The 288,358-nt window shown below is 38.4% G+C and overlaps 1 non-coding gene across 1 annotated transcript; it reads left to right on the forward strand.

Moving 5' to 3' along the window:
- The first annotated feature begins 95,673 nt into the window (after positions 1 to 95,673).
- On the forward strand, positions 95,674 to 95,745 carry Trnaa-agc. The gene has a single exon. It is a non-coding gene; the product is annotated as a tRNA-Ala (tRNA).
- The last annotated feature ends 192,613 nt before the right edge of the window (positions 95,746 to 288,358 follow it).

Raw genomic sequence — 288,358 nt, forward strand, 5'->3', positions numbered from 1 at the left:
ATTGCAATTGACTGCCATTTCCTTGCTATTTGGCGATATATTTCAGCGAAACATTTCAACCAAATCTCCATACAAAAACAGAGTGTTCGGAATATGAGTCTGTTCGGAATTTGAGACAAAACGGTATCATTTTTACGTAAAAGTGTGGAACAACATTTTGTCTCATATTCCGAACACCTTGATTCAAATTCCGAACAGCACGATAAAATCAAATTCAAATAATGAATTTCGCGAATAAATTAATCTGAGCTAGTTAAACTGCATTCAAACTGGAGAATCATTTTTACTCTTGAGGTATAAAACAGATTTGGAGACGTTAAAATTTAATTTCAATTGACTGCCATTTCCTTGCAATTTGATGATATATTTCAGCAAAACATTTCAACCAAATCGCCATACAAAAACCGAGTGTTCGAGTCTGTTCGGAATTTGAGACAAAACAGTACACTCACTTGAAGTGAGCAGCGATACTAGTAGAATTATAGCTAAGGATAACAAAGTTAGTCGAAAAAAAATCAAAACGCTCATAAGCAGAGCAGAGATATGAGAAACTCAAATTCTGTGCTATGAGATTTGAAATTTTCCATTCGTGAGTTGTCAATCACGCAACTCTGTCGTCAAATAACCATGGATGAGTTGGCTAATCTGTTTGATTCATTTTCTCATATTTCCACAAATTACTCAAACAAAGCAGTAATTTATTGTTGGTCAGTTAGAGTTATAGTAATGCTTTCTAAAGCAAACAACAGCAATAGTGCTTCATGACCGACCATGATACCTTCAGGCAGACTTGATGGACCTCCAACCCAAACGATTCTTCCCGAGCTTCTGGGTGACTTTCGTCGTCGAATGTTTGCGACTGATTTGGATTGGATTCGGATTGGATTTGGATTGGATTTGGATTGGATTTGGATTGGATTTGGATTGGATTTGGATTGGATTTGGATTGGATTTGGATTGGATTTGGATTGGATTTGGATTGGATTTGGATTGGATTTGGATTGGATTTGATTGGATTTGGATTGGATTTGGATTGGATTTGGATTGGATTTGGATTGGATTTGGATTGGATTTGGATTGGATTTGGATTGGATTTGGATTGGATTTGGATTGGATTTGGATTGGATTTGGATTGGATTTGGATTGGATTGGATTGGATTTGGATTGGATTTGGATTGGATTTGGGATTGGATTTGGATTGGATTTGGATTGGATTTGGATTGGATTTGGATTGGATTTGATTGGATTTGGATTGGATTTGGATTGGATTGGATTGGATTTGGATTGGATTTGGATTGGATTTGGATTGGATTTGGATTGGATTTGGATTGGATTTGGATTGGATTTGATTGGATTTGGATTGGATTTGGATTGGATTTGGATTGGATTTGGATTGGATTTGGATTGGATTTGGATTGGATTTGGATTGGATTTGGATTGGATTTGGATTGGATTTGGATTGGATTGGATTGGATTTGGATTGGATTTGGATTGGATTTGGATTGGATTTGGATTGGATTTGGATTGGATTTGGATTGGATTTGGATTGGATTTGGATTGGATTTGGATTGGATTTGGATTGGATTTGGATTGGATTTGGATTGGATTTGGATTGGATTTGGATTGGATTTGGATTGGATTTGGATTGGATTTGGATTGGATTTGGATTGGATTTGGATTGGATTTGGATTGGATTTGGATTGGATTTGGATTGGATTTGGATTGGATTTGGATTGGTGATTGGATTGGATTTGGATTGGATTATTGGATTATTGGATTGGATTGGATTGATTGGATTGATTGGATTTGGATTGGATTTGGATTGGATTTGGATTGGATTTGGGATTGGATTTTGGATTGGATTTGGATTGGATTTGGATTGGATTGGATTGGATTTGGATTGGATTTGGATTGGATTTGGATTGGATTTGGATTGGATTTGGATTGGATTTGGATTGGATTTGGATTGGATTTGGATTGGATTTGGATTGGATTTGGATTGGATTTGGATTGGATTTGGATTGGATTGGATATATCTCTTCTGCTTCCATCAGATTGAATTTCTCTCTTCAGCAAATTTCTTTATTATGCTTTGAAGAATGAGTTTTTACTTTGGTATGCTAGGTTTGTATTAACATTCCAGTACTAGTAAACATATATCTTTTCGGTACATGTTTGTGTTCAAGAAAGGCAAAATGAAATGCATTTTGTTGGAAAACATTCTTTTAATCAGATGAGAAGATGAGACATGTTTCCACTTTTTAACCCCATCTACTAAATGATCTATAGCTCTCATGCCCCTCATTGGAGCCGCTTTTGTAAGACGAATTTCCATCAACGTTTATCAACTTTATGGAAGGTCACTCATCAAAATTGGAGTGGCTTTCCGTTCGCTGTTTTTCCTAATCCATAGAACCGTCCGGCATATGATGCCTTCACCAAAGACGACGACGAGACGACGATGGAAAGATGTCTTAAAATTCCGAAACGCTTTCACGCTTTCAATCAGTTGTAAAATCAGAGTGAGAGCTGTTCGGGAAATTCAAGCAGCAAACGGGCAGCGACCAGCTTTGGCGAAATTTTGCAGCTACTTTTTTGTCCCTAAGTTAAAATCAATACTCCAGCTGAATGCCAAAAAGGGTCTCCGAGACGCTCAACATGCCATATCATCGTTCATAGAAAAGAAAGCACTTTTGCTCTGATTGTACAGATTCGTCCATCGACCCCCCCTCCTTCCGATTCACCCACCCGGTTTTTCCACCACCCCACCAATTATTTTGTCCGTCGCGCGCTGCAGTAAATAGTGGAGAAGCAAAGCAGCAGCAGCAGAACAGCACAACAACCAGTCGTCTTCAGTGCCATTGGCGTACACAGAGGTCTGTCCGAGTAGCCATCCTTAGATTTGGTCCTTTCAGAAAATCATAATAGTGGCAGATTATTATAACTAATTCTCCATATGGATACAGCATGGAACATGGCTGGCCTGAAAATTTGTTTGAAGATCAAAAGCTTATTCTTAAGGCAAAGTTTAGATTTTCTGTTAATTAGTGGATAAAGTATTTTAATATATTTGTTACATTTGGCTTGAATGGCTTCTTAGTGGTTTTTGAAAGTAAATTTGTATCTAGCATGATCCCTAGGTGCTTAACTTCATCTGACCAATTTATTGAAAACCCTCTAATCGTAACAACATGCCTAATTGAAGGTTTCAAATAAATAGCTTTTGGTTTATGTGGGAATATTATTATTAAATTTTTGAAGCTTTACGAGAAATCTTTCATTTTTGCAAGTATGAAGAAAAAATAATCAATTTTTTTTGCAATCGACTACAGATGACACGCAGACTTCGTCCTTTGGCGAAGAGGCCTGTGTCATCCACAAACAAAAATTTTTGACATCCCGGAGGTAACTCAGATAAGACAGATGTGAAAATATTGTATAATATTGGTCCCAAAATGCTGCCTTGAGGAACACAAGCTCTTACAGGAAGTCTTTCAGATTTGGAGTTCTGATAATTAACCTGAAGTGTAGGATTTGACAGATAACTTTGAATTATTCTAACAATATATGTTGGAAAATTAAAGTTTTTTAATTTTACAATCAAACCTTCATGCCAAACACTGTCGAATACTTTTTCTATATCCAGACGAGCTAGACCAGTAGAATAGCCTTCAGATTTGTTGGGACGAATCGAATTTGTTACACGTAAAAGTTGATGAGTGGTCGAATGTGCATGTCAGAATCCGAACTGTCTCCTTGCAAAACTATAATTTTTGTTGATGTGAACCTAAAACTGCATAGCAAGTTTGTGAGCATTTTACACAATTAGTGAGCAGAATTTTGGTTTGCTCTTTCAATAACGGAATTGAATTTGAGTTTTTTTATTTTTTGATAATTTCCAAAAGGATTTAAATCAAAATTTAAAATTTTTTTGTTCCGATTTTTTTTTGTTTCAAAATTTTTTTGATCCTCAATTGTGATAAACATTTTTATTACATAAAACAAATTCTTCCGTATAATTTTAAAGACATAATTACGAGTACGTTGAAAGTTGAAATTGTCTTCTCATCACATTGTGAAGACAGATAAAGGGCTTACTCCCCCTTAGATTAGCTTTCTACTCACGCCTCTGGCCAGTGCGCCAGCAAAAGGCGACCATATGAGCCAGTGCCATGCAAAGCTGTCGTAAAAATGTCATTCCGTGTATGAGACTCGCTCCGCTCGGTATCATGAAAAATAACGAAATTTATATTTATACACACACACTCACATTCCTTTCCCTTTCCTGCGAGGGATGACGGAGGCTTGGCTTCTCGAGAGCTGCCTTCAATTTCTCACTCTTTGCATATGATCGCCTCGAAAACTACACATGGCTCACAGAGGTTCAGTTTTCTAAGAAACTGGTTCGAATCAAATCTCCAAACAATGTACGTAACTTTTTTTCAATGAAGTTCGTAAAATGAGTTAATACGAATAAAATTTGAAATTTTGTGTTGGAATGATGAGTTTCACGACAATAATGAGATTTGATTAGACTTTTGCATTGCAGATTATTTAAGGCGTGTTATTTCTATAAAAAACACATTTCTTCAAGACCCCTCCAGAAGCGTCTGCAAAAGCATCCCATAAACTTCTGAAAGAAATTGTCAAAAGCTTATGAAAGAAATTCCCACAAAATTCAGAAAGTTTCCCTGAAGCTTCTTAGAGGCTTCTGCAAGAGATTTCCAGAAGATTATGAAAGAACTTTCCAGAACCTTCTGCAAGAGCTTCCCAGGAGCTTCTGAAAAAGCATCTAAGAAGCTTCTAAAAGACCTTCTGAGAAGCTTCTGCAAGAGCTTCTCAGAAGCTTCTGAAAAAGCTTCTCATAAGCTTCTGATGAAGCGTCCCAGAAGCTTCTAAAAGAGCTCCTCAGAAGCTTTTAAAAAAGCTTCTTAAAAGCTTCTGTAGGAGCTCCTCACAAGCTTCTGACAGAACTTCCCAGAGGCTTCTGAAACAGCTTCTCAGAAAGTTCTGCAAGAGCTTCATAGAAGCATCTGCAAGAGCTTTCCAGAAGCTTATGAAAGAACTTCCATGAATCTTCTGAGTGAGCTTCTCAGAAGCTCCTGAAAAACCTTCTAAGAAGCTTTTAAAAAGTTTCTCAGAAGTTGCTGAAGGAGCTTCTTAGAAGCTTCAGATAAAGCATCCTAGAATCTTCTGAAAGAGAAGCTTCTGGAAGAGCTTCTTATAAGTTTCTGCAAGAGCTTCCCAGGGGTTTTTGAAAGAGCTTCCCAGGAGCTTCTGCAAAAGCTTATCAGAAGCTTCTGGAAGAGCTTCTCAGAAGCTTTTGAAAAAGTTTCTGAGAAGCTTCTCATACTTCCCAGAAGATTCTAAAAGAACTTCCAGAAGCTTCTGAGGAATCTTCACAGAACCTTCTGAAAGACCTTCTAAGCAGCTTTTGAAAGAGCTTCTCAGAAGCTTCTGGAAGAATTTATCAGAAGCTTCTGAAAGAGCTTCCTTGAAGCTTGTGCAAGAGCTTCCCAGAAGCTATTGAAAGAACTTCTGCGAAGTTTTTTCAGAAGCGTCTGGGAAGTTTCTCAGAATCTTCTGAAAGAGTTTTTCAGAAGCTTCTGAAAGAGCTTCCCAGAAACTTCTGAGATAGCTTTCGGAGAGCTTCTGAAAGAGCTTCTCAGAAGCGTCTGAAAAACCTTTTCAGAAGCTTCTGGAAGTGTTTCTCAGAAGTTTCTGAAAAAGTGTCTAAGAAGCTTCTGAAAGAGCTTCTCAGAAGCTCCTTAAAAAGCTTCTCAGAAGCTTCTGAAAGAGTTTCTCAGAAGCTTGTAAAAGAGCTTTTCAGAAGCTTCTGAAAAAGTTTCTGGAAGAGCTTCTCAGAAACTTCTGGAAGAGCTTCTCAGAAGCTTCTTGAAGAGCTTCTCAGAACTTCTTGTAGGCTCTTTCAGAAAATTCTGCAAGAGCTTTTGAGAAGCTCCTGAAAGAGCTTCTCAAAAGCTTATTAAAAAATTTCACAGAAGCTTCTGAAAGAGCTTCCCTGAAGTTTCTGAAATAGCCTCCCAGAAGCTTCTGAAAAAGTTTCTAGGTAGCTTCTGAGAGAGTTTTCGGAAAGCTTCTGGAAAAGCTTCTCAGAAGCTTCTGGAAGAGCTTCTCAGAAGCATCGGAAAGTATTTCTCAGAAGTTTCTGAAAAAGTTTTATAGAAGTTTCTGAAAGTGCTTCTCAGGAGCTTTTGATAGAACTTCTAAGAAGCTTCTGAAAGATTATCTTAAAAGCTTCACAAAAATGTTGAGGGAGCTTTCGGGAAGCATATGAAAGAGTTTCTCTGAAGCGTCTGAAAGAACTCCTCAGAAGCTTCTGGAAGTGTTTCTCAGAAGTTTCTGAAAAATATTCTAAGAAGCTTCTGAAAAAGCTTCTTAGAAGCTTTTGATATAACTTCTCAGAAGCTTCTCAGAAGCTCCTGAAAGAGCTTTCCTGAAGTTTTTGCAAGAGCTTTTCAGATGCTTATGAAAGAGCTTCCCAGAAACTTCTAAGAGAGCTTTCGGGAAGCTTCTGAAAAAGCTTCTCAGAAGCGTCTGAAAGACCTTCTCAGAAGCTTCTGGAAGTGTTTCTCAGAAGTATCTGAAAAAGTTTCTAAGAAGCTTCTGAAAAAGCTTCTTAGAAGATTTTGATAGTACTTCTCAAAAGCTTCTGATAGAGCTTCTCAGAAGCTTCTGAAAGAGCTTCTCTGAAGTTTTTGCAAGAGCTTTTCAGATGCTTATGAAAGAGCTCCCCAGAAGCTTCTGAAAGAGCTTCTCAGAAGCTTCTGAAAGAGTTTCTCAGAAGCTTCTGGAAGTGCTTCTCAGAAGCTTCTGGAAGAGCTTCTCAGAAGCTTCTGGAGGAGCTTCTCAGAAGCTTCTGGAAGAACTTCTCAGAGCTTCTAGAAGAGCTTCTCAGAAGCTTCTGGGAAGCTATTTCAGAAGCTTCTGGAAGAGCTTTTGAGAAGCTCCTAAAAAAACTTCTCAGAAGCTTATGAAAGAATTTCTCAGGAGCTTCTGAATGAGCATCTTCAAAGCTTCTGAAGGAGCTTCTCAGAAGCTTCTAGAAGAGCTTCTCAGAAGCTTCTGAGAAACTTTTTCTCTTTGTGGGCTTCGTGGCCGTGCGGTTAGCGGCGTCAGTCGTTTAGGCGTATTGTGTCACGGGGTGTGGGTTCGATTCCCACTCCGGTCGGTGGAAACTTTTCGTCAAACGAAAAATTCATCGCTGGACTACTGAGTGTTATGTGTTGTCCGTTGCCTAATGTTAGTGATCGTTCAGTCTGTGCAGCCTTTGGCTGAAGACGATGTAAATTGTCTTTTTTTTTAAAAAAAAGAAGCTCTTTCAGAAGCTTCTGGGGAGCTCTTTCATAAGCATCTGTAAAGCTCTTCCATAAGCATCTAAAAAGCTCTTGCAAAAACTTCAGAGAAGCTCTTTCAGAAGCTTCTGAGAAGCTCAATCAGAAGCTTTTGAGAAGTACTATCAAAAGCTTCTAAGAAGCTTTTTCAGAAACTTTTAGAAACTTTTTCAGATACTTCTGAGAAACACTTCCAGAAGCTTCTGAGACGGTCTTTCAGACGCTTTGAGAAGCTCTTTTAGAAGCTTCTCGAAAGCTCTCTTAGAAGTTTCTGGGAAGCTCTTTCATAAGCATCTGGAAAGCTCTTGCAAAAGCTTCAGGGAAGCTCTTTCAGAAGCCTCTTGGAAGTTCTTTCAGAAGCTTCTTAGAAACTTTTTCAGAAGCTTCTGAGAAACACTTCCAGAAGCTTCTGAGAAAGTCTTACAGACGCTTCTGAGAAGCTCTTTCAGAAGCTTCCCGAAAGCTCTCTTAGAAGCATCTGGGAAGCTCTCTCATAAGCATCTGGAAAGCTCTTTCAAAAGCTTCAGTGAAGCTCTTTCAAAAACCTCCGAGAAACTCTTCAGAAGCTTCTAAGAAGCTCTTTCAGAAGCTTCTAAAAAGCTCCTTCAGAGGCTTCCTAGAAACTTTTTCAGAAATTTCTAAGAAGCTCATCCCGAAGGTTCTAAGAAACTTCTGAGAAGCTTTTCCAGAACTTTCCGAAAGCTCTCTCAGAAGTTTCTGGGAAGCTCTTTCAGAAGTTTCTGGAAAGACCTTTCAGAAGCTTCTGACAAGCTCCTTCAGAAGCTTTGAAGATGCTCATTCAGAAGCTCCTGAGAAATTCTTTCATAAGCTTCTGAGAAGTTTTTTTAGGAGCTTCTCAAAAGCTCTTCCAGAAGCTTCTGAAATAGCTTCCCAGAAGCTTCTGAGAAGCTCTTCTAGAAGCTCTGAGAAGTTCTTCCAGAAGCTTCTGAGAAGCTCCTCCAGAAGCTTCTGAGAAGCTCCTCCAGAAGCTTCTGAGAAGCTCTTCCAGAAGCTTCTGAGAAGCACTTCCAGAAGCTTCTGAGAAACTCTTTCAGAAGCTTCTGAGAAGCTCTTTCAGAAGCTTCTGGGGAGCTCTTTCATAAGCATCTGAAAAGCTCTTGCAAAAACTTCAGAGAAGCTCTTTCAGAAGCTTCTGAGAAGCTCTATCAGAAGCTTTTGAGAAGTACTATCAAAAGCTTCTAAGAAGCTTTTTCAGAAACTTTTAGAAACTTTTTCAGATACTTCTGAGAAACACTTCCAGAAGCTTCTGAGACGGTCTTTCAGACGCTTTGAGAAGCTCTTTTAGAAGCTTCTCGAAAGCTCTCTTAGAAGTTTCTGGGAAGCTCTTTCATAAGCATCTGGAAAGCTCTTGCAAAAGCTTCAGGGAAGCTCTTTCAGAAGCCTCTTGGAAGTTCTTTCAGAAGCTTCTTAGAGACTTTTTCAGAAACTTCTGAGAAACACTTCCAGAAGCTTCTGAGAAAGTCTTACAGACGCTTCTGAGAAGCTCTTTCAGAAGCATCCCGAAAGCTCTCTTAGAAGCATCTGGGATGCTCTCTCATAAGCATCTGGAAAGCTCTTTCAAAAGCTTCAGTGAAGCTCTTTCAAAAACCTCCGAGAAACTCTTCAGAAGCTTCTAAGAAGCTCTTTCAGAAGCTTCTAAAAAGCTCCTTCAGAGGCTTCCTAGAAACTTTTTCAGAAATTTCTAAGAAGCTCATCCCGAAGGTTCTGAGAAACTTCTGAGAAGCTTTTCCAGAACTTTCCGAAAGCTCTCTCGGAAGTTTCTGGGAAGCTCTTTCAGAAGTTTCTGGAAAGACCTTTCAGAAGCTTCTGACAAGCTCCTTCAGCTGGGAAGCTATTTCAGAAGCTTCTGGAAGAGCTTTTGAGAAGCTCCTAAAAAAACTTCTCAGAAGCTTATGAAAGAATTTCTCAGGAGCTTCTGAATGAGCATCTTCAAAGCTTCTGAAGGAGCTTGTCAGAAGCTTCTGAAAGGTCTTTCCAGAAACTTCTGAAAGAGCTTCCCAGAAACTTCTGAGAGAGCTTTCGGAAAGTTCTGGAAAAGCTTCTCAGAAGCTTTTCAGAACCTTCGGGAAGAGCTTCTCAGAAATTTCTGAAAAAGTTTCTAGGAAGCCTCTGAAGGAGCTTTTTAGAAGCTTCTGAAAGAGCTTCTTAGAAGCTTCTGAAGAGTTTTTCAGAGGCTTTTGAAAGAGCTTCACTGAAGCTTTTGAAAGAGCTTTCCAGATGCTTATGAAAGAGCTTCCCAGAAGCTTCTGAGAGAGCTTTCGGGAAGCTTCTGAAAGAGCTTCTCAGAAGCATCTGTAAGACTTTCTCAGAAGCTTCTGGAAGTGTTTCTCAAAAGTTTCTGAAAAATCTTTGTAGACGCTTCTGATAGAGCTTCTGATAGAAACTTCTTCCCAAGCAGCACAGTTTGTTGCAACTCAAGAATAAAACTATCTCTTGAAACTCATCAGAGTTGTCAATTGTTGCAAATATGACTTACAATTACACTGAATAGCAATGCAAAAAGCGCAAGAGGCGGATCTATTTGCAACATATTTAAGTGATATCGAAATTCCTTATTTGTTGCAAAATACTTAACAGAGGAAAAAAATGAAAACAAAAATATGAACGAGAATCGAACTTCCGAGCTCAAGATCACCAATCTTCTCCTCTACTCACTACTCCACCAGCTCTTCGAACAATTGCTTCGCCAATGCACTATAAAAGCGACCACATGGCTCATTAATCAAAGCTTGTTGGTTATAACTTGACTGCACCTTTCGGAATACAAGTTCATTACTGGCGAAATTAGGCCACGTCTGAAATAATCTAAACTTTTCGCAAAAACATCCGCGCAACTCATGAGAAACACTTTTTAAACAAACAAACTGTTGCTAGACCATGTTTCCATTGTTAGATGATACGTAAAGTGCAACTCAACCATATTACAACTGGATTGAAACAAACAAACTTCTAGCTGTCATACACGAAGTTTATTGCAACTTTCTCGCAACTGGGATGAATCTTCTTGAGTTGTGTATTGGAACGAAAATTGAATGCAAGTTGCGGATGCTTTAAATGAAAGTAATTTGAAACATAACATTAAAACCGGCATTTTGGGAGAAGTTTCAAGAGTTTGTTTGAAAAGTTGCTGAAAATATCTTGATAAATTTGACTTTATTGCTATTTGCAAGGGACATTTGCAGCAAATCTTGTCGCTTCAAAAGTGTTGAACGTCAAACGAGGAGTGGAATGCATGTTCATTGGAACGGCAATTAAACTTTATGAGCCTTAATATTGATATACAACCTAACTAGAACCAGGTAAGTTACAGATGCTTTTATTGATACGCGATTGAAACCATTTTTGAAAAGCGTTTCTTTGGAAGATGTTTCGCGTGCTACTTGGGTTGTTTCTGAAAAAGCTTCATAAAAGCATCTGAAAGAGCTTTCCAGAAGCTTCTGAAAGAGCTTCTCACAAGCTTCTAAGAAGAACTTCCAAGAAGTTTCTGAAAAATCTTCGTAGAAGCTTCTAGAAGAGCTTCCCACAAGCTTCTGAGCGAGCTTTTTAGAAGCTTCTGAAAGAGCTTCTCAGAAGCTTCTGGAAGTGTTTCTCAGAAGTTTCTGAAAATGTTTCTTTGAAGCTTCTTCCTTGAAGCTTTTGCAAGAGCTTTCCAGATGCTTAGAAAGAGCTTCCCAGAAACATCTAAGAGAGCTTTCGGGAAGCTTCTATGTCACACTAAAAATGTTGAAAATATTATGAATGCGTAATTTATGACATAATTTATTGAATTTAGACCACTGCGCTTTCTCGAACTCAACCACCAGGGTTTCTGTAAGAAGCTGCTCTCTGACTTTTGGCGCTGGATCCTGTTGTCGTTGTTGTTAGTGCTCAAAAGGGGGGAGTTTGGACCTGGAGGAGCGAACGGACCATGGGATATTAGAGGCTGAATAATTCATGAGAACCGGCGTTATTAGATATGTTTAAACAAGACATGCCACTCGTCACAGAAAGGGGGTTGGACAAAGAGAGGGTTGGTGGGTATGTCGCTATTCACAATATGCCCGATATATATGTGAAGGGATAATAAGCGTATTTTTATTGTTTCTCTTTTTCATGTCTCAATCAGTCGGTCGTTTGGTTTTGTTTTCTAGGATAATATAAGCATTTATGCACCAGCGGACATTTCACTCACGCTTGATGGCTCCATTCGGAATGATTTCCTTTTTTTGTTTCTTTCTCGCTTCAGTAGCTGGCTGTGTCGATTGCTATTGCGATGATGATGGATGGGTGTTTTTACGATCGGAAAGTAAACAGCTTTTTGGGGTAGGTCACTTGCATGCAAGAAGCCGAAGAAAAAGGGTCCCCGAATGAAGGCCGGAAAGGAGGGTTTTTGTTTTACTGCCTACCGTGTTGGGTTTTCGGATCGGAATGCTAGATTTCATGGTTTCGGTAGTTTCGATAGGTTATTGCGTGAGAAATGATACGATAATCTAATTTGTTTTCATGCTGAGTTATGCGAAAGTAAATGTTAGATGGTGGGGAGTTAGAGCTCATGAATTTTGTCGGCGAAAATAATGGTCAGGTTGAACATGATGGGAAAACTGATAACTTGCCAGAAAATTAGAAAGCTATTTCTTGCTGCTAAATGCGAAAATGTTTTATTCACTGATTTAAGAAGAGGAAAATATGTACACTGTAAACCTTTAATGGAAAACCAGCATCAGTCACCTTGTTTTGGAATACCTACGTCAATAAGACTTTGCAATGAATTGTCGATTTACGTGCAGCTGGGCAAACTAAACCAGGGCGGTGATCAATGGTGACACAGCCAGGCATTATGTGAGCCATTATCACCAACATGGTGAGCTCGTTTTATGTGATTTTTAAATTATATGTTATTTCCAGCAATGAACGATCATTTTATATACAAGCTACCAACAAGAAGTTTCAAACAAGTATATTCTCTAGACGACTAGACACATTACAGTTGGTCCCGGATATCTGGATTGCCAAGAAACGAGTCGGAAATCTAGATGGCGACGTATCAAACGTCAAACCTGAAGAAAGACTGTTCGGGAAATTTAAGATAATTTGGTCACCTTTTGGTTTCCGTGCTGTGCGTACACAAATTATTTCTGCTGACAGAAGTTTTGATACAACGTAGCAACTTAAACATCACTACTCAGTGCTTAAAATAGTCAAATCAGTAACCTTGGTCCACTTTTTCTTTAGATTACTGCCTTCGAAAATGTAGATAGATGAAAAAGACCTTAACACTCTGAACATTCCCACTCCGTCAATACTATTTAAAAATGGGAATTGTGATAAAGTTTCTTTGTTCTTAAAATTAGTGGTACAAGTTTTCGTGCTTTGGCACACTAAATACCATTTCAGGTCGTTTTTGAGACATTCAAACAGATTCCGTCAACAAATTACCCATCAACTATTCGCATAAAAAGCATATTTTTACTACCACCACAATTCCGAACCGCTTTCTCCAATTAGTTGAACATTAGAGCTCAACCCCCGGTTTCCGTCCACCAATCGCTTCCTCGCACTGGTAGAAATTTATTTGCTTACGAGCAGCAAATTTGACTCCACTAAGAAGCAGAACGACTGAAAAATGACGGAAACCGAATAGTAGAAATTAGTGCGCAGATGGACTCCTAACTCGTAGCAGAGTCGTGTCGCTCCGATTGTGTGTGTGGAAGGTTCGTAGTGTTTGACCATGCCAAGGCAGGAAACTATCTCTGCAGCACTCCGCAGTGTAGGCACGGATGTGAAAACGAGTGGAAATGAGTGAAACAAAAAAAAATTAACGACCTCGAAGTTTGGCAATTTGAGAATCGTTTAATTTCGATTTGGGTTATTTTTTATTCGGGGAAAACGTGCGTTCTAAGTTTTGAAGGTTTCCAAACGATAAGTCTCGTTCCTCAGTAAACCGCTCATGAAGAGGGAATCTTATGATGTTAAACACGAGTAGTCCTGATATAGTATTGTCAGCGAATAGTTTTATTTTCTTCTATCATTATTATGAGATTTTTAGTCCTCGGCTAGTTTATCTCGGACCTACGGCTTTACTTCCCTTCTGAAGGAACCAGTCCCTATAACCATTACGTAATTAGTGACTGTTGTTTGTTGCATATTTCCATTTTAAAAACACTGTTTTTGCCGTATGCATAGAATTTCTTCTCAGTATTTTCGAAGTGCTCAAGAAACAATTTTACGAGATAATAGGTTGGTTGTAAATTACAACTCATAAAGTTCTATATTATAGGAACTCCTCTGCGATGCATTTGGACGAAGGAAAAAAAAAATCTCTCTCTCTCTCTCTGTTTTGGTGCGAACCTTGGGAGTGGACTGTTAAAAGGGTCCGCCCAAACACGGGTGTTGCCGAGGTCCTTGACCCCGACCTCCGATCACTGACCTTTCTCACAAAGTAATCACAACGCGGCGTACTGGGTTGAGTCCCAACTTTATTTCGCGGACCGACAGGGAGACACGACTTGTCTGTATGAAAATTGGTGCAAACTGATTTTATTAGTAAGAATACACAAACATTAGACCCGTTTTCGGGTGGATCTCGGGAAGCGAGACCCGATAGCTCTTATCGCTAGCGGGAGCTAGATCGAAAGTGATCTAAAGAGATCAACAGTGGTTCTTAATTTAGTTATTGAACCGAACATGCCGGCCGCCTTGAAACCAGACGAGTTTCAAACAAGACTAACATACATTGCTACACATACTATTTCACAACTACCCCTTAAAAATACAAATTGGAATCAAGGTTCCCTTCTTAATACTAGAACAAAACTGCGCCGACCCATGTCGACTAGGACCTCGCCTGAGTTGCTGCGGCTGCTTCGAGGCGCCTTCAGCGCCGACACACGTCGAGCTACGGCTCACGTGCGCTGCCTTGGGGTTAGGGATGACTTTTTTCGGGATTGCCGTGCCGGACGCACGGCAGCTTCTTCTTCGGGTGGCTTCATCGGTAAAGTCTCGTCGGGTCTCGACCGTGTACACCAGCGCATCGGCTGATGCCTGGCTTCCTTCGTCTTTCGTGGTGCGTGGAGTGGTTCGTGTGGTGATGGATTCCTCGGGAAAGATATGATGTAGTGGGCTGACATAGATTTCTGTAAAACCGGAACAACTTACCGACCCAGGCAAGAACGGTGCCTGACGATTCTCCGTGGAGTGTGCGCCTGGGTGGTAGTGTCCGGATAGGGCGGAAGGCTTCTGTGGTCGGGTGACCATCACTTCGTCGCTTCGAGCCATCGGGATGCTGGCCGACAGGATGAGCTGGCCAAGCCCAGAGCCAACCAGTTGACGACGGCGGGGTGGAGGGGTTACCATGGCTTCCTCCGGGAAAAGTTGGTAGCGGTGGTGCTACCGGCGATAGACGAAGTGATTAGAGTGTTTTCCGATTCTCGCGATGACCCTTCGGTCAACGCCGACGCCGTGGGCGCCGGACCCTTCACCACATTGACGACGGACTGACGACATATACAACATGCATGGACGATACAACTTGACCTTTACGACGATTGCCCTTGGGGTGACTTGACGACTTCGAGAAATGGATGGTGCCGAAGCACCGGAGCGGCAATCGGCGTAAGCCTCATGCGCTAAAGAGTTGTTGGGTATCTTCGTTGTCGCGGATGGGAAGAGGACAGACCTTCGAGATTCCGCGATCGAAGCATCCGTCTTTGGTGCGGACCGTGACGACGCGGATGTTGCCGTCCGACCCTTTGAAGATCTTTGTGACCCTATCCAAATGCCACTTCAGTGGGGGAGCGTTTTCGTCCGTCGTTTCGGACCATCATGCCGACGCGAATGTTGTCGCGTTGCTTGGTCCACTTAGTGCGGTTGTGCAGATCCGAGAGGTACTGCGTGGACCACCGGTTCCAGACTTGCTGCGCCACTTGTTGGGCGTCTTCCCACTTGTCCAACCGGTTGGTGGAAACATCTTGGAGATCTGGATCCGGGATGGCGGTCAGGGGCCGCTGGACCAGAAAGTGCCCTGGAGTGAGGGCTTCGTAGTCGTTGGGGTCGCTGCTTATCGGAGTCAGTGGACGCGAGTTGAGAACTGCCTCGATCTGGGCCAGGGCAGTCAGCATCTCGTCCACCTTCAGCACCTTGGTGCCAATTGCCTTCTTGAAGTGTCCCTTGAAGGACTTCACCTGCGCCTCCCAAAGGCCGCCGAAGTTGGGCGTCCGGGGAGGGATGAAACGGAACTCGATGCCGTCGGAACTAGTGTCCTTGATCAGCCGGTCCTGTAACTTCTGGGCGTGGAAGAGGCGGTGGAGCTCGGTCAGCTCGCGTTTCGCACCGACGAACGTAGTTGCGTTGTCGCACATTATCAGCTTTGGCCTGCCGCGGCGGGCAGTGAAGCGTTTCAACGCCGCTAGGAAGGCTTGCGACGTTAGGTCCATTACCAGCTCCAGATGGACGGCTTTGACGACCAGGCAGACGAAGATTGCCACGTAGCACTTTACAGGACTTGCTCGCCGGTTGGGGTAGTTCACGAAGAATGGACCGCAGTAGTCCACGCCGACGTTCATGAATGGTGGCGCGGGGTTGACTCTTACCGACGGCAGGTCGGCCATTATCTGCTCCAGAACCTTCGGCTTGTTCCGAAAGCACGGGATGCAGTCGTGGACAGTGCTGTAAAACGGTGAACAGAGTCTGTTCATGCACACCAGAAAAATGCTACCGCATCGGTGGTTCATTTTGTGCGATTGCGTTCTTGCTTTCTTTGCTCACGATCGCCCGAACACATATACTGTAAAGGGCATCGCATCATTTTATTTTGACATGCAATCACGCGTCCGATTCCCTGTGATATTTCTACAATAACACCACATATCGGTCAATTTTCTCAATACTGTCGTACATTAGTTTGTAATCTATCTATTACAATCATAATCCATCCAATTATTAACATAAATAGCTAGGAACGGAAAAAAGAACGGCTGTGAGCAGACTCTGCTCATCCAGCAATCACGCTCTTTTTACATTTGTTTTGTTCTGGTTCTCCGATGCAAGAATCTGTGACCAAATCGGTCGCTGTTGGTTCGTGAGCGTGTGAGCGTGGATCCTGCGTAATATTGGTTCATTTTGCGTAAACGGCATGATTCTTTCCACCACTGGTCGTGGATCACCTTTCTCACCAGGCTGTGGATATGAACTGGCCAGAATTTTCCACGGACCGCCGAGGTCAGCAGTTGCTGACCGGCGTGGAAAAGCTTGTGGTGGTAGTGCCACACAATCATCATTGCGAGGGGATGGCGGTGGTGGAGAATGTACGGGTGCTTGCTATCGGACGATATCGATGCCTTAGAGAGCCGGCCGCCGACGCGCATCACGCCGTCAGATAACCGTGGATACAGCGCAGCGATATTGGACGAATCGTGGACACTACCTTTCTTGGCGAGATCATGCAGTTCTTGCGGATAGCATTCCTGCTGGGACAAGCGAACCAAGGCAACGATTGCGTGTTCCTGTTCCTCGAGCGACAGGCATCCAGTTTTCCTGGACTGCTGATTGCACCTCTGTGCGTTGTGTCTGAATCGCAGTAGCAGCGCTACGATCCGGACCAGCTCCATGAACGAAAAACGTTCGCTGAAGATTTCGCTTGGCGGTATGCCTTGAGCCGGAAAGGCCGGCGTTGGTCGCTCCTCCAGCAGTGCGGGATCGAATTCGACGACGGGCATATCGTCGGCGTGCGGCCAGAACTGTTGGTCCTGGGATAGCCATCGGGGACCCTCGAACCACATGGTTTGGTACTGAAGGTGCGCTGGAGAAATTCCGCGGGAGATGAGGTCTGCAGGGTTTTCGGTGCCCGGAACGTGACTCCAGCCTCGGTCCTTGGTAATGTGCTGAATTTCAGACACGCGATTCGCTACGAACATCTGCCAGCGAGACGGTACCGACGCCAACCACCACTTGACGATCATCGAGTCCGTCCAAAAGAACGCCGCGAGGTTGGGGCGAACTTGATTGTACTTCTCGTACAGGTGACTGAGCAGGAGGGCTGAGGACAGCTCGAGACGTGGGATGGTTATCTTCTTCTTCTTCCGCTGGAGGTTTTCCAGAGGCGCCACTCGATACTTGGAGGTGATCAGGCGGTCGGTGACGGTGCCATCCGACGCGGTACAACGGAGGTAAAGGCACGCTCCGTATGCAGCTTCCGACGCATCGCAGAAGCCATGCAGCTGCACATCAGCACAGTCGTTGCTGACGCCGAGTCAGCGGGGAATTGAGAGCGACTCCAGAGCGATCATGTTCTGTTTGTACTCCTTCCATAGATCCTGAAGTGACTCGTCCAGAGGGTCGTCCCAACCACACTTCAGCAGCCAGAGCCGCTGGATGAATATCTTCGCCTGGACAACTACTGGGCCCACCAGGCCGAGCGGATCGAAGAAGCACGCTGCGTCGGAATGAACGCTGCGCTTTGTGATGGTGGAAGAGTTCGATCTCCACTCGGGGAACGAGAAGCAGAAGTGATCCGCCTGCGTGTCCCATCGTAGACCCAGGGTATTCACCGTCGCGTTCGAAAAATCCAGGTCGAGTACCGTTCGTTCATCCCGCAGATGCTTGGGCAGCTTGGAAAGCAGCCCTGCCGAGTTCGAGTTCCACTTTCTCAGAGTGAAACCTACCGTGTTAGTCAGCTCAATAACCTCGTTCATCAGCTTCCGTGTTTGGTTGACCGTGTCCGCGCCTGACAACATGTCGTCGACGTAGAAGTCCTCTTGGACCACCCGACTAGCGATCGGATGCGTCGAGACACTATCTTCTCCCAACTTCTTCAGGCATCTTGTGGCCAGGTACGGTGCACTCGCAGTGCCGTACGTGACCGTGAGCAGCTCGAACGTCTTCACAGATTCCTCCGGTGTGTCTCTCCAAAGGATTCGCTGCAGATGTTGATCTTGCTCGGGAACACGGACCATCCGGTACATTTTGGCGACGTCGGCAGTGACGGCGATACGGTGATGACGGAAACGGAGAATGGTGGAGATCAGGTCGTTCTGGACGACCGGTCCCACCATCAGAGCGTCGTTGAGGGAAATCCCTGTAGAGGTTTTGCACGACGCGTCGAACACGACCCTCAGCTTGGTTGTCGTGCTATCGGGCCGCAACACGGCGTGATGCGGCAGGTAACACTGGATCGGCAGTGGGTTGCTCTCCGTCGACTTCCTTCATGTGGCCCATCAGCAGATATTCATGGATGAACTCCTTGTAGGCCTCCTTCAACTCGGCGTTCTTGGTGAACCTTCTCTCCAAGCCGATGAACCGCTTCATGGCTATGTTTCTGGACTCTCCCAGGCGTTCCAGCATGTGACTTGTTGAACATCTCCTCGCAGGCCGTTTCTTCCACCGAGTGCGTTCGGTTCACGTGGCACGTCTCCAGCTCCCAGAATCTGGCGATCAGGTCTTGCAGATCGACGGTTGTGCTGACGTAGCTCGCTGTCGTGGGCATGACGCTTGTGGTCTCCGGAACTCTGCCGGACACGACCCAGCCGAAGACGGTCTCCTGCAGCGTGGGACCGCTCTCCGACAACTTTCTTCTTCCGGCCCGCAGCACGTCGAAATAGAACTCCGCACCAATGATCATATCTACGGGACCGGGCTCGCCAAAGGTGGGATCCGCTAGCAGCACTTCGGTGGGAATCTCGCACAGCTCCACGCGTACCGGTTTGAGAGGAAGAGTTTGAGTAATTTTCGGCAACACGTGGAACTGCATACGCTCCCCGAACGAGGAAATCGATGGGCTTCGCGCTTCGATGATGGCTTCGACCGCTTTCGTCGACGTCACGCTGCTTTTGCCGATGCCCTGCACCTGCAGGAAATTCCGCTATTCGTGGAACTTCAACTTTCTGGAGAAGCTACAGGTCATGTAGCAGAACTCCGAGCACGAGTCAAGGAGGGTTCTGGCCAACGCAGTGTTGCCAAAACGGTCCACCACCTTCACGATCGCGGTTGACATCAACACTTGTCGCGTTGTGCCTCTGCTGTGGGACGATCCGGTGGATTTAAGGGAAATTGCAGGTTGGGAGTTGATGGTGGGCTGTGGGTGAGTGTCTTGTGAGCGAATCACGGGGTATGCTTGTGTGGGTTGTGTTTGTGTGGCTGGTTGAGTGGATGTCTGTGTCTGACCCTGAGGTTTCGAACGGTTTTGCTGTTGTGACTGTTGCTGGCTTGCCGCTGGAGCTGGGTTCGATCGGTTCGGCGCTTGCGTACCGGAGGGGGGAGAATTGGCAGAACCAGACTGCTTCGGTTGACGACCGCCGCTTGAAGAACCTTCGAAATGGAGGAGGGTGTGGTGTTTTCGTCCACAGCGGGTACACGAACCTCTGGAGCATCCTTCAGCGAAGTGACCAGCGGTCAGGCAGTTCCGGCAGAGGCGCTTCTTGTTGATTTCTACCGCTCACTGGGCCACCGTCATGTTCGACAGTCTGCCGCATTTGAACGGGATATGGTAGGAATCCCCGCAGAACTCACACCGCCGCTGCGACTGGGATGACGTGTGCGTCGTAGACACTCGATGTCGGCTGTTGTCGCCAGCGGGGGCCTTCGCAGGGGCGATCGACTGCAGCACTTCGCACTGATCCCTCAGGAACTTCATCAGATCTTCGAACTTGGGGACGTCTTTGCTATTGTGGTGCGTCTCCCAGTGACGGAGAGTGGTCGAGTCGAGGCAAGAGCACACCATGTAGGCGAGAATCGTCGACCAGCCCTTCGTCTGCTCGCCGATCTTGTTCAACATGAGAAGGCTCTTGTCGAACTCGCTAATGACGTGATTCAGCGCCTCGCAGCTTTCTTTCCGCATCGGCTCAACGGCGAACAGTGCGTCCAGGAGGGCCGACATCTGCGAGTTGCTGGTTGTTGTGAATCAGACTACGGAATGTGTCTCGGAAGCTGGTCCAATCCTGGATCCTTCCGCTAAAACTCGGCAGCTTGATTTCCGGAAGCTTTACGCGGGACGCTGGTTGCGTTACGGCTGCATTGTTACCTCCGGCTGGCCGTGGGTTCTCCGCCTTGGGACGCAGCTGGATGAGGGCAGTTTTCACTTCAAAATACTGCTCCTGCACGGCTTCGAAGGTCTCCTCGAACTGCCGTTCCCGCTTCTCTCGCTCTGCCCGGGTATTCTCGGCGATCTTCTCCCCAGCGCCGTCCTCGTCCTCGTACGCCAGCTCGATCTTCCGCCGAACGCTGTAGAACCGCTTGATGGCCTCCTCTAGGGTCTCCAAGCGAACGTCGATGTGGGGTTCGTGACTTCCCTTCTGGAATTTTTCGACGAACCGGGCGATCCCAGCGATGATCCCCATCAGCTGCTTCTCTTGCTTCTTCAGCTCCTTGAACTCTTCAGGCTTCACCATCTTCACAGAATTCTTCTGTCACCCGCAACTTCACAATAGTGCTGGGAAATAGTCACTTTTGCCGGTTGGCAATTCACAGTTCACAGCACAAGTCCAGGTGCAATTTCGCACACCGAGAGTGTCACTTATCACTGGCCAGCAGTACTGTGAAAAGAGTTTTTGATCACAGCACTTCACTATTCTTCACTGTATTCGACATGCGCCGCACAAACGCAGAGACTGCTACTGGGATTGATCACTCAACGGAGACGCGCGACCGATCGAAAGCCAGCGAATGGACAAGCGACAGAAGAAATCGATGACAAAGACAGCAATTTTGAAAGCAGAGAAAGGGCCAAGCACTAGTTCCAAGGGCAATCCAACACAACCAAGCCACAAACCCAGAAATGAAAACGCTCAAGCGAATTCACTTTCTCTCTCTCTCTCTCTCTCTCTCTCTCTCTCTCTCTCTCTCTCTCTCTCTCTCTCTCTCTCTCTCTTCTCCAGGTATCTGATGTCCATATCCTCAAGTTCTAAACGGGTTGAAACTGTTCCAAATGGTGCTCAAATTTCCCTTAGAGCAATTAAATCAAGACATGTGAATCATGTCAAATCTTACCGAAAAAAGTCACTGTTTTAAGTTTCTCAGATTCCATTAATATGTGCACTCGACAAGGGATGCGACGTGATCGTACGACAAAAAAGTTTGGGAAAGTCTTCGGAATAATCAGGATAACGGGAGACTAATGTGTAATTTTGTATGCGGGATCACATAACGTGTCATAACAGCCTACTTGATGGCAACACAAAGTTTACCGGGGCCACTAATCGTTAATAATAAGAAAAATAACATATGTATTACAAAAAAACGGGCATCCCTGACAAGGTAAATAAGCGAACTACCTGATTCTTCTTGAGTTTCGGTATCTTCGACAAAATATTTTGCAATAAGTTGCACTACACTGTATTCTCTTTGGTTTTGATCTAGATAACTTGTAACTGATCTTAATCTTGAACATCTTGATTAAAACTTCCTTATGCAGTGCTACTCGATTAGACATTTCTTAGATGTAAATTTGCCTGTATAAGTGCTCTGAACTTGCTTACATAAATTGTGGATTACACTTCAAATTTATGTTACTGTAAAACATTTGTAATTTTTTGATATAATGTATAATTTTATTTTGTCTTTTGAACGCCGTCAAAAGATATTTTTTATATTTGCCCCAATCAGAGATATTCATAATCAAAGTAGGCATGTTTTTGAGAGAAAAACAACAATAACTCCTAAACGGAAGGAGATAGCAAGTTTCTTCACTCACCAAATTACGCATTTTTCAAAGTTCTAAAAGTGTTTCATAGACTAGTTTGATGAGAAATTTGAATTGAAAACTCTAGAGCCAGAAAATCAGTTTTTTTCGGACCACCCTATGTCACCGTAGGAAAAAAGCTCTAAATCGGTCAATTTAAGAGACACAAAAAAAACTTTTTTCGGCAAAGTTGCTTGAAATTGAATGGTCTACAACTTTGCTGAAGCATGTATAATATAATTTCTACAAATAAGAAAGTAAGTTACACAATTTCCATGAAAATGTGGTCCACCCTAATTTTCAATAACACCAAACAAAGGGCTCAACTAATACAAACAATTTTGTAGAAGACCGTTTTTGTCTAATGTTCCATTCTAAAGCTCAAAATGCATCTTTCCGCGTAAAACTGATTCCTGGACCATAGTGCAATGTAAGAATCCTGCTGTGATCCTTGGGAGGAGTCCACTAAGAATTGAGACAGAAATCTACCTAGTATTTTTACAATAAGTAGAATAAACCACTTGGAGTTTTTCGCCTTTCAATTTAAACACAACAGTATGCCGTATTTATGTGCGGTTCAGAGTAAAAACTTTGATACCGTAGAACGGGATAACTTTGATAATGCGGTTAACTACAAATACATACAAAATACACATACAAAACGAAATAAGAGAATATCTGTCAATCAATTAAGCGAAACGATTGCAAAAGTATTAGAATTAGCAAGAATATTAGTATGACACTTCATGTCAGAGCTATTTTCATTTGAATCGCTAGCATTTGAGACTTATTATACGAATATTGAAAAATGATGCAACTCTAGCAATTTCGGAACGATTACGAACAACCCGTTCTGCATTCACTATTTGATGTAGTTCGTCAGGGTGCTTTAGCGGGTGGCTCGAGTGGGTGGCAACATTATGTTTACCCGCTCAATGAACTTTCATCTTAAATGATCCTTGGTGATTGGGTATCTTCGTGCAAAAGCGCTCGTACAAATTTTATTCGTCGCTTGTTAGGTGCCATTAATGTTCGTTTTATTTTAAACAAGCTAAACAGTTTTTTTGCTCTATTTAACTATCCAACATCTCAACGCCCACGATCGGAACAACGTATGGAACAGACCAAAAGCCAAGCGCCAAGCTAGAAGAAACTTTTCTCTTCCGTGCTCCTCTCGATAGAGACAAATATGGGTTTCTTCTGTGGAGTTTCTCCGGCTTTTGGACAGGTTTCCCCGATGAAGAGGTGGATTCTTGTTTTTTTTTTGTTACCAAGGCCAGCCAGGGGCGCTCTAGGAAAACCCATTAAAAGTAAATGAGCAAATAGCGAAGCACTCCTCCGGTAGTAGTTGAAAGAAAAACAATTCCGCACATCCAAGTGAAAAGTTATTTCACTTTGCCTTCTGGGGGGCCGTTCTGATGCTGCTGCAGCCTGTTCACTGTTCTCCTCTCGGTAATCAAATATCGCAAATTAAATTGTAATTAATAAATGAAATCGCATTTAGGGCAGATAAAAGCTTCTGCGAAGTTGGTCTTCCGTTCGTTGCATCCAACAAACCTCACATCAAAGGAGGCCAATTTCACCAAATTCGGTAACAAAAGTCATGGCTTACTTTGTTCCCGGGACAATAAGCTGTCATCCTCTCGAGGACTTGGATGAGCAACAGTGAGCACTACCTCCCAGCAGCAGCAGCAAAGGATCATTGAATCTGTTGAATTATTTAACTAGTTTTTTTTTCTTTTGCATCCACCAGTTTTTTGTTTTGCTCCACCCCTTGGATGCTGTTTGAAATTAAAATGAGACGCGCAGTCAGGGTCTTTTTTCCCGCATGCCCTATCAGTGATCAATGCTCGTCGCAATACAAAAAAAAAGTTGCAGAGCACTTGAAATTTTTAACAGCCGTCATTTAGCATGCAAATTTGGCAGTTAGAGAAAAGAGAACTCGGAAACGAGCGCAACAACAGCTCACCATCAGTTTGGCAAAAAGACGGGAGGCTGGCCGCGTGGCCTTCTCTAGCTCATTTGAATTTTTATTTCGATGTCCTTTTTCCCGAAAAAAATGGAAATTTTTATTGACCCCCTTCCGAGGGTTGCGCTGGACAGTGGGTCGAACTCATCATTGCTGAGTTTTGTGAATTTATAGAAGGAATGTTGTAGATGTACATGAGATTTAACATATTTACGTTGTCAAGAGAATTGAGAAATACTAGATATTTCAATGATTTTTACGAGATCCAGTCAATTTGTTTGCTTCGCGGATGATATGGACATTGTCGGCCAAACATTAGAAAAAGGTGGCAGACCAGTTTGGCGGGCGTGGGGCAGAACCGAGGATGGAGAGATGCGGCCACGAACCGAGTATTGTGGCATAAAATTGTTGATTCAGTGTTATCTGTTTAGATGTTAACTAAATAAATGATTGAGAAATTTATTATTTCATATTTATTATGGTGGATTCTCATCCTTGACTAGGTCGCGAACAGTAATTGTCACATTTTTTTTTTTATTTAAAGGTATCTGTCTAAAAATACAAAGAGTAAAAATTTTAATATACCGTCGTGCGGGGTGACATTAGTCCATAAGGGTGACTTTGGGCCAATATTTTTACAGCAAACTAATGCCAGAATAATGGGAACAATGTGTCAAACTTCAAGAATACGTTACAAATAGCCAATAGATTGTCATAGATTAGTTTTTTGGCGTTCGTACCAGCCAGGAGATTCATGGAAAGAGGCGGTCAAAGTCACCCCCTAGGCCCAATGTCACCCCGCACTGTGGTACGTCAATTTAATATACGTCAATAAATTCTAACCAAAACCAGCAGGACCTTCCCACTGTGCGCTGCGTCTCTTTGTTGACTGCAGGAACTACGCTGTTGCTCCTAGAGGTCGATCAAACAACAGGCAAATAGATACACACTGCCATCCAGAACTTCATCCGCTCGATCCTCCGTCATCGCCATCGCAAAGGAAAAACATCAACACATTCCACCCACTTCGGCTTTGCACCCAACGTTTCTAGCCCCAGCTGATTTACATTTTTTCGCAATTAGTTACTGGTGGCAGGGCTGCCATACCGGGGCCTCTCTCTTTTACGTTCAGTAACGTTAGGAGTCGGATTTTATGCAACTGTAATTATACTTCACAATAAGAAAGAAAAAAGCGCTCGAGAAGGCTCGTGAGGCTCCTCTTTTGTGTCCGTTGGATCTTCCCCTATTGTCCTGAGCAGGGGAGAGAGTGGGGCAAAACGCCCCGTCCAATCAAATGGTTGAAGTTATCGTATTTTTGATGTGTATCTCACAATCAAAGAAGTTCAATTTTTTAACCAACTTTTAAACCGATCTATAGATTGATGTTCAACAAAAATTTTCACTATGTATGACTCAATCAGACGGAAGAACCTGGATTATGACATAATCTGTTTTTCTGATATGAGTTTTTTTTATATCATCAGTTGTTATAAAATACGTACCAATTAAGAGTAACAAAAATGCACATATAACAAATACTATAACAATTATTTCAAAATTATAAGGAAAACGTTAAAGGATGTTCTTACATAACATTTTTAAAAACTATTGTTTAAACTGGTAGGACTGTTTATAATTGTGGCAGTTATTTACGCCGTACTTCTTCGTTTTCTTCCGCGAAGGAACGAAGGAGACATATGATACTTAACCCCTCTACCGTCAGCTTCATTTTTTATTGCTAAAAAAAATATTTAAATCGCGATGACTTTTTTTGTTTCTCGATATTTTTGCACCATTTTTTTCACAAGATCTCAACAAACTCTTCTAGTTTAAGAATCCGTGTCGATAAAAATCATTGGTGATCTAGTTTTGAGGATATTCCGATGTTCCTTGGGGGACCAACATTCTCCATGTAAAATGTCTTTGGCGGCCATTTTGTTTTTGGTCAATTTATCTAAAATATAAAATGTGTACTACACAATGACAGGTTATAAGGAGCTACATAGAAAAATCATACAAATCAGTTTAGTATTCTTGGAAAAATCCAAAAATTACGATTTGAGTTTTTTTTAACTTTTCAAGATCTTCATTTGTCCAGTGTGGTGCTAGAAACATAAATTCTTATTACTCAAAGACGGCTGCATAAAATTGCTACATTTTTTCACAACATACTCGCATTAACAGGGGAACTTACGTATTGTCGGCAGCCTAAGCAGCTGAACTTTTAAGAAGGCAATTATACACAACAACAAAGCACAACAATTAGCAGTAGATACCTGAACTACACTTGAGCACACTTCATTTATTAATTATTATGCACAAAATACTACTTTGTTCTCCAAATCATCTATTTTTCCTCACCAAAGCCACGAGGCACTTGTTCTTTTATCGGCAATGCAATTACTATTGTCGGCATCAAAATTGTTCTTTTCGGCAATCCAAAATTGCACAAAAACTAGGTTATGTATTGGTTACTTTTCATATTTGTTGACAATGCCTGGAATAGAACGTCACTCAAGGGCCAATGCAGAAAATACAGACTACACTGAGAACAGCATTGCAGTTATAAATAGAATAGCTGAGAGTCATATTGAATACACAACGCCTCTAAATGTGTGCAGACTAAGGCGCCGTCCACAAATTACGTAACGCTCTAGCGGGAGGGGGAGTAGGCTCAAACGTTGCGGCTCAAACACAAAATTTATTTTTTTCATACGAAGACCATTGCGGAGGGAGCAATGGTCGAACACGATTCTCTTGATTTGTTCTTATTGCGTATCAATTCTACACGCGGCGATCTGGACTATAGAAATACATACATTTTGCCTTAAGAAAGATGGAACGATTATTGCAATACGAAAGCTTTATGTATCGTTTTAGCACCACCCCACATCAAGGCGTCCATAGACGAGGGGAGTGCGCACGAGCCTATCGATCGCAAGGTTCTTGGTTCGATTCCAAGTAACAGGCTTTACTGGGCTGCATCGGCTTGTACTGGGTTCCAGGACACTGTGGCATTGAAGGGAATGAAAAGGCAGATGATCTTGCAAAACGGGGCTCAAATTCACAGTTTGTTGGCCCGGAACCATTCTGTGGTATACCAAACTGTGCAGTAAAAATGGAACTTAAGTGCTGGGAAGAACAAATGGTGATGACCAACTGGATGGATGTCAAAAAGTGTACCCAGTCTAAAAGATTTATAACTCCAAACGCAAATAAAACTAAAAAGATTTTAGAGCTCAACAAGAGGGCTCTTTGTACATACACTGGCCTAGTAACTGGGCACTGTCCGAGCAAATATCATTTGAAGAACATTGGCCAGGTTCAGAATGATATTTGTCGCTTTTGTAATACTGAAAGTGAAACCTCGGAACATCTGCTTTGCAGTTGTGGTGCATTATACAGGCGCAGATCAAAGTTTCTCGATAGCGGCTGTTTACAGCCCAGTGAGATCTGGTCTGCTGATCCGAGAAAGGTGATTAGTTTCATAAACCATATCATACCTGATTGGGAACGTGTCATGGTAAGCAGCTGATCGTCTAATCAATGGTGTTCGGCTAGCGTGACATGTACAGTAAACTGGGACATACTACAATAGTTCTAAATATTGGACGCAGTAGTTTCAACCCCCAACAAAAAAAATCGAAACAGGCTTCAAATTTATCCCTCTCATTTACCATTATCACGTCTATCTGATGATGATACTCAAATGATCAAATGATACTATCACTATGAGTAGTGATAGGGACACCATCACTTCTTGAAAAATGATGGATAGAAGATAGACTATATAATCTCTATCAATTGATAGACAGATGGAGAAACTATCAGCATTTTTTCATCACTGATGGATCAAGCATATCTTTATCATCGCTCTTGAACGAGTGAAGAACGAGCCATAATGTTAAAATTCACGATAATGAAGGAAAAAAATGTATATCATCTATCTTTGGAGAAAAATATACTCTGCAAAATTCTATTGCTATCCCTATCTATCCTATCATTGATACAAATACTGAAACCAAAATCTTACGCATAATGGGAAAAACCAACAAAAATAACTCAAGGTATGGTGTCATGAATATTTTCGAAACGGGCACAACGAGGGAATGACGGCAATCGATGTTTGAAATTCAAGATGGCGGCCTCCGGTTTGGTAAAATCATTGAAACCCCATGCAATATGGGTACTTTCGAAACGGGCACGACGAGGCGATGCCGGAAATCGATGTGCGACGCCATTTTGAAATCTAAGATGGCGGGCTCCGGTTTGGTAAAATCATTGAAAACCCATGCAATATGGGTATTTTTGAAACGGATGCGACGAGAGGATGACAGAAATCGATGACCGACGCCATTTTGAAATCCAATATGGCGGCCTCCGGTTTGGTAAAACATTGAAATCCATGCCATATGGGTATTTCCGGAACGGGAACAATGAGGGGATGACGGAAATCATAAATCATTCATAAATCATGTTTTTGGTCATGTTATATTGAGTTACGTTATAAAGAGGTTACGTTATATCGAAGTGTGACTGTAATTACAATCCCTAGCTGGTGCTAGGACATGGCCAGAACAAGCCTCGACTGTAGAAAGATCTTGTCTAGCAGCCCTTGGCAAGCTTGAACATTCTGGGACTGTTTGGATAGCAGACGAGAAGAAGGCACCCCCTATTGAATGGTACAGGTCGGACTCGATTATCCGGAATTTTAAACTCGTCTGGAATTAGTTTTTTAATATTCTTATTTTTAAATTTTTATGCATAAATTTGAGATAATTTATTATCGCAATATACAATATGAATGGTTTGACAGTTTTGGACGTAGGTAGGAATAGGAGGTTTAAAAAAAGGTTTTTTTTTTGTGTATGCTGGTCAAAAAAAAATATTTCCATATCAGGAGTTCTAATGTTCCTTCAAAATAATTTCTGGATACGCCACTGCATCATATAAATATAATAACGAAAAAAGAAAATATGTAAGTTCTTTTATCGCGAGCTTTTATTTTTCTTTTAAGGATTCGATTATCGGGAGGATTCTATTATCCGGAATGAAAAAAAAAATCGATACTCCGGATAATCGAGTCCGACCTATAGGAATTAATACCTGCGTTACAAGTGATAAATACTACCATATTGTCCAAAATTCAACCCTGATGCATTTAAAAAATCATATGGTTTGCTTCAAAATAAGTCTTTAGTTTACTTTCTAAACATTTCAAATAATAAAAAATTTCAATATATTTGTGTTGATAAAAACGGAATAAATTGTGAAAGAAATCGGAACGTGACAAAAACGGAACAAACCTGTATTGCATGAGTTTTAAACGATTTTACCAAACCAGAGGCCGCCATCTTGGATTTCAAAATGGCGTCGGACATCGATTTCCGTCTTCTCCTTGTCGCGCCCGTGCCGAAAATGCCCATATTGCATGGGATTTCAATGATTTTACCAATCCAGAGGCCGTCATCTTGGATTTCAGAATGGCGTCGAATATCGATTTTCGTCATCCCCTCATCACGCCCGTTCCGAAAATATCCATATTGCATTGGTTTTCAATGAATCTACCAAACCGGAGACCGCCATCTTAGATTTCAAAATGGCGTCGGATATCGATGTTCATCATTCCCTTCTCGTGCTCGTTCCGAAAATACCCATATTGCATAGGTTTCCAACAATTCTTACACTCCTGAAGCCGCCACCTTGGATTGCTATAACCATCGTCCAACAATTTTAATTCTATAATATTATCAATTGATAAAGATCGAACATCTATCATTGTTATTTGAGAGATGTTGTACTGATAGTATCATCATGACAATTTTTTGGGATAGGGATACTATCACTCCATCCTCTATCTTTGATAGAAATCATTCTCTCAGTGATACTATCAGGATAGACAAGAAGTGATAGTATCATCTTGCTGAACTGGTAGTATCAGTTGTCTATCAGATAGATGATAGTATCATCGTCTATCTGATAATTTTGATGCCTGCCTGAGGTTGCCGTGAAATATATTTTTATTTTAAATTTTGTTTTATAACGTAAATTTATTAATTTCAATCCTTTTTCTTGTGGCGAATTTTCATAAGGGTTTCCTATGTTTAATTTGGGCAAATTTTACGTCTCCAATTTAAAGGAAAATAATCAAATTTCAATTATTTGTTCAGAGTTTGCAATGAGAATACATATTATTTTTTTGATTTAGCCGAACACATCAAGTCAAATTTCGAAATTTGTTCAAAAATAAGTGAGGACTTACGTATTTTTAGCCAAATCTCACCCCCAACGACGGTATTTGCACATTTGTTTTCAAATTTCTTTGAATTCGAAAGGTAAATAATTTCATTGTGAATTGAACTTTTCGCTGACACGCTGGTAAAGGTTGCTGCTTTTGAACGCTCTATCATCAAGCTATTACCGAGAGAATAAATGGTTACATTAAAAAAAAATTCCGATTGCGATTTTTTTTTGTTTATGAATATTGTTAGATCGGCTCATTCGGATCAAAATCCAAACTTTGCCAGTAAAATTGGTTTGCGTTCCTATTATTATCAGTGTATGAGAAAATCAGAATAGGCCCTATGCAAATCCATTCACTTATGACTTGACACAAAAACATCATCCTCTGATTGCTTGTTGAACAACAGGAGTGTTGCCAAAATAGTTCAACTATTAAAAGACGTATATGTTATATGTTTATCAGTATATTGAAGATTATGCACTACAATCTTCTAATAAGAAAGTATTAAAAGGCTCAATTGTTACCAATGCATGCTTTGTTGTCTGATTCCAATAAATTAATTAGTTGTGTTCGATTTTTTCGGTTAATTTAAATCGTGAATAATAAATACAGTATGGCCCATAAAAAAATGCGAAAATTGTTTGAACGTGAATTTAGCATCCACAAGCATTATTTTCATTGTTTTTGCTAGTGAATGTAATTTCTGATTATTGTAGTAAATTCTGACATTACTTCGCTATCCAGGACAATTGTTGTCATATTTTTCATACTGTCCTAAATAATGTAATAAAGCAAAGAAGTTCAAAGGTTTTGTCCGCCCAAAGCTAGAAACAGCATCTGATTGTCGTATACTCTGGTGACAAACTTTGCATCTTCAAAAATCACATTTTACTATTTAAAATTTTAGTGTGTTTGATATCAGAGGATAGAGGAGTTCTAAGAGAACGTGTTTTTCATGATCACAATAAAATATTTTGCTAGGGTCATGGTTTTGAGGGCATTTGCGTGTTATAGGTTTGATATGCTTTTATTTTTTGTTAAATTTGAATAAAAAATAAATACGGAGGCTTTTAACAGATTTTTGAGGATGAAATTTGTTCCTTCGGTTAGAGACAACTTATAACAATACTAGCTCATAGGTTTAGAGCAAAACGGAGCCGCTTATCACACTTATATGAAGGTTCAATCAAAGCTCTCCAAAATTAGCCGTTTTTTCGAAAATATGTTTAAGTATTCAATAACCCAAGTATGAACCGGTTCTATCATTTGATATGGGCGTATGCTAGAGACAAGGCCTATGAAGAATATCACGCGTTGATGTTTTAGAAGCTTTCATGATACAGATATTGAGCTCGACGTTCGCATGATAAAATTTAAAGGGATGTTTCCAAATCCTCTCTGGTAAGATGAGAGTAACAGATAAAAATCATGTCCAAAGCGAAAAACTGAGTCTTAATAGATTAAACAATACAAGTAATGAATAATATTTATGTTTCATTCACATTTTCCATGTAAAAACTACCATAAAACATGATATGATCATTTTCGCATTTTTTTATGGGCCATACTGTACACCGCAATTGAATATGGATTTCTGGCAACCTAGTCTAGTGATAAAAAGTGACTGCCGAGGAAATCAAAGTGCATTTATTTCAATTTGTGATTTAAAGCATAAAAATTAAGTATTTTCGAGTGCTTTATATACAAATCAAAAGTTCAATAGTGCATAGGTGATCGGTGCGTAGCTTTTGTGAAAAAAATGGCATTGGAGCGGAGAATTGCCTCCTTTAAAGTGGTGAGTTTTTGTAAGCTGTTCTTGTGTTGTTTTATTCGGCAGCTCACGAATGACGATAATTTCGTAAGCATTTATTTCATTTAATGATAAAACCCATGTTATATAATATTTTTGTGAAAGATGTGATTTACATGAAAGATTAAAGTTCAAGGAATATGTTGAGTACATTGAAGTTAACTCTTGTTCCGTAGATAAATTTAAACAAGGACGATAAGTTAGTGCTGCCGAAAATACCCTCAGGGTGCCGAAGCCATCATTTACCCTATATCATTCCGAGGACTGAATATCCGAAAACGATAAAAAAAATCTGTGGCCTGAGATATTAGCGTGGGTTATGGCTACGCGTCGGTCCCCAAAGAAATTTTGGAATATCTCGGGATCCAGATGATCAATCATCAACATCGACACATATTCTGAACCTAGATGAGTTTTTTGTGAGCTTATGAAAAAATGATACAAATATATCGAAAAACGGAAAATTTACAGCGGTTTGAATACATGTTTAGAGGTAAAAATGAAGCTGCCGGTAGAGGGGTTAGTATCAGAAGGCCGGCTCCAAAGGCACGTTCCCCACCAGTTGGGATGATAACTTTAAAACTGATTTTTTAACTTTTTATATCTGTTTATCTACGATAAAAGATCAAAAAGAGCGTTAAATAACCGCTTTAACTCCAATTATTTAAATTTGTTTTCACCTGAAATTTGAAGTATTAGATCTTAAAATGCGTCTAACTACAGAGAACAACTGAAAAATATATATAAAAAAAAAACGCGAGGATGTTTTGCCTCGTGGAGCGTTTTGGGCCACGTTCCCCAACGAAATTGCATCCACTGTGTTTGATGAGTTTAGGAAGTGTTTTCTCCCTTTGATAAGAGGGCTTCTCTGGAACTGACAGGCGAGATCCGTGTTGTTCTTGCTGATGACGTGTATCCTTGGTTCGCATCATTCTGAAGAACGCTCTGCCTTAGTGATAAATAATTAATAATACATGCATGGGAAATATTTATTTCCCCTTCAATTTCCGACACGGTGGCTCTCAATGTGTGCAGGGCACGTATGTAAATAGGTAATTACAGTTTTAATTGCCCTGGTGTACTCCCTGTGCCGGTATTCTTCGGTACCACTATTCACGAGTACTCTTCTTGATGGCGCTAAATTAGCCTAGGAGGGAGCTGGAAAAATCGAAATAAAGAAAAATCTACATTGTGGAATGAAAACGACGTATTTCTCTATACCAGAGCAGGTGTAATTTATTGGCCTTCGGTGGCAAGTTTACCAATCCTTTCATCACTGCCACCGGAAAAGGTTATCTTTTCTGCTGAGGTAATTAAGTATGAAATATTATCTCATTTGGCATAATAAGTTTGCGGAGGTTGGAACGCCATTTCGTGATAAAATAGGAACACTGTCTTTCATTCAGTTAATGTTAATTTGACTCATTCCTAATCATCACCCAGGTATAGTTCCAAGATACATTCAAAGAATTTATTGCTCTATATATTCAGTAAAATTCCAGTTCTTCCACAAATGTTTACAAATGCTTCTATTGGTTTTAAAACTGTCGTTCTATTTGGCTCCTGGAATGTCAGTATGGGTGTTGGCATTTCAGTTTGGAATCCTTGATTCAACTGTGGATCCTTGGATTGTAGTATTTCAGTTCGGACCCTGGGACTGTAGTGAGAATCGCAGAGTTTTAGGATCAATCCTGAGATTCCAGTACGGATGGAAGGATTCTGGGACTCTTATGTGGATACTGGTATTTCAGTGTGGATGTTTTGATTCCAGTATGAATCTTAGGATTGCAGTGTCGATCGTAGCATTTTAGTGTGGATCCTTTGCATCCAGTGTGGATCTAGGAATCGTAAGATTTCAGTGTGGATTCTGGGATTGTGATGTGGATCGCCGAATTTCAGTGTGGAACTTGGGATTCAAATGTGTACTCTAGGATTCTGGCGTGGATCCTTGAACTCCAGTTTGAATCCAGGTATTTCATTGTGGATTCTTTGATTACAATTTTCAGCCTGTGATTGTAGTATGGATCATAGACTTTCAGAATCGTGGGATACCAGTGTGGATCCAAGAACTACAGTATGGATTCTGGTATTTCAGTGTCCCTTTATTCTAGTGTGAACCCTGCAGGATTGCAGAGTTGATCATGGGGGCTGTGATGTACGATCGTAAGGAGACGGTGTGGATCTTGGTATTCCAGTGTGGACCCTTGGATTCCAGTGTGAATCTTGCAATCCCCGTGTAGACCTTGGAATTGCGTATCCATAACCAGTGTGGATTTTGAGATTTTTGCCTGGATTTTGATATTTTGGAGTCATTTTATAACAGTGTAAATCATGGGTTTTATGTGTTATTCTAAGAACATAAGGGTGGATCTTGGAATAACATTGTAAATTCTAAGATGCCAGCCTGAATTCTGGCATTCCAGTGTGAATCGTTTGATAATTGGTACATTGGATTTCAATGTGGATCCTAGGATTGTAATGTGACATTTAAAAATTAATGGATTATGGCAGGGATCCTAGGTTTTCAGTGTAGATCCTTAGATTCCCGTGTAGCTCCTGGGATTCCAGTGTGGATTATGGAATTCCAGTGTAAATCCTCGTTTACAGGGTATGCCAGTGTCCTAGAATTGCAATATGAATTCTAGAACTCCGATATAAATAATTGGATTCCAGTATGCATTCTGATATTCGAGTGTGGACCCTAGAATTACAGTATGAATCCTGGGAATCCAGTGTGGTCGTTAGAATTTCAGTGCGAATGCTGGGTTTCTAGTGTGCATCTTGGGATTTTAGCATTAATCCTAGGATTCCAGTATGGATGCTTGGAGTCTGAGATTCCATTGTGGATTGCGATATGCTTTTCGATTAGTTTTTCTCTAAGCAATACGTCAGAAATTTAAATAAAAAATATGTCTCGGGATTCCAGAAGAGATTTCTGCATGATTTGATTTCAGTTTTTCCTTTGGTTATGTTGTATATTTAATGTAGAACTTGAAGAGCGTGATTAATTTTATTATAAAATTCATTGCAAAGATCCCCCGCAAACTAATTCAAAGCAATCTCGAGTGTTTTCCCTGGATTCCTTAGTGAGTTTTTCTAAGACTTGTACAAATTATACATTCAGTTTCTCAACATATTTCGTCGTATATTTCCTTTTGAATTCCTTCAGGAAAACACTCCGAATATAACTAGGGTTTCTGTCAGGGATATTGTCAATGTTTCTTTCAGGAATTAATTTAACATTGTTTCAATTTTTTTCTTATTTTTTTATTCGAATATCGTCAAATATTTTTTTCGATAGTATTTTTATTGGGACTCTGTCGTGTGTGTTACAAAACACTATCAAGAATTCTTTTAGCGAAGTCTTTGGAGATTTTTGATGAAAAACCTTAAAGGTTGGAGTTTGGAGAAATGATTATTTCATATATTATAACAATTATTTTAAATCTTTCAGAAAAAAATAACAATTAAAACAAAATTTTGATGAATTTTTAAGAAATTTTTCTAAGATTAGCACCAACAACAATCAAAATAGCAATAACTTCTCCTAGATCATTGAAACTTCTGCAGATAACAGCTACTCTGTGATTTTCTTAAAAAAAAAACAGTTATTTCCTCATGACCTCTTCTAAATGTTTTTTGAGCAAAAATTTAAAGATTTCTGCATTGATTCATTGATATTTTCCCAAGAATTCCTGAAGAATCCATTCTTAAGTTTCTCCAAGAAATTCTTCTAAAATACTTCAGAAATTCTACGAATCACTGGGATTTTTTTTTAGTATATGTCTTGCCAAAATTTATTGAACCAAAGAAGTTTAATTTTTTTTTTTGTATTCTGCAGAATAATTTTCGGTAGAGATCTTATAGATGTGCATAGATAAATTTTAGTCATGAATATTAAACCTGCAAGAAGTATTGAAAAAAATATTTTCCTATGAATATGCGGAATATACAGCCAGATATTTCTTCAAGAATTTCATCACAGAACATTTCAGAGATTATTTCAGGATGACCATGAAGGATTTTCCAGAGTTTTTCCCAAGAAAACTTATGGAATCCCGACTAGAAGCTTGTAACAAAAATATAATAAAATTTTATTAGAATATGATATGCATATCATATTATGATATAATTTTGTTAGGCTCCGTTATCCATTGAACATAATAAAACAGAAATATAACATAATGTGTTTTATTTCCCTTTGAGATATTTTTTTGTTCATTTTTAACAACTTTATAACAAAATAAATAGATAGTTATACATTTCAATAATATACAATATCATCGTATATCGAACAGTATTATAATTTTGGTACTTTGTATCAAACATTATAACTTGGTTTGATATGTTTTTGATAGAATTAAAACACATTTTATTATGTTTATGTTACTATTCATACACTTTTTGTTATAATTTTAGTTATTTTAACAACATCCTACATCAAGTTTGTAACAACCTATGTTCGAAAAAAATTTATAACATAATAACATATGCTGATATAATTTTATAATGTACCCTTAGTCGGGATCCATGTTAAGAAATTTCCTTCTGCTGATTATTATTTACAGTGAAAGATTCATATATGGATTATTATTACAAAAAAAAACCCGAAGGAAGCATTGACTGAAGTTTCAACACATCTTTTCTATGTGATCTATTTCAAAATATTTTATTGGAATTATTTCAGTGACAATATTTGGAGGAATTCTGAGAAAAAAATATTCTATGGAAAGAACAGGAGTCATTGCTGAAGAAATCAATGCACATTGGTCCCAAAGCCATATCTAGGAAGACAAAAATGATTGCGCCTAAACCGTCAATTTTAGATATATGGTGTCTTCGGCAAAGTTTCTCCATATTTTTCAGAAATTTTTTTCAGAGATGTGAAATTAGGATGACCCACATGGTTTACGAGATCAGCACTTAAACTTTTTTGCTGACGCATTTAGGACTACACAATGTTCTACACTATTTTAGAACAACCGATTTGGAGCAACTTTGCCGAAGAACCCAAATTTCTATCTCTTATGGTTCGCGAGTTATGATTTTTTTTAACAAAAAAGTTAGGGTGGTACTGAAAAATCAGTTTTTTCTTGATAACTTTTTATACGATAATTTCTCGCAAAAACTTTGTTCCAAGCACTTTTGAAACTTTTGATTGCGCAACTTTTTGCCGAAGAAACTACTGTTCTATCTCCTATGGTTACAGAGTTATCAGAAATTTTCTTCGAAAAAAATGGTTGTTTTCAAATGCCGGTATCTCCAAAAGGCGCAAACGGATTTTCAATCTTTTGTCGGCATTAGAAAGATTATTTCTTTCTCTGTTTATGGTGAAAAAACTGTGAGGACGTTTTTTGTTTGAAAAGATTGATCGAATTTTGAAAATGATATGTTTTCAACCGAAAATTGTTGATAACTTGAAAAATATTCGAGATAGCTCTTTGGTGCCTTCAGCAAAAGTGTGCAAAATTGAAAGTTCTGAAAGTGCTTCATACAAAGTATTCATAAAAAATATCATTGTTTTATGATATATTCACCATAAACCGAATTTTGTATAATAAAAAAGAGCGAAAAAAGAGATATTTGCTGGAACAACCGGAATAACTGTATGTAAAGTCATTTTAAATTGAAAATATATGTAATGAAATAAGATCGATCACAGTAAGGGAAATGCTTGGAGTTAGGGAAAGTTAGTTGCTGAAGCAGTTTTAAAAGTGATCCATGGAACATTAATCCATAAACGGTGTCTTGTTATTTCACGCGACATAATGTTTGTCCAGCTAACCTATGCCGTGGTTGGTTATAAATTGCTACCGCTTTGGCTTACTAAACAGAAGGTCATGCGTTCAATACCAGTTCCGTTCATTATATTATCAACCCCAAACGATAACAAAACGTATACTTTGAAGAATTCCTTCAAATTACCAAAACCTTACTTCCCGTGATACCCTCCCATAGAAATATAGAAGTATCTGCAATTATTCTATCTGGGCATCCAACTTATCCCATTCAATTCAATCAAATCCAATAAATCTGCCACAACGAAGTAGTCAGGGCAGCATTCGCCTGTTGAAGAATGCATGAATCTTGAACATGAGCCAGATATAAATTCCAAATATCTGTCTAAGGTAACGAACCAGAAGGTGGGCCTTGATCACTTGAAAACTGCTTCAGCAAATAATTTTACTTTTTTCAACTCCTTAGATTCCGCTTACTATGATCGATATCAATACATGTGTATTCAATTTTAAATGACATACATACAGTTATTTCGATTGTTCTAGCAAATATCTCTTTTTTCGCTTTCTTTACCATATAAAATTCGGTTTATGGTGAATATATGTGTAAGCGTTGATTTTTCATGAATACCTTGTATGAAGCACAATCAGAACTTTCAATTTTGCACATTTTTGCTGAAGGCACCAAAGAGCTATCTCGAATATATTTCAAGTTATAGACAATTTTCGGTTAAAAACATATCATTTTCAAAATTTTGTCAATCTTTTCAAACAAAAAAACGTCCTCACAGTTTTTTCACCATAAACAGAGAATGAAATAATCTTTCTAATGCCGACAAAAGATTGAAAATCCGTTTGCGCCTTTTGGAGATACCGGCATTTGAAAACAACCATTTTTTCGAAGAAAATTTCTGATAACTCTGTTACCATAAGAGATAGAACAGTAGTTTCTTCTGCAAAAATTTGCGCAATCAAAAGTTTTAAAAGTGCTCGGAACAAAGTTTTTGCGAGAAATCATCGTATAAAAAGTTATCAAGAAAAAACTGATTTTTCAATACCACCCTAACTTTTTTGTTAAAAAAAATCATAACTCGCGAACCATAAGAGATAGAAATTTGGGTTCTTCGGCAAAGTTGCTCCAAATCGGTTGTTCCTAAACATTGTAGAACATTGTGTAGTCCTAAATGCGTCAGCAAAAAAGTTTAAGTGCTGATCTCGTAAACCATGTGGGCCACCCTAATTTCACATCTCTGAAAAAAATGTCTGAAAAATATGGAGAAACTTTGCCGAAGACACCATATATCTAAAATTGACGGATTAGGCGCAATCATTTTTGTCTTCCTAGATATGGCTCTGGGACCAATGTGCAATGTCAGATGTATAAGATTAATTTCGTTTATTCACCTGAAGGAAATCAAAACATAATAGATCAGGAAAATTTTTTGGAACTCTAGGAAATTTTTCAAGCATCAAAAATCTCTAGGTAAATTTTTTATGAACTGTTCAAATTTGTTTTAGAATAAATCCAAGGAAAACTTCTTTATTAAATTCCTGGAGAAATCCCTGAAGGGGAAGGAAAGCCTGGAGAAATTCTTACAGGAATCGTTATAAGTTATATTTTGTGATACTTGAAGTAATTCCTAGAATAACCAAAGAGAAATGCTTGGTAAAATATGTAAAAAATTTCGAATAACCTGAAGAATTCTGCAAACTTCGATGAAGAAGTCCAATCATTATTCGGGTAGAAATTTCTAGGACACGCTGCTCCTCTGACCATTACGATCAGAAAAAAATCTCCATAAAATTTGTGCTTGTCGTTTCTATAGCTAAGCTGCATGTCTAGGCAAAATTTTAGAAAAATCGTTGTGCCCGTTCTTAGAGAGAAGCATTGAAACATTCAAACGAATGATTTTTATCCAAAAAAAATCAATCTTATATTATGTAATTGCTAAAAACGGAGAAAAAATCCAAATTTACTGAATATTTTTTTTTTTTAATTTTCATTTTAGAAATACGAATTTAACATTGAGAAAAGATAGAAGTAAAATTTAAAATACATCATGAGAACGATTATTTTTCTATTTGTTGAACTTTATTTGCTATTTCTACCAAAATTAATAGTTGCGGAAAACAATTCCATCCCATTAAGTGGTTTCGCCATGCATAACAATTATAACAGTACATATTCAAAAAATCGTCAATTATTGAAAGTTTACTTGCTGCATTTCAATTGATAAATTAAAAATAATATATTTTGAACATGGCTACTGCGTCTAATGGCACATTGTACATCTTTCTTCCATAGTTTTCACAATTTCGAAATTATTTGATCGAACTCATGCACACTCCAGCAAATATGTTGCCAAAATGTGACCCTGTTGTTGTATTTTCAAAATATTGGCATTTGAAAATTATTCTGAACAATTTGTTTGGCCTATCGATTTTTTATGTCCCATTTACCCCGGGGTACCTTAATAATAATACGAAATCGGCTTGGGCCTTGTTAAAAACAGTTAATGTCGAAAAAAGAAACATTTGAACATGCTTAACCTTATTCCATTACCAAATTCCAAATGCCTCGTGGACGTGCGGTTAGTGTCGTCAGGCATTTAAGCGCATCGTGTCATGGGGTGTGGATTCGATTCCCACTTCAGCCATTAAAACTTTTCGTCAGGAATGTTTCTCGGCTGTGCTACTGGAGCATGCTTGTTCGTTGTCTAGTGTTAAGTTACAGCCTGTGCAGTTGAGTTGCCGAAGTCAGTGTCTTTTTGTTTAATAAAAAGGGCGTAACATATAATGTTGAAGATCTTCACATTCAAAACTTCGCCCAGATGTAACAAATAACTAAAAAATCATCTTTGAACCATGTTTTGATTGCATACTTCTTCTGATAATCACGGCTAATAAAAACCCGTTTAAATATTTCAGATTTCATTTGAATTCGTGAAATTATAGAATCAAACGGGCGTTACTTCAAAATGGGCCCTACGATTTTTTTTACATTTTGCTCATAAATGCACCTTAGCTATAGAAAACGACTGGTGAGCACAGATTTGATGGTGATTTTTTCTGATTGCCGTGTTGAATTAACGGAAGGAACTGCTTCTGGCTGAATTACCACAGATAGAGCGTGAAATTACTGAACGAGTCCAAGATGTAAAGCCTTGTATTTCGAAGATTTGTCAGGATTCTATAGTTCAGTTCGAGAAAGTGTATTGAAAGAAATTTATTGTTAAATACTTTAAGAAATTTAATACAAATTCTCAGATGAAATCAAAAAAACTTCTGACAAAAAATTGAGAGGCAGACAGATATCTTGAGGAATCGATTGAAAAATATGAGTTACTCCTAAGAACGATTTTTAACGAATTCCATGTCCAATCGGTCAGTCACAGAACTCGACCAACTTCGATTTGCAGTACATTTTGCACATGTTCTTGGTATGGTAGAATAAGTGTTTTTCATAGAAAAATCGATCATTTTGACTCAATAAAAACTTTGGAAAATGGCCTATACATCATTGCATGCAATTTATTTGAAAAACTCTAACTCCGAAACTGTTGATTTTAGAGATAAACTATGAAGAAGTTGTAGTGAACCGTTAAAATAACTTAACAAATATTTTATTATTTTTTCATGAGAGGTTCAAAAATGAAACTTAAATTTCAAATTACACAAAAACCCCATTTTTAATACATTTTTTTTTATTTTCACCATAGATTCTTCATAGTAAACAGATGTTTGAATGAATTTGAGATGATGATGAAATTTTTAATAAACAAGTTTTTCTAAAAACAACTTTTGGTCTATTTTCAAAATTTTGGTTTTATGTCAAAATTAATACGTTCTGATGATTTAAGAAGAATCTCTGATTCTGAATTATTGTATTATTTATTCAATAATTATTCTGAACCTGATTATCTTGATCACTTCTCTAAAGCTATCCATTTTCGGATTATATCAATTTCAATGCAAGAAGAATATTATTTTTATAATAAAATACGCCGTTTTCATTAGTTATGAGCGATTTTCCGTGAAGAACAATACGTTATCAAGAGCTTAGGCCCTCCACTAACTTATATTTCTTGATGGATAATAGCGGATAACTAATGAAAATGGCCTATTTTATTATTTAACTAGTGGTCCCGGCCAAATTTGTCTTGCCATCAAGTAGGCTGTTATAAAAGACCATGAAACCTCCCTTACAAAATGACATATTAGTTTTTACTCGTTTAACCTAATTTTTCGAAAACCTTTCTCAACTTCACCTTCATACGAACCTCCACAGAAGACAACTGTAAAAGAATGGTGTAAATAGGTTGTCCCGTTCACAAGCCATTTCTTGACATACAAACACCATTCCATTCTTCTTCTCTTTGGCATTAACGTCCCCACTGGGACAGAGCCTGCTTCTCAGCTTAGTGTTCTTATGAGCACTTCCACAGTTATTAACTGAGAGCTTTCTATGCCAATGTTACCATTTTCGCATTCGTATATCGTGTGGCAGGTTCGATTATACTCTATGCCCTGGGAAGTCAAGGAAATTTCCATTGCGAAAAGATCCTGGACCGACCGGGAATCGAACACTGACACCTTCAGCATGGCTTTGCTTTGTAGCCGCGGACTCTAACCACTCGGCTAAGGAAGGCCCAAATTTACACCATTCCATTAGACTTGTTATAATTAGAAAATGGCTATTTCTAGAGAAGTTTTTTATAATTATTGTGGTTTTTAAAATTTTTTAAAACAAGTTAGAATTTTTTAAACTTACTGCATACAAAAGTTTATAGGCCATTTTCGAAATGAATCAATATGATCGATTTTTCTATAGAAAACACTTATTCTACCATACCAAAAATATATATAAAATTTGATCCAAATCGAAGATTATCGAGAATGCTTTTTATTTTTCTTTCATTCTGGATAGAATTCCTCTTTTTTGAATAAATTATTGCAATAGTTATTGAAGAAATTTCGAGTAGTGTGGGGTGCTTTGACCGCGGCGCTTGCAGGGGCGGGTGAAGCGGTCAGGATTAATCGTGTCAGTAGTGTCGTTCGCGTAGTGCTGCGGAATAGTGATAAAGCATTGTTTGCGTATGGCAGTGAAATTTTATGTTATTTTATATCTAACTAATCAAAACTTTTGTTTCAGTAATGGTTCGGATATATCAGGTAAATTCAAAATTGATATTTATATACTTATAACCATATGTTGTTTATAATGCTCTAAATTGTCGAATTGAGCTACCCTACTAACACAATCTTCCTATCCCGTGACGTCTATGAAGATAGTTTAGGTTCCCTGTATCTTCTTTGGCAATGTTGCTCAGTATCACAAGGGCTAACATTATTTGAGCCGAATATTTCGAAATTTTGCCACTAGACGGCGCTAGTGAGCAAAGAATTTTTGTTTTGCGCATAGCTCAGTAGCATGACCACTAAGAAAGATGGCGTCTTCTGCAAAGTTGTTCAGTATCACAAGGGCCAACATTATTTGAGCCGAGAGTTTCGAGATTTTATATATACGTAGAAATCTGGAGAAAAAGTTTTTTTTATAGGATTGAATTATCGCTATGAAAAAGAAGGTTTATATTTTAAAAATATTCAAAGAAGAGTATCGTGTATTTAAAGAGATAAGGCCAGTCGTAGTTATCTCATTAAGATTGCTAGCGAATGGATTTCCCAATTCATTAGTAATGACTGACATTCCAACCTAACTTCATTTCTATCCAAACCATACTTTGGAAAATGTTCAATAAATGAAATTCATGCAATGACGAAATAGAAATAAACATACAGTACAGTAATTTCTCGATTATATCACGGACCCAAAAAAAATTGGCGTGATATACCGAAGCGTGATATAATGAAAATTGACTTTTCTGCCATATAATTTTCATCAAAGTTTGAGCTTTGTAATGCAGAAATAAAACTAATGAAATGAAAAGCACGTAAGACATGGGCCAAATGAATAGATGTTGCTTGTTTGGGGTTGTTTTTCAATGTAAATGTATGAATTTCATATAATTATTGAGGCGTGATAAAATCGAACAGAAAACCGTGCTTAAATTGAGAGTGAAATAATGAAGCGTTATTAAAACGAGCAGTGATAAAATCGAGAAACTACTGTATTGGACAAAAGTTGCAAATCTTTTTCGATTTTCCATAGAAAATGACCAACTTTGGTAAGCTAGATCTCAGTCATTTATAGACCGATTTGAATGAAATTTTCACAGAACATCAGATATAACTTAAATTTTAACATATATTTTCAAATAACTTTTCCAATCACGAGTTTATAAATTTTAATGGTTTATTTAAAGTGTAATTTTAAATGAAAAATACAAAACTATTTATCTCAAAATCGGATAGTCCTACACAAAAACTGTCTTCAGCAAATTTGTTCATCTCGTTAAAATCTACAATTTTGCGGAAGATACCATTATTCCTTCAATATGTTCAGTTATGTCAATTATAAAAAATCGTCAAAAAATCACTTTAGTCAAACCATTACTGCTTTTGAACTTGTGACTGAAAAAATCACCCAAAACATATGTTAAAATTCAAGTTATGTCTGATGTTCTGCCAAAATTTCATTGAAATCGGTCCATAAATAACCGAGATATAGCTTACCAAAGTTGGACATTTTGTATGGAAAATCGAAAAAGTTGCAAATGTTTTGTCCAATACTGTACATATTTTTGTCTTTGGTTCATATAAAAAGCTAACGATCACTTATTTGAGTAGTACACGGATCTCCACTCATTCTCATATCAAATAATTGATCAAAAATTCTCCCAATCTGTCCAAAATACTAGGATACTAGCCACAATTTTATCCGATTGTAAAAAATAATGTATATATTTTTCTCCAGGCACTTTTACTTAAACGTGACAATGCGAGGAAAATCGATAGCCTAGTGTCATACTGAACAACTTTGGTCAGGCTACTGAGCTATCCGCGAAACAAAAATTCTTTGCTCACTAGCGCCGCCTAGTGGCAAAATTTCGAAATTTTCGGCTCAAATAATGTTAGCCCTTGTGATATTGAGCAACTTTGCCGAAGACGCCATCTTTCTAAGTGGTCAGGCAACTGAGCTTTGCGCAAAACAAAAATTCCATGCCCACTAGCGCCGCCTGGTGGCGTAATTCCGTATCAGAATGACCACCACATGTCAGCCCTTGAGGTACTGAACAACTCTTCCGAAGACACCAACCTTCCGAAACATCAGGATTCAGAGATATCATATGTTACAAAATTTTGCATTCTTATCCCTCTTGGTTCATATTGTGCAAATCAGAAAAAGCGCCCCTACCTGCCAAGTTCTCAACTAAAAGGATGATCCTCAACTCCTAAAGGTAGATCGTACTTAGCACTGAAACTTCTCTTTTGGCATACGAGATATTCAACGACACCCCCAAAGTGATGAAATCCTATAAGCCCTGGGTCTCCTATAACGCAGATTCCTATTACGCCCCCCACCCATGTGCCTAATAGGAGACCTGACTGTATATTTAGCACGCTGTCTAATGGCGTTTGCGTATATCGCTTGTACTTTTACGTCCTATCATAAACGATCTTGTGTCTACTGAGTTAAAACTAGAAAATATAGTTTAGAACGAGCTCACCAGGATCATATGTTGCAGAGATTATTACCTCATTAGACAATCATTTGATAAATTTACAAACGAGTTGCAATATAAATCAACAATTTGGTGATTGTTCTGAGTGATGTATTTCTTTTAAGCTATCAGTACACTCTATCAGAATTTCTTTAGTATCAAACATATGTTTCGACTGCTATCAGATCTCAGCCACATATTTGACAGCTTGTAGAAAAAAATCACCAATATTCGATCAGCACTAATTTTTGACCCATTCATATGATTTTGGCATAATTCATATAAAATATGAAAATTGGCATTGTGGGTTAAAAATGCGTGCTTTTTTTCTACTACATGTTTAAGATTCTGATTTGTATGATTTAGATGTTATTTCCTGTGTTCTCTGCACCCCCGAAGCTAGTCTGAACCTGAGACGAGACTCGCGGAGACGGCCTTCTTTTTCTGCGATTGCTGAGTTTTTTCTTCTTCCACTCAGTGTTTACAGCAATCTTGTTCAACAAACCGTTCAAGCTCTCACATGACCATCTCACCAAAAATCTATTGGGTTTGCTTAACACCGAAGCATAAACGGCATTTTGAATGAAATTTTATGCCAGCAAACGTACCAGGTATTATAAATAACTTGTCTTGTGTTTAGATTTATCAGCATCTTTTGAAAAACTACTCCGCTGACTGAGGTTTTCAATAATAGTTTATTTTGAATGCAATACTTTTCACTTTTTCAGCCATCAAAACGACGGGCTGCATTTGACGTTTCATGACAGCGGTATCTGGGCTGCATATGACATTGATATTTTTCGTCTTCGCGAGTCTCTCTCAGGTCTGAACCAATAGCAATCACTTCGTTCGTCACAAAGGTTAAACAATATCACCTTTTTAAGTACAACAAAGCGAAAGGGTCAATTCATTCCTCCCTCGTGATGCACCCAACGTCCAACAAATTGAACTCACCCTCATCCCACCCACGCGATCCGATGATAAAACATGCATAACCCGGTCCTCTGCGCTTGATCGTTTGTGAGAATGCGTCGTCCCTAAAATGCGCAGGGATGAGGGCGTCGAGCACAAAAAAGCATAAATTAATGCTTAATACTGCTCGCATCGCACCGGGAGGAGGAAAAAAAATCCAAAATATCAACAGAACTTAAAAGTCCCGTTCCGAACCCCCCATTTGACGGAGTGAATAATTGTTTGGGGGGAGGGGGGTTGGGAAAAATCTGAAAACGGTACCCGGCGCAAAAATCTGCATACAAATAACATGTACACACAGTTGACTTTTATTTATTCCACATGTGCTCGAGCTGTTTTCATTTTTTCCTGCTCTCTCGCGGTGAAAGCGCGCTTTTTTGCGTTGTTTTCTGATTCTCCCCGGAGGGAGAAGGAGGCGTCCATGGGGGGGAGGAGTGCTCAGTTGTATGGCATTTGGGTGAGTTGTTCATGTAAACAAAATTTTTAACAGTTTGATTTATTATGGGAATTTGCTTGCGCTCCGATGTCGGGCTTAAATCTCCCTTTGCTATCGCTTTGCGCCCCGCGTTTTTATCATTCATCGGAAAAGGGGGGGGGGGTTTGAGGGGTGATGTTGATGTGGCTGTGATTTTGTACCATCAGCAGCAGTAGGGACAACAGCTCACACAGAGGCTTACAACACAGCTGCGAACACAGTGGGCGAGAAGATAATTGTGAACTGTCGCACTGGAGGAGCTGTCATGAAGATAATTTGATAATAGAATCCCAGCCCGGGGCGGGCAAAACGTGAGAAACTTACTTCGGCCAAGAGCAATAATTGAGTAGCAGACACACTGGGCGAGTGTAGTTTTGCGATACTTTCTGTCAGATAATCAACCGAACGGGCGCTTTGGAGTATAATTACATTATTAGTGGACGTGGCCTACCGCGGAGGAAAAAAAATAATTACCTGGAGGATTTTCAAAAATTCACAAGAATTGCATCTATCAGATTTCTTCTAAAGATATTCTACAGACATCTACTAAGAATATTCTGGAGATAAAGTGAGTCACAGAGTGAAAGTGAATTGTCATTTTTTCAGGTGTCAACCCATAAACTAGTATCGAGTAGGTAAGCCTTTGCTCTTTAAAACTTTCCTGATACGATTTGGCATAGATCGCACAAGTTTCTCAGTTTAAGTTTTAGCGATCTCAATCCACTTAATTATAAGCGCACTTTTCAAATTATATCTGCTCGTTATTTGATGTTTCCTGATTTAAACATCCAACAGATGCCACAAGTTCTCGATAATGTCGAGATTTGTAGATTGTCTCGGCAGATTGATGATTGATGGGCATTTTTTAACCAAGCTTTTGGTTTTGCCGCTGTATGTTGCAGATGTTTATCCTGGTAGATGTAATGCCCATCTTTTTGAGATAAGGTAGATAGGTAAATTAAAAGCCATTTTTACGCTAGGCTTTCGATCCTTCTTAAATGAATCAAGATAGACGTATTGAGCCATGATCCCGTCGATAAAGTACCAGTTACTAACATCAGATGCTGGCATGAAGCCTCAAACTATCACGGAACTACTAATATGCTTAGTAGTTTCACAAAGATTTTTCATTTTCAGGTCTTCATTTGGTTCCCGGCAAACTATAACTCTGCCGTCAGATCCGAAAATATTAAACATGCTCTCATCTGTGAATAGTAAGTGCTTCCAGAAGTTTAAATCCTTTCCAAAGTGTGTTTCTGTAAACTTCATACGACATTTCACGTACAGTCACCCCACAGTTATGGATCAGCTAAGCGTCATTTTTTAGAATAAAATATGATTGCAAATCATGGCGACCTTATACAAAACAAATTTACCTGGCTGGCAATGCCGAATATAATTGTTTTCGAGAATACACATAAAAAATCTCGGTTATTTACGAAATAGAGTCGATTTCGAAAGAAATTTCAAGCGTCGTCCATCCCACAGATGTGGATCAGTGGAACAGGAGGGTCCTTATTGTGGATCAAATCGACTCATATTATGGATCAGAATACTATAAAAGCAATGTATCTGTGAAGCAAACGATTGGTGTGCTAATGAAAGTATACGTTTCGGCGTTTCTTTCGGAATCGTCTTATCGTTGATTCATAACTGTGGTACGAGTTTCAATGCCCCACAATTATGAATCAACGATTCTATAAATACGAATAATATTTTATTTTATATGGACGAATAAAATATGCTAGAAGAAGATATAATTGATTGCAATGCTGTACAGATTTATAGTTCACGTACATAAAATGTGTTTTGCGTAATTGCAACTCTATTTGATGAGATGGTCGGCGTTAAGTCAGAGGGGACCAAGTACAAAACATGGGAAAATTGGATTATTCTCTCTTTAGATGCAAAATTACCTTGCCTTCGTTTCACTTTGACCAGATTTGATGAATGCTGTAAACTACGATGATATGTAACAAATTTACTTTGGAAGATCAATAAAATCGATAAAAGTGTGCAGTCAGAGTGAACCAAGTGCTTATTACCATAATAGCGAAAATGATCAGCGCGCAGAGGAATGCGAGAAAATGAAAAACATTTCAAGAGATTTGTCAGATTTTTTGACATCGAATGATTCTTCTACTTATCCATCAATAGAATTTTATAAATATTACTTAATTCGCTGCATTTGGTTTTGATTTTTGACCATTTATCATATTTGAATGGGTGGTCAGAAATTGTAACAATTATGTGCAGACAGAGCGGACCAAGTGTTGAAAAGCAATAAACTGATTGATTATTGCATTTTTTGAGTCAATTTCAGAGCCCGATAGAAGTTTATGATAGTTCTATGGTGAATGTATGAAATGTGCTGGAACCCGCTTAGTGGACCAGTAGATTTTGGTCGGTACTCAAAATTTTCACTTGGTCCACTCTGACTGAACACATATTTGAATTTTTCTGGTCTTCAATGCCCTGACCCTGCAAAACCTGTATTTCCAAGCTATCGTAATGCCACTGATTTCGGTATTGAAGAATTTACGATACTGGTGTCTAAGGGTTTTGATAATTTGATAAATCTTTAAGATTTGCACCCAGTTTGACCATGCAAGTATTAAATGATTATTATTTTCCTAGAAATTGTTCAGTCAGAGTGAACCAACTCACTGAAAAGTGATCTTTAGTGCAGTCAGAGTGGACCAAGTACACATAGTCCATCGAAAAATCGTTCTATTAGAGGTTTGGATTATGATTTTTCATGATTATCACTTCACATAATATTGTTTGAAAGCAACACAATGATGTGTAGAAATTGTCATGTCTACCTATTTCAAGTGATAATAATTATTCTACCTTTTGACTTGGTACCTTTTATCTGTTCGTACCTATGGTATTTCTGAACTATAAGTACTGGCTGCAGTTGGTGCAGAGAAGGAGACTTCCCGGACTGTGTACTGATTAATATATTATTTTATTATTAATTTGCAGATCATGGAAACGTGTGTTGAAGATAATCGACTTTCTTTGGGGTGGCGAATTGCCAATCTAAGGTGGGGCAAAAGTTCAAAGTTTCCAGGAAAACAATAGCAGTCAAAACAAAACCAATACCATACAGTGAACCTTCAACATATTGGCTATAATTTTGCTGAATAAACTTGTGTCAAAATATTTACCCATTTTTAGTTATAACAGTTTCAAAATCGATTGTCTTATTCGAACTTTTGCCCCACCAGTGTAAAATATCGATCCATTTATGACAGGCATACTTTACACCAGCCGTAAACTTAAGTTTGACGAAAAATACACACTAAATTTTCATCGAAAAATTGCGCAAAACCGGGTTAATCGTAATACACTCAAAAAAAGCAGTTTTTCGCAAAACTAAGTGGAAATGTAAAATTTTGGTGACAATTTTCACACGATCAGACAAATGTAACTAAATTTGAAGATAATGTGTGGATTTTAGGCAATTTGCAAATTTTTCCGTGAGTTTATACATGGGTCGAACTTTTGCCCAACTATGGGCCAAAAATTGTTTTCAAGCATTTATGCAAAAACTAATACACCTCAAAGCAACCTTATGATAGGCCTAGAAACGCCCTTACATAAAATATTGAAAAAGATTTTATCTTCAATTGGTTCAATGCAACGAAAGTTTGACCAAAAATAACAATATTCACGTCGAAAAACAACAAATAGCCATAACTTTTCCAAATCTCAATCGATTTTTACGATATTTGGATTGAAAGTCTCTTACTTGAATAGCATTCGAACCACCATGACATTTATAAGATTTGTTTTAAATTGAGCTAGAAATCTTAAAAAGAAACTCATACCCCCCTCGAAATTTTGCCCCACTTTACTCTATATCTGGTTTTGAAAGTGTGGTGAAATTGCCTATTTGAGTTGAACCAAATTGTTCTTCAGAGCTGACGAAATTGTCGTTTATTGTGAACAAAGTTGTTCTTTTGTGAAGCAATTGCTGTATTGAGATGAACGAAATTGTTCTTTAGTGTTGGCGAATTTGTCAAATGCAATGTTGAGCAGTAAAATCCAATGATTTGAATGTTTTGTTGTAGTCATGAAATTAGCAAATTTGCACATTTAAGATAAGATCGTGGAATTCTTTGAATTAAGAGTTATTAAAGAGTTATTAGAAAGTTTCTAAAGGGAAAAGGACTGTCATGTCTACCTATTTCAAGTGATAATAATTATTCTACCTTTTGACTTGGTACCTTTTATATGTTCGTACCTATGGTATTTCTGAACAATAAGTACTGGCTGCAGTTGGTGCAGAAAAGAGACTTCCCGGACTGTGGACTGATTAACATATTTTTTATTCTTTATTTACAGGATATAAAAGAAATATTGAACCAAAATTTAGACGAGTTCAAAAATTACAGAGCGTTAGAGTTTAAATCCATTTTTCTCAAAATATGAAAAATGTGACTGTCCACTCTGACTTAAGGCGAAGTAGGCCGTCATTGAAATTTGTACGCGTCGTTGATGATTGTTGCTAATTCATCTCACGATTTCGAATCAAAGAAAATCAGTTGGTTTTGCACTGACACAGCTGAAAAAGTATCAGCATACTTTATGCATGTTAGCACGTACAGTGATACTTTTTCAAGTTAATATAAACTAACAAGACTGAGTATTATCACTTTGAAATGCAAGCTGAAAAGTCATCATTGTTGCCAAAACGAATGACGGGCTACTTAGCCTTAATGCCGACCAGATATTCTCCGTTTAAGCCAACTTTGATCCATATCTGTGTGCTATCCATAACTGTGGGGTGGCTGTACTTCGGTGATACGAACGTCTTTCGACTTGCAACTCGGCCATGAAACGTTATGTTTTCGAAGCACTCTACGCATATTTTCTGGCTTTAAGGTGAAAGTTCATTGCGCACGTAAACATAATGTTGCCACCCGCTACAGCACCCTCTCGAGCCACCCAACAAGGCGGAGCACAATGTTACGTGCGTCGGCCAAAAACAAATCATCATGTTCCATGTATACCTTAACCCACAGAATTATGTAGGCATTATTATTTGCACACGTTCCATACAAAGGTATTATTGTCGATATGAGTTCATCAAAAACTTCATAAAAGCTCAAAATCACAATTTATTTGAACATGTGAACAGTGAAAACATGTTTTTTGACCAATATTATAAGCATTTTTCACACCATGCGTGTGTTGTTTACTTTTTTTGGCAGTTTTCTCCTCTCTTCTCTCGCTTCTCACGGACGGAAAAAGTTGCCATCAGTATGTAGGGGAACATGGTCCAAAACGCACTGAGGGGGTGAAATGGCCCACCTCATTAAATCATTCCTAGAACGTTTCATTTTGTATTCTTTGCCAAACGATGTTAAAATATGTTTACTCAAGAGTTGCCGCCACAAGCCTTGGACATAAACTCATAGATTTTTCCTTAATTGTTCGGTGAAATTCAACATTTTTCTCTTTTTTGCCTAAACATTAAGGTTTTCCGATGATTTCATTAAGGAATAAGCGTTTCCATGCCACAGAGCAAACTCATGGAGAAACATGGTTGCTAACTACAAGTTCTCCATACTAAGTGGCATTCTACCACATCCATTTGGTCATTTGAATCACCCCCATTTTTCAGCCAACTTTTCTACACGTTTTAAGCCCTCTAAAAACTCAAATTTGGAAATGTTTTTATGATGGTAGCTAGCAAATATTGTAAAGTTACTGTTAGGAATTCGAATGGCATTAAAATGTGGATCCCATTAGGAGAAAACGACACAAATCCTTAAAGTGGCATTTTGGACCATTTGACCCTATTTGAATTTTACAGTCAATTGTACTGTATATTATCTAATATTAATTTTTGCTGTCAAATTGCATCGTACATTGTTGCTCTCACGCATACAAATGTTTTGCAACACTTGTGATATTGTACACCTTTTTAGTGTTATGAAATTGTAGAATACGTGGTTGCAGCAAGTGTATGAAAATCCAAACAATTTTAATTCGAAACATAAAAACTGGTATCACTTCCAATCAGTGAGAGCTGCGCATCCGATTCATAAACAATGTTGCCTCAGTGAATTCGCGTTCCGATATTGTTTTTCGAGCACAAATCGATTAATTTAAGTGATTTATTGCTCCCAGGAGCACGGCGCGCGACAAATTAAAGTGTTTTACGTATCGCATTAGATTTTTGAATTGCTACGGTGAGTAGAAATACCATTAAAAGTGAGTTTAAGATCGGGCACCGAAAAGCCTGTTAATAATACCTCGGTGCGTGAAGAAGAATTGATTCGGTAGTGCGTGGTATTTTACAACACAAATCACAGCAATAACTACGTGTTTGCATTCAAAAACTGGTAATTTGTGAAAAACAAATTATGGAATGCTTTGAGTTAAGAAACCACCCCTCTACAATAAGGTTAGTAACTTCAAATAATCATTTTTTTGTGATCGCTCTCGAAAACACTGTAAGAAGTGTGGGAGAAGAGAGCGAAAAGTGAAGGGGGAAGTAAGGTACCATATTAGAATCCATTTTGGTACTCAAGGGGATATGTCCTTAAGAGATACTTTTTTCTGAGATACCTGCTTCCTGAGATACTTTTTCGCTTCAATTGCGAGTTTCGGTGCACTTATCTTGGGGTCAGCATCAACCTGACGAAGAAGCTAACGCTCAACCGCTCCATTGATAATTTCGTTCAACGATGTTTTGGGTTTGGTTTTACTTCAATGGTTAATTTTGTAGCGATTTATTATACTCTGTACGGTAGTACACCCTTTTCCAACAAATTTGGTGATTTTCAGTTGATTTTTGCCATTTTTGTATAGTTTTATCACAAGTTTTGTTATATTTACGATGTCTGTTTATTTCGTCCCATTTTAATGGAAAAACTCTAAAAAATTAAACCTTTTTTATTCTTGCATAGCAGATCGTGCTTGAATGAATGTGTGTGCGCGAGTTAAAGAAATGATATGAATGAAAACTTTATAATATTATCCCAAAAATCATGCATATTGGCAAGGTGGACGATTTTCACTGTGACCTTATTATTGATTATTTTTACAAATTTGAAGCTTAATTTATTATTTTTATATTCAATAACTTGAATTGCGTACTAACGTAACGAGCCATTTAATTTGAATTCTTGTTCTATACAGGAATAGTACGAATTACTTTTCTGGTAATGTTCAAGGTGGACGATTTTCACTGTGACTCACTGTATTATTTAAAATATTATTCTTTTTCTTCTTGGCATTAACGATCCCACTGGGACAGAGCCAGTTTCTCAGCTTAGTGTTCAATGAGCACATTCACAGTTATCAAGTAAGAGCTTTCTTTGCCAAAATTGACATTTTCGCATTCGTATGTAGTGTGTCAGATACGATGATACTCTTTGCCCACGAAAGTCAAGGAAGTTTCAATTACGAAAAGATCCTGGACCTACCGGGAATCGAATCCAGACACGTTCTGCAAGGCTTTGCTTTGTAGCCGCGGGCTCTTACCACTCGGCTAAGGAAGGCCCTTATTAGAAATGAGTGCAATGCAATGTTTTAAATAATATTAATGAAGGAAATAAAAAAACGGATCAAAACGCTTCTTTGTCTCGAAAAATCTCACTCTGACTCACTGTTTGAACATTGCACCACCCGAGGCGAAATTAGCTCTCCAAAGCCGATTTGCCGCGATGAGATTTCCAGCGTGGCAGAATGGCAGCGCGCCAACAGCCCCCCATAGCCTACGCTCCTCGTAAAGCTCATACACCGCATCGCGCGCTGGAACGTTTGTGCGAAATTTATAGTTACAGATTATATTTATTTATAATAATCCACCATCCACCATGACGGAGGGGTTGAGCTTCCATTTTTGTCGTTTTACCCCCGTAGCAAAAGAGGCGCAGTTATGGACGCAAGGTTTGCTTGGATCGGGCGAAAGGCTTGGGGCACATTATCTGCGCCACTGCATCAGACAGCAAACGGCCTCTGGCAGTAGTCAAGGCCTACTATCCATCTATCCATCGCGCGTCATCCAGCAGTTTGCTCACAGCCGCTTCCGAATAAATCGTATACGAGTTAGAGCCGGCGAAAGTGAGCACATTTTGTACGCGCTGTTTACCGTTGATCGATGGGTTCGAGGGGTCCCAAAAAAGCGCTGTAAGCAGGCGAAATGTAGCGATGATACGATGATTGCTGAGACGCCCATCGAAATTGGTTTTCGGGAGGCGCACGTCATTTTTGGAAGAGCGCCAGCCAGATTAAGCGCTTTCGGGCAGAAGCGTGTTTGGTGACTTCTGTAAAGGCGGTAGTCAATGATTTGTGGTGGTTGATTCTGCTGTGCCGTGATGAAATAGGTTGTATGCTATTGTAAATAAGATCCTGAAGTCATATGTAAAATGAAATGCTTTTGCTGCAGTAACATCAGCTTCTATCAGAATCATGATTACTATTAGGATTATAACGAGCTTACAATGCTTCTAAAAGAGATACGTTTCAAGCTTCTGAAAAAAAAGATAAATTAGATTTTCAACCTTCTGAAGCGAAGCATTATTTCTGCAAAAAAACCTTTTAAATTTTGGAAAAAACCTTTCGACCTACTCAAGCTTCTCATGATAACATAACATAATCTTTCCAAGCTGCTGAGAGATAAACTTTCTATGTTTCTGAAAAAGTATCTTTGCAAGCTTTACATAAAGAGAATTTTAAAACTTTTTCAAAAGAAGCTTGCCTAGCTTCTGAATATGGAGCTTTTTATGATTATAACTAAAAGCGTTTCCATGATTCTAAAAAAGAACCTCTCCAAGCTTAAAAAATAGATTTTTGATCTTCTGAGAAAAAAGGTTCACAAGCATCTGCTACAGAAGCTTTCAAGCAACTGTATACAAATCTGTCCGAGCTTCTGAAAAAAAGCTCTCAAAGCTTTGAAATGGAAGTATTCCAACATACCTGAGCTAGAGCTTTCCATACTTCTGAGAGAGAATCTTTCCTCTAGTGTCTAAGAGAGAATAAAAACACTCTCATCCTTTAAGAGAAACTGTCAAACTTCTGAAAGAGAAGCAGCCAACTTTTCCAGGCTTTCTAAGCTTTAAGCAAGCTTACAAAGCTTCAGTTAAAGGAGCTTCTCTAATTTCTTACAGAAAAATTCGCCATACTTAAATTTGTCTAAAAAAGAAACTTTCAAGTTCACGAGAAACGGCTGTTCAATAGGGTGCGGTTTATTTTTCAAAAGTTCTCAAAGCCAAAAATTCGTGTGCTCTACTGAATTTAAATCACATTAAAAGAGAGGATTGTACCCCGTTTGGCATAAAGTCGTTTGGCATAAGGTCGTTTGGCATAACGCCGTTTGGCATAAAGTCGTTTGCCATAATGGTCGTTTGGCATAATGATCATTTGGCATAATGGCCGTTTGGCATAATGATTGACTTGAAATAAATATCGGCATTTTTTAAGCTTTTACTGAGATCAACACCACCGAGCCCACAGCAAAAAAATTTGGTAGGTTCTAAACAAGCGTGGTGTTCGTTCAGAGATTATCCGAGCTAAGAATTTCAAAAATTATTGTGACATTATAGAGCATTACTAAAAAAACTCGTGACGGGTCTCTACATCTCAGAACATAGAGTACCCTTGAGCTTGTTGCGATATACATATTTGAAAATAGTAAATTGGCAAGGAAAGTTCGCAGTTATTCATCAAGGGAACGCTCATAGAATATTTCTGTACCAGTTTGGACGTAACACTCGCTGAAAATTACTTGATAAAAGAATGATCTTTTTTTTTTGCAAAATATCAAAAGCTCTATTAATGCGACTTAATGCAAAAATAGCCTTTATACGAGAGCAGATTATTTTTCGTTTAAAATGTTTCAGAATCTAACGCAAAAAAAAAAATTTTCACAGCACAGCTCAAATGAACAACACATCTTTAAAAGAAAATATTTGTGGCAAAACTTTTTAACGGTTCAATATAAATTCTAATTTCGGAAGTGTACATCAAAAACACCGTCTATTATCGAGAAAAGGGAAAATTTGTGATTGAAACAATATATTTTCCAGCATATCTCGGAGATCACGCGTTTGCCCCAAAAAAAGTATATATTGAATATTGGCAGGTTCTGAAATAATTATAATTCTAACAACACATCTGGCAAGAATTGCTAATAAAAATGGTTCACAATTAGCTTTACTAAATAACACAATTTATAACAGTATAAACATAAAGAACAGCCTATTTTTAAAAGAAAGCAAAATTTACAATTAAACCAATACAAGAATTGACGCCAAAAATTATTGCGGCAATGACTGGTTCCCCCGAAAAGTGGTGACGAGAAAGAACGATAAACAGTCAAAAAAAAGGAAGTATTCTGTCACTCTCGGCTATACACATGTTGGCAAAAATGCTGAAGACGGTAAAACTCGAAAGAACCACCAATTAAATAAAGAAGGGTGCATATTAGATGGTCAGTTCGTTCACCCCCCTGAAATGTATATAGTGACGACAATTATGGGTGCTAAAAATTTTCCGGAGGAGTGGGCTAGTCGAGGAAACGGGATATTCGGGAAATGGCATTCGGGGAAACGACATTCGGGGAAAAGTAGCACAACCCATCAAAGTAACTGCAGTAATCGATTTCTCTTTTCGCTGATAAATTGAGCAGATCAATGTTATCGATTTCCGTCCTTTTGTCAGTTGTATACAAAACTACTTAAAAAATATAGCTCCAAAGAACAGCCTATGCATAAAAGAAGGAGAAATTTATTGAAATTTAAAATCAACAGTTTTCATACCTATAATAATGGTTACATCATATTCAGGAAAAAAATAGAACGATTAATAGAAGGGTAAATTTGTGCTAAATATATAAAAATCTTCAGCGCAAAAATTTGTTCCAATAGCGAAACTCAAAAGAAGAACTAATATATGAAAGAAGGGTAATTTCTGGATAAATAATAAAATACTATTGGCAATAACTTTCCTTATATGCTTAAATTTATTTAAGAGCGAATGATTGTTGAACAGAGTGTCATTTTGTATCAATTGACTCCAAAACAAGCCTTGTGTCATCAGATATATTCAATAGAAACGTAAAAACGAAAATTGAGAAATTCTTGGTTTCAAACAACCATTATGCCAAACGACTTTATGCCAAATGACCTACCACCAAAAGAGAGACCTCAAAATCTGAGCCAAAAATATTAACATTTAGAGGTGGCGCAAGCGTCTTGAAGGTTAATTTTCAGGTTATAAAAAATGATCTTCAGTAAAGGAAACATAACTTTGTTATTTTTCAACCGATTTCAAAAATTTTAGCAGAAATACCTTCTAAATTAAATTTATGAAAACTTTGTAGAACTACATATTTGTCTAAAATCAAAACAAGTTTTATGTAAAAGTGATTAATTCCATTTTTTTTTTCTCATTTTACTACAAATATAAACTTTGTTTGACCAAAACTTCATGATTATTCAACCGATTGCAAGTCTTTTTCATGCTTTTGAAGCTATTTCAATTGTTTTCAAATCTTTCATACATCATATTTCACTGAAAAATGCCTTGAACAAGTTATTTAGCAAAAACTACATAAAACCATGATTTTTTAACGAAAATGCCAGTTTTTTTTTTATATTTTTGCCAGTTTAATATTATCCTTAAGCTGAAACTTGTTTTGCTCATTTGTTAAACCTTTGAGAAGGACTTTGCAACAATTTTTAAATAATTTAGAAACAAAAATTTTTTGGCATATGTTAAAAAATATATGCACTATTTAACTTGTAATTGGGACAAAATGCTTCAGTGAATCAAAATTGTCATCAAAGCAGATGAAAAACAAACAACAAAGCAAGCTCGCTTACAACCGCTTGTCCCAACTGTTGCGGATTGTGACACAATCAAAAGCAAAATTGTCTTGACAATCACAGGGCGCAACATTGTTGCAACCTTTTCAACTCGCGATTAGTCAGTTATTTTAAACACAAAACCAAATTAGTTTTTATGAATGCTGTTCGATAATGTGCCAATGTTTACCAACACGAACAAAGTTCTCGAAAATTTCCATGCGAAGCTCAGAAAATCGCTGCGCACGAGGTGATTGATCATTGTCATATTCTGTGCAAGTGGTGATAAACTGATGTTGTGGAATAACATTGTTGCAACAAGAAAAGGAGATGACAATGTCTTTGTTGTTGAGGGTTGGGTGACAATTGATTCACTGAAATGCTTTGTAAATTAAAGTTTTCTATGTAAAAATCCGGCAATAAAACCTAAATAATCCAAAGAAATTCGATTTTTTCATTAAATTATCATGTTTTTGGGTAGTTTTTGTTAAATAAATAAGACAAAAACATTTTTAAGAAAAAAGTGTCATTTGAACAGTTTGAAAACGACTGAATTTGCTTCAAAAACATGTAAAAAGATTTGGAATCGGTCGTGTATTTATGAAGTTAAAGTCAAACAAAAGTGATTTTTTTAGTAAAATGAGGAATAAAATTGAATAAAAGTATTTTTAACTAAGACAAGTTTTGATTTAAGACAAATTTGAAGTTCTACAAAGTTTTTCTAAATTTAATTTGAAAGATAATGGTGCTAAACTTTTCAAAATTGGTTGAAAAATAACAAAGTTATGTTTACTTTACTGAAGGTAATTTTTTATAACTTGAAAATTCACCTTCGAGACGCTTGCACCAGGTCCGTCCCACTCAGGCTCAGATTGGGTACCACTTCTAGTACTGCATTTGGTCCCTCGGTAGTGTAAAAGGTACCCAAGTTTGACAAATCGCAAAACACTTTGAACGGCATTCTAGATTACCTTATGAGCCATAAAATTTTGGGCAACTTCAAGGGACATGGGGGTCTTTAATTTGTCTTTGCTTGCGCTACCTCTAAATGTTTATTTTTTGGCTCAGATTTTGAGGTTTCTCTTTTAATATGATTTGAATTCAGTAGAGCACTCGAATTTTTGGTTATGAGAACGTTTGAAAAATAAGCCGCACCCTACTATTCAAGCTTCTGCAAAAGGAAAATTTCAAGATTTGTAAAGATAAATTTTCTAAGTTTCTGACAGCAAAGCTTTCAAGCTTTTGAAAACTGTAATAAATCATTATACCACATTTCAACACAGTGCAATCCATACCAGCGAGAGAACTTTCTCAGCTCCCAAGAGAAACTTTTTCATATCTTCTCAAAGAGAAGTTTTCACTCTTCTGAAAAAGTAGTTCTCCAAGCTTCTGAAAGCGATGCTTTTCTATCTTTCAAGAAGTTTCTCACGTTTCTGAAAGAAAGAAGTTTCTGTAAGGGTTCTGTGGTTTCCAAAAGCGATTTTTTCCAAACATTTAAGAGAGAGCTTTTCTTAGTTATCAAAACAAAGCTAACCAATTTGAGCATAGACAGTATTCAGAGCTCTGAGACAGAAGCTCTACTACTACTCTTTCAAAGGGCAGGTAATCCAACCTTCTGATAAAGAAGCTTCGTAAACTTAAGACAGAGCAGCTTTTCAAGCTTCCAAACAAAAAAAATCACAAAGCATTGAAAGGAAACCAAAGATTATGAGAGTAAAGATTTCTAAAATTCTGAGCGAAAATCAGATACTGAGATACAAGTTTTCCTAGTTTAGCTTGAATGAAACATTCCCAAGCTTCTGAAAGTGCAGCTTTTCATGATTATGCAATTGACGCATCCCTAGCTTCCTAAAAATAAGCTTCTGGAAAATATAGGGTAAATGACCCAATAGTGGAGGTATTAACTAAGTGCCATTCACATTTTATAATTTCTGAGATTAATTAAATTAATATTGCTAATAAATTTTACTTGTATCATGTTTAACCCGTATAGGCCTGAGTGGAAGCAAAAATACTGAAACCCTCACCGCTCAGCGAATTCTTAACGGATGCAAATGATTTTTTTCCAGTTCAGTGGCCCACATATCTAGTTTCTAGAAGTGGCCAGAGAAACTCGGAAAAATGTCTGTGGCCGGAGTTATTCCGGTGGGTTACTGGGTCAAGTCGGGTAAAAAAAAGTATTTTTTTGGGACATGCAAAGATACCTTTAATTATTTGCAATGACAATCATTTTTATTTGCATAAATCATTAGGATCTGATATTCAACATTATAAATGAAGAGTTTTGCGCCGTTTAAAATATACCAGATGTGGCCATTTGGACGTTATGCCCGGAAGAACCGGCTGTAGATTTGTTGGATACTAAACCGTTTCAATTCTCGAAAAGTAGAAATCAAACATAATTTTGCACTAAAATGCGTTCCCATGATCTTGGCACAGATGTTCAGATACAAATTGGCCACTTTATCATAAGTTTGAGGCGTCCCGGGACTCGAAAATGATCATTTATAGGATTAATCAAATGCAAAACTCATAGTTATCCAATTTAATCGTTTCTCAAAAAGTTTACACTGATGCAATTTTCTTAAAATTCCGTCATGTAGTGGCCATATTATAGCCGATTCCGGAAATTATCTGTGACTTGAAATTTGCCTACCTTGAGGGGCACAAACATACAGTACCCTTCTCCTCCGACCTGACCCAGTGATCATCCGGAATAACTCCAGCTACAAGAATATTTCCGCGTTCCTCTGTCCACTTCTAGAAACTAGATATGTGTGCCAGTATACTGACAAAAAATCATTTGAATCCGTTAAGAATTCGCTGAGTGGTGAGGGTTTTAGAATTTTTGCTTTCACTCAGGCCTATACGGGTTAATGATGTCTTGCGCATCTCTTCTAACAATCGAACATTAAAAAAATTCACCATATGTACTTGTAATTTGCAAAATATTGAACGATTTTATTGCTCCTATAGTTGCGTATGAGTGTTCCTATAGTTGCGGTATAGTTCGGTTTTGAAAACAATGAGTTCTAAAATATGATTTCAATCGATTTATTAGCGTTTTTGAAAATAGTTGATAAACATTGCTTTTTTAATGACAACTGATGAAAAATATATTTGTTATATATTTTATTTAGTAGGTATTTGTAATACACTACAAACTGCAAAATGAGTCTTGATTTCGGCAGCACGAAATCTGCAAACATTCTTGCCCATCATTCCAACAGTCCAAAAATTAGTTGAGTAATATCAATTACAGTTATAAATTTTTATCATAGGCAAACATACGTAAGCTCTAGATCAAATCGCGAGAACATGTCAATCCAGGCACTATGTAATAATAGTGTGTTAATGCCTTCCGTTATTCAAATCGATAGTTAAAAAATATAGTCTATGAACAACAGTGACGAAAGTGTGAAGTGTTTATCTGTGATTTTATGATGAAACAAATAAATGGATCAAGATTGAATCTCATTACGTTAGTCGCAATAATTGCATGCCGAAGCAATCAGAACATTAAGCGATCAAAATAATTGTAAAGAACAAATGAAGAAGTTTTTGGTAAAATGAAGGAATATAAATGCGAATGCAATCCAATTTTAAATGTCATTTATTTAAATATTGGAATTCGAATAAAACGAGATGTTAACCTTAGTAAGATAAATTCAAAACTTTTAACCAATAAATGCTTAACGTTTTGAGTCAGCTATTTTTCAGGCAATTTTCCTGTCAGAGGTTTCAACGTTCCTGCTTCCTAATGGCCGATTCCTCTCGGCTCTCGTCGACGTGCTCGCAATGCTGCTTTGAGCTGCTCAGCTTCTATTTATCTTTGAGCTCGCTTTTCCAACTTGTGTTTCCTCTGTTGAGCAGTAATTTCTTTTTGCTTTTCCGCTTCCACTTTATGAGCAGCTCGCTTTACAGAATTTTCCTTACGTTGTTTTATGGTATCTTGCTAATCCTCCTCTACTCAACAAATCTCTGCCAAACGTTCGCCAGCCGTAAAATCAAGGTTAATTTTCTTCTGTAGTTGCGATGTTGGCTGCTTCGCTTAGAAGCTTCTGGGTAGTCCAGGAAGTCAGAAATGTTACAATTTCTTTTGAGATCCACTCTATCATTTACGGTACATTTTTCCGAAAAGGATTGGGTCTGAAGGTGGTTTTGGAGTTTAAGGTTTCCTTTACAACTGAGATGCCTCTCTGTTGTTGTTCCTCCAACCACACAATGTGTGTATCCTCCTCATCTTTAGATGGCACTGTTGCAGGGCCTTTCCGAGTTTTCTTGCTCCATATACTACTTGACCTGAATCGTATTGTAGACACCGGGATACCAAATTGACTTAGAAGATTATTTTGTCATTATTAGCTATGTTTCAGTTTTTAAACGATAAACAGACATACAACTTAGGATATTGAAACATTTTCATTGAATATTTGGGCCAGAAAATTGTGATTTTCATTGTTTCGTGCAAGCTTGCCACTATGAAAATGTTAGTGAGAGGCGCGTGTTTGAACTGGCGCATGGAAAATTATAGTTTTTGAAAGATACGCTCACATTTTATACAAAAACTAGTGTTCTAAACTACTTTAATTTAGAATATGTATGAAATCCATAATGTCCCAGAAGAAAGTTCAGTTACAAATGAGTTAATTATTCCATTATAAGGCCCATACCGCAACTATTGGTGCTACCTCAACTAATGGATCATTTACCCTATCTTTAAAGCTTCTCAACGAGAAGCTTCTGAGAAATAAGCTGCCAGAAGCCATGAAAAAAACCTTACCAAGCTTAGGAAGGGAAGCATTCGAAGATTCTGAAAGAGTAGTTATCCAAGCTTCTGGGTGACAATGTTTCCTTACTTCTGAGAGAGAAGTTTTCCGAGCTTTCTAAAAAGAAGTTTCTAAGCTTCTGAGAGAGACACTTTTAAACTTCTCAATGTGGCGCTTTCCTAGCTTTTTCATTGTCAGTTTATTCAGCATCTAAAAGAGAAACATCTGCAGCCTCTGTGAGAGGCATTTAAAGATTCCTAAAAAGCAGATTTCCATGTTTCTGAAACATTTACAAAGTAGAAGTAGAATTCCTTTAGTAACCATTCTTTCTTAGTTTTAGAAGTGTGTTTAAGCTAAATGGAAGCAAAGTCATGTAGGTGTCTAGATGGTCTACATGATACGGTCGAAGACGCGCGATCGGGAAGTTACAATTTCGATTCTCGTTTTAAAATTTTGTCTTCACATTAATTATTGTGCTGGGTTTTAAACAACGCATGTGACGGAGCGCATGAAACGCATTGATGAATTACCTTAAAAAAAGCAAAGAACATCAACATAGGTCTCAAAATGTACAGTGCACGGGTGAGCCTGAAAGGAATGTGGCTCTTGCACATAAGGCTACAGCACGTACGCAGTAACTCTGGATGCACTACGACCTGAAAAGATTTCGCCCCGAAAAGATCGTTGACCAGCTGAAATTGAACGTCCCTCAGCACGGTCTATCTAAAACTATGAGCGTTTCGTCACGTCTATTTTAACTGTAGCGCTTGTGCTTGGTTTAGTGATAACTTTCTCTTTATCTTAAGAGCCTTTTGTTCTTTCTAAATTTTTAACCATTCGATCTTGTTTGTCATTTGACCTTTTGTCCTTCGATCTTTTGTCATAGATTCGCACAGGTCTATTGTGTTACTTCAGGAATGGTAACAGCTAGTAATCCTTTATAAGAGAGATTCGCGGAAGCTGACATTTCTGTCAAAGTGTGAGCCAATCGAGCAGCGAGAGTTGTCAAAGTATGAGCCAAACAAACATGCGTTATGTTTGTTTTGAACTTTTCTTGAAGAGTAATGTAATCCGCTTGAAATTATGTTGGTAAAAGTAATTTAGCATGAAGCAAAAGAATTATATATTTTTCTTTTTTAAATTTTTGTCAATGCGATTTTTAGTTGTTGATTTTTTCGGCTGTTTATTAGTTTGGATATGTAGCTCAAAGATCTATAGCGAAACAAAATAATCTTTTAAGCAATGAGGAAGTCATATCCGTGTTACGATATTATTCTCGATGCCGAGCAAAATCAGCACTGCTGGTCTGTTGCCAAATCATTCAATTTTACTTCCGCTTATCTCTCTATAAAGGATCACTAGTAACAGCCGCTCTTCGAGGCACTCCTAGACGCGGATCTCTTGATTGATGGTTCCCATAGTGATGAAAATGTCACTTTTTGGACCACACGTGCCTATGGCATGTTGGACGTGGTATTGTTCGGGAATTTTGGTAGTTTTGAAAGTTTCGGCCGCCTTTCCTTTTCCTGATGCGGTATAAAATTCTGTCCCGGAAGCTGTTTAAAAACCACCACCACATAAGCTTCATACGAAAACGTCGTCATTTTGAATACTGGAGCACTAAAGGTGAATTATAGAAATAGAAATTTTCGGCTTGTCTCACTTTTGTTCTTCACTTTTCTTTGGTTTGTTTGTAAAAATGAAGTCATACAAAGTGAAATACACTGTCATACACGTTGATTATAGTAAACGCCAAATCAGCTTATCTGGAGTTGTATAGATTATGATGAACTGTCTATAATGTATGCATTTGGTAGGTATTTATTTTCATCGAATAAGCTATCTCTCTATTGAGTTGTAGTCTCAGTAATGTTAACAAAAGTTTTGGCTGGGTAGTAATTGTTTGCAAATGCATCATTATCAAATAAGAAACAAATAAATTACCTCAAAACCAGTCAAACATGTATGAAGTATTGGCTAAAATATTAACGATATACGTCGTATAAAGATATACGACCCACCTTGCAATTAGGCATATTCCTTGCGACAAACCATGAAAAAAATTGAAGTAATCCGTTCTTACTGTTTTTTTTTTTTTTGTGGCAATTCGTTACTTTTCGGAAATATACGATATGTATCAACATGCACCAAAACACACCACCACAAAATTCGCGATATTTCTAACTGTGAAAGTCGTATTTTTTATTTCCATACAATTTTATAAACGTCAAAATATCATCGTTCACCATCAGAGTGACCAATTTTTGCATTAAGGGTGGATGAACTTTAAAAAAAAATCGTCATTATAAAAACATGAAGCAAATGCTTTTTACTCCGGAAAAAAAGAAAAAAAAAATAACTGAAAAACAAAGAATTATAAACGGCAGACAATTAATCGTTCCATAAAAAAATATAAAATTTCCATAAAAAATGCAAAATTTGCCAGTAAAGAAACAAGGGTAAAATCAACAGAAAAGTTAAAAATTTCCATAAAAAAAATAAAGAAGTGCATAGAAAAAACAAAATTTTCCATAAATAAAAAAAAATTGAGCAATAAATAGATTCAAAAGTGCAGTAGAATCGACAATAATCTCAATAAAAAATATCAAATTTTCCATTTAAAAACCTCAAAATGTCCCTATTTTCTTCACAAAAAGCAATAAATAATTATAAATTATCCACAAAAAAAGCCAAAATTTGCAATAAATAAATAATAATTCGCCCACAATAAATCAAAAATTTCCATTCAAAAAATCAAAAAGAGCAATAACAGTAAATGCAAAGTTGCAATAAACAAACCCAACTAAGCAATTCAAGATGACAATCAATACACGAAAATGTTGTAGAAAATTCCAATATTTGAGTAAAACTTTCCATAAAAATAACGTAATTTTCCAATAATGAGTAATAATGTGTGTAATGGATTTCATAAATTTTCAGTCAAACTGAAGCATTGTTTTCACAATTGGAGCTAATTAGTCGTCGTATGTAGATGTAGTAATTGCATTTAAGAGTTCGATAATTAATTACGTAAGAATTTAGGGGAGGGGAGAGCGGGGAGATTGGCCGGGTTTGAAAAAATATTTCTTGCCATAAAGGAAAAAATAATGTTTCATACAAAAAATCATACATGGAGGGGAGGCGAGGTTTCGAAAAATCACAAAAAAATGTTTTTTAATACACCCCATCGTTAGGCGCTACAATTTTAATTATTTCGGCAAATCTAATCTTCCAATATTAGGAACACTTATGTCACTGCTTGGGTTATGTCCAACTACATAGATGGTAGAAGCTTATGCTCTCATGCCCCACCAGCCAGGGAACTGGCTGGTGGGGCACAAACTAAGCATCATTTGTGGCAACACTTTATGCGGCATGATGGATCTTTGCCGAGCGCGCTAAGTGTTGTTAGACCACTGACGATATTAGATATCCTTAGATTAGATATCCCATGTCAATGTTTCATTTCAACTTTGCCGAAATAGTTAAAATTGTAGCGCCTAACGATGGGGTGTATTAAAAAACATTTTTTTGTGATTTTTCGAAACCTCGCCTCCCCTCCATGTATGATTTTTTTTTTCAAACCCGGCCAACATCTCCACTCTCCCCTCCCCTAAATTCTTACGTAATTAATTATCGAACTCTAAAATGCAATTACTACATCTACATACGACGACTAATTAGCTCCAATTGTGAAAACAATGCTTCAGTTTGACTGAAAATTTATGAAATCCATTACACACTTTATTACTCATCATTGGAAAATTACGTTATTTTTATGGAAAGTTTTACTCAAATATTGGAATTTTCTACAACATTTTCATGTATTGATTGTCATTTTGAATTGCTCAGTTAGGTTTGTTCATTGCAACTTTGCATTTACTGCTATTGCTATCTTTGATTTTTTGAATGGAAATTTTCTGATTTATTGTGGGCGAATTATTATTTATTTATTGCAAATTTTTGCTTTTTTGTGGAAAATTTATAATTATTTATTGCTTTTTGTGAAGAAAATAGGGACATTTTGAGGTTTTTAAATGAAAAAATTCGATATTTTTTAGTGAGATTATTGTCGATTCTACATTTTATGCATTCTATGCATTTCTTTATTTTTTTATGGAAATGTTTAACTTTTCTGTTGATTTTACCCTTGTTTCTTTACTGGTAAATTTTGCATTTTTTATGGAAATTTTATATTTTTTTATGGGACGTTGATATTTTAGCCTATAAACGTTATCCCCAATTTTTGTAAGAATTTTTTTTGTTAAAATATTTAAATTATGCTGAGTTTAAAATGAAAAAAAGTAGTGATAGCCAACTAAAAAATCCACTGAACTCAAATCGTCCAATTCCTTGAAATAATGTCCAAAATTTCAGCAAAAATCAGCAGTGTCTGCAGAAATTCAGCACAGGAATTCATTGCGCTTTTATATATATTCAATAAAATTTAATAAAAAGCAGCGTTGACGTGATTTTTTTATCACCTGGTCACAATTCATTTTACATATGATATGTGCACTGCCCATAACTGAATATTTGTAACATTCGACAAAAGTAGGCATTGAGTAAATGGAACATTAAGTGTGCATTTTACGGCAGTATGGGAGGAAACTAAAGTTTCTAAAAATTACCAGGAACTCAAAAGTGCTTATTTGAGGTTGATATTTTGTACAACTGATATCGCATACTAGGTGAATAGCCAGAAAATAATTCTGATAGAAATTTTATTGCTATTACATTACGAGGCTCATTTATAATCTCAGTGTGACTGTTATGCGGTTATAATTACCAATGTGACAAAACAACTTGGAATTTTTCTCGAATTTTCTAGAACATTCTCACAGATTTCAGTAAGTTGATCGAAAGTATTTATCATTTGATGACTCTCCATGGTCTTAACTCCAATTTGTCAAAAATGTCGAATGTGACTGTTTTGCAGTTATGGGCAGTGCAGTTTGTTTCGAAAAAAATAGTTTGCCAGATGTTAGTTCTATTGTTAACCATTTTTCAACGTCATATTTTCTGAAAATTATCATTCCGATATTTCAGATTTAGATATTCCCAAGTAAATTGAGAATTACCAATTCAAGATTATCAATCATTGAAGCCAAAACTGATACAATTCTCGATCTCTAGAAGATATGCTTCAAATTAATAAATGAGAACAGTTAAATATTTGTAGAATTTCGAAAATATCGATAATAAATGCAAACTAATTTTTTTTTTCGCGGCTCACCAGACACCCGCTCGCGACCCACAGTTTGGGAAACTATGTACTAATGTATTTCCTCTTGAAAATGGGTGACAGTTTGGATGGCTTAAAGTACGGGCAGATGAGCTATAATGTTGGATTTATATTTACCAAATTCTCGTGTCATTGAAGAGTCACTGAACGCCACTGTGGTAGCCTATATGGTTAGTGATCTGAAGATCATTGTATGGAGGCTTATCCCTACTTGTTTTACCCTATTTTTGTTTGTTTGTTTGTAAGAACCAAATCACATAAAATGCAAAAAAATATTATACACGAAATTATAGAAAGCACCAAACGAACTCGTCTAAAGTTGTGATAACTACACTAATTTTCTTTGGAACATACATATACTGCCCATAACTGCATATTTGTAACATTCGACAAAAGTTGGCATTTAGTAAATGGAATATCTAGTTTGCATTTTACTGCAGTATGGGAGGAAGCTGAAATTTCAAAAAATCATTAAGAATTCAAAAGAGCTTATTTGAGGATGAAGTTTTGTACAACTCATATCGCATATTGGGGGAATAGTCAGAAAATAATTCTGATAGACATTTTGTTGCTACTACATTATGAGGCTCATTTATAATCTCATTGTGACTGTTATGCGGTTACAATTACATTGGCAATTGGACAAAACATCTTGGTATTTTTTTCGAATTTTCTAGAACAATCTCACAGATTTTAGTAAATTGATTGAAAGTATTTATCATTTGATGACTCTCCATGGTATTAAGTCCAATTCGTCAAAAATGTCGAATAATTAAGACGAGTGCTGTGAAAATCGAGTTCTGCAACGAGTTCCTCACAACATTTTTTGTGCACTTTCGTAGAAGACCACTTTAGGGTATCAGCAATTATATTGGAATGCATTCACCATTATTTTTCAATTTCTAAAAAAATGTGTGTAATGATTCATTACGCTACTCAAACAGTTACGTAATGAGAAAGCATTGCGTAATGAATCATTAGAGCATTGGTTTCAATTGCGTAATGACTATTCAGAGCAGAAAAGTAGGCCGTTTCATAATAGATTGGCGTGATGAAAAACATCCTATTACGATGTGAAATTTACCTTATCCCACTAACCCAATGTCCTTTCCATGACAACTGTGGAGATGCAGAAAATTCTTTGGTTTAAAATAACAATGGTTGTCTAACTAACATTCTTTCCCTTCCCCGATGACCGTAAGGACGTGGCTTTCGATTTGTGCACACTGAGAAATGGTAACTAATCCCAAGCCCTATTCAATAAGTCTCTGTACAACTTTGAATGCTCTGGTCAAACAGGGAGTAGCAACTACGAATTGAGCGGTCATCTATGCTCATGCTCTCAAATTCTTCATATTTATTTACATTTTTATTGCATGACTGCTGACAAAATTCTGCCTGTTACACTTCGAGCAAGGTTGGTTGGTTTGATTTTATTAACGAGATTTTTAGCAAGGGCATTTAATACATGTTTTCCAAATTAACGTGCACTCAATTATCTCTCAATTTATACGTTTACCTTCCGTAACATTATGGTTCAGGTGATGCGTTTTCACTTTAAGCTGTTATGGTTGTATTTACATTACAGAATTAACATGTTTTTGAACATTTCCGTAGTACTTTCCGGGGCCTTTCCTAAGCCTAGTGGTAACGTCTGCGACTATAAATCAAAGTCATGTTGAAGGTGCCTGGGTTCGTCTTCCAGTCGATCCTGGATTTTTTCGTAATGAAATTTTTTCTTGACTTCTCTGGAGGAAATATTCCTACGGGATGATTAATGTTGAAACTGAACGAAGTTATTTCATGTCCAAAGGTGCAGTAATTGAGTTGGGGAAATGGAATTAATATATGTGAATACAATTTTTATGTGAACTCTAACCAATTTCATCTATAACCTATACGTATGTTTATTTTTAACACTTCAGTTGTCGCGCTGTTGTATTTTGTACATCACTGGTGGAAAAACCTCACTTGTCGTTCACAGCAACAGCGTAGTGCTTCTGGCGACAGCAAACCACGCGACGACTGAAAGGTTAATAGGCCTAGAAAAACGGTAATGCTCCTTATGGACTTTTGTCTTTTGAAGAACTAGCTTGCAATTCTAGCAATGCCAGTACAGTTTGGTACAGTCGGAAAATGTTCATGATAAATATTATCTGCCTTGATGCGAGATTTTAATTCTCTTTCCTTGAAAAGTCAAATAAAGTCAGTAACCACACTACGAGCTCACAAATCTATTGTTTAATTTTGATGTTATCTCCTGAAGATACGTTTATTCTTAAAATGAATAACGACAGCAACACCTTTTTACAGAAATAGAACACTTTTTTAACGACCTGCTTCTTCCGAAAATCTGAAACTCGATAACACACAGCCCCATCGCATAAGTATCCATGGGTCCTATAACACTTTCCCGAATATCATTACCCCGAAAACCATCTCTCCGAAAACCAGTACCCCGCCGAAAACCATTACCCCAAATGACACATAACCCTGAAAACCATTTCCCCGAATGCGACACTTCCCCGAAAGTCAGTGATGCACTTCAAGAAATTCTTCATGGACGCTCACGAATTTGAGCCTAAGAATCCATCTTCCTCCCACTGTGTACGACAGGCGAGGTTTTCCTGGTAGTGTTTAAATAGTTGTCGGCGTAAAAACTACTAATATTCCTATCAGTGATTTTTTATTCTTGCAATAATCGGCTGTTCTTTCGAGGTTGTATAAAACTAGTCTAAAAATTTTAATCAGAGTTTTTTTTTATTTGTAGGCTGTTCTTCCGAGTTGCACTATCTGAGTTTGAGTTTGAGCGGAAATTTTAAAATAAAATCGACTGGAACAATTGTCTTGAGCCAAATTCAAAGTTGGCGGTGATTTCAGACGAGCAACCTTGAAAAGAAGCCTTACTTGTTTGGACTACATCTTATCGGTATTACAATTTCAAACAAGAAATTTGTCCTTCATATAATTATCGGATATTCATTCAAAACTTGCATTTGCAAAGAAATTATCGGCATCATAATTATAACCGTTTTCATCAGTAATATACTATAGTTTCTTTAGTGATATACTTTTTAAATAGTTGACATTTTCTTTAAATATTTGTCGATCCGTAGCCTAGGGCCATTCCAGAATATGTTGAACACACATTGCTTCCAGCAATATAAGAATAAAATTAAGCATCACTAACAAATAATATAACGCTTTTGAATGAGTACGGGAGAGGTCGCTAACATTAACATGTGAAAACGAAATCAATTTTGTCTGAATAGTTGAAATTTTTAGTTTTCATTCCATACAAAAAGATTGGAAATCGGTTAAGCTGTTCGAAAGTTATAATTTTTTTTAAACGTTACAAATCTAATGCGCTGAGACCTACAGTGTGTGCCGATAAAAAATGACTGATTTTTTATTTTCAAAAAAATATATCTCAAAAACTAAAAAACATTCATCGTTGAAAATTTGACAGTATACGTAAAATTTTCTGAACTTTCAAGAAAGAATGAGAACAACGATAGCCCCTTTGGTCCCGAGGCCTTCAAAACACGAAAAAAACGGAAACTATTGAGTTTTTTCATGTAAAAAACACAATTTTTGTGAAATTTTATATTTTTCCTGAAAGGTCAAAATCTTTAGCCTGCATTTCGTCTAAAAACATTGAAAATCGGTCGAACAGTTCAAAAATTATAATTTTTTTATAAATAAAAATTTTGCAAAATCGCGATTTTTCTGGTCACCCTACTTCGGAAATGGTCACCCTAATCAAAAAATCCAAAAATACGTGTATCCTTATTTCGGATAAGGAACAAAATAGCAAATTTTCACGGAATTCGGAGACCCACTAGATCGTTTTTTCATGGAATGGCTGAATATCAGCATTATCATCAGTTCGAAAAATTATTTATTGTTGTGAACACAGCCATCCTCGCTAAATCAAATGCACGCCTGTGAGTGAGTTTGGTTGATTATGTGTGAGTTATGATTGATATCAAGCAACTCTGATTTTGACATGCAATCACGCGTCCGATTGCCTGTGATATTTCTACAATATCAACGGTCAATTTTCTCTATACTGTCGTACATTAGTTTGAAATCGATCTATTATAATCATTATCCACCCTATTATTTACAAAATAGATATGAACGGAAAAAAGAGCGGCTGTGAGCAGACTCTGCTCATCCAGCAATCACACCCTTTTTACATTTGTTTTGTTCTGGTTCTTCAATGCAAGAATCTGTGAGCAAATCGGTCGCTGTTGGTTCGTGAGCGTGTGAGCGTTGATCCTGCTTAATATTGATTCATTTTGTGTAAACGGCATGATGCTTTCCACCACTGTTGACACCACAGTTTTCAACACAGTAATAGATTCCTATATGGGTTACTATGCGCACTTGAAATCAAGCAACGAGAGTTACTCAGAGTTGCTCGCTATCTTACTCAAGAGTTAGCTCAAAAGCAAAAGCTGTCCAACCCCTTGGGTTCAAGAGATGTCAGTTGCTTTCGCAGAGATATCCACAGGCGTCTTCACAGACTTTACAAAAGTATTGATAAAAGTTCACAGAGATCTTCTCAGAAAGCGGCGGAAAACGAAGCGTTAAAGTGTGAATTGTCCTTCAAATCCTTACCCCTTACAGGAAAATTAGTTGTCGTCCTTTGTTTACTATTTGTTTCCAAGCGAAAGTGACATTTCATGTTTGATCAGTCTTAGTGTTTTTTTTTTCCAGAAAATGAATAAAGAATAAACAAAAAATACTTTACTTCCGACGCCTCTGGCAAGAATGCGTGTGTGCTCTATGGATCGGCATTCGTCGAACGTTAAAAACACCTCATAAATATATCACGGCAGGCGTAAACCAACATAAATTCATTATATTGCGAACGGATTAGCATTGAATTATGTGTAGATTAGCTGGGCTGTGTGTTTATTTTGCCCCCCATTCCAGCGGCACAAACATACACATCATCCTCAGCCCGGGAAGCAGCCACAAATTGGAACGATGATTCCCGGGTCTTCCGGTTAGTTTGCGGTCCTTGAGAGGATGCCTGACGGTGTAGTTTCCCTTCCTTCGGATGCTACATTAGACAAGACACGTTCAAACATAATTGTTTTCTAATTCGAAATCGATGCGATAGACGATAGAATGGGGGGTTTTGGGGCTTCGAGGATGTAAACTCTATTATACATCTATTAGAGACCGTTGCTGGCAGAATGACAACGGCTTAAGCTTTCTCCATGCAACAGGATGGATTGTTACAAAACCGGGCGAGTGTTGTTGGAAGGATTATGCTTGCTGTGAAAAAAAAAACTCTGTATCGGCTTACATTGGAATCACTTCCCCGAACAAATGCCTTCCGGCTTACCCACAGGAATATGATCTCTCCAGTGCCATGGACGACCCAAACGAGGCGCCTCTGGCTCACTAATAATGAATGGGCTGAGAACAGATGGTTGAACAACAACTGTTAAGCTGTAAATCCTCTGAGCAAAACATTTAATACCGAGTCTACAAAACCGACCGATGATCGCAGTAGGCAATGTATATCAATGAGCTTACACTTCTCTTGGCTTACTTCGTTTCATCCAGAGCGAATAACTTCACGCCCTCAGTATATTATTCACTTCCAAGTTCTTTTTTCCTCCAATTGTTCTTCGCCAAAGCAAACTGTTAATGTTCGGAAAGTGTGAGAAAATTTCTGCCAAACTTTCCCATCCACAGTCCAAGTTTTGCCCGAACCGGATCCAAACAAGCTCGATGATTTATTAAAGTCATTAAAGCGTTTAATTATTTTCCACTTCTCGCCGCGTTCAACTTAACCAGCTTCTTACTCGCTTACAGAGCAAAACGGTCCAAGAAAAAACTGACTTTTTCTCAAATACCCTTGTGTGGCTGGCTCGCTGGCTAGCGCTTGACCAGAAGAAATCACTCTTCCCCCTTCTAGTCGGCGTCTTTCGCACTTCTTGCGCAAAACTACTTCTCTACATATTTAACGGGACTTTTAATTTTGACTACCAAAGTCGGTTCGGAAGGACGTCCTCCCTCTGCCCCTTCCGGAGGAAATGCTTTCCTGGCTGGAACGTGGAAAAACTTGAGTTTTTCTTTCACCAATTGGTCTGTTTTTGTACAAGTGCAGTTAGCACGTTTTCCAAAAATAAAGTTTGCTCCGTTTAAACTGATTTAACGATCTTTTCTTTGTTTTTCGATTCTTTTCGTATGGATTGATAGGATGAGCCCAAGGACATTTAATCTAAACGTATGATAAGTGATACTCATGAACTGATTATTCTCATGAAGAAATAATCCATTCAATATGTATTTGGGAACAACAGAATGGCGTCACGAAATCCTTGAACATTCTTAAAAGAGTTGCTTTGGGATGGTACATGAATTTTGTCACGCTAAATTCAACTTTTTTGCCCCCTCCCTTTGTTACGTTTTATGTAAGGTACCGCGGGGCAAGTGGAAACGAAAAAAACGATAGTTCAAACAAATTGTTCAATAAAATTTTCGAATGTCAATATTTTTCAAATCCAACAACACTATCACGTTTTGGCAACATATTTGCTGGTGTGTGCATGAAACTAATCGAATAATTTGAAAATTGTTTAAATCTTGGAAGAAAGTTTTAGAATGAGCCAATGGACGCAGTTGCCTCGTTAAGCGGGGCAAGTTGGACACATCCAGTTTCATGCGTCAATCTACATCAGTAAGTCAACCATTACAATAATAGGATTGATAAGTCAAAGATTTTTAATTTTAAGTATATATTTGATGTACATAAGGTATCAACCATAAAATACGTTACGTTTTAGGAAGAAACCCTTTATTTAATAGTATGTCACCTCACATTTAATATTAACTGAAAATTCCTCAATAAAAGCGTAAAGAAGAATTAAACATGTTCAAGATATATAATTTATTAGTTGTTAATTAAAATGTAGCACATAAACAATCAATAATTAACGAAATTATAAATATGTTTTGTTATTATTTATATGCATGACAGAAAACCACCTTATGGGATGGAATTGTTTTCCATCACTACTTAATGTGGTAGAAGTAACAAATAAAGTTTAAATAAAATAGAAAAAAAATCGTTCTCATGATGCATTTCAAATTTCAGCTGTGTGTTTGTTCAATTTTGAAGTCGTATTTCAAAAATAAAAAATAAATAAAAAAATAAAAAATAATAACACTTTTCATCTCCCTCTTATGCAATTACGTAATTTAAGGTTGATCTTTTTTGATAAAAATCACTTGTTTGAATGTTTTAGTGCTACTCTGTAGCAAAGTGTATGAAACGTGTACGAAATGTTTCGATTCTGGTTTTTGTTTTGATAGGTCCCACTTACCCCAAGTACAAATATATTTTGGGGTAAGATAGACCATCGAAAATTTCATATGAAATGAAAACAAAACACTGGTTTATCGATAGCAGCTTGTAATAATACTTAAAATTATAGCTTACTGATGGAAATTCGATTTAGAACACATTTATTTTTTGCGAGTCAATGCAAGACGTGAAACGTGTCACAATTTGTCATGCAAGTTGAAAATGGCGCTGAACTGACAACTGTTACATGAACGAAAAAATGGCTTTCCAGCTTCTGGAGAGAAGTTTGCCAGCTATTCCTGGATTTTGTGAATCTTTTTCAAGCTCCTGTGAGCTCTTCTAAAATTAGGTGGGAAGCTTTGATAAGCTTCAGCACGGATTTTTTTCTTCAAGTTTCTTGAGGAATGATTCGAAAATTCTATGAGAAGCTTTTCAAGCTTTTGTAGAAGCTTCCAAGTGCGCCAATGAATCCGCTTCTGCGGATATTTTTTTCTAGCTGCTGTAAACTTCTCCAAGTCACTATGAGAAGCTTTTTCAAGTTTCAGTGAGAAGTGTTCACAAACTTTTGTAAGAAAATTTTCTAAGCTTCTGTGAAAAGCTTTTTCAAGCTTCTGTGATCTCTTCGAAGTTTCTGTGGAATGCTTTGCCGAGTTTCTGTAAGAAGTTTTTCCAAGCTTATGAGAGAAACTTTTCAAAGCTTCTTTGGAAAGCTTTTCTGAGCTTATGTGAGAAATTGTTTCTAACTTCTGTGACCTCTCCTAAGTTTCTGTGAGAAATTTTGCTAAGCTTCTGAAATGGTTTGTTTCCAAACTTTTGAAAGTATTGTTTTAAAATTTCTGTGGGAAGCTTTTTCAAGCTTCTGTTGGTGCTCCTAAGTGCCTCCTTGAAAAGCTGTTCCAAGCTTTTGTGAGCAAGCTTCTGCGGTTCACAGAAGCTTGGACTAGCTTCGCACAAAAGCTTGGGAAAGCTTCTAACTGAAACTTATAAAAGCTTCTAATAGGTTTTTCTTCAATTTCGTGAGGAATGTTTCTGTGGGAAGCTTTTTCAAGCTTCTAGGAGAAGCTTCTAAGTGCCTCTATGAAAAGCTTTTTCAAACTTCTTGGAGCAAGATACTGCGAATATTTTCCATCTTCTCTGAGCTTCTTCAGGTGACTATGAGAAGCTTCAATGAAAAGCTTTTTCAAACTTATGTCAGATTCTCTAAGTTTGTGTGGGAAGCGTTGATAAGCTTCTCTAAGGGTTTTTTTTTAAATTTCTTGTTCAAAACTTCGGTGTGAAGCTTTCCCAGCCTTTTGCTTTTAAAACCCTCTGGGAAAAGCTTATCGTAGCTTCCGTGAGTAAGCTTCTGCAAGTATTTTTATTAACTATTCTGAGCTCCTCCAAGTCTCTATTAGAAGCTTTTAGAAATTTCTGTAGGAAGCTTTTCCAAGCTTTCGTGCGAAAATTTTGCAAGCTGCTGTGAAAAGCTTTTCCAAGCTTCTGTGAGAAAATGTTCTGAGTTTTATTAGCTCTTGTAATTTTTTGTAGTAAGCTTTGATGTTTTAAAAGCTTTTATAGTAATCTTCTTTGCATGCTTCTGTAGGAATCTTCTAAGTGTCTCTATGAAAAGTTTTTCAAGCTTATGTGTGCATCTGGTTCAAGCTATCCAAGCTTTTGCATGAAGCTTTTCTGAGCTCATTTTAGTTGCTTCACCATAGAGCTATAGGTAGCTTCGTTAAAAACTTTTCCATGTTTCTCTGAATAATTCTAAGATTCAGTCAGTGACTTTTCCAAGTGCCTAAGGAAAGCTTTTCTAAGACTATTTGATAAAACTTTCCAAGTTTATATGAATTTTTAATCGTTTCTGTGAGTAGCATGATCAAATTTTCGTAAGAAGCTTTTCCAAACACTTATAGCAAGATTCAGCGAAAAGCTTTTTCAAGTATTTGAGGGTAGCTTGTGCAAGCTTTTATGAAGTCCTTCAAGCATCTAAGGGAATATATTCAAATCTTCTTAAGCTGCTTTTCCAATCTTCTGTGCGAATCACAACTAAGCTGTGTGAGAAGTTTTTCCTAGCATCTATGAGATATAACTACTAATAGTTTCTACACTCTTCTGTAATAAGCTCGTCCGTACTTCTGTGAGAAGCTCATAGGAAGCTTATTCAACTTTCTGTGAGATCTATCTGTTCTTTGATTTTTCTTCCAGTTGCCTCTTGTCTAGCTCTGTGGGAAGTTTTTTAATATAAGTTTCCTGAACTTTTTTGTACTTCTATAAGAAACTTTTTCAGGCTTCTGTCAAATCATTTCAAAGCATCGATGAGAAGTTTTTTTTTCGAGAGACTGAATTAAACTCTCTCAAGCATGTGTAAGAAGGTTTATGAGCTCAGTAAGAAGCTTTTCCATGATCATGTGAGAACTTTTTCCAAGTTTATGTGAGAAGCTTATTTATGCTCATGTGAGAGGTTCATACTAGCTTATGTGATAAACTTTCCCAAGCTTCTGTTTGAAGCTTTTCCAAGCTTTTGTGAGCAGCTTTTGCTTCTACAAAAAGCTTTCCAAAGCGGAAAGACCAGAAACTATTTTAAGCTTCTGTGCTGTTCCTATCTTCTGTGGAAAGCAATTCGACGTTTCCGTGAAAGGCTGTTCCAAGATTATGTAAGTATTTTGCTCACGTTTGAAGCTTCTTCTTGCTTTTGTAAGAAATTTATCAAAGCCTCTGTAAGCATATGTTCCTGACTTCTGTGAGAAAGTACAAGCTTTTGTGAGTAGCTTTCTCTTGCATCTTTGAGAAATATTCCCAAGCTTTTGTAAGAAGCTTTTCCGAAATTTTCGAAGTAACTTTTTCAGTTTATCAAGAAAATCTTGCTGAAAAGCTTTTCTAAGATTAGCCTTGCTTTTGTAACAAACTATGCCTCTAGGCTTCTCTCCAGAAGCTGGAGAGCTTCTCTCCAGAAGCTGGAGAGCTTCCAAGCTGGAGAGCTTCTCTCCAGAAGCTGGAGAGCTTCTCTCCAGAAGCTGGAGAGCTTCTCTCCAGAAGCTGGAGAGCTTCTCTCCAGAAGCTGGAGAGCTTCTCTCCAGAAGCTGGAGAGCTTCTCTCCAGAAGCTGGAGAGCTTCTCTCCAGAAGCTGGAGAGCTTCTCTCCAGAAGCTGGAGAGCTTCTCTCCAGAAGCTGGAGAGCTTCTCTCCAGAAGCTGGAGAGCTTCTCTCCAGAAGCTGGAGAGCTTCTCTCCAGAAGCTGGAAAGCTTCTCTCCAGAAGCTGGAAAGCTTCTCTCCAGAAGCTGGAAAGCTTCTCTCCAGAAGCTGGAAAGCTTCTCTCCAGAAGCTGGAAAGCTTCTCTCCAGAAGCTGGAAAGCTTCTCTCCAGAAGCTGGAAAGCTTCTCTCCAGAAGCTGGAAAGCTTCTCTCCAGAAGCTGGAGAGCTTCTCTCCAGAAGCTGGAGAGCTTCTCTCCAGAAGCTGGAGAGCTTCTCTCCAGAAGCTGGAGAGCTTCTCTCCAGAAGCTGGAGAGCTTCTCTCCAGAAGCTGGAGAGCTTCTCTCCAGAAGCTGGAGAGCTTCTCTCCAGAAGCTGGAGAGCTTCTCTCCAGAAGCTGGAGAGTTTCTCTCCAGAAGCTGGAGAGCTTCTCTCCAGAAGCTGGAGAGCTTCTCTCCAGAAGCTGGAAAGCTTCTCTCCAGAAGCTGGAAAGCTTCTCTCCAGAAGCTGGAAAGCTTCTCTCCAGAAGCTGGAAAGCTTCTCTCCAGAAGCTGGAAAGCTTCTCTCCAGAAGCTGGAAATCTTCTCTCCAGAAGCTGGAAAGCTTCTCTCCAGAAGCTGGAAAGCTTCTCTCCAGAAGCTGGAAAGCTTCTCTCCAGAAGCTGGAAAGCTTCTCTCCAGAAGCTGGAAAGCTTCTCTCCAGAAGCTGGAAAGCTTCTCTCCAGAAGCTGGAAAGCTTCTCTCCAGAAGCTGGAAAGCTTCTCTCCAGAAGCTGGAAAGCTTCTCTCCAGAAGCTGGAAAGCTTCTCTCCAGAAGCTGGAAAGCTTCTCTCCAGAAGCTGGAAAGCTTCTCTCCAGAAGCTGGAAAGCTTCTCTCCAGAAGCTGGAAAGCTTCTCTCCAGAAGCTGGAAAGCTTCTCTCCAGAAGCTGGAAAGCTTCTCTCCAGAAGCTGGAAAGCTTCTCTCCAGAAGCTGGAAAGCTTCTCTCCAGAAGCTGGAAAGCTTCTCTCCAGAAGCTGGAAAGCTTCTCTCCAGAAGCTGGAAAGCTTCTCTCCAGAAGCTGGAAAGCTTCTCTCCAGAAGCTGGAAAGCTTCTCTCCAGAAGCTGGAGAGCTTCTCTCCAGAAGCTGGAGAGCTTCTCTCCAGAAGCTGGAGAGCTTCTCTCCAGAAGCTGGAGAGCTTCTCTCCAGAAGCTGGAGAGCTTCTCTCCAGAAGCTGGAGAGCTTCTCTCCAGAAGCTGGAGAGTTTCTCTCCAGAAGCTGGAGAGTTTCTCTCCAGAAGCTGGAGAGCTTCTCTCCAGAAGCTGGAAAGCTTCTCTCCAGAAGCTGGAAAGCTTCTCTCCAGAAGCTGGAAAGCTTCTCTCCAGAAGCTGGAAATCTTCTCTCCAGAAGCTGGAAAGCTTCTCTCCAGAGTGGAAAGCTTCCTCAGAAGCTGGAAAGCTTCTCTCCAGAAGCTGGAAAGCTTCTCTCCAGAAGCTGGAAAGCTTCTCTCCAGAAGCTGGAAAGCTTCTCTCCAGAAGCTGGAAAGCTTCTCGGTTCTCCAGAAGCTGGAAAGCTTCTCTCCAGAAGCTGGAAAGCTTCTCTCCAGAAGCTGGAAAGCTTCTCTCCAGAAGCTGGAAAGCTTCTCTCCAGAAGCTGGAAAGCTTCTCTCCAGAAGCTGGAAAGCTTCTCTCCAGAAGCTGGAAAGCTTCTCTCCAGAAGCTGGAAAGCTTCTCTCCAGAAGCTGGAAAGCTTCTCTCCAGAAGCTGGAAAGCTTCTCTCCAGAAGCTGGAAAGCTTCTCTCCAGAAGCTGGAAAGCTTCTCTCCAGAAGCTGGAAAGCTTCTCTCCAGAAGCTGGAAAGCTTCTCTCCAGAAGCTGGAAAGCTTCTCTCCAGAAGCTGGAAAGCTTCTCTCCAGAAGCTGGAAAGCTTCTCTCCAGAAGCTGGAAAGCTTCTCTCCAGAAGCTGGAAAGCTTCTCTCCAGAAGCTGGAAAGCTTCTCTCCAGAAGCTGGAAAGCTTCTCTCCAGAAGCTGGAAAGCTTCTCTCCAGAAGCTGGAAAGCTTCTCTCCAGAAGCTGGAAAGCTTCTCTCCAGAAGCTGGAAAGCTTCTCTCCAGAAGCTGGAAAGCTTCTCTCCAGAAGCTGGAAAGCTTCTCTCCAGAAGCTGGAAAGCTTCTTCTCAGAAGCTGGAAAGCTTCTCTCCAGAAGCTGGAAAGCTTCTCTCCAGAAGCTGGAAAGCTTCTCTCCAGAAGCTGGAAAAGCTTCTCCCAGAAGCTGGAAAGCTTCTCAGAAGCTGGAAAGCTTCTCTCCAGAAGTGGAAAGCTTCCCAGAAGTGGAAAGCTTCTCTCCAGAAGCTGGAAAGCTTCTCTCCAGAAGCTGGAAAGCTTCTCTCCAGAAGCTGGAAAGCTTCTCTCCAGAAGCTGGAAAGCTTCTCTCCAGAAGCTGGAAAGCTTCTCTCCAGAAGCTGGAAAGCTTCTCTCCAGAAGCTGGAAAGCTTCTCTCCAGAAGCTGGAAAAGCTTCTCTCCAGAAGCTGGAAAGCTTCTCTCCAGAAGCTGGAAAGCTTCTCTCCAGAAGCTGGAAAGCTTCTCTCCAGAAGCTGGAAAGCTTCTCTCCAGAAGCTGGAAAGCTTCTCTCCAGAAGCTGGAAAGCTTCTCTCCAGAAGCTGGAAAGCTTCTCTCCAGAAGCTGGAAAGCTTCTCTCCAGAAGCTGGAAAGCTTCTCTCCAGAAGCTGGAAAGCTTCTCTCCAGAAGCTGGAAAGCTTCTCTCCAGAAGCTGGAAAGCTTCTCTCCAGAAGCTGGAAAGCTTCTCTCCAGAAGCTGGAAAGCTTCTCTCCAGAAGCTGGAAAGCTTCTCTCCAGAAGCTGGAAAGCTTCTCTCCAGAAGCTGGAAAGCTTCTCTCCAGAAGCTGGAAAGCTTCTCTCCAGAAGCTGGAAAGCTTCTCTCCAGAAGCTGGAAAGCTTCTCTCCAGAAGCTGGAAAGCTTCTCTCCAGAAGCTGGAAAGCTTCTCTCCAGAAGCTGGAAAGCTTCTCTCCAGAAGCTGGAAAGCTTCTCTCCAGAAGCTGGAAAGCTTCTCTCCAGAAGCTGGAAAGCTTCTCTCCAGAAGCTGGAAAGCTTCTCTCCAGAAGCTGGAAAGCTTCTCTCCAGAAGCTGGAAAGCTTCTCTCCAGAAGCTGGAAAGCTTCTCTCCAGAAGCTGGAAAGCTTCTCTCCAGAAGCTGGAAAGCTTCTCTCCAGAAGCTGGAAAGCTTCTCTCCAGAAGCTGGAAAGCTTCTCTCCAGAAGCTGGAAAGCTTCTCTCCAGAAGCTGGAAAGCTTCTCTCCAGAAGCTGGAAAGCTTCTCTCCAGAAGCTGGGAAAGCTTCTCTCCAGAAGCTGGAAAGCTTCTCTCCAGAAGCTGGAAAGCTTCTCTCCAGAAGCTGGAAAGCTTCTCTCCAGAAGCTGGAAAGCTTCTCTCCAGAAGCTGGAAAGCTTCTCTCCAGAAGCTGGAAAGCTCTCTCCAGAAGCTGGAAAGCTTCTCTCCAGAAGCTGGAAAGCTTCTCTCCAGAAGCTGGAAAGCTTCTATCCAGAAGCAGGAAAGCTTCACTCTAGAAGCTGGAAAGCTTCTCTCCTGAAACTGGAAAGCATCTCTCCAGAAGTTGGAGTGTTTCTCTCCAGAGCTGGAAAGCTTCTCTCCAAAAGCTGGAAAGCTTCTCTCTAGAAACTGGAAAGCTTCTTCTCCAGAAGCTGGAAAGCTTCTCTCTTAAAAGCTGGAAAAGCTTCTCTCCAGAAGCTGGAAAGCTTCTCTCCAGAAACTGGAAAGCTTCTCTCCAGAAGCTGGAAAGCTTCTCTCCAGAAGCTGGAAAGCTTCTCTCCAGAAGCTGGAAAGCTTCTCTCCAGAAGCTGGAAAGCTTCTCTCCAGAAGCTGGAAGCTTCTCTCCAGAAGCTGGAAAGCTTCTATCCAGAAGCTGGAAAGCTTCACTCTAGAAGCTGGAAAAGCTTTCTCTCCTGAAACTGGAAAGCATCTCTCAGAAGTTGGAGTGTTTCTCTCCAGAAGCTGGAAAGCTTCTCTCCAAAAGCTGGAAAGCTTCTCTCTAGAAACTGGAAAGCTTCTCTCCAGAAGCTGGAAAGCTTCTCTCCAGAAGCTGGAAAGCTTCGCTCTAGATGCTGGAAAACTTCTCTCCTGAAACTGGAAAGCTAATCTCCAGAAACTGGAAAGCTTCTCTCCAGAAGTTGGAGTGCTCTTCTCCAGAAGTTGGAGTGCTTCTCTAAAGAAGCTGGAAAGCTTCTCTCCAGAAGCTGGAAAGCTTCTCTCCAGAAGCTGGAAAGCTTCTCTCCAGAAGCTGGAAAGCTTCTCTCCAGAAGCTGGAAAGCTTCTCTCCAGAAGCTGGAAAGCTTCTCTCCAGAAGCTGGAAAGCTTCACTCTAGAAGCTGGAAAGCTTCTCTCCTGAAACTGGAAAGCTTCTCTCCAGAAGTTGGAGTGCTTCTCTCCAGAAGCTGGAAAGCTTCTCTCCAAAAGCTGGAAAGCTTCTCTCTAAAAGCTGGAAAGCTTCTCTCCAGAAGCTGGAAAGCTTCTCTCCAGAAACTGGAAAGCTTCTCTCCAGAAGCTGGAAAGCTTCTCTCCAGAAGCTGGAAAGCTTCTCTCCAGAAGCTGGAAAGCTTCTCTCCAGAAGCTGGAAAGCTTCTCTCCAGAAGCTGGAAAGCTTCTCTCCAGAAGCTGGAAAGCTTCTCTCCAGAAGCTGGAAAGCTTCTCTCCAGAAGCTGGAAAGCTTCTCTCCAGAAGCTGGAAAGCTTCTCTCCAGAAGCTGGAAAGCTTCTCTCCAGAAGCTGGAAAGCTTCTCTCCAGAAGCTGGAAAGCTTCTCTCCAGAAGCTGGAGATTTTCTCTCCAGAAGCTGGAGATTTTCTTTCCAGAAACTGGAAAGCTTTTCTCCAGAAACTGGAAAGCTTCTCTCCAGAAACTGGAAAGCTTCTCTCTAGAAACTGGAAAGCTTCTCTCCTGAAACTGGAAAGCTTCTCTCCTGAAACTGGAAAGCTTCTCTCCAGAAGCTGGAAAGCTTCTCTCCAGAAGCTGGAGGTTTTCTCTCCAGAAGCTGGAAAGCTTCTCTCCAGAAGCTGGAAAGCTTCTCTCCAGAAGCTGGAAAGCTTCTCTCCAGAAGCTGGAAAGCTTCTCTCCAGAAGCTGGAAAGCTTCTCTCCAGAAGCTGGAAAGCTTCTCTCCAGAAGCTGGAAAGCTTCTCTCCAGAAGCTGGAAAGCTTCTCTCCAGAAGCTGGAAAGCTTCTCTCCAGAAGCTGGAAAGCTTCTCTCCAGAAGCTGGAAAGCTTCTCTCCAGAAGCTGGAAAGCTTCACTCTAGAAGCTGGAAAGCTTCTCTCCTGAAACTGGAAAGCTTCTCTCCAGAAGTTGAAGTGCTTCTCTCCAGAAGCTGGAAAGCTTCTCTCCAAAAGCTGGAAAGCTTCTCTCTTAAAGCTGGAAAGCTTCTCTCCAGAAACTGGAACTCGGGAAAGCTTCTCTCCAGAAGCTGGAAAGCTTCTCTCCAGAAGCTGGAAAGCTTCTCTCCAGAAGCTGGAAAGCTTCTCTCCAGAAGCTGGAAAGCTTCTCTCCAGAAGCTGGAAAGCTTCTCTCCAGAAGCTGGAAAGCTTCTCTCCAGAAGCTGGAAAGCTTCTCTCCAGAAGCTGGAAAGCTTCTCTCCAGAAGCTGGAAAGCTTCTCTCCAGAAGCTGGAAAGCTTCTCTCCTGAAACTGGAAAGCTTCTCTCCTGAAACTGGAAAGCTTCTCTCCAAGGAAGCTCCAAGCTGGAAAGCTTCTCTCCAGAAGCTGGAAAGCTTCTCTCCCAGAAGCTGGAAAGCTTCTCTCCAGAAGCTGGAAAGCTTCTCTCCAGAAGCTGGAAAGCTTCTCTCCAGAAGCTGGAAAGCTTCTCTCCAGAAGCTGGAAAGCTTCTCTCCAGAAGCTGGAAAGCTTCTCTCCAGAAGCTGGAAAGCTTCTCTCCAGAAGCTGGAAAGCTTCTCTCCAGAAGCTGGAAAGCTTCTCTCCAGAAGCTGGAAAGCTTCTCTCCAGAAGCTGGAAAGCTTCTCTCCAGAAGCTGGAAAGCTTCTCTCCAGAAGCTGGAAAGCTTCTCTCCAGAAGCTGGAAAGCTTCTCTCCAGAAGCTGGAAAGCTTCTCTCCAGAAGCTGGAAAGCTTCTCTCCAGAAGCTGGAAAGCTTCTCTCCAGAAGCTGGAAAGCTTCTCTCCAGAAGCTGGAAAGCTTCTCTCCAGAAGCTGGAAAGCTTCTCTCCAGAAGCTGGAAAGCTTCTCTCCAGAAGCTGGAAAGCTTCTCTCCAGAAGCTGGAAAGCTTCTCTCCAGAAGCTGGAAAGCTTCTCTCCAGAAGCTGGAAAGCTTCTCTCCAGAAGCTGGAAAGCTTCTCTCCAGAAGCTGGAAAGCTTCTCTCCAGAAGCTGGAAAGCTTCTCTCCAGAAGCTGGAAAGCTTCTCTCCAGAAGCTGGAAAGCTTCTCTCCAGAAGCTGGAAAGCTTCTCTCCAGAAGCTGGAAAGCTTCTCTCCAGAAGCTGGAAAGCTTCTCTCCAGAAGCTGGAAAGCTTCTCTCCAGAAGCTGGAAAGCTTCTCTCCAGAAGCTGGAAAGCTTCTCTCCAGAAGCTGGAAAGCTTCTCTCCAGAAGCTGGAAAGCTTCTCTCCAGAAGCTGGAAAGCTTCTCTCCAGAAGCTGGAAAGCTTCTCTCCAGAAGCTGGAAAGCTTCACTCTAGAAGCTGGAAAGCTTCTCTCCTGAAACTGGAAAGCTTCTCTCCAGAAGTTGAAGTGCTTCTCTCCAGAAGCTGGAAAGCTTCTCTCCAAAAGCTGGAAAGCTTCTCTCTAGAAGCTGGAAAGCTTCTCTCCAGAAAGCTGGAAAGCTTCTCTCCAGAAGCTGGAAAGCTTCTCTCCAGAAGCTGGAAAGCTTCTCTCCAGAAGCTGGAAAGCTTCTCTCAGAAGCTGGAAAGCTTCACTCTAGAAGCTGGAAAGCTTCACTCTAGAAGCTGGAAAGCTTCTCTCCTGAAACTGGAAAGCTTCTCTCCAGAAGTTGAAGTGCTTCTCTCCAGAAGCTGGAAAGCTTCTATCCAAAGCTGGAAAGCTTCTCTCCTAAAGCTGGAAAGCTTCTCTCCAGAAACTGGAAAGCTTCTCTCCAGAAGCTGGAAAGCTTCTCTCCAGAAGCTGGAAAGCTTCTTCCCAGAAGCTGGAAAGCTTCTCTCCAGAAGCTGGAAAGCTTCTCTCCAGAAGCTGGAAAGCTTCTCTCCAGAAGCTGGAAAGCTTCTCTCCAGAAGCTGGAAAGCTTCTCTCCAGAAGCTGGAAAGCTTCTCTCCAGAAGCTGGAAAGCTTCTCTCCAGAAGCTGGAAAGCTTCTCTCCAGAAGCTGGAAAGCTTCTCTCCAGAAGCTGGAAAGCTTCTCTCCAGAAGCTGGAAAGCTTCTCTCCAGAAACTGGAAAGCTTCTCTCTAGAAACTGGAAAGCTTCTCTCCAGAAACTGGAAAGCTTCTCTCTAGAAACTGGAAAGCTTCTCTCCTGAAACTGGAAAGCTTCTCTCCTGAAACTGGAAAGCTTCTCTCCAGAAGCTGGAAAGCTTCTCTCCAGAAGCTGGAAAGCTTCTCTCCAGAAGCTGGAAAGCTTCTCTCCAGAAGCTGGAAAGCTTCTCTCCAGAAGCTGGAAAGCTTCTCTCCAGAAGCTGGAAAGCTTCTCTCCAGAAGCTGGAAAGCTTCTCTCCAGAAGCTGGAAAGCTTCTCTCCAGAAGCTGGAAAGCTTCTCTCCAGAAGCTGGAAAGCTTCTCTCCAGAAGCTGGAAAGCTTCTCTCCAGAAGCTGGAAAGCTTCTCTCCAGAAGCTGGAAAGCTTCTCTCCAGAAGCTGGAAAGCTTCTCTCCAGAAGCTGGAAAGCTTCTCTCCAGAAGCTGGAAAGCTTCTCTCCAGAAGCTGGAAAGCTTTTCTCCAGAAGCTGGAAAGCTTCTCTCCAGAAGCTGGAAAGCTTCTCTCCAGAAGCTGGAAAGCTTCTCTCCAGAAGCTGGAAAGCTTCTCTCCAGAAGCTGGAAAGCTTCTCTCCAGAAGCTGGAAAGCTTCTCTCCAGAAGCTGGAAAGCTTCTCTCCAGAAGCTGAAAAACCTCCATGAGTCGATATTGAAGGGACCATCGACTCATGGAAATATCGAGTCATGGAACAGCAATGCTATGGAAAGCTGTTTGAGGGGACCATCATAGTAACCATGAAATTTGATTTTTAGTATGGTTTCATGAGCCGATATCGAGTATTAGAACATCGACTCATGGAGGATTAACTGCAGGAGCCTTTAGAAGCTCCTACAGAAGTTTTGAAAAGCTTCTCATAGAATTTTAAAACATTCCTCATGAAGTTTGAAAAAAAAAAATACAGAAGCTTATCAAAGTTTCCACAAAAACTAGGCAATGCTTCTCATAGAAACTAATAAGATCTCACATAAGCTTGGAAAAGCTTTTAAAAGAAGCTTGGAAAAAGTTTTCACAAGAATTTGGAAAAGCTTCTCACTGAAACATGGAAAGCTTCTCATAGGAACATGGAGAAGCTAAGGAAAATATCCGCAGAAATGAAAAAGCATCAAACATGAACCAAATTCTCTCTAAATTTGCAAATAGCCCTTCACAGAAGCTTGGTATAGCTTCCTACGATTCTACCCCATTACCCCGAATCCCATTACCCCGAATGATATTAACCCGAACGCCATCACCCCGAATTCCAAAACCCCGAACGATCCATCACCCCGAATGACATTACCCCGAATTCCAATATCATGGGGAATTGTCATCAATATCATTATGTCACGATAATTGTACATTCGGGGAAATAGCATTCGGGGTGATGGAGTTCGGGGTAATGGTACATTCGGGGTATTGGAATTCGGGGTGATGGCATTCGGAGAAATGGCATTCGGGGTAATGGGGTAGAATCCTTCCTACACTAGCTAGGAATAGTACAGAAGCATGAAAGAGTTTCTTGAAGAAACTTGGGAAAGCTTTTCGAAAAAGCATTGAATATCTTGTCACAAAAGCTTGGGAAGTTTGGAACAGCTTCTTACAAAAGCTTGGGAATGTTTATCAAAGAATCAAGAATAATCTACTCACAAAAGCTTGAAATAGCTACTTACATAAGCCTGGAACTGGACTTAGGGACAAAATGTCGAAAGACAAAACGTTGAAAGACAGAACATCCAATGCCGCTGAAGAATTCCTATTAGACTTAATGGTGTAATTCCTGAAAGAATTTATGGAGCGATTCCTAGGATAATCTATGAGCTTATATTTGAAGGATTGGTTCTAAAAATACTGAAGGCAGTACTAAAAAAACCATGAGAGCTTTTTGAGGAATTCTTGAATTAATTTTCGAAAAATGTCTACACTAATTTCTCCAACCCTTGAATAAAGCTTTGTTGGTTTTACAGAAGAAAGGAAAACCTTCAAACCAAAGCTTCAACAATCTTACAGAGAAGCATGGAGTAGTTTACAAAAGCTTACGAGAATTACTCGAAAAAGCTTGGAGAAAATTTTCAAAAAAGCATGAAAAGTATATCAAAGATGGTTGGAAAAGCTTCTCACGGAAGTTTGATAAAGCATTTGCCAGATTTTTGAAAAGCTTCGCAAATAAACTTCCCCTAGAAGCTAAAAACAGTTTCCCACAGAGACTTGTAGTGGTTTCTTATAGAAGCTTGCAGAATCTAACAGAAACATGGAAAAACTACTCATGGATGGTTTGAAGAGCTTCTCTAGATGTTTGGAAAAGCTTCTTACTGAGACATGGAACAGCTACTTACTGGAGCTAAGAATAGCTTTTCACAGAAGCCTAACAGTTTTAACAGAAGCTTGAGGGAGCTCTCCGTAAAAGCTTGGATAAGGTCATGATAGCTTGTAGAAGTTGCTTACAGTACTGGAAAAACTTCTCGCAAAAGCTTGGGAAAGTTCACAGTAGCTGTGAAAAGTTTCTCATACAAGCTTGGAAGCTTATAACAGATATATGGAAAAGATTATCATAGCAGCTTGTTAAACATTAAAACGAAGCTTGAAAAAGCTATCCTCAGTAACTGGAGAAACTTGAAAAAAGCATGAAAAAGATTGTTTGGCAAAGATTTGAATAGAAACTTGGAAACGCTTCCCATTTAAGCTTGGAAAGGCAGAAGTTTGGAAAAATTAAAACATTTTTGAAAGACGGAAAACTTCTTACAGAATCTTGGAGAACTTTTTTTTAGGATACCTAGAAGAGCTTCTAGAATTATCTCGGAAAAACTTTTCACAGAAGCTTGGAAGGACTTGCAGAAGAAGATTCTCACAGAATTCTAACTGACTTCGTTCATAGCTTAACGCAGGAGATTATTTCAGCTTTATAAGACTTCACCAGGTGAAGTCTAATCAACCTCCCGCTTTCAATCGACCCCGGTCGATGATGCTGTCATCATCTCACGGAAAAAGCCCTCAACTCACGACCGAAAGCCTTTGATCTATCAATACTCGCGCACCTCATAATCATCCCTTTCCATCGGCGCTAATTCTTATCGGAAGATTCTCTGCTCTTCCCTTTCCATGATGCTGTTATGTCACCCTTCAGCTTCCGACTCAGAATCTCGCCAATAATGACCTCACGAAGACTATCCTCACACAGAACCTTTTTCATATGCAAATTTCCGCCTCCTGAAGAGGGGAAGAAACAGAAGCACACGGTAATCCTGTGCTGTTGGATTCCGTGAATAGAGGGAAGGGATGCTCGAAGCTCACGCATAACACGCTGTGCGTTGAAGATGATGATGAGGACAACGATCCGTTAAAAGGGTTTCCCCATCAGAAAATTTTATGACGGGTCATGCTGATGTCGTGTATTACTAGCTCACTAATTCCCCCGGAAAGCCGAAACTAACACCTTCATTATGCCAATAAGTTTGGATTTCCGGTGTTCGGAGTTCAGAGTTGGCAGTCGCGTCGCACGCTGTGTCCAAAGGGGATTATTAAGCAATTTTCATATGCCTCAAGAAGAATCGTATTTTATCCCTTATCTATGGATCGCATCACCGACCAAAGGTGACTCCCAGATATATTTCCTCCCTCTCTAATCAACACCCTTCCCGTGGTAATTGTGGAGATGCACAGGTATTCTCGGTCTCTAGAAGCAACCATCATTGTACCCTAATATTCCTTCCCCTTCGCAACTTATTGTTAGGACTTGGCCGGCGCCGTTATTGGTCAATAATATGAGAGCTTGTAAAAAGTACACTTCGAGAGTAAGCAGGGTAGTAACCATTGACATGTACAGTAGAGTGCCAATGGAATGTATGGGAAAAATTTTGTCCTCGAATTTCAAAAAATGGTAGTGCTCAAAAGTTTTGTCTCCTCGAAAAAAGTCCCCATGCAAAATTTGAGCTCAATCGGACTTCATAAGTGGACCCCCAAGGCGGTCAAAGTTTGGCTTTTTTGACCCATGAAAAATCTCCATGAAATTTCCGAAATCGAAATTTTTTTTTTGATGCCAGATGTCTTAGAAATGCATGAAACGTCGAGATCTGGTGTTATTTGGAATTTTTTTTTTTGAAAAAATCGACCTTTTGGGACTTAGTAAATTTTTGAGTTGGGGGAGTGAATTGAATTTGAAATGAACGATTTGAATTCAATTGCTGAGAAATTCAAGGCAATAGTATTGAAACATATCCTATATCATTGTTGGCCACTGAAAGCATATTATATGTGATATTTTAGGGTTTTAGGGTTTAGGGTGGTTCGTTTACTTTCCATTAAGGTGGTCCTTTTTGTTAAAAAAATTAAAAAAAATTAAAAATAGAATTTTAATTGAATATTGAAGACAATAGTATTGGAACATCTCTCACATTTTCGTAAGCCATTTTCTACATTTAATATGTGGTATTTTACTAGGGTGGTTCACTTATTTTCCATTAGGGTGGCCCTTTCTGTCGAAAAATCATAATTTGAATGGGATATTAAAAACAATAGTATTTAAACACCTTTTTTATAATCGTAGGCCATTGTCTTCAATTTTGTTTAGAGAGGCTTTAAATTCCTCTGAATTCATGCACCTCTAGTTCCATTTGATATGCGACATCATCGTAGGACACTGTTTACATATTTCATTAGGGATTTCTTTTGGACCTTTGAAATTTAATTAGGAATTTTCCTAGAAATTTCATTTACAATTTTCTTTGGAATTCCTACAGAGTTTTTTTTTTAGGAATTTCCTTACAAATTTGCTTTGGATATTCCATAGAAAATTCCTTAGAAATTTTCTACGAAATTTCCTTCTAACTTCCTTTTTTCATTGGAATTTGCTTCGAGATTTGCTTTGGAATTTTCTTAGAACTTCGCTTTTGAATATGCTTTGGATATTTTTCAGAATTGTCGTGGGAATGTTCTTTGGAATGTGCTTCAGAATTTCTTTTAGAATTTTATTCAGTTTTTTTTTCGGGATTTCCCTTATATTTTGAAAGTTTCCATCGAAGTTTCCTTTGGAATTTATTTTGGAGCTGTGATTTTTTCTTCGAAATTTCCTTAGAAATTCTTTTTTGGATTTCATTCGGAATTTGCTTTGAATTTTTTTATGGAATTTCCTAAGGGTTTTTTTGGATTTTTCTTTGGAATTTTCATTGGAATTTTCCACGAAATTTTCTTCGGAATTTCCTTTGGATTTTTTTCGGAATTTCCTTTGGAATTTTCTACGCAATTCTCGTCAGAATTTCCTCTGAAATTTGCTTCGGAAATTCCGTTGGATTTTTTTAGTTTCCTTCGGAATTAACTTTGGAGTGTCCGTCGAAATTTCCTTAAAAGTATCCTTTAAAATTCCTTTGCAGTTTTCTTTGAGGCTTCTTATCAATTTTTTTTTTCAGAATTTCCTTTGGAATTTATTTATTACTTCCTTCAAAATTCTCTTTGAAATTTCTTTCGGAATTTCGTTTGAAGTTTACTTCCAAATTTGATATAGAGTTTCCTCAGATTTCGGAATTTTATTTAGAAGTTTTGATTGGAATTTTCACGGAATTTTCCTTTGGACTGTTTTACGTAATTTTCATTGGAATTTCCGTTGAATTTTCTCGGAATTTACTTTGGAATTTCCTTCGAATTGTTTTTTCGGAATTTTCTTAGGAGTATCCTTTAAAATTCCTTTTATTCTTCGAAACTTCATATCTCATTTACTTCAGAATTTCCTTTGGAATTTCTTTCAGTAAGTTGCTTCAGGAAGTTATTTTGTATTTCTTTGGAATTACTTTTGGAATTTCCTTCTTCAGTTCTTCAAACTTTTCTTCGGCCTTTCCTATGGAATATCCTTCGGAATTTCCTTTGGAATTCGCTTCGGAAGTTCCTTTGAAATTTCTCATGGAATTTCCTTTGCAATTTCTTTTAGAGCTGGCTTCGGAATTTCATATGGAAATTTCTGCGCAATTTTTGTCCGAGTTTTCTTTGGAATTTGCTTCGGAATATCCTTCAAAAATCCATTCGGATTTATTTTTATGGAATTTCCTTTTGAATTTGCTTTGGAATTTCTTTCGGGATTTGCTTTGGAATTTATTTTGGAGCTACCTTCAAGATTTGATTTGGAATTTTCTACGTTATTTTCGTCGAAATTTACTTTGCAATTTGCTTCGGAATTTCTTCTGGAGTTTCCTTTGGAATTCCTTTTGGAGCTTCATGCTAAATTTGATTCGGTATTTCATTTGGAATTTCTTTTGAAGCTTTGAAATTATTTCGGAATTTTCTTTGGAATTTTCTTCGGCATATCTACAGCATTATCTTGAAATGTTTTTTTAATCCCTCTTGGACTTTCCTTCGGAGTTTCCTTTGGAATTGACTTTGGAATTTCATTCGGAAATTTCTATGGAATTTCTTTAGGAACTTCCTTCGGAATTTCTTTTGAAATTTTCATAGGAATTAATTTTGGAATTTCTTCCAAAATGTCCTTCCAAGTTTCCTTCGGATTATCCTTTGGAATTACTTTGGAGTTTGCTTTGGAATATCTTTTGCAGCCCCCTCGGAATTTCCCTAAGGGTTAAATTCGGAATTTAATTTGGAATTTTCTTTGAAATTTTCTGAGGAATTTCCTTCTGAATTTCCTGTGGAATTTCCTTCCAATTTTATATGGAATTTCCTTCTGAATTTTGTGCAAAGTTTCTAATATAATTTATAATTGCAGTTTTCTACGGATTTTTTTCAGCGTTTCCTTTGGATTTTTTTCGGAAGTTCCTCTATAATTTTCGTTACCTCTGGAATTTCCTTCCGAATTTCCTCTGGAATTTACTTCGGAATTTCCTCTGGAATTTCCTGCGGAATTTCCTCTGGAATCGAAAATTCCTCTGGATTTGAAAATTATTTCGGAATTTCCTTTGAAATTTGGTTCGGAATACCTACAGAATTATTTTGAAAAATTTCCTTCGAAATTTGTCTTGGATTTTCCTTCGGAATTTCTTTGGAATTCCTTACGGAATTTTTTTAATCCCACTTGAACTTTCCTTCCTTCGGAAATGCCTTTGAAATTTCATTCGGAATTTTCTATGGAATTTTTTTTGCAGCTCTCTTCGGAATTTCTCTTAGGATTAAATTCGGAATTTCATATGGAATTTCCTTTGGAAAAAATTCCAGGAATTTCCTTCTGAGTTTCCTATGGAATTTCCTTCTAAATTTCATATGGAATTTTCTTCGGAATTTTGAGCAGAGTTTCTATTATAATTTATCAATTTTCTTCGGCGTTTCCTTTGGAATTTTCTTCGGATGTTCCTCTATAATTTTAGTTTCCTATGGAATTTCCTTCGGAATTTTCTCTGGTATTTCCTTCGGAATATCCTCTGGAATTTCCTTCGGAATTTCCTCTGGAATTTCCTTCGGAATTTCCTTTGGAATTTCCTTCGGAATTTCCTTTGGAATTTCCTTCCGTATTATCCCTAAAATTTTCTTCGAAATAAAAGCGGTGTTCGATTATAAAAGAGGTGTTAAAATACTATTGTGCTAAAAAAAAGGATCGAATTTAAAATTTCTTGATTTTTTTTTAATTTTCGGCAAACACCAATGGAAAATAAGTGAGCCACCCATATAAAATATCACGAATCTAATGAAGGAAATGCCCTGCGATGCACATTGGGGAATTCCGAACCCAAAGGTGGAAAAAATTGATAAATTTCACAATAGAAAGATAAACAATAAGCTTTATAGCTCATTCGAAAGGAAATTTTCTCAGGAATTGATTGATGATGGTTTCATGAATGTAGGGCCACTCTGGGATATGCTATGGTGCCCGTTTTGCCCCAATTCCTTGAAAATTTTAGATTTTCGTGTTGTTTTGAGTAAAACTATTTTATTGTGTAGATTATTTCCCATGAAATCCATCATTTCTAGTCCATTCAACAATGTTTCACAGAGAACGTTATAAAAAGATGGAAATTTAGGGGATTATGGGGCCAAATGTACAATGAAATATTTTTGAAGAGGAATTTTTGTTTTAAATTTTTCAAAGTGTTTTTATATTAAAATTAATAGTCTAATTTGACTAAAATAGTCAAATAATCATGAATATAGCTTGCAGAAATAAGTTGTAGTTAAATTTGTAGAATATGTATGATAATTATGTATGCTCTATGCAACATATTGTGAATAATTTACCTTCTTATATCACAAATTCCAAACATTTCCAAACGATGTGCGATAGTTTGGGTAAATGATATTGATCTAAATGATCGTCTGCCGTTAGCCTCATTAATAGGAGATAGTGGGAGCATATAGTTTTTTGGCTATGTTTGCCTCAATTCCCCTAAACACGATTTTTTTCGTTATTAATTCAACTTTTTCTCCCAAATCAAATTAAGTGTGTACTGAATTGTTTATTCTGTATCTGATACAATATTTAAATCATTAAACATTGGAGATTTTGGGGTTCTTTTACGCATAAACAAAAACCAAATAAAAAAATCAAAAATGAATCTATCAAGAAATCATCAGCCGTTTTTTCTGATTGCAACAAATTACTCAGGTTCAGGTTAGTTACTCAATCATTACTGTAGCAATTTCGTGAGAGTCAAATCCCATTTTACAAGAAATTATTCGGGAAATAATTTTGTCTTTTTGTGGATATTTGGTATTCAATATTCCAATTGCCATCATACACTACAGAAAAAGTTATCATAAAAGTGATAATGCAGTTGTTAATAATGCTCAATTCTAGATTTTTCCAAAATCGATCATTCATTTCATTAGTATAATTTATAGTTACTATGTTTGTTATGTTGCCCCTACATTTGCTGTTAACAGATTGATTGCTTGTTGGTTGACATCAATGTTCCTCATGGTGAGCCATACGTTGTTAATATTGTAAACAGTAATTATGGTTACATCTGTTTGACTGAATTTCAAGCATGTTCAAGAGCCTTCTAAAATGCATAACATGAAGAATTTTAAATTAATTAACTCATTACTCGTGGTAAAGATGGACAAACTATGAGTGAAAATATGAAAAAAAAATCCACGAGCTCGGCTGGGATTTGAACCCTGGACTCTTGTATGCTAGACGAGCACTTTACGGGCTCGGTAGCTTAGTTGGTAAAGCGCTTGTCTAGCATACAAGAGTCCTGGGTTCAAATCCCAGCCGAGCTCGTGGATTTTTTTCATAATTTCACCTATGATTTGTCCATCTTTACCACGCGTGATGAGTTAATTAATTTAATAACCATGCGGATTGGATTACCGAACAGCTCAATATAAGCGTCACTTTATTTTGAATTAAGCATTATTAACTACTACATCTTCAATCAAAATATGCTATATTGAAATATATGGAAGACTTTGTTTGTTTATGATCACTTTTTAAGTAGCAGTGTGCAGGCAGAGCTATTTGGGCACTTCCACGCAATTTTATTCTCATGAATTTTCTTCAAAATGCAATTTTATTCTCATGAAATTTCTTCAGGTATGATTGTGTAACTAATTAAATTCTGAGTGATTTGTTTCAATCAGAAAAAAACTGCAGATGGTTACTTAAAGGATCCATTTTTGAGTGTTTTTATTTTTTTTTTTGTGTGTAAAAATCCCCAAAATCTCCTATGTTTTAGGATTTAAATACTGTATAAACTACTGAATAAACAATTTAGTACATAATAAATTTGATTCGGAGATATCTGTTCAATTAATTATGAAAGAAATCGTTTTTAGGGGAATTGGGGCAAACATAGCCAAAAAACTATACGCTCCCACCATCTCCTATCAATGAGGCTAACGGCAATCGATCATTTAGATCAATATAGTTTACCCCAACTATCGCACATCGTTTGGAAATGTTTGGAATTTGTGATATAAGAAGGTAAATTATTAATAATATTTTGCATAGAGCATAAATAATGATCAAACATATTCTAAAAATTTTAATACAACTTATTTCTGCAAGCTATATTCATGATTATTAGACTATTTTAAAATTTATTTCAATATAAAAACACGTTGAAAAAATTTAAAACAAAAATTCCTCTTCAAAAATATGTCATATGTGATAAAATACTATTGTTTTTAATATCCCATTCAAATTATGATTTTTCGACAGAAAGGCCCACCCTAATGGAAAATAAGTGAACCACCCTAGTAAAATACCACATGCTTCTACATTTAACAGAGAGATGTTCCAATACTATTGCTTCAATATTCAATTAAAATTCTATTTTTTATATTTTTTTATTTTTTAACAAAAAGGACCACCCTAATGGAAAGTAAATGAACCACCCTAATGAAATATCACATATAATATGCTTTCAGTAGCCAACAATGATATAGGATATGTTTCAATACTATCGCCTTGAATTTCTCAGCAATTGAATTCAAATCGTTCATTTCAAATTCAATTCACTCCCCCAACTCAAAAATTTACTAAGTCCCAAAAGGTCGATTTTTTCAAAATTTTTTTTTTTTCAAATAACACTAGATCTCGACGTTTCATGCATTTCTAAGACATCTGGCATCAAAAAAAAAAAATCGATTTCGGAAATTTCATGTGGGGGGTACCTTTGGAGATTTTTCATGGGTCAAAAAAGCCAAACTTTGACCGCTTTGGGGGTCCACTTTATGAAGTCCGATTGAGCTCAAATTTTGCATGGGGACTTTTTTCGAGGAGACAAAACTTTTGAGCACTACCATTTTTTGAAATTCGAAAAATCGATTTTCATTGGCACCCTAATGTACAGCCAGTCAATGCTATGCTATATTGTAAGTTATCGCGTTTGACGGTACATGAAAGTTGCATAATAACCCCCTCTGTACAAAGCGTGGCTTCGGTCGTCGTATTTGATGAAGTTTTGACAATTATTCGCTAGCTGGTCTCTCGAGGGTTCAGATACTTGAACCGGAAGAGGGAATTGTGTTAATCATTTCGATTGGAAGCAAAGCTCGGCAACATCCGGATTCCAAACGGAATCCGGAGGATGGATTATCAGTTTCCAAACATGTTTGTCATTGCTCTCCATAGAAGTTGTCCTGTGACTGCTCTCACCTGGAAGCTTCTTCAATCTCTTCGAACCCGACTAGCATATGGCTGGCACTCGTTTGCAACGCCCCCTTCCACAGTTGTGCCCAGTGGCCATCTTATTTAATTTTCCAACGTTATTGAAACGACGATAAACGATCTTGGAGAATGCAAATGGTTGGTTGGTTAGTATGCAAGCAAGTTGTTCCACTTGCAAGGTAGCTTCATTGAGCTGCACTACTGCTTCCGAAGGTAGGCACAGAGCATCGTCAGCATGCGGCGCGGTTTTGTGACACAATCGAGAAAATTATGTTTATGCATTTTCTCCGGGCTTCGGTTGGGCTGACTGGGAGATGAGGAAACAGTTTTTGCTTTTTCTCCGGAAGTGCACAGAGTTGGGGAGGAGAGGGAGATGCAAACCATGCCAAGAATGGGGGTCGTTTGCTCGTTTTATGGCCACCCGGATCGTTGTCGTTGTTGTGGAAGGACTTTCCGATCCTCGGACACGACTCCTTGCTGTGGGTAGCTGCAGCCCTGCTAGCATACTGCCAGAGTGAATCTACAAGAGCAGTAGGTCCACTTGCTCATCCCAGTAGGTGTATGGATATGCGATAGGGCGGGCATTTTCTTTGAGAAAGTCTTTACCTTAATATAAATGATTGTGAAAATTTAATATATTCAACCAGCAGTTATTACTTTATTCTGCCTCGAACGGAAGTTTTCAAACTTATTTATCAGAATAAATTACTTTGAAAACTTTTTCTTAGTAGCTACCATATTTTTTTGTAGAAGTTTGCAAAAACTTTATCCGCGAATTGGAAGGAGTTTGGAAAATTTATCCGCGGCAGAAAATTGGAAACCTTGTCATAAAACAACTCGTAAAACTCCTTGAGGAAATTCAACATAAATTCTCTGAGAAAATTTTCAAATCATCTTCAAAAAACATAAAAGCTTCTCCAAGAAGCTAAAATAGATTCTTTAAAAAGCTTAAAAGCTTCTCCAAGAAACTTTAAAAGTTTCTCCAAGAAGCTTTAAAAGCTTCTCTAAGAAGCTTTCAAAGCTTCTCCAAGAAGCTTGAAGAGCTTCTCCAAGAAGCTTGAAGAGCTTCTCCAAGAAGCTTGAAGAGCTTCTCCAAGAAGCTTGAAGAGCTTCTCCAAGAAGCTTGAAGAGCTTCTCCAAGAAGCTTTAAGGGCTTCTCCAAGAAGTTTTAAGAGCTTCTCCAAGAAGCTTTAAGAGCTTCTCCAAGAAGCTTGAAGAGCTTCTCCAAGAAGCTTTAAGGGCTTCTCCAAGAAGTTTTAAGAGTTTCTCCAAGAAGCTTTAAGAGCTTCTCCAAGAAGCTTTAAGAGCTTCTCCAAGAAGCTTTAAGAGCTTCTCCAAGAAGCTTTAAGAGCTTCTCCAAGAAGCTTTAAGAGCTTCCCCAAGAAGCTTTAAGAGCTTCTCCAAGAAGCTTAAAGAGCTTCTCCAAGAAGCTTTAAGAGCTTCTCCAAGAAGCTTTAAGAGCTTCTCCAAGAAGCTTTAAGAGCTTCTCCAAGAAGCTTTAAGAGCTTCTCCAAGAAGCTTTAAGAGCTTCTCCAAGAAGCTTTAGGAGCTTCTCCAAGAAGCTTTAAGAGCTTCTCCAAGAAGCTTTAAGAGCTTCTCCAAGAAGCTTTAAGAGCTTCTCCAAGAAGCTTTAAGAGCTTCTCCAAGAAGCTTTAAGAGCTTCTCCAAGAAGCTTTAAGAGCTTCTCCAAGAAGCTTTAAGAGCTTCTCCAAGAAGCTTTAAGAGCTTCTCCAAGAAGCTTTAAGAGCTTCTTCAATAAGCTTTAAGAGCTTCTCCAAGAAGCTTTAAGAGCTTCTCCAAGAAGCTTTAAGAGCTTCTCCAAGAAGCTTTAAGAGCTTCTCCAAGAAGCTTTAAGAGCTTCTCCAAGAAGCTTTAAGAGCTTCTCCAAGAAGCTTTAAGAGCTTCTCCAAGAAGCTTTAAGAGCTTCTCCAAGAAGCTTTAAGAGCTTCTCCAAGAAGCTTAACAAGCTTCTCCAAGAAGCTTTAAGAGCTTCTTCAAGAAGTTTTAAGAGCTTCTCCAAGAAGCTTTAGAGCTTCTCCAAGAAGCTTTAGAGCTTCTTCAAGAAGCTTTAGAGCTTCTCCATGAAGCTTTAGAGCTTCTCCATGAAGCTTTAGAGCTTCTCCATGAAGCTTTAGAGCTTCTCCAAGAAGCTTTAGAGCTTCTCCAAGAAGCCTTAAAAGCTTCTCCAAGAAGCTTCAAAAGCTTCTCCAAACAGCTTCAAAAGCCTCTCCAAGAAACTTCACAAGCTTCTTCAAGTAGCTTCACAAGCTTCTCCAAGAAGCTTCACAAGCTTCTCCAAGAAACTTCAAAAGCTTCTTCAAAAAGCTTCAAAAGCTTCTCCAAGAAGCTTCAAAAGCTTCTCCAAGAAGCTTCAAAAGCTTCTCCAAGAAGCTTCAAAAGCTTCTTGGGGAAGCTATTCTTCAAGCATTGCAATCCAAACAGGTGATAAAAGCTTAGTTTGGCATATTTTTATATGGATAGCGTTGAATGATATTGTCTTGTGGGATATTAAATTTTTGGAAATAATGTGTAAAGCTTACAATTGTTGTTGGATCTTACCAATAGTAGTGAGCTGCATCTTACCATCCTCAAACATCAAATTTTGCTCTGTTTAAAAGTTCTTAGAATTGAATTTTGGTGTTCTCATGATAAATTCAATCTATTAAGCGAATCCAATCAACATTAAGTTTTAATTTTCAATACTTTGCTTCTACTCGAGAAAGCTTTTCCGAAATCTTCTCAGAGATTCAGTAGCTTCTCCAGAAGCTTTGAAAATTTGCTTAAGAAGCTTCTCTTGAAGCTTTCAGAAGCTGCTCTAGAAGCAGTCTGAAGCTTCACTAGAAGCTTTCAGAAGCTTCTCTAGAAGCTTGCATGAGCTTCTCTAGAAGCTTTCAAGAGCTTCTCGAGAAGCTTTCAGAAGCTTCTCTAGAAGATTCCAAAACTTATCTAGAAGCTTCTCAAAGCTTCTCTACAAGCTTCCAAAAGCTTCTATTAAAGCTTTCCAAAGCTTCTTCAGAAGCTTTCCAAAGCGTCCCCAGAAGCTTCCCAAAGCCCCCCGGAAGCTTCCCAAAAGTCTTCCGGAAGCTTCCCAAATCTTCTATGAAGCTTCCCAAAGCTTCTCTGGAAGCTTTTCAAAGCTTCTCTGGAAGCTTCCCAAAGCTTCTCCAGAATAAGCTTCCCAAACCTTCTCCGGGAGCTTCCCATTGCTGAGTCAGAACATCGTCAGAACATCGTCAAACATCGTTCCTATACGATTCTATTTTTTCCATATTTCTTCCCAATGCTCTTCCAGAAGCTTTCTTCTCTAGAAGCTTCTCTAGAAGCTTTCAGAAGCTTCTCTAGAAGCTTTCAGAAGCTTCACTAGAAGCTTCCAGAAGCTTCTCTAGAAGCTTCCAGAAGCTTCTCTAGAAGCTTCCAGAAGCTTCTCTAGAAGCTTCCAGAAGCTTCTCTAGAAGCTTCCAGAAGCTTCTCTAGAAGCTTTCAGAAGCTTTCAGAGGCTTCTCCAGAAGCTTTCAGAAGCTTCTACAGAAGCTTTCAGAAGCTTCTCCAGAAGCTTTCAGAAGCTTCTCCAGAAGCTTTCAGAAGCTTCTCCAGAAGCTTTCAGAAGCTTTCAGAAGCTTCTCCAGAAGCTTTCAGAAGCTTCTCCAGAAGCTTTCAGAAGCTTATGGAGAAGCTTTCAGAAGCTCCTCCTGAAGCTTTCAGAAGCTTCTCCAGAAGCTTTCAAAAGCTTCTCCAGAAGCTTTCAGAAGCTTCTCTAGAAGCTTTCAGAAGCTTCTCTAGAAGCTTTCAGGAGCTTTCAGAAGCTTCTCTAGAAGCTTTCAGAAGCTTCTCTAGAAGCTTTCAGAAGCTTTCAGAAGCTTTCAGAAGCTTTCAGAAGCTTCTCTAGAAGCTTTCAGAAGCTTCTCTAGAAGCTTTCAGAAGCTTCTCTAGAAGCTTTCAGAAGCTTCTCTAGAAGCTTTCAGAAGCTTCTCTAGAAGCTTTCAGAAGCTTCTCTAGAAGCTTTCAGAAGGATTCTATGACATTTCCCGGAAAACCATTTCCCGGAATGCCGTTTCCCGGAATCCATTTCTCGGAATGACCCATTTCCCGGAAACCCATTTCCCGGAAACCCATTTCCCGGAATGCCACTTCTCGGAATGCACCAATAATAAACTTTCGCGGATTTTGTTTTGCAATAGAACAGAACGGCTTACAAGAACCCTACACGAAGCGAACTGGACTATCAAAATCAAACCTATTTTTCTTATGAAAGATGAAAGAGCGCAAGGTCTTTGACTCGATTTTTTGTTCTCAAATCTTGTTTGACAAGGCAAATGTGTGAATTTCAATCCAATTTCTCATGGCGACTTTTCATAAAGGGTTTGTATGTATTTCAATTCCATTTGCCAAAGGTGGAGAAGGAGTTGTGGGAAGCATCACAAGCCTTACTAAATTGACAAAGGGGGGTTTGATCAAATATGTCTAGTTTAAGAGTGAAATAATTTGTGTATAAATCAATGACTCAACAGAATAACCTTAGTTTGAAAGAAGGGAAAATTTATGATGTTCAATATTAGCAGCCTTCTCGCCAAACATTTTTCTGTCGGTATATTTCGGAAGAACGACAATTGTTCAAAAGAAGGGTGATTATTAGGGACGATGGAAATTCGCGATTTCGCGGAAGCCGCGAATTCCGCAAAATTTGGCATTTGACGCGAAGTTTAGAAAATCCCAGGAAATGCCGCGAAATTAGTTGAAATTTGAGAATTTATATGACAATCGCAGTAAACTTCAATGTTTTGCTTATGAAATTGGTTTATTCCTTTTTAAGTCGAGGTTTCATAAATAATGTTCTAATCGTTGGACGTCTGCTTGTTTTATACTGAATTTTATGTTGACAATATGATATTAAACATATCATCTAAATTTGTAAAATAAAAAAATATGTTAATAAATATCCTTGAAATTAACACATATAACGGATATGTTTACTGTAAACATGCATTTTTACGTGAAATATGGTCAAAAATATGGGGCCGCGACAAAGCCGCGAAATTTTAGTTTTATTGCCTTGGACTTCCGCGAAAATGCAAGAATTTTGCCGCGAAATTCCATTGTCCCTAGTGATTATCTATGCTAATGGCAGTAGCTATAATTGGAATTCATGTTGATGTATTTGTTTATCAGTCTGAACATTGCCATTTCTTTTCATGACACAACTTAAAAGAACAGCCTATGTATGAAAGAAGGGTTCCGGGTCATTTGGCCGAATGCCGTTTGGCCGAACGCCATTTGGACGAAAGGGTCATTTGGCCGAATGCCGTTTGGCCGAAATTGAAAACAATAATGAACTACAGTTAGCATACATTTGTAATGAATTTCAAGGAACAGTTTATTCCGAAAGAAGCATAAATCATCATTGATATACAGCTCTTTAGTGTTAGTTCAAGGAATACTCAATGCAAGCAATTTTTCTCTTCTCTGCTAGCACTAGTAGCTGCCAGCATAGGTTTTCGCATTGCGTTTGTAGTCAGCTTTTGACTGTTACTAAAACGGTTTACGACTTATTCGTCTCTCTGTAGCATCGATTTGCTTCAATCCTTCTGATAGTACTTAGTAAACTAAATAATTTCTAGCAACCACAAGTTTAGCTTTTTCTTTTTACAACGGAGAAACAGTTAGCCTCTTTAACGTAAGTGTTCAGCGAGTCGTTCGGTATAATTTTTATTAGGACTATAAACTTATCATAAGACTATGAAAATTATTAAAATATGAAAGAACAGCCTATGATCAAAAGAAGGAAAAATCTCTTATGAAAATTTAAGCTAGTGTAATGTAAACAATTATTATTTCAGTATAACTATAAATGATTTAAAGAAGGGAAAATTCCCATTTAAAATATAGGCTAAATCATCGCCAATAGTAATGAAACCAGTACAAGTTGAAAGAATAGCCTATGTTTAAAAGAAGGGAAAAATTCTTATGAAACTATCAAAAACTATGCAAACCCGAGCACACCGTTGGTAGCCCAGAGACGAACCAACCATAAACTTAGAGTCTTGACGCGAGTTCACAACTTCGTCCTGAATGAACGGATAGTTTTATGCATTCTCTTGGAGCTCATATATAGCGATCCACCATATCATATAAATTGATAAGTTAGCTGGTAGATCAGGGCAACACTTATAAATCCTACACATAAGCGTTGAAAATATTAAATGTTTTTTTTTGTTCTTTATTCGGCCAAACGGCATTCGACCAAACGACCCATTCGACCAAATGGCCAGACAGCGAAAGAAGGACAATTGTCCAATGAAAATATAAGTAGTATGGACAATAATAACTCTACCAGAACAACACGAAAATAGATCGACCGAAAAGTTCTTCGCAGACTGTACATAGTACCATAGTAGAGGTTTAAAATGACATGAGATTATTCAGTCTTATAGTAAGTCTACAGTTGTAAGGGATTTGAGATCTAGAAAATTTTTTCTATATGATATATACATAGACTAAACAAAGATTGCACCGGAATGTTTGAAAAAAAAAAAATCCTACCCATAAAAATGCTCGATCTAATAAAACATCTAACCCAAACCTTAAGCTCCCGTAGTACTAACTGATAAAAAAAGTTGAATAGATTTCATTGACGGTCATTATTTTAGTGATACTTGAATATCTCTCCGGGAAATGGGGTATTCCGGGAAATGGGTCATTCCGGGAAATGTCTTTCTGGGAAATGGGGTATCCGGGAAATGATTTCCGGGAAATGTCTTTCTGGGAAATGGGGTATCCGGGAAATGATTTCCGGGAAATGTCTTTCCGGGAAATGGTATAGAACCTTCAGAAGCTTTCAGAAGCTTCTCTAGAAGCTTTCAGAAGCTTCTCTAGAAGCTTTCAGAAGCTTCTCTAGAAGCTTTCAGAAGCTTCTCTAGAAGCTTTCAGAAGCTTCTCTAGAAGCTTTCAGAAGCTTCTCTAGAAGCATTCAGAAGCTTCTCTAGAAGCTTTCAGAAGCTTCTCTAGAAGCTTTCAGAAGCTTCTCTAGAAGCTTTCAGAAGCTTCTCTAGAAGCTTTCAGAAGCTTCTCTAGAAGCTTTCAGAAGCTTCTCTAGAAGCTTTCAGAAGCTTCTCTAGAAGCTTTCAGAAGCTTCTCTAGAAGCTTTCAGAAGCTTCTCTAGAAGCTTTCAGAAGCTTCTCTAGAAGCTTTCAGAAGCTTCTCTAGAAGCTTTCAGAAGCTTCTCTAGAAGCTTTCAGCAGCTTCTCTAGAAGCTTTCAGAAGCTTCTCTAGAAGCTTTCAGAAGCTTCTCTAGAAGCTTTCAGAAGCTTCTCTAGAAGCTTTCAGAAGCTTCTCTAGAAGCTTTCAGAAGCTTCTCTAGAAGCTTTCAGAAGCTTCTCTAGAAGCTTTCAGAAGCTTCTCTAGAAGCTTTCAGAAGCTTCTCTAGAAGCTTTCAGAAGCTTCTCTAGAAGCTTTCAGAAGCTTCTCTAGAAGCTTTCAGAAGCTTTCAGAGGCTTCTCCAGAAGCTTTCAGAAGCTTCTCCAGAAGCTTTCAGAAGCTTCCCAGAAGCTGTCAGAAGCTTCTCCAGAAGCTTTCAGAAGCTTCTCCAGAAGCTGTCAGAAGCTTCTCCAGAAGCTTTCAGAAGCTTCTCCAGAAGCTTTCAGAAGCTTCGTCAGAAGCTTTCATGAGCCTCTCTAGAAGCTTACAGAAGCCTCTCTATAAGCTTTCAGAAGCTTCTCTAGAACCTATCATATGCTTCTCTAGAAGCTATCATAAGCTTCTCTAGAAGCTTTCAGCAGCTTCTCCAGAAGCTTTCAGAAGCTTTGAGAAGCTTCTCCAGAAGCTTCTCCAGAAGCTTCTCCAGAAGCTTTCAGAAGCTTTCAGAAGCTTCCCGAGAAGCTTTCAGAAGCTTCTCCAGAAGCTTTCAGATTCTTCTCCAGAAGCTTTCAGAAGCTTCTCCAGAAGCTTTCAGAAGCTTTCAGAAGCTTCTCCATAAGCTTTCAGAAGCTTCTCCAGAAGCTTTGCAGGAGACTTTTAGTCTATAGCTTCTTTAGAAGCTTTCAGATGCTCTCCGAAGAATCTGTTAAAGCTTCTTAAAGCTTCAGTAGAAGCTTCCCAAAGCTTCAGTAGAACCCAGGTTTCCCTTAGCTTCTGGAGAAGCTTTCCTAAGCTTCTCTAGAAACTTTTCGAAGCTTCTATAGAAGCTATCCAAAGCTTCACAAGAAGCTTCTCGCAGCTTATCCAGAAGCTTTCCAAAGCTTCACTAAAAGTATCCCATAGCTACTCTAGAAGCTTCTAATAACCTCTCTAGAAGCTTCCCTAAGCTTTAACAGAAGCTTCCCCTGAAGCTTTCCTAAGCTTCTCTAGAAGCGTCCCTAATATTCTCTGGAAGCTAACCTCAGCTTCTTTGGAAGCTTCCCTCTTCAGAAAGCTCCCTATAGCTGTTCCAGAAGTTTCTCAAAAATTCTCCAGAAGCTTCCCAAAGCTGATCCAGAAGCTTTTCTAAGCTCCTTCAGAAGTTTCTCAAAAGCTTCTCTTCAATCCTCCCCGGCATCTTCCCAGAACTACTGGAGAAACTTTGGGAAGCATCCAGAGAAGCTTTGTGAAGCTTCAAGATAAGCTTTGGGAAGCTTCTAGAGCAGCTTTGGGAAGCTTCTAGAGATGCTTTCGGAAACATCTAGAGAAGCCTTGGGAAGCTCCTAGAGAAGCTTTGGGATTATTCTAGAGAAACTTTGGAAAGCTTCTGGAGAATCTTTATGAAGCTTCGGGAAGATGCTTCTGAAAGCTTCTAGAGATACTTTGAGAAACTTACGGAGAAGCTTCGGAATGCCTTTGGAACAGAACATCTATGCGAAGCAATCGGGGGTGCTACGAGAAGCTTGTGAACAAATATACAGAAGCTACTGGAAATAATTTTGCTAACTTTCACTGAAGAACCAGACTTCTTCACAAGCCTCCCGAAGCTTCTCAAAGCTTTTGTGGAAGCTTCTCAAAACTTTTCAGGAAGCTTTCCAAAGCATTTCCTAAAGTTTTCCAAAGCTCTTCTGAACCGTTTCCGAACTTTCTTAGTTTTTCTGGAAGCTCATCATAGCTTTTCGTGTACTTTATCAAAGCTGAAGAAGCTTCCCAAGGCTGCTTTACAAGATTTCAAAAACTTCTTCAGAAGCTTCTCAAACCATTTTTCAAAGTTTCCCAAAGCTTCCTTAAGTGTTCATGAATCTCTGCACACCATTTCCATGAAGTTTTCGAAGCTTCTTCGTAAAATTTCATTATTGGAAGCTTCGAGCTTTTTTTTTAAAAAAAAAGCTTTAAGGATAGCTTCCAAAACTCATTTAAGAGACCACATAAAAATTTCTCGAAAAATTTTGCATGATGCCTTGGAAGCTTATTCAAATGTGCAGAAACTATTCAATGCTTTGTCGCACCCTAAGGGGCAGTATGGTAGTGTAGTGCCGGCTTTGTGCCTTTTCCTTTTTATCTCCGAACATGCGAAAAGAAGCCATTCGGGAGGAAGTGGTCAGACCAAACCATAGCCTTGTTGCTGCCTCGCTTCGCCGTTCCCTCACTGACTTTATCCGTGTCCTGGACTATAGGCCACGTTCTTCTGCAAAGGCTACGAGTCTACAAGCATTTGAGCGCTTCGGCCAGCACACTCCAAATGTACAGCAGATATTTAAATGACTATCTTATATCAGAGTCAAAAACTTGATGTCTTAAAGTGGTTAACCACCATAATATATTGGATTACGAACTACGGAAGAAGTTGGCCAGTCGGCCGACAGCGGCACAAAGCCACATCCGAAGCCTCCGGAGCTCATTTTGGATGTGTGAACTTTAATTTGCTTTGGCGCTCGACCCCGAAAACCCGACCGCCCACGGAGGTCCAGTTTTCTGGAAAGGTGACAAAAGCTCAATTTGCGAACATGTTTTAGGCGAAAAACACAGTCAAATCATTGTCTACCATATCAGATAGTTAAGATAACAAACGAAAATCTCAACAGAATAATGTTCTTCGTGTTTGGGCGTTGGGCTCATAGTATTCGGTGTAATGGCATTCAGGGTGATGGGCTTCGAGGTAATGGGGGAGGAATTATTGAACCAACAACTATTATTGTACATATGTATTTAAAAAAAGCATCTCCATAGGTTCTATATTGTTTGGCATAATGGCCATTTGACATAATTGCCATTTGGCACATTGTGGTTTGGCATAATCGTGGAAAAATCAAAGAATAATATCATTAGTGATCGACATGGATAGGTACCGTAAAACGGGGTAACCTTGATAATGCGGGTAACTGTGATAGTGCGAGACCCACAACATATTAAACGAAATAACGAAGTTTCTGTCAATCAGTTAAGAAAAAGTCATTATAAGTTCGTCACTTATCCATGACAGCCAAGTTATAGTAGAACATGAATTCTTAAATCTCTTAGCGAAAACCATTTTAACAAACTGGGACCATTTTTTGTAATCTAAGTCAGAGATTTCCATATAGCGCTAAACGCCTAGAGGTATGCAACGCCCTATAAATGTTCCGTGATTCATTCAATTTTGTTCGACTATCAAAGTTACCCCAAAACAGAAAACCGACTTTCGATTATATGAAAAATTATATATCCATTCAGAATAATTCTTTTGGCAATCTATCAAATGCAATCGAAAGCTAGGATGTCAGTACTTGTTTTAAAAATATAAATTGTAATTCTTTGAAACAGCACGCATAAATATTGAAGTTTTTTTCGAAAAAACTATCAAAGTTATCCCGTTTTACGGTACTAATGATCGCAAAATCGCCTAAATTTATGCTCCAAGCATACTTCATCAAACATGTTGCCTTAAAGCTGTTGTAAGGTTCTACTCTCAAGTTATTGCAGCATTTAATGCCGTTGTAGCATTTCTTCTGCTGTGAAACATCTCAAAAGTTCCAGACGACCTACGAATTAGTTACCGAAATTTCTCGAATATCCTACTGAACACCTGTTGTAGTGTTCTATAATTTGAATAATCTGTTGTAGTGCCTAAAAATCCACTTCAATGAGCACTGCCAATGACACATTTTGATGAAAAATTGTAAAGCGCGACTGACAACAGACAGACAACTCTGGGATTTTATAAATAAGATGATGCTTAATTTTTGCCACATTTTTTAAAATCCGAACCACTGGGCGCCTGCCGTCACTGAAGCGAATTCTCGTTGTTGAAAGCAACTGCAATATTATTGTTTGTTCCAGTTCCTGGATCTCCGGCACGAGGAACTGCTTGGCCCTGGAATAGCTCCTGGGCTTTCGATTCAAAACAATTCCAGTTTATGGCAATCGTTGTTTGCTTTGTAACGGGAAATATTGTTCTGTGCTGCAGAAGTTTGGCTTGGTTGGTTTGGTGGTTCGGAAATTCGGTGGCGAAAGGAGGCAGGCAGTCAATACAGCGCCCTCTTTGAGCTCGGCATACATCTACAACACATCATAAAGCAAATATTCATTCCATTCGAGTGATTGTTTGGATAGGTTCGGATAGCAGCAGCAGCAACAGAACCAGTTTTGAGGTGAAACCGAACACGTGCCAGAAGGTACACATTTGCAGGTTGCTTTTGCTTCTGGTAATGGCGGTGGGACCTTCTGCCAGATGTAATCAATTAAATTTGGATGGAGCTACGGGGAAATCAATTTCTCTGGAATTGGTATTGCATGATGGACCGGAAAACATTCCAGTGGAAGAATTGAGGCTATTGGTTTATAAACATTTTTGAACATTTGGATTAATTAATACTGTTTTCGATTTGTTGTGCGATTCAAATAAGTATTACGACTTTTATAGTTGTATGAAACGTTACTCATCATAGGGAATTCTTACTTAATATGTATAACCAGATAAAATATTTGCAAACTCGAAAACAATGGAATATGTAATTGTAAAAGTAATTGAGTTACGGTTGGGCTTTATGGACCCAAAACGGATAATTTTCAACAATTCGATTTGCATCATTTCATCCGATACGAGCAACTGGTAAATGAAACCTGGAAGCAGCAGCAGCACCAGTGGCCATACTCGGATCAAAAGCATAATGGACTTCGATAAGAAGTACGCTCCATTGTTACGGTTCCTAGGTATAACTAACGACAAATTCGGAAGAGAGCGACCCCGAAGAGTTTTCAACAATTTATTTTAAACAATGAAATTTATGTAACACGTTCCTCTCGCCAGCCCAGGGCAGCATCCAAACGAATATCCACAGCTACTCGAAGTTAGTTTTGCTGCTGCGTAGATTATCTCTGGTAAGTGGGCGAGTGCTCCCAGGTACAGTCATGTCTTCATTTTGAGGTACCTAACATCAAATTATACATACTTCGGTAAGAATTGAAGAATGTAGGCTTTCATAAGCTTCTAAAAATTTCCTCGGAAGCTTGGAAAACTTCCTTCCAGAAGCATGGGAAGTTTCCCTCTAAAGTCGAATCGAAATCGAATCGAAATCAAATCGAAATCGAATCGAAATCGAATCGAAATCGAATCGAAATCGAAATCGAATCGAAATCGAATCGAAATCGAATCGAAATCGAATCGAAATCGAATCGAAATCGAATCGAAATCGAATCGAAATCGAATCGAAATCGAAATCGAATCGAAATCGAAATCGAAATCGAATCGAAATCGAATCGAAATCGAATCGAAATCGAATCGAAATCGAATCGAAATCGAATCGAAATCGAATCGAAATCGAATCGAAATCGAATCGAAATCGAATCGAAATCGAATCGAATCGAATCGAAATCGAATCGAAATCGAATCGAAATCGAATCGAAATCGAATCGAAATCGAATCGAAATCGAATCGAAATCGAATCGAAATCGAATCGAAATCGAATCGAAATCGAATCGAAATCGAATCGAATCGAAATCGAATCGAAATCGAATCGAAATCGAATCGAAATCGAATCGAAATCGAATCGAAATCGAATCGAAATCGAATCGAAATCGAATCGAAATCGAATCGAATCGAATCGAATCGAATCGAAATCGAATCGAAATCGAATCGAAATCGAATCGAAATCGAATCGAAATCGAATCGAAATCGAATCGAAATCGAATCGAAATCGAATCGAAATCGAATCGAAATCGAATCGAAATCGAATCGAAATCGAATCGAAATCGAATCGAAATCGAATCGAAATCGAATCGAAATCGAATCGAAATCGAATCGAAATCGAATCGAAATCGAATCGAAATCGAATCGAAATCGAATCGAAATCGAATCGAAATCGAATCGAAATCGAATCGAAATCGAATCGAAATCGAATCGAAATCGAATCGAAATCGAATCGAAATCGAATCGAAATCGAATCGAAATCGAATCGAAATCGAATCGAAATCGAATCGAAATCGAATCGAAATCGAATCGAAATCGAATCGAAATCGAATCGAAATCGAATCGAAATCGAATCGAAATCGAATCGAAATCGAATCGAAATCGAATCGAAATCGAATCGAAATCGAATCGAAATCGAATCGAAATCGAAATCGAATCGAAATCGAATCGAAATCGAATCGAAATCGAATCGAAATCGAATCGAAAATCGGAATCGAAAATCGAATCGAAATCGAATCGAAATCGAATCGAATCGAAATCGAATCGAAATCGAATCGAAATCGAATCGAAATCGAATCGAAATCGAATCGAAATCGAATCGAAATCGAATCGAAATCGAATCGAAATCGAATCGAAATCGAATCGAAATCGAATCGAAATCGAATCGAAATCGAATCGAAATCGAATCGAAATCGAATCGAAATCGAATCGAAATCGAATCGAAATCGAATCGAAATCGAATCGAATCGAATCGAAATCGAATCGAATCGAATCGAAATCGAATCGAAATCGAATCGAAATCGAATCGAAATCGAATCGAAATCGAATCGAAATCGAATCGAAATCGAATCGAAATCGAATCGAAATCGAATCGAAATCGAATCGAAATCGAATCGAAATCGAATCGAAATCGAATCGAAATCGAATCGAAATCGAATCGAAATCGAATCGAAATCGAATCGAAATCGAATCGAAATCGAATCGAAATCGAATCGAAATCGAATCGAAATCGAATCGAAATCGAATCGAAATCGAATCGAAATCGAATCGAAATCGAATCGAAATCGAATCGAAATCGAATCGAAATCGAATCGAAATCGAATCGAAATCGAATCGAAATCGAATCGAAATCGAATCGAAATCGAATCGAAATCGAATCGAAATCGAATCGAAATCGAATCGAAATCGAATCGAAATCGAATCGAAATCGAATCGAAATCGAATCGAAATCGAATCGAAATCGAATCGAAATCGAATCGAAATCGAATCGAAATCGAATCGAAATCGAATCGAAATCGAATCGAAATCGAATCGAAATCGAATCGAAATCGAATCGAAATCGAATCGAAATCGAATCGAATCGAATCGAATCGAATCGAAATCGAATCGAAATCGAATCGAAATCGAATCGAAATCGAATCGAAATCGAATCGAAATCGAATCGAAATCGAATCGAAATCGAATCGAAATCGAATCGAAATCGAATCGAAATCGAATCGAAATCGAATCGAAATCGAATCGAATCGAAATCGAATCGAAATCGAATCGAAATCGAATCGAAATCGAATCGAAATCGAATCGAAATCGAATCGAAATCGAATCGAAATCGAATCGAAATCGAATCGAAATCGAATCGAAATCGAATCGAAATCGAATCGAAATCGAATCGAAATCGAATCGAAATCGAATCGAAATCGAATCGAAATCGAATCGAAATCGAATCGAAATCGAATCGAAATCGAATCGAAATCGAATCGAAATCGAATCGAAATCGAATCGAAATCGAATCGAAATCGAATCGAAATCGAATCGAAATCGAATCGAAATCGAATCGAAATCGAATCGAAATCGAATCGAAATCGAATCGAAATCGAATCGAAATCGAATCGAAATCGAATCGAAATCGAATCGAAATCGAATCGAAATCGAATCGAAATCGAATCGAAATCGAATCGAAATCGAATCGAAATCGAATCGAAATCGAATCGAAATCGAATCGAAATCGAATCGAAATCGAATCGAAATCGAATCGAAATCGAATCGAAATCGAATCGAAATCGAATCGAAATCGAATCGAAATCGAATCGAAATCGAATCGAAATCGAATCGAAATCGAATCGAAATCGAATCGAAATCGAATCGAAATCGAATCGAAATCGAATCGAAATCGAATCGAAATCGAATCGAAATCGAATCGAAATCGAATCGAATCGAATCGAAATCGAATCGAAATCGAATCGAAATCGAATCGAAATCGAATCGAAATCGAATCGAAATCGAATCGAATCGAATCGAATCGAAATCGAATCGAAATCGAATCGAAATCGAATCGAAATCGAATCGAAATCGAATCGAAATCGAATCGAAATCGAATCGAAATCGAATCGAAATCGAATCGAAATCGAATCGAAATCGAATCGAAATCGAATCGAAATCGAATCGATCGAAATCGAATCGAAATCGAATCGAAATCGAATCGAAATCGAATCGAAATCGAATCGAAATCGAATCGAAATCGAATCGAAATCGAATCGAAATCGAATCGAAATCGAATCGAAATCGAATCGAAATCGAATCGAAATCGAATCGAAATCGAATCGAAATCGAATCGAAATCGAATCGAAATCGAATCGAAATCGAATCGAAATCGAATCGAAATCGAATCGAAATCGAATCGAAATCGAATCGAAATCGAATCGAAATCGAATCGAAATCGAATCGAAATCGAATCGAAATCGAATCGAAATCGAATCGAAATCGAATCGAAATCGAATCGAAATCGAATCGAAATCGAATCGAAATCGAATCGAAATCGAATCGAAATCGAATCGAAATCGAATCGAAATCGAATCGAAATCGAATCGAAATCGAATCGAAATCGAATCGAAATCGAATCGAAATCGAATCGAAATCGAAATCGAATCGAAATCGAATCGAAATCGAATCGAAATCGAATCGAAATCGAATCGAAATCGAATCGAAATCGAATCGAAATCGAATCGAAATCGAATCGAAATCGAATCGAAATCGAATCGAAATCGAATCGAAATCGAATCGAAATCGAATCGAAATCGAATCGAAATCGAATCGAAATCGAATCGAAATCGAATCGAAATCGAATCGAAATCGAATCGAAATCGAATCGAAATCGAATCGAAATCGAATCGAAATCGAATCGAAATCGAATCGAAATCGAATCGAAATCGAATCGAAATCGAATCGAAATCGAATCGAAATCGAATCGAAATCGAATCGAAATCGAATCGAAATCGAATCGAAATCGAATCGAAATCGAATCGAAATCGAATCGAAATCGAATCGAAATCGAATCGAAATCGAATCGAAATCGAATCGAAATCGAATCGAAATCGAATCGAAATCGAATCGAAATCGAATCGAAATCGAATCGAAATCGAATCGAAATCGAATCGAAATCGAATCGAAATCGAATCGAAATCGAATCGAAATCGAATCGAATCGAAATCGAATCGAAATCGAATCGTCTTCTGTCTTCTTGTCTTCTTGTCTTCTTGTCTTCTTGTCTTCTTGTCTTCTTGTCTTCTTGTCTTCTTGTCTTCTTGTCTTCTTGTCTTCTTGTCTTCTTGTCTTCTTGTCTTCTTGTCTTCTTGTCTTCTTGTCTTCTTGTCTTCTTGTCTTCTTGTCTTCTTGTCTTCTTGTCTTCTTGTCTTCTTGTCTTCTTGTCTTCTTGTCTTCTTGTCTTCTTGTCTTCTTGTCTTCTTGTCTTCTTGTCTTCTTGTCTTCTTGTCTTCTTGTCTTCTTGTCTTCTTGTCTTCTTGTCTTCTTGTCTTCTTGTCTTCTTGTCTTCTTGTCTTCTTGTCTTCTTGTCTTCTTGTCTTCTTGTCTTCTTGTCTTCTTGTCTTCTTGTCTTCTTGTCTTCTTGTCTTCTTGTCTTCTTGTCTTCTTGTCTTCTTGTCTTCTTGTCTTCTTGTCTATTCAAGATTATCTGAGAAGCTATTTTAAGCTTCCGTGAGAAGAGAACAAGCATCAGTTAAAATTCATGAAGTTATGAAATCGGTTTTCACCTGTACACAAGTTTTCGGAGTTAGTCCTTTATCCAGTTACTTCCTCCAGTTCCAAAGTATTAGACATCGTCTTCATCGTTGTTTTACATCGTTAGCATCTATAACCCGCTAATAAAAAGAGTCAAGTGCATGAAGAGGAGTAGGTAAATGAACCGACCTGGGTCTTCCGTTCCCATTCGGCTGGTCTTTCACGTGGTTTCCGCTATCTCCAGCTGAATGAATGAATGAATGTGACTCACACCTCTCACGAAGGCTACCGCCAACCAATCTACAACAACTTGCCGAGAATGAGTGTCTATTATAAGGCAAACCAAGGCAGAAGTTCCTCGTTTGCTTAGCCAGAAACCAGTTCTCCCATTTTCCCGGTCACCGTTTTCCGTGTCGGACCACTTGTAGTGGAAAATTTGCATTGTTTGGTTAAATTGAGTTATAAATCTTTGGATCTAACACGTTTAATAAATTAAATTCTTATATTGCACCGCACATTCACATGCATGCTGCTCGGAAAAAGCCAACCGTGGTTTTCTTTTGCTTTTGCTCGACGACGACGACGACGGACTAAGCCAAGTGAAAGTTTCAGCAGCAAAACTCTTGTCTTTTGCTCGGGCAGACTGACTTCTCCGGTTAGTTCTATCTGTTATCGTGTCGTTATAAAATTCTTCCTTTGGCAGGAGTTTACCCTCGAACCCGATCATAATATTATATTTAAATTATAACAACTTGAATTATCAATTCAAAAGGATTTTATTCAAGTATGCGATATAAATAATGTTAAAATAACAAAAAATCAAACACAAAAAATGACAAACGTATTATGCTATACCTTTCTGATCGGGAAGCCAGTTGAAAGGATAAATCGCTCTCGGTAATTGACTTGGCGTGCATGTTTAGGATTCTTGAGAAAAAAAAATCAATTTCGGGTCAAACGATTTAAATCCATTGTTACTGAGTTCGATCAATCCTCCGGCAGGAAGAATTCAGCGATAGAACGAAAAAAAAACAATTCCGGAAGTGGACCTACTGAGCACACCGGAAGATTCCCATTCGACTCAAACAGGTGGGATCATATTCCCGAGTTGATTTATGCGCTACCCATTACCTTCCGGACCGGGAAATGGAATCGCCAATATTTCCCCAGTTTCGCTTTTCCATCACACGAACATCGAAGAGAGCTGCATGCATCCATGTTTCCTACTGAGGTTCGCTGGGAAGGCATGCATCTTCTTCTGGCAGTTTATTTGCTTCTTCTCCATTTCCATTGCTCTAACGAGGGTTATAATATGGCTTGTAGGGAGAGAGGGGAAGATGGTTCAAAATGGCAACCCAGTATGTACATTCAATAGGACCATATTACCCTATGAGTGCATTTTGAACCATTTTCCAGAAGCGATCGACCGGACGAGAAAAAGAGGCACCAAGTTAAGCGCATTTTGACAGAGCAGATTTCCTCAAACGATATCGCTTTGCACGTGGTGGAAATAGATTTACTGAAATCGTAGCCTGCTCTGACTGTGTGCACACAAAAGCGAACGAACGAACGGAAACCCGAAGGAAGCTCGAAGGCAAGCATTGAAGCACAGAACAGATAGCCATCCTAGAACAATAAGCAATTTTCGGCTAGAGTACGGGAAAATGTGTAGAAGAGTAGGCGAATAAAACATTGTTTGCCCAATTTGAATTTACAGTCCAGGATATTGACGTTAGTCTCGTCTAAAAAGATCTACTCCGCTCGTATAAGTTATTTGACGTTTTGTAAACGTCGTTGATTTGCCAGCACAGTAAGCCTTGCATCAAGAAGGTAGGGTAGGTGTACCAGTATTCACCACCATAAGGTAAAATATGTTTTATAAATAAATCAAAAGACCTTTGATTACCGTTAATACGTTGAACGAAAGCTTCCAGTCCATGTTTAGCAGAAAAAATATAAGCACTGGTCAGAAAATATGTTTTTGTTTTGAGAATTGGGGTGACGAGTTGACGACGGTACGAGGGTGACGAGTTGACCACTTGCACCAGTATTATGCCGTTTTTTTTTTATTTCAGTATCTGAATTCGTCATTTACGTTTATTCTTTTATTTATGGTGGTGAATTCAGGAACACCATGGTGCAAAGGGGCAAATGTTCTGAGGATTTTTTTTCTATTATTTTCTGAGAAAAAAATTGAAATTTCTAAGAATGTTTCCGTACGATTTCAAAACGATTTGACTAACACTCAACGATTTTTGCTTATGTGTTTCGTAAAACGGTATTTAATTCGGGAGGTGAATACCGGTTCATCTTCCCTACATAAATAAAAATATATGCCAACAAAAGCTCGATAGGCTCCGAAAGGCAAACAAGAACGATTCCCCGCTGTTGGGTTTAAATTTTCTTTGGAAATGTGTAGGTATAAAATGGTGTGGTAACTGCTATGTGTGACCGAAGATTTCGACCTGTACCAACCACTATCAAGCTCGACCCGACCCCTTGCTTCACAGTCAATGAATTTGTTTTTTAACTTACGATAAATGAAAGAAGTGTGCCGCAAACACTGTTTTTGCTTAACGTGCCTCCAAACCTCTTCCGATCGTGTTGCTTTTACATTCTCGGGAAGGATGTCATTGAAATTTTCCAATTTTCAATTCCACTGTTTTGTTTTGTGTATAATTTTCCGCCAATGGTTTGCTATGATGAAAGTGCAGCAGGAAAAACAGCTGTCAGTCAGATGTGGAAATTTTTAGACGAGTGCAAGGTTGGTTAATTTGTCGTGGTGTTATGTTCTTCCTTTTCGTTGAAAAAAAATTAATACAAATCTTCTTTATTACGGCACCACTAGTTTGGAATGCATGAAATAGATTTTTCTTAAAACCCTTTGCGCCCGGTATGGCGCATCAGATCCGCTTCCCTGAGTAAATGGCTGACGTCTGGTTCATAGCCAGAGTAGAGAAACGATTGTCGAATTCCAATCAATCAGAGTTTTCAATCAGAGTCACGTTTTACAAGGCCTAAGTGGGTGTTAAGAAATCGGACAAGTCGCCCGTCATTCGTTTTGGCAGCCATGTTGACATTGCAGATCGCAATTTCAAATTGAACAAACTCAGTCCTCATAGCTCATATTCATCCGGAAAAGTATCACTATATGCGCTGAATTGCAGAGATCATGCTGATACTTTTTCAGATGCGTCAGTGCAATACCAACTGTTTTTTTTCAATTCGAAATTGTAACGGCCTACTTCGCCTTAACCGCACATGTTAAACGTTCTAAAATTATTATGTTTAAAAAATCCTTGACTTCATAAGTGCGCACTATAAGAAATGCAATTTTTTGTAAACAAAATTTAAATTGCTTCATGACTTAAAAAATACCAACGATTATTACGATGTTTTTACTGTACAAAAATGTTTTGTGTTACATTGTACAATTCTAACATATATCAGTATAAAAAATTTCCTTCATTTTGGATGAAAATCCTTACTGACATATTATTCTGGAGATGGGTCAAAATTTAAGCCAATCCAGTACAAACTATTACGTAAATTCTTAGGCGATTTTTGGTTGTTTGCGCAATTCGGAATTTTCGGTTTTGAAGATGGCATAAATCGCATATATCAAGATTTTTTACTGTAATATGATCTGTGATTGTATCATAATGGTCGCAAACTCTAAAAACGACTTTTTTTTAATTATTTATAGAATTGTTTGTATGTTACCTAATGGTAATTTTAAACCTAATACCATAATTTTTCACTTATAGAGAGTGCAGACAGCTCAACTGTCTACATGCTTCTTGCCTTCTTTGTTTTCAATATTTAATTCTTGGCATGTGCATAACACACAGATGGACTATGAAAAAGGATATGAATATAAAAAAAAAAGCAGTTTGCCAACACACAACTATTTTTAGGTATTCAACTTTTTCAAATGTAAAATCATCTAAAAACACCTAGAAATTTTAAATACGTTGACTTGAATTTTGACGGTATTTCACGCTCTTCCCTTCAAATGTACCGTTTTCCAGTGACAGTTGGTGGCAGGTTCCGTTGACTTTTGGGGGCTCGCAATTCAAGCCTGCTAAATTTTGGGACATTTTTCTTCACTCTGCTTTACCCTCTTTTTCTTCTGATAATCACAAAAAAAGAGAGATTCTTAATAGTTGAGGTAATGTTATCTAAAATTGTGTTTAAATGCCGAACAAACAACAATACGTACTTTACTCCGCCCACTCATATAAATAAAATTTCCGGTCGTAAGTTACCACTAGTTATATGCCGGTCATTAAAGTCATTAGAAATGAAGAATAATTAATATTGAAATTCTTACTTTTTCTCTAAGAGCATATCCTCTTGTAATATTCTTAAAAAAAAACAACTTAACACTACTTGTGTTTAATTATGAATCGTGGTTTACGGCTAACCAGCCGAGTGGAAGTTTAACAACTACCGAAATGCTAAATATTACATATACTCTGCAATTGGATTAAATGGACAAATTGATGTGAAGTTTTGCGAAAAAGTTACACGTCTTCTCAGTGAGAATCGAACTTACGACTCTCTGATCTCTAGTTAGGGCGCGTTACCCCTACGCCTACGCTCTAATGCCCACACAAGAGAAACCTCAGCCAGCGCAGTTGCTGGCAAGTGTTGTGTGCTATTTCATTACCTAAAAAATAATGCGCTCTCAGGATAGACATTGGATATGCGAAAAAGGACCACGTGATTATTGAGCTGAAATCGAATTCAGGTTAACTTCTGCGTTCATGAGTCCTCTCATGGCGTAGGGGTAACGTGCCCTAACTAGAGATCAGGAGTCGTGAGTTCGATTCTCACTGAGAAGACGTGTAACTTTTTCGCAAAATTTCACATCAATTTGTCCATCTAATCCAATTGCAGAGTATATGTAATGTTTAGCTTTTCGGAATTTAACACTATTTTTAACGGACTTTTATCATTCATATTTGAATTCAATTAATTAAACTATTGTAGAATCTGATGGCTAAAACAGGAAGAAAATGCAAAACCACTTTTTTACCCTCAAATCAAACGAAAATATTCCGCTCCCTCTGAAGATTACCCTTGTTTTGCAACAACCTTGGAGTGAAAATCTTAAAAAAGATTTAGACGAGTTTTCTTGTCTAATTATGTACATTTTTCGAAAAATTTACAGTGTAAAAAGCTTGCCCGCCGCCACCAGGTGCGCTAGTGTTCGCGTTAATTTTGGCATCTGTTTTTGCTGTAATCTTTCCTATCTGTTCTGTGATTGAAGTCAGAGTCTCCATCGCATGGCTTCCTGCATAGTCGAGGTGCAACGAGAGACGAGCAAACAGCCCTCCGTGCAAAGAGACCCCCAACATCGCCGCATCGAAGCAGGCGAGCAAAGAAAGAAAGAGTGTTTATCAATCAAAGTGGCGGAGAGTCACGAAAACTATACACAGCAACAACAATTTGAGCGATTGGCGACGATAACGTCAAGCGATTCCTTCCCCCGAGCCGGTTTGGAGGCCGATTTCCCACCACCTTGGCAGTAGGTAAGGAAGTCGACGACAGTGGACTCCCGGAGGCGGAAAATGGAAACCTCTTTGATTGCTGTTTAACAAGACGGGCGCGGCGGCGGAAAAAGAAGTGGAAGATAGATTAGTCGATTAGCGCGATTAGGCAAATGTCCCTGGCTATTGCGGAGGAAGTAAGAAAACGGTCTCGTACGTTACCGATGTCGTTATTTGGATGGTTTCGTTTTGTCGGAAGCTATCGCTTTTGATGGCCGAGATGATTGTTCTTTTGAGGGCGATAATGAGCGAGTGTGGAAGAACTGTTGCATGCAATCGCTGTTGTGGGTGCAAGTCATCAGGTTCCATAGGCGGAAGTTAAAGAGTTGAAGAAGTTTGAACCTACAGCTTGGGAACCATTGGGAAAAAGAATTTCCAATTTCAAATCTTCGACAATCTTTGAAAAGCTGTTTCCAGAAATTTGGAAAACAATGTATGGAAGCTTCCTAGCATAAAATTGGGAAGGTTTATCCTAAAAAATTGAAATCCTTCCTTACCAAAGCCACAAAAGCTTCCTTTTAAATGCGTGAAGAGCTTCCTTTCAAAAGCTTGAAGAGCTTTTTTAAGTTGCTTGAAGAGCTTCCTTTCAAAAGCTTAAGAATGTCCTTCCAGAAGCTTGAAAAGCTTTCTTCCAGAAGCTTGGAAAGATATATTCCATTAGCTTGAAAAACTCCCTTACATAAGTTTGAGAAGCTTCCTTTCCGGAGCTTGAAAAGCTTTCTTTCAAAAGCTTGAAAAGTTTACTCTCAGCAGCTTGAAAACTTTCTTTCAGAAATTAAAACAGCATCCTTCCAGAAGCTTGAAATGCTTTCTTCCAAATACTTTAGAAGCTGCCTTCCAGAAGCTGGAAAAGCTACCTTCCAGAAGCTTGATAAGCTTTATTCCATAAGCTTGGAAAACTCGCCTAAATGAGCTTGAAAAGTTTTCTTCCAGGATCTTGAAAAGCTTTCGTTCTGAAGCTTGTTAAACTTTATCCAGAAGCATAAAACTCCTTTCTATAAGCTTGAAAAGCTTGCTTTCAGAAGCTTGAAGAGCTTCCTTACAGAAGCTTGAAGAGCTTCCTTTCAGAAGAGCTAACTTTTAGAAGCTTTAAGAATTTCCTTTCAGAAGCTTGAAAAAAATCCTTTCATAAGCTTGAGAAGCTTCTTTAAAGGAGCTTAAAAAGTTTCCTTTCAAAAACTAGAAAGCGTCATTTCAAAAGCTTGAAAAGCTTTCGTTCAAAAGCTTGATTTTTTTTCTGTCAGCAGCTTGAAAAGCTTTCTTCTAAAAGCTTGAAATGCTACCATCCCGGAATATGAAAAGCTTTCATCCAGAAGCTTAAAAATCTTTCTCTCAGAAGCTTTGAAGCTTCCTTTCAGAAGCTTAAAAGCTTTCTTTCAGAAGCTTGAAAAGCTACCTTTCAGAAGCTTGAAGAGCTTACTTTCAGAAGCTTGAGGAATTTCCTTCCAGAAGCTTAAATTCCTTTCAGAAGCCTGAAAAGCTTTTTTTTCAAAAACTTGAAAAGTTTCCTTTTAGCAGCTTGAAAAACTTTTTTCTAGGAGCTTGAAATGCTTCCATCCTGGAACTTGAAATGCTTCGTTTCAGAAGCATAGAAATGTGACTTTCAGAAGCTTTAAAGCTTCCTCTCAGAAGCCCTAAGGCTTCCTTCCAGAAGCTTGATAAACTTCCTTCCAGAAGCTTGAAAGATTCCATTCAGAAGCCTGAAAAGCTTTCTTTCAGAAGCTTGAAAAGCTTACCTTCAGAAGCTTAAAAGCGTTCTTTCAGAAACTTCAAAGATTCCTTTGAGAATATCAAAAGCTTCCTTTCAGAAGCTAAATAAACTTGAATCCAGAGGATTGCAAAGCTTCCTTCTAGAAGCTTGAAAAGCTTCCTTCTAGAAGCATGAAAAGCTTCCTTCTAGAAGCTTGAAAAGCTTCCTTCTAGGAGCTTGAAAAACTTCCTTCCAGTAGCTTGAAAAGCTTTTTGACAGAAGCTTGAAATGCTCCTTTCATTAAGAAGTTTGGAAATCTTATTTTTGGAAGCTTGACATTTTAGAAATTTGAGAATGTTTTCTTTTTCAGAGCTTCAAGTTTTCAGAAGCTAGAAAAGCTTCCTTCCAGTAGCTTGAAAAGCTTACTTTCAAAAATTTGAAAAGTTTCCTTTCAGCAACTTGAAAAGCTTTCTTCCAGAAGCTTAGAAAGATTCTTTCCAGATACTTAAGAAGCTTCCTTCCTTTCAGAGCTGGAAAAGCTACCTTCCAGAAGCTTGAGAAGCTTCCTCTTCGAAGCTTGAATAGCTTCCTTTCTGTTGTTTGAAAGTTTCCTTTCAGCTTGAAAATCTTCCTTTCAGAAATTTGAAAAGCTTCATTTCAGAAGCTTGAAAAGCTTACTTTAAGAAGCTTGAAGAGCTTCCATTCAGAAGCTTGGAGAACTTCTTTTCAGAAGCTTGAAGGACTTCGTTTCAGTAGCTTAAAGAATTTCCTTTCAGAGCTTGAAAAGCTTCCATTCCGAAGCTTGAAATGCTTCCTCTCAGTAGCTTTTAAAGCTTCCTTTCAGAAGCTTTAAAGCTTTCTTTCAGAAGCTTTACAGCTTTCTTTCAGAAGCTTTAAAGCTTCCTTTCAGAAGCTTTAAAGCTTTCTTTTGGAAGCTTTAAAGCTTTCTTTTGGAAGCTTGGAAAGCTTCCTTTCAGAAGCTTGAAGAGATTCCAGTAGCTTGAAAATCTTCCATTAAAAAGTTTCAAAAGCTTTCTTTCAGAAGCTTAAAAATTTCCTTTGAGAAACTTAAGAGCTTCCTTGCAGAATTTAAAAAAGATTCCTTCCAGAGGATTTCAATGCTTCCTTCCAGAAGCATGAAAAGCTCCCTTCCAGCAGCTTGAAAATCTTCATTCCAGAAGCTTGAAAAGCTTCCTTTCAGAAGATTGAAAGCTTAGCTTGCAAAGCTTGCTTTCAAAAGCATAGCAAGCTTCCTTCCAGAAGCTTGGAAGGCTTCCTTCCAGTAGCTTGAAAAGCTTTTTGCCAGAAGCTTGAAATACTTCCTTTTAGAAGCTTGAAATTTTAGAAATTTGAGAAAGTTGTCTTCTTAAGAGCTTGAAAAGCTTTTTAAAAAAAACTTGAAGAGGTTTTTTATAAACCTGAAAAGCTTCCTTCCAGAATCTTGAAAGGCTTCCATCCAGAAGCTTGAAAATTTTGCTTACATTAGCTTGAAAAGATTTCTTTCAGAAGCTTCAAAAGTTTCCATCCAGAAGCTTGGAAATCTTTCCTCTAGAAGCTAGAAAGGGTTTTTTCGAGATGTTCGGAAAGCTTCCCTGCAGAAATTTGAAAAGCATCCTTCCAGAAGTTTGTAAAGCTTACTTCCAACAGCTTGGAAAGCTTTCTTCCAGAATCTTGAAAAGCTTCCTCCCCGAAGCTTGAAAAGTGTATTTTTAGAAGCTCGAAAAATTTTCTTAAGGAAGTTTGAAAGACTTTCTTTCAGAAGTAAGTAATATTTGTGCTTAGAAGATTGGAAAGCCTCATAACAGAAGCATGAAAAGCTTTTTTCAGAGCCTGAAAATTTCCTCTTTAGAAGCATGGAAACCTTCTCCCTTAGGAGCATGAGCTTCCATAGCTTAATAAGCTTTTCTCAGCAGCAAGAAAAACTTTGTTCATAGGTTTGTCAATTTCCTTTTGAATAGTTTCAAATAGCTAATTTTCAAAGTTTGAGGATCATTTGTTTTTAGAAGCTTGGAAAGTTGGAAAAAAAAATCAAATAATATCATCGTTCAGAAGCATTAAAGGCTTCCTGCCAAAAAGTTGAAAAGCAAAAACACTGAAACCATATGTTTGGATGCAAAAAATGCTTATTTTAAGATTTTTACCAGTAGCTTGCGTAGCTCATTCTAAAATAAATAATGAATCTGCAGAAATCTTTCGGAGAATCTCTGAAAAGCTTCCGGAAAGTACTTGAACCTTCGGAAAACTCTGGAACTTGGCATCATTCCAAAGTTTTGACAGTAACCGAAATACTTTAATAAAACTTCCGGATAAGCTTTAGAAACCTTCTAGAGGAGCTCTGAAGCTTCTCTAACTTCTGGAAAAGCTTTTTTAATCTTCTCAAGGAGCTTTTTAAGCTTCCAAAGAAGCGCCATAAAGCTTCCGTTTGGGGTTGGAAATGCTTCCGGAGAAAATTTGAAAAGCATCCGGATCAGTACTCGAAAGCTTGCTGAGATTGCATGAAAAGCTTTCGGAGAAGTTTTGGTAAATATCCGAGATGCTCGGGATAATTCCTTGAAAAATAGGAAGAGCGTTTGAAAAGGTTCAAAAGATTGCATTTTCGTAAAACTTCTGAAGATTCTATGGAAATTTCCTTGAAAATTCGGAAGAACCTATGAAAAAGTTCAAAAGATTGAAACTCGCCTATGATTTTTTTTCTGTAGGAGCTCGAAAAAGCTTCTAGAAAAGTTCTATAAACTTTTGGGGTAGCTTTAGTTTGAAAAGCGTCTTCCCAGAAACTTGGAAAAGATTACTATAGAAGGTCTGAACTTCTTCTTATCTTTAGGGATAAGGTTGATGCTTTCAAGAAGTTTTGAATGTTGTTCCAGAAGTTTGAAAAGGTTTTCCCAAAAAATCGTAATATGCTTCATTCTAGAGCTTGCGAAGCTTCATTCTACTATTGAAAGCTTCTTACAGAAGATGAGGAGATTCATTTTGATGTTATGAAAGCTTGTTTCAGGAAGTAGAAAATGCTTCCTATCATAAGCTTGTATTATTTTTTCGACCTTGTACTATTCTAAAACTTGAAGAACTAGGAGTACAAGTTTGGTAAGTTGATTTCTGGAAGATTCAAAATATTTTTTACTTGAAAAGAATCTTCAATTGAAAAGTTCATAAAGTATAGTTTCTGACGTTGGAAAACTTTTTAATGATTGAGAAGCTTCCTTTCAGTAGATGCTAAAAAAACTTATTTTTGCGGTTTTTTAAAATTGCTCAAGATGTTCTTCGAAAGGCTTTGGAAAATTTCTAGACAAGTTTCGGAATTGGTTTCCTGAACCTTCGTTAGCTTTTATAATATATCATCAAGATGTTTGATAACTTGTAAAGTTTCTTCTAAATAGATGTTGTGGTATATTTCTGGCCAGGGAAGTATTATCATCAATGATAAGTAAAATTTGTCCATTATTAACTCCTAGATCACACAAACAAATGAACTAATAATATCAAATATTTTTATATAATTCAGCATCGTCAATCAGTGCAAAAACAGATAAAGTTTGTAAAGTTATCACCATCAATTGTATTGCGCTCTTTATAGTAATGTTTAATCAGTATCAAAATCTTAGCCCTCAGCATCACTCTCATATTGCAATTATTTTGTTATTGATAAAATTTCTAGAAAGCGATCAGCATATTCTATCTTACTTGTACAATGGCCGATCTATTTGGTAATTTTAATAAGTCAAATCAAACTTCAAAATTAAATTGCTTTCAGCACATTTACATTTTGCAGCATTAATCGCATCACTGTGTCAAGTCTTCTCCAATTCCCTAAACCCTACCCCAACCCTTCTAATCCTTTCCGATGGTGTTCAGCGGTCCGCATAGACTATTATGGCCATTGCCTATCCCTTCCCCCGGCTTTGGACTGACTTGCGCTCCCATTGCCCCACCAAACGCTGCAAAATGAAAATGAAAATTGTCTATATCTTAAGAATCTTGAAAGCTAGAAGGTTGGTGTCTTCGGAAGAGATGTTCAGCATATGAAGGACTATCTGATGGAGAAGAGTCTGATTAATACTACATCCGCTAGGTGGTGCTAGTAAAAAGAAATTTACAATTTTCTCTACTTGAAGATTCTTAACAGCTAGAAGATTGATGTCTACTAGAAAATATTCAGCATATGAAGGGCTACACGACACTGAAGACGTAGTTATAAGTTATTCCTTATTGTGTTTAGTCTACAAAGGTTTGTGTTCAGCGCGTGGTAATGAAATAATCGACTATTTGATTAGTTATTATTCAAATTCAGTATTAACACTGTTAGAGGATTTTATGCATCAGTTGTAAATTTTATGGTCGAATGTCAGTAATTTCTTGAAAATGCGAATGTTACAGATAGTGTTGAAATCAGTTTCGGGGTTATTAATTCTGGAAAAGTTTTTGATTTTATTCAACTGATAAAAATACTGGTAAAATTTATAAAAATCAATGGTTGAGACCAGCAACATTTTGACATTTTTTTTTGTTTATACAGGTCGGACTAGATTATCCAGCGACACGATTATCCCGAATTGTTTACTCGATCATCCGGAGTATGTCTTCTGTTTCTGTTTTTATTTTGGTTTTTCTGTTTTTATGCATTAATTTTAGATAGTTTAGTAATGCATTATACAATGTGAATTGTTCAGCTATGTTGGACTTAGGTTAGAAAAAGGGGGTTTAAAAAGGGGATTTTTGTGTATGCTGATCAAAAACATGTTTTTTCTCAAGACCACTTATGATCCTAGAAATAATTACTGGCTACGCCACTGCATCATATAAATGAAACGAAAAATGATACAGTCGACTCTCCACATCTCGATATCAAAGGGAAAATCAAGATAGGGAGAGATTGAGATATAGAACACACTTTTAATGAATACTAGATTAAAAACCGCTCTATTGTCAGGAATATACGAAAAATGATAAACAATCACGTCATTCCGTTTACCTACAGATTCACGAAAACTTGGTCTAGTATCCTTAGTTAATGGGCATATCGACACATGAAGAAAACAACGAGAATGAAAATCACATCAAAATATGGAGATATCGTGATAAGGAGGTTATCGAGATATGGAGAGGGAAGTTGTATGATGCAGAATGAAGGGACTAATAAGACACAAGGAGAGATATCGAGATGTGGAGAGTCAACTGTAGTATTTAAGTTCTTTAATCGTTGATTTTAATTTTTCTTTTGGTAATTCGATTATCAGAAGTTTTTGATTATCCGGTGGGAAAAAAATCGATACTCCGGATAATCGAGTCCGACCTGTACTATGGACAATTATAAAAAAAAATTCCCAATCAGACTCTTCACTGCTAGATAGTCCTTGATCTGCTAAATAATTTTGCTGACGACTTCAACCTTCTTGCGCATTTGGAAGTTGAGATATCCTTAAAACCAATTTTGGACCCCTGTTCACGCTTTTACCGTTACCAAGAGAAGGGAGAGGGCCAGGGGGGATGTCTAACCTAAGAACTGTAAGACCAACTAACTTCATTCACTTCAAAAATAATTTCAAATGAATTGATCTACTTATCTCTAAATTGTGGTCATTGAAAAATTCAAGGTTTGTCTCGGGCCTTTAAGGATTAAAATGTTTTCTTTCAGAAGCTTGATAAGCTTTTTTTTCAGAAGTTTAAAAATCTTCCTTGCAAACGCATCTTTTCAAAAATTCGGAAAGCTTCCTTCAAGAAGCTTAGCCATTCAAGCTAAGAAACTTGAAAAGGTTCCTTCCAGAAGTTTTAAAAGCATCTTTCCATTAGCTTGAAAAGCATCGTTTCAGTAGCCTCAAAAGCTTTTTTCAGAAGCATGAAAAACTTCCTTTCAGAAGCTTCAATAGCTTCATTTCAGAAGCATGAAAAGCTTCCATTCAGAAGCATGAAAAGCTTCCTCTCAGAAGCTTGAAAAGCTTCCTCTAAGAAGCTTGAAAAGCTTCCTCCCAGAAGCTTAAAAAGCTTCCTCTCAGAAGCTTAAAAATCTTCCTCTCAGAAGCTTAAAAAGCTTCATTCAAGAAATTTGAAAAGCTTTCTCTCAGAAGCTTAAAAAACTGTCTCTCAGAAGCTTAAAAAGCTTTCTCCCAAAAGCATAAAAAAACAATCTTCCAGAAGCTAGAAAAGCTTCCTTGCAGAAGCGTGAAAAGCTTCCTTCCAAAAAATTGAAAAGCTTTCTTCCAGAAGCTTGGAAAGTTTCCTTCCAGAGACGTGAAAAGCTTCCTTCCAAAAGCTTGAAAAGCTTCCTATCAAAAGTTTGAAAAGTTTCCTTCCAGAAGCTTGAAAAACTTCTTTAGAAAGGCTTGTTTCAGAAGCTTGGAAAGCTTCCTTCCAGAAGCGTGGAAAGCATCCTTCCAAAAGCTTGAAAAGTTTCCTTCCAGAAACGTGAAAAGCATCCTTACAGAAGCTTGAAAAGCTTCCTTCCAGAAGCATGAAAAGCTTCCTTACAGAATCTTGAAAAACTTCTTTCGAAGGGCTTGAAAACTTTGTTTCAGAAGCTTGAAAAGCTTCCTTCCAGAAGCTTGGAAAGCTTCCTTCCAGAAGCTTGGAAAGCTTCCTTCCAGAAGCTTGGAAAGCTTCCTTCCAGAAGCTTGGAAAGCTTCCTTCCAGAAGCTTGGAAAGCTTCCTTCCAGAAGCTTGGAAAGCTTCCTTCCAGAAGCTTGGAAAGCTTCCTTCCAGAAGCTTGGAAAGCTTCCTTCCAGAAGCTTGGAAAGCTTCCTTCCAGAAGCTTGGAAAGCTTCCTTCCAGAAGCTTGGAAAGCTTCCTTCCAGAAGCTTGGAAAGCTTCCTTCCAGAAGCTTGGAAAGCTTCCTTCCAGAAGCTTGGAAAGCTTCCTTCCAGAAGCTTGGAAAGCTTCCTTCCAGAAGCTTGGAAAGCTTCCTTCCAGAAGCTTGGAAAGCTTTCTTCCAGAAGCTTGGAATGCTGTCTTCCAGAAGCTTGGAATGCTTCCTTCCAGAAGCTTGGAAAGCTTCCTTCCAGAAGCGTGAAAAGCTTCCTTACTGAAGCTTGGAAAGCTTCCTTCCAGAAGCTTGGAAAGCTTCCTTCCAGAAGCTTGGAAAGCTTCCTTCCAGAAGCTTGGAAAGCTTCCTTCCAGAAGCTTGGAAAGCTTCCTTCCAGAAGCTTGGAAAGCTTCCTTCCAGAAGCTTGGAAAGCTTCCTTCCAGAAGCTTGGAAAGCTTCCTTCCAGAAGCTTGGAAAGCTTCCTTCCAGAAGCTTGGAAAGCTTCCTTCCAGAAGCTTGGAAAGCTTCCTTCCAGAAGCTTGGAAAGCTTCCTTCCAGAAGCTTGGAAAGCTTCCTTCCAGAAGCTTGGAATGCTGTCTTCCAGAAGCTTGGAAAGCTTCCTTCCAGAAGCTTGGAATGCTGTCTTCCAGAAGCTTGGAAAGCTTCCTTCCAGAAGCTTGGAAAGCTTCCTTCCAGAAGCTTGGAAAGCTTCCTTCCAGAAGCTTGGAAAGCTTCCTTCCAGAAGCTTGGAAAGCTTCCTTCCAGAAGCTTGGAAAGCTTCCTTCCAGAAGCTTGGAAAGCTGTCTTCCAGAAGCTTGGAATGCTTCCTTCCAGAAGCTTGGAAAGCTTCCTTCCAGAAGCTTGAAAAGCTTCCTTCCAGAAGCTTGGAAAGCTTCCTTCCAGAAGCTTGGAAAGCTTCCTTCCAGAAGCTTGGAAAGCTTCCTTCCAGAAGCTTGGAAAGCTTCCTTCCAGAAGCTTGGAAAGCTTCCTTCCAGAAGCTTGGAAAGCTTCCTTCCAGAAGCTTGGAAAGCTTCCTTCCAGAAGCTTGGAAAGCTTCCTTCCAGAAGCTTGGAAAGCTTCCTTCCAGAAGCTTGGAAAGCTTCCTTCCAGAAGCTTGGAAAGCTTCCTTCCAGAAGCTTGGAAAGCTTCCTTCCAGAAGCTTGGAAAGCTTCCTTCCAGAAGCTTGGAAAGCTTCCTTCCAGAAGCTTGGAAAGCTTCCTTCCAGAAGCTTGGAAAGCTTCCTTCCAGAAGCTTGGAAAGCTTCCTTCCAGAAGCTTGGAAAGCTTCCTTCCAGAAGCTTGGAAAGCTTCCTTCCAGAAGCTTGGAAAGCTTCCTTCCAGAAGCTTGGAAAGCTTCCTTCCAGAAGCTTGGAAAGCTTCCTTCCAGAAGCTTGGAAAGCTTCCTTCCAGAAGCTTGGAAAGCTTCCTTCCAGAAGCTTGGAAAGCTTCCTTCCAGAAGCTTGGAAAGCTTCCTTCCAGAAGCTTGGAAAGCTTCCTTCCAGAAGCTTGGAAAGCTTCCTTCCAGAAGCTTGGAAAGCTTCCTTCCAGAAGCTTGGAAAGCTTCCTTCCAGAAGCTTGGAAAGCTTCCTTCCAGAAGCTTGGAAAGCTTCCTTCCAGAAGCTTGGAAAGCTTCCTTCCAGAAGCTTGGAAAGCTTCCTTCCAGAAGCTTGGAAAGCTTCCTTCCAGAAGCTTGGAAAGCTTCCTTCCAGAAGCTTGGAAAGCTTCCTTCCAGAAGCTTGGAAAGCTTCCTTCCAGAAGCTTGGAAAGCTTCCTTCCAGAAGCTTGGAAAGCTTCCTTCCAGAAGCTTGGAAAGCTTCCTTCCAGAAGCTTGGAAAGCTTCCTTCCAGAAGCTTGGAAAGCTTCCTTCCAGAAGCTTGGAAAGCTTCCTTCCAGAAGCTTGGAAAGCTTCCTTCCAGAAGCTTGGAAAGCTTCCTTCCAGAAGCTTGGAAAGCTTCCTTCCAGAAGCTTGGAAAGCTTCCTTCCAGAAGCTTGGAAAGCTTCCTTCCAGAAGCTTGGAAAGCTTCCTTCCAGAAGCTTGGAAAGCTTCCTTCCAGAAGCTTGGAAAGCTTCCTTCCAGAAGCTTGGAAAGCTTCCTTCCAGAAGCTTGGAATGCTGTCTTCCAGAAGCTTGGAATGCTTTCTTCCAGAAGCTTGGAATGCTGTCTTCCAGAAGCTTGGAATGCTTCCTTCCAGAAGCTTGGAAAGCTTCCTTCCAGAAGCTTGGAAAGCTTCCTTCCAGAAGCTTGGAAAGCTTCCTTCCAGAAGCTTGGAAAGCTTCCTTCCAGAAGCTTGGAAAGCTTCCTTCCAGAAGCTTGGAAAGCTTCCTTCCAGAAGCTTGGAAAGCTTCCTTCCAGAAGCTTGGAAAGCTTCCTTCCAGAAGCTTGGAAAGCTTCCTTCCAGAAGCTTGGAAAGCTTCCTTCCAGAAGCTTGGAAAGCTTTCTTCCAGAAGCTTGGAATGCTGTCTTCCAGAAGCTTGGAATGCTTCCTTCCAGAAGCTTGGAAAGCTTCCTTCCAGAAGCGTGAAAAGCTTCCTTACTGAAGCTTGAAAAGTTTCCATTCAGAAGCATGAAAAGCTTCCTTTCAGAACCTTGAAAAACTTCCTCTCAGAAGCTTGAAAAGCTTTCTTTCAGAAGCGTGAAAAGCTTCTTTCCAGAAGCTTGAAAAGCTTCCTTCCAGGAGCTTGAAAAGCTTCCTTCCAGTAGCTTGAAAAGATTCCTTCCAAAAACTTAAAAGGTTACCTTCCAGAATCTTGGAAATTTTCCTTACTGAAGCTTGAAAAGCTTTCTTCCAGAAATTTGAAAAACTTCTTTCAATGGGCTTGAAAACTTTGTTTCAGAAGCTTGGGAAGCATCTATTCAGATGCGTGAAAAGCTTTCTCTCAGAACCTTGAAAAATTTCCTCTCAGAAACTCAAAAAGCTTCCTTTTAGAAGCTTGAAAAGCTTCCTTGCAGAAGCTTGAAAAGTTTCCTTCCAGAAGCTTGAAAAGCTTCCTTCCAGAAGCTTGAAAAGCTTCCTTCCAAAAGCTTAAAAGGCTTCCTTCCAGAATCTTGGAAAACTTCCTTCCAGAAGCTTGGTAGACTTCCTTCCAGAAGCTTGAAATGCTTCCTTCCAGTAAATTGGAAAAACTTCTTTCGAAGGGCTTGAAAACTTTGTTTCAGAAGCTTGAAAAGATTCCTCCCAGAAGCGTGAAAAGCTTCCTTCCAAAAGCTTGAAAAGCATCCATTCAGAAGCATGAAAAGCTTCCTTTCAGAACCTTGAAAAACTTCCTCTCAGAAGCTTGAAAATCTTCCTTTCAGAAGTTTGAAAAGCTTCCTTTCAGAAGCTTGTAAAGCTTCCTTTCAGAAGCTTGAAAAGCTTCCTTTCAGAACTTCAAAACCTCTCTCTCAGAAGTTTGAAAAGCTTCCTTTCAGGAAATAGAAAAGCTTCCTCTCAGTAGTTTGAAAAGCTTCCTTTCAGAAGCATGAAAAGCTTTAATATAGAAGCATGAATAGCTTCCTTTCAGAAACATGAAAAGCTTTCTCTCAGAAGTTTGAAAAGCTTCCTTTTAGAAGCATGAAAAGCATCCATTCAGAAGCATGAAAAGCTTCCTTTCAGAACTTTGAAAAAACTTCCTCTCAGAAGCTTGAAAAGCTACCTTTCTGAAACTTAAAAAGCTTCCTTTCAAAAGCTTGAAAAGCTTTCTCTCTGAAGCCTGAAAAGCTTACTGTCAGAAGATTGGAAAGCTTGAAAGCTTCCTTCAAGAAACATGAAAAGCTTCCTTCAAGAAGCCTGAAAAATTTCCTTTCAGAAGCTTGAAAAGCTTCCTTTAAAAGCTTCCTCTCAGATGATTGAAAAACTTTCTTTCAAAAGCTCGAAAAGCTTTTCATAAGAACCATGAAAAGCTTTCTTTCAGAAGCTTGAAAAGCTTCCTTTAAGAAGCTTGAAAAGCTTCCTCCCAGAAGTTTGAAAAGCTTTCTATCAAAAGCTTGAAGTGCTTCCTTCAGAAGATTGAAATGCTTCCTCTCAGAAGCTTGAAAAGTTTCCTTTCAGAAGCTTGAAAAGCTTCCTCTCAGAAGCTTGAAAAGCTTTCTCTTAGAATCTTGAAAAGCTTCCTCTCAGAAACTTGAAAAGCTTTCTTTTAAAAACTTAAAAAGCTTCCTTTCAGAAGCTTGGTAAGCTTCTTTTCAAAAGCTTAAGAAACTTTCTTCCTGAAGCTTGAAGAATATACATCTATAAGCTAGAAAAACTCTTTTCCAGAAGCTTGCAGAGCTTCCTTTTAGAAGCTTGAAAAGCTTCCTTTCAGGAACTTGAAAAGATTCCTTTCAGAAGCTTGAAAATCTTCCTTTCAGTAACTTGAAAAGATTACTTTCTCAAGCTTAAAAAGCTTCCATTCAGATGCTTGGAAAGCTTCCTTCAAGAAGCTTGAGAAGCTTCTTGCCAGGATCTTGAAAAGCTTCTTTCCAGGATCTTGAAAAGTTTTTTCAGGAGCTTGAAAAGCTTCTTTTCAGGACTTTTAATAGCTTCCTTTCAGAAGCTTGAAAATGTTTCCTCTTAGAAAATTCATATACTTTTCTTCAGAGCCATGAAGGGTTGCTCGTTCAAAAATTTGCCTTTTTTCGTTTGAGAATTTTGATGTAAGTTATTTCAATGACTTGAATATATTTTCAATAGCTTGAAAAGCTTACTGATAATAGCCAGAAATGCAAAAGCATGAATAGCTTTCTGCCAGAAAGTTAAAATGCACAAGCATTAAAATCATCTCCTTCGATTCAAATAAAAAAAGTCTTTGGGTCTCAAAAGCTAAGCTTATTTCAAGAAAGTAAAAATCACTACAGAAATATTTCGGAAAAGCTTTTAAAAGATTACGGAAGAAGTTTTGGCATCTGTTTCAAAACTTTGAGAGTAATTGAAAAAAAATATTAGTGAAGCTTCTTGGGATGCTTTTAAAACCTTCTGGCATGGTTTAGATAACTTTCGATAAAGAAGCTTCCGAAAAAGTATTTTAAGCTTTTCAAGAAATGCCGTAGAGCTTCCGGAAAAATTTTGGAAAGCTTCTTGAGTAGTACTTGAAAGCTTGCTGATAAGCCATGAAAAGCTTTCGGAGAATTTTCGGATATCCAGTTGCTTAGAAAGCTTTTCTTTGAAACTTTTAGGCCTTTTTTTCAAAGATTCTCATTAGCTTCAACTATGAATCTTTTTTTTTCAGAAGATTGAAATTCGTCTTTTTAGAAGTTTAAAATATACAGATGCCTGGAAAACTGATTTTTTTTAAAGCGTGGATGAATTCTTTTCTGTAGAAGCCCAGGAAAGCTTGAAAAGAGTTTCTGGAAAACTCTGGAAGTTTGGTTATTTCAATTCATTTACCTTCAAACTATTTTTAAGTTGAAAAAAAATCTACATTTCAATTGCATCGTTTCTGATGTTGACCAACTTTTTAAGGATGAGAAAGCTTCTTTTCAGCGAAAGTTGTAGAAAACTTCTTGCAAAGCTCTGAAAAACTTCTGAAGAAGCTCCAGACAGTTTTCCAATAAACTGTTTTCAAAAGCTTGTGCAACTTTACTCTTGAAGGTCAGAAGAACAATGTCGAGAATCTTGGAATCTTTTATTGCAGAAGCTTGAAAAACATTCTCCAAGTTGCTCGCTAAGTTTATTTTCAGAAATATGAAAAGTTTCTTATCAGAAGCTTCTCTCCTAAAACTTGATAGGCTTTTATTGAAGACCTTGAAAAAAAAAATCATGTCAAATAAGCTTCTTTTCAAAAGCAATAACTAATTTATTTCAGAAGCTTGAATTTTTTTTTTCAGAAGAGTTTGAAGTTACTTTTCAGGTAATTGGGAAGGTTCTATTCAAAATATTGGAAATCTAGTTCACATAAACCATGAAGTTAGAAAACATAAACCATGAAGTTAGAAAACTTGTTCCAGAAGTTTGGAAATCTGTAAATATGCAGGAGATTGGAAAGCTTCTTCCAAAACCTTGAAAAGGTTTCTTCAGAAGCTAGGAAAACTTCCTTCAAAAGCTTGTACAAATTTTTTAGAAGCAAATTTATAAATGAAAGCTAGAAAGCTTATTTCGAGAAAAATGATAAGCTTCTTCTCGAAAGCTTGGTATTTTGCATTTCAAAACCTGCTCAATCGGTTCCAATTATTTCGATTCAACAGTAGAATGAATGCGCAATGGTGTTCAAATTTATGACCTTTAGTACCTGTGCAAACACGTCACTCATTCCCACTCTAATGGAGTGAACAAATCGATGTCCACCACCAGGGACGGTCTCTCCACCAGATCCCTCAATCCTCATTCCGATGAACTGTGTTCCGGGAAGATTGTCTTATGGCTGCCCCTCAGCACTACTGCACTGCGTCGGGGTCTGCGCCGTAAATTAGCAAATGCAGTTACCATACATCAGCAAATTCGCTATCAAATCAATGAGTGTTACAATGGTTTACGATTGTCGACTGCCGAGTGCGCTGAAAGGGAATAAATTTCCGCCACTATTGGCTCCTCCCCCTTCCCACCTAATGCTGATTGATGGCTTGATCAGTGCCCGGCCGGAACGCGGTATCTGCGAAAACGTAATTTATGACTGTATTGGTACCATGCTCTTGGTCCTGTGCTAGACAACGACAGAGGAAGTGCTCCGCGTTCAAATCCTATTCTCGAACGAGGCGTCAATTAGCAGCACTGCAACGGTGCACTATTGACCCGGTCGGTGAATGGGTAATAGCAGTAAAGGGGCTTTTTAAAATATTAAAGCTAAATTCTCACTCCCCGGTGGCGCTGAATGTAACAGGGTGAATTGGATGAAAATGCGATAATAGTAGTTTACGCAACAATTTGGAGAATGATGATTTTTACACTTTAGAGACCGCAGTACACAAATCTCGTCCAGCACGTCGTTGGCGAGTAGTGTGTGCGTAAAATAGAAAGCGTTAATTTTGAATGAACATCTGATTCTTCCGAAAGAGGTGCGCCTTACGAAAAAAAAAAGACCACGTGATTATTGAGATGAAATTGAGTTCAGGTTAAATTCTACGTCCATAAGTCCTCTCGTGGTGTGAACAGAGAGTCGTGAGTTCGATTCTCACCGAGAAGATGTATAACGTTTTCGCTAATTTCACATCAATTTGTCCATTTAATCCAATTGCAAAGTAAATGTAATGTTTAGTTTTTTGGTATCTGTTAAAACTTTCACTCGGCTTGGTTGAATCGGTCGCTTTGTTTTGCTCATTTTCTTGGATTTACATACTAACACCACCCACGCCACCGTCCTTATAGTCCTTTGCCCATAAATAAATTTTAAAAGATTAAGAGAAAGAAAATTGTCAAAAAAATGATTTTTGCATCGTTGAAGAATAACATGAGTGGCTCTTCCAATTTATATATGCTCATCCTGTGACTACCCCACTCATATAGTCAGCAGCATAGGGAGAGAGAGAGAGACAATGACCCGGCCAATGCACTATCCATACATATTTTTTCCTTCCGGCGGAAATCAGATAAAACTCGCTGTTCACTTCCATTTGCCATTATTCCGGATGCAGCAGCAGCACCTTGCTTCTCCACATAGTAGTGGCTACTGCTGGTCGTTGTCGGGTTAGGAGCTTTTCCGAGCCAAACTCTATGAACTGAGGTCATAAATTTGCGCCCGGCGAAAAATTTGTCATCCACCGGGCCAACAAAGTCCACAACAATAACGGTGGCCATCAGCGCGAATTGGTGCGCGGGTTCGCCGTCTGAACTCTGTACCTTTTTACCTACTATTATGGGGTGGAGTGTATTTCAGCAGAAGCTTCACGAGAAGGATTGGGTGAATTTTTTTATGACCTTGACAAGAGTACTCTGGTATAATCTTAAACATTGTTAATGGTGATACGATTTCCTCTATTTTACTCTTCACACTAAAAAAATATCATTTTTCAAGCTGACATAAACGTTGAAGTTGCCGTAATTATTCGTGCCGTAAATCAAAATGTGATTGATTTGTAAATCATCGATGACATAAACACGAAAACCAGTAATTTTAAAATTTCTCTGAGAAATGATTTTCAACATTCCGTTATCTGACCTGGTTTTAAGTTATAAGTAACTGAAAATTACACGAATGGTAACTCAATTGAAGAGAGTCACGTTGGAGAAACGTCAAACGCCATCGAAAGAAAGCTAGAAGTTTTGTTTTCGTATAATAATTGTTTGGTGTTTCAACGTTCCTTCACATCTTCAGCTGCTGAGAGAATCTGAAGAACACGGGGAGTTTTTAGAGTGATTCGCCATCTTCGGAAGCGTGCAGCTATGTGCAGTGCAATCGTGTGCAGTGCAATCGTTCACCCATCGCATCGGATCCATAGTGCGTTGTGATGTAGAACGGGAAAGTGGTCTGATGTATGTTGTATGAAATTTGAATTGTGTTGTAGTTTAAACATGTGAATAATAAATATTTATGTCAAATACATGTACTATATGTTATTTATTCTTATAGCTGCTAAAGAGAATAAGAAAGGAATGTGAGAAGTATTGCTTCCAATGGTTGAGGTTATGTTAATACATAGTTACGTCATATTTCAAAATTACAACATGCGGATTGTTTACTAGTAAAATTACAATTCTGGCTTATAAGACCTGACGCAGAAATAGCAGAAGACGTAATTTTGTGTCATTTTGCTCGCTTTAATATGTCGGGCTTTTGTGACGCAAAATTACATGATTTTTTCCAAGTGTGTTGGCAATGTCTATGCGTAATCCTACTGTATCTTTTATTTTATAACATTCAACTATCTCAAGCTAACTAAATCACTTTACTTTCTAACGTAGTTTTCTTCTTTTAAATCCTTCATTACATTTCTTTCTAAACATTACATTCATTTCTTACCGTTTTGATTCATATTATGGACACTTAAGGCCTCAACAAAAGGCTCGCTTCCTTACTTTTGCCTTGATTTCCGGACGCTTTGATTCGAATTCCGGCCAGCTCATGAAAACCATGAAAAGAGAAGTCAAATAATCGATTGAAATGGCCAAACCACACAGACGTCTAAGGCAGTTGGGCATTTTATATTTCCATAGATATTTATGAAAATTGCTTACTAAAACAAGCTTCGAAATTGCGAACTTTTGAAAGGCAAAATTGAAACATTTCGTTTGAAATGTTTCCCATACAAAGAAGAGTGCCCGGAATTAAAAGCTGTCTGTAATATGAATCAAAACGGTTTATCTAAGTATTCTGTGTTAGAACACACTATCATCCTAATTTGGTAAAATAAAATAAGGCTGTTATAAACATTTAGTTAACAACATATAACATTTCATTTGCCGTAGCAGTTCAGATTTTTTACAGGTGAGTTGATTTCACCTGCTTATAAGAGAAAAAAAACGCTTTGAATTTACTTAACCTAACTTAACCTAAACGTATAACGCATTATTCGTGGCAATAGAAGATTGCAATGATTTTTGTCTGAAGTTATTAATTATTTTATTTGACATTTCTTAAAATGTTTCACCATTAGATATTATATGTAACTTATCAGTACTATACCAGGTAAGCAGCCTCATAATAATTTTCAAAATTTTATTTTGAATTCTCTGCAGAGATTTCTTCCTGGTACTACAACAGCTAGTCCATATTGGTACAGCATACAACATGGCTGGCCTGAAAATTTGTTTGAATAAAAGCTTGTTCTTAAGACAAAGTTTGGTTAAAGAATGCCCTCAATGTGATTTTTGAAAGTTAAACTCATATCTAGCATGAGCCCTAGATACTAAACTTCATCTGACCAATTTATTGGAACTTCTCATCGTGACAACATGTCTCCTTAAAGGTTTCAAATAAAGACTTTTGGTTTATGTGGGATTATTATTAGTTGAGTTTTGGAAGCATAAGGAGAAACCTTTAATTTTTGCAAGCAAGAAGAAAAATTATCCAAACTTTTTGCAACCAACTACATATGTATGACACACAAGCTTCGTTCCTTAGCGGAGAGGCCTGTGTCATCCGCAAACAAAGATTTTTGACATCCCTGGGGTAACTCAGGTAAGTCAGTCAGTCAGTTTTCAAAATGCTGCCTCGAAAAATATCAGCTCTTACAGGAAGTCTTCCATACTTGAAATTCTGATAATTAACCTGAAGTGTACGATTTAACAGATAACTTCGGATTATTCTTACACTGTATCTAATCTAATCTAATCTAATCTAAGTGCTTGCACAGCCAATATTGAAAAGCATCCTGGAAATACCTAAATATATTCAGGTATTTTCTTGTCAGTATTAATATTTGCACAATATCAGCGATATGATACAAACATTAAAATGGCCAGGCCCACTGTGCAGACTTTGGGGTAGAAGAAAATTGAAAAAATATGACTATTAGGTTATTCACGCATGAATAAACTAATAGACAATTTTTTTTTCAATTCAAGGAAGGAAGAAACGGGGACAACCGTACCAACCGTTTCAATTCAGGATTATAGTTAAAATCGTTGGGAGTGTCGTTGCTAGAAAAGTTAATGCACACTCCATTGCTGTTCTCCTGGGATGGGACATAGGCATTTCTTCCTCATGTCCTGGCTCTAGAGCCTAGGTTTAAGTGCCTTTGCTCGCTCTCTGAAACGAGATGAAAAGTTATTTTGCCCCTTTTCCCCTATACAAGAACTGAAACAGTTTCCCATAAATTTAAACACATTTGTGCAGAATAATAAACAATATATCTATCTATCTATATAAATAAAAATGGAATGGTGTTTGTATGTCACGAAATGGCTTACGAACGGGTTAACGGATTTGAATGAGTATTGCTCCGTTTTGTTCGTCAAGGGTTCCGACGTGTTTGTGTGTATAAAAATCCCAGTTTATTCACCGGGAAGGCGGGAAAACGAGAGTGAACGGAACTGTCATTTTGTATGGGACGATCAATATCGTATTCAACAGCCTACTTGATGACAAGACGAAGTTTGCCGGGACCACTAGTAACAAATACAAACATAAATTAGAAACAAACATATTCTTTTTCTATGATATATCATGAGCTTGAGCATGAGCATGATTGACCGCCAATAGATGCTACTCCGTTATTGCAAGAACAGCTGTACTTACACAGGGAACCAACAGACACTACTCGGGATCAATAGCATCATCAATGTGTAAGTACTGGTGCTCTCATTATTATAACAAACAATAACGACGCCGGCTGCGTCCGAATGCATGTCAATTTGGGGATGGGAGGATAATGTTGACGTGTTACTTGCTTTATGGAAGCCGAGGAGTCCTCTGCACTTCCACAAGTAGACACTGGGAGTTTGGATATGGGAAAGGACTCGTTTTGGTAAACGATAAATATATAATTTGAAATGAATGCGTCTAGGGTAGGTGTACCAGTTATGGCCGTAATGGTTCCCTATTTCGTCATACGTGATATCTTGAACGCCTTCACATTTTGAAAAATCTTTTGTGTTTTAGCCATAAAGTAAAGGATAAATCTTGATGTTAAAACATTAAAGATGTAAAAGTTATCAAAATTTTGCATATGGTCAAATAGGGAACCACTATGGCCATAACTGGTACACTTTCCCTAATCGAATTCACGATATTACTCGATAAAAGCATTGAACGCCAAACAAGTGTTCATCGCTCGCCCCACAGGAGCAAGCGACAAGATCAAAGGATCAAACACTACTAACGCGATCCGCGATACTATTCCACCGTGGTACGCGAACGACGCGCGGCATGTTTGATCCTGCCCCGTCGCCCGCCCCCGCAGGAGCAAGCAACCAGGTCGAAGGATCAAACACTACTCAAATAAAGTGTCCATTGAATGTTTTGCAAAGTAAAAATTCATCTAAACATAAAGGGATGGAAATACTAATCAATTTAATAATGATCAGAACAATTTCACCAAAAGCCTTTTTCTTACTACGCTTCTGAAGCTTCATCTCTTTTCTATGATTTGTCACGTTTTAAACTTCTCCACTTTATTGATCAATTGAAATTCACATATTGCATGGACTTGAAAATACATGTTAGTTATGCCAAGTACGAGCTTACGAAGGAATTTTTCTCCGCGACCAACAAAACAGAGGAACTTAACACTTTTCCAATCGATCACTAGAATAAATATTTTACTAAAACACGACACTTTAATATGACTATCGCCAAATAGAGTTCTTAAATACTACAATCCAATGGTAATACAACTGAAATTATTGGCCGTCAGCTGCCGAAATTCACTAAATCACTGACAGGCAGCAGGAGCAAAAAAAAAAAAAACACCGGACAGAAAAAAAAAATTCTTACACTGTATGTTGGAAAATTAAAGTTTTTAATTTTACGATCAACCCTTCATGCCAAACACTGTCGAATGCTTTTTCTATGTCTAGAAGAGCAACCCAGTAGAATAGTCTTCAGATTTATTGGAACGGATAAATTTTGTTACACGTAAAAAGTGATGAGTGGTCAAATGTCCATGGCGGAATCCGAACTGTTCATTGGCAAAAATTGAATTTTCGTTGATGTCGACCATCATTCTGTTCAAAATGACCTTTTCAAAAAGTTTACTGATGAAGGAAAGCAAACTGATTGCACGATAGCTAGAAGCTTCTGCATTATTTTTGTCTGGTTTTAAAATTGGTACAACCTTAGCATTTTTCCATTTGTCAGAAATACATTCCAACTGAAAACCTTTGTTAAATATATCAACTAAAAATGATAAGCTACTTTCAGGAAATTTCTTGATGAGGATGTAGAAAATTCCGTCATCGCCAGGAGCTTTCATATTTTTGATTTTTTTTAATAATAGTTCTCACTTCTTCCAAATCAGTCTTACAGGCATTTTCAAAAACGTTCTCTTGATTGAGAATATTTTCGAAGTCCTGAGTTACCTGATTTTCAATTGGACTAGTAAGTCCTAAATTAAAATTGTGCGCGCTTTCAAACTGCATAGCAAGTGTTTGAGCTTTTCGCAGTTAGTTAGTAATCATACGTTTTCCTCTTTCAATGCCGGTATTGGCTTCTGAGGTTTTTTCAAGATTTTAGATAATTTCCAAAAGAGCGTAGAGGCAGGGTCCAATTGAGAAATCTTATTTTCAAAATTTTTGTTTCTTAATTGGGAAAAATGTTTCTTGATTTCTTCCTGCAAGTCCTGCCATATAATTTTCATAGCAGAATCGCGAGTGCGTTTAAATTGCCTTCTCCTAACGATTTTAAGACGGATCAAGAGTTTAAGATCATCGTCTATAATCACGGATTCAAATTTTACACCCCAACCTCTTTTACGACCGTTATCGGGGGGTCGTAAAAAAAATCGGTCGTAAAAAATCAGGGTTATAATTATGTTTTTGAAAAATGCAACGTCTAGATGCGGAAATACTGATTCGAGATATTCGGCAAAGTTGAAGCATGGGTTGAGAACTTTCCAAAATGGCCGTTCATGTTTTCATATTTTGGTAATAGATGGCAACACTGCTCGATTGTTATCAAAAGAGCCAATTCTATGGGGGTGTGATATGCAAATACCAAAATTTTTTAAAGATAACGATTCCGAATGTTCACCAAAGTTGAAGGAAGTGTTGCATGCCATACAGTCGGCCGAATCACAAATGTTCATGTGGTGGGCAACACTGTTTAAGGAGAATAAAGAAAGGATCAAAACCATAAAACTTGAGCGGAACAGAAAAATAGAATGCTTTACAACATAGCAATACTCTTCAACTGTAATCCAGTTTTTCATGAAGTTTTCAAAATTTTGTCGTAGCTGGCAACACTGCGTAAGTGAAATTGCGTTTTGCTGATATCTCAGGATCCTGACCACTTAGAAAGATGGCGTCTTCTGCAAAGTTGTTCAGTAGCTCAAGGACTATCATTGTTTTGACCAAGAGATTCGAGATTTTGCCACCAGGCGCCGCTAGTGAGCATATAATTTTTGTTTTGCGGATAGTCAAGAGATCGAGGTTTTTCCACCAGGCGGCGCTAGTGAACATGAGACTTTTGTTTTGCGTATATCTCAGTATCCTGACCACTTACAGGGTGTCTACTCGTTAACATAAATGAAATTCCCAGATATTTCCAGGGTTTTCCAGCATCTAAAAAATAATTCCAGGTCTAAGAAATATTTCATTTTCAGATATACAAAATGTTATTGACAAAATTATTTGATTCAAATGCGTTTCAAGCTTCCAAATTTTTTAATGCATATTTAAGCTATTTCAAGGTGGAACAATATCAAAGCTTAAGTTTTTGTCGACTGAATTGTATTTGACACAAAGCCTTAATTGTATTTGATAAGAAGTGTGAGAATTTTGATCATCATTGTAAACTGAACGGAACTTTAAAGTGCTTCAGTATGTTTAACCCTTAAAGTTCATTGTTACAGCGTACTTGTGCAAAAACAGATGCACTATTCATCTTTGACCCGCGTTTAGTGAAGAAATCTCAAATGGTATTGATAAGCAGTGTGGATACTTAAGACAGCTTGTGACAACATTTCATAATTAAATTTACATGACGTAAAACATGTTTTTCGACAATTTATTTTTCAATTATTGTCTCAAGGAATTTCTCCATTATTTCAAGTATTTGCCCAAAGATCCAGATGTTACAAATATTTACTCAAGCTAGGGAAGATGGATGAATTTCTTTATTTGTAAGATTTGCAGCACGATGCTGGCTCACCTCTTAAATGTCTCCAGTAGTTCATGTAGTGATTATTTCCCATGTAATCCCTTCGAGAATTTTCCTAAGGAATTCGTTAAAGAATTTTGTTTTAGTTATCTCAAAAACACAACCTGGGTATTGCCAAATATAACCGCAGAAATTAACTCAGAGATCGTTAGGATTTTCTTTACTGATTCTTTCGGATGTCCTCCAAGATGTCATCCAGTGATTCTTCCATCGATTTCCCTAGGGCATCCTCTAAGACTCTAAAGATGCCTCAAGGGATTTCTTAAAAATTGTCCTTTATAACTTCTTAAAGATTTCAACTTCAAATTTTTGCTAAGGATAAATCCAGGAATTACTCAGATTTCTTTAGGAATTCCTGCAGTAGCTCTTTAAGATTTCTCAAGGAAGTCTTTAAAGATTTGGCCAAGTATTCTCCCAGGTTTTTTAGGCATTTCTCCGCGGAAATGTAAATTTCAGAATTTTTCAGAAAATTGGGAAAATGTTCAATTTGTGAGGTATTTCTAAAGCAAATTTAAAAGCAATCTGTGATGGAACTTGTATAAGTTTTTAAGTTATCCGGTTACTAGAATTTTTAGAATGTTTTTTTTTTGTTAAATTGTTAAGATAATTAAAAAAAAAGCAAAAAAAAATGTGTGTAATTTTCTGGCAAAATGCTAGTGGTAACTAGTATGGAACTTTAAACTTTTATCACTTTTGTAAGCTCCATGGGAAATTTTGCGAAATGTTTGGAAGAACTGCAGTGGTCAGTGAATGAAAACCGAATTTAGTACTATACTATTTAATTCCACCAGAGTGTGTATGCTTTGACAGATACGCGTATTTCGACCTAAACTGTAAGGCTGTCTTTAGTATCGTGTACTAGACTCGACTGAAGTTGTAATTATTCGATGAAATTCTGTAGTTTATTAAAAAAAATGTCTAGAAGAACTCCATGATGATACACAGGGTCGAGTTTGAGGATTTTTTTAAAAAGTGCTAAATAGATTTTCTTGAATAACTCCTCGAGGATATTTTGGAGAAATTCTTTGGAGGTACCGTGGATGAAATGACGTAGAAATTCTTGTCGTATTTCTTGAAAAAAAAAAACTTCTGAACAATTTCTTTCGAAAACTCCGGAATTGACCTTTGCGGTTTCTCTTGGAAAAAAAAGACAGTAAACATCCTTAGAAGATCTCCTAGAGTAACAATTAGAAAATTCGGATGATGAATTAATGAGAAAAAAATTCGAGAAAAAGTCCTAAATAGTTTTTCCTGGAGCAAATTTTGGATAAATTACTCAAGATCTTCTATAAAAATCTCTGGGAGAATATCTAAGAGATTTGGTAGAGGAATCTCTAGAAGAATTTCTGGAAAGATCCCGATAGGAATGCTTGGAAGTATTTCAGATGAAATCTCCGGAGAAACAACTAAGATTTTTCCTGAAGGTTTTCCTCGAGAAATCTTACATTAAAATGGTAAACAATTAGTTGAAAAGTCTCGTAACAGTCTCTGAAGGTTTCTCTAGTGCCTACATAATTTTGCATCAGAATTCGCTGCAAGCAAGATATGGAAAAAAGAGACTTTAGAGACCATTTTGAAAAAGAGACTTCAGAGACCTTTCATCAAAAATAGAGACAATCATGTCTTGGGAAGTCGATAAAATTAACTCAACAGCTCAAGGAGCGACAGCGGCGCAGCCGAAATTTTTTGGGAAGTTTCGACCTTGATCATGTACACATTCTACCATGAATTACTGCCTAAAAGATGTTTCCCTGTGGTTAGTGAAATTCCCTGAGAATTCCAGGTTTTTTCCAGGTTTAACAAAATTCCCTGATAATTCCAGGTTTTCCAGGTTTTACCAGGTAGTAGACACCCTGACTTAGAAAGATGGCGTCTTCGGCAAAGTTGTTCAGTAGCTCAAGGACTATTATTATTCTAGCCAAGAGATTCGAGATTTTTCCAACAGGTGGCGCTAGTGAGCATAGAACTTTTGTTTTGCGGATAGCTCAGGATCCAGACCACTAAGAAAGATGGCGTCTTGTACAAACTTGAGCTAATCAACAAGTTTACCGAAGACGACATCTTTCGTAGTGGTCAGGATCCTGAGATATCCGCGAAATAAATGTTCTATGCTCACTAACGCCACCTGATGGCAAAATTTTAAATCTCATGACTTTTATAATGATAGTCCTTGATCTACTGAACAACTTTGTCGAAGACGCCATCTTTCTAAGTGGTCAGGATCCTGAGCTATCCGCAAAACAAAAGTTCTATGCTCACTAGCGCCGCCTTGTGGCAAAATTTTGAATCTCATAGCTTTTATAATGGTAGTCCTTGAGCTATCTGAAGACAGTGTCTAGGAAGGATTATCACCGCGCTAACGATTCCAACGATCAATCGAAGGCGTGGGTCCAAACATGGATCGCGAAGTGATCAATAATAAAAAAATAATACTGACAAGTACTGTTTACAAAACAGTACTTTTCAGTATTATATTAATAAGTGGTAGGTAGATTAAGAAATTTCCGAGAGCAAATTGTGCACGCACAGTACGAGAATTCGACGCACACTGAAAAAAAAATGCGAAATGCTTGTTTGTAACCTATAACAATGTGATTTCGTGACATATCCCCCGTAAAACCATAAATTGTTTCCTAGCGGTATTGCTAAACCACCTTCAACTTTCCAATGCAGTCAGTCAGATCTTACATATAACTACAGCTTACAAATTCAAATGCAAAGCTAAACTAACTTAAGATTCCACAACAAATGTTTTCACCGACAATTTCGTGGTAGGTCATGCATACTTTAACAAAAATCAAGTTACTACAACGCTCGCCTTTTACGTGCAGCAAACATTTGAAACTATCTTCCGACCAAATGTACCCGGATTCGTCTCCCCCCCACCAATTCACAGAGTTACATATCCTCCGGAACATTTAATTAGCTTACATATTTGAACGAAAAGTTTGCCACCGCAGAACCCTTTAACAAATCTCCAAAAACGTTCACTTACTCGAGCAGTTGCAATTCCACCGGAACAAAACTTTTAGCCAAACCAAATTAATACAAAATAGTTGCCCCAACTCGGACCGGTGCGCTGAGATTTGCCCTTCTCTCGCATCCCAAAAGCACATCCAATCCGAACTCGAATTGCACCTTCGAGCGAGGCCCTTACCAAGTAACGTGAGGTGGTGTCATTCCGATGGCGTAACGTTGAACAGCTTGGACTTCTCCAGCCGAGGAAAATGCCTTCTTGCCTCACCATCAGGTAGCAGAAGCTTTATCAAACTCTTGAAATCGGATATCAAAGGATCGACCTGAATGGGTTGGCTCAGAGAGTACAAACACAGTCAGTGTATCGAGTCGAGGGCCCGGCATCATAATTTGCATATGTTTCACCGGATAAATCGCTTTTCTCACTTGAGAGATTTCCACCCGTCCACCCATCCACCCTACTTCTTCTTGGCCATCCAAGGAGAATGAGAAGACACGAGAGGCTGCCTTCTCTGATACGTGTATGAATATTAAAATGGTTCAATTTAACCTCAATAACTTTTCAGCACAAGTCTCGATCCTTGACGGGTATGACTCTCGATCCCAGTGCGTCTCCCGGAAGCAGCCGGATGAGTGGAGATGGACCCTTTTCTGATGCGATAAGTACAAACCTCTCCCAGTAGATCAATGCCTACGTACATGACTGCATGGGCGTAACCATGGTGGGTGGAACATGGGGGCCTCACCTCCACATGGCCGATAGAAAAAAAAGTGAACTAGTTTGCTACAAAAGGTAAAACATGTTTGAAATTTTATTTATGTCTCTAGCATACATATTCATTAAACATTGCGTCATAATAGTGTTCTTGAAATTCAGCCGAAATCTCTCTGGATTTCTTGCAATAATTACTCCAGCAATTTTTCATTTTTTTTTTCAAGAGTCTTCATTGATTCCTTCGCATGTCATGTCAAATGTCGCATGTCGTATCTGTCAAAGGATATGAACTCTAGTGGAATTCAATGGTATAATACTAAATTCAGTTTTTTAATCTACTTATAGATATTCCACTCAGCTCCAACAGCTCGAAGATTTATTATCATTTTTTTAATCTCTATTTTTTTTCAAAAACATAAGGGACATATTTGATGCTTCAAAAAACCCAAGCAGTGCGTATTATTCGCATAGCCAGTATGTATCGTGTTGGTGACGAAATTAAAGTGATTTGGAGCTGCCATGTCGGCGATGGATTATCAATTAGTGAGCTCGTTCCATGCTTCTACTGCAAATTAGCGAAATATGTGTACACTCATCCTTATCGTGAATATGGTATGAATGTGCTTGGTTCCCGGATGTGAACGGCAAGCATTTCCTTGGTTGCGGTATTTGCACGGCGATAATTTATTTATCAACGTAGCGAAAATTTTCAGTGCACCTACATAGGTCACTCAGTAATCAACGATAAGATTAACGAAGTTCATTGACGTTAATTTTATAGACTTTATAATATTTAGAATTCCATACTGAATAATGACCATGGTAAGCTACTTTTAAACTCCACCTGTTGATTTCTTGTGCAATTTTGATTATTTTGGTCAATCGCGAAGTAGCAACAACGGAATTTACGGTCATTTCTCATGCAAACACACAAAAAAAACTTGATGATTTTCCTTAGTACCCAGAAAACCAAAAGCCGCATATGCTTTAATGTAAAAGTTTGAGTCTGCCTCAAAGTTTTTCATTAAAGTAAAGGACATCCGAATTGCAAACCGTTAGGTTCCTAATTTTGTCACTAGGTTGCACTAATACGCATATTTAATTAAGTATATGAAACAAACTCTATCTTTTGAGCCAGATGAGATAGAATGTTTGAGTCTTCGACAAAGTTGTTCGGAGTGTCAAGGGCATCCAGGAAACAGTTTGAATTTTAATTTTGCCATCATGCGGCGCTGTTGATCATGTTTAAATGAGATTAGGTTATCTCTAGATTTTACTATGGTCCAGATAAGCCATGAACACCAACTTGTACTCTGGTGGAATTTGATAAGAAAGTATTTCCTGAATGCTGTTCAGCAAGACTTTGACATTTGGCATTTAAAAGTTGAAGTGATTAGGGACGGAATCATATTAAATTGAAGTGATCAATTGTATATTCAAGTGTATCAGACCTGACTCATACTCTAGTGATTCTGTAATATGTTACTCTAGGTGCGAGTGATTCAGTCAGGACACTTTGATTGACAAGTGATTGACAAGTTTGATTGACTTCATATCCAAGTGATTGATGTCTGATTCTCTTTATATTCACTCTATATTCAAGTGATTCAGGTTTGACTTGAATATGGAGTCAAAAAAAAAGATTAAAGTTTTGTTCACTTCATACCCGCAAGTTTTTCACGTCAGGTTCACTTTATTCGTAAGTGATTCAGAATTGATAATTTTGATATTCAAGTGATTCAGTTTGCTCCATATCCAAGTGATTCTTATCTGATTCACTCATATTCGGATGCTTTTGATTCATGCTTGATTCACTTCATTTTCAAATGTTTCAAGTTTGATTCACTTTATATACAAGTGATTCAGGTCTGATTGGTTTCATATTCAAGAGATTTAGGATTTATTTCAGGCTTGATTCATCTAGAATGCAGGTGCATTTTCCACTTTTTCATGTATGACTTCATGTTCAAGCATGATTCACTTCATTTTCAAGTGATTCATGCTTGAATCAGTTTATGTGCGTGTTTCAGGTTTAATTAGTTCAATATCCAAGTGATTTATGTTTGATTTTTGGAGTTAATTTAAGGCATTCAGGTCTCATTCACTTTATATTCAAGTGTTTCAGATTTGATTAGCTCCATATCCAAGTGACTCATGTCCAATTCACTTCGTATTCAAGTGTTTCAGGTGAGATTCACTTCATGTTATTCATGTCTGATTCACTTCATAGTCAAGTCACGGTGCCCCGACAGACCGTTATTATGTAAAAAATTGTCCATCAAATCTGAGTACAGGGATCGATTCCTGAGGTGATTCTGCAACTCTGAGCCAATTTTAAAAAAAAATCCCTAGGAGGAATCTCGAGAAATCTTGATTTGAAATTTTTTACTAAAAATTTCGATATAAACCATGTTAAAATTACGCAATAGCACTTAAAAACCTACAAAATCGCTAAAAAATGGCCAAACTGTTCTCAATTAGTATGCAATTGTGACTGTTGTTATAATTAGAAATATTTACAACTAAATTATTACAGGAATTGATCAAGTATGTTTTGTTTATTTTTCATAGTTTTCTGATCTAAGTTCAATTGATTGTTGTTTTTTTTTTTTTTTGTAAAATCGATTGAAAGGAAAAAACAAATAAATTTACAATTACCAATGTTTGTATTTCGAAAAACAAGAATCTTAGAATAAATGTAGCATAATAACAGTCAGAAAATAAGCCATTACTGAATAATCGACTATTTAGAGCAAGTATCAAACGTTTGTTTCAAATCTGGAATGGTTTGGTTGCTCTGTCAACATCAAAATGAACTTACACAGATGTCTTCCACTGACCTTCACCTGATCGATGCAACTTTTTTTTCGGCATTCGCACAAAATGACCAGCCCACTGAAGTTTACCGCATTTTATTCGCTTAAGGTAAAGATGAATCGAAGCCAAACTTAAAATTTTCAAGAGCACGGATCTGCAGAACCAAACATTCGTTTAAGCTGAAAACTTAATCGATTGGACACTAGCTGGTGGTGACCAATCAATTAGGTTTTCAGCTTAAACGGGTGTTTGGTTCTTCAGATCCGTGATCTTGAAAATTTGAACTTTGGCTTCGATTCATCTTCACCTTAAAAGGCTTCGCTCCTGTTCTTAAATAAATGTGGTTAAAGAGCCAAGAATCAGCGTTCTATACAAAACAAACTGACAATGATATTTCATTTCGGCATGCTCGCATTCATCGTTGCTCGCTTTGCATTAAGATTGAAAACTGATTTACTTTTCGAAATACTTTTCAGTGTTGTACGATAAAGGGTCGCAAGGAGTTTTGTGCGAAGTTTTTAACGCAAGAATGGATCTATGAAGTCAGATAAGCCTTTATCAAGCAACAGTGTGGTAATGTCGTTTCCCTTTGCAAGTTGCGGGCCCCTCCACTGGTTGCGTAATCCATAAACGAAGATATTCGCAGTAAGAACACATGTTTTTACAACACGGGAAATATCATTATCACATGTCACAAGTGTTCTATGGCTCTTCAACAACTTCAACAACATACCCATCAAGCACTGCCTCAGCACCAACACAACTGAACCTGCTCATTTCTCTACATGTAATCACATACGTTTAAGTAGAGTAAATGGCTTAACAACAAAGCCGAAGCTTATCTTAGTTGCCCCCCTTTGAAATAGTGATACTCCACTCTACTGTATTTCGATCGATTCCAATAGTCATCGTCTACAAAATCAAGGAGTATATGCGACAAACCGCAATATTGAACAGTAAATTCGAAAACTCATCTCAATTTCATTTTATGTTATTTTTTAAGAAAAAGTGGGCACCTCGTCTACAATTTTTACACTTGTTTGTATTTATTAGCTTAATCCGCTTTCGCTTATGTTAAGAATTTACCATCTTCTTCAGCTAGATTTTCGTTACTTAGTCGAACGTGACCTAGAAATCATTAAACAGATTGGCGATGAGTTCTATTAAAACGAAGTAAATGGTTGCAGCTATAGATAATAGAAGTCCTAGTGAAGTTGATAGTTAAATAGTAATTATTGGGGATTTGTTTGAAGTTGTTAAATACTTTGTTAATCTTCGAATACTTGTGACGTATGACAATCATGTTTTCCGTGTAGTTAAAATCCTGTTGTGGCTCACCCAGACAACCAGAAGTCACATCAAAGTTCACGTAATAACTCGTTTATTCATTCAAATAACATCAAACCCTCAAAATACGGTTGATAAAATCGTCAGATCGATTAGTTTCCTCGCATAAAACGCTTTTTTTCTGAGTTCGTTTGCTCATTTTGGTACGTCCTGTACACTCGTACAAAAAAGTCGAATCAATCTGTAGCAGCTATCAAATCAACATTTTTTATTATAAGTAAAGTCGCATAAGATCATAGGTTAGTTCGGTACAAAATTTATACACTCGCATTCTATACTTTTTTACATCACATAATATATGCACGTATATCGCCTCCACTTTTGTACGTAGAAGGCCTTTCCGCGACATCTTATGAGTAAAATGTTGCACGTGCAAAGCCTCCAGGTGATTTCGTTATACGTACATTTTGGTTGTCTGGGGAGAATGTAGAACAGGATAATGTTTACGTAAAATGCTGAGGGCAATACTCGGTGGAAAACTAGACGTAAACATCAAGAGTAGTACCAGATGTACAAAGAAGAAAATTTTATTAAGCAAAAAAATACGGCAGACTTCAGCGGGCTGGTCACATAGTATCGAATATAAATAACATCAATATCATGTTGGATTTTATTTCTTAGATTTTATTCTATTAAACAAAGCTTATGGGTTTAAGCCTTGAAAAAACATACTTAAGCCACTCTGGCAAGTGAAGTCAGTTGTAAATATTCCTAATTATAACAACGGTAACAATTATATACTAGTTCAGAACAGTTTGGCCAACTTTTTTGAGCGTTTTTGTAGTTTTTCCAGTGCTTTTATGTTATTTTAATTTGGATTATATTGAATTTTCCTAGGGCTGAAAATCACATAAATAAAGATAATAATAATAATATATTGAATTTTCAAGTTAAAAACTTCAAATCAAGATTTCTTGAAATTCCTCCTAGGGATTTTTTTAAAATTGGCCCAGAGTTGCAGAATGACCTCAGGAATCGATCCCTGTGCTCAGATTCGATGGACAATTTTTTTACATAATAACGGTCTGTCGGGGCACCGTGCAAGTGTTTCAGGTGAGATTTACTTCATATACAAGGAATTCATGTGACACTTCATTTTTGAAGAATGCAGTACTGATTCATTTTATATTCAAGTGATTCAGGTTTGATTCACTTCATTTACAAATGTTTTGATAAGCTCTTATTCAAGTGATTAAAATCAATCAATTCATTCATATTCAAAGGTTTTAGATCTGATTTACTTCATATTCAAATGTTTCAGGAATAATTAGTTCCATATCAATTCATCTGATACCAAGATTCATCTTTATATTCAAGTGAATCGTGCCTGAGTTACTTCATATTTAATTGATTCAGGTGTCTTACACCCCAGACATGACATTTTACATGCTCACTAGCACCACCTAGCAGCAAAATTGCGAACCAAACATTTTGTCTTCCGGATGTCCTTGATCTTCTGGACAACTTTGTCGAAGACCCGAACTTTCTATTTCTTATGGATCACAAGCTAGAACTAGTTTGAAATGCTCAATTTTACATGCTCACTAGCGCCACCTAGCCCTTGACCTTCTGCACAACTCGAACTTTCTATCTCTTATGGATTACAAGCTAGAACTAGTTTGAAATGCCCACTAGCGCCACCTCGCGGCAAATCTCGAACCAAACTGACTGTCTACCGGTTGTCCTTGACCTTCTGCACAATTTTGCCGAATACTCGAACTTTCTATCTTTTATGGATAACAAGCTAGAACAAGTTTGAAATGCTCCATTTTACATGCTCACTAGCGCCATTTAGCGGTAAAATCTCGAACCAAACTGTCTGTCTTCCGAATGTCCTTGGCCTGCTGAACAACTTTGCCGAAGACTCGAACTTTCTATCTCTTATGGATCTCAAGCTAGAACTAGTTCAAAATGCTCAATTTGATATGCTCACTAGCGCCACCTAGCGGCAAAATCGCGAACCAAACTTTTGAGGTGATGCTAAACTTTTTGGGGATGATTCAATATTCAGCTGAGTGTTGCAATACTTATTTTAGTGAGTCCGTATTTATGACGGGTAGTGTATATCGCCCTCACTTTTGCACTTATAAAAGCTTTTGGCAACTAATACTATCTAATACTGAAGCTTTGCATAATATATTATATAAACATCACATAATGTAAATAATTATTTCTTATACGTACATTCTTGTTGTCCGGGTAATTTTGCAGAGATTGCTTTAAAGAACAGAAATTATTTTTTGAGGACTCTTCCAAATACGTTTTCCATCATTGCACAGTGGTCCAGAGAGCAGTTTTATGCGGATATATGCATTTTGAGCTCTCGAATAAAACATTAGTTGTTTGTATAAGTAAAGCTTTTTGTTTGGTGTTTTTGAAAATTATGGTGGTCCACATTTCCATAGATATGGTATACCTAATTTTCTTATTTGTAGAAATGGTAGTATACTTGCTGAAGTTTCAGCAATTTCAAGCAACTTTACCGAAAAAAAGGGGAGCTCTCAAATTGACCAATTTAAAGCTTTGTTCATATGGCGACATAGGGTGGTCCGACTAAGACTGGTGTTCTGGTTCCAGCATTTCCTTTCCTTATATCTCATCAAAATATGGTTTAAAAGAGATTAAAAAATGTGTAATTTGTGCTTTGCTATGGGAGTTATTGAAAAATTTCTTGTAAAAACACGCCTACTTTGATTGTAAATAGCGCTGATTAGTGTGAACATAAAAAATATATTTTAAAAGCATTCAAAATAAGAAAAAGAATTGTATATTATATCAGAAAACAACGGATGTGTTATAATTATAACTCTTATAAAATGCATTGAAAAACTAAGGATTTTATCAGAAAAATTTCAATAACATTTGAATTTAAATAGATATCAACAATCTTTTAGCATGATTTGCATTTTCTTAAACTCTTAACCTTCCTTAGTCCCTAACAAAAAGTTACAAATTGTGACTTAGGGTCGTTTTCGACCCGAAAATTCAAACAGCTCGCAAAAATCAATGTGTTGACCGAATTTAGTTCTGTTAGGCTTAAATGAAGGACACACATGTCTAGTTTCAGAAACCCTCCCGGAGATCCGGATTTGGTCACTGTGGCCACCGGGAACCTGCTACATATGAAAAAAGTCCCTTTAGAGACCCTTACTTTGACGACCTGTAGTTTCGTAACTAAACAAGTAATCTGAACCGTCCTCATATTGTTGAACAGGTATTCACGTGGACTGTGAAAAGAGATTCTCAAATCGCTTAGTTATTCATACCCGGTTCCGGAAACCCGGAACATCCGAAAAGTAAGCTTCTATCGCAGTTCTGTATATGTAATTCACATCGGTGCTATTCGGTTGATGGCTATCTTAGCATAATTTTTTTTCTGTAATAAGGAACTAATTTCCGGCGCACATTCCCTGAAAAATTCGGTCCAGTAAGGTCAATGTGGAACCGGTTCCTGGAGTTCCGGGAGGTGGCCAATCTGGACAATTCGATGAAATTACTCAGATTTGAACCCCAAAACCAAATGAATTGTGTCCAATTCTTTACGATTTTTTATGTTTGGATGTATTTTGCCGAAAGAATGAATGAATGGTTATTTTGGTCCTTTTGGAGCACCGGAATGGCCACCGGGAAACCCGTAAAATGGGACCACAAAGTTTTAGCACCAAAATTAGGCATGCGACGGCTCAATCTTCATGATTTTGCATCCCTGTGACTCTGCTAGTTCAATTATTGATGAATGACCATTTTGGTTCTTCTGGCCCACCGAAATAACTCAGGAATGGCCACCGGAAAGACCCGTATTGTGGGACATATCAGTTTTTGAACCAAAACTAGGCATGCGACGGCTCAATCTTCATGATTTTGCATCCCTGTGACACTTCTAGTTCAATTATTGATGAATGACCACTTTGGTTCTTCTGGCCCACCGAAATAACTCAGGAATGGTCACCGGAAATACTCGTATTGTGGGACATATCAGTTTTTGTACCAAAACTAGGAATGCGACGGCTCAATCTTTATAATTTTTAATACCTGTGACTCTGCTGGTTCAATTATTGATGAATGACCACTTTGGTTCTTCTGGCCCATCAAAATAACCCAGGAATGGCCACCGGAAATACCCGAATTGAGGGACATTTCAGTTTTTGTACCAAAACTAGGCATGCGACGGCTCCATCTTCATGATTTTGCATCCCTGTGACACTTCTTTTTCAATTATTGATGATTGACCACTTTGGTTCTTCTGGCCCACCGAAATAACTCAGGAATAACAACCGGAAATACCCATATTGTGGGAAATTTCAGTTTTTGTACAAAAACTAGGCATGTGATGGCTCAATCTTCATGATTTTGAATACCTGTGGCTGTGCTGATTCAATTATTGATAAATGATCACTTAGAGCCCAGCCCAGCGAAATAACCCAGGAATGGCCACTGGAAATGGTCATTCATCAATAATTGAACTAGCAGAGTCACAGGGATGCAAAATTATGAAGATTGAGCCGTCGCATGCCTACTTTTGGTGCTAAAACTTTGTGGTCCCATTTTACGGGTTTCCCGGTGGCCATTCCGGTGCTCCAAAAGGACCAAAATAACCATTCATTCATTTTTTCGGCAAAATACATCCAAACATAAAAAATCGTAAAGAATTGGACACAATTCATTTGGTTTTGGGGTTCAAATCTGAGTCATTTCATCGAATTGTCCAGATTGGCCAGATGGGACTCCAGGAACCGGTTCCACATTGACCTTACTGGAACGAATTTTTCAGGGAATGTGCGCCGGCAATTGGTTCCTTATTACATAAAAAAATATGCCAAAATATCCATCAACCGAATAGCACCGATGTAAATTACATATACAGAACTGCGATAGAAGCTTACTTTTCGGATGTTCCGGGTTTCCGGAACCGGGTATGAATAAGAAAGCGATTTGAGAATCTCTATTCACAGTCCACGTGAATACCTGTTCAACAATATGAGGACGGTTCAGATTACTTGTTTAGTTGCGAAACTACAGGTCGTCAAAGTAAGGGTCTCTAAAGGGACTTTTTTCATATGTAGCAGGTTCCCGGTGGCAACAGTGACCAAATCCGGATCTCTGGGAGGGTTTCTGAAACATGTGTGTCCTTCATTTAAGCCCAACAGAACTATATTCGGTCAACACATTGATTTTTGCGAGCTGTTTGAATTTTCGGATCGCAAAAACAAAATTTCTCACAAAAAAATAATTGTCAGAAAGTTTCAAATTGCTAGGTTATTTCAATCAAAAGTTACATTGATTTGAATTTTGAAATGGGTCGAAAAAGACCCAAGGTCCTTACTAAGGTTAAAGTCGTTTATATACTACTTTGACGAGATATTTGTAATAAAAAAAAAATACGACAGCAAAACTATTTTGAGGATTTTTTGGTTTGTATTTTTTCTTAATTATGATGCACTCAGAGCATGTAAATTAAATTTTAGACAGAAAAGGTCTTCTACGAAATCGTTTCTAAATATAGAGTCTAAATAAATGTCTTCAAAACAAGGGTGGTTCATGACTTAATACAAGTAAGATAATAACTAGTAGCCACTTTCTTATTTGCAAAAATTATGGTATATAATCAGAGGCAAAGTTGTAGAACGTCATGTTTAAATCGACTTTGTCTAAAAAAGTTTCTCTGTTGTTAAAAAAATGATCAGTTGAGAACAGTTTGCCTCAATCGAAGGAGTGTTTCTACTTCAATTTTGCTGATATCTACTTCTCGTCAGAGTAAACTATAAACGAATTCTGGAACCTAAAAAAATCAGCTTTCCATGCCAATAGATTGTTCACATCTATTTCAAACGGAAGAAGATAGCCAGTGCCATCGCTCACTAAATTCCGTATTTTTCAAAGCTCTTAAAGTGTTTCAGAGACTACTTTGATGAGCTATTAGAATTGAAAACGCTTGAATCAGGAAACCAATTTTCGTTGGACCACCAGGTGTCACCAAAGGAGAAAAAATCAATTTAAGAGCTACAAAAAACTTGTTTGAAATTGAATGGTCTACATATTTGCTGAAGCATGTATATTAATATTCCTACTAAAAAATAAAGTTTATCAAACTATTTCCATTAAAATGTGAACCACTATTATTTTCAATAACACCAAACAAAAGGTGCAACTAATACAAACCACTTTTATGAAGACCGTTTTAGTGCCTTGAACAACTTCATATATTACTTCTTACAGCATTTATTTAAGGTGCAAGAAAAAATGGCACAAAAGCCGGAACTGAAAAAGCAGTTTTCTGCTTTTAAAACAACAATTTGATGAAAATAAAAACACACATCCTTTTTATTTGGCAAATAAAAGAGCTGTGTGTTTTTATTTTTTCAGATTTGTCTACTTAAAAAGAGAAAACTGCTTTTTCAGTTTTGACTTTTGCACCATTTTTAATTGGGCCTTAAGCATTATACTTATTACAGCATTTATCTAGGCAAGAATTAAAAAAAAAAAAGAAAAACACTGTCAGTGACTTTTCTAAGTATAGTAATTCTTCGATATAACGATATAATTCTATTTTTATTTTCGTTAGTTACATCAATGTAACGTTATATCGAAGCAAACCACTTTTTTTTCTGAATTTCGGCCGACATACATTTTTTGATGAGAAAACGAATCTTAAATTGATGTTTTTTCACCTAGCATGCATTTTTAGCCTTACTTACATTTTTATCAAAGTTTTTCTATGTTTTAATTCTTTTTTTCATATTTTTGTATTATTTTTATTTAAAACATATCTTTTATAACACAGCGAATGTATTCGGGAAAAAAACTTTGGAGGAATCCTTGAACAATCGAAAAAACTTTAAATTAAACTCCTAGTAAAGATCTTCAAGGAATCTTGGGAAAATGTTAATGTTAACCAGTTTATGAATATTTCCAGTACGTTTAGGTCAATTTAGATCATTAATATTGATGGGATTACAGAGTGAACTTCAGAAGAAATCCTGGAAACAATTATGGAGTTGGCAATCGTTGAACTTCAACAATTATATTGAAAGGAATTCATAGTAAAATTCTGAAAACAAAACATTTAAAAAGTTCTTGGAAGGATTTCAGAATGAATTTCTCAAGAATTCTTGAAAAAAAAATGCATAGGTCAATTCATGAAGAAATCAATGGAGAACTTCATTATTTCCTCTACAAGCAACATCGCTTTTTGACAGCAAAATATATTTTAACAGTAAGAACTTTTTCGTTTTTCGAAAATTTTACACCATATTTTCCTAAGCTCTCTAGAAATCTTATATTTTTGAACATATGTCAATTTCACTGGTCATCTAGACAGAGACATTCCGAAAATCCTTGGGACCAACGCATAGCCATTACCCGCTTTAATATGTCAGACTATAGATTTTTTGTGATGTTCGATTGTTCGCTGATTAAAACAAAATTTTAATGAGAGTTTGTTGTGAAAAAATGATATGAATTGGTGCAAACGTTCTTGAACAACGAGCTTTTATGTTTGTAATTCTACCCGGCCGTGAAAAGACCATTAAAACTTCAAAAACATCATCTTGTAACTTTTTGGTTTCTTGGAGAAAACTCAACCGATTTGTATGTTTTTTTTTTTTTTAAAGCAATTTATTACCTGATGTTTTATAGTCCACATTTAATTTTTCTGATGAATTTAAAATAAAATGGTAGTCAAAAATATTTTATATGGTAAGTAATGGTCCCCCAAGGAGTATCAAAAATTTAGAAAATCAGATGGCTTATGGTGAACATCGAACCGTATCTAAAACTAGAAGGGCTTTTTGACAACTTGTGAAAAATGGTGCACAACCATCGAGAAACAAAAAAAATATCGCGATTTGAATAGTTTTTTGTGTTAAAAAATGAAACTGCCGGCAAAGGGGTTGCAAAACAAGAACTGTACTTGAGGGATTTCCCCTTCAGAAATTCCTTAACGAATGCCTAATGGTAATATCGTATTCTAGGATAATTCCTGGGCGATTTCGTCAACTTGATCAGTTTTAGAAGGAATCATTGAATATTTTTTTGAAATTGAATAATCCCTAGAAAAAATCTCTAGATGAGTACTCCAAGAATTACTTGGAGAAATAACTGGAAAAACCCTTTGAGAACTTTCCCGAGAAATTTCTGGTGGAATCAATGTAGGATTTCTTTTCACAAAAAATCATTACAGAATTTCAACCGGATTGTTCTTTTCTTCTCTTCTTTCTGGCGTTACGTCCCAACTGGGACAGAGCCTGCTTCTCAGCTTAGGGTTCTTATGAGCACTTCCACAGTTATTAAGTGAGAGCTTTCTATGCCAATTGACCATTTTTGCATGTGTATATCGTGTGGCAAGTACGAAGATACTCTATGCCCTGGGAAGTCGAGAAAATGTTCAACCCGAAAAGATCCTCGACCGGTGGGATTCGAACCCACGACCCTCAGCTTGGTCTTGCTGAATAGCTGCGCGTTTACCGCTACGGCTATCTGGGCCCCTGGGATTGTTCTTTTTAAGGCCGCTTAAAGAATTCATAAAAAACAATGGACAAATTATTTTATCTTTAGACAAAAACTTCTGCAGAAACCGCATACTGTTTGTGGAAGTACTTGAATTATTCATAGTAGAATCTACTTTGAATCATGGAGAAATTTTTGATTAACGGCACGGTAGCATTTAAAGATATGTCGTCTTTTGAAAACTATTGGACAAATTCAAAATCCTTTAATGCACGATACCATGAATCCAAAATTTCTTGGAAATAGTTCTTGGACACATTCTGAAGAAATATTTGAATTATTGTAGGTTTGAACTCAAGGAGAATTTTCTAAAGAAACTCTTCAAGGGATCCTTAAGGCGAAAATCCGTTAAATCAATACTGATCAATTTTTTCCAGGGCTACATGGAGGAAATCTCTGGAACAGTTTCTGAAGTAAATACATGAATGTCAGAAAGGTTTCCTAGTGGAATTTCTGGGAGATCCCTGCCGGAATCATTTAAAAAAATGTATACATGTATTTATGTCAGGAATTTTAAGATGAGTTCGTGGAGAAACTATCGGAGGAAACCATTGGAATGATTCTAGTTGAAATCAATGGAGAAATTTCAGAAGGAACATATTATTCATGTAGAAATCAAAAGAAGAAAATATGTAGGAATTTATAAGTTTTCGTACAAAATAGATGAGAATAGCAGGATTGGTAACATTGGAAGAGTAAATGCCAAACATAGGATGATGTGCTAGTAACCATCGTATTAAGCATTGATCAGTGAGAACTGCAATTTTCCCGGTATTGCAGTGAATGATGCTGATACAAACCGATGCCAAACAATTCTTTCTCAAAACGGCTTTAGCATTGTACAATAACATTTTGATAAATCTTGATCTCTTTTCGGAAATAATGCAAAGAAAATGCATCTTACCGTATTGTCAATCCATCGTATCGTTTTCAACTCCGTCGCAATCAGTTTCCAGATTCGTCTCACAACTTACGGCTCACTGTGATGTATTGAGTGGTCAAAACACAACATATCAACGCTATGATAAAATGTTTTACTAGAATATATAGATCTACGGGCATGTCCCTCCATTCCTTCAGCATGATGGAATATACTAATTTCCTTCAAAATTAATTGTTCGTCATCAAAATTCAGCCCATACATATGAACACAATTCCTTTTGACCGTAAAATTATGGCATTTGCTCACTGTACAGCGAAAACAACACAATCAAAGGAACCGTATTTTTAAATCGCACGTCGCGCACACATTGATGCGCACAAGTTTTTTTTTTTTTCTCAGTACGACGGATTGAACTTTGTTTACATTCTCAATTATACGCGGCGGTTGAGGAAATTTCGTAAAATTTGGTGATTTATTGAAGTTTTACGGCGTGTGATTGGAATTAAATGCTTCACAGTGAAGAAGTACGAAGGTTTTCCATAGTGAAAATAAGTGCTCGGCGAAGTAAGTCATCCACGGGGGCGGGAAGAAACTTGTGTTGGAAAGGGGTGTGGCTCAGTCGATCGCTAAGCATTTCTTTCAAAATTGTTCGTCCATGCGATTTCGGTGAAAAAGTGCAAAGTGGATAATTGAACTGAAGTTATTTACCGAAATATAGCAGTTTTATTGCATTGTTGGTATACAATTGTACGAACCATAACAGCTTTTACAAAATTACACTTGGATAATGAATCTATGTTGCAGGTAAGTTTGAATATCCGCCGTAGTGGAACATTTAAAGTTTGATACTTTTATATTTTAACCCTGCTTCCACACTGCTGGAGAACTGCACTGATTGAAAGAATTGCGAGGCGGAGAAACTGCGGACTGTTTGTACACCGTGATAAAACTTGGAGAGAAACGTCTGATTTGTTTCAAGTTACAAAGTGAACTAAATTTATTTTCTTTTCTTTCTTTGCAGGTAACCACCGGATCAACCGGTCGTGGAACGAATGCACCCGAACTTTGACAGTTCGAATCGAATGCGCAGGGTGCGCCTGAACGTCATGGACATGACAGTTCTTCCCCTTTTAATTAGTTGATCAGATCTGGCCGTTGCCAACTTAGATAGAATTCAAATTCAATAAAAAAATCAAATTCAATAAACCTTAATTCTAAAAAACGATCTGAAGGTTAACTTTATCAGAACTTGTAAAGAAACTCATTATCTAAATTCTTCTTCCTAGTACGTTTAGAACGCCGGAGTCCCTCTGCTTCAGGATCAGCCATACTTGGTAGCTTTCTTTTTCTGTTCATTGTTTTACGAATTTCTCCCTTTGGAGTTGGTTTCCCAGTTCCTCGGTTGTCGTCGAGCTCCTCCTCGCAATCTTCTGCGGTCACTACTGCTTCGAGATCAGGCAGTCCGTCATCTTCTAGTCTTCTTATAACAACGTTGGGTAGGGACCAATCCAGACATTCCTTGCAAACCTTTAGCTGTCTACGGTGTGCCATTACGCTGACGCTTCCAACATGAATCTGGAAAATATTTTGAGAATATTTTTTACTAAAAGTTGCTTTGATCCATCTTGCCCGACTGTGGGGGTTGTTGGTTCTGTACCACACTTCTTCCCCCACCGTCAGATTATCAAGCGCATCATTTGAATGCCTCGGGATTTCCCCGCCCAACTCTTGTTCGATGCTTTCATCATCCGGTTGTGGTACAGCGAGCTGTTTTTTATAATGATTTTTAGGGTTGACTAGACCCAAAAGCGTCTTAGGTATATAAGGAAATATTCTCTCAGATTGAAAATGACCATCACTCGTTAAGTTGTTGTTTCTAAAATTAATCAAAAATAAGTTTATCTGGTCCTCGAGGTCTAATTTTGCTACGTCCGGTTCCAACAAGAATCTCTTCAAAACCTCTTTTACGGTTCTGACCAGTCTTTCTGCTTGACCATTGCTAGAAGGGTGGTAGGGTGGACTTTTCATAACCTTGATTCCCTGTCTCTCAAGGAAGCTGACAAACTCATATGACGTAAATGGAGGACCATTGTCCGATACTAAAACATCCGGAAGACCAAATCTTGCCATAAATGCAACTAATCTCTTCAAAACTTTATTACAATCTGTACCTTGTTTCATCCATTCAACCTCAATCCATTTGGAGAAACTATCGACAATCAGCAGGTAAGAACGATGCTCAAAAAAGAAAAAATCTATATGAATTCTACTGAAGGGTCTAGTCGTGGGAGTCCATTTAGACACCTCTTCTGTCTTGTGAGGAATGCTCATACTATTGCACGCAACGCAGCTTGCAACGTATTGTTCTATATCTTTATTAATTCCAAACCAGTAGACCATAAGCCTGGCAAGTTGCTTCATTTTTACTGAGCACGCATGATTTCCGTGCAGAAGCTCCAGTATCTGTTTTTGGTATAATAATGGAATTATTACTCTGTCTTTGTAAAGTAGACAATCATCCAAAAGTTCCAAATTTTCTTGATTTGCAAAAACATCAGCGAAACGTTTTTCCACCCTTTCAGGCCAGCCATTTAGCATAAACTCTTTAATTTTCTGCAAAAAATCATCGCTTCTGGATGCTTCTGCAATCATTCCTGAATCAATTGGTAAGTTTTCACTGAAATTTAAACTTTTTATTACTTCCGCATCCAATTCCTCAGGAACTTCCTGCTGCAGTGGAAATCTCGAACAAAAATCGGCATTCCCCAATTTGTTTGCTGGTCTATATACAATATCAAATTCATAAATCGACAAATCTAAAATGAACCGTTGAAGTCTAGTTACATATATAGAGTTTTTCCCTTCTTTGCCAAAAATGCCTACTAAAGGTTTATGGTCAGTGTACACTGTAAAACGTTGTCCATACAAATATTTATGAAATTTTTTTATCGTGCAGACTAAAGCTAAGGCCTCTAGGTGTAAAATAGGATATTTTTTTTGTGCTTCATTCAGTGAAAACGATGTGAAACTAATTGGTTTCTCAACGCCTCCTATCACATGTGCAATCAATCCCCCTAGTCCATAACTAGAAGCATCCGATATTACCACGATATCTTTTCGAGGGTCGTAAAATTCCAAAAATTGAGTATTCATAAGCAAGGTTTTACTTTCTTCAAATGCTTTTTGGCAGTTTTCATCCCATACATACTTTACGTTGTTCTTAAGTAAATTATACAAATGGTAAAGCTTAGATGACAAATGTGGTATAAATTTATGATAATAATTAAGCAGTCCAAGGAAGGATTTTAGCTCTGATTCATTTTTCGGAGCCTTTGCCTTCTCAATTGTTAATATTTTGTCATTGCATGGCCTTAGTCCTTTTTCACTTATCACGTGCCCTAAATGGGTGAGTTCCGATACAAAAAAATTACATTTTCCAAAATTAACCTTTATGCCAGCTTTTGCCAATCTCTCCAGGACCATTAAAAGTTTGACCTTGCACTCCTCTAGGTTTCTTCCTGCAATCAAAACGTCGTCTAAATATACTGAAACATGATCGATTCCTTGCAAAACTTTATCCATTACTTGCTGAAATATAGACGCACTTGAAGAGGCGCCCTGTGGAAGCCTGTTATATACATATAATCCTTTCATGGTATTAATGACTACGAATCTTCTGGACCTTTCCGATAACTCCAATTGCGTATAAGCCCCCTCCAAATCGAGAGCACAAAACACTCTACAGCCAGACAAATTTGCAAAAACGTCTTGCGCTGTGGGCAATGGGTATGTGTTTGGAACTATTGATTTATTGATAGATACCTTGCAGTCTATAACTAATCGAATTTCGTTGTTCTTTTTCATAACTATAATGATAGGAGAAGCCCATTCGCTTCTATCAATGGGTGTGATTACATTTTCCTTTTCCAGTTTATCCAAATAAGCGGAAACCTTGTCCCTCAATCTGTAAGGAACTTCATAAGCCTTCTTGAAAATAGGCGTCTCGTCTCTCAAAACTAATTCCGCTTTAAACCCACTTATTGGCTGCCCAAAGTTTTTAACAAAAACATTACTAAAGCGTTTCTTTATGTAATCTACATCGCAATTAGCGGCTTCGTCTTTTACATTATTTACTTCTAAGGATTCTGAAAAAAATTGCCTCCAATCAGGGCAAAAAACATCCAACCAGGTGCGACCAAACAATGGATAAAAGTCATTTTCACAATCGAGAACCAACAACTGAAGCAACTTCATTTTATTTTTAAATTTGACTGAGACCGTTGCCTCCCCTTCAATTTTAAGTTTCGCTCCATTTACCACAATCAATTGTTTACTATATTTGCGTAGGGGAATGTCAAAATCAGACATATATCTGCTTTTACTGATTACTGAAACGGAAGAACCACAATCAACTTCCATTTCGAGGTCTTTACCTTCAACTTTGACTTTGATCAAACAAGGGTTGCTAATCTTATTAATGGACGATACCAACATACAGTGCAATTCACCTGTGTCACTCTCCTCATCTTCCGAATCTACTGTCCTCATTCGCTCCATCAGTTCATTAATGTGCCTGTCGGCAGAAGGACCAGGTCTGTAAGAATCAACAAGATTAACGGCATCTCGCTCTAGATTCTTCAGTTTAAAACATTTTTTCTTGATGTGCCCTTTCATTCCGCAGAAATTGCACACCATTTGCGAATAGTCCGGCCTTTGTCTCTTTTGAAATCCTCCATCCTGCCGGAAATGAACCGTCTTTGTACCGTAATGTCGTTTACCTCTTGAATGGTGTCCTTCGTCATATGATCTCATTCCCAGACGGCTTTTCACTGGACCTCGGCCGCTTCCGGTTCCCCTTAATGCTTCCTCCTCTTGATACCTCTTTGCTAAATCGAAAGTCCTGTTAAGTTTTCCGTAGGCTATTCCAACACGTTCTGAACCATTCCGAATTGCAGCAACGAATCCAGTATTTCCATTTGGTCCCTCATCCACTGCACCTGCGTTAGCCTTTGCTATTTCCCAAGTTGCTATAATTTTCTCAGCATTTGCCAAAGACAGTTTTTCTTCTCCTAAGAGACGTTGCCTTAAATTTTTATCATTAATGCCTACTATAAGGCGATCTAGTATAGCGATCTCCTTATAATTGTCAAACCCACAGAATTCGGCTTGAAGTTTCAGTGCCAACACAAAATCCTCGGTGGTTTCACCCGGATTTTGTACCCTAGAGCTGAACTTGTAGCGTTGTACTAGATCAGGTTCTATTTTGTCTAAACGACTTTTGAGTTTAGCAATTAAATCCTCAAATGCCACTTCTTCAAAATTACCTGCCGGATAAAGCAGTTTTATTTCGGCAAACATGGATGGTCCACTCAACGTTACGAAATATGCCATCTTATCCTCTTCCTTAACGTTGTTCACCTTGAAGAAGTACTTCAATCGGGTGAACCAATCGGTAAAGGAAGCACCACGCCGATAAGGCTCGGTGGTAAAAGCCATGTTAGCACTCATTCTGCGAAGCTCTTTTTCTCTCTTTTTTTTATAAAGGTAATTGTCGATAATAAAATTCAAAAACAATGACACCAATTGATCAAACAAAAATTTCAATAAAACAATACAAAATAGCAAAAATTGTCACAATGATTCAAAAGGATTCAACACAAAAAGAGGAAAAAAGAAGAAAAAAAAAACAATACCTCAGTTAACAAAATCAAAATCCTTTGAAAATGGCCAAAATGTCCCCGTAACACAAAGGATACAACTGTGTCCTCACAACACAAAGGATTTAACTTTCAATATAGAAAAAAAGAAAATGACTCACCAAATCACTTCCCGTCCTGATGGCTGAACTTTAGCCGAACTGTCCCGCTCTAGGTACTTCCTCTGACCGAGCCTTGCAACAGTAATCTCCGCTCTCCGGAACTTGCGGGATTCCAATGAGTGAGTTGTTCGAACTGGCCGTTAGGGAATTGATCTGGATCATGCACTTCCCGTCCTGAATTCGTCCAGAAGCTGTACGGGTGATAAAACCACTAGCGGTTTACCACTGACGGAATCCGCGCACACCGAACTGATCCTTTTATAATCTAGCAATGCCAATAAGATTTTAGGATTAGAAGAAAGGCACTGTTCACTTCCTCACTGGCACTGAATCGGAATTGCACAGCAAAACGCCGACACGCAGAATATGATGGTGGCCGATGTAATGCCGGCTGCTGCTGTTGTGTGTGGGATACCACTTTTTCGCACGCACCCGATTTTCCCCGTCGACACTTTTATATTTTAACCCTGCTTCCACACTGCTGGAGAACTGCACTGATTGAAAGAATTGCGAGGCGGAGAAACTGCGGACTGTTTGTACACCGTGATAAAACTTGGAGAGAAACGTCTGATTTGTTTCAAGTTACAAAGTGAACTAAATTTATTTTCTTTTCTTTCTTTGCAGGTAACCACCGGATCAACCGGTCGTGGAACGAATGCACCCGAACTTTGACAGTTCGAATCGAATGCGCAGGGTGCGCCTGAACGTCATGGACATGACAGATACGACGAATAATAGCGCTTACGACGAAGTAGAACAAAACCCTATTAAGGAAGAATGATGTATACAAATAAACAGCAATGATTGAATGTTGGATTAAACATTGAGCTAACGACTCACTTGATATGGATTTAAGACTGTACTAGTGGTCTCGGCAAACTTTATCTTGCCAACAAGTAGGCCTTCCTTGACCGAGTGGTTAGAGTCCACGGCTACAATGCAAAGCCACCCAAGTAACCATAATCACTTATAATAAGCCCTTTATCAACATCATAGATGCGTACATGCATCATTATAGCACTACAAATGCTTACACACCTTATAACAGCACTTTCGCTGCATAGAAACCCTATTACTGAATCATTAATGCTTCTAAGCCTGATGCATACAGGCATGAAATAAGCACTATATTGGCTCTTTATTCGCTTACAGGGCATGTTTAAATGCCATCCAGTGTTTTGACAGATATACCACATGCTTTGTGTTTGCATATAGTGGTAAGAGGGAGTCAAAAATAAATCTTCTCACTACTTATTGCAAGTTGACGGGGAAAAGTGATGGTTTAAATTGGTCACTTTTCTTTCCAATACCATTCATATTATGTGGCCGAAGCATCAAAGGAGCAGGACTTCGACAACTCAACAATACGCGTGTCGCAGGTTCGAGACGCAAAATGAGGAATTTCATCATCATACAACGAGGATCAAAATGGGACAATTGCAAGTCCTCAACAGGATGAAAACCACAAAAATGAATAAGTCTGATACGGAGAAGTACTATCTGAATCATTTTACAGTCGCCTCTCCACATCTCGATATCGAAGGGACCATCGAGATAGGGAGAGATCGAGACAAAGAACATTAATTTAATGAACACTAGATTGAAAATCATTCCGTTACTAGGAAAATAATAAACAAACAAACTTCGCCTTTTCTGGCATTATAATAGCATTATATGCGTATATAAAACTGACATGCATCAAATGATTGCGCATATTATGCTGTAATCTGGGTGTTGAAGGTGTCTGGGTTCGATTCCCGGTCAGTCCAGCATCTTTTCGTAATGGAAATTTCCTTGACATGATGACATGATCCTCTTCATCGTACTTGCTACACGACATACGAATTGAAAAATGGCAATTTTGGTAAATAAAGCTCTCAGTTAATAACTGTAGAAGTGTTCATAGAATAAAAGGTAAGAAGCAGGCTCTGTCTCAGTGAGGACGTTAATGCCAAGAAGAAGACGTAAGCTGTTCAAAGACACTATAAAAACTTTCATACAAAATGAGTGAGTTTTCTCCCGTTTTTCAACTATTCCGGAAGATAATCCTCACAGGAGGGAGCTGGAAGAACTGCTCCATGCAAGTATTGAGAAAGTAGTGTCTTAGAATCTTTTAATTTGTACTAACTTACTTAATCTTTCTTGACCGCAGTTTTTTTTTCTGGAGTCCATAGTAGGCACGACTTCCACTGATGATGCGCCTTCGTATTTCCCGACTAACATTGTTGTCAGCCGTCAACAAGGATCCGAGGTAGACGAACTCGTCCACCACCTCGAAGGTATCCCCGTCTATCGTGACACTGCTTCCTGTTCCGCCTACCAGCATGTACTTTGTTAGCGTTATTATATTACGTAACGCAAAAATTGAAATTTTGTAACCCCCCCCCCCCCCCCTCCGTTACGCTTGAACTTACTCTCCCTACCCCTAGAGCGTTACGTAATTAGTGATTGATTTTTTTTTTGTAATGTTCAAAATTTTTTGAGAACATGATGAATAGTGCTTTTGAAGTAAACACTGTTTACCCCTCACCACCCTGATTCAAATCCTTACTATGCCCATGCATGACTGCGGTGCTTCTCTTCCTCTATAAAGACAGCAGGGAATATTAAGTGATTATGGCGTCGCATTTCATAAGAGGGGTGGGGAGAGTGCTGCAAAAAGACGTAGGTACCTACATTAGTTAGACACAGGACAACGGATGTGTGCGACCCAAACGGGGAAACGCACCGGCTCAATCGGATAGAGCCAGCAAGCTGACAGCCAAACGAGCGAGCCTTTTGACGACGAATCCACACCGGATTGGCCATCCGTCGTCCTCTTTGTCACAGGGTAAGTATATCTGAAGTTGAAATGTGTTTCAGGGCTGGCTCTAACCTTGGCTTCCTGGGAACTTCATACACAATCTGGATTAGAGAATAGAATACAATGAAACCTCCATTTGAGTAGATGAACAACCGATGATGAACTAGACTCGATTGGACTACGCTCTTGCTCCGACTCTGAACCCGACTGATGCTCCTGGTCTAGTCTTTTCTAATCTCGGCTGTCGTTAGTTGCTGGACGATTATTGCTAGGAGCTCAAGTCCCGTCTCATCAACCCCTCCCAGAATAATCACATCCGGACCGAAGGGAAAGGGAGGAAGCATCTTCACCATACAGGGATGGCAAAGCCAGCAGTAAAAATTTAATTTATCGCCAAATCAAGCATCAAATTACGCTGCTGACAAATTGTTATACTCGTCATAATTCATATGTCTCTTTTCTGTCTTTGTTGGTAGTTCGGTCGGTTGGTCGTATGTGCTCACCGCACTCCGAATCCGGAGAAGGAAAGACAGGGGGTTGAACTTTTGTGGGTACTTGGAGTAACTTTATGCGAATGGGAATGCTCCGGTCGCACTTTCCGGAATTACCCTCGGTCCTACCCCCGTCTTCTAATACTAATTAATGAAGCACTTCGGATCGTAAAACATTCGTTAGTTATTGTTATGCGATACTTCTTCGGGTACTCACCGAACTCGATTCATCACAACGATGACGGGTGATGGAAAGAATCGGAAACAGTCAGTGATGCGTTTCATTATACGACTTGATGAGGCTGAGAATGGCTCGGTACGGATTGACAGACCGGGAAAGTTTCATCGTAAAGAAGGACATAAGCTGGATTTGGTGAAGTACACTCGGTGGGATGGGGCAGTCATGAATCAATTTGTGTGCAATACGTTGAACATATGAACCTCTCTCCAGAAGCTTGCTTCTCTCACAGATGCTCACTTCTCTCACAGAAACTAGCTTCTTTTTCACAGAAGCTTGCTTCTCTCGCAGAAAGTTGCTTCTCTCACAGAAGGTTGCTTCTTTCACAGAATCTCTCTCAGAAACTTGCCTATTTTTCACAGAAGCTGGCTTCTCTGATAGAAGTTTGCTTCTCTCACAGAAGCTGGATTTTTTCTCAGAAGCTTGCTTCTCTAATAGAAGCTTGCTACTCTCTCAGAAGCTTGCTTCTCTCGCAGAAGCTTGCTGCTTTCACAGAAGCTTGCTTCTCTCTCAGAAGCTTGATTCTCTCGCAGAAGCTTGCTGCTCTCACAGAAGCTTGCTTATTTTTCACAGAAGCTGGCTTCTCTCACAGAAGATTGATTTTCTCGCAGAAGCTTGCTGCTCTCACAGAAGCTTGCTTCTCTCGCAGAAGCTTGCTTCTCTCGCAGAAGCTTGCTGCTCTCACAGAAGCTTGTTTCTCTCGCAGAAGCTTGCTGCTCTCACAGAAGCTTGTTTCTCTCGCAGAAGCTTACTTCTCTCGCAGAAGCTTGCTTCTCTCGCAGAAGCTTGCTGCCCTCACAGAAGCTTGCTGCTCTCACAGAAGCTTGCTTCTCTCGCAGAAGCAAGCTTCTCTCGCAGAAGCTTGCTGCCCTCACAGAAGCTTGCTTCTCTATCAGAAGCTTGTTTCTCTCGCAGAAGCTTACTGCTCTCACAGAAGCTTGCTTCTCTCACAGAAGCTTGCTGCTTCTCTCACAGAAGCTTGCTTCTCTCGCAGAAGCTTGCTGCTCTCACAGAATCTTGCTTCTCTTACACAAGCTTGCTGCTTCTCTCGCAGAAGCTTGCTGCCCTCACAGAAGCTTGCTTCTCTCGCAGAAGCTTGCTTCTCTCGCAGAAGCTTGCTGCCCTCACAGAAGCTTGCTGCTCTCACAGAAGCTTACTGCTTTCACAGAAGCTTGCTTCTCTCGCAGAAGCTTGCTGCTCTCACAGAAGCTTGCTTCTCTCGCAGAAGCTTGCTTCTCTCGCAGAAGCTTGCTTCTCTCGCAGAAGCTTGCTGCTCTCACAGAAGCTTGTTTCTCTCGCAGAAGCTTGCTGCTCTCACAGAAGCTTGTTTCTCTCGCAGAAGCTTGCTGCTCTCACAGAAGCTTGCTTCTCTCACAGAAGCTTGCTTCTCTCGCAGAAGCTTGCTTCTCTCGCAGAAGCTTGCTGCCCTCACAGAAGCTTGCTGCTCTCACAGAAGCTTGCTTCTCTCGCAGAAGCAAGCTTCTCTCGCAGAAGCTTGCTGCCCTCACAGAAGCTTGCTTCTCTATCAGAAGCTTGTTTCTCTCGCAGAAGCTTACTGCTCTCACAGAAGCTTGCTTCTCTCACAGAAGCTTGCTGCTTCTCTCACAGAAGCTTGCTTCTCTCGCAGAAGCTTGCTGCTCTCACAGAATCTTGCTTCTCTTACACAAGCTTGCTGCTTCTCTCGCAGAAGCTTGCTGCCCTCACAGAAGCTTGCTTCTCTCGCAGAAGCTTGCTTCTCTCGCAGAAGCTTGCTGCCCTCACAGAAGCTTGCTGCTCTCACAGAAGCTTACTGCTTTCACAGAAGCTTGCTTCTCTCGCAGAAGCTTGCTGCTCTCACAGAAGCTTGCTTCTCTCACAGAAGCTTGCTTCTCTCGCAGAAGCTTGCTTCTCTCGCAGAAGCTTGCTGCCCTCACAGAAGCTTGCTGCTCTCACAGAAGCTTGCTTCTCTCGCAGAAGCTTGCTTCTCTCGCAGAAGCTTGCTTCTCTCGCAGAAGCTTGCTGCTCTCACAGAAGCTTGTTTCTCTCGCAGAAGCTTGCTGCTCTCACAGAAGCTTGTTTCTCTCGCAGAAGCTTGCTGCTCTCACAGAAGCTTGCTTCTCTCACAGAAGCTTGCTTCTCTCGCAGAAGCTTGCTTCTCTCGCAGAAGTTTGCTGCCCTCACAGAAGCTTGCTGCTCTCACAGAAGCTTGCTTCTCTCGCAGAAGCAAGCTTCTCTCGCAGAAGCTTGCTGCCCTCACAGAATCTTGCTTCTCTTGCAGAAGCTTGCTTCTCTAACAGAAGCTTGATACTCTCACAGAAGTTTGCTTCTCTCACAGAAGCTAGATTTTCTCTCAGAAGCTTGATTCTCTAATAGAAGCTTGCTACTCTCTCGGAAGCTTGCTTCTCTCGCAGAAGCTTGCTCTTCTCGCAGAAGCTTGCTGCTCTCACAGAAGTTTGCTTCTCTCGCAAAAGCTTGCTTCTCTAACAGGAGCTTGATACTTTCACAGAAGCTTGCTTCTCTCGCAGAAGCTTGCTGTTCTCACAGAAGCTTGCTTCTCTCACAGAAGCTAGATTTTCTCTCAGAAGCTTGATTCTCTAATAGAAGCTTGCTACTCTCTCAGAAGCTTGCTTCTCTCGCAGAAGCTTGCTCTTCTCGCAGAAGTTTGCTGCTCTCACAGAAGTTTGCTTCTCTCGCAGAAGCTTGCTTCTCTCGCAGAAGCTTGCTCTTCTCGCAGAAGCTTGCTTCTATTACAGAAGCTAGATTTTCTCTCAGAAGCTTGATTCTCTAATAGAAGCTTGCTACTCTCTCAGAAGCTTGCTTCTCTCGCAGAAGCTTGCTCTTCTCGCAGAAGCTTGCTGCTCTCACAGAAGTTTGCTTCTCTCGCAGAAGCTTGCTTCTCTCGCAGAAGCTTGCTTTTCTCGCAGAAGCTGGCTTCTCTCACAGAAGCTTGATTCTCTCGCAGAAGCTTGCTGCTCTCACAGAAGCTTGTTTCTCTCGCAGAAGCTTGCTGCTCTCACAGAAGCTTGTTTCTCTCGCAGAAGCTTGCTGCTCTCACAGAAGCTTGCTTCTCTCACAGAAGCTTGCTTCTCTCGCAGAAGCTTGCTTCTCTCGCAGAAGCTTGCTTCTCTCGCAGAAGCTTGCTGCCCTCACAGAAGCTTGCTGCTCTCACAGAAGCTTGCTTCTCTCGCAGAAGCAAGCTTCTCTCGCAGAAGCTTGCTTCTCTCGCAGAAGCTTGCTTCTCTCGCAGAAGCTTGCTGCTCTCACAGAAGCTTGTTTCTCTCGCAGAAGCTTGCTGCTCTCACAGAAGCTTGTTTCTCTCGCAGAAGCTTGCTGCTCTCACAGAAGCTTGCTTCTCTCACAGAAGCTTGCTTCTCTCGCAGAAGCTTGCTTCTCTCGCAGAAGCAAGCTTCTCTCGCAGAAGCTTGCTGCCCTCACAGAAGCTTGCTGCTCTCACAGAAGCTTGCTGCTCTCACAGAAGCTTGCTTCTCTCGCAGAAGCTTGCTGCTCTCACAGAAGCTTGTTTCTCTCGCAGAAGCTTGCTGCTCTCACAGAAGCTTGTTTCTCTCGCAGAAGCTTGCTGCTCTCACAGAAGCTTGCTTCTCTCACAGAAGCATGCTTCTCTCGCAGAAGCTTGCTTCTCTCGCAGAAGCTTGCTGCCCTCACAGAAGCTTGCTGCTCTCACAGAAGCTTGCTTCTCTCGCAGAAGCAAGCTTCTCTCGCAGAAGCTTGCTGCCCTCACAGAATCTTGCTTCTCTTGCAGAAGCTTGCTCTTCTCGCAGAAGCTTGTTTCTATTACAGAAGCTAGATTTTCTCTCAGAAGCTTGATTCTCTAATAGAAGCTTGCTACTCTCTCAGAAGCTTGCTTCTCTCGCAGAAGCTTGCTCTTCTCGCAGAAGCTTGCTGCTCTCACAGAAGTTTGCTTCTCTCGCAGAAGCTTGCTTCTCTCGCAGAAGCTTGCTTTTCTCGCAGAAGCTGGCTTCTCTCACAGAAGCTTGATTCTCTCGCAGAAGCTTGCTGCTCTCACAGAAGCTTGCTTCTCTCGCAGAAGCTTGCTTCTCTCGCAGAAGCTTGCTGCTCTCACAGAAGCTTGTTTCTCTCGCAGAAGCTTGCTGCTCTCACAGAAGCTTGTTTCTCTCGCAGAAGCTTGCTGCTCTCACAGAAGCTTGCTTCTCTCACAGAAGCATGCTTCTCTCGCAGAAGCTTGCTTCTCTCGCAGAAGCTTGCTTCTCTCGCAGAAGCTTGCTGCCCTCACAGAAGCTTGCTGCTCTCACAGAAGCTTGCTTCTCTCGCAGAAGCAAGCTTCTCTCGCAGAAGCTTGCTGCCCTCACAGAATCTTGCTTCTCTTGCAGAAGCTTGCTTCTCTAACAGAAGCTTGATACTCTCACAGAAGTTTGCTTCTCTCACAGAAGCTAGATTTTCTCTCAGAAGCTTGATTCTCTAATAGAAGCTTGCTACTCTCTCGGAAGCTTGCTTCTCTCGCAGAAGCTTGCTCTTCTCGCAGAAGCTTGCTGCTCTCACAGAAGTTTGCTTCTCTCGCAAAAGCTTGCTTCTCTAACAGGAGCTTGATACTTTCACAGAAGCTTGCTTCTCTCGCAGAAGCTTGCTGTTCTCACAGAAGCTTGCTTCTCTCACAGAAGCTAGATTTTCTCTCAGAAGCTTGATTCTCTAATAGAAGCTTGCTACTCTCTCAGAAGCTTGCTTCTCTCGCAGAAGCTTGCTCTTCTCGCAGAAGCTTGCTGCTCTCACAGAAGTTTGCTTCTCTCGCAAAAGCTTGCTTCTCTAACAGGAGCTTGATACTTTCACAGAAGCTTGCTTCTCTCGCAGAAGCTTGCTGTTCTCACAGAAGTTTGCTTCTCTCACAGAAGCTAGATTTTCTCGCAGAAGCTTGATTCTCTAATAGGAGCTTGCTTCTCTCACAGAAGCTTGCTTCTCTCGCAGAAGATTGCTGCCCTCACAGAAGCTTGCTTCTTTCGCAGAAGCTTGCTTCTCTCTCAGAAGCTTTCTTCTCTCGCAGAAACTTCCTTCTCGCCCAGAAGCTTGCTTCTCTAACAGAAGCTTGCTTCTCTCGCAGAAGCTTGCTTCTCTCACAGAAGCTTGATTCTCTCGCAGAAGCTTCGTTCTCTCCAGGAGGTAGATTCGCTTATAGAAGCTTGTTTCTCTCATAGAAGTTTCCTCACAAATAGAGCATCATTTTTTGGGAACATATAGTTAGTTCCAATTATCTTAAGCAAAAGGGCTTAAGGTTGAATTCCGATAGGCAGATAGTAACCAAAATAATCAACCTATTGTGTAACAGTGTTGGTAGCTGAATTCACTTGGGTTCAAATTAACCATGGTTCAAAAACACAAACAAAAAACGCAGGAAATTGATTCGGGGATCAACCGTATGATGTTAACAATCCTGTAATACACCCCAAAGCGGTCCCGAAAACCTGCAAAACCAAATTGTTGCCAATCCGCCAGCGCATTTTCTATTCCACTGAGTACTCTCCATCGCACCAGAAACTATTGCCAATTGAACCGTAAGCAACCGCTGAGTAACCACCGTTGTATCCAGCTTCCGTCAATTTGTAACACGAATCAAACCGGAATACATAATTGATCCACTTTGCCAACTGCGGCAAAAACCCTCCTCAATACCTACACAGTCCTTCCATGCCATCCGTTTCCGCATTCAGTCTCTCTAAACGATTGTTCTACATACTTCAAAAAAAGTGTGAGAAAATTGTCAGTCTCACCATTTACATACGTAACTGAACTGCTGTGCAGCAGTAGGGCAGTTCAAATTTCAGAAAAAAATGTTGGAGACCACATCTTTTGTATCTTTCTTACAATTCATATGAGAAAAAAATGTGTTCAGTAAGATTGTCAGGTGATTCAAAGGTGGCTCCAAGACGAAGAATGTTTTCATGGGAATTACTATGAATAAATTGTTACAAATCTCAAAACTTTCTCAATCTCATGAAATAAGCAGCACACAATAGCAAAATATCTATTTCAGCTTTGTGCACTAGCAGAATACTTAAATAAGAAGATTTATGATTTGATTTTGTACGTTTCGTACATTTATCCAAAGAGACTTGCCGAGTTAAATAAGAGCTGCTGAGTAAATCGAGTTTTGCAAAGAGCCGAACACAACATTTTTTGCAATTCCGAAATTTTTTGTTATAATTGGGTTATTTCTAGGAGCTTTGGTCCTGTTTTCTCCTATTTTCTTTCTTCCTCAGTCAAATTTGGATCGTTCAAGGGATGTGGAATCAGATGATTGTTGACTATTACGCAACGCTTTTTCATTATGTAACTGTTTCGAAATACGCAACTAATTTTACACATGGATAAATATTCCAGTCGTGCTGAAAACCTCATCATTCTACAATCTGTTGCGTAAATTACTATTGCCAACTCCCAAAACAGAACTTAAAAGCACAGCTTTTCAGCATCGTTATGAAACAGTGCTGAAAAGTAGCTCTTTTCTGAACTGAAAATAAGACAGTACTCCATTTATATCATGAGAACTATAAAAAAGATATGGCAGATAATATTACCAAACTTCTTTAAAATTTGAACCTCCCTAATGCAGAAGCACCACGACCAATGGAAAGAAGAAAAAAAACCTCACCAGAATCAATTCACGACCGCCTGCATTCCAATTAAAAACCGAAACCGTTTAACTGCCTGACTGCAGCGTCCCTCTCGTTGGAACCATTCGTTGGCTCGCTTCTTCGTACTGTCCTCTGCCCATATCTGGGAAATCGAATCCGGAGTGCAACGAGCGGTGTAACCATTCAAATGAAATTGATGAAAATAAAAAAAAAACTCTCCTAGCAAAACAGTAACAGCAGTGGTCCTAAATTTTCCTTGGGGTTCGATCCACTGTTATTTGGGTTCGCTTTTTCCCATAGCTATCTGACGAAACCGAAGCAAAAATGGCAACACAGTGGTAAAAGTGACGATTCGGTTCGGAACGAATGGAACCCGGAGGTCGAAAGCCACAATTGAAGTATCGCTCTATTAAGGCTGATCAGGGTTCGATGGCGCAGCTGGGGTTCTTTTTTCCCGAAACGAGAAACCATCCGTACCATCATGGTGGTCGTCGTCGTCGTTAGCTTTGGAAGGATACTGCGTAAATCTCGGTCTTTGGGGCCTGTCAACATTGGCGAAAGTCAACTTGTATTGCGGAAAACGCATAAAGGGAGATATATTTGTTGAGTATCCTCTCGAGAAGAGCTGGGAGTAAGTGGGGCTGAAGATTTGCATGTCCTTTTTCGGAATCGTTGTTTATTTCATGATTGGGTGGGCGAATTTGGGTGGTCTTGAATGTTAAATAGTTGGAGTGGTACGATGGACATTCGCAGATGTGTATCGAACAAATAATACTATGTGATAATTGTATCACTATGTTACACTGAAACCTCCATTCACGAACTAAGAGTTGAATCAATCTTCTACGAGAAGCCTTCAAAGTTTCCACGAGTAGCCTTCTCCAAGAAGCCGTTCAATCTTCTGGGAAAAGCTTTTCGAGCTTCTGTGAGAAGCCTTTCAAGCTTCTGTGAGAAGCCTTTCAAGCTTCTGTGAGAAGTCTTTCAAGCTTCTGTGAGAAGCCTTTCAAGCTTCTGTGAGAAGCCTTTCAAGCTTCTGTGAGAAGCCTTTCGAGCTTCTGTGAGAAGCCTTTCAAGTGTCTGTGCGAAGCCTTTCAAGCTTCTGTGGGAAGCCTTTCAAACTTCTGTAAGAAGCCTTTCAAGCTTCTGTGAGAAGCCTTCCAAGCTTCTGTGAGAAGCCTTTCAAGCTTCTGTGAGAAGCCTTCCAAGGTTCTGTGATAAGCCTTTCATGCTATTGTGGGTTTCTGTGAGAAGCCTCTCTCGCTTTTGTGAGAAGCCTTTCAAGCTTCTGTGAAAAGCCTTTCAAGCTACTGTAAGAAGCCTTTCAAGCTTCTGTGAAAATCCTTTCGAGCTTCTGTGAGCAGCCTTTCCAGCTTGTGTGAGAAGCTTTCCAATCTTCTTAGAGAGAAGCCTTTCAAGCTTCTGAGAAATGCCTTTCAAGCTTTCGTTAAAAGCCTTTCAATCTTCTGCGAGAGGCTTTTAAATGTTCTGTGAGGAGCCTTTCGATCTTCTTTGAGAAGCTTTACAAGCTTCTGTGAGAAGCCTTTCAAACTTCTGTGAGAAGCCTTTCAAGCTTCTGTGGGAAGCCTCCGAACTCTCTGTACTAAGCCTTTCAAGTATCTGTGAGAAGCCTTTCAACTTTCTGTGAGAAGCCTTTCAAACTTGTGTGAGAAGCCTTTCAAGCTTCTGTGATAAGCCTTTCATGCTTTTGTGAGAGGCCTTCAAGCTTCTATGAGAAGCCTTTCAAGCTTCTGCGAAAAGACTTTAAATTTTCTCTGAGGAGCCTTTCAATTTTCTGTGAGAAACCTTTCGAACTTCTGCTAGAAGCCTTTCGAGCTTCTGTGAGAAGCTTTACAAGCTTCTGTGAGAAGCCTTTCAAGCTTTTGTGAGAAGCCTTTCAAGCTTCTGCGAGAAGCCTTTCAAGCTTCTGTGAGAAGCCTTTCAAACTTCTGTGAGAAGCCTTTCAAGCTTCTGTGAGAAGCCTTTCAAACTTCTGTGAGAAGCCTTGCAAACTTCTGTGAGAAGCCTTTCAAGCTTCTGTGAGAAGCCTTACAAGCTTCCGTGAGAAACCTTTCAAACTTCTGTGAGAAGCCTTTCAAACTTCTTTGAGAAGCCTTTCAAGCTTCTGTGAGAAGCCTTTCAAGCTTCTGAGAGAAGCCTTCCAAGCTTCTGTGAGAAAAATTTTTCAAACTTCTGTGAGAAGCCTGTCAAGCTTCTGTGAGAATCCTTTCAAGCTTCTTTTTTTAGAAGCCTTTCAAGCTTCTGTGAGAAGCCTTTCAAACTTCTGTGAGAAGCCTTGCAAACTTCTGTGAGAAGCCTTACAAGCTTCCGTGAGAAACCTTTCAAGCTTCTGTGAGAAGCCTTACAAGCTTCCGTGAGAAACCTTTCAAACTTCTGTGAGAAGCCTTTCAAACTTCTTTGAGAAGCCTTCCAAGCTTCTGTGAGAAAAATTTTTCAAACTTCTTTGAGAAGCCTTTCTAGCTTCTGTGAGAATCATTCCAAGCTTCTGTGATAAGCCTTTCATGCTGTTGTGGGTTTCTGTGAGAAGTCTTTTATTGAGAAGCCTCTCTCGCTTTTGTGAGAAGCCCTTCAAGCTACTGTGAGAAGCCCTTCAAACTTCTGCGAAAAGCCATTCTAGTTTAATGAAAATCCTTTCGAGCTTCTGTGAGCAGCCTTTCCAACTTGTGTGAGAAGCTTTCCAATCTTCTTTGAGAGAAACCTTTCACGCTTCTGAGAAAAGCTTGAAATTTCGTCGGAAGCGTGTCAAGCTTCTGTGAGAAACCTTTTGAGCTTATGTGAGAAGGTTTTCGAGCTCATGCGAAAAAACTTTCAAGCTTCTGTGCGAAGCCTTTCAAACTTCTCTAGGATGCTTTTCAAACTTCTGCGAGAAGCCTTTCCAGTTTCTGCGAGAAGCTTTCCAAGCATCTGTGAGAAGCCTTTCAAGCTTCTGTGAGAAACCTTTCGAGCTTATATAGGAAGCCTTTCAAACTTCTGCGAGAAGTCGAGCTATTGCGGGTAGGTCTTTGGTAGGTCTTGAAATTTCTGTAGGAAATTTCATAGTCTTCTGAGGGAAGTTTTTAAAACAAAAATCTTAAAATCACTCAAACATGCTACACAGAATTAGATATCCAGTCAGGAAAAAAAGTGGATTTATTAGTCATTGTGGGAAAATGTTTTTATTTATTCGAACCAAGTTTCTTAATTTTCTACGAAAAACTTTCTTATCATCCTCAAAAGTAGTAGGGTAGCTCTTCATGAATTAGCTCAGTAGCTTCATATAGGTTTTATTCACACATTTTTAAAAGAAGATTCACAAGCTCCTGAATCTTACATGTTTCCAAGAGAAGTAATGATAGTTTGTATGAGAAATGTTGACAGCCTCTAAGCCTTCAACTCTTGAAAACAGGCTTCTATTAAACGCAATTTTCTTTCGAATAGTTTCAAGAACAGTTCTGAGAATATAAGAAGTAAAATAAGAAAATTTGGTAAGTCTTTAAATGATGGCCAGTGATTCTTCGAGGGTTTCTAAGTGATTCTTACAGTATTCACGTTGCTTCATTGGGTTGAAAGAAGTATCCAAATATCTGATATTAATTTCACATAATTTTAAAGCGATTTCTAGATGTTATCCAGAGATTCTTGTGGGGATCTCAGCGATTCTGATAAAATGAGGACTTTGAAGGAGACCCAGGAATTTTGAAACCGTTTTCACAAGTTCGAACTGTTAGTGAGTTTCCAGCAATTTTAGGCAGTTTGTAGATACTCCCAATCGATTGCAAGAGATTTCAATTTGCTGCAAGAGATTGTAAGGGTAGGGTGGGGCTTATTTCCAGAAATCTTCCGTAGTCAGGATTTACAAAGTGGAAAATGATCATCGGTCCCAAAATAACATCCTGTGAAAAAATGAGATTTTTTGGTGAAGGTTTAGAGGTGGCGCAAAGGGCGTAAGTGCAGTTTTACCATTTTAGTGAACTCTGAAAAATTTTGGTATGCTTTTTAGCTTGTTTTGGTGATTTTAGACCCTTAAGGACAAAAAATCACCTCAAAATTGCGATATCTTCATTCCTTTACATGATATTTGACGTGGGTTAAACAGGTGGGAGGGTGACTGAGGAATCTAGAAAACGATGATTATATTTATTGATCTCATTTTTTTCATTTTTTTTCTCGGGGATGGGATTCGATCCCAGATCCTCAGCGTGAAAGGTGTGTGTTCTAACCACTACACCAGGTCCGACCCCTTGACTTCTATTTAATATTACCTACTTCAGAAATATTTCGAGCAATTTTTCTTCAAGTAGGGGAAGAGCACCAATTTTTTAACCATCTCTAGTTTTCGACCCATGTATACGATTTTATTGGAACTTATTGCAACTTTATTGGACTTTATGGGTAAATTTCAATAACGGCTAAAATGTCCTTAATTCCATGCGAAGTTTCATCATTATTCTCCTGGTAGATATAGATAAATGCACGTCACTTTACTGCTTAAGTTCAATAATCGTTTGGTTATTTTTTTTCTGAATGATGATAGCAATATATCGAAAGGGACCGTTGCAAAATTTACATCCTGCAAATTCAGCCTCACGCAGTATCTATTAAATTCATAACTAATTTATATAACTATTTATATATACATAGGACATCCTGTGAAAATTCCTTCATGTAGCTCTGTCCTAAAAAATATGTTTCAGAACTGTGACGACTTAATTTTGGTTTTATTTGAGAGGTTTTCAACCTGAAGTGCTTTATCTCTTGCACCCTATAGAAGCTCGTGCACTAATTTGAATTTTGACTACCGATTTTTTTTCCTTCTGCTGTTGTTTATACACATCGATTTCAAATACAGATGTAGAACGATGTATTGAACTTCATCTGCATTTTCGTTTGTCCGAAGTTATGTTGAAGGTGTTGTGGCGAAAGTGAAGTATTGGAACCCCAAACGAAATTAATTGCTGAAATGGCATCATAATCCAGAAATTCCTGTGGAAATTCTAACAAGAAGTGTTATTGCTGGAAAGCAAAAATCGTTTATGGATTTACCTAATAAGGATATATCGTGTGGGATCAAAATCCGAACACCTAAGAAATGAATCTAAACCCTTCCACTTCATACAAAACTCCTTCTATTTGTATGAAGTGTACGGATTTTGAGCCTGTATGGATTTGGGCCCCTCTGTAATTTCTTTCAGATTATAAAAGCAATTGCTGTTATATCAAACGGACAGTGTTAAAGTGTTAAACTTGCATATAATCACATCTCATACATCCAACCGAGATATTTTCACGGCTCCATAGTTGATTCTAATATAATATCATCAGTTACACCCTCCCCCCTGTTTAACCCACCCCACCTTACATTCTTCTGTGTTCTTTGTTCTTTCTATCATTCTTATTTGCTCTTTGTTCCATTCTACAAGCATAGGAATCCTCCCCAGCTATTCTTATTCGGGTTCATAGTAATCAGTCATTGTAACCTATTCAAGGGCCAAGAATCGCATGCATAAAATATATTTCGTCAAATATCATCTAAAGGAGTGAAGATATCGCAATTTTGAGGTAATTTTTTGCCCTTAAGGATCCTAAAATCACCAAAACAAGCTAAAAAGCATACCAAAAAATTTTCAGAGTTCACTAAAATGGGAAAACTGCACATACGCCCTTTGCGCCACCTCTAAACCTTCACCAAAAAATCTCATTTTTTCACAGGATGTTATTTTGGGACCGATGATCATTTTCCACTTTGTAAATCCTGACTACGAAAGATTTTTGGAAATAAGCCCCACCCTAATTGTAAGGGGTCTTCTGCGGGTTTTCTACAGAATCGTAAGTATTGTCACAAGGGTTTTGAAAATGCTGGATAGCTATAGGGAGCTTAAAAACATATCTAAGAAACTCCTTAGAACTATAATGGAGCCTCTGTAAACCTGCTCAACATAGTTGGAAGTCCTTTAAAACTCACTGGGACATCTGGCAAGTAAACTAGATATCTTCAGGTAGCCATTTGAAAATCTTCATGAACTTTTGGATCACTATAAATCCTTGGCTAGTGGGGCCCAGATAGTCGTAGCAGTAAACGCGCAGCTATTCAGCATGACCATGCTGAGGGTCGTGAGTTCAAATCCCGCTGGTCGAGGATCTTTTCGTAAAGGAAATTTTCTCGATTCCCAGGGCATAGAGCATCTTCGTACCTGCCACACGATATACACATGCAAAAATGGTCAATCGGCAAAGAAAGCTCTCAGTTAATAACTGTGGAAGTGCTCATAAGAACACTAATCTGAGAAGCAGGCTTTGTCCCAGTTGAGACGTAACGCCAGAAAGAAGAAGAAGAAGAAATCCTTGGTTTGTGACTGATCTGGAAATTAGGTCAGACATGCTATTCATCTCTCACTGTCAGTGTTTGTGTTGACATACATATATTACACATTAGAAACTAGAGCATGAAACGAGCTCACCAATTTACAAAATACACTATAAATTGTCTGTTCAAAAGTATGTTTGAGCTGTCGAAAGCCTTGTCTTGCCGAATGGCATTCAAAATTTGAATTCCAATATTCTTTATTACTAAAATACCAACCCCTTTTTCTTTTCAGCAAAGCTTTGACATTTAATATACATAGAAACATAGAAATTCTCTGAAAACTACTTCCAACCCCTACAATTCTTTTAAGAAGCTCAGACATAAATTTTATTTAAAATTTTATGGGAAATTTCCGCAAATACGAGGAAACTACTGGCAATCACTTTTTATCTTCCGAGAAACTATGGGCCTCTACATAACATTAAGAAAGCCCTTAAAAATTACACCACCCAAAAAATCTCTTGTTTAAAATCCTTGTAGAATCCCTTTGCAGATCCTTAAAGAATTCTATTTGAAGTACAATCTGTATTAGGAACCTCAGGAACTCGGGGTTTCGACGCAGTTGGGGAATAAAATTATTTTTTTAGGAAAGGATGGGATTTTAGAATCTTCTCGTTAGTTTTCAGCAGCCTAATGTAATTCGGAACATTGACTTATCTGAGAAGACTTAAGCATTTAATCAATTGAATAAAAAGCTAAATGTTAACGTCAGAAGGTCAATTTCCCCAAATGGAGAACGAATCATTTTAAATAACCTTATCAGAAGTAATTCGTCCTTAGCACTCAATAACGTTTAACCCTTAATCTCCGTCTTCATCCGTCAGTCAGTCAATCAGTCACCTCTGAGAGGGAGCCGCTCCGAGCAAATTTATCAATTAATCAAAGTGAGCATTCACCGTTCGTCCGTCCACCCACAAAGCCCATCTCGCTTCGGATGAAACATCCACCGAAATCCTCGCAAATTGGGTGAGCTCAGTTTTTAATTTCAAATTGAGTCCCACTCCGCCCCCAACCTCCCTAATAACTTCAGGAAGGCTCAGTCAAAATAGACCCCTTAAGTAAACTTAATGGCTTTTTCCTTTGGATGTTCGTCCTTGGTGCGGGGGTGGGGATGGATGGCAAACAGATGGAGATGAGACTGCTTTCTCTGTCTCTCTCGCTTTGTGTGTATTCACAGTCATAAACGTTTAATCTGACAGGCAATTATTTTTTGTAGGGCTCGATGCGCTATTACTGAAAAGGCGCCCTTCTACTTAGTTTCCACAGATGAGCTGTATGATTGTGTAGATAAACGTCTAGGAGGACTTGGTGGTGGAGAGCCGGAGGATTCTGAGTAATTAAAAGCCTTCCTGGCCTACTGCTTACTGGTTTATGTTTAAATGAATTTGAAAACAAGCCTCAGAAACCCGCGCTGTGTTACATCGCCGTGCACCGCCTGCTGCGTCGTGTCTTGGAGGTATTCACTTCCGTATGATCCTGGTTTACTGCCGGAACCGTTTGTCGTAAGGGCTCTGCAGCTGCTGTTCCCGGGACTGCCGCATTTTAATCGAATAACCGTAGGATTTATGCCCCGGTCCATGGCGAAGATAGATGACAAGCATAATATGATGAGTGCGGTAGTCCCGGCCGACAATTTCTGGGACATTCATCCACTGGACTGGCTGGTGGCCCGAGCAGACGGGAATAATAGTTTAATAACTGTTTGCATAGTACACCGTACCGTGGATGACTACAGCGTAGCGTAGAGTTCCTTCTTCTACGGTCTTGAGCAATACTTCTCCAGTTGTCCCGAACGCTTTGTGCCCGTAGGGAGCCCCCGGAAGTATCAATGTTTTGTGCAGGGCGAATTATCTTTCCGTTTTTGCAAATTGCGCGAACTAATCTGGTTACGTAAACTAGAGAAGTCCCTATTCAACACTACTTTCCTCTTCTCGGGAAACGTCATTGTCACATGTCACAAGTATTCCAAGATTATCAAATTATTCAACAACTTCCAACACACCCCCATCAATCTCTACCTAAATTACTAGAAATACTTATATTTCAACCTGCACCCATTTAGTTCTTTTCGGTAGAGTTACACTGCTCACACTATTATGCGTCACCTTACCATGATTATAAGTCACTCTGTTCCACATGCAATTGAAATGAAAATGACCCAATTGTCAGGATTATCCTCACTGAAAACCTCCTCCATTGACTTGTGATTAATTCCAAAGGGGTTGACATTTTACACAAAGCTTGGTATCAGCTGCATTCTCAATGTGCACAAGTCGTGAATTTAAATGTCAACAATGGCGCCGGCAACGTCTTTACAATGTATGGAGTGTCTTCAGCCATTTAGCTGCACAGACTGTAAACTTTTTTTTATCTAGTTCGTTTTTTTGAGGTTCAAATGCGTTTAACGCTTTACGGAGCCAAAATTCATTTTTTGTATTTTTATTACATACAATTAATTGGCTTTTCAACTCAACATTAATATGGGATGGAGCCAGGGTACTTGTGTCAGCTCGAGGTTAGTGGTCACAATTTTTGAAGGAAGGACATGGTAGGAATTGGGATCAGGGTTCTCAGCAGCTTTTCCGGGAGGTGTAACGTGGCATCTTGTTTCTCGTTTCATGGCGTTGGTAGCGATTTCTTGCCGGTATTCGACTGCCGGATGGCCAGGATGCTCAATCCAACACAAAGGGGACAAAAAAAAAATAACTGGGGAAGAGAATACAAGGGAATTGAACTTTTATACGAGACAAGCGAAGGAAATCGTAAATTGCGACCATATAAATAAGATCGCGGGTGCCCAACACATCTCTAACTGGAACAAAGGGTTGCCTACCTCGGGCCGCAAGGGTATTCAAAAGTTGCGCTCTGGAGGCGTCCATATCCGGGCACTGCCAAACTACGTGAACGATTATTATTATTATTATAGCTTTATTAAGGAGATTTTCAGCCCTAGGCTACGTGAACGATGTCATCATAACTGGAACCACACCTATTACAAATATTGCTCAGCGCGAGGTTAATCCTGTGTAGATGTGCATCTAGCGAATAATGGTTGGACATAAGTCTTGACATCACGCGAATGAAATCTCGACTTACATCCAAACCTTTCCACCAGGCTCGCAAGGAAACTCTAGGAACTATGGAATGTAACCACCGTCTCAGTTGGACATTTAGCCAATGGCTTGGCCAAACGTAAAGAGAACTTTGACGTAATAAATGAAAAAAAAAAAATCATCTTGTTAAATTCGTCTATCATAAATCTCACCTTCCTCAGCGCCAACCTTTGCGAGAGAGTCCGCCTTCTCATTGCCATAAATTAAGCAATGTGAGGGGACCCATACAAAGAAGAGGGGACCCATACAAAGGTAATCTTATATGATCTTTCGACCAGTGCACACATCTGCTCTCTTATTTTTGTAAGAAAGTAAGATGCATGCTTTACAGGTTTAATCGATCGGAGTGCCTCAATAGAGCTGAGACTATCCGAGAAGATGAAGAAGTGGTCTGCGGGCATGTTAGAGATCATCTCCAAAGCGAAGTTGATTGCTGCCAGCTCAGCAACGTAAACCGTGCAAGGCTCCTGAAGTTTTCGGAAGGCGGAAGAGTTTTTTATTGAAGACACCGAAGCCAGTGGATCCATTGATGCGGGACCCGTCAGTGAAATATCTCCTGTAGGAATTGACATTCTGGAACTTTGCGTTGAAAATACGTAGAATAATTATACATCGAAGTTGATCTGGAATTCCAATGAATAGCTTGTTTCATGGACAGATCATATTCAACAGGGGAACTGTCATTGGTGAAGCGTACACGTGGAGGGTTATAACATGGAAGGCTAATGTCAGATGACATGTAGTAGAGATAAACTCTCATGAATTTTAGATGAGTATTCAGTTTGAGCAATTCTTCGAAGTTTTCGATGACGAGTGTGTTGCTCACTCCACACTTAATAAGTAATCTTAGTGAGAGCTCCCAGCGGTAAAACCTCTGCCAGAACATCCTGATGGACCTGGATGGTTCGTCAAATGTGCTATTTTTCAAAATTTCTAGAAATTACCTTTAATCTTTAGATTCTATTAAGTATTGCTTTTTGGAATATGAAAAGATTTTAATGCAAAGTTCCTCAAGGAATCGTCATGCAAAGGAAGGAGAAACAACAAAATATTGAAGCAGGAAGAAGCAACAAATAGGCAACGGAGAAACGAGCAATCGAAAACTCAGTCTTTATTTGAAATCTTTTCTCTACAGGCGTATATGATAAATAGGGTATAGGATAGGATAAATGAAACCTCTCTATTTTTAAAGAAATGTTTTAATGGTGCTCCTTACAAAGTCTTTATGTGTATTTTCATCAATTTGTTTACCCTTCTAAGTCATTTTGGCAAAGTTTTCTGTAATAACGAGGACCATCTACTGACATGAACGGATAGTTTGTAAATCGTCCACATATGTGGCGCTACAATCTAACTTTTTACCATGACGTTTCAGAGACTTGGCATGTTCGGCAAAGTTGTTCATTTTAATAAAAAAAACAACTCTCTCAAAGACTTTAAAATTCCACAGCCTGCTGTTTTCGAGTTGTTGGCAAAAGTAGACCAAATTAGTGAAAAAAACTATTTTTTTTCACCAAATTTGACATTTTTTCTAAGCATCATGTCATATAATATTTTTTGCTTATAAATATATTACAAACACAAGCCCTGGTGCAAATTTTTTAAAAATACGACACATAAAAATTAGGAAATAATAAAAAAAAAATTGAAAAATAGAGCAATTTTTGAACCTTAATATCTCCAAAAGCGCAAAAAATCGCAAGCTTACATTTTGAAGCAACATTGAACAAAACTTGATGGAACGAATGTCAAAATTTTAGAAAGATAAATTTTGATAGTTTTTGAGATTATTTGATTTTATTACGGTTTTTTTCCATTACGCTTTTAATGTTTTCGTGACAAATATTTAAGTGTATTTTAAAATTAACGATAAAATATATTTTATTATGTCATGAAAATATTAAATCTGCTAAGAGTACAAGCTGGCTTTGGATTTCATCTCAAATTCTTCTGTTACAGTTTTCCGGAAGCTCAAAGTTCAACCAAATCCGGTGATTTAACACATATTTAAGGTGAAACAACATAACAGTTTTCAAAATCGAAGGAATCTCCAAATTGAAACCTTTGATCTGTATCCTCTGTTTCGAAACATCAAATGATCAACGCTCTTTCCGCTTTAAAACAAATCTACAAGCTCCGGACAAGAGATAGTGCGCTCTGAAATTTTAATATTTAAAGATTTCGACATGAACGTTCTTTAAAATTTGATTTTTCGTATTAAAAGTAACATGCTCACAAAATAAATTGCTCACCTCGAGCAATGATGACAACAATTAACTGACACATGATCAAGTTTCCCCTGACATACTATATCATTTTAATTGTAGAAGAAAAACAAATATGTACCCAGTTGAAATCTACACTTCCATCTACATTACTCGATATCAACTTAAGGAACTGCTCTTAAACTGAATTTCATGGGTACTATGATGGCTTTTTTAAACAGTTTCTGAAATTTTTTGTTCCATGACTCGTTATTTCTAAAAGTCGATCGTCCCTTCAGATTAACTCTTGGAAATTTAACTGAATTGAAATAATATAATCATTGTAAAAAATTGAAATATCTCAAAAACACCAAAATATACCTCTCTGAAATTTTGGCATCCGTTTCATTAAGTATTGTTCTATGTTGCCTGAAAATTTGAGCTTGCGGTTTTTTCTTTAAAGGTTCAAAAATTGCTCTATTTTTCAAGTTTTTTTCATTATATCTTAAGGTGAAGATAAATCGAAGCCAAACTTTAAATTTTTTTTTTTTTTTTTTTTTATTTTATGCGTCGTTATCACTTCTTCACTGCACATCGAACGTACATCAAATTGCATCAAATGCATTTTTTCGGCATTCACATCAGCTTAGCACTGGTCCTTTCCATCATGCCGTGCTATAGTAACGCGTTGTTTATTGTGAAAGGATCAACATATTTTTACTCTTCGTAATAAAATAAACTATTTACTAAAATACTGAGCAATTCTCGCTGAAACCAGGCCGCCATCGGCATCCATCGTTAGAATTCCAATTTTATGTCACTGATCGCTAGTTTTTGATAAAACTTAAGGGTGGTTCTTTCTGTTTTCTCAAATTGTTGGACCCCTAGTACACCAGCTAGCTGAATAGTTTGCGAAAAAGTCCATATTTTGATAAATCTTGGGTATTTCTTCACGTGGTATTTCTCATATTTCACTTGGAACACATAGCAAACTTAGAGGCATCGTATAGAGAAAGAATATAGCTTTCATTTGAAATCGAAAAAATTTTGGCGGCCATTTTGAATTTGGCCAAATGACAAATTCATTCTTCTACTTAAAATCAAGATGGCGTCATAATCCAAGATGGCCGCCAGATTTTTTCACTTAAAATAATATTCTTATTCTTTACTCAACTCGAATAAAACACCAACGATTGAAAACTTGTTTCTTTGTATTACTAAAAATTTGTTTGTATTGATTGCACTCGCCATATACGTCAAAATCATGATTTAGAAAATCGTTCATTTGATAGGGTAAATACCATTGTTCACCTAGTTTCTGTAGTCTATCTTACGCAATTTTTCCTCAGCTTTCTGATGGTGATCTCAGAATTCAAAACTAGCGGTGCGCTAATGGTGAAAAAACTATTTTTCTAACAAAATTCAAGATGGCGGCCAAATTCAAAATGGCCGTCAAAATTTTTTTTATTTCAAATGAAAGCTATATCTCTTCTCTATACGATGCCACTAAGTTTGTTATGTGTTCCAAGCGAAATATGAGACATGCCACGCAAACTGTTCAGCTAGCTGGCGTACGAGGGGTCCACCAATTTGAGAAAACAGAAAGGACCACCCTTAAGTTTTATCAAAAACTAGCGATCAGTGACATAAAATTGGAATTCTAACAATGGGTGCCGATGGCGGCCTGGTTTCAGCGAGAATTGCTCACAGTGAAGTGAAAATTTTCTCCAGTATTGTTAAGCTGGTTTGTCGCGAATCAAATCGTCGTTAATGTAGTATTCCGCTGTTTTAAGTCGCTGAAAAGTTGAAAACTGGCTAACAATTGCATGTAATGCATGTAAATGTGGAAATGTCGAATAGTTCTGCGGGTGAGAGCCGCCTACCACCGACGACGGTCCACCGATGAAAGAGATGATGTGCCACTGTGTTGCCGTCTGACGGTGACGGTTGTATTCTTTGAACTTCAACTCCTAAGTTCATTTTCATTCTACTATCAGTGCATTACACAGTAAATGAAAATAAATGCCACGTTTACCACACAGATATTGGTGTAAATGAAACATTCTATACCTACTTTGTCACGCCATGCACCTGATATCCAAACAACCAAAACAAATTCACCAGCTGGCACTTGGCATTTCAAAATGGCGGAATGGGAAATATGACACATTGGGAAAAAACCCTTTTAGATACCTTGATCCACGGCATAAAAAAATACCAAGGAAGGCTCTTCACTGATGTAAACATCAAGTTTGGTTGTAAACATGTGACGTCACTCCTATCGTACCATATACCATCCGGACCACTAGATCATTTTTATTTTGAAAGTTTGTTCGAGTTGGATAGGAATGACGTCATCAAGTAGCTGTCAGTTTTCGGAATATATCACCTTCTTAATTTAGTACACCGTGCCTTGATCTAGACACCTGACTTTTCGAGACTAAAGCCTGATTCGCTGCTGGCAAGTAATTTCTTGGCCTATCTTGATGCATGGGAAATTCCTGGAAGGAATCAATCAAGGAACCGCATTTTTCAGGTCGCAGTACGCTGTTGAAAGGAAATGTCAGTTCAAATGGGAGTCGCTGTAGAAAATTTCTGCAAGGAATCGGCACGAAATTCCTTTGGCGATTCCTTTTTAGCAGCAAACCAGGCTTAAGCAGTTGGATACCGATGGCGAGCCGTAGCGCCGAGCATCGCATGAGACGATCACCTAGCACGCACTTTTAGAATTTTTGTGAGCTTCCGTCTAGCGCAGCACACTAGGATTCCGATGAGTTGAGAGACACTTTGGTTGGAGGCTCGTCAGTACATTTATGTGCTCCTGAGAAATATGTAACTCTATGAACGAAAAGCGAAGTTTTCCCACTATTTTTTTACAAAATGAAAGAACGTAACTACTGAAGAGTTGTTTGACAAAAATTATGCTTCACGTTAGAAATATGTAAATAGTTTTTGATTTTTAATTTTTATATTTATCAGCATCCAAAATTTGGTGGCGGCGTCGCATGCATCACGAGTTATATTGCAGGGTTGTGAAAAAATCTGAATTTCATTCTACAGTAGCCAAACAAAGCCAATTGCAGTCAGCAAAGCCAGTGAAACTCGAAGGAAGTCGATTCTAGTTCACGACACTGAAGACGGCCTTACAGTTGAGGTCGAAATACGCGTATCTGTCAAAGGATACAAACTCTAGTGGAATTAAATGGTATAGTAGGGTAGAAGCACTAGATTTCGCCCCCCTAAACCATGTAATCGCAGGAATAATAAATTTCTGACTCTATTAATCAATATCAAATAATGTTATTGGGTTTATTCAACTATTCATCTATTATTTTAGGATGATCAAGCTGCAAAGTTATCCAAAACAAAGTTTTACTATTGAAAAAAGTATAATTTTTGGATTGATGGTGTGCTTTAATTTTCGACCCCCCAAATTCAATCTTCGCCCCACCCATGCTCTAATCTTCGCCCCCATTAATTGAAGTACAGGTTTTCGATAGTTTAATCAAGTACTTATTATCTTCTCACTTTTCATCTTCACTGGTACTTATCCTGCCTATTTCCACTATGTCTTTTTCTTTTTGGCATTACGTCCACACTAGGACAGAGCCTGATTCTCAGCTTAATTTTCAAAGAGTACTTAGTTCATAACTAAATGGTTTCTTTACATAAGTTGCCATTTCTACAGTCGTACCGTGTGGCAGGCACGATGACACTTCATGGACAAGGAACTCAAATAAAAATTCCATTACAAAAATATCCTGAACCGATAGGTAATCGAACTCAGACACCTTCAGCATGGATTTGCTTTGTAGCCGCCTACTAAAGAAGGCTATGGAAGGTCCTGATTTCCACTATGTATTGTTTTTATTTATTGCAAAGTAATTATTTATGCTCTTGTAGCATTTATGTGATATATGCAGGGTTCTGAATTTTCGTATCAATGATGCGAAATCTACGATTTTTCTCACGTAAGGAGAATGCTTTTTTCGCTTCCTCACGTGAACATCTTTTATCGCTCACACTAATTTTCCCTGGAGCTACGATGGTGGATAACCGAAAACCACTCCACTCCGGGGATAATTTATTTTTCACTCCATCATATTTTCGCTCACCAACTGTTCCCGAGAATTATCACTATGTGGATAAACAAAAACTAGTGCCGGCGACGGGATTCGAACCTAGTACATTGCTAAAAACAACCGCGATGCGTGCACGCTAACCATGCTACCATCCCAACTTGACGAAAGGAGTGGTTGATTTGGTGCATAAAAGCAACTGCTGCTTGTGGCGATGGATACAGGAAAAGTTCTCCATGGATCGGAGAAAGAGGAAACAAACTTCTCACAGCTGCGGAAATGTGCAATTATCTATTTTCGCTTTGTTTTGTGGACGGATAAAATCGCAAGGCAGCTAATCGCTGAAAATTGCTGTGAGGGATAGATCCATTATCGTGAGAGTGAGTGAGAATTCGGAAGCCTGCCCAAGCAACCAAAAGTTCGAACAAAAGAGCATGTGTATGCTTAATCAGCTGATTGAAGAATCATGAAAAGCGTTCTATACAGCGCACTTTTTAAGTAATTATCCGAACTTAAGTTCACAAAACGTTCCTTTAAGCTGCTGGAGAGAAAATAAATCAGCTCGAAAATGAACTTCAATAAGGACAACGAAAACCAAAAACATTTTCTTTCTATCAGTATACTGTGTCCCTATTTTTAGAGATCTCTCATGGCTTGTCATTAATTGGTGTATTCATTAGCTACATTTTTTTTTCAATGTTGTCTACAAGACTCGAACTCGAGTCGTCATCGTTGAATCTGTAGTACATACCGTTGCTCCACATACGCGTTGTTGTGTTGCTAACGAAATAAAGCAATGTGTTGATTTCTTATGTATATGCTCCAATATTTCCATTTTATACTTGTTGTGAACTTTAACTTCTTTACGAAGTCAATATCGAACTTAATAGACACTTGAAAGTTCAAACAAATACACTAGGAACTTCATCTAAACTTGCGTGATTTGACGTTTCCAAGATTGTTTTGATTTTCACAAGTAAACCTCTTTCCATTGAATATGTGATTCAAAAAAAATAATGTGAATTTTAAGTTGACTTATCGGAGTGAAATATAATTCTGAGTCCACCAAGGATCAACAAATTTGTGGAAGACCAGATAGATAGTGCCAAATAGGATGGGAACAGGCGAGTAAATGTAACATACCTATCCGGGGTACAACGGAGCTAAAGCTGCACTCGACCCTGTTGTAAACAGTGCTGTAATTTCCGTACAAAATAAAAATTTTTACGGGAGAATTTATGAAATGCAACGGAAATTTGCAGATACAGGTAGGTGAAATATGTATTAATGTGAAGTTCTATATCAATGATAATGTTCGAAGATGCGCGAAACGAAGTACGAGGATATTATGGATCACTTTCTTCCTTCTAGGATGTGGGCTTTTTCGATCACTACTTACTGCTTCCAACAGGGAACTATTTGTTTGAAATCGTAATACTTAATAATAATTGAAATATTACATGGTGAATTAATGTTTAGTCTGATTGATTGAAAACGTTTTTTTTTTTTTCAGATCAAGAATAATTCCCAAGCTTGAAAGAAGTTTACAATAGGTACGGTTTACATATAAAGAGAACGATGTGCTTGAAGGTCACAACAAGTTCAGTTCGATCCGCATCAAGTCGCTACGAAATCTAAATTCGTACTTTATTACAACTTTCAAGTCAGAAAGAAGTTCTACTTAAGTACGGTTAGAATTTCCAATGAACTTTGTATTCAAGTTCTAAACGGGTTCTTTGCGAACTTGATTCGTACTTATAAGTTGTTTTGAAAGATAGTAGAGAACTTTGTATGTACTTAAAAGTTCTTAGCAAATATATGCGGATCGTGTTTAAGACTGAAGTTCCGATTGGAATTGCATCGTCATTTTAATCAGCAATAAAGTTTCTTGGAGTGAAATTCAGACCTGATGTGAACTTCTGAGTTCACTTTTCAAGTAAAATCCGAACTATTGGTTGCTTGGGTGGATATATGTTATTATTCCCAGGAAGTCGAGAAATTTCCCAACATGAAATAATCCAATGTCAGAATATCGGAATCAACCCCGATATGTCATACATTAAAGTTCTCCAATATTTTTTAAATAATTATATCAAGTACCGTTATTTCGGGAGAAATTTATCATATCAAGCTTTTCAATAATGTTAGCAGTGCCAAAAACTGAATGCGGAAAAAAAAGTACTGCGGTAAACCCATTAACTCATGTAGTGGTAAAAATAATATTTAATATTAAAAATCGGTTGATCATATTTCGTTTCTATTCCATTCTTGCTGAATATGGTGGGTTATTTGATTGACAATAATAAGTTCAATTTGTTCTTCGTCACAGACTATCAGTATAATGATGAGCAACAAATATCATACACTGAAATGAATTTTATTGTAGAAACTACTGAATGCATGGTAAAACTAAGAACTACACCAACAATTTTCAAGACTACATAAATCTGTTAACTTTTTTGAAGTGTAGTCAACATCAATACACAAGAAAATTTATTTATTTAACCAGAATTGCAATATTTATGACTAGAAATAAACTTGATTTGAACCACACTGTGCTGTACGGTAGGTGTCACGGATCTAAAAGCTTTGTAGTTAATGCTACTATGGAAATGGTCACATTTACTGCACAGGATTTTTACCAGATTATGGTAAACTAAACAGATTTTAGTAGTCGGTTGAAAAACGTTGATGAAGTTCTTAATCCCACCTAATTCTAGTGGTAACGTCCGCGTCTACAAAGTAAAGCCATGCTGAAGGTGTCTGAGTTCAATTCCTGGTCGGTCGAAGATCTATTCTTAACGGGAATAATATTGACTTCGTTAGGCATAAAGTGTTTTTGTGCTTACCACAGAATAAAAGAATACGAAAATGGCAGCTTATGCAAAGAAACCTCTCAGCTAATAACTGTGCAAGTGCTCATATGAATACTGCTGAGAATATATAGCTAAGAACAGGCTCTGTCCCAGTGAAACGTAATACGAAGAAGAAGGAACTATTCGGTACATTTAGAAAATCCTTTAAACTTCCTGTAACCTCCTGTAAACAGTTAATAAATCAATGATTTTGTTTTGTTTTTCGAACAATTTCGAGGAGGGGCGAAAATTAATGCACGCACCACTGAAAGAACGTTACAGGTAGTTTCGCCAGGGGCGAAGATTAGAATCGTACAAAAACGTGCTTTAGTTTTCGCCACCCTGAAAAAATAGTTTAAAACTGGTTATAATTGCTGGAATAGTTGAAAAAATCTATTCGTGTCTCTTGCTGATGCATGTCTTATCAGAACTATTCATTTTTTAAAGATGAAATAGTTATCTTAATATGTTTTCCTTGCCTTTTAAAATAGACGCTTTTCTCAATGAACGCAAAAAATAGCGTATCATTTTTTCCACATTTTTATATGTGATTATTTGGCGGTTTAGAAGATTACTTTAATTAGTAACATTTGGAAACTAAGTATATTTTATTCCAATCTTTTATATAAGTTAAAAAGTAAAACATTTTTATTTTATTACAATCTAGAACAAGCTAATGTTCTACCAGGGGGGCGAAAACTAGGGAGGGGGCGAAGATTAATACATCTACCCTACTAAATTCGTTTTTTTTCATCTACTTAGTGAAACTCACGCCTATCGCTGCTGTAGGCAAAGAGCCTTGAAAATTGCAAAACACCCGTTGCTAAGGGCAACCCAAAATTACTGTAAAAAAATGTTCTATTTCCCGTTGTATTTCCGGCATTTAGAGCCTTCAATGACACTAACGATTTAGAAAACTCATGCACCAAACATAGGCTACTTGATGAGATTCAGGTTTTTGAACTACTGTACTTGGAAAGCCAAGTGCACGGCATAAAAATTAACAGGGCAGGCTCTTTACTGATGTAAATATCAAGTTTGATTGTAAACATGTGACATCACTCCTATCGTACCATATACCTTCCGGACCACTAGATCATTTTTTTTCGAAAATTCGTTCGAGGTGGATAAGAATGACGTTGTCAAGCAGCTGTCAGTTTTCGGAATATATCACCTTTTTTAATATAGTACACCGTGGCTACGTGATTTTCACGAAATTCAAGCCTACTACTTTTACAATTCCCAGCACTGATATTAAGTCCATAAAGAAATGAATATTGTTAAGCGTAAACAACACGGCAGGCTGCGGTGGGCTAAACATGTCGCTCGCATTTCGGAGAAACGTCAAGCTCAGCAGAGAACCAGGGGAAGGAGGATTCAAGGTCGCTGAACGTTCAGGGCGACTTTTTTACTTTAGGTTTATTTATTCGAGGTAAAATAACATATTTTGCCACATTTATGTTATTCTCCTTGGCTCGGAAGTGCGCACATATCAGATAACTCTCTTCGGCTTCCTTCATGCCAAGGCAACCGGATGTTCAATTATTTCCGACACTCTTCCGGTTCGGAGGGAACGAATGATGCACGATAGCTCCGGATGGCGCTGCCAGATTGATGATCGAAGAACCACTCGCATTGGGTAGGTACGGTTTTAAATTTGAATCGGTGCAGCCGGTAATGTTTTATTGCCCTCAACACGCCCGACTGCGCTTCCGCATTCCGAGGAGTCGTACCGATAGATATGGAAAAAGTGTGACCTCATTGCGGTCGCATATCGCACCCATTCTCCCCAGGAGGACTTCTTGTTCTTCTTATTTTTGGTATAACGTCCCAACTGGGATAGAGCTTTTCCACATTTATTAACTAAGAGCTTTCTTTGCCTAAGTTGCCATTTTCGCATTCGTATATCTTATGACAGACACGATGATACTCAATGCCCACGGAAGTCAAGGAAACTTTTATTACAAAAAGATCCTTCACCGATCAGGATTCGAACCCAGAAACCTTCAGCATGGTTTTGCTGTGTAGTCGTGGACTTTTCCACTAAGCCAAGGAATGAGAACTATAACTCTCAAATTATTCCTTCTTCTGGTGGTCCGGCGACACTTCCCAACCCGGGGCCGACGATGATTCCGGCTCCGGACCAGCGAACAAAGATGAATAGCGTGTAGTTTTAATTTATGGTATTTTCATATTTCATGTGATATTTCATTTCGTTCGTCGCAATTCTCGCCTGCTGTGGCGATTCCGCCACAGGAAGGGCCGGCCTTGTTCCTTTCCGAATGTGAGTGAGTGCGAAACGTGAATTTCGTGAGCCGTTTGCCAGTAGATAAATCGCCAAGAAGGAAAAAAAAAACTCCAACTGGCACTATGTTGTACCACTTGGTGGATGTTAAGCGTGGCTTACGGTGGCAGAAGATGATTTCAGGAAACACCAGAAGAATTAACATAAAAAATAGTAAAATATAGTTTACGTATTACCACTATGCGGAACGCGCGAGCTCGTCGCACAATTTATGGCGTTTTGTGAAATATTTTCCAGTTGTAGATTCCCCGCTTCCGGAGAAATGAGAACCCCACGTTTTGGGGTGTGTTTTCGGACTTTGAACAAATGGTTGCGTACTTAGTTATTCCGTGTTTTTTTTTCGGTCTATCGTACAATTTTACCCATTCCAGTCTGGCGATGACCGCACGATTCTTGCGAATTACTCTCTCTTTGTGGTAGTCGATTTGGTGGAGGGCAAGGGAATCATAGAACAAAGAGAAGTGGTTTGGATCTAGCTGGAAGGACGTTACTGTGTGGTATTGCGTAGCATAAAGATAATTTACTCCGCAATGACCAGTTTGGAATTTACATGAGTTGAACGGCAGATATAATATAAATCTTGCGATCAAGCGCATGCTATGATATGACTATAAAGAAGTTTGTTTAGTTCAATAGGAACAGATTATGAACTTTTGTTTCATTCGGAGTTTTTTTTTTATTTGGATTATTTAAATGCTCTTCAGAATCCTTTTCAGGATTCTTTTCACAATCCTGTTCAGGACTCTTTTCAGAATCCTTGGGGTTCTTAGCGTATTCCTGAACAGTTTACTCAGAGGAAGAAGAACAGGACTCTAAGAAGAACCCTGAACAGGATTCCGAGGAGAATCCTAAACAGAATTCTGAAGTGAATCTTGAACATGATTCTGAGGAGAATCTTCTTCTTCTTCTTTCTACGTCCCCACTGGGACAGAGCCTGCTTCTTAGCTTAGTGTTCTTATGAGCACTTCCACAGTTATTAACTGAGAGCTTACTTTGCCAATGACCATTTTGCATGCGTATATCATTTGGCACTCTAGCTCTGGGAAGTCGAGAACATTTCCAATCCGAAAAGATCCTCGACCGGTAGGATTCGAACCCACGACCCTCAGCTTGGTCTTGCTGAATAGCAGCGCGTTTACCGTTTCGGTTATCTGGGGAGAATCCTGAACAGAATTTTGAAAAGAATTTCGAAAATTATTCTGAGGAGAACGCTGAACAGGATTCTGAGGAGAATTCCGAACAGGATTCTGAAAGCGGTATCCTGAACAAGATGACGAAAGAGATTCCTCAAGTAATCGCAGTGGTTTGAATCCCAACAACAAAAAAAAACTGTAGTCGACAACTCCGGCAAAACCAGCAATCACCGCAATTTGCCATGCCAAATGTCAGCCCCTTTTTCAGCCATCAGTCATCCTCAAATTGAGCGAGAGGCCATCCGAACCCCATATAGTTTCTAATGCGCTCCAAGAGCTCGCCAATCTCCGGGCGGAAACCCACTCATTACGCATTACACCAAGCTTGGATGCACTTTGTGAAACAGTTTGTCAAAATGTGTGTAAAATGGAGCGCCCCTTACCGTGTGATGTGACCGACGACCTTATGCACTCTCTCTTCATGGTCTTCATGGTGCACCCAACCGACCGACCGACACTTTTGGCTGCCGGACAACTTGACTCACTGCACTCCCGGAGAAATCCAAGGCTGTGCCCAAAAATCCTGCCGACGGACGACGGTTGAGTTTCAAAAGTCCCAGGAGGAGGGCACCCTGACGCGTTCGTTTCCCCCTCCCATCGTGCTTCCGCTTTTTCCGAATTTGTGTTTGTTCTTCCTCTTGACGTTGGCTCGTTTGTCCATTTGGTGTGTGTTTCAGTCTGTCAGCATGACCTCTTCCTGCGTGTCTTCCAAATGGTGGTGGTTGCAAGGAGGTGGCCGTGGCGCAGCGGGACGTGCAATGTGTGTGCATCCCGAGTATCCTTCCAGGCAGCATCAGCACCAGCGACGGCACCAAAGTGGGAACACGGTGATCTTCAGATCGGTGTTGTCAGAAGAAAATTTTCATTTAATTTATACTTAGGGTAACCAATATAATTTGGACCCCTATATATTTTGGACCCTTTCCATCAATTTTCCGTCTTTTCTGAATTAAAATGTGTAAACTTCTTTGGTTTGATGTATTATATTCAATCAATAAGATGTTATGATTCATACTTGTGAAATTTTCTATCATATATTTATAATATCCACGCGAAATATGATTTTATCTGAACAACATTCTGGAACTATTGGCCATTTGAAGCTAATCAAGAGGCATCCATGTTTGATCACTCAATTTCAAATAATATTTTAGTGTATATTCAAAAGGAATTGTAATGATAAATTTCTTTTTCTGAAGGCAGGAAAGTGTTATGCACCTGTTGTCATCGACTTTTTTCAAATAATTCTTTGAAATTGTATAAAATAATAGGGGTCCAAAATATATAAGGAAAAATTTGGTTCCGATTTATTTTGGACACCTCTGGATTGCTCACTTGACAGCTCACTGTTTACTAATTTAAAATCAGCAAGAGTGAACAAAGAAACATTCCAGTAACTGTTTTTCGCTGCTTGTTTTATCGATTTGGTGAGTAATTTAATTGAAAAGAGGCAAATTAATCATATTTCAACAGTTTTGTGTGTTGCAGATTCTTCATTATGGAGACAACGGGGGAAACAAAACGGAAAAACGCTAGATTAGCCCGATCAAAGGATGCAATCAAAAACTGCTTGAACGACATCAACAAAGGAATGGCCATCAGAACAGCTTGCCGCAGGCACGGTATTCCAAGATCAACTATTAAGTTTCGTTTGAGCAGTAACTATAAACATCAGTCGAGGCCTGGGCCAGCTCCGACACTTAGTGGCGACGACGAGCCAGGGCTTGTACGATGGGTGAAGAAAATGGCCCGAAAAGGCCACCCTGTTACAAAATACCGCATAATGAATCGAGTGACAAGCTACCTCGAAAAGCATCCGGAAATAAATCGCTTCAGAAAAGGAAAACCAAGTAAGTGATCTTCGGGGCTGTCGATTAATTACGTAAGACAGTTTTCGGAGTTTTTCGACCCCCCTTTCTCCATAGTAAGATTTTTTGTAAGAAAATTAAAAATTAATTGTATGGAGCGTAAGAAATCTCAAACTCCCTTCTCCCACAACCCTTTACGTAATGAATGAACGGCCCTTTAATTATTTTAACCAGTTTAGTTCATAGTGCTAATTTGCTATCTTTTATTTTAGGTGATCAATGGTTCCGAAGTTTTTTTAAACGTTACAGCTCCGAATTAAGGGGCCCAGATAGCCGTAGCGGTAAACGCGCAGCTATTCAGCATGACCATGCTGAGGGTCGTGGGTTCGAATCCCGCTGGTCGAGGATCTTTTCGTAAGGGAAATTTTCTCGATTCCCAGGGCATAGAGTACCTTCGTACCTGCCACACGATATACACATGCAAAAATGGTCAATCGGCAAAGAAAGCTCTCAGTTAATAACTGTGGAAGTGCTCATAAGAACACTAATCTGAGAAGCAAGCTTTGTCCCAGTTGGGACGTAACGCCAGAAAGAAGCTCCGAATTGTCCGTACGTAAACCTGAAAGCGTAACGAAGGCCAGCGCGAACGTTACCGAGTCGGCTATTAGGAAGTGGTTCAAGGAGATTTTGGAAATCCTACGTGAAGATGAGGTAGCAGACTTCTTCGCCGATCCGAGAAGGGTGCTCAACGGTGATGAAACGAGCTTCTACTTGGATCCAACAGTTGACAAGGTGATTGCTATGCGTGGTGAGCGGAACATGTATAAAGTAAATCAAGGGATGGCTAAGAAAAACATCACTGTAATGTTCACTTGCTCTGCTGAAGGTGTAATTCTACCTCCCATGGTGGTGTTGCCATAAAAAAAAAATTCCATTGGATGCTACGAAAAGCGTTCCAGCCGTATGGGGTTTAGGCAAGACAGACAGCGGCTGGATGAACAAGGAATGCTTTTTGAAATACATCAAAAACATCTTGCATCCTCAATTGGTTGAAGCTAATTTGCTCCCAGTTATTTATTTTGTGGATAGCCATTCCTCCCATACATCATGGGAAACAGCCGAGGAATGTGGAAAGCTGGGTATAATACTCATATGTCTGTATGCAAACTGCACAAGAATTTTGCAGCCTCTAGACGTTGCTGTATTTAAACCGTTAAAGTCTGCCTGGTTGAAAGTCATCGACGACTGGAAACTCAAAAACATGAAACAGCATATCAAAACGGAACATTTTTCTTCCCTGCTTCCCTGATGGAGTGTATCGATAATCGCATAGTACGAAATGGATTTAAGGCATGCGGTTTGTATCCGTTCGATGAAAACAGCGTGGATTATTCCAAGTGCCTCGCCCGTAACCGTCCCACGGCAGAACCCGAAACCAAAGCTAACGCCTCGCAAATCACAAATGCTACTGTGTTGGATTCAACGAATAAAAAACCTCTGAAAACTTTTGCAGTGATTCAGTCGGAGAAAGGAAGGATTCAGAAGAAGGAAGTGCTAAACATGATGGGTTCTGTTAGACGGGCGCGATATCGAGAAGCTCATGATTTTATTTCCGAAGATGACAAGATCCTAGCGAAAGTTTACGATATGCTGAAATCTTTGGATTTCAATGAAGAAATGCTTGAGGAATACTTGATCGACACCGAAGCGGAGACGGCAGCAGTCACCCAAGAAAACTATTGCAAATATGCATTAGAAATCGAATCGGTCGATCTTTTCCAGGAGTTTGAAGCAAAGCTAAACGAGCTGCAATCACCGCTTGGTCTAGTCGAACTAGAACAATCGCGTGTTGAAAACATTGAAACACCTGTACCACGTCGGGAGCAAAGCAGTACTCTTGCCGAGTTCCTGGAATCGCCCGATACTCCTCGACGAGCAGGAACACTACGATTCAAGCGTCGTAGTCCGGCTGTCTTAACATCGCGCCGTAGGCTCGAGTACCATAAAGCTAAAGCAGAGGAAAAGAAGAAGGAAGAAGAGGAAAAACAAAGAAGAGCAGAACTTCCTCGCAAATCTAAACAGTAAATGTTTACTATTGCGATGAACACTGATTTATTTCATTTGCGAAGGCCGTTCGGTTTTCGAACCACCTGTTTGGATTTGAATTTTTAATTGTTATCTCTGATCTAATCCCCACAAGAAAAATAAAAATTGTTTTGAAAAATAAATAATTGTTCATATTTTTCATCGAAGAGAAGATATGATATATTCAATAATGTACTATTAGAGTTAATATTGTAAAAAAAAATCAGATTCTCGCTCCAGTCCACTTTTTGGATTGCATTTTGCTCCCATAACAACTGGGTACAATTTCAGCTCGATCGGTGAAATTTAGCGCCAGTTGTTTAAAGTTTGTATGGGATTTACTATAGAAAAACTCAACACGTAAAAGAATAAAAACAATAACAAAAAATGGGCAAAATTTCCGTATATTAAATATTTAATACCTATTTTTACAAGCATCGGATTGCTTTGCGGTCTTCTACAATGTTCTTTATCGTAAAAATACTTATCGAGGTATGTGTTCCGAATTTTTATAGAGTTCAATGGACGACCTCCGGCGATTTTTCTTTGCAAAGATAAGTTTTTCTATAGTAAATCCCATACATCACAAATCACAAATCCCATATTTTGAACGGCTCGCGCTAAAATATAGTTTTATCGAAAACGACTGGAGTTTTATCGATACCGACTTTATTCCGAACATTTTTCGCTTCTTAGCACATCATCGATTGAGTAGAATAGCATACAAAATCATCCACTAGATGCATTAATGTACTCATATTATTAAACAACTTCTTTCGATACTAAAAAAATCTGACAAAAAAGAGTAAAAGCTTGGATTAGTTGTATCAAATCCAGCAGGTCCAAAATATATTTGTTTACATTCGCTGTGTCCAAAATATATTTTGGACCGTGTCCAAAATAAAGTGGGAGGGTCAAAATTATGATAAGTTTGTGTGGTAAAAACGTCTTTCACAGCATTAAATAGATGATTTACGATCTAAATCAATGTTGTTGCTTCAAGAACGATAGTTTTGGAACAGAATCGTATGGAATATATATAACAAAAACACATATTAATACACAAATTCGAGAAAAACATCAGATCACTTCCTCTAGGGGTCCAAAATTCGACCGTAACCCTACCAGCTCCGTTTGAGCTCTTCTCCATGCTGTTGAGAATTCAAAACAGGATTCTGTTGGGAGAACTGAACAGGATTCAAACAGAGAATTCGGAACAGGATTCTGTTGAGAATCCTGAACAAGATTCTTTACACTGAAAACATCTCTTCGTAATTTATCCAAAATCCATTTCGTAAAACAAGATTTCGTACATATAACGCTATTTTCATTCATTGTACGAATTATTTGTACTTGACAGAATTTCGCGATTTAGTGACTTTACGAAATAATCGTAAGATGTACGATGTTCAATTCGAAGATGTGCGTTATCGTGTTGTTCGTATTACGAATTGTTTAGTATTACGAAACTGATCGTTTAATCTACGAAATCATTCGTTGTTTTCTGCAACGAAAGGTTTCGTAGACACATTTCGTAAAATACAACATGACACGATCGCAGCTGAGGGAGGTAAGAAGAAGCGCGTATAAATGTTCGTTCTGAATACGAAACAAACGAATTTCGATTACGAAATGTTTAGTACATTATAGCAATCATTGTTTGTTTTGATTTCGAGCTTGAATCATATTACGAAGCTGGTTGCATACATTTTACGAAACTGTTTCGTTGCAGAAAACAACGAATAATTTCGTACTTCAAACGAACGATTTCGTAATATAAAACAATATATATTTTCAGTGTAGAGTCCTGAGAGGATTCTGTTGAGAATCCTTAACAAAATTATGTTCTTTAATGAATGTTCGAATCCTCTGAGCAGAATCTCAAATAGAGAAACTTAAAAGTAGATGGAGTACCGTGTACCTTTTAATTCCGCTCCTAAATGCTTATCTTTGACAGATACACGTATTTCGACTACCACTTGCAGTCTTCTTCAGTGTCAGTTACTCGTATCCATGTTGAGAATCCTGAAGAGAATTCTGTTGAGAATCTTGAACGGGATTCTGTTGAGAATGCTGAACAAATTTTTTTTTTGAGAAACCTGAAAGGATTCTGTTGAGAATTCTTAACATAAATCTATTGAGAATCCTGAACAAGATTCTGTTGAAAATCCTGAACAGAATTCTGAAGAGACTCCTTAACAGGATTCTGTTGAGACTCCTGAAAAGGATCCTTTTGAGAATCCAGAAAAGGATTATTAAGAGAATCCTGAACAGGATTCGGTGGAGAATCCAAAACAGGAATCTGTTGAAAATTCTGATAAGATTTTGACGGAAATCATAACATGATGACGATGAGAATCCTGATAGGATTCTGTTGAGACTCTTGATAGGATTTTGCTGAGAAACCAAAACAGAAACCAACATCACTGTTCGATTTCGACCGATTTTGAGCGTTATATTGAACATTTAATTCGGCAAATTGATTAAGCTAGTTAACAGATCGTTACGGTTAACGTGGATTATAAAATCTACTCGTTTCACGGCGTGATATACGGAATAACACAACTTTTGCCCCGTGAGAAGAGCGCACTTCGTGTGGGCCGAATACACAGTAAAATTTGTATTGCTTTTGTTCGCTACATCTACCCGAACAAACGTAGCTACAGTGAGTGACCGTAAAGTTACCTTTCAATCTGTGCTACATTCGTTAAATATTTGCTCTGAGTGCTTGGTCTAAAACGATCTGAGTGGGTCAGCTTTTGATGGCGGTGGCAGCACACCCCCCGCCTTGGGGGGTGGTGGAAGAGTCTCCAAATTTGGCACTACTTGGAGGAAAAAATGGATGTTTAGAAACGATGAAATGGGTACCCGTGATGCAAGTAAAACGGAATGAAAGTGATGTTGATTCTGCCACTACCATCACCGAGCTTAACAGAAATGAAAAACTTTTTTTCTTCTTTTTTTTCGATTATCGGTAACACTGCGGAACACAGACAAAACCGTGTGTCTCATGAACCAAAACACCGCTATTTACTAAATTAAGGGTTGCTGAGTCCATTGCCGTTTTCAGAAATATCATGGCACGTCTAGTTTTTGAGATGCAAAATTTAACTGTTTCAGCCAACTTGCATGCAAGTTTTCCAACTTGTACGGCAATTTATTTGCTCAATTTGTCACAGAATTCAAACTTCATGTATAGAACTATGATTATCGTCGAAGTTCATAATATTTTCAATGGTAAAATGTTATTTTTTGGTGGTTCAGAAAAGTATTGTGTTATGCCATATAAGAGAAACGAAGAATTTTATATGAAGACTGCAAGCATGTTGAAAAAAATCGATTTAACCTAAATTTTATCGTAAAATTTCAACTGATTTGTATCTAAATTGAAACTTTAAATCCTATTACGCATGTTTGGTAGATTATATCACAAAAAAGTTTAATAAATCATACTTTAAATTTCATGTAAACATCAATAAAACCAGTGTTTTATACAACTTTAACGACCTGTAGCTAAAAATTGTGACGTGCTGGAACATTTCTGAGAACGGCATCAGATTCAGCGACCCATAATCTACTAGAGACACATAATTTGATTCTTGAGACACGCAAAAGTGTCATTTTTGTTTCGCTGTGTAATTTTCGTTGATGATAACACACAATAGATTACGATTTTACATGACGTTCTGGCCCGCTGACATTTGATCTTCATGAGATTTTTATGCAAATCGATCGACCACCACCAGTGTGGTTGCAATACTCTGTGGTTGCAATCATTATGCATGGGGATCACACGAAACTGATAAAAGAGGCGAAATAATCTTAAAAATCTGTGAGGAGAAAAACTGGATTGTAATGAATGATAGAATTTCAACTTTCATGAGTGGTAACCAAACGTCCGAAATTGATGTTACTATGGTCAGTATTTTTGCGCTTAGTAAGCTACGATGGAAAATTAAGACAGATTCTATGGGAAGTGATCATTATCCGATTGACATTTTCGGCAGTGGTACTCAAACAAATATTTCGCGCCATCGAAGATAGAAATACGATGCTGCGGATTGGGAAACGTACGAGCAGCGAATACTGGCAGCCATTAGTCCGGAAAAATCGTATACCATTGATGAAATTACTCAAATAATATTTTCGGCAGCTTCTACGAGCACTCCTCAAACTAGTAGTGCTCCTGGGAAAAAAAAACTACGTTCTGGTGGAATGAGGAAACCAGAATATCGGTCAAAAAAAATATAAAATAAAATCTCTTAGAGCGTTTAAAAGATTGGCTGTTGATCATCCTGATAAAGAAAATGTAACCGTTTTACGGTCATTCAGGTCAGTATGTTAACTTAAAAATATTTAAAATGACTACCAACGATAAGGTTCTTATTTCGAAATACATAAACACCAGAGAGGAGTCTAAGATATCTTCATACTTGATCATGTCAATATGCACCATCTTCATATATTTGCATTTCATAAATGATTCACCCTTCTTTTAAAAATAAGCTGTTCTTTCAACTTATATTTTCAGCTTGTCTTGGCTGAACTGGCTAAATTTGGCTACGACTATGTAACTTTACGTTTAATATTCCACCGTCGATTCTCCAAGTGTCTACGTGTTAATAAATAAGCAATGATTAGAATTTTTAATGCTTTTCGCCGAGTGTCAATTCGCCGAATGTCGTTTCCGCAAACGACAATCAACCGATTGTAAATCCCCCGAATATCCCTTTTTCTAGAATGACCTATTTCGGGTCATCTGTTATTCACCCTTCTTTATTTGGTTGGCAATTCTTTCGAGTTTCACCGATCTCGACATTTTTTTGCAAAATGTGTTTTGTCGAAAATGACCAAATATCTTATTTTTTTGATTGCTTATTGTTTTTTCTTGTTTACTGACATTGAATTCGGGGTACCGTTTTGTCTCAAATTCCGAACAGACTCATATTCCGAACACTCGGTTTTTGTATGGCAATTTAGTTGAAATGTTTCGCTGAAATATGTCATCAAATTGCAAGGAAATGGCAGTCAATTCAAATTCAATTTTAACGTCTTCATATCTATTTTATACCTCGAGAGTAGAGATGGTTCTCTAGTTCGAGACCAGTAAAACCTGCTCAGATAAATTTATTTGCGAAATTGAATATATGAAAACGTTTTATTCGTGTTGTTCGGAATTTAAATCAAGGTGTTTGGAATATGAGACAGGATGAACACGGAGCTCGGCATTTGAATCAAAATGTTGTTTAAAACTTTTACATAAAAACAAAATTAAACAAGTTTAAACAAACATTTTTTTCGGCACACCCAACAGCTAACGGTAAGACTTTGAGGAGAAATTTTGGTTTTTACGAAGATCTACTTACCGAAATCTGCTCTTGATTCACGACGAACAACTGCAGTGCAAAGAGTGGCGACAATGGCGTCATCCTGGCTTATTCCCAACTGATGGAGGACAGATTGATAAACGGCAGTTTGTCCATAGAATGGTTTCACCTTAAGCACATGTTGAGTCATGGGAATGTCAACATATCCGGAGGGTTTTTTGTTATCGCAACTAGATAAAAGCGTGACACTATCGTAGTGCGAACCGGTGTAGAATATAGAAACTTTCCGGGCCACAGGGGCTCCATTTGAGTACTCCCGGAAACGATCGATGCGCTCATCCCAAACCGTGATACTGATATTGTACAGTTCACATGCAACGGATAGACACTCTTCACCTCCCCAGAATCGGTTATCAGCCAGCAGGTCTAAATACTGCCAAACACGATCGTATTCGTCCACGAATCCGTGCTCAACGAAATCCTCAGCGAACGGTATCAAATAATCGAAATACCACGCAAAGTTTTTCCGCAGATGGTCCACAATCAAGGAACGCACATGCAGCGTCGTGGAGGCAAAAACCTCATCATCAGGATGAATGCCCAGAACCTGGTGGACAATGCTACCGAAGAGACAACTACCATTACCCGGGATGGGTTGAAGCCAAAAGTCGTACCCGCAAACTTGACGACGAACTAGACGAAAATACTTATTGTGGTCCATTTTCGTAATGCGCGGATGGCGTTTAAGCAAAGACTGAAACTGAGCAGAAGTATACAAATCTTGTGCTTTGCAGCAAAAATTATTTCTATTCCTACACTGTGTCTAAACACCATTTGTATGTTATGTGTTTCTCCCTCTAAAATCTGTAAGTGTCTGTCTGTCTATTGTCTATAATATTTCGGTTTACGTTCGAATAAAGCCGCTAAACGCAGAGTGCAAAGCCGCGGTTAATTATTGTAATTATTATTATTTTTATTATTTACATATTTATATATATATATATATATTTTTTTTTTTTGAGTTTGTTCCAGTGTTCATTGTTTTTGTCCGCGTCGTGGAACTTCTGATCGTTTCTTCAACGGAAAATGTTATTTTCGGAGTTTGATAATTATGTTCAGATTGCGCATCGGTTTTGCTTTTTACTGGTTATTGAGCAAAAATATTACTGCACAATCGACAAGCATTTCGCGAAATACTATAATTTTTTTTTTACGCGTATCGTTATTTTATACAATCCGATGACCCTGGAGGGATCGGTTTTTCTTTTTACTGGTTATTGAGCAAAAATATTATTGTTTCTATTGCTACTATTGTTTTCTCTTTTGATTGCCGGCATTCAAAAGATTAATTTGAAAACGCTTAAACAACAAATATTTATGGTCTATCGCCAGCTTTCTAGGCGAATCCTGATAATATACCTTCCCCAACCTCCAACTCCGTAGCACTTATGATATTAGCGATATTCATGCTTTTAGTATTCTTGTTTATGATTTGAACAAGGTATACTCCCCTGCCTTGTTCTTGAAAGTAGTCAGGATGAGATTATTAAAAAGAAACAATCTACGAAGTATACCGTAACTACGCTAACGCTAACGCTAACGCTAAAATTTTGGTTGTTACGAAGATCAACTAATTTATGCCTATCAGATACGTTTGAAGTCACTGTTGGCCTTAAGTGTTCGGAATATGAGTCAAACCGGTACAGACATTCGGAGTTATGACATTCGGAGAAAAATAGCATAATCAATCAGAATCAAAGGAAAAGTACCGTTTTGACTCATATTCCGAACACTTAAGGCCAACAGTGACTTCAAATACATCTGATAAGCATATATTTGCAGATTTTTGTGAAAGTTTCAACTTCTTCGCAAAGCCTAACTATTAGTTATTGGATGTACCGATAATAATGTTGATTCATTCATTTTTAGTATTGTTTTTACCTAAAAGTGTGTAACAACATTTTGATTCAAATGCCGAACAGTGCGTTCATTCTGTCCCATATTCCGAACACCTTGACTCAAATTCCGAACAGCACGAATAAATCGTGTTCAAATCAATAATTTTGCAAATATTTTTTTCTGGGCTTGTTTTCTTGACCCCGAACTAGAGAATCATTACAACACTCAAGGTATAAAATCGATATAAATTCGATAAAACTGAATTCAAAATGACTACCATTTCCTGACAATTTTATGACATATTTCAGTGAAACATTTCAACCAAATCGCCAAAACAAAACCGAGTGTTCGGAATATGAGCCTGTTCGGAATTTGAGACAAGACGGTAGATCTATTGAGGTTTCAAAGACATACGTTACAATGGCGAATAGTGTCCCTACTTTAAATCACCAAGGCACTCCTAGTTTTCGTTTTGATTTTTTTTAGCTTACTAAAACCATAAAGCTGACAAGAGAATAGAACTGTTGTATGTTGCTTCCCTCGCAAGATAAGTGTTTTTTTTTTTTAATTTGATACAATATTGAAATTGGATTCTGATCTGTTTTAACGTAAGGAAATAAGAAAACCATCAAAACGGCAAACATTTTTAAATGCTGGGATGTTCGATTTACTCAAATGCAACCTATCTTATTTGTTAGGCTTTTTTTTGATTTCGATTTATAATTATGGTACCTTCCAGTGGTCTCAGACATAGAAAAAAATTAGAAATTCTTTTCATTCTTCCTGTCCTTGCCTGTAATGTTTAGTTTTATAGCCTTAATTTGAAGACATAGTTTCCCGATCTATATCAGGCGATTCTTTTCTAATTAGGTCGCCACCAAAATTACATGGTCAATCAAATTTTGGTATCGTGATATTCAATAATAGTTTAAGGCTTACGTTGCGGCAAAGTGAAGTTATTCAAAAAGATCATGCTGAGGTTGGTAGAATTGAATACCGCCGGTTCAAAATTATTTCTGGTTGACATATTATGCAACGTTTCAGAGCTAGAGTACTTACATACTTGTCAAACTATGAACGAATGCAAAAATGGTCGGTTGACATAGGCTCTCAGCTAATAACAGTTGAGTCGTAACGCCGGCAAGAAGAAAAACATATTTGGTGCGTAGCTGCTTGGAGATGTCTATTGAAATAGTGTTTATGAAACCGAGGGAGTCGAGAATGAAACCACCGTCGAAAATGGAAAAACCGAGGTCGTCGAAAATGGAAGATTTGGCTTTCCGTGTAATGGTGCATTCCGGTAAATGGTACATCCGGGTAAATGGTTTTTTCCGGGTAATGGTACATTCCGGTAAATGGTCTTCCGGTAAATTGCATTCCGGGTAATGGTATATAATCCAAGCAAGCAATGAGCAATTCTCGCTGAAACCAGGCCGCCATCGGCACCCATCGTTAGAATTTCAATTTTATATCACTGATCGCTAGTTTTCGATAAAACTTAAGGGTGGTCCTTTCTGTTTTGGTGGACCCCTCGAACGTCAGCTAGCTGAACAGTTTGCGAAATAGCCCATTTTTGATAAATATAGGGTATTTCTTCACGTGATATGTCTCATATTCCGCTTGAAACACATAGCAAACTTAGTGGCGTCGTATAGAGAAAGGATATAGCTTTCATTTAAAGTAATTTATTTTGAATTTGGCCGCCATCTAGAATTTTGTTAGAAAAATCGTTTTTTCACCATTAGCGCACCGCTCGTTTTGAATTCTAAGGTCACCATCAGAAAGCTGAGGAAAAACTGCGTAAGATAGGCTACAGAAACTAGGTGAGCAATGGTATTTACCCTATGAAATGAACAATTTTCTAAATCATGTTCTACGATTTTGACGTATGTAGCGAGTGCACTCAATGCAAACATTATTTTTTGAACAACAAAGAAACAAGTTTTCAATCGTTGGTGTTTTATTCGAGTCGAGTGAAGAATAAGAGTATTATTTTGAGTAAAAAAAATCTGGCGGCCATCTTGGATTTTGACGCCATTTTGATTTAATCAGTAGAATGAATTTTTCACCTCGATAGCGAGATAGTGAGAAAACAGAAAGGGCCACCCTTAAGTTTTATCGAAAAGTAGCGATCAGTGATATAAAATTGGAATTCAAACGATGGGTGCCAATGGCGGCCTGGTTTCAGCGAGAATTGCTCAATATGGAAATATACAACGCATTTTGCTAAGCGAAAAGAGCCACAATTCAATTGTATTATAATTAAGTTTTCTGTGTAGATTTAGATATAGCTTCAATTCATTCATTAAAGGCGTTGTTACAGCTCCATTTTTGCCTGGATAAAAATCGTAAAACAGGATAAAACACTTTAAGACTAACGGTGTTGAAACAAATTTATTTTATTGTTGAACCAATGGAATGATCCAAACAGTATGCAATTGATTGTGTCGTTTTTTAGCATTCATCTTCCGCAATCGCTTCTCGGTGAAATTTGCCAACATTCTAGTTTTTTTCCGATTATCTCTGTCCGATGCAACTTATTCGATTTAAGGAATCCAAAGCATTAGTTTGACAAAGCCAATTTAGGGTGCCCTTGAAGATTCCGAATACGGATGATTAATATCTGCAGAAATGCGTCAGATTATCATTTACCTTTTTGTCAATAGATCGTGAAGTATGCTCTTGATTTTACTATGTTACCTATAAAAGAACTTCATTATCCTAGAAAGCTTCCAACTGATTTCTGTACAATAGTAAAATATTGACGTTTCAGTTGGTACACAAAACAAAACAAACTGTGAACAGAAAAAAGACTAGATTTCATGGCATGCTGGACTATTCCATGAAAACAAAGCATCCAGCTGTCGTATGCTTTTCCAATATGGCGGTTTCAGCCATTTGACATATCGTATTACCTCCCTTTTAGATACCTTGGTCGCAACTGTAGCGGATAACGACACAACCAGAAGCAAAATTGTCATGACAATCACAGAGCGCAACATTGTTGCAACCTTTTCAACTTGCGATTAATCAATTATTTTAAACACAAAACCAAATTTGTTTGCTGTTCGATGATGTGTCAATGTTTACCAACACGGAGAAAGCTCTCGAACATTTCAATACGAAGTCCAGAATATCGCTGCGCATGTGGTGATCGATCTTTGTCATATTCTGTTCAAGTGATGATAAACTCAATTTGCGGAATAAAATTATTGCAACAAGAATAGGAGGTGACAATGTCTTTTTTTGTTGCGTGTTGGGTGACAATTGATTTACTGATAGAGGCACTATTTTACGAGTGATGAACACAACCATTGTTAGTCGTTTGGTTTATGGAATAGAAACAACATGTAGGTCAGCAAACAGTTTAATTGATTAGTTAGCACCAGTTTACAATCAATCATGAGTCAGATTGCCGTAACGCAACACACGCGTTAGGTTTTTGTAGCTGATTGCTCGAAATCATGATTCAAATGCCAAAAATGCTGAGTCGCGCATCCGTTTATGATCGACAGAATAAAAAAAAAAGTTGAAAATAGCATGCATTGAGATTCGAGCCAAGAACCTTCCGATTGTGAGCCACGTACTCTACCACTTAACCGCTTCATCATCTTGAATTAAGAGTGATCGATACGAATGTGATGAAGCAAAGTGCGCCGCTTAGTGTTTTCACACTGGATGTTACGCTTATGAGGAATCATGATTATGGCTCCAGGAACCATGATTTGTGATCCTGATATTATGACCTAACCAATTTATGAATTTCATGATTTGTAAATCATGGTGTGGGGATCAGATTTTTATCCGTGTGGAAGGATTCTGTTAAGAACCTTGCTAGGATTCGGTTGAGGTAGGAGTTCTGAGTGGGTTGTGATGACAATCCTGAAAATATCATAATAATATTCTTGGTATTTTTATTTTTTCAAATTTGAATTAATTATATCTATATAAATAAAAATGGAATGGTGTTTGTATGTCACGAAATGGGTAGAGAACGGTCCAACGGATTGTCACAACTCTTTCACTGTTGCATTCGCCAAGGGTTCCGACGTGTTCGTGCGTAGAAAAAGTTTAGTTAAGTCTTCGGAATAGTCTTAGAAACGGGAGGAAACTAATGTGCCAAAAAGCAAGTACCGTAAAACGGGGTAACTTTGATAGTTTTTTCGAAGAAAACTTGAATATTTATGCATGCTGTTTCAAAGAATAATAATTCATATTTTTAAAACAAGTACTGACATCCTAGCTATCGATTGCAGTCGAAAGATTTCCAAAAGATTTATTATGAATGGATATATAATTTTTCATATAATCGAAAGTTGGTTTTCTGTTTTGGGGTAACTTTGATAATGGAGTATGAATCGAACAAAATTGAATGAATAACGAACATTTGTAAGGCATTGCATACCTCTAGGCGTTTAACGCTATATGGAAATTTCTGACTTAGATTACAAAAATGGTCCCAGTTTGTGAAAATGCTTTTCGCTAAGAGATTTGAGACCGTATTCAAGTTCTATGATAACTAGGCTGTCAAGGATAAGTGACCAACTATTCAAAACTACATCAAATAATGATCGTAGAACAGATTGTTTGCAAGCGTTTCGAAAATGCTAAAATTGTGTCAATTTTTAATATTCGTATAAAAAGCCTCAAATGCACTTGATTCCAATGAAAATAGCTTTGACATGAAGTGTCATACTAATACTCTTTACTTTTGCATTCGTTTTGCTTAACTGATTAACAGAAACTTCGTTATTTCGTTTAATATGTTGTGGGTCTCGCACTATCAAAGTTACCCGCATTGTCAAAGTTACCCCGTTTTACGGTAAGCCTTAATGATATGGTGGGCAAGTGTGACAGTATACTCAATGCGATAAATGAGATAAAAAATCGTTTAGAAAAGATTGAAGCAAAGTTGGAAAGAAATGGTTGTGATGAAGCTGTGAAGCAATGTGAGCAAAATATGAAAATGGTAGTGGAAGAGTCTGCAAAATTGCATGGAGAACAATTAAAAATCTTGGAATCACAAATTGCGATTTCAGCCAACAGTCCTGCTATAGGCAAAGGCCAAGCAGAGGGGGATGAATATCCATCTGGTGGCAGCTTTGTTGAGGTAGTCAGAAGAAAGAAGAATAAGCGTGATACTGGCTCTGTTTTGCGTTCTGGTCGTGTCCGTAATAGAAGTGTCACAACACCAGATAAAAATGACAACACAAGTAGAAGTGCGAAGGCACAACCTTTAAACAATGCGAATGTGAAAGAGGTGGAATTGAGCATTTCCAATAAGAAATTCGGATGTAAAGTGCGGATTAAGCCAATTGCGACACAGTCAAATCATCAAACAAAAAAAGATGTGAGGAACATAATCAATCCTACCCAAATGGGAATTAAAAGTGTGCGAAATGGTGTGAATGGTTCAATAATTGTTGAATGTGGAAATGAAGATGAAGCCGAAGGGTTTGTAAAAATGATCAATGAAAAGCTAAGTAATGGTTATTCAGTTGATATTGAACAGCCCAAGAGACCAAGGATCAAAATTCTTGGTGCGGAAAGTAACTACGATTCAAATGAATTGATCGACATTTTTAGAGATCAGAATGATATTGAAGATGTTGAGTTTTTGAAAGTACTAAAATGCATTCCCACGAAGAATAACCCCGAGAATAAATGTTCTCTTATCTGCGAAGTTGATGCAAATACGTTTGAGCGCGTGGTGCGTAAAGGTAAGCTAAATATTGATTTCGAGAGATGTCGAGTTTTAGAAAGTATTGATATATTTAGATGCTTCAAATGTTGCGGCTATGGGCATAAATCTGGTGAATGCAAAAATAATTTACATTGTGCTAAATGTGCAGACAGACATGATGTAAAGGACTGTTCATCTGATAAAGAATTTTGTGTTAATTGTATCAATTCGAATAGAGAAAGAAAAACGCAGTTTGATGTTAATCATTCGGCATGGAGTGTGGATTGTCCCATTTATTTAAAAAAAGTAACGATCTCAAAGAGTTTTATAAATTATAATGCATAGCAATCAAGAAGAGCGACGGATGTTGTTCTTCTGAACATTGCTGGCATTACGTCGCATTTCAATGAGTTAGAAATTATAGTCAGCAGGCAAAAACCCAAAATTGTTATGCTAACAGAAACTCATTTAACTTCAGACATTGGAATAAGTGAGTATGCTATAAAGAACTATCATATGATATGTTGCCACTCTGCCTCCAGGCATACAGGTGGGGTGGTTATGTATATGTATATCCATGAGCAAGTAAAATTTCATGTAGTTGACAATTCAACATGTGGATCAAATTGGTTCATTGCTATAAAAGTAGTCAAAGGGCTAAAAGTTGGAGTTTATGGTGTATTGTATCATTCACCAAGTGCAAGTCAGCAAGAATTTTTACTGCATTTGGAGCAAATTTGGCTTGAAAGAGTAATTGATGACAAAGTAATAAACCTAATCGGTGGAGACTTTAATATCAACTGGAAGAACGTCAGCGATAAAAGAAAACTTAAAAATCTAATGCAGTGTTTTAATCTAAATCAAAAAGTGAATGATATCACGCGTCGTACTATTAGATCACAGACTATCATCGATTTAGTATTTTGTAACGATGATGAATTGAACGTGACGATTAATCAAGGAAATAAAATTTCCGATCATGAAACTATTCAGATACAATTAAATGAATGTTCAGAACCTGTAGAAGATTATATAACTTTCAAATGTTGGAAAAAATATTCAAAAGCTGCACTTATATCTCTGTTGAGAAGAAGCATGTCTGACAATAGTGAAAGAGAATTAGATGAAAAAGCAGATATTTTGAGCACGTTGTAGAAAGATAACATAAATAAGCTTGTTGTTATCAAAAGCATAAAATGCAACAGTAGAAAAAAATGGTATACAATAGAGTTGAAAAGTTTGCAACTTGCAAGAGACGATGCGTATAGAAAAGCTAGTACTAGTTGGGATGAAGCTGATTGGCGTCAGTACAAAGTTTTAAGAAATGAGTATGCATACTCTATCAGAAAAGCTAAAGCAGAATTCACTCAAAGGAAAATTGAACAAAATAGAGGAAATAGCAAGCAATTATGGAAAACCCTAAAGTCGTTATGGAAGAGTAGAGAAAAACCACCAATCAGGTTGACATTTGATGGAGAGGTTGTAGAAAACGATCATGAAATATGTGAAAGGTTTAATAGTTATTTTGTGGATAGCATTCAGCAAATTAACAGCAGTATTGAAGATGTTCCGAACTGCTTTGAAGATGAGAGCGATCATTTTGCTGAAACATGGAATGTGTTCCATCGTATTTCATATGATGTGTTGTGTAGATCTATTCGCAAAATTAATAGTTCATCAGGCATCGACAATGTAAATTTACAAGTGCTAAAAGATTCATTAGAAGTTACCGGAGAATATTTGCTTGGAATAATTAATGAGTCTCTAGAACAGGGAAATTTCCCTAGGAGTTGGAAACAATCAACGGTGGTACCAATACCAAAAGTGTCTGGAACAACGAAAGCTGAAGAACATAGACCTATAAATATGCTACCAATTTACGAGAAAGTGTTAGAAATTATAGTTAAAGATCAATTACTTGAGTATTTAAATGAGCAAAAGATATTAATAAGTGAACAATCTGGATTTAGACAGAACCATTCGTGTGAATCTGCTTTGAACTTACTTTTGTATAAATGGAAACGAATGATAGAGGAAAAGAAAACGATTATTGTTTTATTTTTGGACCTCAAACGGGCATTCGAAACTATATCACGCCCAGAAATGTTAAAAGTTTTGAAAAAATATGGCACAGGAGGACAGGTTCTCAAATGGTTCGAATCATATCTATCCAATCGCACACAAATTTGTCAGTATAGAAACTCTACTTCAGTTCCAAAATCAGTGCCGTTTGGTGTTCCTCAGGGAAGCGTTTTAGGACCGATTTTATTTATTTTATACATCAACGATATGAAGAAAGCTATAAAGCATTGTGACATAAATTTATTCGCAGACGATACCGTTATATTTATTGCAGAGAAGAACGAGAAAACGGCAATTAAAAAAATGAGGGATGACGTGGAATTGTTGAGCAAGTGGTTGAAAATTAAAAAGCTAGAATTGAATGTAGAAAAAACTAAATGCATGATTATAAGTAACAAAAAACAATTAAATTATACTGAGCTAAAAATGGACATTGAAGGAATTGAAGTTGAGAGAGTGAATGTTTTTAAATACCTAGGGGTTTATATTGATGATAAATTAAAGTTCAAAGAGCACATAAATAATGTAATTAAAAAAGTAGCAAGAAAATATGGCATGCTAGTTAGACTAGGTAGTCAATTGACGTTTTGGAGTAAGATATTTTTGTATAAAACATTGGTGGCGCCGCATATCGATTATTGCTCTTCAGTTTTGTTTTTAGCCAGTGATACGCATTTGAGTAGGTTGCAGAGGTTACAAAACAAATTCATGCGGTATATATTGAATTGCAACAAATACACGCCCATATTAAGAATGTTGGAAGCTTTGCAGTGGCTTTCAGTGAAAGAACGCATTGTTTTCAATGTATTGACAATTATTTTCAAATTAACTAATAACCAAATGCCAGAATACTTGACAAATATTATTGAACGAGGACGAAATATTCATACGCATCAAACTAGACGAAATTATGATCTACGTGTTGTGCCGTTTACTATGACAAGTACACAAAAATCAATATACTATAGAGGAATAAGAATTTTTAATGAATTGCCAAATGAAATTAAACATGCACAAAGTATCGCTGAATTTAAAAGGAAATGTTCAAATTGGATTAAAAATAGATATAGATAATAAGATGATGTTTTGTACTCCGTATTTTTATTTGTAAATTGTAATTATCAAAAGATAAATAAATGAACTATTATTATTATTTATTATTTATTTTGTTTGGGAGATTGTATGACATTTTTCAACAGCCTACTTGATGGCAAGACGAAGTTTGCCGGGACCACTAGTTTAGTCATAAAACACGACTGGTGAGCATAGACTTGATGGATATTTTTTTCAGAAAACCACGCTCTGGGGTGCACCGTGTAGAACCGACCCCAAAAGAGAAAGAGTGAGTTTTAATGTGTATGTGCATGAGTAAGTGCGTTTCGTACTACCGTTTCCAGATATATTTCCTGTCTAGCTTTCATTCGATACAAGTTATAGCTGCTTTTAGCTGTCACATGTTAAAAAATTTATGGGAGGCTTTTTGGGCTTTCATACATGGCCTCCCGTGGTCTCTCGTTGGCAGTGATTTTTCCCAGGCTTTCCCAGCAGCGCACTTTCTCGCCACGTTCACGTTCCGTTTTGTCCATTTCGGATCCCATTCTGCTCGGAGCCGGACTTCCTCTGAAATATGCAATGCAAGCAAAAAACACACTCACTTTTAACAAACCAAACCGAATCCAGACCGAACGGTTGACCTCCTCTCGGGAGTACCCCCTTTTTTTTAAAGCGACCGGAAAAGTTTTTCATTTCCATTAAAATAAAATAATGCAAATTTCACGACCACTTTCCATAGTCTAGCCGGTTGTCAATAAAAGATTAAGTGCGCTCCAATCCGAAAAGCTTCCATTAATAAAATGCACACCGCCGATTATCTGTGCTAATCTTTCAAATTGCACCGCGAATCATTCCCGGTCCCGGAAAACCATCAATCCAAGCAACCTGGCAACGACACTTCCGGTTCCTTTGATGTTTTGATGAGTAGTTTCAGACATCCGACTCGCAGTAGGCGGGAGAGAGAGAGAGATGGAAAAGGTGGGCCGAACCCGCGCTCTAAAACTAATGAAATTATAGCACATCGTTTCCTCCCTTCTCCACTAATGGCTCTTCTGCTGCTCCCTCTGCACTTAAGCAAACCCCCGAAGTGCAAGGCTGGCACATCCCGCATGGGAAAACTTTTCGCTTTTAATTTGTATAAACATAAACTTTCAAGAAATTTACAGTTTTATTATGCTGCAGTGCAGAATTTTTGCCGTGTACAACCCCAAAAATCCCGCACTTTTTTCGAAGTTGCCTCGTTTTGCTCGGTCGTTTCGTTCGTAGGATGCCATTTGCGGTGCACAGTGGGATTTTTCGTGATAAAAAATCTTCTGTTTGAATCCTGTTCAGAAATCTGTACAAATCCTGTTCAGGACTCCATTTGAATTCTGCTCAGGGTTCTGTCCGAATCGTGTTCGGTATCCTGTTCGAATCCTCTGTTCCTTCTGTTAGGATTCTTTCGAATTCTGTTTAGGATTCTTTCGAATTATGTTAAAGATTCTTTTGAATCGTGTTCAGGATTCTCTCCAAATCCTCTTCAGGATTCCCTCAGAATCCTGTTCAGGATTCTCACCGAATCCTGTTCAAGATGCTCTCCGATTCCGGTTCAGGATTTTAGATAGAATTGTATCGCACCAAATTTGTTGTCATTCCGTCCACTTCACACTTCCCACTGTCCCCTTGATGACGCTCTCAGTATACAATTGTATGCAGATTTCTCCCTATCTTTGGGTGACCTCGCGCTGCTACTTCTGCTGCAACCTTTCACGCCACGTGCTGCACTTTTGCTTACGAGTTGCCAAAGGATCCGGGCCGGGACCGAATGTTGTATTAATTTGAATCCCACCCAAGATTAGATGCAAGATGATTCCAGTAGCAGCAGCAGCAACCACCATCCGACGTCTCTCAGGTTTCCGTGAAGTTGTTCGTTGTCCTCGGCATGCATTTCGGCGCCGATTTGTGTCGTTCCCAAGTGGAATCAGTTGGCGTAGTGTGCTCTACATAAAGGTATGAAAAGCGACGGATAATTTAAAACTTTTCGTGGATAATACCGCGTTTCTTTCTTTGGCATGGAAGAAATCTTGTACTCCGAAAAATGATAATGGTCTGGGTTTCCAGTTTCGGAATTACAGATGTTGCAACCCTCTTACGTTTAAAGTTGAAAGTTTGGTTTGCTGAAGGTACTTTTTTCATTAGTGGTCCTTCATAGGAGATTCTTTTCGTAATCAAAAAAAAAAATATCGTAATTCCCTATCGCAACAGGGACTTTTATAGCCACAAACCATATTCCCGCAAATTTCAATGAAACAGTGTGCAATTCTAACGACTTATGAATTTTGATATTTCCAACTATAAGCTTCCACTAAAATGTGCATAGCATAAAACGAGCATTCCGCCGCATCCTTGCTACACTAACGAATCGTCCTTCTATTCACACGATCTAACGTTTAATCTTCAAATCTGTACGTGGTAGACCTGTGCGCCGCAATATTTTTAATGGGTGACAGCATCAGGGTGTATTTTCTTTGTTTTCATTTCCCCGATCTACGCTTTTCCCCGAATGATCCGTTTCCCAAAAAGTGTTAAAAACGTTGCAATAATAGTCTTCTGTGCAGAATGGTAAACTAGTAAGAAATCCTGATAGGGATTCATGAAGTAATTGTGAGAGAATTTTTGGGGAACTCTTGGGAAAATCCTAAGACTTTTGTACAAACAATGGAAGAATCTGGAGCAATTTTTAAATTAATATGGGTATAAATTCTTCAAGGATTTTTTTCAACGTTTATTTGAGTAGAATCTCTAATAAAGAGAATCAGAAACATAATTGAGTATATTGTACCTCTCAATTACGCCCTTGTTGTTTGTCGTATTGCAGATAGGCGTACTTCGACTTTTACTTGCAGACTTCTACAGTATTGATTATTTATATTAAACTTTACTGTAAAAAAAAACTTTAAGGGATGTAGGAATCTTTGGAAAAGGGATTTGCTCGAGAAATTCCCAATAGATCCCTCCTAGAATGTTCGATAGAACTTCTTGAAAATTTATAGAAAAAACTTGACTCCCAGAATGAACTTTTTGAAACATCCTTGGTAGATTCCCTGGAGAATTCAGGATTCAGATTCAGGAATAAATTCTTGGAGTACTCTTGAGATCACTTCTGAACGTGTTTGTGAAGTAGTGCTGCGATGAATAATAAGAGCATGCCCTTCAACAATCTTTAGTGGAGCCAGTAGCGTAGCTAGGGGGGTGCGGTCATGATCAAAATTTCTCATAGCAATAGATATTCGGTTTAAGCAAACAAAAATGTATACAGGCAGGAAGGATCATGATTGGAGGGGACCCAAATGAGTAACAAAAGATTGTGTTTTTGAATTCAAATATAAATTATTCTGTCCATCATCGAATATCCAGGAGAACATTTATAAATTTAGCCTGAGGAACTGATTTGTAAACTTTTAATTATAAGCCACATTCTGAACCAATCTAGTCCCTATGCCCTTTAAAACGGATGTTTCTACTCATTATTTTATTAATTCTTGAAAATTATAAGAGCATTTCACATTAACGTGAACAAATATCTCCCGTTTTCTTCAGTATTACTTTCTCAGATTATTAATTGGAGAAATATTACAGGAAAATTAACAAAAGGTTATTTTAGGGATGAAGTAATGCATGTTGAAATGTTTCAGTCTGTTCTAGAACCACTTCTTCAAGCACACGTCGTTCAAGCATAATCCACGTCTCATGCCCGTAGAGGACTACCGGTCTTATCAGCGTCTTGTACATGGTACACTTAGTACGGAAAAGAAGTTTACCAGACCGCAAGGTCTTGTGGAGTACGTAGTAAGCACGACTTCCGGCAATGATACGTCTTCGAATGTCTCTGCTGCAGTTTGTATCCGACGTTAGAGTAAGGTGGGGCAAAAGTTCGACCCTAGTGGTATAATCAAAGCTTCCAGGAAAACAATGACAGTTAAATCAAAACAAAAACCATACAGTGAACCTTCAACATATTGGCTATAATTTTACTGAACAAACTTGTGTCAAAATATTTACCCATTTTTAGTTATAACAGTTTCAAAATTGATTGTCTTATTCGAACTTTTGCCCCACCGGTGGGGCAAGAGTTCGAATCTAGTGTGGGGCAAAAGTTTGCTGGCTAAAACACAAAATATCGATCCTTCTATGACAGGCATACTTTACACCAGCCGTAAACTAAAGTTTGACGAAAAATATACACTAAATTTTCATCAAAAATTGCCCAAAACCGGGTTGATTGTAATATACACAAAAATAGCAGTTTTTCGCAAAACTAAGTGTAAATGTAAAATTTTGGTGACAGTTTTCACACGATCAGACAAATTTAACTAAATTTGAAGATAATATGTGGATTTTAGGCAATTTGCAAATTTTTCCGTGATTTTATACATGGGTCGAACTTTTGCCCCGCTGATTCGAACTTTTGCCCCACTATGGGCCAAAAATTGTTTTCAAGCATTTATGCAAAAACTAATACACCTCAAAGCAACCTTATGATAGGCCTAGAAACGCCCTTACATAAAATATTGAAAAAGATTTTATCTTCAATTGGTTCCATGCAACGAAAGTTTGACCAAAAATTACAATATTTACTTCGAAAAACAACAAATAGCCATAACTTTTCCAAATCTCAATCGATTTTTATGATATTTGGATTGAAAGTCTTTTACTTGAATAGCATTCGAACCAACATGACATCTATAAGATTTGTTTTGAATTGAGCTAGAAATCTTAGAAAGAAACTCTTACCCCACTCGAACTTTTGCCCCACTTTACTCTATCAATGATCCGAGGTAGACAAATTCGTCCACCACCTCTAACTTATCCCCGTCGATCATCACGCGTCTGCCAATGCGAGCAGATATTTCCTCTTCTATGTATTAACCTTCAATCCAACTCGATTTGCTTCACGTTTCAGCGTGGTAAACTGCTCAGAAACCACCTGGAACATTCTTCCGACAATATCCACGTCGTCAGCAAAGCAGAACTTTTACATAAGTTGTACATAAAATTTCTTGAATATTTTTTAAAGTAAATTCTTCATGAATTCTTCAGTTTTTAGTGAGACTAATCCAAGACTTTTTCGAAAGCCCAGAAAAAATTCGAAAATCTTGAAAAGATTTTTTTTTCTAGTAGGAAGTTAGCAGGTATTTCACCATGATCAATGATATCTTTAGGATTCTTTAGGAGAAATATCTCCAGGATTTTTTCCAGGAATTCACCATTTTATTTCTGAAACATTTCTTCGGTATTCCCTTGGAGATATTGCAAGAGAAATTCTGAATGAAAAAAATGAAAAACCTGTTGAAGAATTCCTAGAGGAAACTTGGAAAAAATCACTAGAGGTATTTTTGGACATATTTTTAGTTGAAATATTAAAGAAATTCTGAATAAACATAAGAGTAGATTCTAAAGATCCCCGAGAGAATCTTAGGAGTTTTTTTTCTGAAATCCATGGAAGAATCGCTGGATGAGTTTCGAGAAACATCACATCTCCGAGAAATTTTGGAACCAATCTTTGATGAGATTCTTAGTTTAATTTCGGAGGGTACCCCTGGGAGATTTCTGGTTCCTAAAGATATCTCAAACTACCGTCTTATAAACTCCTGAAGAAATGTTAGAATTATTAGCTGAACTAAACTTCCATAAAAAACATGAATTACATTCCAATGAAATTTCATAAAAAAAATCAATCAGTCCATATACAAATATTTGGCGCAACGCTACGAGGAATTCTCACATAGAGTAAGGTGGGGCAAAAGTTCGACCTTAGTGGTATAATCAAAGTTTCCAGGAAAACAATAGCAGTTGAAAAAAAAAAACAAATACCATACAGTGAACCTTCAACATATTGGCTATAATTTTGCTGAACAAACTTGTGTCAAAATATTTACCCATTTTTAGTTATAACAGTTTCAAAATTGATTGTCTTATTCGAACTTTTGCCCCACCGGTGGGGCAAGAGTTCGAATCAAGTGTGGGGCAAAAGTTCGCTGGCTAAAACACAACATATCGATCCTTTTATGACAGGCATACCTTACACCAGCCGTAAACTTAACTTTGACGAAAAATACACACTAAATTTTCATCAAAAAAATGCCCAAAACCGAGTTAATTATAATATACTCAAAAATAGCAGTTTTTCGCAGAACTAAGTGGAAATGTAAAATTTTGGTGACAATTTCCACACGATCAGACAAATTTAACTAAATTTGTGGATTTTAGGCAATTTGCAAATTTTTCCTTGATTTTATACATGGGTCGAACTTTTGCCCCGCTGATTCGAACTTTTGCCCCACTATGGGCCAAAAACTGTTTTCAAGCATTTATGCAAAAACTAATACACCTCAAAGCAACCTTATGATAGGCCTAGAAACGCCCTTACATAAAATATTGAAAAAGATTTTATCTTCAATTGGTTCCATGCAACGAAAGTTTGACCAAAAATTACAATATTCACGTCGAAAAACAACAAATAGCCATAACTTTTCCAAATCTCAATCGATTTTTATGATATTTGGAGTGAAAGTCTCTTACTTGAATAGCAATTGAACCACCATGACATTTATAAGATTTGTTTTGAATTGAGCTAGAAATCTTAAAAAGAAAGTCTTACCCCACTCGAACTTTTGCCCCACTTTACTCTAAATATTTATGAAGCTATTTTGAGAGATATTTTGTTGAATTCTCTGAGAAACCTTTATTGAAACGTGGTTCCTGTTCAGTCACATTTTGGTCAAGATTTCTGGCATGAGGTCTCTAAAGTGCATATTTTAAGACACTTAGTCGCTACCAACCCTAAAGTGATCGTATCGCAATAACTCGTCATTAATTGACATTTTGATTCCTAAATAAAAAGTTAAGGTGAAGATGAATCGAAGCCAAACTTCAAATTTTCAAGAGCACGGATCTGGTGAACCAAGCATCCGTTTAAGCTGAAAACTTAATCGATTGGTCACCAGCTGGTGGTGACCAATCGATTAGGTTTTCAGCTCAAATGGATGTTTGGTTCTCCAGATCCGTGCTCTTGAAAATTTGAACTTTGGCTTCGATTTATCTTCACCTTAAAGAACGACTTCAACAATTAGATGAACATAAGCTCTATTATTTCCAATCTAAAAAATCAATATGAATTGAAAGGATAATATAATTTCGATTTCTCGACTAGTCAGAGTATGCTAGCTTTGCGACTAAAACCACAATTTTAAAGTGCCCCCGAATAAGACTCCGCACCGGGCCCCGAAAACTCTAGCTAGGCCACTGAGTGCCAATTGTTAGAGGTTCTTTAGGTTGGGAACCACTATTGTCCCCAACCGGGCTTTGTCCTGGGCCTCAGAGTCGTTTCAAATTCGCTCCAAGAGGAAATTGGGGATCTGGGCGGAAAAACTTCCCTTAAAAAGCTCCAACGTAGTCCTACGTCAAAATATAATATTCAAAGGGGACAAAATGGGAGGAAATTCAAGGGCTAGCTACCAATATTCAAATATTCAATTAGATTATAGAATTCATTTTAATTAGCGTGCATTTTGTATTACAAAAATAAAGGTAAATTGGAATGGAAAAAGGCATGTCTTGTTACATTACCACATCTTCTGGAAAGGGGGGGCGTCTATCATTGCGTTCGGATCTCAGCACCATCCGCCGCAGTGTTGTCTTCGTTCCACCGTGTACCGGGATCTTCAGTTGGTAGGTCGTATTAACGTCGGCCGGGTTAAGCTTATTCACGCGGTCGCGTGCTCACAGGGCAACCGGACTAGATAGCGCTCCGGACCAACCACCGGGGAATCGCCTTTGGTTCCATGGCACAGGGGTTCCACAATGGTTCACTAGAACTAACACAACCCCGTCGGAAGAACTTGTTCCTGCTGAGTGGCGCACGGATTTTTCCACAGGAAGCTGTCGGGTTTCTACTTTAACACTAGCCGACCGGGCCAAGAATAGTCAAAATGGCACACCGGGGCTTTATCGTTCACTGTGGGAGGACAGAACAGAAGCGGGAATAAAACGCGCACTACTTGACGAGATGAAATTTGTTCACCTATTAGATCCAATTGTTAGAGATTCTTTAGGTTGGGAACCACTATTGTCCCCAACCGGGCTTTGTCCTAAGCCTCAGGGTCGTTTTCAATGCTCCGAGAGGAAATTGGGGTGGGTAGTCGGAAAAACTTCCCTTTTAAAAACTAAACTAGACACTAAAAAATTTAAAAATAAAAAAAATTTGAACCACTGTGTACAAAGACACTAAATAAATGAAAAATAAAAAAAATAATAAAATAAAAATAGAATTTCTTGAATAACTCATACTTTGGCAAACTCCTTTAATGATTCTAGCGGAAATGTATTGAAATATCCCTGGAATATTCTTTGGAAGAATCCTTGACGGAATGCTTTTCTATCAGTCATCTATAAAGATAAATAAGGTGGCTTAACTAACTTTAGTAATATTTTTAAAACAATCCTTTTTTTCTTGTTCTGATAAAGAGTGTACACTAACAGGATATCGTGATAAAATAAAATAACAATTACAATTTTAAAACCTCTGAGAAATTTGCTTGAGTATTTCAGGAAAAAATCTCTGGGAATTTCGGAAAGTTTGTGTACAAAATCCATGGAGAAATCATCAGATAATTGTCAAAAACGTTGATCAACAACTACGGAACATGAACGATTCTCGATCGCGTCTAGTAAACCTTCCATTCCGCGTTAGTTCTTTTTTCGTCCATTTGTCTATTCTGGCTACAAGATCGCTTGAACTCATTATCGACTGTCGTTCCGCTATGAGATATTTCTGCTGACAACCGTTAACACTCATGTTCCTGATCCGTTGTGAGGTTCTCAATCCATTGGATATTGAGAGCTTCGAAAAACTGCTTTAGCATAACGCTCAAACTCGTTCCATGAGTGTGTACTACTGGCACATGACGCTGGAGATCATCTTCCGTTAACACCAATCGTGACAAATTACTTCACTTCGAATTTGCCTCTGTAGTATTCGATTTGTTCATGAAGCAAGATATGCATGGTTTTCCAGATCACTTATGTTCAAAGTTTATCCATCCAATGTTTGCATGTAGATTTGGGCATGTCAGCGAGAACCGACAGTTCTTCACTGATGAGTCAAAAATGGATGATATCACTAGTTTCGATGTTTACAACGTTTTTCATAGCGCCTTCTTCATGCTTCAGAAGCCATGTTCTGTATATGTTGCTGAACTAGCAGCTATACATTACATCTTAGAGTACATCAGTTCTTTCCCACCCGAGCACTTCTTCGTTTTTTCCGACAATCTAAGCTCTCTGGAGGCTGTTCGGTCAATGAAGCCGGTGAAGCACTCAGCTTTCTTCCTGAATGGAATACGCCAAGCATTGAGTGGTTTATCAAATCGCTCTTACACTATTACCCTAGCTTGGGTCCCTTCCCATTGCTCCATTCCGGGCAATGAGAAAGCGGTCTCTCTGGCTAAGGCAGGCACCAATGAAGGCGATGTTTACGAGCGTCAAATCGCCTTCGATGATTGTTTTACATTGGTCCGTCGAGAGACCTTGATCAGCTGGCTACAGAAATGGAGAGGCGGATAAATGGGTAGATGGCTGTATTCCATATTTCCGCAGGTGTCGAAGAAACATGGTTTAAGGGGTCGGGCATGAGTCGTGATTGCATTCGTGTCATGTTGAATTGAATTGAATTGAATTACTTTTTATTGAAGGGATTTTCTGCCGTAGGCAGGTTCATCCCCACATTCGTGTCATGTGTCGGCATATGTCCAATCACTATTCGTTAAACGCGCATACCCACCGAGTTGAGCTTTCAATATCTATCACCGTGTTGGGCTGTGCAATATCTGTGTTTGCGGCGTGGATTACCAGGATATCGAACATGAGCGGTTCCACAGAAAATTACGACTTTTTTCCCAAATTTCATTTTTATATTTTTTGATTTGGATGAAATTTTGCACATGCTTTCTTTATGCCAAAAATGCCTTTTCACATCATCGGCTCGCCATTTTGACTCTAGCCTTACTTTTGAGAAGGGCCTAAGAAAAAAATCCTTAATAATTTTCAAAAAATTATAACTTAGAAACGGTTTGTCCGATCAGTTTGGTACCTTTCGCAAAGTTTTAGGTTATTGTTGGGACTATCTGGAAAAAAATATACACTGTAAAAAAAATATTGTAATTTTTTATATATCGAAAATAAAGCTTAAAAATCAATTTTCTCAAAAATCGTATTTTTTATTATTTTTTTTTATATGTTAAAATAGACAAAAAATGAAGTCTTTTACACAGTGGGTCAAGATGGAGAAATCATGGACAAAACAGTTATGATTTTTTAAAAAAAGGTTGATTTTTCAATATGGTCTAAATAAACTTTTTGAATGCTTTTCGGCCCGATTTTATGAAAGTACGCAAAATTTTCAACAAAAAAGGTAGATGAGAAAATTTTGCTAATTGCTACCGAAACATTTGAAAAGTTTATTATGACCATTTTCAACAAATTCACCTTATTTTTTAAAAATCATAACTTATTTGTCCATGATTTCTCCATCTTGACCCACTGTGCAAAAGACTTCATTTTTTGTCTACTTCAACATGTAAAAAAAATAAAAAAAAAACAGAAATACGATTTTTGAGAAAATTGATTTTTAAGCTTTATTTTCGATATATAAAAAATTTCAACATTTTTTTTACAGTGTATATTTTTTTCCAGATAGTCCTAACAATAACCTAAAACTTTGCGGAAGGCACCAAACTGATCGGACAAACCGTTTCTAAGTTATAATTTTTTGAAAATTATTGGATTTTTTCCTTAGGCCCTTCTCAAAAGTAAGGCTAGAGTCAAAATGGCGAGCCGATGATGCAAAAAGGCATTTTTGAGCATAAAGAAAGCATGTGCAAAATTTCATCCAAATCAAAAAATACAAAAGTAAACCGACATTCGAATTCAAATGGAACCGCTCACATGTTGTATGGGAATGAGGTGATCATCGTGACATTAGATCTGAGCTGATCGAAACTCTCCGGATCCGAGGAAAACAGCAGAAACCTGTTAGGAAAGTGTTGGCAATGGCGAGTGCTCGACACTGAAGAAGTCTGTAAGTCGCAGACGAAATAGGCCTATCTGTCAAGATTCGCAACACATATTAGAGTTTAAAGGTATTTGCTCGCCTTACTAGTGATTTGCAAAAGTGAAGTGTTAAAGTTCAATTTGTAGTTTTAAACATACTCTTATAATCCCTCCCCTATTTTTAATATAAAAAGTGTAGTGATGATTTTTATTTCGACCGCAGTGTCTTTTGGAGCTGCTAATAGGCACGATTAGTATGTAGTTTGTTTGTGACGCATTCATTACAATATCAACTTTTTTGTGCTCCACGTTTCAAACGGTTGCACAGTTATTTCATTCCAAATGTTCTGCCAACAATAACCATATCTTCCGCGAAGCAAACAAATTGTCTGGATTTTGTGAAAATCGTACCTCGGTTGTTACGCCCGTTCAACAACAAGCAAGAAAGTCCGTCATCCTGTCAAAGTTCTTTTTTTCTTTCTGCACAGCGTCCATTGCAGCCCTGATTAGCCTTCCGAGCTTCCCGGAAATGCTATACTCGTCCAAAATTTTCTATAACTGCGCCGCTTTGAAATCAATTATGATGGGGTGGGACCATGACATGAATACAAGACATTTCTGGACGATTTGCGGTATAATAACGATTTGGTGCATCGTGATCATTGGTTAAACTAACTTGATAACACCTCATAAACTGATTTTCTATTGATGAGTATCAACAGAAGGGATCCCTGGATAATAAATAGGACCTTGAAGTGCTAGTCTTTTATTTAGATACATTCTAAGAGGAGTCCTTGGAGCACCTCAAAGGGAAATTATGGACGGAAACTTTAGAGGTGGCCATCGGAAGTATGTCAGAATTAGTCGTAGGTAGAGAAATCCCTGAAGAGATCCAAGAATCTTTACACGGCGGTGCACAGCCCTAGGTGGCGGAGCTGTTTTGCCAATTTCACACAATGGTGCATCACATCGTTCCGCGTGCGGCGGCGGTGGCTTCCGGAAAATTGGCTCCCGTAAGTCTCTCGACTCGACGCCGCATTTGGTTCAGCTCAGCTCAGCTCTTCGGTCGACGGGGCTTGCTGCTGTTAGGCGAACAGGCGAACAAAGAACTGAAGTCCTCCAACCCTCTCGCCGCTAAAAACGCCGGATCCCGAAGAGGGAATTCCCATAGATGGAAGCTGCCTTCTGTTTGGATTTTTAATATAACACACATTATTTATTATTTTCATACTTTTGCTGATAGTAAATTGATAACGGGGCAAAATTTTCGTTCGTTCGTCGGTTCCATCATCAAAGACCGACATTGGAAAGCTTTTCTAGGGAGGGGATTGTGGGGACGCGATGCATGGTGGGAATATGTTGAAAACGGCATCAGCGCGATATAGCATAAAAATGCGCTCCGATATTAAATGTATAAAATAGGAAAAAAAAAATAATATGGGTACCGTAACTCGGGGTATCATTGAACAGTTTTTGGGATGTATCTTAATTTTTTTTAATGTAGATGTTTCAAGCTTTATATATTTAGAACAAGTACTGGCACCGGCCAACAGTCAGTTGGGATGGGGAAGGAATGTTAATGTGCAATGATTGTTGCTTCTAGAGACCGATAATGCAGGGGTTTCTCTACAATCACCACGAGATAGGTGGTTACTAGTAAGGGGAAAAAAACTATATGGAAGTCACCTTTGAGCGGTGCTGCGATCCATGAATAAGAAGGAAAAATACGACTCCTTAAACTAGTTCTGCATTTTTGTCTCGCGATAATAAGGTATTGAAAACAGATCAAAAGATACGTCATAATTCATTACGTCGAATTTTTCAAAGGTTATTTTAACAATGATCAAAGAATAAAGATATGTGTATCATAACTTTATATGATAGGAATAAGTTAAGGAACGAGCTCACCAGTTAAAAATCGATCTTCGACTGAGCGCCATTCCGATCAATGTTACCCCGCCTTACGGTACCGCGAGGAGGACTCGTCCGAGCGAGATGGGTTTTTGGCAAGGCAAAATAGCATCTCACGCGCTGTAGGTCGTTATGGCGGAACTAGTTTGCACAATGCACGTAAGCTCCCTCGTTTCCTTTGATGGAAGGGGCTCCAGAGGTGGATTTTGCTGTTGGCTTCCTATATGTGCGACCCCCAAAACATGAGCGAGTTGACGGGTTTTGGGGTGGAAGATGTTGTTTCGACAACAAAGGCGGAAATCCCTTCGGTTCGGACGTTTTATGCATCATAGGAAGAAATTTTATGCATTTGGTTTTTGGAATATATATAATTCAGAGGCGAATTTATGGTGGTTTGGTCTATCCTATGAGATCTAAAAACGTGACTTTCATTGCAATAAGGAATTATCTTTTTTCAGTTTGACATATTTGAGAAGATAAATCGACGTAAGAAATTGAAGCCACAGTATCCTCTTATGTCAGCTGTATTCAAATTGAACAATAAACTCTGAACGTTTACAGCTATATAAACTTAAAATAATAGTATTTAGGCCTAAGTAACCTTTCTTGAAGATAAATAACGCAGGATTTGTTTGCATTGATGAAAATAAGTAAACTACTTAGAATCAAGAGAGAATTGGATAGGAGGCTCTGGTGTGATCTTTGTTGAGGTCGCTGTGGAGACGCCTAAGAAGGACCCTGTGAGAAAATTTTGAAGAGACTTCTCATGAAGCTTGTGATGATGACCTATGCGGACAACTCCGTGAAAATCTTGATACATCTTTAAGCATTTTGATCTATAGACTTTAGGAATACATGATGGAATACGGATGTTCCATTTGCTTGAAAAAAGGATGATTTACCTGGGATTGAATTCTGAGATATTTGAGAATATCTCTCACTTATCGCTATCTTTGACAATCATAATCCGCAACACGACATGAGAGCCTGTTTATCGCCTACTGCTACAGCTCTGATTGTATCAGGGGATAATAAACCTGTGGGGTTTTTGGATAACCTAGAAAACCTGTTTTATTGAAAAAAAATATCGTACAATAATAAATCTGCAATACATGTCACATCAACAGCACGTGTAATCGACTGTCACGTTTTTTGACAAAATTTTGATCCAGAGATTATGAATGCAAAATTCCGTACGGTTTTATCGACATTCTCTTAATTTCCATGAAAATTCACTAACAAATCACCGAATCTGGAAAATTTGAATCGCTGGTTTTCGAAGACTGTTTTGTAGAACATTGTGCGAAAAGGATTCCCGTTTTCAAATATATTAGCGAGCCAAAATATTCAAAAAGCATGTTCTCGTGAGCTAACCATTTTCTTGATAGTAAGTCATCTGGTTTTCGCTGGCTGAAAAATCCTTAAATTTCCGTCATCAAGCACTTCATTAGCATTGGAAAATATTCATAAAACCATGCCAGCATCACCCAACAAACACCCACTTACTCAAAATGCACTGCTCCAAGTCCGAACCCCCGAACTCACTCTCGGATGGGTTTTGCTGCTGTTGCAACGCAATCTAGGGTAGATAAAAACAAATCAAAAGACGGACGAGACAACCCATCTCTCCGGAACGGAGTTGCTTCCCACACCCACTCTACCCACTCATAAATATTCCAAAGCCTCGGAAAAAAGGGGTCGCTTTCATCAGAGCAGCTAGCTCCTGCTGACTTCCAACTTTTTCCACAAACTACAAAGTCCCTCCGCTCGTTCTTCTGGCAGTCTCAGTGGCAGTGTAGGTGGGGCCAAGAACAAGTAGGTAAGCACCTTCGCAACAACCAATCTGACGTGATGACGTTCGGAACCCTGCACTCGAAGCCCAGGGTCCCATCGGAAAATGAATTCCGACGTAAACAAAGTAGACTGATTATGGGCGTGATCAGAAAAGGGCAAAGGGTAGTAGTTGCCAAAAATCATTCGAAGCTCACGCCGAGAAACCGTAACGAACTTTGCTAGGAATTGATAGTCAGTATTTTGAAATACATACATCAAAATACTGAAAAGGATCCCGTCAGAAGAACTACAAGTGCTTTCATAATATATCCATAGATTCAAAAAAGATAAACGATGAATTCATGAAAAAAAACTTTACAAAATATTTCCTTTGTATCCAAAAATACATAATAAATCTTCGAACTGTTTAGTGGAATAAGTATAAGTAAATGAAAACCGGATTTAGTTCTATACCAGCAAATTCCACTAGAGTGTGCATCCTTTGACAGATACGCGAATTTCGACCCCTAATGTAAGGTCACCTTCAGTGTTGTGTACTAGACTCGACTTCAGTCTAGTACACGACACTGAAGACGGCTTTCCAGATGAGGTTGAAATACGCGTATCTGTCAAAGGATACAAACTCTAGTGGAATTGAATGGTATAGTACTAAATTCATTTTTTCATTTATTTATTCATTAACAAGTTTCTTATAAGATATCTCTCCGATATCTTCAAGGAATTGATTCAGAATTTCCCTGTTTTTTTTTTAAATTCTTCTAAAATCAGGTAAGGAATACACTTTTTTTACGATAAGAAAAATACTTCAGAAATTTTTCCATTACTATATTTCAACAATCATAAGTACCTGTTTAAGGATTCCTTGAAGTATTCGTCTGTCAGTACTACAAATAGAGTCCCCAGACAACTCTCCGCATGTTCTACAGAAAAATATCATATGGCTTTCCCTTTCGAACTCGCCCAGATATTACAACCTAAGCCTTTTGAGGGATTATTTAAGTTTTTTAGCAATTCCTTCAATAATTTTTTCAATAATTTTTAGGAAAATACTACTTTTTAAAAGAATTTTTATTTTAACTAAAACCTTTTTTAAATTACTCACCTTAATTCATTTGCGTTTCTTTTCTGTATTACTGTGTAAATTCCTCCTAATACTTTAATAATTCTGATTTGTTTCCTATAGATTGTGATGAAATGGAACATGTGACTCATCAAACTCATAAACTCCGAAAAATAACGAGAAAGATGTCTTGGGACCTACCTTAGCTGAGTGGTCAAAGTCCACAGCTGCATAACAAAGCAGTCCTGAAGGTGTCTGGGTTCAATTCCTGGTCGGTCCAGTATCTTTTCGTAATGGAAATTTCTTTGACTTTCATGGGCAAAGAGTATCATCGTATCTGCCACACAATATAGGAATGGGAAAATGGCAACCTTGGCAAAGAGAGCTCTCAGTTAATAACTGTGGAAAGGCTCATAAGAACACTAAGCTGAAAAGCAGGCTTTGTCCCAGTGAGGAAGTAATGCCAAGAAGAAGAAGAAGAAAAAGTTTTGAGTTCAGAGCAATTTGATCAGAAATCCTTCCATGAGCATAGGACAAAAACCACAATTTATAATATATTATGATAATCTTTCAAAAGCTCCTCCTATGTCAAATCTTGAGTTTGTCTTAGCAGAAAGAAGAATCCTATAGAAACTACAAAAATATGTTCAAAGCTTTGTCAGAAATTCATTTAAGGTTAATTTCAAATATATTCCTCAAGGGATCTTGAAAGCAATCTATCAGGTTTTTTTTTTTTCTTGGTAGAGATGCTTTTAGAATTTCCGATTGGTATTTTTTCAAATATTCCTTTCATTTCTCCAAGAATTCAGTAATTCTTCCATTGTTTGTCTACAACATTTTTTAGTATTTTGCTAGAAATTTCCTGGTTACTGGAAGTTGATACAAAATTCAATAGGGATGTCATACATGTCTGAAACACGTTCTATAATAATTCTTCTATCTAGTCGGGATCTCCTTTAAGGATTTCTCCAGGAATATCCCCAAACATATCTTATGCAGAGATGTTTCGAAGGCTTTCTCCTAGTTACAGTACGACGATTTCTTCAAGGACTACTCCAGAATTTCTCCAGAATTTCCTCTGGAAGTTTTCTCGAGATTCTTCTAGGAATTATTCCTGAGATCTCCTTCGGGGTCGCTCCATAAATTCTGGAGAAATTCATCTAGGGATTTTACAAGAAGCAACTTCATGAATTCCTATAGGAACTCCTCAAGAGAAATCCTAAAGGAAACTTCCATCCAATCGCTACATGAATTATTGTAAGGATTTTTACAGGTAATCTTCCTTAAAATTTGTTCAGAGATTCATTCTGGGCCTCTAAAAACTCCTTCGGGGGATACTTCAAGAATTCCTACAGAGATTCACCCACAAAATCCTCTAAGGATTTCATCAAAATGAATAAGAATTCATCCAGACTTTAATACGTGATTTTTCTAAGATCCCTATATGGTAGTTGACCCTAAAGAAATTTTTCAAAAAAAACCTGGAGCAATCCCTGGAGAAACCTTTTTTTATGATACCTACACGAAAATACTTCCTGTGGACGATTTGTGCTATTGAACATCACAGTTGAAACACGTTTATGTCGAAAAGTTTTCCCGATTGAAGCGGGAATCGAACCTGAACTCCTAGGTCGATGCGGTCAGATGCTTTATAACTCTGATCATGACTCTGATAAAAAAAAAACTAGAGTAACCCCTTGAAGAATTTCCGGTTTTACTCGTCGAAGAATTCCTGAAAAAATCCCTGGAACATCAAATATGCTTTTTGGCTTCGCAGTCTTTATTTTTTCAACGGTTTTTTTTAATAAAGACTATTTAAACGAAGAGCATATTTCATTAAAATATACAGTTGATTGTCTACCAGCTCATCTCTGGAACAATTTCTAGAGGAAATCATATAGAGATTTTTCTGAAGCAATCCTTTCTCAAATTCCCGAAGAAAAAAGCTGAAAAATTACAAAACAAAATCCTGGATGAGTCTCTGGAGAAACTTCAGCAGGAATCTCTGAAAAGCTTCGGGAAGAATTCCTGGAGAATCCTTAGAAGCAGGCTTGATAGAATCTCCTTTGCGATGCAACAATGAGGCGATTTTACCGTTTTTCTGAGGAGAAATTACTGAACTCAAAATTTTAAACACGGATCCTCAAGCAATTCGAATGAGAGTGCAAAAAATGCAAGAATTTTTTACTCTCTCTCTCTCTCTCTTGTTGCGATACTCACGTTTACTCACACTCCAAAAGAACTCTTGAGTGTGCCGCCCAAACAAGACAGTCCTCGGGAAGTTGTGATGGCATTCATTTTTGATGCAATTTTTCTCTGTTGTGTTTTGTGCTGCATCTTCTTCGTCAATTTTTCGTTGTCTCTCTGCTTAGCATTTTTTCGCTCCCTCGCAAAGAGGCAAAGGCCGCACGTTGGCTGCTCTAGAGTATGTCACCGAACTCTGATGATGTTGAGGAGTATTATTGAGCCTGCTTAGAGGTATCCCACGAAGCATCACTGTGGAGATTTTGCTGGTGGAATTTGTAGGGAAATCCCTAAAAAACCCCTGTAGAGATTTTTCTGGAGAAATTCCTGGAATAATTCTTGGAAATTTTCCAAAGTGAATTGAGGAACTTTGTGAAGAGTTTATTTGTAGAGAATCTCTGAAGGAATTTCAAGAACAACTCTTGGATAAATTTCCGAAAATTTTTTTGGAGGCTAGAAATTCTTGAGAAATTTGTGAGCTGTGGAACACTTGCAGAAATTCCTGGTAGAAACCCTAAAGCGATCTGGGGAGGAATTCCGGAATAATTCCTGAAAGAATCTTTAGAGGACTTGGGAATATCTTTGTATGTTTGAAAAATCTCTAGAGAAATTCTTGAGCTTTCCTGAAAGAATTCCTGAAACAGATCTAAGAGGATTTTTGGAAGAAATTTCTGAAAGAATTCTAGTAAAAAATTTACTGGAGGAATCTATGAAAAAATCACTAGAGACATTCCTGCAGATTTTTTTTTGCGAAATCTCTAAACGGATGCCTATAAATATTTTTTGCAGGAAACCTTGGAAAAATCTTTCATTGAATCCCTGGCAAAACTGGAGGAATTGGTAAGATATTCCTGGAGCCCTATCGGAACCGGTCTGAAATAGTGAACAAAAGTTCTTTCCGATGGTATGTCTGGCAAATACCTTAGTGAAGAAATTGCTTTAAGGATATCGGTAAAGGTTGGAAGGAGTTTTGGAAAAAAAAAAATCCTGGAGAATTCTCTGGAAGAGTCTCTGGAGATATTTAGAGAGAAATTCTTGAAGGAATCTCTGGATGTTTTCCTAAAAGACGGTGGTGCCCTATTTGAACAGGTCTCAAAATTACGATTGGAGCCAAGAGTCATAATTTGCCAGCAATAATATATCGTTTTACTTATCCGCAAAAATGAATTATGACTTGTCGAATGATTCCGATTCCTGATATATATTTTTCTTATTTGGTTATGACGGAAATGGAATTCGAGTATGATAACTTTATGTTTGAGAGACCCATATAGCACTAGCGGTAAACGCACAGCTTTTCAGCAAGGTCAAACTGAAGGGCATGGGTTCAAATATCAGACACATTCCAGCGTAACGCGACACCACGAGGAACCGACTTTCATTAACAAATGAGGCCTGTTCTCTGAAATAAGCCTTGTGACCAAGTGGGTCAACAGGTATTATATTATGCATATTAAATGTACTTGATGTTGTGACATTCATTTTTACACAGTATATATTGTAAATAAAAGCAGTTGCTTTTCGTAACGCGACACTATCGCTGAAATGCACTTTTTCAAACATAACTCTGTAATCGCCTAAATCTGTTCTGCTATAATTTTTACAATCCGGGTTTGTTCTAGGCAATCCTTCTATGTATTGATAAGAACCAGAGTGTGACTACAAAGTGGAGGGGATATTGAATAATGACAGAATCTCATTGATTTCGTTTTATGTGCGCCGCGTTACGTTCATCATCCAACAGGGTTCTGCAAATGGTGTCGCTTTACGCAAAAATCTTTTTTTTTTTTTTCATTGACCAAATCGGTCATGTTGTTTTCAGGTTTCGAAAAATATTATATCTAGTATTGTTTTTTGTTTAATACATCCGATATTTTGCCTCACAGTGGAGTAATTTGATCCGAAACTGGACAAAATTAATTAACTGCTTCCGTGAAAAATGTTGTGCCTAAAAGCGTAGATGGCGCTTGGGGTTACCATAGAAATGTGACTTCATTCTTTGCAATAATATTTAGATGTGTCTGTTCAGTATTTTGATAATGTTTCCGGTGTAGTACCTTCGGATGGCAAATAATCTTTAACTTTGACACATGGTAGAGTGATTGAATTTGACTGTGAAATAAAATTAGTAAACCTTCCAACAATGTACTTTGAAAAGTATACTTTCGGTCAATGCTACAGGCAGACGCTTATGGTTGTCAGAACTAGCCGAAATTCAATACCACAGTGGAGTTAAATGATCTGACAAATGGGCAAAATTATTCAAAAGTTTCAATAAAGTATTTTAAGAATATTGTTTCAAAAATTATTGAATGAAAATAGTTGTACTAGCTTTGAGCATTGGAGCATTTTGTCTGAAACCTTCCACGTTTTTGTGAGATGCAAATATATATTTTCTATGTTTTTTTTTTTGTACAAAGCTGATCAAAAAGCTCTGGTTTTGGTGTGAGTTTTATAAACAATTCAAAATTTATCAGAGAGGTGTCGGTCGGTGAATAAATATATCCTATAGTCTATAGCCTCACACATGCTGGAGACTAATTGGTAAACAACCTCATTCACTGGAAAATCCACAATATCCATAAACATTATCAATTCTTGAAAATCCTAAATAGCTGCAGTTTTTTGCGTACTTATCAGAATTCCTTATTATATAACGTAATAGATGACCGGAACTGTCCAAGGACATAATCCGCAAAATTGGTCGTAATTATCATGCTAGACTACAGCGCGTTTTTTTTTTTTAAATCGTCAAAAATCATAATCATAGAACATCAAGACCACCTTGATTATCAAAATTCATCATTATACAACATAAACGATGGTTTTGACATTCGTAGACAAATGTTATGACAAAACTACGTATTTCTAGGTTTATTTTTACGAGATGATCATTTGTACGGATGTTCCGGATCTTTCAAATGCCGTTATTGTGATCACCTAGATCCACAAACAATTCAAATTAACTATTGCGTTCTATAATAAAGAATTCTGACGAGTTTCAAAAAAAAAAAAAAACTCAGCTGTTTTGGATTATTGTCATGAATTGAACGTTTTAACGGATGTTCCTGATTATCCACCAGAGAACCACGTTGTTTACCATCGGAGTCAAGTTTTCCCCAACATGTAAGAGAGTATCCCTTCACTGAACGGTACCTGTCTGATAAGATTTGGGTCACTAGCCAATGAGTCCATTAAAAAAACAGAGCTATTTGATCAGCTTTCAGTGAAAATTAAGACAAAATCAGACCTACTCACATCTTAAAAAAAACGGGGAGGGTTCCAGCGAGGTGGAATCAATGCTATACGCTAGTACAACTATTTCCTTCAACTAAAAGCCAAAAATTTCGAAAATCGGTTGAAGCATGGCTGAGAACGAGCATTTTGAAAATTGTAGTTTTGGATTGGAAATTTTACGGTTAAAATTAACGTAACGCGGCACCAAAACTTTACACCTAGTGTAATTTTTTGAAGAATGGGTTGGTTTTAGATTTTTTTTTATGGAAACACGTATCTTGACGAGTAGGAAGAGAATCCAAAATATAAGAGTTCTACCAGAAGTATTTATTTTACTATGTCAAAAAACAATCGATTTTCGTAACGCGACACCATATCAATGTCACTATTTGAAAAAATACGTTTTCAAAAAAACAATAATTTATTCAAAATAATTAAACCTGCACATAACAATATCATCAAATACCCTCCTAGTAAACGTATAAGAGAACCATATGACACCTGATAAACTGTGTATGAAAATATTGTTAAATATCTCAATTTCTCACCAATAAATTACATCAAATTTATATAACTTTTCAGGTATGTTTTTCATTGTGTTTTCAATCGAATTTATTTTTTTTATATAATTTAACATATTGTTTTTCTTGTTTGGCATAGCTTTGGAATTATTTCAGAGTTTGAAATTTTGATATCTTGGCGTAGATGTGCGTGGAATGTGTCGTCAGCGGTAGAGGATTTTTCAGGGTTGGAAATTTTCTCGGCAAAGACTGGACTCGGTAAAGACTGGAACGCGCAAAAAAAATCCGTCAAAATTCATAAAACAAAAATCTTTTTTTTTTTTGGTAGCTTAATTCATGTAGTTAAAGGAAAAATTGTTCGTTTGTTATTTTGGTTTGTCAAACCAGAACTGCCGTCCAGTTCCATTCATTATACATTCGGGGCATTCGGCGTAATGGTGCGTTCAGGATGATGGCAAATGAAATTCGGGTTTTTTTGGGGTTGAATCTTCTCAAGAGAGTTTTGATGTGAGTTTTGAATTCAATGGAAGACAAATAAAATTAAGCTTTGCAGGTAGTACGATTCAATGAAACTAAATAATAACGAAAATTACTTTTCTTTCTAGCTCTTCTACTTGAAATAGTTTTGAGGATTCCTCTTCACGAGTTGGCTTGAAAATGGGTTGATGAATTTATATAATTCTTTCACTAGCATATTGATCCAGGGCTTTTATGTGCTAATATATGCAACTAATGATCACAGCTAAATAGTTTGGCCAACGCTTGAGCCTCTGAGAAACCAGGTAATTGTGAGAGACTTTTGTGGCTTGTGAGTGCAATGTTTCATTGAAAACATTCGATTATGCTTAACTGTATTAGAATGCATAATTATTCTATTTAAAATTAATGTTTTTATGGGTAGTCTTTCAAACGGGCGTAACTACTACTCAGCTCAGAAGATAAAAAGTACTTATTAAACTAACCTTGAATTAAATGTGAGTGGTATGTTATCTCTGAACGTAACGGAAGATGGAAATCTGCTTAAATATTCGAAAAAGTACCGTCAAAAACTGTAGTGAGTGTGACAGTCACGCATTGACTACCACTACCTTCATGCATCAAAAACATTCATGCGATACTGAAAATAAAAGTCACGCGTGACTGTGACATTTTTTGCTCAGTTATGAATGGTTTTATTGAATTATTGCAATAGACACTAACCTGTATTTTCATAATGTGCCATTCAAAATGCGCATCGATCGATGTTTTTCTTTTAATCCTTGTGTCAACCAGCTGCTCTAACTTGAGGGCTGTCCATAACCCACGGGTTATTTATTTTTTGACCCTTATCCCCACTCCCCTTTGTGGTCTTTGTCTTAACAAAAAATGTATCAATCGTGATATTTGGCCAAATGACCCCTTCCCCTCTATCCTCTATTGATGACCACGTTGTTTATGAACAGCACGTTGTGAGAGATCACCACGAAGCAGAGAGTAGAAGCAAACTTAAAAAAAACAACCCTGGTGCTCCATGTGTGCCTCTTTTTTTGTTGCTTTTCGCTGCTTTTTTGAATGCTCTCTTTAAATCCAATAGCGCTACAGTAAAAATGCATGCTGTATAGCAGTGTAAAATTTAGATTCTCACTCCAGTCCACTTTTTGGATCGCATTTAGGTCCCATAACAACTATGCAAAATTTCAGCATGATCGGAGAAACTATATCTTAGCGCCAGTCGTTTAAAGTTTGTTTGGGATTTACTATGAGAAAACTTACTTTTACAAAGAAAAATCGCCAGAGGTCGCCCATTGTCCTCTGTAAAAATTCTGAACATAGACCTTAATAAGTATTTTTACGATGAAGAATATTGTCGACGACCGCGAAAAAATCCGACACTTGTGAAAAAAGTTATTCAATGAAAACCTATTGGCAAGGCGACGTTGATTAACACGTAAAGGAATAACAATAATAACAAAATTGGACAAAATTTCCGAATAGTCTATGCTTAATAACTTTTTTCACGAGCAACGGATTGCTTTGCGGTCTTCGGCAATGTTTTTCATCGTAGAAATACCTTGAGATCTGAGTTCAGAATTTTTATAGAGGACAATGGGCGATCTCTGGCCATTTTTCTTTGTAAAGGCAAGTTTTCCCATAGTAAATCCCGTACAAACTTTTAACGGCTGGCGCTAAAACATAGTTTCTCCGATCGAGCTGAAATTTTGCACAGTTGTTATGGGACCTAAATGCAATCCAAAAAGTGGACTGGAGCGAGAATCTAAATTTTTCATATAACCGTGTCCCAGGCTACTGTATAGTCCATTTTACGAGACGTTTTTGAACAACTGATCGCTTATACATTTTTTGCTCATCAAGAGAATTGCTCTCTGAACTTTTTAAACATGGGCGGCACACAAGATTTGATCCTTGAGACACGCAAAGATGCTTTTTTTACGCAGTGACATTCCTTAAAAGTCGTTCACGTAACCAGCACCCCATCCTATGATAGAAATCTAGATTACGCCCATGAAACTGCTGCGGACACGGCAGGACAATCTTCGATTCGGATGAAATGTTTCAGTGACGAAACACCCTCTGGAAAAAGGATTCTTTTTTGCAAAAACCCCCCTCAACTGCAACATCGTCTGGTCTCTTTCCGGAACGGTTCACCTTTTGCGCCGGATGCAACGCAGCAGCAGCATCCTCCCCCGGTGAATATTTGATTGCGAGAAATTTGGAATTCTTTTTGTATGTTGCCCGAAATTGACACGTTTATTGAGAAAGAGAATAATTAATGTGATGTTGTGTGTGGGGGCGATGCTTCTCTGTTTTGATCACCAGTTTTTTTTACGCTCCGGAAAGCAAAACTTCACCTATCGAGAGCCCTTTGAAGACGAGATTGGCCAGATATCTCGGGAGGATTTTCATGTTGAATCGTGCCTGGGCTTCCAGGCAAGGTGGTCGAATCAAGGCTTGTTATGCACTGTGGGTCAGAAAACTAAATTTCAAGACAAAATTCTTACTATTTTCAAACTAAACTAAAATATACATCAAAAGTCTTATTCTGAAGGATTCAGATGCATTATTTATTGAATTAATAAAAATAGTTAGGATCATTTATTTTGGGCTGGTGTCTCTAAATTTCGATTTTTTACCCATAGTTCTACGTTGCATCGTATCGTGTTGGACAGAAAAGCATCCCTAAGCTGTTTCCAATACTTCGAAGGCCTTCTTGGTTGACACGACACCAGTTTGCCTACAGGTCCATAAGAGGATGAACGCATGTGGAAAGCTTGACCAGTGGCATGGATTCCTAACGATATGGGACAGATGAAAGCTAAACATATGGAGCGGAGATGCAGAGTTCCGTGTACCTTGTGAAAACCGGCCCATCCAGTTGAAGCTTATCGCAGGTTTTTTTTTCCTTTCTATTTCGACGCAGATGGGCAAAATATAAACCTACATTTCTTCTTGGAATGCAATCCAATGCCATTTTCGGTTGAACCGTAAATACGAGTCGAAATAAGCAAGAAATCAATCGCTACTTACTGCTTGTGTCCACTTTGGTCATGAACGGGTGTCCAGTGGGGGTGATTCCCATCGTGCTCGGAACCGTTGGTGTCGTTTGCCAGCTGAAGGGTTTGGTTTCCTGCAACAACAGAAATAAAAAAGACGGATGAAAAGTGGTTAGGGAGCTGTGCATCAAAAACTGATATTCCTTGAAACAGTAACATGTAGGTAGAGGGTGCATCCAGTGAATCAAATTATCATCAAAATAGACAAAAATCAAACAACAAAGCAAGCTCCCTCACAACAATTTGTCGCAACTGTTGCGGATAAGGACACAATAAAAAGCACAATTGTCATGACAATCACAGAGCGCAACATTGTTGCAACCTTTTCAACTTGTGATTAATCAGTTATTTTGAACACAAAACCAAATTTGTTTTATGGATCGTGCTTAATAATGTGTCGATGTTTACCAACACGGAGAAGGTTCTCGAAAATTGCAATGCGAAGCCCACAAAATCTCTGTGCACGTGGTGATCGATCTTTGTCATATTCTGTTCAAGTGATGATAACCTCATGTTGCGGAATACAATTGTTGCAACAAGAACAGGAGGTGACAATGTCTTTGTTGCTGTGTGTTGGGTGACAATTTATTCACTGGGTGCATCACATTCGTTCAAAGATCAATTTCCAAAGTAACGTATCTGATTATGTCATAATTGCATATACATTATAAAACTGAAAATTGGTCTTCAAAACTATAATACAACGGAAATTGTTTCTTGGGTATGGGCGTATATAGAGTACCGAAGCTGTCCATAAGTGAGAAACGTTCAGGTACAATTACAGGTTATGCTGCTGGAATTCTACCAAAATTGGATTTCATTTGTAATTCTTTCATGATTCCACGGTATGTTCTTCAGAAATTAAATCAAGATTTTGTCCGGTGGTAGGTTATTTGGCATAAAGTCGTTTGGTATAAAGCCGTTTGGCATAAAGTCGTTTGTCGTAATTGTCATTTGGCATAAAGTCGTTTGGCATAATGGTCGTTTGGCATAATGGTCGTTTGGCATAATAGTTGTTTGGCATAATGAGTTTGAAACCAAGAATTCCTCAATTTTTCGTTTTTACGTTTCTACTGAATCTTTCTGATGATACCAGGCTTGTTTTGGAGTCAATTGTTACAAAATTACACTTTATTTAACAATCATTCGCTCTTGAATAAATTTAAGCATAGTAGGGAAGTTATTGTCAATAGTATTTTATAATTTATCCAGAAGTTACTCTTCTTTCAAATATTACCGTCAAACGGGGTAACTTGCAACACTTTTCAACTTCAAATCTATTCGGACGAAAATTTTAAGGACTTAGATGAACCAAATACAATCTGGTATCTTAATCGCTACGTAAAGAATGCCATGTGGTATTTATTTTATTAAAATTTGTTTTCCTGGGATCAGGAGAGCCTGAAAATATGCTTTTTTCATGCTACCCCTGATGTGGGGTAACATGCAACACACAATACAGACTGAAGTTTACTATCAAAAATGTTATCAATACCGTTTTTTAAATCATTAAATAATTAACTGCAGTAAAAACATGACAATAAACAGAAACTAGGTACCATCATTTTTGAAAAATCATTATTTTTGATTGAGCTATAAGTGTTGACCATATAAGATTAAAAAATCAATTGATTTTGTATTTTATTTGTTCCACAAGTGGAAATTTTTAGCAAATCACTCTTGACGGCTAGTAGAAAGCCATTTGAAAGTTTTAGTGCTACTTTTTTATTCAACTACAATGGTTTTGAGGTTTTGCTATTTTTCATTCATGTTTTAACCCAAGCAACGTATCATGTATCGATCGCATGTCTTGAAATGGCCTCTGTTGGTCATTGAAAATATTTTTATATTTATATTTCATGCAAAAAGTTCATAATGACAAATCTGCAAGTTACATTTGAAATATATTTTTAAAATTAATCATAGTTTTCACGAATATACAATAATAAATTCCAATAATAATGCGATTAATGTTACTTTTTTCTACCAAACGTGTAATAAGTTGGTTGAGGTTTAACAATTTTAATGTAATTCTACAAATAAATGGTCATAAATGCTTTTTCATGTGTTTTTGATGACAGGCGGCAGAAAACATCTTGCCATTGAGATTAAAATTGCTGTTGCAAGTTACCCCACAAGGGTAGTCAAAAACGTTTTCAATTATTTTCAGTGTATTAACGTGAAATTAACAAAACTTTTTTATAGTGCTTTTGTACACTATTAAATACTATAGCGAAAAGCAAATACCTAGAATAATATTTTTAACCCGTTTGTATGGTACTAGGAACGATTTTCCGCCTTGTTTTTATACGATCAAACGTGTGATATGATTTTCTCCTCCAGCAAACCAACCAAAGTAGAAATAATACCAAAATCCTCACCAAAACCTCTCTTTTTATACCCAAGGTCATTAACCGGTGTAACAAATTAGAACAATTTAACTTAATGCTTTAGAAAACTTCAATTCAGTTACATGTTGTTGTGTTGCAAGTTTTACCCCTGTTGCAAGTTACCCCGTTTGACGGTAGTTCTTCTTTTGAGATTCTCTATCGGAAAAAAATTTTGCACTGAAGATTTTTATATTTTAAGCACAAATTTACCCTTCTTTTATTTGTTCTTTGTTTTCTTAATATGATGTAACCATAATTATAGGTGTGAAAACCGTTGATTTGAAAAAATTCAATAAATTTCTCCTTCATTTATGCATAGGCTGTTCTTTTGAGTTATATGTTTTTAGTATTTTTTTTGTGTCCAACTAACAAAAGGGCTGCAATCGATAATATTGATCTGCTCAAATTATCAGCGAAAAGATAAATCGATTACTGCAGTAACTTCGATGGGTTGTGATACTTTTCCCCGAATGTCGGTCCCTGAATGTCGTTTCCCGGAACGCCAGTTCCCCGAATATCCCGTTTCCCCGACTAGCCCACTTCCCCGAAAAGTTTTTAGCACTCATAATTGTCGTAACTTTATCCATTTCAGGGTGGCGAACGAACTGACCATCTAATATGCACCCTTCTTTAATTAATTGGCGGTTCTCTCGAGTTTTGCCGTCCTCTGCATTTTTGCCAACATGTGACTAGCCGAGAATGATAGAATACTTCCTTCTTTTGACTGTTTATCGTTCTTTCTCGTCACCAATTTTTGGGGGAACTAGTCATTGCCGCAATAATTTTTGGCGTCCATTCTTCTATTGGTTTAATTGTAAATTTTGCCTTCTTTTGAAAATAGGCTGTTCTTTATATTTATACTGTTTTAAGTTTTATTATTTAGTAAAGCTAAGTGTTAACTATTGTTATATATTGCTGTTTTTTTTTAATTCTTGCCAGATGTGTTGTTAGAATGATAATTACTTTAGAACCTGCCAATATTCAACGTATACTTTTTTTGGGGCAAACGCGTGATCTCCTTCCGAGATATGCTGGAAAAAAATTAATTCAATCACAAATTTTCCCTTCTTTCGATAATAGACGGTGTTTTCGATATACACTTCCAAAATAAGATTTTATATTGAATCGTTGAAAAGTTTTGCCACAAATATTTTCTTTTTAAGATGTGTTGTTCATATGAGCTTTACTGTAAAAAGATTTTTTTGCGCTAGAGCCTTAAACATTTTATACGAAAAATAATCTGCTCTCGTATATAGGCGTTTTTTGTCCAAACTGGGACAGAGCTTGATCTGCGGCAAAATATTCTATGAGCGTTCCCTTGATGAATAAATGCGAACTTTCTTTGCCAATTTACTGTTTTCAAATATGTATATCGCAAATAGCTCAAAGATACTCTATGTTCTGAGATGTAGAGACCCGTCACGAGTTTCATTCAGCAATGCTATCATATGTCACAACAATTTTTGAAATTCTTAGCTTGGAAAATCTCTGAACGAACACCACGCTTGTTTAGAACCTACCATTTTTTTTTGCTATGGGCTCGGTGGTGTTGATCTCGGTAAAAGCTGAAAAAAATGCCGATATTTATTTTAGGCCAATCGTTATGCCAAACGGCCATTATGCCAAATGAAAATTATGCCAAACGATCATTATGCCAAACGACCATTATGCCAAACGACTTTATGCTAAACGGCTTTATGCCAAACGACCTTATGCCAAACGACTTTATGCCAAACGGTGTACAATCATTTTGTCCTATTATTTGATAAGGAATTTCTGTAAGAACTGCTTTTGAAAGTTTACCTGGAATTCCTCACGGGATTCCATCAGGAGTTCATCTAGGGATTCATTTAAAAGTTCTTCCAGGGATTCCATCAGGACAACTTCAAAAGTTTTCATCAAAATGAATTGTATGGATTCCACCAGGAATTCCTCCAGAGATTCCACTATGAACTCCATCAAAATCTGCTTCATCATAATCGAAAGTTCTTCCAGGGATTTCATCTGAAATTTCTCAAGAGTTGTTCTAGGGATTTCACCAGAAGTTCTTTTATGGATTCGATCTGGAGTTTATTCAGGGTTTCATCTAAAATTCTAAGAGGGATTTCATCAGAAGTTTCTTCTAAAATTCCTTCAGAGATTCGATCTGTAATTCCTTCAGAGGATACCATCGAGAATTCCTCTAGAGATTGCATCAGGTTCCATCTTCTAGTTACATAAGGAGTTTCTACAATGATTTCATCAAGAGTTCCTTCAAGAATAACTTTGAGAATTCCTCCAAGGACTTCTTCAGGAGTTTCTCCAGGAATTCCATTAGGAGTTCCTATCGAGTTTCTATCAGGAGTACCTTTAGAGCTTCCTCCTGGAATTCTTCCAGAGATTATATCGGGTGTTCCTCAAGTGTTTCCATCAGGATTTCTTCAAGGGATATCATAAGGAGTTCCTCTATGGATTTTTGTCAAGAGTTCCCTCAGGAATTCCATCAGGAGTTTCTCCACAGATTCCATCAGAATATTCTTCAGAGCGCCTACCTGGAACTCCTCCATCAGAAGTTATTCTAGGGATTATATCAGAATTTTCCCCAAGGATCCTATCCGATGTTCCTTCAGAGATTCCAGCTGGAATTCCACCAGAGGATTCTATCAGGAGTTCCGCAGGGGATTTGTCCAGAGATTTTATCAGGAGTCCCTCTAGGGGTTTCATCAGGAGAATCTCTTAGGATTACATAAAAAGTTCCTCCAACGATTCCATCAGGAGCTGCTTCAAGAATGTCTTTAGTAATTTCTTCATGGATTTCATCAGGAGTTCCTCCAGTGATTCAATCAGGAGTTCATATAGGGATTCTATCAGAGTTCTCCAGGGGATTTCATCAGGAGTTTCTCCAGGAACTCCATTAAGAGGTCCTTCAGAGATTCCACCTGGAATTTCTCCAGAGATCAGAAGTTCTTCAAAAGATTACATTAGGGGTTCCTCGAGAAATGTCATCAGTATTTCATCAGGAGTTCCATCAGGAATTTTATCAGGAATCCCTCCAGGGATTTCATCAGGAGTTCTTAAAAGGATTACATTAGAAGTTCCTCTAGAGATTCAATCAGCAGTGCCTTAAGAGATACCACCTGGATTTCCTCCAGAGAAAACATCAGGAGATTATCAGGGATATGCATCCAGATTTCTTACAGAGATTTCATCAGAAGTTCCTCCTGAGATTCCATCAGGAATCTTATCAGAAATTCTTCCTATAGGGATTCAAAAGATCACATCAGAAGTTTTTTTTTCAGATATTCTACCTAGACTCCTTCAGGGATTACATCAGAAGTTCTTCTGAGGATTACATCAAGAGTTCTTTATGGGATTTTATCAGGAGTTCCTCCAAGGGTTTCATTAGCAATTCCTTTAGATATTCCACCAGGGATTCTATCAAAAGTTTCATCAGAAGTTCTTCTGTAGATTTCATTAAGTGTTTCAGCAGGAATTTTATCAGAAGTTTTTTCGATTAGGAATACTCCTAAGATTTTATTATGAAATGCTCCTGGGATTCCATCATGAACACCTTCTGGAATTCAATCAGAAGTTCTTCTCAAGAGAACTGTTCAAGAGATGTCTCTTCTTAGAATTTTTTCAGGGCTATCAGCAATTCATACAGGGATTTAACCAAAAATTTTCCTTTGAGTCCACTAGATTTTTTTTTTCTAAAACACCACCAATATTTCTGTGGGAGAATCTTCCAGTAATTCCGCAAAGAATTAGAAATTATTCCTTTCTATACTGTAGTTATTTTTTCAAAAAACTACATCTAAATTCCAAAAGATTATATATCCAGAGACCACACTGATATCTACTCAGAGAAGAGAATATACCATTTCTCTGAATGCCTTCAGGTTGAATCTCTGAAGATACCTGGAAGATTTTTTGGAAAATTTCTGGAAAAACCCACGGAACAGTTTCTTCTTCCTTAAAGGAATCACAAAGAAAAAATCACTGGAGAATTGCCCAGTGCATTCTCTGGTGAAATTCTTAGATATAACTATGGAAAAGCTTCTAAAGCAATCCTTGAAGGAGTTCCTAAAAGGTTCTCTAAGGTAATTTTTGGTGGATTCTTTGGATAAAATTCATCAAGAAGTACTGGAATGAGTTGAAACATAAAATCTTGAGGAATTCTTGGAAGAATTTCGTGTAGGACTCTTTGACACTACCCCGAACGCCATTACCTCGAATGCGTAACATATTGAGACTAATTATAATCAGAAGGTGGGGAGATAATTTTACAATTCCTTATGAGTATTAATCAAGTTCTCAGCAAATAATTTTTACATACTAAGTTTCGTTTGAATTTGTCCTCCAAATTTCATGATATCTCCATAGCCACACTGCAATGGTGAATTTACTATGAAAAGGATAGCTATAAAATGCACATAATTAGGGTGTAGTGATATCTGGTTTTGGATGCTGCCACTCACTTCCTTCACTCAAATTTTTTAGATGCCGATCTACTAGCATTAAGATCTTGTAAAAGATATTGTTTCGTAAACGATGGTAATACACAGATGACCCGATTTTGTCAGCCACTTTTTGAAAACGTTTTTCAGCTCTCTTTCAATGTGTGAGTAATATTTCAATATTCTTTCTCCTTTACTTGAAGCATATTCATGATAACTTCAACATGACTTAAAAAGATTTTGGAGAAAATTTTTTAATGAAATGATAGGAACAAAAAGTTTTCCTTCAAATGGGGCTGACAGAATCGGGTCAGTACTGTAGAAGATCACTCTGATATTATCGCTGCAAGTGATGTTCTATGGAACCCGCTTAAGGACCAACCTGATAGAAAAACGACGCCATTTGATCGCCTCTAAAGTAAATACTTTCGATGGTTTGTGGAATGATTGAGCTGAATTTCTTTAAGGTAACCACAAAAAATAGTTGTGGTTGATTTAAGATGATGGTAGAAAAGTGGTGAGCAGTTCCATAATCGACCTGATTGTACATTAATACAAATTAATACAAAAATATAAAGGAAGGGATATTTTTATAAGAATTATAGCAGAATTATCTTCAATGAGTGCCTTGACGATATCTCCTTTAAAAAAATAGATGTTTCATATGAAAATACTAGCAAATGACTAGCAAATAGCACTCTTATTCATTCTGCGTGCTAATATACTGCTATTGAAGAGCAGCCATTCCATGAAAAACCGATCTAGTGGGTCACCGAATTCCGTTAAAATTTGCTATTTTGTTCCTTATCCAAAATAAGGATACACGTGTTTTTGGATTTTTTGATTAGGGTGACAATTTCCGAAATAGGGTGACCAGAAAAATCGCGATTTTGCTTAATTTTTATTTTAAAAAAAATATAACTTTTAAACCGTTCGACCGATTTTCAATCTTTAAGAACGAAATGAAAGCTTAAGATTTTGACTTTTCATAAAATATATGAAACTTCACAAACATTATTTTTTACATGAAAAAATATCAATAATTTCCGTTTTTTCGTGTTTTGAAGGCCTCGGGATCAAAGGGGCTATTGCTGTTCTCATTCTTGAAAATTCAAATTTTCAGCGATGTATGTTTTTCAGTTTTTGAGATTTATTTTTTTGAAAATAAAAAATCAGTCATTTTTTATCGGCACACACTTATTATTTTTCAAAAAATCATAACTTTTCAACAGATAAACCGATTTTCAATCTTTTTTTGTGTAATGAAAGCTTAAGATTTCAACTTTTCACACAAAATAAAAATAAAATAAAAAATCTAAAAATAAAATACATGAAAAAATATGAATTTTTTTTTAGAAACTTTCAAATATTTTAAAGTAAAAAAATATTTTTTCAAAGTTTTATATAGTTTTCTAAAATGTTAAAATCTTAAGCTTTCATTCCATAAAAAAGATTGGAAATCAGTTGAACTGTGCAAAAGCTATGATTATTTTAAAAATGAAAAAATCTAATACGCTGAGACCTACAGTGTGCTCCGGTGAAAAAAGACTGATTTTTTATTTTCAAAAAAAAAAATCTCAAAAACTAAAAAACATACATCGCTGAAAATTTGACAGTACACGTGAACTTTCAAGACAAAATGAGAACAGCAATAGCCCCTTTCGTCCCGAGGCCTTCAAAACACGAAAAAACGGAAATTATTGATATATTTTTCATGTAAAAAAACATTTTTTGGGAAATTTTTATATTTTTCCTGAAAATTCAAAGTCTTTAGCTTTCATTTCGTTTCAAAAGATTGAAAATCGGTCAAACGGTTCAAAGGTTATAATTTTGTTTTTAAATAAAAATTTTGCAAAATCCCGATTTTTCTGGCTACCCTATTTCGGAAATGGTCACCCTAATCAAAAAATCCAAAAACACGTGTATCCTTATTTCGGATGAGGAACAAAATAGCAAATTTTCACGGAGTTCGGTGACCCACAAGATCGGTTTTTCATGGAATGGCTGAGAGCTGACATCCTTTATTCTAGTCGTATAAAAGCCCTATAGGACCAAAAAGGTGAATTAGCGGTGCAAATTTCTGGTAAAATGCTTGTAGCTATGATGTGAATAATCACTGTAACAATGTGATGCTATTACACAACCTATATTCATAAGAAAGATTTTTTTTTGTTAAAAACAAAATTATTAGAAATATAAACACCACAAAGAAGCCTAACTACCGCGAGATTCCTCCTAGGGATTTTTTTAAAAATTGGCCCTGAGGTGCAGAATGACCTCAGAAATCGAGCCCTGTGTTCAGATTTGATGGACAATTTTTTTGCATAACAACGGTCTGTCGGGGCACCGTGTACCGGTAAGCACGCAGCTGTTCGGCAAGACCATATTGAGGACATAGGTTCAAAATCCTCCTGTGGTGGTTCTTAATGCATTGAAAATTTCCTTGACATTTCTGAGCATAGTATGGTTAACATTTTTGCCCACAAAGCAAGATACAGGTCCACATTTCATACTATTCGGGGTAATGGCTCATTCGGGGTAGTGGCGTTCGGGGTAACGGCGTTCGGGGTAATGGGATGGAGCCTCGTGTAGAAGTGTTGAAGTATTTCTGAATAAATCCTAGGATTAATGCCTCGTAGGGTCAGGGATTCCAGGAAAAATCATTGAAGGAAATACTGGCAATCCCTGAAGGCTTTCTGGTGGAATCCTTGAAGGAATTCTTGGTGGAAACCCTGGAGGAATTTCTTGATGAACCTTTGGAGAGATTCTGGGTTTGTATTATTCACTGAAGGATTTTCTGGAAGAAACTGTAGAGTATTTCCTAACGAAAATACTAGATGAATCACCGGAAGGTTTTTGGGAGGAATTCCTGGCAGAACATTCGTTGGAATTCCTGTAGTCATTTCTTGGGAGGGATTCCTTGAGCAGTTTCCTTAAGAATTTTCAGAGGGATTCCTGATGGAATTCAAGGAAAAGATTGCAGAAAGACTTTGTTAAGGATTCCTTGAAGTTTTGGCATTGTAAGAATGACTAAAAAAAATGCTAGAAAGAATCGCTGAAAAAATTCCTGGTGGAATTTTTGACAGAACTCATAGAGGAATTCTAGAAGGAAGCCCCGACTTTTGATGAAATGCCTGAGGTATTTCAGAACATGAATATAACAAATTTTTCAAGAAACACATCAATTTCCTGGGCGATGCATAAAAGTATCCTTGTAACTTCTAGAGTAAGTCTTGAAGGAATCTTTGGAGAAATTCCTTTAGCTATCTCCGGAGCAGGCATTGCAGAATTCGCTCCCATTTGAGTATGAAGCACGATCAAAGCAAACAAAGAAAAACAACCCATCTGTTGCGGTCCACGATCGTCATTATATCGAAAGGTGTAACAAGTCTGATAAAGGGAACCAGCGAGCGAAAGCCCCAAAGAGAGAGCGATGATAAAATCCATTTCTCTCGCTTGTTTACCGTTGCACTGGTCTAGAAATCAATTTTACGCGGAAAGATGCATTTTGAGCATTAGAATGAAACATTAGACAAAAACGGTCTTTTACAAAGTTGTTTGTATTTGTAAGGTCCTTTGTTTGGTGTTATTGAAAATTAGGGTGGACCACAATATCATAGAAGTTGTGTAACTTACTTTCTTATTTGTAGAAATTATATTATACATGCTTGAGCTTTTTTTGTATCTCTCAAATTGACCGATTTAGAGCTATTTTCCTATGGTGACATAGGGCGGCCCGAACAAAACTGGTTTTCTGGCTCTAGAGTTTTCAATTCAAATTTCTCATCAAAGTAGTCAATGAAACACTTTAAGAACTTTGAAAAATGCGTAATTTGGTGAGTGAAGAAACTCGCTATATCCTTTTGTTTGGGAGTTATTGTTGGTTTTCTCTCAAAAACATGCCTACTTATATTGTAAATATCTCTGATTGGGGCAAACATAAAAAATATCTTTTGACGGCATTCAAAAGACAAAATAAATTTGTATATTATATCAAAAAATTACAGATGTGTTATTTTTGTAACTCTAATAAAATGTCTTGAAAAACAAATATATTTTTTTCACAAAAACTTTAATAAGTTTTGAACTAAAATAGACATCAACAATCTTTTTGCATGAAAATTTGCGTTTTGTTAAGTTCTAAAAGTCGTTCATAGACGACTTTGACGGAAAACTAATAATAAAAACTAGAGTTGAAAAACTTATTTTTGTTGGACCACCCTGCGATGATTACGAAAAAATGCTCTAGATTGGTCAAATTTTGAGCTACAGAAAAACTTTTTTGGCAAAGTTGATCAAAATTTCAAGTTCTACCGCTTTGCTTAAAAGTATATACCAGTATTTTCGCAAATACAAAAGTTGATTATATGATTTGTGTGATATTGTGGAACACCCTAATGACACAGTATGAAAGCTTACATTCTAAGAAACATTTTTGTAGAAGATCATTTTTGTCTAAAATTTTATTTTCATGCTCAAAATGCAAAAATATAAAAAAATACATACAATGAAAATCTTCAAAATTGTTTTAGAGCCCTATCTTTCTTATTTCAGATTTCTCGTCAAAGTAGTCTATGAACGACTTTTAGAACTTAACAAAACGCAAATTTTCATGTAAAAAGATTGTTGATGTCTATTTTAGTTCAAAAGTTATTAAAGTTTTTGTGTTTTTGCTCAAGCATGTATAATATAATTTCTACAAATAAGAAAGGTAGTTACACAATTTCTATGAAAATGTGGTCCATCCTAATTTTCAATAACACCAAACGAAGGAACTTACTAATACAAACAACTTTGTAGAAGACCGTTTTTGTCTAATGTTTCATTCTAAAGCTCAAAATGCATCTTTCCGCGTAAAACTGATTCCTGGACCACTGTGCGTTGGGGGTAGGTGTTTTTCTTTAATGGCACGATAAACAATCCACGAACTTCCAATAGCAATAGTGTCCCCCAGGCTTGGAGCATGTTTAGAAGGGTTTTATCATGCACTACAATCCCCCCAATCTGATCAAAGTTGTAGCAGTATACGATAAACAGTCTCTCATAATGTGCAGCATGTTATGATAGTTACAGAGAGCGATACGTGAGAGATTCTCTCAATTTTCTCAGGATTCAATATCTGCTCTGAAGGAATTCTTGGAGGCAGCCTTGGAGTTAGCCCTGGAGTAATTACTGAATAAATCGCTTAAGGGTTGTTTTGGAGTGATCGTTGAAGGAATATGTAGCGAAAGTTCTGAATAATTTTTTGAAAATCTTTGAAAGAATTTCTGGAAGAATGCCAGGGTGAATTTCTGAAGGTATGCCTGAAGGATTTTCCCCGGAGGAATTCCTGATATGATAGAATCTGTAGATATTTTTAAGAGAAATCATTGATAAAATTCCTGGTAGAATCCCTGTCGAAATTCCAAAATGTAAAATAAACTAGAGGAAACCACTAACAGATTTTGGATAGAATGTTTGGAGAAATTCCCATAGCCATTCCATTGCTGATAAATGTTCAGAATAATCCCCGACAGAGGCCCTCCTAATTTTATCGTTCATTTCTTCCGATACTTTAACTTTTAAAGTTTCGCTCGTCCTTCCTACAGTTATTGCCCAAAAATGGTACTAATATTCCCCCCACAGCCACAAAATTCGAAAAAAATGACAATCACATATCTACTAGACTCTTCAAGATCATTCAAAACATGCAAAGAAATATAGTGTTGCTGCAACGAACTTTGACAGTCGGTCAAACGGTTGCATCAACATAAATTGGTTTGACTAACTTGGCGGCAATGTTGGTCAAACTGTCTGAGCGTCTGTGGGCTGCATTACAGCGACCAACTTGCGGCAGGATGGATATCGTGATGCGTTGAGAGCTTTGAAATTGCGATATGAAAACAAGCGTCAGTTAGTTCGATACCCCGCCGATTAAACGAGAATCGGCAGAAGAGTTGCTCAATCTTATCGACCGCAGCATTCATCAGTTTTTAAGTGGCTGGGAGAAAAGCTTGGAACTCGCTGTTAGTTTTCTTGCTGTCCATTGGTCTTGATCCGAACACCCTGAGGAAATAGGAGAATCATTGCGTCCGTCTTGATTCCGACCACGTGGCAGCCGTTGTGGGTGGTACCGCTAACAACGAAGAGTATGATGAGGAATCCTAGGAGTCAACGTTGAATCATCTGCAAAACTATGCAAGACTGCTACAGTCTGTCGGCTCAAACAGGGATTATCACAACTTTTTTTGTTCCATTGGCCCGAGTTCAATGAGTTCTTCGAGAATAAATAATTAAATTTCACCAAAATCCAAAAGCTTTGTTTCAGCTGTTTTCGGAAGGTGAATCATTTAACGCAGACGTGTCCTTGGAAAACCTGTAATAGATGTTCCATAAAGCATTACACTCTTCTTCATGGCGCACATTTCAGTCATCCACACCCTAGCAACCTTGAAATATTGTCGTCTCAAGCAATTCTCGTGCATGAAACTTGTCCCACTCAAACGGATAATCCAGAAGAACAACCTCAAGAGAACCAATCGAACGTTGCTCGACTTCAATGAACCGCAAGACATTGAGCTTATTCTCGGAGCAGAACATTTCTTCGGTGCTCTCCGACAAAACACTTGTGAAAATAGCGCTTGCATCGTGAGTAATTATGATGTACAAATATTTATTCTTTTTCCCTATCACAGAAATGTCATAATAACCTCGAAAAAAGGTAGCATTAAAGTTTATCTTGCATGTATCATAGCACAACTGGTAGGTTTCATACTCATCGGGATCCTATTTTTATCTGAAATAATTACCTCTAACATGGCGTTAAATTACACTACATATGATGCTGAAACAAAACCGTAATCTCGTATTTGGCATTCCATCACCTCTGCTGGGTCATCTCCACTTGCAGTAGATCTGTTGAAATAGCATGGATGAAAAATGTATCTGGTTTCACAATGGAAGTCCTCCACTCCATTGTCACATATTTGATGAAGTTAACCGCGAACCCGGCCAGCTGGTCAACAATTATCATGGTTATTAAACTGGAATTCTGCTCGAAAATATCAAATTTCCTCTTTTTTCAATGCGATTGTTGAAAGTTATAAATTTCCATCGGAAATTTTATTTCCATGTGCGCTGAATGAACCAACCAATCAATCGCTTTTTCCGAAGCCGAACGCTTAGAAAAATCAATTCCAGGTGACAAGAACGCGCCATCCAAAAAAAAAAAAAAACAAGCACTCCCGACGGACGGATCCCAATTTGAATTCGGCGGAAGACACCGTTCCGACAGCCGAAATAAAAAAGTTCCCGAATTCTAAATTTACCTCCCACATCAAGTGCAGAAGGCAGATAGCTGGCGGGTGACGAACATCCACCTCCATCCCATCTCTCCGCGAATCAAGAATCAACCTGATAGAAAAGCTGATTCCCACACCCGCAGAAGCAAGCAAGTGCAAAAATCAATCGATTTCGAAACGGCAGAGTCGCACCCCGAGCGACATTAGTCATGAAACTAAATTGAGACACCTTTAACTAGAACGAATTCGATTTTATTTCGCGCTGCTCTTCGATCGATCAGTTCCCGCATTAGGTTGCGGCTTTTTTTAAGTAATCAAAATCAAAAGTTCGTATGCTATTTTGAATTCAAATCATATGGGAAGGGAAACCTCAAACTTTGAATCAATAATTTTAAGATTTGATGGTGGTGCGAGCGAATTGAAGATAAATTTACAATAATATAAAAACTTCTGGAAAGATTTCAACGGTTCAATGGATTCGTTATTTTAACCAATCTTGAAACATTCATCACCATTCTCCTCAAAATTGAATATAAAAATAAAACAACAAATTTGTCCAAAACTGTAACAAGTATTAGTTAATAGTTGATATCTCCATTTTTTCTTCATTTTGATAAAAAAAATAACTTTATTCAAATGTCTATATTTTTATTTTTCTAGATATATTGATATTTTTTGCTCAAACTTCGATGTTTCTCTTCTTATGCGGCTCATCTTTCGAAAAATAAGCCGCACCCTTATCCCTTATTGAAGATGGATAGGGGGGAGGTGGTGAAGCCGGCGTTTCCAATATGTACACATGCACAAGTACAAGTGTCGTTCCGTTCCACACGGAGCGTGTAGCATAAGTAGCACTGCGTATTCAAATCCGGCCGTGGAACGGTGCGACATGCTTCCTCACTCTCTGCTAGAAACACTTAGTTTGACTTGCCGCAGAATTGTATTGGGGGAAGAGTGTGGGAAAAGCGGAAGAGACTCAAGTCAAGTGGATTCCACATAGATCCCGGTGATGGAGACGACAGGGGCGTTTCAGGTGGGTTGGGAAATAGGCCTTTGTGAATTTTCGTCGGACATCAAGCCTAAATAGTTCAAGAAAGCATATTAGCTCCATGCTCCATGATTCTGCCATGACAACCGTGGAGAAGCAGAGGATTCCTTGACCCCTGGTAGCAGTAGTTATCTATCATTTCTTCTCTTTCTAGATGATCGCAAGGACGTGACCGACGCTGGTATTGACTTTGAGCATCAATTTGTGTTGCCATCTCTACTCATGCTGGTGCTTTTGAAAAGAAGACATTCTACTTGGTTTATATCAATAGTCTAGGCAGAGAAGACGTCGCGTTTTTCTACTCTGGCTATTTTTCATAGTAAAGCGTCCCAAGTCGCGCAAAAATCGTCATTTCTTCGCCGTGGATGTAATTTATTGTATTGCAAATATAGTGATTGTTGGTTTTATCACCAAAGTTGTACAGTTTGGACCTTTCTGGCCGCTAGAATCGGTTCCACTTGGACTGCATCAAGTGTACGATCGGCGACCACAATAACTGCGTGGTGAAGCAACCAGTAGTAGTGCTATTTAGAACCATCCAAGCAGACAATCCCAAAAAGAACATTGTACACTGGTACTAGTGAAGATCAATAGATCAACAGTGTGTGTTGTTCCCGTTCTCTCAGTGAGTGACCAGCTTGCACAGTAGCACGTGCTTATAGTAACGAAAAGAGAGATCAAAACAAATAAGATCCAACTCGTGATCATCTATCCATTCGCCTTGGGGTAGGTAGCAGGTGACTGCTATCATCGCCGTTTGTCGGCCTATTGCGAATGGAAGATCATGCCAATAGTGAGTAGGTAAAAACACCCACAATGACCTCCCCCACTGGGGGCGATCCGGGAGGGTCGTTGGGCCCAAGATTGCCTCTTTTCATAGACCCACAGAATGAATTTGGCAGGTTGACAATACTGCAAATGACCGGAATTGATGGTGTGAATTTGCCTGTGGACCCGTATCTTATCGGGAAAAGTATCGAATTGGTGGTTGGGGATTCTGTTATCGAATCTGCATCAAGTGAGCAAACAAAACGGTACACTATTCGGGTTCGCAACCCTGTGCATGTTGAAAAGCTTATCAAAATGACCAAGCTCATAGATGGTACGCCAATTCCTATCACTCCGCATCCAACCCTCAACATCAGTAAATGTGTAATTTCCTCGTATGACACTATCTGCTACACAGAGGAAGAGCTGTTGGAAAATCTAGGGCCACAAAACGTGATGAAGGTACAAAGGATTACCAGAATGGAAAATGGCAATCGTGTTAACACCCCAGCAATAATATTAACATTCAACCAAACAACCTATCCGGGACACGTAAAAGTTGGGCTGCTACGAATCGCTACCCGCCCCTTTTACCCCAACCCGCTTTTATGCTACAATTGCTTCAATTATGGTCATTCGAAAGTACGTTGCTCTGCTGCTAAACGCTGTCACAACTGTTCCGCTGAATTCCACGATGAGAATTGTCAAGAATCTCCCGTCTGCTGCAACTGCAAAGGAGACCACCGCTCCACAAGTCGAACGTGTCCAATCTACCAGAAAGAAGTCGCCGTAGTCAAGCTCAAGGTGGACGACAACTTAACGTACCATGAAGCAAGAAGAAGAGTTGCAGAGGGTAATTTGACCTATGCACAAGCCGCTGCCCAAACCCGATTGGATACCTCCAAAATAGAAGCTTTGATGGAAGAAAACAAGAAAAAAGATGAAATCATCAACAAGCTTAGCGCGGATAACAAAAAGAAGGACGATACCATTCTCAAGCTCCTCGAGGACGTTAATCAGAAGAACCAACAATTGGAAAGCTTGGTGCACAAAGTTGACTCTCTGCAATCCAGCCTAGCTGCTCTGTCCAGCACCATTCAGTCAGCGCCTGAAACATCACCTCAATCAGAGAAGTGCCCTCAACGTCAAGTAAAAGTCATTACCATAACTGACAAAGCTAAAGGAATCACGAAGCGCAGACTGCAGGTAGAAGATAACCTTTTGCGTCGATCAAAGCGTCTTCAGAACGCCTCACCAGAAAGCAGAAGTCCACTTGCAAAAGCTGCAAAGCCAGCTACATCGGACACCGACTTGGACCCAATAATCGAATATGATGAAGAAGTGGTGGATAACTCTGATGACGAGACCCTATCTGTACACCCCAATTATCCATCTAACAATGTCAGTAATTTCCAACAAATCATGTAAATTTACACGACCCATCAATGACCCCACAACCGATAACAGAAACAACCCCAACACATCGATCATCAACAACTCCGGTAGGTTTGGGAGCGGGGAAAGTGAAGTACCCCTCTCACTCCCACAAGCGGGAGCGCAGCTGAGTGGAGGATCTGTCCGGGACGTTATACCCCAACCCGTAGACGGAGAATCCCTCTGTGCGGCCTATGAAGTCGATGGAAAAGTAAATGAAAGAAACCCATACAGCACCTCTACGACTCCATCAACGAACCACAAGGCATCTACAAGCCCAGATATCAACAACCTCAACGCTTCCATGGGTTTGGATAACCCTAGGCCTTTCCCTACACCAACCCTGACCGGGGATGTACCACAACCCTGTGATGAGCCCCCGGCGGCAGTTGGTGTGGGGGGCCTGTTATCTCAGGCAAGTACCTCCGTAAATTTAGCAAAATCGCCACACACATACCCGCTCAACATTTCAGCTGCACCTTGCCATCAAGGATACAATCGGAAAGCAACTACGCCCTCTACTAATCTGCCGCTCCCACCATCAGTTTTATCCGACGCTGAAGCCTACGATCGATTGTACCATCGTCAACAAGCACCCCCAAGTAGTAGACAAAGAACAACGATACCAACAGCCATTCTACAAGATGACAATGGAACTCAACCATCTACCCCGTCAAACTTAGCCAGTACTCAACGTAGCGCATCTCCATGCTCTTCGGAGAATCGCTCCCTTACGAATCATTGTAAAAAATACCGGATTGCTTTACAATGGAACATGAACGGTCTGTTCAACAATATGAGCGACCTTCAACTACTAACGCGCGATAATCCTCCTCAGACTCTTGCACTCCAAGAAGTCCACTGTCGTGATTCAAAGGGTCTCGACCGGATTCTTTCTGGTCAATACCAATGGTATGTCAAATCGGGTTCAACACGATTTCAAAACGTCGGAATCGCAGTTCTTAGAGCCCTTCCCCATACTCAAGTACAATTGAACACATCCCTGACAGCCCTTGCTGTTAAGATCGACCTTCCATTCCAGCACACCATTGTATCCTTATACCTCCCTCAGAATGGAATCGGTAACTTAGAAAATGCCCTACAAAATCTGATTGGACAATTAGAAAAGCCGTACATAATACTGGGAGACCTAAACAGTCATCACTACGCGTGGGGTTCGACAAAAACCGACAAAAGAGGTACCGCCATCCTTAATGTCGCGGAGGAGAATGATCTCATTGTACTCAATGATGGAAGTCCGACCTTCTTGCGTGGCTCATGCACATCTTGCATAGATGTGTCATTAGTATCCAGCGAAATAATCAGTCTTCTTAAATGGAATATCCACGCTGATCCAATGGGCAGCGACCGCTATCCGATTGAAATCCAAAGTAATGATTCTCCACCGGAAACGACTAGAAGACCCAGATGGCGTCTTGAAGAGGCCAATTGGGACGGTTTCGAACAAGACATTATATCTTCAATCAATCCGGAATACATATATTTTCCTGAAAGCCTGTATGAACTCATTTACGACGCTGCTAAAGCCAATATACCAAGAACGAGCAGTAAGCCAGGCCCAAAAGCCATAGGGGAAGGGGTGGTAAAATGAACACCTTGAGGAAATCATCTTGTTTCTGATAGAAAAACGAGGAATTTGTATAGTTCTATCGCACACCATCAAAAATAGGGATGTAATCTATAGCAGCGACATGGATTCAGACTAAAATATTTAAATTTTCACATATTTTCATCGCTATCAAAAAGCGATGCAAATGTTCATTTTACCTGCACAATGAGGGTAAAATGAACAGCGGTTGGTGGTAAAATGAACACCACGCAAAAAATGTGAGCGAAACAAATATTTCTGTAAATTTTCATTGCCCTACCGAAAATACATCCATTAATGATTGTAACCCATTCAAAAAGAATTCTAAAGATATCAGATTTGACATCATATCATAACGATATTCACCTCACTGAAAAACCTCAAGTCTTCCGCGCTAAAAGTTACGTCAGTTTTAATTTTCAAACGTGGTTTTCTAAAATCTTAGTTTTTGTTGATATTTTCACTTCAATTGACCTCCTTATGAACTCGAACACTCAGATTTATGCTCTAAATCGCCCGTGCGTGATAAAAATTCATCGAAAAAGGTTTTTTCTCGGTAAAAGTCACGGTGTTCATTTTACCACCTCTGTTCATTTTACCACCACTTCCCCTACATTGGTGGAACGATGACACACAAGCGGCGGTGAAAGCTCGTAGGAAGGCGCTCAGAAAATTTAAAAAAAAACTCACCCGGACTGGAAAGCAGTCCACGAAAATTATCAACGGCTAAGAAATCAGTGCAGAGACGTCATTCGTAGAGCTAAATGCGAGTTTTGGGAAGCATTTCTCGACGGTTTCGACAGCAGCCAATCTACCACCGAAATGTGGCGACGAGTTAACGCATTAAGCGGAAAAAGAAGAGCACAAGGTATTGGTATCCTTCAAAACGGAGTCGTCTCACGAGATCCAATATTCGTTTCCAATGCTTTGGGAGAATACTTCTCAAAACTTTCTTCACATGAAGCATACAGTCGTAGTTTTATAACTGCACAAACAAAAGCACACTGTACATCCACCAGTATATCAGTACAAGATGATGTAGACGATTGTGACTTCAACAGACCCTTCACAATCTCAGAACTACTTTACGCACTGGATTCTGCTAGAGGAAAATCTGCAGGCCCAGACGACGTCAGCTATCCTCTCTTCAGACATCTTCCACTACCAGTTAAGTGTTCTCTCCTGGAAAGTATTAACCAGATGTGGTCCAACGGTACTTTCCCAAAAAAATGGCAGCACAGTTTAGTCGTCCCGATACCCAAGAAAAAAATTGGATCGACTGACCCTCGTGATTATCGCCCCATAGCACTTACAAACTGTGCCTCGAAAATTATGGAGCGCATGGTGAACAGGTGCCTCACTACTGTTCTCCAAGAACGTAACCTTTTAGATCAACGGCAACATGCTTTCTTAAAGGGTAGAGGAACCGGATCTTATCTCGCAGCACTGGGCCAAACAATCGATGATGCTCTGACAAACGATTTACACGTTGACATAGCGGCCTTAGATCTATCGAAGGCCTATAACAGAGTCTGGCGACCCGGAGTTCTACGGCAGCTTATCAACTGGGGTTTTATTGGTAATATGGGGAAATTTATCCAAGGTTTTTTGCAAGATAGAACATTCCAAGTGATGATAGGGAACACACGTTCCAGGACCTTCCAAGAAGAGACCGGAGTACCGCAAGGCTCTGTGTTAGCGGTAACCTTGTTTCTGGTATCAATGAACTCCGTATTCGACAATCTACCAAAGGGCATTTTCATATACATCTATGCTGATGATATTATTATTGTTGTGGTTGGCAAGAAACCAAAGTTAATTCGACGAAAGCTACAGGCGGCTGTCAGAGCTGTTGCTAAATGGGCGGAAAATATTGGTTCCAGCATGGCAGCTGAAAAATGTTCGATCTCACACTGTTGTACGTTAAGACATCACCCATGGAATAACCCGGTTACGGTCGCAGGAATGCCAATCCCTTTCAAAAAAGAACTTCGAATCCTCGGAGTGACAGTTGACCGCAAATGTCACTTCCGAAGTCACTTCAATCTCGTCAAGAAGGAAACTGAATGCAGAATTCGATTAATTAAAGCGATTAGTGGAAGACATAAAACCAATAACCGTAAATCATTGCAGACTGTCGGCCGCAGTATTGTGGTCAGTAAACTACTTTACGGATTAGAAATCATAATACGTGCCTACAGAGAAATGAGAGTAGCTTTTAGTCCTGTCTACAACAAGGTAATACGAATCACCTCAGGATTACTTCCCAGTTCTCCTAGCCTTGCAACATGTGTAGAAGCCGGAGTACTCCCGTTTCCTTTCGTACTAACGATCGCAGCAGCATCCAGAACCGTAAGTTATTTGGAGAAAACATATGGTGACTGTACCAACATTTTCATCCTAGAAAAAGCCAAAAACCTTGTCAGGGAGTATGCAGCCATGGATTTCCCTCCGGTAGCACAAGTCTATCGGGTCGGAGATCGCCGATGGAACAAATCAGGACCCAAGATCGATTGGACAATTAAGCACGCAGTTCGTGCAGGGGATTATTCAACCAAAATATTTGCTGAACTCAATAGCCTGCTCAGCAACAAGTATAGCATGCATGTGAAAATATTCACGGACGGCTCTCGAGCAAAGGAAACCGTAGGAGTTGGTGTCTATAGTTCAACGTTTCAAATCGCACGGCGAGTTCCCAACGAATTCACCGTATTTTCTGCAGAGGCTGCTGCTATATACCTCGCTATCAGAAACATTGAAGACCCCAATGCACAGACGATAATTTTATCGGACTCAGCCAGCGTCTTGTCGTCTTTGGAGAACCCTAGACAGAAGCATCCACTGATACAGTTAATCGAAGCACGGATTCCCGCAAATACTACGCTCTGTTAGATACCAGGGCATTGTGGCATAAAAGGCAACGAAGAAGCAGATCGGCTAGCATGCCAAGGGAGACATTCAGTAATGTGGAACCTTCAAACACCTGGGCATGATATACGTAGCGCGATTACACGTGGTGCTCATCGTACGTGGTATCTACAGTGGATTTCAAACCGTGACATTTTCCTCAGGAAGATCAAAACCGACATTGGACAGTGGAAAAACCGCAAGGATCGCAAAGAACAAAAAATAATATCTCGCCTGAGAGTGGGGCACACCAGAATAACCCATTCGCATTACATTTCTGCAAATCCAAAACCAACTTGTCCCATCTGTTCAACACCTTTAACCGTGGAACATATCTTAGTCAACTGCCCCCAATATGAAGCAACAAGAGTCAATTTGAACCTTCATACAAGTATACGCAATATCCTCCAGAACGACCCAGTTGAAGAAATTAAACTCATAAACTTTCTGAAAGATAGTAACTTATATTCTAGCATTTAATTACAATATCTTTATAATAACCTTAAATTGTTATATACTCCTTGTATTTAGTCTGTTTTTTTTTTCTATTTCAAACGAGGTGAACCAGCCTTAGGCACTGAAAACCTCTATAATAAAGCAATAAAAAAAAACATTCTACTTCTACTGCTACTACTACTACTACAACTACTACAACTACTACTACTACTCTCTTCCAACAACGTTCAACGCTCCGGCATTGTAATCATCGTCATCATCAAAACTTCAAAAGCAGTTTTTCTGTTCAAAACTTAAAATATTTTGATGAAAATGTGTTCACGTTTTGTTTGAAAAATAGAATACAGTGAACACATTTTCCTGCAAATTTTCGTCTTTTCCTTTTGCTGATCATAACCTCATCAATTTTGTGGGGGGCTATCGCCAGCTTCTTGTACCGCATCCAATCTTCTACCGTTTCGATCGTCTCGGTGGCGAGTACCTCCAACTCCTCTCTTGATTCACCGACTACCAATAGAACCACCGCCCGCAAAGCCTACAATCTTTACGCCTCTGGGAAGATTCGACTTCAGGACACCATCGTACACAGAGTCGGACAGAGAATAGAGCCCTGAGGAACGCTCGGAGTACTTTTTACTCCTAGGCCTGTTTAGTATATCAGTGAACGGTCTTCAGAATCCGGCAGATGTACTCAGGTTCTTTCATGCTATGCAAAGAATTGGCGATTGCTTTCCAGCTAGCACAGTTACGTCCAGTATGATCACCGCACAATAACGGTTTCCTCTCCTTTTTTGCTTCAGAGCTGTCTCCATGGTTTCCACAACAGTTTAGATGGCGTCCACAGTAGACCTTTCTTTCCGGAAGCTGAACTGCATATTCGACAGCCCGTTCTCGCTCTCCGCACGCTTCGTAAGCCTTTTGTGTCCAAGGCTTTCGCCACACCGATCAACTCCTCATTTGTTATTCGAGATTCATCGTAGTATCCATCTTGCACTCCGTAAGGAGTGGGCGGCCAGGTTATAGCTTCGTGCTGCGGAAACAGTCCGTCAATAATGACCTTCATTCTCTCCGGGCACACTTCCGGTGGCATGGTTGGACCTTTTAACTTCGCCATGACTACTCTGTACCTGGGGGGTTCGAATTAGATATCAACAAGCAGCCAGGCTGCTGTCAAGCCTACATTTTTCATCAAAATGATCCGAGTATGCCTAAAAGTAAGCGGTCATTACTTCATCATGCTAAAAAAATTTTACTCATTTTATGTGACAAAAAAACTGTTGAAGGTGCTGAAGAGAAGTTTCACTTAGGTGCCTATTTTGTAAATCAAGCAGATTCATGTGACTCGTCTGTATTCATTGTCGATCAAAGCAAGCATGCATAATTCAGATGTCATCCGTCAACTCCCATAGTAATCCAGTCACATAGAGTGACAACTGTCGAAAAACTCGAGTGATAGAGCTGACTCGAGCGATTTTTTCGGTCGACAGTGACTCCAGTCGAGTCATTTTGATCGACTCGACTTATAAAATAGACCCCTTAGTCTAATTGATGCGTATATTTTTCAGAACTTTTGTAAAAATATTTTTAACAAAAATACGACCAGAATCTATCTGATTCAAATGATTTATTGTTCTTATTGCATGCATCAAACTGTAGAAAATTTATGTGAAGTATTTCAAGTGTGCACCTTGAAAATGGTTTCCTGTGAGACAAGCAAACAAACATTGGTTAGCACTGGTGAAAAAAAATGTGTTCAAATTGAATGACCGAAATGTTCGACATGTGTACGCGTCACTCTACGGATTCACGTTTGCTTTGTCGCAAAGTTCTTGAAGCCAAGCTTTGTTGCTAAGTCTGATTTCACTTTCTTTCTTTTCTGCCGTTCTGTAGACGAGCCTACCAGCAGATAGCCTACTTTGATCTTGCAGGTTTTGAGGGCCTTGTTCACTGCGTCTACAGGCAGCCTAACCGAGGCCACTTGCATCCTACTGAGTCCTTCTCTCATGCGAATTTACATTGGAACATTGCCCAATGCTCACTGCTGCTACATGGCTAACCTCAGATCTTCCTCTGTTGAAATCTCGTCCATATTTTTACATTCGAGAGTCGCTTCCAAGCACACGGCTCTTACTTCCACTTTATTCCCTATGGCTTTTTATCGAAGGAACTGCTTGCCTTTGACTCCTTTTTTAACTCGAGGATCATCTCACCATTCAGAGTACCTACCTTGATACCTTGCTGGCTACAGCGTAGCGTCACGCCATTGCCGGGCGTATTGTAGAGCTCCATCTTCGTCGGTCCTGGGCAAAACCCCTCCAGTTGCCCGAACGTCCACTGCGTACAGCCAACGTAATCGTGGTCTTCCACGAAGCCGCTGACCTCTATCTGGTTCCCTGCTGAATATTTTTTTCGAAATTCTTTCTTCTGACATTTGCACTAAGTGACCAGTCCACTGAAGTCTGCCATATTTTACACGCTTGATAATATTCGCATCTTTGTACACTTGATATATGTGTCTGCGCCACACACCATTTTCGAGTTTTTCACCGAGTATTGTCCACAGCACTTTACGCTCGAAAACACCGAGAGCTTTCCGGACTGACTCTTTCAACGTCCACGCTTCGTGTCCCTAGAGAGCCACAGGAAGAATCAATGTTTTGTACAGGGCGAATTTTGTTTCCGTTTGCAAGCTGCGAAACCTAAGCTAGTTACGTAGTCCGTAAAAGGCCCTATTTGCAGCCGCAACACGGCTTTTCATTTCGCGGGAAACGTCGTTGTCACATGTCACAAATGTTCCAAGGTGAACAAGTTCTTCAATAACTTCAAACACATCCCCATCAAACACTACCTCAGTACCTACATCACCATGTCTGATTCTATCTGGACAAAATAAAATAACAGTTTTTTTTTTAATTTTGTCAAGACTGAAAAGCTAGTCTATCATCAACAAGAAACAACAGTCGAACTACCAACGATCTATCTCTACCTGCAACCATGTTCTTCGTTTTGGTTGCTGTCTCTCTCTCTTCAGAGGCACGAAGGCCTCTTACACTGATATGCCATTGATTCCAATTAGATCTATGTCGTCCGCAAAGCCAAGGAGCATGTAAGACCTTGTGATAATAGTGCCATTTCTCTGCACGCCAGATCTCCTAATAGCACCCTCGAGAGCAATGTTGACAAGTAAATTCGAAAGTGCGCCTCCCTGCTTCAAACTTTCTAACGTCACGAACGAGGTTGATACCTCGTCTGCGATCCGAACACTCGATTTCGAACCATCCAGCGTAGCACGAATCAGTCTGATTAGTTTCGCCGGAAAACCATGTTCAGACATTATCTGCCACAGCTCATTTCTTTTCACTGTGTTGTACGCCGCCATGAAATCAATAAACAGATGGTGAGTCTGCAAGTTATACTCCCAGAATTTATCTAGGATCATTCGCAAGCTAAACATCTGTTAAACAGGTTGCGTGACAGAATTGTGTAAGTCGAATTCAGCAGGGTAATTCCTCTTTAATTGGCACACTTCAGTATGTGCCCTTTCTAGTAGATTCGGCATATGAGGCCATCCAACCAGCTGGTGGGCAATTCTAAGCCCTCTCATACCTTCAGAAGTACTCGGTGGATCGACTGATAAAGCTGCTAATTTCCGTGCTTGAGAAGCTCGACCGCATCCTTCCCAGCAGACTTACAGTTCATCAGCTCGCTGATAGCCCTTTTAACCTCTCCTATGGTCGGTGGGTCCACAGCTTGATCGTCATCATCAATGTTCATTCTATTCCTAGCTACATTTCCATTTTCACCATTCAAAAATGGCTGAAAGTGCTCCTTCCACCTCGCAGCCACCGCTGTTTTATCGGCCTTTGACCGTATCATAGAATCTCCTCATATCATTCCGGTTCATGCTTTCTTGAACGTCAGCTACCATACTTTCTTCGAGCTGCCTTTTCTTTCTGCGGTGGATTCGCTTTCCTTCGGCTCTCGCTGTCCTGTTCCGCTCTTTGTTCTGTCGGGTACCGTCCACAAGCATACGGCTTCTGCCGACATGCTTCATGTCTGTCACTCTCTGGCACTCTTCATCGAACCAGTCGTTTCGTCTGTGCCAATCACTTCCCGCGCCGTTGCTGTCACAACTTTGAAGATAGAGTCCCACAGGCTGTTGACATCTCCAGCAACGTTGATTCTTCCCAACTGCTTGTCGATATGAGGGCCTCGAAGGTACTGACATCCATGAAATCTTAGAAATGTCGTCTATCAACCAGCACGTGGTCTATTTGGGAGTAGGCATCGCCACTCGGGTGTCGCCAGGTGTGTTTGCGGATATTCTTTCGTGCCAAGTAGGTACTGTTGATTGCCATCCCTCTAGCAGCAGCGAAGGTTACTAGCAGCAGGCCATTATCATTGGTAACGGAATTAAGGCTTTCCGTTCCAATGACGGGTCGGAAGAAATCTTCTTTCCCGATCTGCGCATTTGCGTCGCCGATGACTATCTTGACGTTTTGTTTTGGGCACTCTCCAGGCTCTCATAGAACTCATCCTTTATGTCATCGGGCTTATCGTTTTTTGGCGCATATATGCTGATCAGGCTGTAGTTGAAAAATTTACCCTTCATTCTCAACACACAGATTCGGCCTTCTACCGGTTTCCCATGAATAATTCGCTTCATCTGCTTCCCAATCACTATGAAGCCAATTCCACGTTCTGCTCTGTCACCACCGCTGTAGTAGATGTGGTACTTGAATGAAGTGTTAGCGATGGGGTCCGCTCAGAATTCACGTTCTCCGGGTTCTCGGCCAGCATATTTCCTGGATAGCTTCCACGTTCACGCCGACATTCCACAGTTTACGAGCAAGAAGTCCAACACGCTCGGGTTAATCAAAGTTCTCACGTTCCAAGATCTAACTTTACAATCATTGTCCTTCGTTCGATACCGCGTATGTTTCCTTAAAATCAATCCGTTTGCTCTACTTTTGCCTTTCTTTGTTGGTGAAGAGTCTTCGATATGCCACCTAACCAGGGTTGCGCTACCTACATCGTGCTAGAGGGGCTGCCTCCTCGGTGCTGACACGATACAGCATTGTCTGTTTGTTCTTTACATGATGACCACGGTCATAGCCATCACAACCATCCACCTTTATCAGGGCTTGGTAGCTCTGGTTCTCAAGTTGTTTCGGACTTGCTACTATCGTGAGCCGTCATGCGCTAGCGGTGTGCCAGTAATTGGTTTAAATCCTCCTAACGATTTAGATTAAATTCTTTCAAAGCTTAAATCTCTTGAGCAACAAAACATATTCTTTAAAAAAGGATTCTACAGAAATTATGTATTTTATTTCAGCTTGAGCTTGAGCTTGATTGGCCGCCCGTGGATGCTACTCCAGTATCGCCAGATCAGCTGTAAAAACAATTTGTAAATTTTGAAATAACAGAAGTGGAAGCAGTTTCGGAGTTTTCTTCTAATAAATTCCTTATTCACAGGTTCTTGCATCTCCTTGCTACATCCACTTTACCCAATTTCAAAAGTACTCTGTGGAGTGGTTAGAATAGTCACGAAGAACATCCCAATATTGGGCAGCGGACGGAGGAAGCTCCGTGCAAAGAAAAAAAAATCGAACGAAAAATCATCCAATTTTTCTCTTTTTCTGGTTAGACTTATTGAAAATATGTATGCTTGTAGCGTCGCTGGCTGTCGTGGCCATATCTAAGCATTTGAATCCGTCCCCAGACTCCACTTTTTTCCTGAACAGCTGCGACTATGAACGGGATTCCTGTGAATGGAGCAGCAGAAGCAGTTGAAGCGGGTTGGAGGTTCCTCCAGTCACCCATTCAATAGAATAAACGTCGTACAGTGGACCAGATTCAATAAATCATGGCAAAATTACATGTGCATCTTTCTAGGGTAAAAACAAGAAGATTTTTTTTTTTTGTTTTTCGCTTACTTTATCGGATATTACAGATAATTGTTTGACTGTGTTTTTCAAACTAATGATTGCAAATTAGGTTTGGCCAGCTGTTCAGAAAACCAGACCTCTGTGCGACCGTCTTCGTCTATTGGCTGACTGCACCGAATAAATTCACATATTCATAGATGTTAACCTCACTTGGGAGACACCGCCGGTGAATCGACTGTGCGACACAAATTCCTATCCATGTGAGAAAAATGGGAATTTGTGGCTGTAGATTGGATCCCAGCATCTGTAATAAAAAGCCTGGACTTTGGAGGAGGATCCAGAGGGGTTCCGAGGCTACGTTGCAATTCTAATGGGTAGATTGTGAGACGTGAATAAGCAGATGAAAATCGAATGCGGTTGCCTATTGATAGGTCTTCGCTGTGAGACATGCAATTCTTCGGTGGTGATAAATCAAGATAGAAGACGGAGAAGGGAACGTCAGAGGGGGCTTTTCTATGCATCTGCAAGTCACAACTGAGGTAAGCATGGGAATCAACTAGAAAAGAGTTGTTGGTTTATGTAGGAAGACTGAAATTCTAGCATGCGGGATTTATTCAATGTTGAATACATCAATTCAAATATCTATTATCGAAGAAATTTTTAAACATCTTCTATAGTTTATCTCAAATTGAAAAAAAAAATTTGCTCGAACGGAAAATTGGTTGTTGGGAGTAAAAATTATAGCAAAAACCTATGATTTCAAATAAAATGGTGAGCTTGTTCCATTATATTTTTACTATTTTGCTTTGCACGATCACCAAAAACTGAAAACCTGAACGGCGTCTTGGTCATAAATAATCCCCTGTTTAACTCAGGTAAGTCAGATGTGAAAATATTGTACAATTCTTGGAAAACAGATATTTTTATTAAAGTGTACGATTTGAAAGATCACTTTGGATTATTCTTACAATGTTAGTTTGGAAAATATATATATTTTTTTGATTTTACAATAAAACCTTCATGCCATACGCTGTCGAATGTCTTTTCTTTATCTAGAAGAGCAAGATCAGTAGAATAGCCTTCAGATTTGTTGGAACGAATCAAAATTGTTACACCGATAAAGTTGGTGATTGGTCGGCTCAAGTACGGGTCAACAAATAGTAAAGAAATTATTACCTCCAACGACTCAACCAGAATTATCGAACGTCAGTCACTTAAGGTCTTCACCGAAGGATTGTTGTTCACCTTTCCAGAATTCAATCTCCATGAACCCCTTTTCCATCAGGTAACCCCACAGCTACCAACGATTCCACTCGTCAAACAGAAGTTTGATCCAATGAAACCACACCACGGCGGCGGCGAGCCGTTCGACGTTTGCGCTTCAACATAATCAACTTTCTATTACCGAACAATAATCTAATCTTCAGCTATCGCTTCCAAAGTGAACTCCGGAGGGTTGTTCCAATTCTCGTTCGTCGTCGTCGTCGTCGTCGGATGACGACTTCAGTCGGCTGGAGCGTAGCAGTTATCCTTTTGAGGGTGGAAATAAAACCGAAAATAATAACACAAGGTAAACGTATAATGATCTCTTCGTTTTTCCTGTCCCTCTAGATGTTTCCATTTCCTGCGAAACCAAACTTCAAACTTTCCTTGTTCGTTGATGATGACGATGATGATTGTTACTGCTACGGTGGGAACGCGTTCAGTTCTAGGATTAGGTTGGTTGGTTAGTTTGTGGGTGGAGCAAATGAAATAGAAATCGTCAGCAATTCTACCGAAGCGGATCATTGAATTCGAAAGAAATTGAGAGGATCGAAATGATTATTACATGTGTGTTCTTCCTGTCGAAGGATTTTCCGAAGTAATCGATGGCGATGGGAAGAAATCTCGGATTCAATTGCTCGTTGAGGTAAGTAGATTGAATTAGTCTATGAGAAACAAGTTTGAAGAGTTTTTCTTCTGAATTGAAAATTTATTCAGTTTGAAGGCAAAAATGTTGATTTCAATATTGGATAGTAGTGTGTGGTCTTCCGATTCCATGGCATGCTCCTGCAGGGCGAGCGACGGAATCAAGACCAATTGTTTTCAGTCCGCGTGGCGCGAGTGCGCAAAAAGATTCGCGTTTCTCAGTTAGTATGTATGCTTCAAATGAAGCTGAAAATTGTGGCTGCTCAATCAAGGATGAAGGATCAATTGGTGAGCTCGTTTCATGCTTTTTTTTAATCTATAAAATATGTATGACCGCACATTTAATCGTTACAACGATGGAACATAAATATGATTATTCAACGAACTATGAATGGTTCGTCACTGTAAGTGTCGGCATTAACTATAATTCATATTTTTATATATAAAATCCCTTGCCTTTTAAATTTATTTTTATAAAAAAAAAGCTTTGAATGGTTCGGCCTGTTTGTCTGTGCTAGAAGTATAGACTTGCAAAACGTTTATTTTATTCAAAATACTTTGAATGGTTCGCACAGTAAGTGTCGGCATAAGAATATTATGTGATGGTCCAGCCAATCGATTTATTTTTTCAATTTGAGTAAAATATTGTTACACATGCTTTCGTCCTAACAGCTGTAGGAATGTTGCTTTTAGCTATTTGTTCAACAAACTTTGAATGGTTCGTGACTTCAAGTAACGACATTATTTACTCCTATTTGGAAATTTTCCATGTCAATTGAATATATTATGCTTAGGAATGCAAGTTAACAAATAATCGTTTATCATGGTCTAATCGCTTATCAAAGTGAATCCTGTGACCCAACGATCCTCCCCATTAACAACCAGTAACCTTTGTGGAGATGCAGAGGAAAACACGGTCTCCAAATAGCAAAGGTTACACACTAACATTCCTTTCCTTAATCCCACCTGACTGCAAGGACGTGGCCGGCGCCGTAATTGACCATGTATAAATAGAGGCACTGAATTATGCACACTGAAGAAGATTATGGCCAATCCCAGCCGAATTTCTTGTTGATTCTTTGTGCATCTTCACTGACTTTGGTCAATCACGGAATAGCAACCATTGATATGTGTAGTCAGTCTAAGCTAAGCTAAGCTAAAAATGTTGATTTCAATATTGGAGTTACTCAACAAATCAAGAGAATACTGGTAGCAACTTCTAACGGCTCCGCTGACTGTGATTTGCTGCGCTTGCCTACTGTAGTGTGAATTTCAGAACTTTTCCCAACTCTGTTCTTAACATTAGTTATTAAAAATCTATTATGTCTTGAGATGATCTTGAATAGGAATTAACGGTAGAGATCCAGTAAAAAAAGGAAATCTTGATTTTTTTTAAATAGATCTTTGCTGTTTAGTGGAATACAGTTTATCCGTGGTACTTCTCAAGGGTATCAATAGAGATGATCTAAACCATAGTCTGAGGCCATTTTGAAATCCAAGATGGCGACTTCCGGTTCGGGAAAATCACTTGAAACCCACTAAATATGGGTATTTTTGGAACGGGACCGATGAGTAGATGACGGAAATCGATTATTATTATTTATTATTATTTATTAATTTATTTTTAACTTTTAATTTAGAAAGAGGGAAAAACCCCTTTGAGTGATTTTATTTTAAAATTTTTCTCAAAAGGGCGCTAAACCTCTTTATCTCTTCAAATACGTTATAAAAAGAAAAATAACTTAATACTAAAGGCCCATCCGGTAAGGATCCATTGCAGAGCCGAAGTCGTCAGATAATGGATGCAAATCTCCATGGTGGTAGGGAATGAGGTAATCAATAAACGAATCAATCTGAAAGTAAAAATAAACAAACATATACAAAAAAGAGAGTATCAAACATGATAAGAGATTTCGTTTAAAAATTCAAATATATTTTTCATTATCAGAAAACATTTCTGAGCCAAAACATCTCTTACTGAATTTGGAATTTCATATCCCAAATTTATTATTTTATTGAAAAGTTTGTTTCTAGGTAAAACGTAACGAGAGCATTTCAATACAATGTGATCAATATCTTCATAAAATCTATCACATTCACAAAGATTGGAATCATTTAAATTCATACGATATAGATAACAATTGCAAATATAATGATTGGACATTAATCTAGAAAACGAACATATGAAATTACGTTCAACAGATAATTTTTCAAACCAAGGAATTGTACTAACTTTAGGACAAATGGAATAATGATATCTTCCTTAATTACTTGTATCCCATGAAGTCTGCCAATTTTTAATAGAATCTTTTTTTAATTTAGAAAAATTTTCAGAAGGGTAAATAACACGTTTATATGTTGTACCACGTAAAACACCTAATTTTGCCAAACAATCAGCTTGTTCATTGCCGTATATATTGCAATGAGCTGGAACCCAAACTAATTTAATTAAAAATCCCTTGGAATGTAATTCATGTAAAATTTCTTTTAACATTAATATAATAAAATATGTTTTGAAATAAAAATTAATAGAATTCAAAGCACGAAGACAACTTAAACTATCAGAACATATTATGTATATATTGGGAGCGCAAGATTTGATCAAATTGCATGCAAAATATAAAGCAGTTAATTCAGCTATGAATATAGAGCTAGGGAATTCTAACTTGAAAAAATGAGCCAATTCAATATTAAATACGCCAAACCCTGCTGTACTATCAATTAGAGAACCATCAGTGAAATAAAGTTGTTCAGGTTTAATGCCAATGAATTTCCGATTGAATAAAATACTAGCAACATGAGAATGTAATTGATGAGGTACATATTTCAATTCTTCATATAAAGTTAAATCAATATATGTGCGACATGTATGAACATTTATGCTGTATTTATAAAAACTATTATTAACTGTAATGATATTTTCAGCATTACAATATATAAAGGAACTTAAGAGACTACAAGTAGGATTGATCTCAAATAAAGAATTCAATATATTAATTATAGGATGATTATTCGAAAAACATTGTATTAAAAATTTACAATTAAGTTCATGAAATCTGTTTCTAAGTGGCACTATACCTGCCAAAACTTCTACAGATTTTGTATGAGTAGAGTTTAATAATTTTAAACAAATTCTTAAACTACGATATTGGATTTTTTCAAGTTTAGAAAATTGTGTTTGAATAGAACTTGAAAAAGTGAAACAACCATATTCCATTACCGAACGAATTGTTGTTTTATAAAGTGTAATTAAATCATTAGGGTGAGCACCCCACCAAGTACCTGTAATCGTACGAAGGAAATTGATTCGTTTGAAACAATTTTTTTGAAGATATTTGATATGATTATTCCAATTTAATTTTGAGTCAAACCATATACCAAGATATTTATAATCAAATACTTGTTCAATTTGATAGTTATTAAGAAATAAGAAAATATCAATAGGAGAATGTTTTCGAGAAAATAAAATAAATTTAGTTTTTTCTACGGAAAAAGTAAATCCATTTTGATGTGTGCCTCGACTTTACAATATAAAAAGTAATGTTCCCTAGAACCTGAACGTCGAAAAGTTTTAAAACAGTCAGATTAATGTTTAAAAGCTATACTACAATCGTTGTCCCACCAAAAAGATGGATTATTTATTCTACGTGGACTTATTTTTTTTTTTCTTAAGTTGAGCTTTACGTAAACATTCAATCAATATTTTAGAAAATTGTTTATAATTATTAATTGGAGAAAGTGAGTTATCGTAACTGATTAGAGCAAAAGAAATTAAATCAGAAAATTTGGACCAGTCAAAATTTTTTTGTCAAATCAGGAACTTGAAATTCATTTGAAAATTTATCACGGATTGGATTTTGGACTTCAATTATTAAAGGTAGATGATCACTTCCATTTGGATCATCAATAGTATTCTAAGTTTTAATGGATAAATTGTTTGAACATAAAATTAATACGATACATGAATGACAGGCGGGAGGAACAGCAATTCTGGTAAAAGATCCATCATTAAGAATATTGAGATTTAATTCATCAATTAAATCCATGATTAAAGATCCCCTAGTTTTGTCACTTCCCCATGCCAAATTATGTGTATTTAAATCGCCTAGTATGTAAAATGGAGAAGGAATATTATTTAAAATTGATTTGATATCATTTAAAGAAATAAGTACATTAGGGGGTATATAAATACAATAATAGAAAATTGAAAACCATTATGTTTTACAAAAATTGCAACACATTCAATTTGCGAATTAGTAACTAAATTTAAAGACCTAAACTCAATGTTTTTTCGAATTCCAATCAAAACACCTCCATAAGAAATATTACGATCGTTTCCAATAATATTAAATGACGGAATTCGGAAAGATTTGGAATCCTCTAACCAAGTTTCATTCAAACAAAAAATATAAAAATTGAAATTTGCTATCATTGCTTTTAACCTGTCAATTTTAGGAATTATACTACGACAATTCCATTGTAAAATTTTCAATTTATTGGAATTTAACATAGCCATTACAAGGAAAAAAGTGAACTGATGAGGGGTCCAAACGAATTTAATTTTTCAATTATAGATGCTAAAAATGGTAGAAATTTTTTAATAATATTTTCCCAAAAATCACTCAATCCTAAGAATTCTAATATATCTTCCAGAATGCTCAAAATAGAATTTTCATTTTTGTTGTTTGTGTTTTGAGAATTGTTTGAGTCATCATTAATTTTCTGAAAACCAGGAATATTTTGATGCGGCTTAGGATTATTTAAAGGAGGAAAATCGGTATCAAAAGATGTTGAAGGCTGTGGATTAGAAGTATCAACATGATTTTTATTGGATTTATAAATTCTTTTTCTTTTACTAGGAGGTTTACAAATAAAACTACTTTCTTCATGATTCAAATTATCATTATCGGATAAATGTTCAAAAATATTAGTAAGATTTGAATTATCAGATAATTTGATGACTTCAGAATAGGATAACTTATTTTTATTTTTAATTGATTGATTATATCTTTGTTGATGAGCAATGTGAGCTGAACATTCTTTTAAAAAATTGTGTTTTCCTTTACAATAAACACAAACATCAGATATTTTTTTACAATTTATAGAAGAATGAAAATCACCACATTTCGAGCATTTTGGTTTATAAGAACAAAAATTCGAAGTATGTCCAAAAAGAAGGCATCGATTACAATGCATAATTTTTGGATAATAAAGCCTAACATGAAATATGACATTGTCAATCATAACATAATCAGGTAACACAGAACCTTCAAATGTTATTTTAATACAATTGGAATTGGTATAAATAGAGTCTTTATCAGTAAAAGTCAATTTAGATAGACGATAACAATCCAAAATTTTAACAGATGGAATAGCTTTATTTTTAAAACATCCAAATCCATAATTTAAAATATCCTCACAATTTAAGTCCTCATCATACATTACACCATTTATTTCACAAGAATCGCTTGGTGCATAAACTCGATTGAAAAATAATTTTGATTCTTATTAAGAATTGGCATCTTCACGAGATCCAAAAATAACTCTCAATTTGTCAAGAGCAATTTTTTTTAATTTCCTTGACAGATTTATATGTTTTATAAATTTCAGAAGAAATCAATAAAACATTTATTGGTTTATCCTTCTTACGGAAATAAACAACGAATGGGCCCAAAAATGTTGAGGGATATGTTTTGACTCGAAATGATTTTTCTGCAGAACATGATTCCTTTGGAATTATATTCTCTGTAGAATTGTCTCCATCCCCAGTCAGTCTCCATGATAGGAAAAAGACGGGGTTGAATAATAACTTAATAATGAATCAAAAAGAAAAAATATAAAAATTATACTTCATTTCATTTTCATTTATTTAGTTAACATCTACACAGATAACACTGAATCAACAATTTCACGTCACAATACTCGGTTCGTGGCCGCATCTCTCCATCCTCGGTTCTGCCCCACGCTCGCCAAATCGATACGCACTTGATCCGCCCACCTAGCTCGCTGCGCTCCACGCCTTCTTGTACCAACCGGATCCGAGGCGAACACCATCTTAGCAGGGATGCTGTCCGGAATTCTTGCAACATGCCCTGCCCATCGTATCCTTCCAGCTTTGGCCACCTTCTGGATACTGGGTTCGCCGTAGAGTTGGGCGAGCTCGTGGTTCATCCTTCGCCGCCACACACCGTTCTCCTGCACACCGCCGAAGATCGTCCTAAGCACCGACGTTCGAAGACTCCAAGTGCTTGCAGGTCCTCCTCGAGCATCGTCCACGTTTCATGCCCGTAGAGGACTACCGGCCTTATGAGCGTTTTGTACATGGTACATTTGGTGCGGGCGTGAATCTTTTTTGACCGCAGCTTCTTCTGGAGGCCATAGTAGGCCCGACTTCCACTGATGATGCGCCTCCGTATTTCACGGCTAACGTTATTGTCAGCCGTCAGCAAGGATCCAAGGTAGACGAACTCGTCGACCACCTCGAACGTATCCCCGTCTATCGTAACACTGCTACCTAGGCGAGCCCTGTCGCGCTCGGCCCCACCAGCTAGCATGTACTTTGTCTTGGCCGCATTCACCACCAGTCCAACTTTTGCTGCCTCGCGTTTCAGGCGGGTGTACAGGTCTGCCACCTTTTCAAATGTTCGGCCGACGATGTCCATATCATCCGCGAAGCAAACAAATTGACTGGATCTCGTAAAAATCGTACCCCGGCTGTTAAGCCCGGCTCTCCGCATAACACCTTCTAGCGCAATATTGAACAACAGGCACGAAAGTCCATCACCTTGTCGTAGTCCACGGTGGGATCCAAACGAACTGGAGTGTTCGCCTGAAACCTTCACACAATTTTGCACACCTTCCATCGTCACTCTTATCAGTCTCGTGAGCTTCCCGGGAAAGCTGTTCTCGTCCATGATTTTCCATAGCTCTACGCGGTCAATACTGTCGTATGCCGCCTTGAAATCGATGAAAAGGTGATGCGTTGGGACCTGGTATTCACGACATTTTTGGAGGATTTGCCGTACAGTAAAGATCTGGTCCGTTGTCGATCGGCCGTCAACGAAGCCGGCTTGATAACTTCCCACGAACTCGTTTACTACGGGTGACAGACGACGGAAGATGATCTGGGATAATACTTTGTAGGCCGCATTTAGAATGGTGATCGCTCGAAAGTTCTCACAATCTAACTTGTCGCCTTTCTTGTAGATGGGGCAGATTACCCCTTCCTTCCACTCCTCCGGTAGCTGTTCTGTTTCCCAGATTGTGCCTATCAGCCGGTGCAGACAAATGGCCAGCCTTTCCGGACCCATCTTTATGAGTTCAGCTCCGATACCATCCTTACCAGCAGCTTTATTGTTCTTGAGCTGGTGAATGGCATCCTTAACCTCCCTCAAAGTGGGGGCTGGTTGGTTTCCATCTTCCGCAGTACTGACGAAGGCATTTCCTCCGTTGTCCCGTCCTTCATTGCCTGTGCTCTCAGCACCATTCAGGTGCTCGTCGAAGTGCTGCTTCCACCTTTCGATCACCTCACGCTCGTCCGTCAGAATGCTCCCATCCTTATCCCTGCACATCTCGGCTCGCGGCACGAAGCCGTTGCGGGATGCGTTGAGCTTCTGATAGAACCTACGCGTTTCCTGAGACCGGCACAGCTGTTCCATCTCCTCGCACTCCGTCTCCTCCAGGCGGCGTTTTTTCTTCCGAAAGAGGCGGGTCTGCTGTTGCCGTTTCCGTTTATAGCGTTCCACGTTCTGCCGGGTCCCTTGCTGCAGCATGACCGCCCGCGCTGCATTCTTCTCCTTCAAAACCTCCTGGCACTCCTCGTCGAACCAATCGTTCCGTCGACTTCGTCCTACGTACCCGACGTTGCTCTCAGCTGCATCGTTGATGGCTGCTTTTACTGTCCTCCAGCAGTCCTCAAGAGGGGATTCGTCCAGTTCACCCTCTTCCGGTAATGCATCCTCGAGTTGCTGCGCGTATGCCGCTGCGACATCCGGTTGCTTGAGCCGCTCTAGGTCATACCGGGGCGGCCGTCGGTACCGTACGTTGTTAACGACGGAGAGTTTTGGGCGCAGTTTGACCATCACCAGATAGTGGTCAGAGTCGATGTTAGCGCCACGATAGGTCCTGACATCGATAATGTCGGAGAAGTGCCGACCATCAATCAGAACGTGGTCGATTTGCGATTCTGTCTGCTGTGGTGATCTCCAGGTGTATCGGTACGGAAGGCTGTGCTGGAAGTAGGTGCTACGAATGGCCATATTCTTGGAGGCGGCCAAATCAATTAGTCGTAGGCCGTTTTCGTTCGTCAGCCGGTGGGCGCTGAACTTTCCAATCGTCGGTCTGAATTCCTCCTCCTGGCCAAGTTGAAGTTGAAGAACCGGCCTTTGATGCTCAACTTGCACATTCTATCATTGATCGGCCACCACCCGATCACGCGCCTCTGCATATCACCCATCACTATAAAAGCTGTTCCCAGCTCATGTGTATTGCCGCAGCTCTGGTAGATGGTATGGTTACCTCTAAACGTTCGCACCATCGATCCCTTCCAACACACTTCCTGCAACGCTACGATGCCGAATCCACGGTCCACCAGCACGTCGGCGAGTATGCGTGTGCTCGCCGATTTACAGTTCCACGTACCGAGCTTCCAATCGCTAGTCCCTTTACGTCGCTGTGGTCTTCGCCGATTGTCCCGGTTCGTATTCTCTCGTTGATTATTCGTTGCTTGATTTTTTTAAGGCTGGCTTGCAGGGCCTGAACCAACCCCCTAAATGTTCGGAGGGCCATAGTGCGCAGTTTAGCTTAGAGTCCTTCTCTGGCACTCGGACGATGATCAGCCGCCCCTGACATGGGGAACAGACGCTGTTGTGAGCCGCTCCTAACATAGAGTACAGATGCTCAAGGTTTGCAGAAGCAAAAGCAAAAGCAAACCCCCCCTTCCCTGTCAGCATACGACCAAAGTTCCCACCGGGGGTTGGTTACCCGATCTTCCCTAGGGTTACTCGTACCCCGGCCAGTACCGCGAGGAGGTAGGGATAGGAGTTGCTGGGCAAGAGGCTAAGGACCGCACAAAGGGGTCTATTTTATTCCTTCAGGTACGCGAGGTACCAATGGTACGCCATGCCCAGCCATTTACCAACCAAAACCAAAAAAAAATTATACTTAACGAACGCCAATCTTGAATATTAAACGAGTGGCCAAAAAACTCCACCAGCGTCTTGATCGCTAAAGAACGATTCCTCCACTTCTACTTCTTCTTTGATTGATACACCCACGATCCACTGGTTGATTGACAAAATTTTTCCGCCTCTCCAACAAATATTTCAGTCTCGATGACTTCCCTTCCTTGTCTCTTCTACTATCTTCTCCCAATAACTTCTCTTGTACACGATACAGAAGTATTCGTAGTTCAATTTCACAATCCTCGTAGCAGTTTCACACCTGAAAAAAAACAAGAAATATGACAAGCGCAGAGAAAAAAAATGAAGGAAATGTCCAACGCCATTTTGAATCCAGGATGGCGACTTCCGGTTTGGGAAAATCACTTGAAACCTACTAAATTTGGATATTTTTGGAACGAGACCGATGGGCAAATGACAAAAATCTATGTCCGACGCCATTTTGAATCCAAGATGGCGACTTCCGGTTTGGGAAAATCACTTGAAACCCATGCAATATGGAACTGCGAGACAAATATGTGTGGAACGGCAGCATTGGTGTATCAGTCCTGTAACTATTTGAGGTTCAAATCATCCTGGAATCTAAGTTATACAGATCTACTGCATCTGTACCAACCAATTTTGGTTTTGGCCTTGAAATTCACATCTTTTCTCACGCGTAGAGCTTTGTGATGAATAGGTAAATTATTTGTTAAATTACACGTTAAATGTCGTAGGATCTTTCGGACATCTGGAAGTTGATACCATCAATATATTTATCTCAAAGAGAGTATTTTCTCTGGAAATTTGGTTTGAAACATATTTAAAAAACCCGTAATTGCGCTTGCTGAATACTCTAGATTATTACCATTTATCCACTACTCAACTAAGGGTCGCTCACTCAACGTTTATGCTAAACATCTGTGTGCCGTATTGCACGCTTGGATTTTCTTAGGAACACCTAAGACCCTTCACCAAATCTCTGAGATAATAATTAGTTTGCTCTCAAAACTCAAACTCAATGTTGATCAGTTGTACCATTTCTCAGTCGAAATATCATCGAACAGTTTTAAATTGTCAACGGAACTTATCTTCCGAATTCATCCGAAATTTTATCCCCAATTCAATTAATCACCAAGCAATCGATCGTATTATTCCATTAGCAACCAAACATTTGCGTAAATTATCTTCCCATCCAGTGGCCACGCATCCCCTCGCTGTGTCTGTCCCCTTCCTGTCAGCAAATGGAAACCAGAACTCTCGAATAAGAGAAAACTTTTGGCAGATTCCAATTTTTTTCCCACGCACTTTCGGTTACCGCTGCTAAATCCGATCAAAATGCGTCAGATGCAGCTTCGAGGTTCAATATTCCTCCTCTCTCCATTTTTCCACTCAGAGCGCAGTGCGACACCGATCGCTTTGAACTTTACACGGTTAATTAAATTAAATGTTTTCCATCGCGCAATGTTGGATAGTTAAGGGGGTGGGGGAGGGGTCAGAACAGCACGAAGGAATGTTTAAAAAACGACCAACCCCCATGTCCCATGACGACCCGACCAACAACATTCTATACGCTTTCGCCAGTTTTTTTGTGCGATTTCTGTGTGAGCGTTCGGCAATTGATTGGAAAGTGGCATTTCGATTAACCGGACAACAACTGCAGCACAGTATCCCCTGCGGATCAGAGGGGGGCGATCAGTGGTTGTTAAACTGGAAGGCAAAGACCTTCAACGAGTGGCTCGAATAGGTTTTGTTGATGTGGACCATCACATTCTGTTCAAAAAGACCTTTTCAAAAATTTCACTGATGGAGGAGAGCAAACTGTTATTTATTTTTATTTTATCTTTATTAAGGAGACTTTCAGCCAGTGGCTGGTTCGTCTCCGTCACGGACAGCAAACTGATTGGACAATGCTAGAAGCTTCTGCATAATTTTTGTCCGGTTTCAAAATTGGTATAACCTTGGCGTTTGTCAATTTGTCAGGAAAAAATGTCAACTGAACAACAGTTGGCTACAAAAGTGACTAGGGTCAGTTAAGAGCAAATCAATCGTAGAAGGGTTTCTTGAAGAGAAAAAACAGGTAAAGCATGTGCCGAAATATAATTAGAAGGTTACCCGTGTGATTTCCCATTACAATTGAGAACCCCTGTTCCAGCTCTTCCCAGCACGTAAGGGCAAATGAATGAGAGTGGAGTTGTCTTATGAATATGAATTACTTGTTCCCTGGAGGAACCCCCTCCCTTCCTAGAGGTGGGGCGAACCCAACCATTTGGCAACACTTATTGATATTATTCATCTTTCCTTCTGGCGTTACGTCCCAACAAGAACAGAACCAGCTTCTCAGCTTAGTGTCCTCCCACAGTTATAAACTGATACCTTTTTTTGCCAAATGATCATTTTTGCATCTGTGTATCGTGGGATAAGCGTACCCTGAGAATTTTAGAAAATTTACCTTACTGAAAGAGGCTCGGCCGATGGGGTTTGAACCCACGACCCTCAGCTTGGTCCTGCTGAATAGCTGCACGTTTACCGCTAGGGCTACCAGGACACCCTTCGATGTGCATTGCGTTGAATTGGTTGTTGCGGTGCGTCGTCGCATTCACATTATTGGCGGTGAGGATTCGAAATATTCCCCGGACGGATTGCAATCCGGTATGCGACTCAACCCTTTCACCCTTAACAACTGAGGGCACAACCGGAGTTCAGTGCTTTCAACAACAATCAACTGCTGGGGATAAATAATAAATTACGCCTGAAAACAATGATGGCTGAACCCCCGACCCCCAACGCAACCCATGCTCATCCAGCAGTTGCTGCAAAAGGGTTCCGCGAGAGGATGAAGCGAAAAATGAACAACATTTATTTTAATCCAATGTTAATGCGAAGTAATTAAAAATCCAAATTAGCCAGTTAATTAAATATTAATGAATGAATTTTCCATTTTCGTACACGCGCTTATGCAAATACATTCCCGGGCAGCGGGTGGGCGTTCCAGGCGTTAGTGCTGCCTCGATCTACGTGACAGAAAAGTGGGCCGGGGTAAAATCTACGGCTTCCAAGAAGGCCTCCATTTCGAAAAACTAGCTCCAGGGGTACTTTAAGTACGGTGCGCTTTACGAATTCGGAATGGATAAATGATTAATTGTTGATTTACTCTGAAATAATTTCCGCGAAGCTGTCTTTTTGATTTGTAGAACACCCAACTAACGCTGTGTTGCACGTGGTCTTCTGAATCTTAGAACTCCTCAATGTAAAGACTTCTACAGCACATTGCCGACGATCATTCTGTCAGGAAAATCTTTAAAAATTCCTCCAGGGAACACTCGATGACGTACTCCAGTAATTTCTAGATGTTCCAGAAGTTTTTGAATGAATTCATTCAGCATTCTATTTGACAGTTTTGAAAATATCTGTCTAGAGTTTTCCAATGATCCCTCCAAAAGAATGAATGACAATGAATCTTTGAGCTGTTTAGCGGAATACCTATGAAAAAAAAAAGAAAACTGAATTTAGTACTAAACCATTTAATTCCACTTGAGTTTGTATCCTTTAACAGATACACGTATTTCAACCTCAATTGTAAAGTCGTCTTCATTCGACGAAGTCGAGTCTAGTACACGACACTGAAGACGGCCTTACAGGTGAGGTCAAAATACGCGTATCTATCGGAGGATACAAACTCAAGTGGAATTGAATAGTAAAGAATCAAATTCGGTTTTCATTTATTTTTTAGAATGTTAGGCAGTTAGACAAGTTCGAGCGCCTGTAGGCAGACCTTTTGAAAGCTCCTAAATATGCCTGGGAGGCTACTGGCCGCAGGAGGATTATGCGGACTGCGCGAGCAACGAAACGTTTTTCTGACAGGAAACAAAACACGTTCTGCACTGTACGGTAGCTGAAAAGAGACTGATTTATTGATTTCCATATGTGTTACATGGTACATAGTGTAGACCTGTACATAATGGAGGTTTTGGATAACCTTAAATAGTCGTTGAATCAAAAACTTGGTACAGTTTAAAGCTTGTATGAATAATTGTATGGTTACGCTCGTAGATCTAATGAGCTTTACCCAAGAGCTGGTAACCTTAAATAGTCGTTGAACTCTTAAACCTTGATCCTGATCTTCCGAAAGTAACGCTTTTGAATCTGAAGGCCTTATCCAAATACCCAGACAACCAGAATGTACGTATAACGGAATCATTTTTTGCGTTATGCGATGCTTATATGTGGAAAGTTTCACGTATAAGATGGTGTGAAAAGGCCTTATACGTACAAAAGCGGAGGCGATATACGTAAATTTTTATATGATGAAAAATAGCATGCTATGCGAGTGTGTAGATTTTATTGCGAACTAATCTGTACTCTTATGCGACTTAATTTATGATAACAAAATGCATTTGACAGGTGCTACGGATTGATCCGACTAACTTTGTACGAGTATACGGGACGAAACAAAACGTACATATAAACTCATAAAATAACGTTTTATGCGAGGAAACTCATCGACCAAACGATTTCATCCACCATGTAGTACGGGTGTGATGCAATTTTTATAAATAAACGACTTTTTCGTATACTGTTATGCGACTTCTGGTTGTCTGGGTAATTTCTTGTATTACCTAGAACGGTCGTTGAACTCAAAACATGGCAGAACATATAGTCATCTCTTTACTCGACATTACATATCTCGAATCAAGTAAGGGAACATAATAAAATTTAATTTAAATGGCTAACTCTACCTTGGATCGTAGTTGATCTGGCTTTATATTCTGTATTTGTTCTGGCTTTATTTGATTGCAAAAAAATATGTCTAACTGTATATACTTAAGGTGAGATATTCGAACGTCAATGCAATCCATTTGTAACTATATGGACATGGTATCTTTCAGTAATGTTTTAGAAGAATCAATTTGAAGCAACTTTGCCGAAGTACCCACATTTTTAAACAAATAAGTTAGGGTGGTCCTGAAAAATCAGTTTTTGCTCGATAACTTTTTGTGCGATAATTTCTCGCAAAAGTTTTGTTCCGAGCACTTTAAGCACTTTTATTTTGCAACTTTTTGCTGTAGAAACTACTATCTATCGCTTAAGGTTGCTGAGTTATCAGAGATTTTCTTTGAAAAAA

The sequence above is a fragment of the Aedes aegypti genome, chromosome 1 (genome assembly GCF_002204515.2).
Source record: "Aedes aegypti strain LVP_AGWG chromosome 1, AaegL5.0 Primary Assembly, whole genome shotgun sequence".
Classification (NCBI taxonomy): domain Eukaryota; kingdom Metazoa; phylum Arthropoda; class Insecta; order Diptera; family Culicidae; genus Aedes; species Aedes aegypti.